The following is a 285,331-nucleotide window of genomic DNA, read 5'->3' on the forward strand; positions in this document are numbered from 1 at the left end:
ATATTTAAAAAAAAATTGACTTTAATTCTCACGTTCAGTTTCCCCTTTCACTTTTATTTTTGCCTGGATCCGTTCATTCTCGTAAACTCGGGCAAGGAATAAGCCACGGGCGAAGACGCCGGATGTTTGCAGGTCGGGTAGTAGCGAGTCACGTGGACGGCTGGCGACCGAGGCTATATGGACAGGCAGGAAGCAGCGGTCGCCGGTAGACGTCGGCTGGCTGCTGAGCTGGGAGGTACGCGCTCTTGCCACTGGGGACGCGTGCAGCGCGGCGATCTCATCGCGCACCGGCCGGCCGTTAATTTAAATAATTGTTCGAACTATATTTTATTTTTTTTTCTTACTGTGGCTAACGTTGTCTCTTCCACGGACGGCGCCTGAGATGACGCCACGCGGTCGCGTCGGCGCAGCGTTGTTGTTGTTGGTCGCGGTGAGTACAGAAGCTCTTTCTTCTACCTGCTCGTGTTTTGTTTTGTTTCCTTCTTAGCACTGGTTCGCGCGGTCCGTAACCCGCAGGTGGTCCCCGGCTGCACACGCGCTCTGATGGTCCCGTCTCACTAGCACGTTGGCACGACTTTCGGAGAGGTTTCGGTGACATGCTTTAAACGTTTCAAGTCTGTTCCCCAGTGAGTCGTGGGCCGTAAGAGTAGTCGTAGGGTTTTTCTGAGTAAAGTAGAATGATAATCGCAGAAATTTTGACTGCCGCCACGACTATCCAATAAGCGCTGACGTGAGACTACGTGGATCAAAACAACTTACTTACACACTCTGTTTTGATTCATGCAGTAGGTTTTGTGTTAATAGATTCATATTTCTGTTCAAGAAGAATTCTTTGTTCAGTCTCGTGTTATTTACTATTGTTTTTGATACGCTCTTAAAAAATACTTACCTGTCAGGTACTGTGGATTTTTTTTCTAAGAATTGCGAATATCACAACGACAGAAATACCTACGACTTATCGCAGAACCGGCATCACGGTGTTTTTTTAGCGGTGAAATAACACGTGTTTTTAATAAGACCGAACGCCCACCCAATGTCGCCAACCGTTACCACCGGTCAAATGGGAGAATTATTTGGTCGTGGCACATTTTTCCGAAGTCGTACAAATGCGCTATGGAGGTCATGTTTACAGATCAATCAAGTGTGTAAAGACGCTGTGAATCTTAGGTTTCCCAGAATGTTTTGTGTGGGAAAAGGCGTGATGGCAGGGATGGTGGTTGTTGGCTGGTGGAGGGAGGGGGGGGGGGGCATAAAGCCGTAATTTACGTGAGGCGATTTTGGCGATTTTTCTACCTCCCTCCCCCCTTGGTGAGATGTGAGAAATGGCTCGAACCCCCTTCTCCCTAATCAAACTTCAGATTTCTCAAAATGCGTATTTTTAGTGTAAATAGTTAATCTGTTTGATTGTGTTGGATTTATTTAAAAAAAAAAAAACATAATTTGCTTAATTATTTTTATTTAAAACTAGTAAAGACTAGTATTGAATACAGAACGTAGTCTATAATCACAGTGAGAAAATAGAACAACAAAATATTTAAATAGGACTACTAAAATTAGTGAAAGAATATTCATTCTAATTCAGTCCACGAGGACTCACGCGTGGTCTCAAGAGTGACTTTGTGGCGTTCGCATAAGCACGATAAATATTATTGTGTAAGATTTAGCCATATTTTAGTGGAGGGAACGCGTTTTACTTAATTTAACCCAGTTTTCTGGCAATTTTACACTTTCACTTGCGGAAGGGGGGGGGGGGGGAATTACGCGTTATTTGCCGCGTGAGGTTGGGTGAGATTATTTTTGTACGTAAGAAAGCATCGAGTGCATCTTGGGACTACCTATGTATATACCGCCGTATTAGAAAGCGAAATTTTTCGGGCTTTGCCTGGCAAAGGTCTGGGACGTTACTAGACTGGTTTACACCCGGTGGCAAGATCTCGACTTGGCGCCCCCCCCCCCCTCCCTCCTATTTTTCAAACTAACGAAATCAAAATCTTGCCCGACAACACCTCCTATCACCACCACATGTTAGTTCCACTATTACAAATATTTCTGATTAAAATTAGATGGTAAATAAATATATATATTTGCAGTATTTTCATTTTTAACACATCGCAAGTTGGATAGAATGCGGAAAATACCATTTTTTTTTTTTTTTTTAATATTTGACGACATACATGTATGTATTTTACAATACAAATAATTCAGTTGATCTGCCCTTCAACTTTGTGTATGTGTGAGTGTTCAAACACTACGTTTTTCAAGTAAAAACTATAGTAAACATGACTCTGCCATTACCCCCCCCCCCCTCCTCGTTAAACGCAACGCCCGGAGCACGAGCCCCGTCTGCCTTCTGCCACGAGACTGCCACGAGCCGTCTAGCAGCTGCGAGTTTCACTAAGCGGATGGGTTTCGCCAAAGAGAAGGATAGGAGGTTGCCAGACCTTACTATATGGCCGTGTGGCGGACGTAGAGAAATGACACAATCTCACTGTTTGTGTGTGTATGACATACCTCCTATGATTTTCTATCATAAAAAGAATTTCTCCCTTTTTTCACTCCCTCGGGGATGGAATTTTCATAATTATATGTAGTCTATGTCACTCTCCGACCCATAAACTATCTACGAGCAAAAAAATCAATAAAATCATGTCGATCCGTTGCTGCGTTGCTGCGTGAAAGGACAAACCAGACACGCTTTCGCATTTATAATAGAATACTGAGTAGGGATCACGATATAAATTGTGAACTGGTATGAAAAGTTGAATATCGCCACCGTGGCCTTGCAGTCCCTCGAAGGGACTTGCTCGAGTCTGTCCGCTGTTTTTTTACTGTTTCCTGTTTTACTGCGGCCTGTTAGCCGCCGCGCTGTCGTAATCAGTTGTGTAGAAGCTGATTTACGCAAGCCGCTAGCCTGAGGAGCCGCTTGATTGCAATAGTGTCTTATTGCCCGCAAGGAAAAACTCACACGCCCGCAATATATTTTGCAGTTTCTCTCGGAGATAGGGATTTGTAAGCAAGGACTTAAGCGTTGTATTGTGCCGACTTTAATCATTGCTCAGTTTTAGCCTTGTGGAATGACTATAATAATCTAGAACACGGGGTGGTCGTGCATGCACACAAAAAAAATTCCGTGTGTTTACAAACCACTTGCCAAGAAATAGTTTGTAATGTTACAAGAAAGATATTGCAACTTCGTACAAAACATTTATATAGTTATTTTTTCATATATATGTAATACGTTTTTCGAGTCAATCCTGAGTATTTCTTACGAAAATTGGCGCATAATTCTATATTTTAATAAATTTTTCTTTCAAGCATAATTGTTTTTAAAACCACGGAAAAGATAATAGAATATTCAACAATTTGACTTTAATTTGTTGTAGGCATAATGTTTATAATGTGCGCAGTTAATACTGGAATATTATTCATGGAACGATTTACAAATAACTTTTAACTGTTGGAGGTACTGGAACAAACAAAGCATAAATGCCCGGGTAAGAATCTGAACCCAGTTTTACTGTGGACACTATTTTGAACTGACACAGTTGTTTTCGCGTAGATGCAAAAAAAAAACAAAAAACAAATGCAGATCTGTAATTATACATGAATATTTCTGTTCCTTTTACAAACAAAAAAGTTACTGCGTGAAGTCGTTTTGTATCCACCTGATGGATGGGTTACGTCATGTCTGCGGGACACCCAAAAATTTGGGAGTAGCTCAGGCCATGTCAGAATTCAGTTACGCAGTTTTGTACGTGCGGCATTGCGTACTTCACTTGTACTTGTGGTGTGCTTGACGAATCAGCACTAGTTCAATGTTGCGCCTCTTCAAACGGCATTCGACAGCCGATCATGTTGTTTACATATTTTTTTTCAACAAGTAAATTGTATTGAAAAAAAAAAAAAAAACAAGTTTAACGAAAATTGGTAATTTTTCATACACCACTAGTTATTACACATTAACGGCAGTTTACTTTGCGAAGCTACCTCGTTTTGTAGTTTCGACCGATGTGTGTGCGCATGTATTTGGTGAAACTTGCTTATAAACCGTTTAAATACTTTTTTAATTCAATTTATCATAATTAGTAAAACATAAAGTAAAATGATGTTACGTATCCTTAATTTCTTAAATGTGATATCAAATATAACATCGTTTTTTAAATGGTGACGTATCTTCAACTCGAAGTAAGTACGTGCGGAGTACACAGATTCGTTTACTCGTAGGTATTCTTGCATACTTCACTTTCAGTTCGTACAGCCCTCGTGATGTCATCTCCGGGGACAAGTACGTATGACATTCAAGGGTCGTTATAAAAGTAAAGAACCTTTTGAAGTGACGAGCCACCCTCCCCCCTCGTCTTGCCACAGCAACAACCGCGTAATGGATCTTCCCATTTCTTCGCGCCAGTTGGGATGGCAAAACTTTGCAATACATCTAGCTATATATCGGTATTTCTATATATCGCCATGTTAAAATTATTTGCAATGAAACAACAAATGCAAGAGAAGTAATGTGTTACGTTCTCAGAAAGAGACCTTAAGGGGCCCGCCTCGTCAGGGGTGTATGTGTGTTAGTGAGGCGGGATGATAAGCGCGACGCTCGCTGGTGCTTCCAGCGCGGTATAGCCTCTTAAGCGCAAGTCTCTGAACTGGCGCGCATTCGTCTCGTCGTCACAGGATAACTGTGAAATTTGAGCGGTGACCGTAACATTATATGGCGGAGAAATGAAGATAAAGGTGTTATGCAAGCCCCTTAAGTGCTTTCAAGAATCTGTACTGATTGTTTTATGCCTAAAAATTACTCTGAAAACACGCGTTTAAGCCATTTTAACTCTTACAGAAATACAGTTTAAAAACTTAATCCGAAATTAAAAGTACTTTTCGGTCCTCAGTGAACTCTTAAATGCTATTCGTAAATAGGCCCCACTCGTATATCTTGAGTAGTTTTGAAATCGCGTTGTTTTTCCTGAAGCTCTGCACACCGTATGTGTGCCCAGGTAGGCGGGCCCCTTAATCAATATTAATGGCAATAAAATTATAAAAAAATCAACATGACGTATGAGATGAAACCTTAAGGGCGCTCTATAGTCCGGGTGTGTGTTAGTGTGTTGGGATGCGACGCTCGCTGGCATTTCTAGCGCGGTGCTGTCTCTAAGCGCAAGGATTAGAACTGGTGCGCAGTCTTCTCGTCGTCACAGGAAAACTGCAAAATTTGAGCGGTGATGGTAAAATTAGATGGCGGAGAAATGAAGACAAAGGTGCAATGCAAGTCCCTTAAGTGCTTCCAAGAATCTGCACCGGTTGTTTTACACCTAAAAATTACTCCGAAAAAAAAAACGCTTTTTAGCCATTATCACTCTTCTAAAAACAAAGATTAAAAACTTAATCCGAAATCAAAAGTACTTTTAAGCCCTAAGCGAATTCTTAAATGCTTTTCATAAACAGGGCCCACTTAGATATCTTGAGTAGTTTTTAGATCGCGTTGGTTTTCCTGAGGCTCTGCATAGCTTCAGTAGAAACCACGCGATTTGAAAACCACTTAAGCTATCTGAGAGGTGTCTGTTCATGAAAAGCATTTAAGAATACACCGAGGGTGGTGGTTTAGTTTTGTTTCCGTGTTTCGTTTTCAGACGGTATTTTTTATAAGAGTGAAAACGGCTAAAACGCTTTTATTCAGGATAATTTCTAGGCGTAAAACAACCGGTGCAGATTCTTGAACGCACTCGAGGACCTTGCATTACACCATCATCTTCATTTCTTCCCCATATAATGTTGTGGTTACCGCTATGAACTACGGGAAGACTGCGAGCTAGTTCAGAGGCGATACGAGCGTCGCACTTATCATCCCAGCTCACTAACACAAATACTGAATTGGCGGGCACCTCATGAGTTAGTGCTGTCAGTGGAAGATTTATTTTGTAGCTGCGTTGTCGTTGCTGGCTACAACAGCTGGGGAAAAAAAAGAAGGGTGGACGTTTCTACATCCCTTCTCGCACGCTTGTTATCCTGTCGGTCAGACACGTGATCAGACCAAAAATCCATGAACCCTGAGCCATGACAAGCTTTCAGCTACGTTATTTATGTCACGTGACCCTCCTTCGTGTAGAACAATGATTACGTAATTCGTGATTTAGTATTTTGCGTTTAAAGAAACAGGGATGAACCACACGTTCAAGAAATACAAGATTGCAAAAATTTTTTTTTAAGTCCCTTAGATTTACACACACGATTGTGTAATCATCAACGTATTTTAAGTGTGTGAGATGGGAACCGATAGACTTCATTTTGTGAAGTCATTGGCCTTGACTATTTTATTAATTTTTTTTTTACTGACCACAAGTGTAATCAAGGACGCAAATCTGTAGGATTAACAGGGGGTGGGGAAAGGCGACCCGAGAGTTTTGAGGCGTGAATTGTAACCGACGCAAGTCATCTCTGGAAGGGGTGCTTTTAGGTTGTATGCCACCCATATGTTGGCCTATATGCGTGCAATAAGCAGAAAACTTTAAAATACACAGAAAGTTTACCATAAAACATAGTTTTGACGTTTACGTTTATCCACCCCGTTTCACAGTCAGGATTTTGCAAGCGCAAGCGGGCCCCCTCAGTGAGGGGCTTCTTAATTCTAGGGGCCGGGCCCCCCTGCCCTCCTCCCCCCCAATCAACGCCCATTACTGTAATAATACTGTTAATATAAGCTAATTTATGGTCTTTTAAATTTCTTAACGTGCTTTCTTTGTCTTAACTAAGGCAAAAATTCAATATAAAACGGTGAAAAATTAATATGTCGTTTTTCTGTTACTACCCCTTTCCCCTTAAAGTGGATAATTTTGAGGGCGAGCGACCAAAATGAATATTTTAAATGGCCAATACTGACAGCGTTGTTGGCTCGTGTAATAATTTATTTTATAGTTTTTGTATAGAAAACTATTGGAGTGAGCATTTACTTTCATGCGTAGTAAAATTTAGCTCATTATACTGATGCGTCACAAATTCTTAACACGGCCTTGGCATGCAGTGGAGTGGATACATTCTTGTTGAAATAAAACCTGTGATTTTTATTTGCTATGAATGTTTTTATTTAAACGTTTTTATGAGGCTTGGGCTCGCATGACTTGTTGTTTATTTCAGTTTCTTGTTTTTACTGTTATTTCTCAGAGTTGTCTGGTAGCAGTAAAGTGTTACGCAATTATTTATAATTATAATCAATTGCGTTACTTTTAACAGCTAGGCAATTCGAGTAGTGATTGTTATAATATATCTGGTGACAACATTTGTGAAAAAAAAATAAAAAAAAAAAATAGAGCTATCATAAATTCACGGGCTTAGTCCGAACCTTTCGGAAAAGAAAAAAAAAGGTGCGGGGGTCGTGAATGTATCCTAATGTGAATGACGTCACATTGATGCACGGAAAACTGCCCTTTTTACAATTATTGTTATATCCGATGTCCGATTTCTGCCAGAGCGTAGTAAATATATAGCTCCGAAATAAGTGTTTTTAGATTTTTTTCCATGCATTGTAAATGAAAACGCAACTAATTTTTGAATATTTATTTAACTTGTGAAAGTTGTAGGAGTTGATTAATATGTATTTATTCGGTAAGGCAAATGCAAATGCTAAAAAATTAATTTTAATCACACTGCCAAAAATTAATTCTTGTTTTCGACCTTTGAAAAGCACCGATCGCAAACGGATAGCGGTAAATCAGTATTTCGTCTTTTGGTATTCTGGCTTCCCTACGAACCGTCCGTTATTTCCTCTTTTCAATTTTTTTTAAACGGGAACCGGAAACAGCTAGCATTCTTTGATAAAAATGACGCAGATGGAAAAAAAAACTTCAAGTTGACTAATGCATTCGGACCATCGCGTCCCATGACGTCAGAGGGTTACGTGGACCAATCAGCGATCAGGGTACGTCGGACACAATTTGGGACATTGCAATTGTAGACGGGCCTTTATTCAGACAATACCGCAGCAGGATATCTGTCTGTGGAGCAGAAGGGGGGGAGGGGGGGGGGGGGTTGGGCTTGCAAGGAGGGCTGGCGCGGTTAGGTATACTCTGTCTCATGCTTAGATTGCGGTACATACCAAATGGTGCCCACTATTGCTAGATTGAAACTAGCCAGTTAACATTGAAATTCGTATTTCGTGTGCTATCGATAATTGTAATAAGTTTTAGTATTTTTAATTTTACCTAATTGTTGATTTCTATCAGATCATAAAATAGTGTGTTTATGATAGTTTTTTTTACAGTTTCATAGCTACATTGCGGAAGAAAAATAACTATTAAATTATAAGCCATAATTATTATTTTACAGGAGAAACTATTTGTAGCAGTCGGTCTCTATTAATAATAAGGCATTCCATTAATCACTTCCTTTGATCAAACTATACCCAAAATTTTTAAATATTATAGCTATAAAAACAATTTATGACAAACGGTTGAAACCAAGAAAAAAAAAAAATAAATATATATATATATACATATATATATATAAATATATATATATAAATATATATATATATATATATATATATATATATATATATGAAAATTATCATAAGATGCTCTTGATAAAATACAACAAGAAAATGTATTTCAAAATATCTCAATCCAATTAGTTTCTTAGAAATATAATTTTTTAAGCACATTTCAACATTTTTCCCCAATAAATCAATAAGTTGTGTCTAGAACTTTTATGCTCTTTATTTCCATCTGGCAACAGAACACACGGAAACAAGGACAGCGCTAATAGCAGATATCTCGCATTGGAAAGAGAAATAAATTGTCATGCAGGTAAAAAGTACGGGAGATGACGAGTACAATGTTTGCCATGGGCATGCCTTAAATCAAAGTGAAAACGACCCTTTTCTCGTTATAATGAAGTTTAACGCCAATTTCTTGCAGATTTGTAGGTGTATTGAATTTATTCAGCAATATTCGTCACGTGATGGCATCTTTAGTGATTCTACGTAGCGAGTTATTTTCAAGCTATTAAACAAGTTTTATAGTGTATCATTTGTGCAGCTGCGATCTGTTATGCTATGCAGTTGCTAACCAGTTGACTTGCAACTTCAGAACAAACTCGTTCCATGGTAAATGCCCGTTTAAGTGCTCACTGCAAACCATAGAGTAAATAAAGTACTAGTACAGAGTGGACACTCAATGCTATTGCAGTTCTACGTTTTTTTTATTCAGAAATGCCCTAGTTGCTATACAAAAACGCAAACTTGACAAACATTAAAACAAAGTTGCAATGGCTTAAAACCGAGATAAAGTACCTTCTGGAGTAAGACTTAAGTTTCAAATTATAAGTAAATTTTAATTTAAATACAACATTGATCCTAGAAAGTACAATTTGCAGTTAATATGCTTAAAACAATAATTTGAATAGTAGGGAAATTTGCAGCTTCAACTGAATGTTGGCAAGCTTGTGACTTGTTTCGTGCATGCATAAATATTTATAAAAATATTGATTTTATTTTTTTCCCCTTATAAGCAAATCATTTAACTAAATATCGGTAAACGTAACATATATGATTTAGGAGAGCAATATTTTTAAAAAATAAGTAAATTTCTTACCTTCGGGACAGTGTTTGACTTAACCTCATTTCGGTTAAAAATGTTTTCTTTACGTAGCATAACATTTGTTAAAATGCATAACATGTAACATATTTTCGGATTATAATAAATCGCTGCCTTTTTTTATGTCCAAGAAATAATTTCTTTTCTAGTAGAATCACGTTGATTGAAGTTAAGGTTAGGATTTTCGTAGGTACCTACCGAATTGCATTACAAATCGCGAACAAAATGCATAAAAAAACGTGCAGAAGTATATAATCATTAACACAGGCAATGTGTATTTCTGGCAAATTTACACTGCCTATGATGTACAATTTTTCCACAAAAACTGAAATGAAGCTGTTACCAATGGCATCTAATTCTTTATGGATTAGGTGAAAGTACAAATCTTTATCGTATCTTCACTTCTTGAAGACACGTGTGTAGCAATAAATTAAGGAAAAAAAAAACCCTTAATTTCAACATAAAAATTTAAGACACTTAATTTTTTCGCAAACCTCACCTCGGTAATTGTTCCGTATCACGTATCCAAGTTTATCCCTTGATCCTGTTGGCATGATCATGTATGATTTATCCGGTGGCACATGATGCTTGTTGTTTTAATTGATGTTAAATCAGCAAGCATCATTACCACAGGATCAATGTATTCAGGATCATGCCATTTATTAGTATCAAGGGATAGACTTGGATACGCATTACGAAATTTTTACCCACACCTCCCTCTCGACCTAAAAATAAAATTCATACAAAACATTTAGACTAATTAAAGTACATAAGCAGCAAGTTTGAGCAGAATTTGAGACTCAGTGACATTTAGAACAGTACCTAAGTATTTATGTATTGTGTGCTTGTCCTCAATGTGCGACTACACACTACCTAAAAAGAGGAAATTCTGTAGGGGATGAAAACAAAATGCTCATCACTATTTTAATTACACAAAACTTTTATTTTGTTTCGTTTTAATAATTTACACATACCTAGTTTCGTCAAGCGGAAACTTAAAGTAAAGTTAATTATTATTATCTCTTCTCTTGTTGTAGCAGTAGTTAACACAACACGTAGCTGAATCAGGCATGTTTCATAACAGTGATTTATAAAGCAGTTCATGAAATCATTGATATTATTTAACGAGATTACTATTTCAACATGATTGAAACAAAATTTCCTTAGAAATTTTTTATTAACCTAATATCACTTAATTCAACGCCGACGCCATTAATTATGGTGTTGATGGATAAACAAGTGGTTCAACGTGCCAACGAAAACTCGTTTATTTTCTTTTACATAAATATATTATTTTCATTTCAACTATATCATAACTATGCCATAAATTTGATAAAATGTTAAAACAAATGTAATAATTATTTAATCAACGTGGCATTTTGATTATAATTTTTGTGCTCAGATGTTGGATAAAGCTGTATAGCAACTAGAAAAATGCGTTTGCTATACCCTATGAAGTGTCCCCCCCCTGCTGCAAACTAAGAATGAGACCTGCCGTAGCAGTAGCAGCCAGTCCTGTCTCGCCACAAATGCTGCTAATGGCCTCCCGGGAGGCGCCAGGCTTACCTTTTCCACCGTCGCCCGTCTTTTGTTTGTTTGGCACCGGCTCTTCAAAGCTGCCTGCCAGCTCGGACAAGGGCTTAACGTGAGGTTCGTTGTGGGAGGATAGGGTTCTCGTTTTCACACAGCCAGCCCGCGCCAATGAGCCTTTTAAACCTGCTCGCAAGTGACTCACGACGTCTGTCGCGTCTGAAGGGCACTTCATGCGACTGCTCGGGTCGACAACCCACCGAGCCGGAAACTACCTACACTATAAAAAAATTAGTTGCCTGTAAAGTCGGTTTACGGACGATAGTTTAACGTGACGTCATAACAAAACATTGATGAAATGATTGCATACTTTCATGAATAAAATTGAATCATTTTTATTGAATTATCACTATTTTGTATGGATACAAAGAGGGAGTGAAATGAAATCTACAATTTAATTGATAAATTTACTTTTATTTGCACTCATTAATTCAAATGTGTTTATTACTTTAACGAAGAGATTATTTTAACTACAACTTTTATACATGTTTGCTATTTTACTTCTTCCAATCTGTGTTATTCTGTTAAGGATAGGACGATGATAGGAAAAGTAGGAAACGAATGGGAGTGTTTCAAGTTTAATGTGCCTTGAACAAGTCAAATCGATGGTTGTTCCAATCGAGTGGAAGAGAGATAGATGCGGCGCAAGCGTACAATGAGCGTAACGGGACACAGCGTAACGGGACAATGAACGTAACGTGACACTTTTTCGTACGTGCAGCCGGCGTTCATCGATTTATTAGACGTTGTCACGTCAAAAAACATTCGTAAAATTACGGGGTGGGGGGATTCGCAGTAATGCCGGGTTCGAATTCTTACCCGGGCATTCATGCTTTGTGTTGTCCCAGTACCTTCAATAGTTAAAAGTTATTTGTAAACCGTTTCCTGAATAGCCTTCCAGTATTAACTTCGCACATAAGCATAATAAAACAAAAAATTAAGTCCAATTATTAAATATTGGATTATCTTTTCCATGGTCACATAGACCAATCAGCGATCAATGTACGCATGACGCAATTAAAAATCAATTAAAACATGGAATGAAAAAGTCAAACTGTGGAATTATGCGCAAATTTTCGTAAGAAATACTCAGTATTATCTCGAAAACCATATTTAATATATGTATGCAAAAATAACCATAGGCATGTGTTGCAAAAAGTTACAATATATTTTCTTGTAGTATTACAAACTATTTCTTGGTAACTGGTTTACAAACAAAAATTCAGATAGCGTTACAGAGTCAGTCAGTGAGTCGGTGATGATCGTATTTATATTATTTACTAGCTGTGCCCGCGACTTCGTCCGCGTGGAATAGTGTCTTGGGGTAGCATTTTTAATTATTTAGGCTAATTATTTTACAAATAAGACACATGCTATTTACAGTGTTTCACTGCAAAGAGCTTATTAAATTATTTAAGTATATAAGTACATAAGGTATAAAGTATTTATATGAGTTTATTTAAGTAGCTAATATCCAAATGTACAACACATAATAATGACTTGATAACATCTAACTAAATTCGAAAGTAATCTACTTTTGACGAATGAAATAAACTAAACAATGACCCAACTAAAGAAAAACATATTTAATAACCTAACCCAAAAACTTAAAGTTATTTGTATTTCACGAAGAACATTAATTAAATAAACAAAAAATCGTGTAAGCAAATCAAATTGTAATCAATTTGCAGTGAATAATAATTAATTTGCAGCGGAAAAAAATCAGTATTCGCATGCTTGTGGTACAGTCGTCTGCCCTCACTTGTCTGCCCGTTCGGATAAGCACACTTAGGCATATTTCCCCACCTACACCACGCCGTACCACGCCGCGCTCATAAACCCCCCCCCCCCCCCACCACCAACCCCCGTGCGGCTGCTCAGCGCTCATTGTGTACGGCGCGGTGCTGGCAAGTTTATTACTCGCGTTAACTTCAGTTTCACATTTTGTTAATGACTCCGTAAATTTTACATTAGAATAGCTCTAATATTTTGTCTCTTGTCGCAAACTTATAAAACATTCACATAAACTTTACCTACATATTTCCATAAAAACTGTCATCCCCTATTCCCTATTGTTATTTTACACCATTGAGGGTAAAACTTTTACAAACTTTGAATGTAATATTTATTTATATCGACTCAACAGCCTAAAAAATAAGTTTCACGCTTCTTGTTCAAAAATTACGATACTTCCATACAATATTTCATCCCCCCCTTTCAACCCCTTAAAACCATTTTTTCGCATTAAAAAGTAACCTATGTCCTTTTTTCAGGCTCTAGACTATCTGTGTACCAAATTTCATTTAAATCGGTTCAGTAGTTTTGGCGTGAAAGCGCGACAGACAGACAGAGTTACTTTAGCATTTATAATATTAGTAAGTATTTCACCAGTAATGGTGGCACTTCCCAAACTAGTTGTCAAAACGGTATATAATCCTGGTATAGCCACAGATATTTCCGTTTTTCTGTGTTTTCTGGAATACAATTTCAGGGATCATTTATTACATGAAAAAAGGAGTATTGCAGATTTATTCCTCTATATCCCTTACTTGTACGGCGTAAAGATACGAGTAACTATCGATATTAATATCCACGTATATGCAGTGAGGTTCTGATGTGGGGTGCAAAATCACGCCGAGTTTTTACGGATTAAGTTTCTGGAGGTCTAGTGCTTTGAACTTTACTAGCACCGGCCTTAACTTTCTCCAAACTCAAAACAACTTTCACCTGTACCACTCGCACCTATAACATACCATCATACTGTTTTTTTTCCCCATTGCGTTGAGGCTTTGGTCACAAGCGAGAAACCAAACACATCTTGGAGTCCAAGAGTCACAAGAACAGTTGCTCTTGGAGCATTTATTTTTTCTATCACAGGAAACTACTTGTGGATGAAACTTGTTTATAAAGTATAAAAGGTGTCTTCTACTAAAACTCATATTGGTGAAAATTGCAACCTTGATGTCACAATTTGAAATGGCGGTCATTACATCCTAATTGTCGAGGTCATGACCTCGGCGGCTTATGGCGGCTTGCTTTTAGGACTCTTAAGCCGCATTTAGGAAATTTCAAGCCGTTGACATTTTTGAGGACTAAAACGGGAAAATTTCCCTCTAAACGGGAATTTTCCTCTCGAAATAGATATTTTTGTTTGATTTTCAATATTTTTTTGGCAGAATGTTTTTTTTTTTTTTAAGAAAAAAGGAAATTTGGTGAATTTTGGCGAATTTTGGGCAAATCTTAAGGAATTCGAAGTGATTTTTGGCAATTTTTGGATAAATTTGGAAGGACAAAGGTCAAGGTCATCCAAGATGGCCACCTTGATATCACAATCCAAGGTGGCGGACATCGGCCCCGGCTCCACACCCAGAATCCATTTGCCGAACATACATTTACAATATTTACATACTACTTACAGTTGATATAACATTTTTACTTTAAGTTGGTAAAAAAAAACATTTAACAAGGACTTATTTAGTTAACGTGTTTTAAAAACAATCACGCATGCGAGTAGATTCCGAGATGTCCAGGCGCCCCCCCCCCCTCCCCCCAACCCAGAAATTAATAAGCCCCTCACCGAAGGGAACGCTTACTCTTTCAAAATCGTGACCGTGAAACGATGTTGATAAACGTAAACGTCAAAAACTATGTTTTATGAATAAATTTCAGTATATTTTAAAGTTTTCTGCTTATAGCATGCAACTAGACCAAAATATTGGCAGTGTACGAAATACGTTCTCCCCCCAACCAGAAATGATTTGTGTTGGTTATAACTCGCGCGCAATACTCTGGGGAAGCGCCCTATTTCCCCCCCCCCCCCGTCCACGAATTTCAGGTGGCCCCCCTTGCGAATAATACAGTTTTGCATTCCTGATATGATGAATTTATTTAAAATCATGTGCAAAAACACGAAACAATAGAAGCAAAATAATTTCGGATACTACACCCTTAAGAGTCCCATACACGCTCAGTTAAAAATTTTTTTTCGTGTGTGATCGTTCAGTGCCGTCAGTTGCGTGGAACATTTCGCGATGGCCGCGTAAAAAAAATAAATGAAAGCCTCCTTTCATCTATTTAAACGCACTTATTCCTTCCCGGATTGTGGCAGGCGTTTGGAGAATACGAACTATGCAGTTACAAAGTTTAAAAAGGGCTGTCACTAACGATACGCTCGTGGAAAAGTTAAAAAAGTAATTGAACCAAATGCTAATCCTTGGAGATCGGGAAACTTCGGGGATTCTTTTGGTCGCAAGGGAGAATGAAAACATGTACACCCCTGCATTGCTTTGATGAGTGGAGCACAATTCTTTTTTGACACACAGCTCTACGACAACGGGCCAGTCAAAAACCAGCCAGTGGCCTATTAATATGTAAGACTCTTACATATTAATAGTATGTAAGACTCTTACATATTAATAGGGACTGGAAAAATTCGCTGTTTCCATGACCTTTACGATAGACTCTACAGTCCTCTACATATTCGGGCAAATGTCACATGTTCATTGGTTGCCGAATTGTGTAACGTCTGAACTGGGCAGCCTGTGATTCGACACTTCTTCGGCTGAGAGTTTCTCATTGGCCCAGAGTATTCCATGCAAACTTTGAGTCAATAGCAGAAGCAGCACAATCTGAATTTTAGTCTTATCAAAAAATTTTTCCTGTCCTTGCGTATTAACGTTTTAAATGCCTTGGCAGTAAAGTAGATGCATTGAAGCAGAAAAAGTTGTTTTTGAACGAAGTAAAACTTAACACTTTTTCATAAAATCGCCACTTCACATTGGTTATTGATGTTCGAACCCATAACTCTTTAAGGGAATATTCAGGGAAATACATTCCAGGTCAGGGAATTCAAATGAAATGGTTATACAAAGGCTCAGCTCGTATTGAATCTATTAACTTGTGTCACGCGTATTCAGGGTGGCCACAAATATTATGATTGATAAATTCGGAACATTTCAAGAATTTCAAGGACCAATACTGTGTTTTCGAGGTGCAGTAAATGAAATAACATATAAATAATTCAAGGCATAAACATAGCAAAAAAGTGATAATACTTAATGCCATTAAATGTGTTAGAAGAAACGATTAACCTTAAAACAGCTGTGAAAATAGCAATGTTATACAGACTCATATGTGTATTGATACAGGACCAAAGAAACGGACACCACCAATAGCGTATAAATATCTCAGTTATTGCTGATTACCGTGATGTGGCTCAAACATGGATAGAATACAATATTTATTCACTCTACGGGGTAAAATCACTTTATGAAACAATGCAATTCGAGGACACATGCCAAAATCCAAGCACATTTACAGCGTTTCCAGGGACAGTTGAAATTCAAGGACAAATCCCGCTTTTCAAATATTCAAGTGCATGTGGCCACCATGGTATTGCATGTGGGCTCAGCATTTGTTCATTGCAATGCTTTTGTGCCTAATATTTTTTGACATGTACGCTGGATTCCGTCTGTGGATGGTGCCTCAGAGTGCAGTGATATTGATATTTCTTTGGCGAGGGGTGGGGGTTATTGAGAAAATGTTTGATATTTCGGTGAAGGAGGTATGTTATTTTGGTGATGCGGGGTGAACAGTCGCAACACCTGGAACAACAAGCTACACAGGAAGTGACTCATGTTGAGACTGATAATGCGACAGGCCAAACCCCTTCGTGTTCACGGAAGTTTTTTGGACATTTTTGCAAATATTTTTTTTCAAGTCCCTTCTTATTCCTTGATTGAGAGGTTGCTTTCAGAAACATATACAGTATGTATTGCATAAGCTGTGAAATCATAGCTCATCACTAGAGACATGCAAAATTCGCGGATTCATTTCGCGATAGGCTAGCATCAAAACAACGATACCTTCGTACCGCTTCTGCGATTGGCCCACATTTTATTCGGGGAACTGTGAGCCAATGGGAAACACTAAACCAAGAAAGTGCCGAATTGTGGACAGCTTAGTTGAGACGTCTCACGCGTCAGTAGCCAATGAACAGGTGTCATTTCCGCGAGTATTTAAAGGACTGTGGAGTCTATCCTAGAGATCAATGAATCCGCGAATTTTGCAGGTCTCTACTCATCACTAGGGGCATGCATATTTCGCGAAAAGGTTCCGAAACTAGCTGAGATTAAAAAAAAAAACTGTAGTATCTCGTCTGTGTTTCGTGATTGATTGAGTTTCTTCCAGGTAGGTACGTGTCGACGGTTACAACACCAATCACAGTAATCTTCATTGTGGAAGAAAACGCTTCCTGAGTGGCACAGTCAAATAAGGCAACGACCTTTTTCGCAGACGGTCGCCAGTCACAAGGAAGTAACCTCTGGTGCGGGTTTAGCTTATTGCAGTCTTATAGTAAGTGTTCAGATTTTTGTCGCGAAAAATGTGTGACCCTAGTCATTACAATGTTGTTTTTTTCTAAAGCAATTATGGAAAGTAATAACAGCCTACGTCCAGATCTTTAGTTGAGCCCACAAACAGTTATAAAGTTATAAGTTAGTGATCATTATACGTATTAACCACTTAAAATACCAACTTTAATACTAACTTCAATATTTGCCCTGTAAAGGGTTAAAAAATTTTTTCCCTGTATCCACCACTGTCGGAGTGTAATGTAAGAAACAGAAATTTGTGCATTGTTACTAGGATTTTTGTATGTGTGTAAACAATTTTTTTTCCCTCGTGATATTGAACAATCCTTAAAAATACTATGGAGAAGTTTTACAAATTACACGTGTTCTGGTCAGCAAAAATTTTTAAAAGACCTGGAGAAGTCAGGGAAAAGACAGGGAATCATGGTTGTGGGTTTTGCTGGACAACCTGTCGAAGAAGTTTTGCTGGTGTTTCAAACAGTTGCGTCACGGATGCGGGCGATACATTACATAATTGCATTAAAGAAAATGAGTAAAAAAAAGGCAGCGCTGCGCAGGCTTCGTGCGCGCATGCGCAGATGGAGGTATGAGCCGCTACTTTTACATGTCTCGTGTCGGAGCTTCAATTGCTTCCTCCGCAGCTTGCAATGGCGGAAACGAAACCCAACACAGCTGCGCGTTCTGAAACAACACAACAAATATTTCAGTTTTTCAGGAGGTAAAATAAAGTCTTCAATGTTATTAGAAACAGTGTTAATGGATTAAAAATAACACAGTGTGTTACTTAAGACAAGTATATTGTCGTTAAAGCGTAGATTTCTTTTTGTATGTATGTGTTGGGTATTATTAACTAAAGATTGTATTTACCTTTTTAAAATGTTTTCTTTATAGTACAAGCCGTTTCTAAATCGAGTGATTCTATTGGCAAGAAAAAAAAATCAAAGACTGAGTAAAGTTTTCAATTTTTCAACCAAACTTGATCTTGACATACGTTGCGAGTAATAGTCCACTTTTTCCTGCCGTTCAAATACGCTTGCAAAATGGCCCAGGGAGATTCAAGTGAAGATGTATCCAGTTGCAATAGATGTTGTTACTCCTTTGCAGATTATATGAATTTGGGTAGGGGAGATGGGTGATGGGGGAGGGGAGGAAATCAGCCCTTTCTCATACGGTTACTCCAGCTGATAAATGGTCAGCAGGAATTAGAAGACATCTTGGTTTTAACAATGTTAAAACAAACAATTAAAATTCACTTACTCCGAATCAGACGCAAAAATATGTAATTGGCGTTCGTGCGCTTTTTTTTTGCCTTTGTAAAAGAAAAAGGTTGGTTAATGTAGTTGAGTTGCATAAATAAAATTCTAACGTACTTCTTTTTTTTTTTTTGGGAAAAAAAAAGGGGGGGGGGGATTTTTTTCCCGAGTCGAGGTGATCGTAAGTAAAATGAAAGGTTGGTGAGGTTGCATGAATAATGCATAAAATCATGGGTTAAGTATTAAAATCCTCTCAAAAGTTCTTTATGTATTTATTCTTTACGGGAGTGTTGGTTTTCGAATGTTTAGGTGAACGTAACTGAAATATAAGGTTGGTTAGGTCAGATAAGGTTAGCGACATACAAAATACTTTAAAATTAAAAAAAAAAATTCGATAATTTTTTTTATCCCGACCACGAAGTCGCACGAGCGAGCTGCGAACTTCGGACATGTTCGGGCTTCTGACTCCATTTTTATGATTCTTAAGGTGGATATACACAATTTAAAACAAAATAAGCATTCGCATATAAGCCTATACACACGACTGTGCACACCACCTGTTCGTTCATTTTAGCCAATGTAGTTTTGTGACGTATTAGCAAATACAATTTTTAACTATCAAATGAGTATTTCACGACGTCTGATCAGCAGCATCTAAACACATTTTTCTAAACATACAAAATGGTTAAGGTTATGTAAAGTTTTTAGTTAGAAATTCTAACCTCAAAAACGTTTTTTTAATATATTTTTATTTACATTTAGTATCACCTTTTCTTATTAATTGCCATATTTTATTTTTAGAGCAGAAATTACCTGAGAAAGTAGTATGTAACTGTAGGTACGTGGACAGGCTGAAGACTGGATCGTGGAGAACATTAATAACGTGAGCTAAAATTTATGATTTTCCCTTCAAAAATGTCCCAAAATTACACAAACATTGTCATTTGCAGTAAGAACTATCCATTTTGAAAGAATATTTTCCTTATTTCCTCAACAATGTCTGTAGCTTGAAATGAAAGAAAGTGGCTTAAATCACGCAAAGAAATAATTGAAAAATTCAAGTCAATTTGACCTTGAAAGACAATACACAAGTGAAAAACCCTTTCATTGTTTTTTTTCTCCCTAAAAACAAAATAAAATTAATATATGTAATAGGCCTCAAATAATTTTTTACGTCGCGGACTTTTTGCCCAGTTCGAACCCTCCAAGTGTAACTTATTCACAAACGTTTTCTACAATATTTACCAACAAGGTGTTCCTCTCACACTTCTACCATTATGCACATTACTCCTGACGATGTAACATCACGGCAGACATCTTGACCGGCGTATTTCGTCCTCTGGAATATGCTAGCGTCGATCGTCAACCAAGGCTAGCAGTGGGTTCAATGATGAGTGGTTCCACGAACGAGTGAAATCGAAAGGAGAGTGTTGTAGTTGAAGGCCGAACCTGTTTTTATGTGTGTGGCTGTGTTGTTGTTCGGGAGCCGGCGTCTCGACCAGTAACCGTGTCTTTGCTGAGCAATCCGAGCCCACCAGCTGACACGTCAATCAGTCCGTGGTTCGAACTCAGCTGGGCAACTTACGATTCGATACTACTTCGTTGGGCCCACAAGTCCCCCGCGTCACGGGGAACCATTAGCAGGAGTAGCACCTTTGAATATATATACTGTATAGAAGTCGCCAGCCCAGGTTAAAATTTCTAATACGGTTTTGAGGTAGTTGGTTAATTCACCGCCGAAATCGCCACCATCTCTAGGGCATCGACTTGTGGTGGTCCCTAGCGGACAAGTGTCGAACTCTTTAAACACCCCTTCCCCCTCCCGCTGAACGACCCTTGAGCTGCAGTGAATGATTGGTGGGCGGTGCGGGGAATGACAGCGGGCGACAGTGCTGCGCTCTAACGTGTAAATAACAACTAAGACGATACAGGGCGTTACGGCAGCGCACTGCAGCGGTGAAGTTCCCAAGCTGCTCATCATACGCTTCTGAAAAACGTAGAGTAAATCCTATCCACTCGCGACTTCTATACAGTATATATATTCAAAGGTAGCACACAGGTATACTTGTTTGAATTTTAGCTCATCCCGAGATGAAACCGCGAATAGTATTGTGAAAAACACAGCTTGCCACACAACAATAGAAAACCCAACTGTGTTCGTCGGTGCTGACGTCGTTGGGTTGTCCATAAATAATACCTGTTTAGTTTTCATCGCGGTTTTCGTACGTTTGCTGTGTTGTCCCAAGTTTGGTTGTCCGTTTATAATTACCGTTCTTGTTGAAACTGTCTCGTCGTTGTTAGTCCCCTGTGTTCGTCTGTGCTGTTACCTTTTTCATGACTAAATTCCATCCACGGAATTCCTGTTCTGTATGATATTTAAAGTTTTGATTCCATTCGTCTGCGCTGTCGTCGTTTTACCATAATACATGTTTGATTTCATCGTTGGGTCCATCTGTTCGCTGTTTTGTCTGTCCGCACTTATTTTTCTTGTTGAAACTGTCTCGTCGTTGTTAGTCCCCTGTGTTCGTCTGTGCTGTTACCTTTTTCATGACTAAATTCCATCCACGGAATTCCTGTTCTGTATGATATTTAAAGTTTTGATTCCATTCGTCTGCGCTGTCGTCGTTTTACCATAATACATGTTTGATTTCATCGTTGGGTCCATCTGTTCGCTGTTTTGTCTGTCCGCACTTATTTTTCTTGTTGATACTGTCTCGTCATTGTCTGTGCTGTTACTTTTCCATATGTAAATTCCTTCCACGGAATCCGACCACATGTTAGTAGAGACCTGCAACATTCGCGTTATTTTCCGGCTCCAGGTTGGACTCCACAAAAGTCTGCATGATCAAGTTGCTGTCGGCCGTTCATTGGCTGATGCTGCATGTCACGTTCTCCCCTGGTCACGCGTGATTTGACCAGCTTTTCAATCTATAGTGCAGCCATAATAATAATAATAATAATAATAATAATAATAGCTAGGGCCATGTATTCTTAGCGAAAAGATTAGGAGATTAACTGCGTGCTATAACACTGTAGTATCTTCTGGTTTCATGATTGGTTAAGTTTCTTTCGGGTGCTTGTCTGCTATCTGCACACGAATCACACCAACTCTGCGTGGAATCAAACGTGTTCTGAATGACCCGGCAAAAAAAAAAAAAAAAAACAAGAAAAAAACAATAGCTTATTTTGCAGAGCTTGTTACTGCAGTCTAATGAGCGGTCAATTTCTTCACAAAAAAAACTTGGCCCTAATTGGTAACGCGAAATCAGCACGTCTCTTATTTGTTGCGTCACAATATTCAGCCGAACGTTCGCTGAAGCACCTTCGTCTTAAACGGAGTGTGTGTGCGTGTGTCTCTCTCTCTCTGTCTGTGTGTGTCTCTCTCTCTCTCTCTCTCTCTCTCTCTCTGTGTGTGTGTGTGTGTCAACAAGGGAGGCATGCGCGCTTGGTCGCTGGAGGACAAGACTGCCGTCTGCCGAGCCGCGATGTTTGCGAGACGGGTAGTGCAGCGGCAGGTCCCATCACAAACAAACCTGAAGCGAAGGTCGGCATCTTTCCCCTTCTGCGGATACTAACTTCCCCTCCCTCTTCGTTTGTTGACTAATAATTATTATACACTCGTAGAGAACATGTTACCCAAAGCGAGTGACTCCTCCACGCTGGTTGGTCTGCACATGTGGTTTTGCAATCTTTAATGGTTCTTGGACTTAAAAAAAAAAGCCATCGTCAACTCAAAATTGTGCATTCATGTATAGAATATACATACAGGTTGGGGCAAAATGTGCGCATCTGTATTGACGGGCTATTACAAAAAAAAATATTTTTTTTCCAATTCCTTCAAAACCGATACACACCGTTTGCCCCATTCTGTATATCACGTTATTAAAGACACGATAACTGCCGTATTTTTTGAACAAATTACTTCCAGTCTGATGCATAAAATGCATTGATGGAATATCTCGGTGCAATTAGTTAATGTGAAAAATAGGGTTAGGGAGTGTAAATGAGAAAGGTTTATTGATTTTTTCATTACCAGTACTAAATGCTGTAGATGGATACCGGAACAATTAGCGGATTCATCTCGTGATAGGTATCCTAAAATTAAAAAAAAAAAACATTTGTGCTACTCCTGCTACTGGTTCACTGTTAATGTAGAGGACTGTGGGTCAATGAGAGACCCTCGCTCAAAGAAGTGTCGAATCCCAAGTTACCCAGTTGAGACGCCTCACAAGTCAGCAGCCAATGAACATGCGTGGGGCCATGCATATTTCTCATAAAAGATTCCGAGGCTAGTTATAAGTTAAAATACTGTAGCATCGTTTGTGTTTCGTGATTGGATGAGTTTCTTTCTGGCACATGTCTACTGTCAGTACAACCAATCATAGTAATTCAATGAGGAATCAAACTCGTTCTGAGTGGCTCTTGTCAAACAAGGCAACGACATCTCTCGCAGACGGCCGCCAATCACAGGGAAGAAACCGCTGGTGCGCGTACTTATACCTTGTTGCAGTCTAATAGGCGTTCAGATTTATTCGCGAAAAATGCCTGCCCCTAAACATGCGACGTTTTCCCAAGAATTCAGAGTATTGCTAGATACATGCAAAATTTGCCTTTATTTCATATTTGGAGACAAGCTAGTATGCATACCATAACATATCTGAATTGAATTTTTCGCGGGGTCATGCGTAGTTTGACACGCATTGAAGATCGAGAAATCAATTAGAAGATAACTTATTGAATGTGACCCTAACATGTGCTACCTAAACAGAAGGTAAAAGTGTGGCAGTAGCCAATAAAATAAATTACGTTTTTTTTAATATTTATAAGTCTTGGAGTGTAGCCTGGTACTAGGTTACTGGCTGGCTATTCGTAGATACCCGGAAATCTTGATGATTCTTCTGGGCTCAAGGGAGACTTTGCATTGCTTTGATGATTGGATCAGAATTACTTGTTTGGACACTCCCCTCTACGACTGAACCAGTCAACTACAAACTAAAGGGTTTACATTTATAACCTATAATTAGGGCAATGTACGTTTAGCGCAAAATATTTCCAGGCCAGACCAGCCCAGCTGTGTGTTAAAAATTGTGCATTGTCTGTGTTTCGTGGTTGGCTGGGTACATGTCTAATGTCAAAAACACCAATCACAGCAATCCAGTGCGAAATCAAACGCGTCCTGAATGCCCCTGTCAAACACGGCAATGGCTTCTCTTGCTATGCCTAACAATTACAGTGCTAGCGCAGGCATACCTTACTGCAGTCTAACAAGCGATCAGATTATTTTGTGAGAAATACATGCCCCATTTAATGAATCCACGAATTTTTTTCGACCTTTAGTCATTAAAAGGGTTATTTTATCGATCAAAATCGCTATGCTTTATTATAATATGCCCAGATTTTTTTTATCGCCCCCCCCCCCCCCCCCCCATCGATTAGAATATTTCCCATGTTCAAGGTCTATAAACACTGGAGCGCTGAGGGCGTATTTAGCTTAAAAATTGGATGCCTCGTCGCCCTTACGCGCAAAAAGGCACTCAACATGAGTGCAATTTGTTTAGTCTGCAATAGCCCGGTGAAATGTACAGCCAAGTTTACAAGCAATGTATAACAATGATTCTTTTTTGGAATGCAAGACGGTTGAGTGAAAGATTCTTACAGAGTACTAGAAGGTACCTCGGTTATCGACGTTTTGGAATCAAACCCAACACGAAAGACAATGAAATCATTGCTGACTGCCATTTTATGTATCACAGGCTTTACACTGTAAGAAATTTTACTAACGTTCCTAAACATGCAATGTATAGAAACCTACAAAATTAACGTTATTTTTTGGCGACAGTCTAGAATAAAAATGTTTCTACACTTGAATATCGCTCGTCATTGGTTTACGGGTTTTTCGACACACCCTGAAAGACTCAAAGCCAATGAAAAACATATAGGGAAACATACGAGCAAAAACATTAGACTAATACCGGAAAGCTACGAGATTTTTGTGTGAAAACCTGGTGGTAATCACTACATAGTATAAAACATAGTCGCTTCCCGCTGTCTGTCTGTCCCTATGTATGCTTAGATCTTTAAAACTACGCAACGGATTTTGATGCGGTTTTTTAATAGATAGAGTGATTCAAGAGGAAGGTTTATATGTATAATACATGCATGATATAGTAGAGAAACACTGATAATTTTAGAGGTTTCTAATGTGATGTCGTAAATAAACACATTTTTTTGCGCTTACATTGCAAACGCTGGCTGAACCCTACGAGATAGATCATGTTGATAATTGTTGATCATATTTTTTTTTTTTTAGTCAAACGAATAGTAAGTAAAATATTTTTTATTTAATTATCGAAAATCGTAGTTTAAGGTAAGGTATTTAAGTTCAAAAAAGAACTTAATTGAATAGGTATCTTTTGTTATTGATATTTGTTGATTATCTTTAGTTTTTAGTCTATATTTATAATTAGTATATTTAGTATCAGCATTGCACCCGTGCGAAGCCGGGGTGGGTCGCTAGTTTCACATAAATTCGACCGGTATGCCCGGCATGAACAAACGCATCAATTTAATACATATGGTACAAACAATATGTTAAGAAAGATAACTTTATTTTCGCTTAGTAAAACTTTCTTTAATCATTATATACATGTATATCAATATGCGTATAGTCATTATAAATATCAATACATAATCATATATGGGAAAAAAACTGCTTCAAATTTCTTAAAAAGAAATTGTCTGACACCAGATAATGAACTATATAATTTAAAAATTTATGTACAAAATATTTTTTACTGACACCCCTTGCTGCTAGGTTATTTTTCACATTCACGCCTGTGTTGGCAGTATAGAGCTGCCCAGTATTAGACTCCAGTGTGTTTAATCTGATCGAATCATGAGCAACCTGAAGGGAAGGTGAAATGTGGCAAGTAGCCAATGAACATCAACTTATTTACGCACACGTTTATGGATTCCAGTCTGGTCTCTAGTGACGTAAGTTACTAACCTATACAATTGTATGTTAAAATTCCTTTACAATTGTATGGACTAAGATTTTCCACTCATTTTTAGGAACTCTACAAAAAATGTCATAAGGGTGTATGTATCGTTCCTAGTCATTATTTTATTTTTACGTTTAACACGGTTAAAACTATTAACTTTTTGAGAGGCCGAACTTCAAACTATATATATATATATATAGCATACCCTTTTGCATAATTATTTGGCTAAGTTGTATTTTTAACAATTTTGTGCAGCTAGGATAATGAGAACCAAATTGAATATATAATTGAATTTTGTTGTGTTTAATGGCAGTGCTGATGGGCACTGCTTTATGTAGTTTTAATTCTTTCTGAAAAGTTTATTTTATTTAGCCTTTTAAAATCATAATCTGAGGATTTTAAAAACCTATACAATATTAATTTTTTTTTCTGAAAGTAATTAAATATATAAAATAGTAGCCAGTAAAATTGACTTTAAACATAAAAGTAGTAGTTTTATATTCCATTTAATTCTCCTTATCCATACTGCACAATATGGTTTAAAATGGAACCTTGTCAGCTTACGTGAAAAGAATGCTTTATAATTATACATTTTGTAAAAGTTCAGTTACTCAAAACGTTGTCAAGTATAACCGTGTGGAACGTAAATATTAAATAATGACATGGAGCGTGACATATGCCCTTAAGGTATACTCTCATGGTGAGACCGTAGGTCGAGGTTCCATTATTTGCTAGTCCTTACAAATAAAAAATATCCTCTCTTGAAATCTAGGAGTATGGTTTTTCTTTCGTGAATAGTAACTTCGGGAAGTCTTACATTCTTAAGTAGTTAAAAGTTCCCGTAAGCTTAAACTATTTTGATCAATGCAGGTTCTGTAACGAAAGATTTACTAAAGGAAATGTCCTGCCAGGAAAAAAAAAATGTTTTTGACCACTAGTTAACGGAATTATAGTATATTTTTTTAACAACACACGTTAAAGAATACAGTGCTGTACAACTTATACTGATGCAATGCCGTTTAGATTGCTTGTTTAATCATTCAGTTACACAGAAAAAATTAAAGATTTTGGCCTTGAAAACTTACGAAACGAATTGAAGAATTTTTTGAAAATTGGCAATTCTTCCTGTAACAATGCATGTCTCTAGACAACATAAATCAAAACTTAAGTTGTATAGCTGTATGTTAATAATGGCTTAATTTCCCGTGATGTTGGATACGCAGCATATTTAAATCGCATGACTCACACAAACACGGGGGTAGGAGTGTACCTAAGCGTGTATCAGGTTTCTTATTTTTCCTGGTTTGACTGGCGCCTTGAGAAGATTTCAGTCCCGTTTCTTGAAACAGGTTCTGTTGTTTTGATCATCGAATGCGCGGAGCATCTGTAGGATCTCTGTACAGTCTGCTTATTGTAACTTGGCTCAAATTTGAAAGTTCAGCAAAAGTAGTATCAATAATCTATGTATCCTTTTACCCCTGTGTTTATGTTAACACGTGTTCGTAAACAACTTCGTGTGATTATCATAGTTCGAGAACAAACATCATGAGTAGTATATAGTAGTATGTCCAGCGGCTGGGTCCTGGTTCCGGAGCCTGAGCCGATGTCCGCCATCTTGGATTGTGACATCACGGTGGCCATCTTGAATGATAACATAATCGTTGCAATTTTCGTTACTACCGCCATCATGTATTGTGATGTCATTATGGCCATCTTAGATGACGAGCTTTGACCTTGACCTTAACAAGGCCGCCATCTTGAATTCTAGAACATTCCACCATATTGATTTATAGGATATTCCGGCATCTTGAATTCTATACTGTTGCAATTTTCGTTACGCCCGCCATATTGTATGTGTATGACATCACCATTATAGGCCTACTTTTCGTTATGGTCGCCATCTTGAAAATCTATCATTACTATCCGATTTTAATTAAAAATATTTGTAAAAATTACAAAAAAAATCATTATTAAAATTGTAATATAACTTCCACCATTATGAAAATTGTCTGCCATCTTAAAAATAAAGGTAATATCATGCTAAAAAATTGCAAAAAAATATTTAAAATAATTAATTAAATTTTATTGTAAAGAACTTCCGCCATTTTGAAAATCCGAATTATTATTATTACATGTTAATGGCAAATTTTATTTATAAAAAATTTTTAAGTACGATTTTATTAATTTGTCAGGTGACATTTGACCAAGAACTTGACATTTGACATTGACCTTAAAATCCGACCTCAGATGCCATCTTGAATTTAACCATCTTGGAATCAAGCACTCCAATCCCCAAATGTTGAAATTTTTGTTATGGTCTCCATCTTAAAATTCAGTAGTTATTATCCGATTTAAATGGAAACATTTTAAAAATCATAAAAAAATTTAAAAAAATAAAATGATTATAAAATAATTATCAAAAGGTTCTTGGTTCGAATCCGGCGAAGTCAATCGATTTAACCCTGCCGCAGGAGGAACTATTATATACTACTACTACTGTATCACCACAAACTAGTGTTCGCAGCAAAACTGGGTTCGGATTCTTGCCCGGGCATTTATGCTCAGTGTTGTCCCAGTATCTCCAATAGTTAAAAGTTATTTGTAAACCGTTCCCCTAATAGCTTTACAGTATGAACTGTGCACATTAATAAACGTAATAAAAGCTAAATAAAGTCCAATTATTGAATGTATTTGATTATCTGTCCCATGGTTTAAAAAAAAAACAATATGCCTGAATGAAACATCAATAAAATATAAAATTATGAGCCACTTTGTAAGAAATGATCAGTATGTATTATTTTGACGAACGTATTTCATTAAAGCAAAAATAACTATAGCCATTTTTTGTACAACGTTACTATATCTTTCTTGTAGTATTACAAACTATTTCTTGGCAATATTTTGCAAAAGTGCAGTCAACTATTTCCCTGTGCTGTATAAAAAAAAATTGGTTGTCTGTAAAGTCGGTTTACGGACGATAGTTTAATGTGACAACGTCATAACAAAACATTGATGAAATGATTGCATACTTTTATGAATAAAATTGAATCATTTTTATTGAATTATCACTATTTTGTATGGATACAAAGGAGTGAAGTGAAATGAAATCTACAATTTAATTGATAGATTTACTTTTATTTGCACTCATTAATTCAAATATTTTTATTACTTTAACGAAGAGATTATTGTAACTATAACTTTTATACATGTTTGCTGTTTTACTTCTGCCAATCTGTGTTATTCTGTTAAGGATAGGACGATGATAGGAAAAGTAGGAAACGAATGGGAGTGTTTCAAGTTTAATGCGCCTCGAAAAAGTCAAATCGATGGTTGTTCCAATCGAGTGGAAAAGAGATAGATGTGGCGCAAGCGCACAATGAGCGTAACGGGACAGCGTAACGGGACAAAGTGCGTAACGGGACAATTTTTCGTGCGTTAAGCCAGCGTTCATCGATTTATTAGACGTTGTCACGTCAAAAAAAGAAGGCCATGAGAAGGTTATGAAATTGTTTGACCGGGTGTTCGCGGACGCTCCGCTGTTGGTCCCGGAGATTGTCTCCCGGAGACGGACGGACTGGGCGTACAAGCAAGGACGCTTCGTGGACGGTCCACGGCGTTCCGCTTGAAGGTGTGCGCGACGAGTCGACGTCATTTCCGCCAGCGATGACCAAGGCCTTGTCACGCCGTCAGAATATTTTTACTCCCGGTCAAGTTTCGTCGAATAATGTCGGAGGATGTGTCGGCCGCGGAAACACCATTGTGGCGCAGCCCGTGTTCGCTCGATGCGTTTGATGACTCGCAGAGTTTCCATCAAGAATCAGACAACTGTATGGGACAATGTAAAAAATGTCTTGCATGTTTGACCGAATCAGAAAGCTGGAATGGTGACAAGTTTCCGTTTCAACGAATCTTCAAAATGGCGGAGAGCACACGGAAGATTATAAAGGTTGTAAAGGTAAAATGAAGTCCATAATGTCGCTTTTAAAATGATTAGCATGGAAAGAACAAATCCAAAGATGCTCGAACGCAGATTATTCTGCTGTTTGGACTTGGGGGTCAGTGTGCCTTAAGTTTTTCTTTCCATCGTAGCAAATGCATAACTACGTTTTTTTCTTGTCTTGTTGTATGTATAGGCGCGTGCATGAATACGGTAAGACACAGAGCTAGGAAGATACAGTTGCAACTCAATATTATATATAACTAACGCTCTTATTTTCTTTGGAAATCAGCGAACTGTGCGGTATTTATAAGCAACCTAACAACCTAAAAATCGTTAACGTTTCGAAAGTAAATGTTGGCAACCATGTCGTTCGTTGCTGGGAATATTCACCATACATATTTAGGATTATCTATTTTGCAATGCGGAACAACCAAAACCCTGTGCTAAAATGCTTTATATTTTGTTTAAAAAATTAAAAAAAACTGCACATCCTCAATGTATGAGTGTTGAAAACCGTAACCTCAGTCTCAATTGCAAGAAAATGCACACGTTCACATGTGGCGACGTGTGCGCGTGTGTATTTTCTTAAACATGCTTAATTCATTGCTACCAAAAATAATTAAAAATTGTCAAAAATTATTCTAAAGTTTGATATTTTGCCACTATACTCAGTACGCTACTTCATTAAATTCCATAAATTCTGAACTAAGAATGTTTGTAAAATTACTTTCTTTATTTAAGTTATCATGTTTAAGAAAATTTAATGCTTTATTTAACATTTAAAACTTAAATTTTTGATGTTCGCTTTTCTCAACCGCACAGAAATTTTTAGTGGCCACATTCCGCCTGTAGAGTTGCCTCCCACTCCCGCTGCCGGCAAGACGTAACAACATCGTGTAGCAGCGGCGTGACCATGAGTTCGAAAGCATAAGCTTATGTTGGGGTGTTCGCGGGGTGGGTTAGAAGTGTGAATGGTCGAAGGGGGGGGGGGGGGAGGGAAGCAGGTAGAGAGGTAGGCGTAATGGCTTGGTAAAAATATACTCTCGACAGACGCACAGGATGTGACGTCACTCGCCGATACGGCGCAGCGCCGAGTTGGAGCCTCCAGTTTTCCTGGAATCGGCGAGCGAGGACACAGTAATTACCTAGGGTACGTTCCAGTTGCCCTGCACTTTTGCGATAAACTTAATGGTGATCATTTCAGTGAACAGTTGAACAGTATTAAATTTAAACATAGCCTGGCCTACACCCTGGTGGAAAAAAAAAATGTGTGTGTGTTTAGGGAGGGGGGGGGGGAAGAGGATTACGTTTTATCATTCCCTTTTAGAAGTTACGATTTTGCAAGGGCAAGTGAGCCTCTGCAGTGAGGGTCTTTTTTTAATTCCAGGGTTGCCTAAACCACCCTGCCCCCCCCCCCCCGGGATTTACGCCCATGTCTACACCTATCCTAAGTGACCACACGTTAGAACAAGTAAAATTTAGAAATGAGTTATTGCGGGAATATTTGACTGTATGATAGGATTCAATTAAATTTGTCTATATTTGCAATCAGTCTTTGGACGTATGGTCTCTCAGACTTACCGTCTAAAGAAGCTTGTTTTGCATTTAACTCAGCCAATCAGGAAACATATGTTGCAATGCATATATTTCTTTTTTTCGCCCCAATATAACTACGTCACGTAAATAAACAATTATTTTGTTTTAATTCCAATCATAAGGATAAGAAGAATAACTGTTGATTCATACTATTTGGGTATCAATCATTTTCACAAGAAAAATCCTAATGTATGGTAATATTCAATACTTTAATGTCTTATTGATTGAAAGAAATCGCTTAGAAAAGGGTTTTAATGTCCGACTTCATCCGTCATGAAAGATTTTTAGTCCATTTTTTCCTGTCCCAGATTTTTATGAGAAAGGTGGACCTCGTTTATAAGTATAGTTGTAGGCATTTCCCAGACACGGTTTTTCATGAATGACCACGGTGGAATAAGTAACGCAAAAATTTTAATCCCGAGCATTATCCTGACTTTTTTGTTTTTACAAATATCATACAGCTTGCAGCATGTACCTAACTGCTGGCGATGAAAATTTTTGCAGGAACATGAAATGAGACGTTTATCCTACTATCAAAGTGTCCATATTCTGAAAAGTGAGCGACAATCGGAGAGAAGACAGCGAATGTGAAATTGGTCAAGGAAATTCAAAGAATACACTCGAAAACATGGAAAAGTCATGGAAATTTCCCGTTTATAGCAAATTTGAGGGGGGGGGGGGGGGTTATGTCGTCCGTCAGTCTGCATTCACCCACGCTGTGAAAGATTTTTTAAGTTTTACCTCTTTAAGCGCGTTTAGAAGATTGAATTTTTATGATGCGCGCAGCATGCGACAAAAATTGATACTGCTTCATGGAAATAAAATTTACATATGTGCTTTTAGATCATATACTTTAGTGATTGATATTGAATACCGGTCAATACAATTTTAAAAAATGTGTTTATTGTGAATATAAGGATGGAAATTGTGTTTATAAACTTTTCAAATGTATTTTTTTAAGCGAGGTAGTGTTCCCGTATGTATAATTTATTTGCAATATAAATTATTACATTATTATTTTAAAAAATAATTAAAATATATAAGTTAGAATAAACATTAAACATATTTATTAATGTTTCATTACTATTTAATATTTATCTATATTATTTTACTAAATTATTTAATAAATTTACACACTTTTTAAAATTAATATTGAATACTGAGTGTTTATTTATATTTTTTATTTGATTAAATTTATACCTTATAAACAATATTTATAATATCATTTGTCATTTTATTGCTTTATTTCTATTAATTAGTTGCGTACATAATTAAAGTTAGTTTGTTATCACGCCAAGTAAGTATAACTTCCAACGGGCGTAAAAAGTACACGCATCCATTTTTATGGTATGTTAGTGCATATTGTACACACTAAACATGGCGTATTCGAGGTACTGTTTTAAATAGGTCAGATAAGGGTTTGGAGGTTAGAGTTTCTTTATTTCTTTCAGAAAATTACATAAGAGCGAAATTGATTTAAAAATTTTTTATAATTTTAGAAATGGAAATCCAGGGAGATTTTATTAAGATTAACGTGGGCACCCTGAATATGGATATTCTTCATAAATTGTCCTAGATAAATAAAAAAAACAGCTTGAAAATGCAATAACCAAACACGGTAGATGAAGTGGGGCTTTAAAGCTCTCATATTTACAGATATGCTCTGAACTGGTGAAAGTTTATCTACTGAAATATGCTGTATAGATTAAAGTTTTCATATTTACTCAAATGCACTGCACAGGTGAAAGTCTTACTATTTACCGAAAAAAATACTATACAGTTGAAATTGTTAATATTAATTGAAATGAACTGTACAGGTGTAGAATTTTCATGTATATTTAAACGTACGGGTGGAAGTTTTCATATTTATTGAAATGCAATGTACGTGTCAGAGTTTTCTTATTTACTGAAATGCATTTTAACTTTGTTCAAGTGTTCAGATCAAAAGGAATTACTATGTATCTGCAAAATCTTCAAGTATGAGGGGAATGCACCGTACATCAAACATTCCTAAAAGTTTTAAGATTGGATGGAATGCACCATATATCCAACATTGCTAAAGTATTCAGATTAAATGGAATGCACTGTGTATCAAAAAAATTGCCGAAGAGTTCATGTTAAATGGAATGAACTATACATCACACGCTGCCTGCTGAGTGTAGGAGGGGGCGGAAAAGGGGAAAAGAAAGATGGAAAGGACTGTAATTTATTCTCGCCTGTGCTGTCGTTCATCTCACGCCAACAACTCACGTCTGTCCGGATTAAAGCTGTCGGCGATCACGGCGGAACGTAAATAGCATTCGTCAGTGATCACAAGTGTCGCGCTTGCATTGGGTGAGAGTATGGCTATAAACAAACATTGCCGCACGGTCAAGCTTGTTGAAGAAAACATCACCAAGTGACCGAAGAATTGCTTTGTCATCGGCTCGCCGCCGTTGCATAATGTTTATTTGCATCTGAAGACGTGAAGTAGCTATTGCCAGACACCTGCAGAGTTCGAGCAAATTTTCTGGCTCCAATTGTGACTCCACGAACATGTCCCATTTCGTGTCGATGTCACACAGGGGAAAAAAAATCTGTTCTTTTACGAAGTATTCCTTTGGAAAGCATTTGCCAAACCATAGTTTGTAATACTACAAGAACTACATTATAGCTTCGTACAACATATGGCTAACGAAAATTGACGCATTATTTTACATTAATTGATGTTTCATTCAAACATAATATATATTTTTTAATAATGAAAAAGATAATCGTATATTCAACAATTTGACTTAATTTTTTTTGTATCATGCTATTATGTGCGCAGTTAGTACTGGAAAGCCATTCAGGGGGAACGGTTTAAAAATAACTTTTACTGTAGGAGGTACTGGGACTACACAAAGCATAAATAGCCGGGTAAGAATCCGAACCCAGTATTACTGCGAACACTATTCTGTAATGATAAAGTTGTTTTGCATGTAAATGTACAAATGTACAAATATCTGTAATTATACAAAAATATTTTCTTTTTTCAGTTTGCAAAGAAAAATTACATTGTAGGGAAGTTAGGTTCAGCCTGGAGTGTGGAATAATCGTGGCACTACAAATGTGTTAGAGGTTCTCGGAGGCAATGAATACTTTGCGCGTTACGCTCATGTGGCGAGGATTTTAACAGATTTTTTAAAACTATCTCAAAATGTAATTTTAAATATATCTGTGCGAAAAAAAAAAAGTCAGTGAAAGAAGGACAAACCAATAAACTCACATTCGCATTTACAATATTAATATGGATAATGCTTTGATTTTTTTTTAATTCAAAGAAGCTTCTATAACAAAATGGCGTCTTTCGGTTACCACTCGTACTTAATAAGTAGGGACTGGAAATATTCGCGGATTCAATTACATCCAGGATAGACTCCACAATCCTGTGCATACTCGGGCAAACTACACCTGTTCATTGGCTACTGAATTGTGAGACGTCTCAATTGGGGGACTCGCATGATTCGATATTGCTTTGTCTGAGGGTCTATAATTGGCCCACTGTCCTCCATATTAACAGTGAACCAATAGCAGAAGTTGCATAAAAGTATAATTATTTGCATTTTAGCACATCGCGAAATGAATCTGCGAATTTTCCCGGTCTCTATTAATATGATATCATTGAAGTAGCGTTGGGTGAGATGGCTAAGGTGCAAATGGCGTCCACCCCTCCTCGGCCCGGCAGGGTGTGTGTATGGGGGGGGGGGGAGGGAAGTTGGGGCATGATGGTCCAGGTGCCGCTCACAACAGAACAGCAGCACATTAGTTAGGTCGGCGCGCGCGGGGCGGACATGATGATTACCGGCGCGGCCTTCTGGGGTGGGGGGGGGGGGGGGGGAGAACGGAAACGGCCTGGAACAGCGCAGGCGACGTACCTCTTTTTTATCCCGCGAGGTGTACAGTCGGTGTCGAGTGACTTGTCTCGCACTCGACAGTCCTCGAGACATTTCCTGGAACGTTCAACATTTATGAAATGGCTGGGCAGTCAACCGACTCGCAAGGCGAGGTTTCATTCCAACAACCAGCACGACTCAGTTCAGGAACACAGTCGGTGCCGTGTGGTACGGAGTCCGCCTGACTTAAGTTTTCCTGTTTGATTTCCTTTCAAGACAAATTTTTTTATGAAACTAGGAAAAAAATTATAGTTCATAGATATGTACATTATTTGAAAACCAACAATTTTTTCTTCTTTTAATTTTCAACTTGGTTTCTGCTCCGCGGAAAGAAGTACTGACAGTATTTTGATTACTTTTTTTTCCCCCTTTATAAGATTTTCTTGCAAACTTGAAACCCTAGCCTATGATTTATTGAGTAAAGGAGAGAGATGGCGAGAGATAACCAGTGGCAAACATTTCATAAAGAGCAACGCATGATTGTTTGTTTACGAACGTTGACAACCACGCGAAGTTGTTTACGAACGACGACGACGAAAACAGTGGACACGTGGCCCATCGGTAGCACTGTTGAGAGCTGCCGAATTTCAGTGATGCCGACTATAACGACAACCGCAACCAGCCCTTATGGTTGGACTGAGGTGGTCTGTTCACGACTGCCCAGGAGCATTTAGGCACCGGGTTTCTACGGCTGCGGTCTAAAGATACATCGACCGCGCTTTGTCCGCAGATTTCCTTTGTAACAGGGCTTCGGTCTTGGAACAACCTGTTTCGGGTCTTATTATCTTCATATGCTTTGTTCTGTTGCTAAGGACATGGGTTAAAAAAAAAAACAAAGATTGATACCGACTAACCTACCACCAACCCTTCTCAGGTCCACCTTAAAAACGATTGAACTTAGTGAAAACTTAAACCGCAAGCTCTCCACGAAAAAAAAGGGGTCTAAAAAGGATTCGTGGTCTCAATTGCTTCTTAAGGCTGGTGTACGCTTTCAAAGTAGGGAGTTCGGGGAAAAAAATATTGTCATTTCAATGAAATAATTCTACGACACACAGAAAATAATAATTCTGTACATTAACGAAAGATTCCTTTGGAAACCGATTGCCAAGAGAGTTTGTAATACTTCAAGAAAGATATTGTAACTTTCAACAACACGACTTACAACTGTTTTGAGGTACTGGGACAACACAAAGCATAAATACCCGGGAAAGAAAACCGAAACCAGTTTTACTGCGAACACTACCTTTTAGTGGTACAGTTGTTTTTCATGTAAATGAACAAATTTACAAATATCTGTAATTTTACATAAATACATTTGTTCCGTTTACAAAAAAATAAAATACAGTATTGCGAAAACTTTTTCTGTGGTTGTAGAACTGTGTTCAATTAAACGTATAGTGCTCGACCTTCAATGCTTTCGCCATTATTTGCAATAATGCCAGCCTTGGGAAACACTTTAGAAAATAGGTCGGGACAAACATGCAGCCACACTATGAACGCTTAATGGTTTGACTACCTGCATCGCACGCTTATCAACCGTTTAGATTACACAAAAAAAGGTTTTGCATCAGCTTAAAATTTTCTTTTGTAAGTATGGACCCCGCCATATATTTTGTATGATTATTAATGGCAGTAGATTTAGTTTTCAATAATAACGGTTTTGTTCTAGCTGACGAAAAATTTCGAAAAGAGGGACCACTGGGAGTTAACAAAAGATTTTTTCAAAACGCATAAAACAAGAGATTTCAACAATAATCTTAGTTACAAGACAGAATCACTCATTTTTCACTGTTAGTAGTGTCCTAGTGTCTTAAAACCGGCATGTATGTTAATCATAAATTCATGTGTCCTTAAAAATCCATATCACCAACATCAATTAAGCGTAAAGGAACACAAACCGCAGTTTCACAAGTGATATCATTGGCAACCTGAGTTGACAAAAAATTTCCTTTTAAGAGTACAATTTTTTTACAGTGTATAGTTCTCCGTCTGATTACAATCAATAATATACCGTTTGAAAGTTTGATCAAACAAATATATTTGTTTTCAGAATGGCAGAATGGATTAAATAGTTGTAATGGAATTTATAAGGTTGAACACTGTACATTGTGCAGGAAAACATTTTAAAGTAAGTTCTGCATGATGTGTATCTTTATTTAAATGAGTTTTCGTAATATTAATGTGTATTATAATAGTTATCTTGCCAGGTATCTTTATTAGACAGGAGGGGGAAAATGGTTAGGAGGACAATGAAAACTAAGAGAAATCGGTTGAAATAAGTTTGTGGGAAACTCTGTGATCAAAATTATTCTCCTGCCATCTCAAAATACTTATTTTGTTGGTTATTTTTTATTGAAAAAGAAATTTATCTATTGCTGCGGACTGCAGTTAAGAGACTTTTAAGGGCAGTATTCCAATACGTCCGTGCACGCCAGCGAATAAGCACTGCCTTGTTGGGGTACGGCCGTAACCTAACTCGCGGGCCGTATTCCAGTTCGTGTCCAAACCGAATCCCAGCGAGGAAACAAATATGCAACCGTTTTAATAAACGGTGCCCTGCGCGAGGTTAGAAACTGGTTCCAACGCATTCTAGCGGACGTTTCGCAACCATAGATGCAACTGTTACGGGGGGGGGGGGGGGGAAATACTAAGACACAGTAGCAACATCGCAAAAAAAAAAAATTGAACCGCCGTTATTTTTTTTAATTTGCGATTATTTCTTGTTATGACCGTTAAAGTGTACCGAATGTATTCCAGGATAGTTTCGCTATCATGAAGTTTCATTTGGAACACCAACACGCTTGGTACGTCCCCTTCTCCCTTTTATGATCACAAGAAATATGGCGCTAGACGTGGGTCCGCCATCTTGTCGAAAACAACGAAAAAGTGAGCTCTGCGCATGCGCGTCATTTGGGCAACTAATCGGCAACGGCTAGGACACCAAAGAACAAGAGACTGACCGTATCATATCTTGCACTAGGAATAAGGTATACCGGCCTGGTATATCAAGACTTGATTGCCCTCACAGTGCGCGCTGAATCCTCGGTAGCGTGTGCGGACCCGCGTGACAAGGTGTTCCACCTTCGACGACCAGAGGGGAGAAAAAGAAAAGGAAAAGACAAACGGTTTCTTTATGCGTGGCCTCGAGGGGAAAGTGTTTTTCCCTCAAAGAAGCTTGTCCGGACGACTCTGAAACTCTCCTCTCGCCGTTTCCTCGCAGAGCCAACACATATAGTGCGGACCAGAAGTCTTGCCGTCGAAGCGCGCGCGGGGTGAGAAAAAAGTGAGGGGTAGGCGGGTCGAATAGGAACATGTGTCAGTGGTGCGCGGTCTATCCCCGGACATGTCACGTGATAGTACGCTGCCCTTTCTGTATGGCTGGAACCCAGCACGATTTAGGCGTATAGGCTTCGGCCGGAGACACGTTTAGTTTAGTTAGGTTAGTTAGTTAGGGAAAAAAACGTGTAACATCTAACCTCGGTAACGAGCAAATTCGTGTGTTCTCATGTTGCAAATAAACTTATAATATGAAACTCGGACATGAAATTGAACGTAGATTTCTTTAAAAAAAAAAAAAAAAAATTGGTTTTCTGTAAAGTCGGTTTACGGACGACAGTTTAACGTGACAACGTCATAACAAAACATTGATGAAATGATTGCATACTTTTATGAATAAAATTGAATCATTTTTATCGAATTATCACTATTTTGTAGAAGGAGTGAAATTAAATCTACAATTTAATTGATAAATTTACTTTTATTTGCACTCATTAATTCAAATATGATTATTACTTTAACGAAGAGATTATTTTAACTATAACTTTTATACATGTTTGCTATTTAACTTCTTCCATCTGTATTATTCTGTTAAGGATAGGACGATGATAGGAAAAGTAGGAAATGAATGGGAGTGTTTCAAGTTTAATGTGCCTCGAAAAAGTCAAATCCATGGTTGTTCCAATCGAGTGTAAGAGAGATAGATGCGGCGCAAGCGTACAATGAGCGAAAGGGGACAGAGCGTTGTCACGTCAATAATGCCGAGCGTGATAAATATGCACAAATGGGGTTTTCAACTACATTTCTGGACGCGAATCACACGTAGTTTCCTCACCCGCCGCTAGAATTCGCTGCCGGAGCAGTTGCGTCGACTTAGAATCATTAGATTTGCTGACCGAAATATTAAACTATTTAATGAAACTGCTCTGATAAAAGCGAAAAATATTTTTAAAAATTTAAAACCCCGTATTTGTACCTAATTTTCGATAAGGTATTTTTTTTATAGAAATCCTGCCCCTCTTGTTAAAATTAACTAAACAATTAATATTATAAAGTTTCCCTTTATCTTTGTGAACTTTGCTTCGCGCCATCCGTCACAGTTGGCAGCACCGTCGTTTCACATTTCTGTTCCTTTACTTCCGTTGTATTCACGAAATTACTCCCATAAAATGCCGTATGCCAAAAGCTAAGATGTAAAACATAAAGAAAAGGAAAATAAGGTTAAAAAAAAATATCCTTTGGCGCGGCATTTTTCTTCGAGAGTGGTACCCGTTCGAAAAATGTTGTCCACGTAGATACACGTACCTGCACCATTACGATGACTGATGTTTTTAGGACAGTCGATGCCGGGCCGTGCCGAGTTAACGCTCTTGGCTCCGCAGAGCTCCACCCACTATCTAGGTCCGCCGGTCAGTTCAAAGCAACTCGTTTCCATCCAACCACGGATCCCAGCACTCCGAGACAGATATATGTAGGGACCGGAAAAATTCGCGGGTTCAATGACCTGCGGGATGAACTTCATAGTTCTACCTACACTCGGTCAAATGTCACCCACTCATTGGCTGCTGTCTTGTGAGACGTCCCAACGTAGCAGCCTGTGATTCGATAAAGCTTTGTTCGGGCGTTTCTCATTGGCCCAGAGTCGCCCAGGTGAGTTGTGAGCCAATAGCAGAGGCAGCACTGAGGTATAACTATTTGTATTTTAGTCTATCGCGAAATGAATTCGCGAATTTTTCCGGTCTCTAGATATATGTCTTCACTGCTAAACGCGTGGAGCCCATTACACAAAGTTACGAGTCTTGTAAGTAACAACTGCCAGAAATAAGCACTAACAAGTTGGTACCAACAGGCATTTCACATAGATACTGTCTAAAATTGGCACTAGCAAGTAAAAATTTTGAATTTTTGGTTGTGTGTGGCAAGGGTAGTAGTTGGTGTACTTGTCACTAACAAGATTTGGCAACGCATCACATATTAATTAATCTAGCGGTAACATTTATTGCGTAAGTTGCAGCGTAAATTACTTAATGATTTTAGTTCATAATAATGTTCAGTAGGGGGGACAGAAACTAGACAATAATATATCACTAGAAGAATTATTAGTAAACTTGAAATTGTAACTTATCTTCCTATCTTTCAAAGTATGAAGGAGATAAGTAGAAGACAACAAAGGTCACCTATAAGTTTATTAATGCATTTGTCAATATCCCAGAGTTTTTAAGGTAGCCTTCACGCAAATAACTCATAAAATTGTAAAAATTCACTTGTAACATATTTGCAACAGTGCTTTTGTGAAAATCTTTAAAAAAAAAAATCTGTTTGTTGATTAATAACAGGTAGGTACTTTTGTGAAATTGGCCCCTGTAGTGGTTTGCTTGAGAGTTCTTGTAAGAACGCAAGATAATCATTGCTAGGGACCCAAACAATTTTGCGTCTTCGTCTGACGTCAGATTAGAATCAGTCGGAATGTAAGAAAATGAGTGCGAATAACATACAGGTATATTTAGGTACCTGGCAATTTTTTTTATTGAATATTTTCTTGAGATCTGACCTCGAAAGAGGCGAAAAGAATAATTAGTTAGCCAGGATGTTTTTATTATTTTTCGAATTAGAACCCAGAGGTAGTGAATCGGGATTGATAGAATGCTTATAGTATAGTAATAACTTTTATCTCCTAGAAAATTAGTGGGGGTAAGAAACTTTGTAAGAAAAACTTGCATTATATATTTCATAACAAATTTTTACCATTTTTCTATATTTGACCTCAAAAGGGGCTGAAAAGGCGACCAGTTTTGTTTCATTCCAAAAAAAAATTATCTCTTAAGCTAATCCAACGGAAGGCAAGATAGATATTCGGTATGATTTATAAACAAAAAAATTACCAACTCTTTTTTTTACTACTTGTTGAATGTTAAAATGGGTTAAAGGTGATATATATGGTTTTAACATTAAACAATTATTATATGTACTAATGCAATTAAATTTTCAAGATACTGACGATAATTAATAAACACTCCTTAAACGTTAATTGTAACACAGGTGAATATTATTTTAAAAATCCGTTATAAATGTAAGTTTTTTTATATCTTGAATTTCACAGCTGTGATAGTAAAAACGGAATCAGTTAGGTTTTATTTCGTTAATGGATATCGCCATATTTACTAAATCTGTAGTTATGAATTTTCACATAGGCATCTGTGTTGAAAAAAAAAAGGTGAGGGGTGAAAATGTTAGCAATTTTGTTTAATTGATACTAAACATAGTTACTAATCAACTAATATGTAAAATAAGAAATATCAAAACTGTATTATACTTTTCAAATAAAGATAAAAATATTTAATTATTTGGAGCATGGCAATAACCAAAATAAATGAAAGTGTAAGTGTAAACGATGGCATAATCTTAATTAAAATACTTTAACCTGGCTACTTAGTAACAATTCAGACCTCCGTCTAGCTCAAAAGTGGTCTAGATTGCACATACATGAAAAAAACGAAGTATATTTGGGTTCGAAAATAATGTTTAAATTTCGTAAAAGTCCCACGAGAACAATGACTGATTTGAACTTTTTTTGTTAATCCTTCTCAAAAATCCATAACGACCGCCATCTTCAGACTACAAAACTGATCCAAATCATCTAAAACACAAAACAAAAAAAGTTAATTTAAAAAAAAGCAATTTACTTTGAAATGGTACCGAAATGTCTGACAAAACGAAGATTCATTACTGATATTAAAATCCCATGGTTACACACGAACTCTCGGTATAAGTGATTAACTCTGACCTTGGAACGACGACTAAAAACGAATTTTGAAGTCTCGTTGCTGGCTTGACACTGACGACTACAGTCAACAAATTCCAATAAAACGTTAAAAAAAATTTTTTTTATATAAATCAACGCCGCTCTGACCGTCGGCTACTTCAACTTACTACATTTATTATTTATTTTCTCCCGACCGTGACCTTTCGGTACCACGAGCACACGACAACTAACATGGCAGCTCTTCTTCCTGGGAAAGACAAGAGGCACTCGTGTGACGTAATTTTCTACCAATCACAACATTATACCATTCGGGAAAACCAGCCATTCACTGGTACATAGGAACCACACCTCGACTAAATCACAAGTCTTTCCCACGCGTAGTCTTTCCCACGCGTAGTCTTTCCCACGCGTGGTCTTTCCCACGCGTGGTCTTTCCCACGCTGGCAGATCTCTCTCTCTCTCTCTCTCTCTCTCTCTCTCTATCACATGACTGGCAAAATTATTGCATCAGCCTGATTTCAGGCAAAATACCATAGCAAAAAAAAGTAAATAAAAACATTACCACCCCTGAAAATTCAACCAACCAGCAAAATAGATAATAGTAATAACAATAACTTTTAGCAGCTTCATAATTTCGAATTAAGTAAATTAACGGACATTCTTAAAAACCATGAACTAATGAGAAGTAGGAGCACAACAACACTTGCTAACATAAGAATACGTCTGAAACATATAATCAGTCATTATTTGCATTGAAACAGACAACCTAACCATGTTCAGAAAAATATAATAAAAATTATTTATGCCAGTGTATTTTATGTTGAGCGGGCAAGAAATTATTGCAATGTTACAAAATAATTAAACATACTTACGTATTACCACCATAGAAAATACCAATCTTAAACGGGTTTGTTTTGAATAAAATCGTATATTCACCTGACACATTTTTGTGTATTTCATTAGTAAAAACGTTTGGAATTAATCACGTACGTACTTTTCATACAATGTTAAAATATCAGCAACAGATAACTTGAAATAGCGCTAGCAAAGACACGGAATATTAGCTAGTTATATATAAAACATGACACTGGTGTAAGTTAAAAAAAAGATTAAAAAGTCATAAAATAATCTTAAATTTGGTTCCCAGTTAGGCTATTTGTAGACATCCTACATGCACATTTTTACTGTCTGCTTACCAACCATAGCCGTTCAGTCGGGCGTAGCCGGGGGGGTGGGGGGGGGGGGGTCAGGGGTTCAACCCCCCCCCCCCCCAGCACCAAATCTTTAATTAATTTCTTATTCATCACTCAAACAAATTTCATATTAAAATTAATAAAATTTTTACCATTACAATATTTAAATTTAAGAACTGAAAACTGCTAAAATAGCACTATTTTACACCTTAAAATCCAAATTTTCCCGGGGGAGGACCCCCGGAACCCCGTTGTGATTTAAAAAAATAATCAAATAGGGCGTTCGGTCATTGATCCTGAATCCTGTGCCTGAATCACCCAAACCACACTACTCATTTTAGTGTAGCCTACACATTGGTCCACGCAAAGGTCACCTGGTTTGGCAGGTCACACTGTATGGATAACCACAACTTATCCTTGTTTATAACCGGCTCAGGGTCGTCAGGAGCGTGTGTGCTAGAGTGCTGCGGTCCAATCATCAGCATGAGTCATTATTAGAGACATGCAAAATTCGCGGATTCATTTCGCGATAGGCTAGCATCAAAACAACGATACCTTCGTACCGCTTCTGCGATTGGCCCACATTTTATCCGAGGAACTGTGAGCCAATGGGAAACACTAAACCAAGAAAGTGCCGAATTGCGGACAGCTTAGTTGAGACGTCTCTCGCGTCAGTAGCCAATGAACAGGTGTCATTTCCGCGAGTATTTAAAGGACTGTGGAGTCTATCCTAGAGGTCAATGAATCCGCGAATTTTGCAGGTCTTTAGTCATTATGTGTAAATGTTTCACGTCTTACTTTGCAAAAAAATAATCGTGGCTGTAACCGCGGGGGAAAATTTCCCGACTCTATAAACGGACGTGCAGTGAATTGACACCATTACAGAATAATATCCGTGAGTGAACGCTCGTTGAACTGTTGTCGAGAGTTTCACGGACTGCAAGGCGACAAGAGACGAGGGTATCCGTGCGTGACTTCCCGTCTCGAGCGACAGTGTGTCGGCCGGGAATCTGCCCTTGTTTCCCGGACGAAATAAGGTTCATAAGCGAGCAGGAAACTGGCGCTAGATGACCTCGACCTTCTAGCGAACTGCTTCCATCCACGCAAGTGGTGTGACGAATTAAAGCCCCAACCTGCACACTCAGCTGTGCAGAGCTCCAGGGGAAAAAAAAAAAAACCCTCACGTGATTTTTAAACCGTTCAAGATATATGGGTGAATTATTTCTTTTTACGGAAAAGCATTTAACAACACGCTGAGGACGGATGAGTAAATATGTCTCCGTATTTAGTTTTTTTAAACAGTTTTTTTTCAGGAGGGCGAAAAATGGCTGAAACGGGTGTACACCCGGTACAGATTCTTGAAAGCAATTAAGGCTACCGTCTGCCCGGGCACACACACGGTGCGCAGAGCTTCAGGGGAAACAACGCGATTTCAAAACTACTCGAGATACCCCCGGTGTTGTCCGTTTACGAAAAACTTTTAATAATTCTTTGAGGGCCGAAAAGTACTTTTGATTCCTAATGGAGTTTTTAAACTGTGTTTTTAGAAGAGTGAAAATGGCTAAACGGCTTGTTTTCAGAGCAATTGTTAAGCGTAAAACCTCCGGTGCAGATTCTTGAAAGCACTTATAAGGGGCTCGCGTTACACCTTTATCTTAGTTTCTCCGCCAAATAATGGTACGGTCACCGCTCAATTTTCGCAGTTTTCCTGTGACGACGAGAAGACTGCGCTTAGAGGCAACACCGTACTTGTAATTCTGCCGCATCAACACACGTACACCCCTAACTAGACGGGCCCCAAGGCCCTGCCACATTCCCGCCATCGCGCCCGTCTGATCTGCCTGACATTGAACTGGCGTGAAATTTGACATCCCGACTATGTTTTAACTAAAAAAAAGTCCTTAAAACTTGTATTTACCGCCATCTATGATTCTAGTTAATCACAAAGAAGACCCCCACTTGGATGACTTCACAGCAGCCATCTTGGATTCTAGAAACTTCCAGAGGCCATCTTATTTCATTTATAAGTATTTAAATAACGCTGTTACGTCGTTGACCTTGGTGTCTCCGGTTGTCGCGCCTGTCTGATGTTGCCTAATCGTGGTTCACGAACATGCCATCTGCTATGTTTCCTGTAGCAGCGATCCACTTTCAATTGTCTGATGCATCTGGTTCACGTGATCGTACACAGATGGCAGCACACTGTAGATTGCTATAGACTTTTATCTTGGCTTTAATCGAGAGTTCTAGGCAAGATAAGTATTAATATAAAAAGCACATTAATGGAAATTTAAATACATTTCATTAACATTTAACTAAGATAGGCTTAACCTGTTGTTTTTTTGCCTAATATGTTTCAAAACAGATCACGAAAATAAAAACAAATACAACAAAATGATGCCCAAGACAAAATTATTAAAAAAATCTAAAATTAAAATTAAAAAAATTTCCCTCGATTTTACAGTTTGTTTGAATTCATCATGCTTCTCATTGTCGTGCGCTGTTCACGAGGTCAGATGCAGATGGCGCTGTCCGACCTGTCTGACCTAGAGGTGGGTTGTAACAGCTATTTTCGGTATCTGTTCCAACCTGATACTGATACAGTAATGTACCTAGTTACAAGTATCTGATACTTTTGTATCAGAGCATTAGCGGTCCCAGGAAGCGACAAGGTATCAGCATTCTTGTTACAGGGTACACATCCTCCGTGCCGTCATCACCAGCGTAAAAAGGTATCGGTGTCTCTGATACATTATTTATCACGCCCGGTAATTCTCTACCTCTGTTACTCTCATGCCCTCCTGATACAGCCAGTATCAATCATTTCAACATTCACTGCAGTTCGTCCTGGCCGTGTATTAATTACCACCATGTTCATTGTTGCGGGCTGTCATGCTCTGTAGTTAGTATCTTTATAGTGAAATAAGGAATGGATAAGTGCAGGAAAAAGACTTCATTTGTGTGGAATTTTTTTACGGAAAATAATGAGTTTTCTAATTGTAATTTGTGTAAACAAAAACTGAGTTATAAATCATCATCGACTAATCTGAAGAAACATTTGAAACGTAAACATTGATATAGTATGCTCACTAATGTACGTATCTGTTTTTTTTATTTTTAATTTTTGATAAAATCGTAATCTTTTAATGTATGAAAACACTTGTTACTAATTGTTTTCGGAAAAAAAAAAAGTCCTAATGTTGATTACATCTGTTATTAGTGTCAACTGAGAATTTATTTGCATTTTCATAGCTGTTAGGTGCACAAATATAAATATTATATCTTGTATTAATGTACTTTTTAATATTAAAATTTCATTAGTTTTATTATTGAACGAGACTGTGCACGCACTGCGCACTGAGCGTACTTTGATGTGGGACAATAACCAAACGACTCGTAACAATTTCGCTTTGCGCCTCTCCTTCAACGCCTTCCCCTGCGCTTACTCCCCTACATTATTTCCCTTCTTTATCCCTTATTCGTCGTTCCTGCTCCCTCCCCTTTCACAAGCTCCGCCCAAGTGACCGTCATCTGCGATCGGGTTCTGCGCACATTGGCCGTGGTGTTGTTCCAGGCGAATTATGAACTGATATTAAAGTACTTGATACTTTTCAAGTGTACTCGTTTTACGTTCCTGATACAGGCGCGTATCAGTGCCAAAGTATCAGGTTGATACTTTTCGACCCACCTCTAGTCTGACCTCGGTGGTTCCAAGCTCGCCAGCTCTGGCCAGGCGGATCCGTCCCACGCGACCGTACCTTCAATACGGGTCGTTACCACAACGCCGAATGTACAATAACGCCGAATACCATAACGCCGAATGCCAAATTGACCGCAACGCCGACAGCTAGAAAACTGCTGTGTACCTACCACAACGCCGAAATACAGTAACGCCGAAAACTGTTGCTGCGGTGAGGGGGGGGGGGGGGCACAGGAGCAAAATGAAAAACAACTGAATGAATTTGTGTGTGTTTCTTAAATGAATCTTAACGCCGAAATACCACAACCTAACCTAACCTAGGCTAGCCTAACCTAGCCTAACCTAACCTAACCTAACCTAACCTTACCTTACCTTACCTATTAACCTTTGTGGCAGTCCTGCAATGACATTTTTCGGCGTTGTGGTACACAGCAGTTTTCTAGCTGTCGGCGTTGTAGTCAGTTTGGCATTCGGCGCTATGGTTTTCGGCGTTATTGTGCGTTCGGCGTTGTGGTATTTCGGCGTTGTGGTGCGTCCCCCTTCAATACCTGACGTCACAGGTCACGTGAACCAATCGAACTGCACCGTCAGCCGCGACACACCAGACAAGACGCGACTGAGCGGTTGTGAGTGTTGTGACAGGTACCTCTCCTTCCAGCGATGGAGCCTGCGCGGCGAGTCTGAAGTCTGCCGAGAAACCTTCAGCTGCAGGTTCATCGAGAAAAAAGAAGAAGAAATGAATGTAACTTATTGTGTAAAAGGCTTCCTATAAGCGTTGGTGACGTCTTGCGACTTCGTGCTCTTTAAACGACTGTGGGGATTTTTGTTTTTTTGCGTTGGTTGCGTCGTTGCACTATTTGCGTAGTTTATCTCCTAAGCAATTATACATTCTGATATATATATATATATTTTTTTCCTGCTACATGTTTTAGCTGTAAAGTATATTATCATAATACAAATTAAACAATAATAATGTTTAACGAGATTTATTATTTTAAATTTCATTTCTTCAGAAATAAGGAATTTTTACGACCCCCTCCCTCTCCAAAACCGCTTACGTAAACATTCTGACGTCCCCACTCGGTATGGATCCGGGGATCTGCAGCTTTTTCAGTGTTGCTAAATATATGTATTGAAATATCGCAGGAAACCGTTAATAAGTCCCGAAAATAAAACTGGAATCATCCATTTGTTTCACCTCAATTGAATTAATACGTGCAGTTTTTTCATTCTTTCAAAAAAAATATAACACAAAAAGTTTTGTTAAATATTTTAATAATTTCTGTATATAATAATATATGAAAACAGTGGAAATAAAATAACCCGAATCCCAATTTCTCCTTGAACTAAAAAAAAAAAAAGGTCAAACATACAATATTGAATTCCGAACACTTTCGAAATGAACTTGAGAAATAGTAAGATTATTGGCTGCCAAAGCGAACAAAATATAAATTTGGCGCGTTAAACCTTTAAAACTGTCCCCGCAATTAGAAATTAAATAAAAAAAAACGCATTTTTAAGGGTTGTTGGGTTGAGGACGGTCAATGATTTTGAAGGGTTTGGGGAGGGGAGAGAGAGAGAGAGAGAGAGAGAGAGAGAGAGAGAGAGAGATAGAGAAAGCGGAAGTGATAACTGATTATAGGTTATAGCGTCGATTACCAGCAGTCAAATTGATAGCGCCAAGAGGTTGCGGTTATGATAGGAGGGAGAAAACCGCCGTGTGTTTCAATCGCAGCCACTGCCACACGGTGGAAGAGGATTAGTCCTGCATAGTTAAGAACTACTTACGTGAATATCGTGCAGTTAGGTTGATCCATATGGGAGTTACATTTTAGTCACTAGATCAGAATTTCTGTCCTTTATGTAAACGAGAAATCATCTGTCCAAATTTTTAACTATTCACCTCATTTCTAATATCTAGAATAAAGTATTTAGTTAAAACATTTTATCTAATTGTTTTTTTTTTCACTTACTCATACTCCAAAATCAATAAAAATCCTAATTTTATTTATATAAAAACATCATATCTGCAATATCTTGGTGAACTCTAAAAGAATAGACCTATTACCTATACTTCAGACTTGCCAGTGTTTAATTTTTAAAATTTATTTCATTTCCTCCAATAATTTTCTTCGAAGTTTTTTTTTAATCCTGAGGATTAGATGGTACTTCAGGATTTGACTGGCCCATCCCTAGTAAATATTTAAGGCCAGTCTCTTGCATATATTCTTTCTTTGTACACAGTATATATATTTTTTTAATGGAACACAAATATTCGTGTAGACTTGGCAGATACTTGCAAATTTGTACATTTACGTTTGAACAACTGCATCACAACAAAGTGTTCGCAGTAACACTGATTTGTAGAGACATGCAAAATTCGCGGATTCATTTCGCGATAGGCTAGCATCAAAACAACGATACCTTCGTACCGCTTCTGCGATTGGCCCACATTTTATCCGGGCAACTGTGAGCCAATGGGAAACACTAAACCAAGAAAGTGCCGAATTGCGGACAGCTTAGTTGAGACGTCTCACGCGTCAGTAGCCAATGAACAGGTGTCATTTCCGCGAGTATTTAAAGGACTGTGGAGTCTATCCTAGAGATCAATGAATCCGCGAATTTTGCAGGTCTCTACTGATTTGTGTTGTCCCAGCAACCTCCGATAGTTAAAAGGTCATTTGTAAACCGTTATTCGAATAGCTATGCCATGCGGCATCAAGTGTGCACATTAATAAGCAGGATGAAGCAAAATTAAGTCTAGTTGTTGAGTACTGGTTCGTGCGTGCCGATTTACGGGAGAATGACTGTAGCCACAGCTGTGTCGCGCAACGTTACGGCATCTATCTTGAAAGTATTTTTCAAAAGGCCAATCTGCGGCGCGCGTCCTTCCTTCCCTCTGTCTCGACAGTTCCTGCCGGAAAGCCTTCCTCCGGAGTATAGCTGTAGCAAACCGTATGTATTCAGTACTGAGTAACGGGTGCGCCATCTAGTACCAATTAACCAGAGGTGCCCACCCCCCCAAACACTATGACTCACCCCCCCCCCCTACCTAACCTAATTATGTGCCCCCCCCCCCCCGAAATATTTTGTTCCATTTTCTCAATGATTTTCTCGATGATTTTATAATATTATACTTTTTTAGTATTATATTTTGTCAAATTTTGCATTAATTAAAACTGATTTTCTAATAATAATTTTGGTCATATCAGGTAATATTTAATATTATAATTTAAGCATACTTTGACATGTGACAATGTTCTTTTCAATCCTTGATTGTTACCTTAATAGCTTAAAAATGAGATGAAATAGTATCGCGGCATCACTCACAATAGTTCAGTAGTACAATGGAAAATTTTAAAAATTCTGAATTAGACATATATTAAAAACAGTTAACATCGAGATATATATATATATATATATATATATATATATATATAATATATACATCTTAGCATAACAAACAAAAGTAATACAGATAACTGCCTGTTTGAAAATCTAGCTCAAATTGAATTTGTGTCTCCTTGCAATAACTTTCACTAGCAAAGAAAAAATTGCATGATTAAAAATTAACGCTGATCTATATCCTTGACAAAAGCTTCTTCCTTGAAGATGTAGATCGAGAGAAGATCTCAACGATTTCATCATTTGAAATGGATGCAAGCACATATTTTTCCGAACACAGAACCATTAGATTTGACAGCCATCTGTCACCCATGCACGATCTCAGCCTGTTTTTCACTATACGTAACTTATTAATTGCTCTTTCTACGGAACAACTTGTTACTGCCAATGAGAGTAAAGTTTCATAAACAACTTTGATAGCTTTAAACCCAGAAAAGTTATTGAGGCATCGATAAGGTTTCAGAAACCCTTGGGTTACCCACAAAACATTTTTCTTTTCATCTCCCTCATCTTCCTTTTCCTCTTCATCGCCATCGATTTCTTCTGTATCTACCAGGTTTTCATTAGCCACTTCAGTCTCTTCATCTTCCTTTCTTGATGTTCTTGGGCTTTCTTTTACCACATCGGATAGTGAGATATTTGGATGTGTGGCAAGGTATAGATCACTGAAGCTGTTCAGTTCTTCAACCACCGAGTCACAATACCACTTGTAGAAATCACACAACTCTTTGATGTCTTCAGATTTAACATTATCTTTCTCTGCATTAAGAACTCCTGTGTGAGAAAAGTGGCTCATTTGCGTAACCATTTTTAAGGAATGATCGGAAAATCTATCCTCGAGTTGACGATGCAGAGAATCTAAGAGCTTAAAATACATTTCAATTTTAAGTCTACGATTTAGGTCTCTTTTGGGCTCGTCAACTCCAATCTCGTCCATTGCCCTCTTCCTAAACCTTATTCTTCCAGGTACTGGTGCAAGTGGATGAATGTCATATTTTTTCGCAAAATCTTCCGATTTTTTTTAAAAAAAAATGTGTTTCTAATATGCGTGTTGTCTTGAAAGTACTTAAGGCACCCGCCTACCTGGGAGCGCATCCCGAACTTTCACTCGCTATCGAAGCAGCCTTCGCGTGCGACAGCGGTCGGTGCTGGAACTAGGCTGCATCCGCGTTCCCTCGGCGGGAGTGTCAATCATTTTCCCCCTTCCAAGAATTGTCACAACCGTAATAGGGTGTTTCCAAACCTCCAATACTTCTGCTCTTATGGCGGAAAGAAAGATAACTAATACCGCGTGCAATTCTCTCTCTTTCTCTCCATCCCTCACCCCACCCCCCTTTCTTGTTGTTCCGACGCTACGTCCGTCGCATACAATGCGGTGACCTAATAATTTTATTTCTGCATAGTTTGTAGAAAGGTCCAGCGCATGCCCTTATATTAGTGCCACATACATCGCGTGAATAGTTAGTAAGATACAGAAGCCTGAAAACCCCATTTTTGGCCATGTTCAGGGCTAATAAAATATTGTTTTTTTATGTAAAGTTCATTTTGAAAATATATTTTAGTTCTTGTCTAAAGTTTGAGTTCTTTTTATACCGAATCCGATTTCTAAAATTTTCTGTAGTATTCTGTTTAAACATGTATTTTACACACTATGTAACACTGTTCACTTGCTAGGTAGGCGAGCGCAGTCGTTTGAAATGTGTGTTCTTTTCGTAGATAAAAGGCGTGAGCACACATTTACATAGTTTCGGTATAAAAACGTGTTCTAACACGCTGCAGCGCGATTTTCTGGCATGTAGACGGGCCCCGTAATAAGTGTCTGATACCGATATGTACATTTGTATTGCTTATTATATTTTACACTTACCTTTCTCGTTCCGGGTCATAAATAGCGGTAGATGTCGATGTTCCCTCAACATAAGGTTTCCACGCAGAACTATCACTGCACTTCACCTCAATTATTTTTTTCCTAATTTCTAAATTGTGCTTAACTTTATAAAAATGCTTCTTATTGCAATGGTATGCCTACTTATCATGTCTAACAGTCCCTTCACACAAAATCTCTAGTTAACATTTATATTTATATTGCGTTTGCTTTTTAGGCATGGCTACAATACCAGCATTATATCACGATTACACTTCAAAAACTAATTAATTCGAAGATGATAACAATAAGAATAACGCACAAGCACAACCCGACTTCGAACTGATACATTCAGTAATGGCAGACAATAAATAGCTTCAGTGTGGTCCAGCCAATTCCGGGTGTCGCTGCCAGCTATAACAAGCAAAACAATGAAATGAGAAGGAATGCGTGTAAAGTGATAACACTTTTTCTTTTTCTGTCTATATCTTTTGACTTGTAAAGAAAGTGTGGGGAATAATCGGAAATATGGTCTCAACTATCAGGCGGGCATGAGCTGAACAGAGGTATAGAATTTCCAAGCCTGATAGAATGCACCAGATTCTCCTTTCAATTGCACGGTCTGCGCAGGCGCGAAGCTTTTTATTTTTATTTTTTTACCTTTGAGTGTGTGCGCTTATTGTCGAAGCGGGGATAGGGACCATCCTGAACTGACAGATGCAAACTGCTCTTGTCGTTACCCTCCCCCCCCCCCCTTGTGGGCACCCCTGAATTAACGAAACGTTACACACGAATGCATTTCGTTACTCGCATTTTTCGTAGTATGGGTCAACAGTTCACTTGTAGTTCTACACTTGACCTATTAAATCAAATTAAATTTAGAATGACTTAAACACACGTCTAGTTCAAAATACGGAAAAGTAAAAAAAAAAAAAATGCACTTTACGCAGTTTGGTGTGTAATGTATAAGTATTGTTACGAGCGCGCTTGGCTGCAGTGCTTGGCGTCGCCGCACTCGTTCGGCCTGTCTGCGCCCCCTTCCACCCGCATCCTCTCCCTGGTATCTCGTGTCATACTATCTCGCTACATCCTGACCGTCGCAGCGCGCACCTGCCTCAGATCGGGTTACTTAAAAGAGGCCGCACTGCGGAATAAAAGGACTCAGACGCCTTTATCGGCGTTCTTAGAGCAGCCACCGCGTCCTTCGAGGACTCACGACGCGTTTCTGGGCATTTCGACGGCGAAGGTCGCGAGATATCTCGGAGACATGCCCGATTGTTCTGGATGGGAACCCAAGGGCTATTTAAGGAGGTTGGGCCGACCTTCGAGTCAGTCAGAGAGAGAGTCGGAGTGGGGAGTTCTCCCGCGGCGGAGTTTCCGGGCGATAGTGCCGCGGGTGCGGCAGAGTGGCGAAGTCCTTGGACGAAGGTTCCAGGGCAGGGAGTGAGTGAGATCAGTGGAGTCGGGAGTTTCCGGGCGAAGTCCTTGGACGAAGGTTCCAGGGCAGGGAGTGAGTGAGATCAGTGGAGTCGGGAGTTTCCGGGCGAAGTCCTTGGACGAAGGTTCCAGGGCAGGGAGTGAGTGAGATCAGTGGAGTCGGGAGTTTCCGGGCGAAGTCCTTGGACGAAGGTTCCAGGGCAGGGAGTGAGTGAGATCAGTGGAGTCGGGAGTTTCCGGGCGAAGTCCTTGGACGAAGGTTCCAGGGCAGGGAGTGAGTGAGATCAGTGGAGTCGGGAGCTTCCGGGCGATAGATTCGCGGGCGCGGCGGAGTCCCGAGTGAAGAGGCGAGCGAGTCGTCGTGTGAGATCTCGGCGAAGGGTGTGACGGCGGCGGCGGAGTGCGGCGACGGAGTCCCGCGGCGGAGACCCACGAGGGGTGCTGCGGCGAGAGTTGCGCCGGAAGTGCGGCCCAGAGAGGTGTGTGAAACGAGTGACTGGAGAATAGACATTTCTTTAAGTGTAGTTAATTATCTGCCATCTTAGAAGATTAATTGTAAGGAACAAGTAGTGGTATTAAATAAAACTGTGTGTGTGAAATAAAATCTATTAATTGGGCTATCCTTTACGAACCCCCGCAGGGAAATCGTAACAGTATGTTTTCTACAAATTACGAATATTGCGACGTCGTGACGTCATACTGTACGCGTACGCAATACGACTCGATTAGTTGCTCTAACATAACATAGCATGTTATGAGTAGGGCCATGCACATTTCGCGAAAAGATTCAGAGACGAGTTATAAGTTAAAACACTGTAGCATGATCTGTGTTTCGTGATTGGGCGGGTTTCTTTCAGGAACGCGTCGATTGTAACACCAATCACAGTAATTCAGCGCGGAAGTAAACGTGTCTTGAGTGGCTCGGTCAAACAAGGCAATGACTTCTCTCGCAGACGGCCGCCAATCACAAGAAGAAACCCTTGTTACGGGTATACCGTGTTGCAGTCTAATAGGAGTTCAGATTTATTCGCGAAAAATGCCTGCCTCTAGTTATGAGTAGAGACCTGTAAAATTCGCGATTTCAAATCCCTAAAGGATAGACTCCATGATCCTCTACGCACTCGTGCAAATTACATCTGCTGATTGGTTACCGACTCTTAACACCTGTTGACTGGAATGATCGTGATTCGCTAATTCTTCTGTTAAAGATTTTTCATTGGCCCAGAGTCCTTCAGATAAGCTGTGGCCCAATCACTGAAGCAAAATAATGTCAAAAGTATTAGGACTCTATCCTATCGCGAAATGAAGCCGCGAATTTTACAGGTCTCTAGTTATGAGGTATCAGAAGTAACTAACGACTAACGCGGTAGTAACGAGTACCAATTGTTACAGTAACGAATACATACGGGTACGCTTTTTTTTTCGTTACTTTTACACCTCTAGTCCGGAGCCGGGGGCTGTGTGTGTCGTCTGGTGGAAGCGGCGCGGCGGAGCGGAGTTGGTCGGCGCGCGCATACGCGAATCCGCGCAGGAATCCGCGCGGCTCCGGATTGCGTATCGAGGCCGGCCCGTCGGCCACCTGCCTCTGCGCCAGGACTCGCCTACTTCCCGCCAGACCCCTCCCCCCCACTCCCCTTGGCGACGGCTGGTTGCCTGGGCTGGTGCCACACACACACACACACACGCGCACATAACCTAGGCCAGCGCGCAGCTGCTGAGAGCGCGACCGACCAAAACACAGCCATGTCCATAAATGAATGCACCAGTGATACATTTTAATAGTGTCAACTGTTGGTATAATTCACAACAAGAGTAACTCAAAACAGTTTTAGAAAAGCGCATGCGCGATTACCGATTTCTCGTTTTATTGTTTTTGTTTTTTTCCTCGCTTGCTGCGGGAAAGAAAGGTCTTTCTCCCTCCCCCCCTCTAAATTAGTAGAGAACGAACCTGTAAACTCTATTCGGCAACAGGATGGAGCCCCCCCCCCCCTTACCCGTTGGAATCTCTCTGTACGAGAGTGGTTGAACTTCGAAGTCCCTGACCGTTGGATTGTATAAAAGATCGTGTCTACCCAATAATTTGCCAGAGTTGAGACACAGGATAGAAGAGGCTGTTTGCTTCCATTACTCCGGACTTGTTAACCAAAGTGTGGGACGAATTGGACTTTTTAAGTTGTATGTGTGCCGTATAACTAGAGACCGGAAAAATTCGTGAATTCGTTTCGCGATATGCTAAAATGCAATTAGTTATACCTCAGTGCTGCCTCTGCTATTGGCTCATAACTCACCTGGATGACTTTGGGCCAATGAGAAACGCAGGACCAAAGCTTTATCGAATCACAGGCTGCAACGTTGGGACGTCTCACAAGACAGCAGCCAATGAATGGGTGACTTTTGACCGAGTGTACGTAGAACTATGGAGTTCATCCTGGAGGTCTTTGAACCCGCGAATTTTTCCTGTCTCTACGTATAACTAGAAGTGCACATATTGAATTGAACATTTGTAAGGAAAAACTAGGTTAGTTTACATTCAATTTGATGTATGATTTGTTGTAAATAGTCCAAATTACCCTGTTATAATATACCATTGAAACTTAAGACATTCTTTTATTGACACTGTATTGCATTTAACCACACAGCTGTCGCAGGTAATACCATAGAGTAAATAAAGTACTACTACAGACTGGACTCTCAATGCCACTGAATCTCCTCTTTTGTACCCTTTAATCATTTTTCTAAAAGATTACAAACTTGACAAATATAAATACGGTTTTTGTTACGCTTTTAATTAAAAAAAATCGGGTATATTTAAATTATATTTTTATGCAGCTACACAACAAATTGTAAAAATGTGTATAAAATCTGTATGAGGAAACTCGGGATTTTTCGTTAGCATGTGGAGATTCAGCCCTGCAATATTTTTTCTAGGGCTGATATAACGACGGGAGATTGAAGAAAAGCATATAGATGTTTAGAATTTTGCCCTTGTAGCATAAAACGCACAGTATATGTCAAATTCATGCATATTTCACATAAATTCATATCACTGAATGAGAATCCTCGAAGCTAGGTATTTCGTCACTTTCACCACGCCATGTTGTCTTTTGCGTTTTGAAAAGTTTCAAACACGTGCAACAAGTGACATAAAATAATAAAAATTTTGTTCTCACATTTAAAAGTAATACAAATTTGAGGGTCTTTTAAAGTCGGAAGTAAATATAAAAAAAAGTACAAGATGTCTTTAATATAAGAAAAATAATGCAACAGCTTGGAAACTTTTTATTTTTCCAAAGTGGTAGCAACAAAAACTGGCTCTCTGCTGCCTATAGAGTGTCCATCCCCTCCGCCAGGAATTGTCTGCAGACAGAACTGATGTGATGAAGTTGAAGCACAGGGAATTTACTTTAAAACCTGGAAATGTCATTAGAAATTCCTCCGTGATAGTAATTTGAGGGGTAAATATGCTTCGGTATGCCGTCACCCAGATTTTTAATACACTTTTTTCCAGGTGGTATTTTAGTGCATAATTATACACTCTGTAAAATGGAGTAGGCAAGGTTCTGTTTAAACTAGTATAGTTGTAGGGATGGTGGAGGCTGGACTGTCTTTATTTCTTTCAGATAATTGAAAAATAGGTCAATTAATTAAAAAAAATCTGTCAGGGAAATTTATAATTTTGGTCATGGAAAAGTCAGGGAAATGTTTCAACAGATTTGTGCGGACATCGTGTGAAGTCAACTTTTTCACCTCTCCATTGCTATATTGACACTCCCAGAGCATTGCGGGAAATGGTGCTTGACCACGTCTGATGATGGTTAGTAGGTATGAATTAGTATCCTCTTCGTTAAACACAGTCACTGCTATAAACTACAGTCATTTTAAAATGTTTCCACGATGCAAGCGCTGCGCTTCAGCCAATCTTTTAGGGCGTCTAGTCAACATGGGGAAGACCAGTTTGTGTGCGTGTGTGTGTGTGTGTTGGGCGACAAAGATGGCGGGTCGTTATGATAGCTGAGGATCTGTTTGATTGTCACTAGTGCGATCTAACGGGCAACAAACGAAGGTATACGGGGTAGTAGCATACTAGCGGGCTAAAAGAGAATCCAGTGAGATGAGGGTAACTGAAAAGAACGCAATCCTTGGGGATAAACAGTAAACAAATTTAAACTAACAGTTTTGCGAGGCGCTGACTGTGTTGCGCTCGTCCGCCCCCGGTTTGCAGACGTGACCACCCCCCTGCGACCAGGGGCTGGAATCAGGGCCCCCACATGGCCGGTACTACCGTTGCTATGGCAACGGGGCCCATGGGTCTAGGGGGCCTGCGAAGGAATGAAAAAATAACTTAAAACAAAAAAAGTAGACGATTTTAAATAAATCATAGAAAACAATTAAACAGTAAGGCCTAAATTTATTTACCGATGAAATATTACACCAGAGTAATATTATTCGGAATATTCTGTGCGTACAGAACGTGTCTGAATCTGTACAACCGTGAGTAACAAAACCACCACCAGTTGACGTGACACCATGTTGACAGTGCAGAACACTTATCTACACTCATTTATTTGCCATTATTCGAAATAAATTTTTCGTTGAAAATCAAAACACTGACTTAAACTAGTTTTAATGTGTTTAAAAAATAATTTTGAAAAGGTTAAAAAAAATATATAACTAAAACAATGTACATAAAGGAAAAAAAAAACATTTTTTTTTATCTCTGTTAGAAAAAAAGGGGGGGGGGGGCATCATGACTTCTAGCAACGGGGGCCCACAGAATGATGTGGGGGGCCTGGCTGTAATCGCACCCCGACCATCGTGATCTGAGTCTTCCGTGGCGGGCTGCCCCTGAGACCACCGCGCGCGGAGGCAGGGTCTGGTTCTTCGTCGCGGGCCGAGGTCAACTCCAGAGCAACCGCCCGGGGGCAGCTTCTCCACCGACACACCTGAAACACAGTGGTGCCCACCCCCCCTAAACACTATGACTCACCCCCCCCCTAACCTAATGATGCCCCCCCCCCCCCCGAATTTTTTTATGCCATTTTCTCGATGATTTACTCAATTATTTTATAATATACTTTTTTAGTATTATATTTTATCACATTTTGCATTAATTAAAACTGATTTTCTAATAATAATTTTGGTCATATCAGGTAATATTTCATCCTGAACCGACAGATGCCAAACTGCTTTTGTTGAGGAAAGTGCGGGGTTGCCTATTTGATTTACAAAATACCTTTCAATTATCAAAGCACCAGAAACGTATTTTCACATTAGAAGCTATAATTATGTAAATAATATATACATTTTTATCGTCTTTTAACCACCCCCCCCCCCAACTGAAATTTTAATGACGCAGTCTGCGTCGTTACCCCCACTTGTGGGCACCCCTGTGTAACATCAAGTGTTTGTCGTTGAATTGTGTGATCCTGCTCGTCGAACAGCGTGAACACGATTTTTTCCCGAAATATTAACAGCGCTTAAATAATCTTTATTTTTAGTACTAGCGGACGCCAACGTTGAAAATTTTTTACTTCCTGGTTGGTGGAAAACTGTTACACCCCCCCCCCCTTTTTTTTTCCCCTTCGCCTCCTTACACCTCATACTCCTTGGTGAGGCCTCTCTTCAAAATATCAGGGCTTCGCATTCTCTGACATTTTTTTTATAACTTGGGCTTAAGCTTCTTGTCGACAGCGAAATCATTGAAGACAGACAAACTTAAAAACTGGAAAAGTCAGGAAAAAAATTAGAGTATTCCCTAAGTAGCCAGTGAAAATTTTAATGACAATTCTTAAGTACGAGGTTAATGTAAAAGTAAAGTTATAGCAGGGACGTATTTGGATTTGTAGTGGTTTCCGTGTACACATCCTTTCTTCCACCTTCACAACATGTAACCAAGTATTACAAAAAAAATTGGTTGTCTGTAAAGTCGGTTTACGGACAATAGTTTAACGTGACAACGTCATAACAAAACATTGATGAAATGATTGCATACTTTTATGAATATATTTGAATAATTTTTATTGAATTATCAATATTTTGTATGGATACAAAGACGGAATGAAAAGAAATCTACAATTTAATTGATTAATTTACTTTTATTTGCACTCATTAATTCAAATATGTTTATTACTTTAACGAAGAGATTATTTTAAATATAACTTTTATACATGTTTGCTATTTAACTTCTTCCAATGTGTTATTCTGTTCAGGATAGGACGACGATAGGAAAAGTAGGAAACGAATGGGAGTGTTTCAAGGATGATGTGAAGGAAAATGGCTTACCCAACACCAAGATGCAGTCAAAAATAATATATTTGCGCCACGGACTCTGCAGCAATGCTAGGAGGAACGGGTTAGCAAAGAACAATGAAAATGTTACATTGAAATGCATGAAAACAGAATAATTACGCCACGGACTCGGTCGCAATGCTAGGAGGTTCAGGTTAGCAAAAAGAAATATAAAATGAGCGTAACGGAACACAGCGAAATGGCACAATGTGCGTAACGGGACACGTTTTCGTGCGTACATCCGGCGTTCATCGATTTATTAGACGTTGTCACGTCAAAAAAGTTTTATTTCCAGTTTTTTTCGCTCATTAGTAACTATAGCAACATTTTCGACCACGCGCATGGAATTCAGTTCCATCGAAAGCAGTGCAATAATAATATAATAATTTATATTTGCATACTGCAATAGTGAAGTGAGGTATGCCTACGATCGTGAATTTGAATTTGAATTTTTGATAGTTTTTGCCAATTAAATAATGTCAGTGACAGGGAATTTTTTTCAAACCTGGATTATTTTATCACAGGTTTGCTAGCCACCCTGGTATGGTAAAGAACAATTCCAGCATTTTCCTGTAGTGGTGTAAGTATACCGTGGAAAACCGAAATCCGAAATCAAACTTGCCGAACCGTTATTCGAACTCGGATCCTATGGAATCCAGTGCTTTACCACTACGAAACCAACAAAGCTTTATTGGGTATGTTCGTGTCCAGTGACCAAGGTTTAGGGGCGTAGCCAAAGACTTTATTTCGGAAAAAAAGGCATTATTTTTAGCTTCCTTGCCTAAAATTGTGTTATTTTAATGTATAATATACAAGCAACATGAATTACAACAAAATAAAAAAAAGTAATTAAATGAAGACTACAAAAGCAGGTGGTGCCACTGTTTTGCAGAGTTTTCAAAGATGGGCTATCAGCTGTCTGGTGTTTGCTTACATACTACCCCACCCTTCTGAAACAGTTTGCTTTGGAGTATCTGGCCAAAGGTCTTACGGGCATATATATATATATTTACTTATATATATATTACTGTACAATACTTTGCTTATCATTACGTAACTAATATCCTGTTAGTAAATATATTTCACTTAAGAAATAACATTGTGTAAATTATTAGTCTACGAGTGTAATATATCTTTGCTTCACGTTGCTTCAGCTGTTAGCTAACAGTTTATCTGGAGAACTGTTGGCAAGTGAGAAATCCTCGACCAAAGAAGTATCCAACCACAGGCTACCCAGGCAGCCAATGAACAGGAGACGTTTACCCGGGTGTGCAAGAGGCTGCGGAGTTTATCGTAAAGGTCACTGAACCAGCGATCCTCGTCAAATTCTAAACACTTACACTGTGTGTGTGTGTGTGTGTGTGTTTGGAGGTCTAGCAAGTAGTCAGTTAAGTATTCTCTTGGAATAAAGAGGTGTCTAATCAATACAAGCATTGAATATATATATGTATGTATATATTCAATGACACAAGATGGCTAAAGTCGACCATTACGTAATACAAGATGGTTGCGATAACACACTAGAAGATGTTATCAATGGTATCATGCAAGATGATGGTGATGCAATACAAAGTGATGATGACGTACAGGTTCACCGCGTGTGTGTGTGGGAGGGGGCAGGCGAGTTTCAAGATGTAATACAAGATGGTAGTAGTTGGTGGGGGTGATGTAATACAAGATAGTAGTAGTGGGTGGGGGTGATGCAACAGAAGATGGTAGTGGGGGTGATGCAATACAACGTGGCGTTGCAGACTACCTACCGAGCGGCAGGGCCGACCGCTCCAGACGAAACCGGCTATCTCTTCGTTCGGAAGTGGCCTCGGGTGGAACAGGAAGCAGTCACACCGCAAACCACCTCCCCCCCCCCCTCCAGCACCATGCTCCATCTCAAATGAAATCGCTCGCACCGACATCGCGGAGGAAATTCTTGTCACAATCAGCGTGGATGTGGTTGAAATTGCAAGAGTGCATTCGCGCTAATCGGCATACCCTACACGCACACGTTCGAAATCAGCCTTCGGTGGAAAGAAAATATCCGCTGTCCCGCCTACTCAGGCACACATACGGTGCGCAGAGCTTCAGGAAAAACAACGCGATTTCAAAACTACTCAAGATATCCGAGTGGGGTCTGCTTACGAAAAGCATTTTTAAGAGTTCGCTGAGGGCCGAAAAGTACTTTTGATTTCGGATTAAGTTTTTAAACTGTATTTTTAGAAAAGTGAAAATGGTTAAAACGCGTGTTTTCAGAGTAATTTTTAGACGTAAAACAACCGGTACAGATTCTTGAAAGCACTTAAGGGACTTGCATTACCCATTTATCTTCATTTCTTCACCATATAATTTAACAGTCACCGCTCGAATTTCACATCCTGTGACGACGAGACGAATGCGCGCCAGTTCAGAGCCTTGCGCTTAGAGGCTATACCGCGCTAGGAACACTAGCGAGCGTCGCGCTTATCATCCCGCCTCGCTATCACAGATACACCCCTGACGAGGCGGGCCCCCTTAAGGGGCCCGCCTACCTGGGCACACATACGGTGTGCAGAGCTTCAGGAAAAACAACGCGATTTCTAAACTACTCAAGATATCCGAGTGGGGTATGCATACGAAAAGCATTTAAGAGTTCGCTGAGGCCCGAAAAGTACTTTTAATTTTGGATTATGTTTTAAAACTGTATTTTTAGAAGCGTTAAAATGCCTAAAACGCGAGTTTTCAGAGTAATTTTTAGGCATAAAACAATCAGTACAGATTCTTGAAACCACTTAAGGGGCTTGCATAACACCTTTATCTTCATTTCTCCGCCATATAATGTTACGGTCACCGCTCAAATTTCACAGTTATCCTGTGACTACGAGACGAATGCGCGCCAGTTCAGAGACTTGCGCTTAGAGGCTATACCGCGCTGGAAGCACCAGCGAGCGTCGCGCTTATCATCCCGCCTCACTAACACACATACACCCCTGACGAGGCGGGCCCCTTAAGATGTCGATCCACGTTCACGGGCGGAACGAGTCGCCAAGGCGATCCGGGTTCGATTCCCCGCTGGGACTAACACTACTTTCTCCGGAGCGTGAGGCGTGGAGGACACAGCCGTGCACCGGCAGGTTTCCCCCACGCGTTCCCACTCTGCGCCTTTCACACCGCGTCACCAATCATCGCCTTAGGTGCAGACGTGACCTCTAGCAGGCAGTTTATCATGCTTCTGATGTTCCGTCTCCCGATGTGGAACATCTTAGCCCTCGGTACATTGCATTCGGGGCGACTGAATTGTTGCCCATTGGAAGGGCAGCCCTTCAGAATTTTTTTGACAGCGGTTTATTTGTACAGAGACTGGAAGGGCAGCCCATCCAATTTCTGAAAACACGCTCCTTTAAGAGTTTAAATAATCCTGAAAACTTGCTCCTTGGATGGGCAGTCCATCAGGATTTTTCTAACAGTAGTGTTTTTGAAAGGTTGTCTGAATTATTTGCCCCTTGGATGGGCAGCCCATCAGGATTTTTCTGACAGTGGTGTTTTTGAAAGCTTGTCTGAATTGTTGCCCCTTGGATGGGCAGCCCTTCAGGATTTTTCTGACAGTGGTTAGTTTGTAAAGTGACCTAACCTAACCTAACCTAACCTAAACTAACCACTGTCAGAAAAATCCTGAAAGGCTGCCCATCCAAGGGGCAACAAAACTAGACAACCTTTCAAAAACACCACTGTCAGAAAAATCCTGATGGGCTGCCCATCCAAGGGGCAACAATTCAGACAAGCTTTCAAAAACACCACTGTCAAAAAAATCCTGATGGGCTGCCCATCCAAGGGGCAACAATTCAGGCAACCTTTCAAAAACACAACTGTAAGAAAAATCCTGATGGGCTGCCCTTCCAAGGGGCAAGTTTTCAGGATTATTTAAACACTTAAAGAAACATGTTTTCTGAAATTGGATGGGCTGCCCTTCCAGTCGCTGTACAAACAAACCATTGCCAGAAAAATCCTGAAGGGCTGCCCATCCAACGGGCAACAATTCAGCTCCCCCTTCTTGCATTCGGCAGGGGTAATTTCGTGAATGGAAAGGAAGTCGCGTGGAACGGAAATGTATAACCACGGCGCGGCCGCCATATTGCGAGAAAAAAGTTCACAAAGCCAAAGGGCAAATTTGTAGTATCAACAGTTTACTGAATTTGAACAAGACGGGTGGCATTTTAATAAAATTACCTGTCGAAAATCAGGTCGAAAGCAGGAGTTTGTAATGTTTTTTTTCCCAAGTATTTTTGGCTTTTATAGGAACAGTTACATTATATAGTTTAAAATTTCGCTCTGCAAATCGAATGATTCGATAGTCGATGTAGCTGCTCCGGTAACGAATTCTTGCGGAGGGTGTGGAAACTACGCATGACTCGCGTCAAGAAATTTAGCTTAAAAATACAATCTGCGTGCATATAATTATCACGCTCGACATTATTTTAAAGAATACTAAGTTATTTCGTGCTGGAGTTTCGTATTATAAGTGTATTTGCAACATGATAACACATGAATATGTTCGTTACTGAGGCTAGATGTTACACATCTCTGGCGTGTACTGAAAGACTAGCGCACGTGTTATATATATATATATATATATATATATATATATATATATAAAATTTCCTTCCATACTCCTGTTTCTTCAGGAAAAAAATCCCTGTGTGTATAAGTGGGCTTGGCGTTTGTTTTCTAAATTTGTGTCCGAACTAATTGTTTTTTTTAATATGAATTAGCCTACACAAGGATTTTAAATTTTAATTTTTTTTTGTTGAAAATATAAAATTTTCCTACTTTAAAATCTGAAACGACACAGACATTCTGCACTCTGTAGCTGTGAAGTGCGTTGTCACAACCCGGTTGTTGCGTAACAGTGGGAAGGTCTGCAACTGTCGGTCACAGAGTCGAAGGTGCATTCGGCGAAAGCTTGTTGGTCGACCTTTTGCGGCGTGGAGTTGAGTTATCCACTCGTGGGACTCCCACTAAGGACACCCCCCCCCCCCCCTTCATGCCAGGGCATACGTACGGTGTGTAGAGATTCAGGAAAAATAAAAGAACCACGTTGATTTGAAAACTTCTCAAGATATCCGTTTGTGGTCTGTAATTTTAGAAGGTTACAGTAGTATAGGATAGCCGGAACTGGGACAGGGTTCTGGGTGAGGAGCCTGAGGAGACGGTCCGCCATCTTGGATTGTGACGTCACGGCGGCCATCTTGGATGGTTGTGACCTTGACCTTTGACCTTGACCTTGACCCCGGCGGCCATTTTGGATCCGCCATCTTGGATCCGCCATTTTGGATGACGTCATGTGTTCTCGAAAATTCCGGCGATGTGTTTTCCGCCATTTTGAGTGATGACGTCACCGTTGCAATTTCCGTTACGGTCGCCATCTTTAACTTTTTTATTTATTATCCGATTTAAATGAAATTTTTTTAAAAAATTATAAAAAAAATTAAATAATAAAATTTTAATACATTTTTTTTAAAAATCATACATTAACGACACGGAGTTTGGAGTCCTCGGTTCGAACCCGACGAGGTCAAAAAAAATTAAAAATGGCGACAGGCTCCTTCCTCAATGGTGGGTGCTAGCAGACTGACTCCCACCACTTTTTTTCAAAGCACCTAGTATGACGTCATGTCCGCCATCTTGTCTTCGATGCTGGAGACCACCATCTTGTTTTCGGCCGCTAGAGTACGCTGACGCCATGTTAGTTTAACTCTTACCCGCTAGAGTGCAGTAATCATTTATTATTGCTGTGACACCCACCATCTTGTCATTTGGCCGCCATCTTGAAAATCCGTAATTATTTAGCTAGAAATTCGGGAAAAGTTCCAAAATTCATTAAATAAATCACTCATTAATTTACATATTGATTCGATGGATTCCTGTCCTCGGTTCGATACCCGATCGATGCAATAATGTTTAATTTTATGAAAAAAAACAATAACTTCAATAAACCATGTTCAACATTCTTAAAGATACTTTAAATCCTCTACTACCATCATCCTATAAGCCATCAAGACCAACATATTGGAAATTCGTTATTTTAATGCTAGAGATTCGGGAAAAAGTTCAAAATTCATTAAATAAATTTGTAATCTATATACTGACTGATTAGATCGACTAAGCTCCTTGGTTAGATCCCTGGATGATACAAAACAACTTTAATTTTAAAAAAGTACCACTAATGTGTAAGGTTTGAGAAAATAAAAACACCGCAAGTTCTATTAAAAAAAAAATTTATTACATACATACTACACTACTACAAGTACAAAAAAAATACACAGACAAATTACTAAAGCCTTGTGGATTTCTCGACGTCTGCATCTGCCACCCACGAATTGAAGTGAGGTGGAAAGCCCCACCACTTGACGTAGGACAGTCCATTTCTTCGTTTTATAATCTTCTCCACCAAGTACGTATCGGGATACAACGTAGGCTGAATCTCTTCGGCATAGAAGCCGCCATGGATAGGTTTGTGGTCCAAATCTTCGAGGTAGTAGGTCCTAGGCTCTGATTCACGAACATGTGTCACACGGAAAAGTTCGGGACTCCAGTTCGCAGTGAAACCTTTCTCGAAGATACCTTTCTGCTTGGAGATTCGCACAATGTCGCCGACATTAGCTTTACGCTTTCGTGGATCTTTCTTCTTCGTGTTGGGAAAAACTGTTTGAAGCAGGCGATTATCCTTTACGTCCTTTGGCTTCATTTTCGTGGTAGAATGCACAGTGGAATTATACTCGCTTATTAGTTTCGGCAAGATGTCAAGCCACTTGTAATTTCCGTTAGCCGTGAACTGCCGCCACATCTTGGAACGCAAAGTTCTGTTAAACCTTTCGACAACGGAGGCTTTGACGTTACTAAATGTAGAGTAGTGTTTGATGCCATACTTCTTCATCAAAGCCTTGAAGGTCGCATTGTAGAATTCTTTCCCGAGGTCCGTTTGCAGGTGCGACGGTACACGTCCATCACGCAAAATATTGTTCATGGCCTTGGCTACGTCAGTTGCAGTCTTTGATTTGACAGGTCTAGCCCAAGCGAACTTGCTATAAACATCGATGACTGTCAACATGTACTTGAAACCTTTATTCAATCGGGAATACGGTATCATCTCAACAAAGTCCGCATGGAATAAATCATCAATTCCACGAACTATGACTTTGTGACGAAGGAATTTCCGTCTAGCAGGAGCATGAAGTTCGCGAGCGATTCCGGTTCGACTCATTGTATGTAGCCGGCTTCCTTCAGTTCTTCAAGTATGGAGACTATTTCGTTGATGTGCGAATAGTTTCCTACACTAAGCGATGCATGTAGAATTCTAAGGCGATCAACTAATTCATTAGGGTCGTCCCAATATACATAGTCAAATGTCTGACCACTTTCTAGCTTTTTTAAACCTTCGCCATGTATTGTTAGTTCACTGAAGAGATTAGCGAGAATGTCGATTTTTTCATGATCTACGTCTTTATATACACCACTATCTGGATCGTTATCGCGAAAATGTGCATTGGTTAGCTCTAGCAGTTTTTTGTACTCTTGTAAGTCGTTGTGAGAATATCCTTTAGGCTCCCTGCGAAACAGCAATTCGTACAGACCCGGAGTCCCGCGCGTTTTGAACTCTGCTACGCGCACGATATTTCCTGGTAGAAAGTCTATTTCTTTTGCACCGAGGAACCATTTATTATGTTTTCTGTACACTCCGTAGGTCGTGTCATTATTCCGGCTCGTAAACGATATCAGGTATGGTCGGACCATTGCATTAACTTGATGTCCCTTTTTCGGTATTTTCTTCTTGTGCATGGACTCTGTACTTGTTAAGTCCTCTTCTTCTCGATCTGGTTCATACTTTCTCTTCTTTACAGTCGGCATTTCATCTTCAACTTCTGTCTTCACAATGAAGGCTGGTTCTTCCTTGTTTTTAAGTTCGTCGAGGCGACTAGTGATTGGTTTAAATATCTCCTCATTTTCCATCTCACGTGCAAGTCTGGTTCGTCTAGCAAGTAAATATTTTTCGCGAACAGACTGTATAGCTCGATGAAGGTCACTGGCCAGGTCCGACATTGTACTGGCTGAAAACTTATTGCAAGACCTCCTTTTATACTTTTCTATTCGTTCGCAGAAACTTCTTTCTTGTGTTTGGCCAAATCTGAATTTGTTGACGATTGAGATAGTGATGCTTTCAGACTACTTTGAAAAGTCCTCAGATCGTCCCGTCTTTGTGCATTCGAAACTTCGATCATGTCGCGAATGCGAGAATCCGAAGCTTCCACGCGCTGGTCGATGGCAACGAGATACTCTAGTAATTCGTTTTTCACACTTTCCACCTTTTGAGCCAGTCGCGAAATGTATTTGCGGATAACGTCGTCATGAGACTTGAGAGCAGTACGTAAGTCTCGACTGCTACGACCGAATTTCGAAATGCTATGACTCATGTTTGGTGATAAACTGATCGAAACCTCGTCTGTACCTGCCCTTATATAGAGGCCAGTCTTTGACAATAACTAGGAATCCGTGTTCTTCTTTCCAACACAAGGAGCACATGTCTTTGAATTCCTGGAATGTCATGTCGGTGTTTACGTGATCATCATAAGCGTGGCGTAAATTAAGTTCGTCCATGCGAAACAAAACTATGACATTTGCGTTGTCTCGTAGGAGATGTTTTGGAATACGACTGTACGTCTGACACAGGTAAACGCAGTCTACCTTGGCGTGTCTGCCCATGGAAAAGTACTCTTGTATTATGCCTTGTTTCTCGCACATTACATCGTCGAAAACAAACACGGAATTGGCTTTTGCTTCGCTTGGAGGTACAACATCGGTATTATCGCTAAACGGAAAATACTCCAGACCATCCACAGATCGTAGAACAGTTGCTAGGCGCTGGTACTTTGGCTGTTGCAACGACTTGGAATACAAGTAGACATTCTCGAACCGAAGACCATTTGGTTCCTCCAGTAAACTCAGTAAAACACACGTCTTGCCACAGTTGGACGGACCCGCCATTATGCAACGTACGGCAGAAGGCAACAGTAAGCCATGTCGTGATTCACGTGCACTAAATACATCGTCTTGCGTAATGCGCACGGGCAAACAAACATCTTGCTTGACGACCTGCATTGTACTAAAGTAATTGTATAAAAGAAGCGTATTTATACTTTCTGGTCAGTTGTGCGTAATGACTCGAAGAGGTAAGAACAAAAAATACGTCGGCGCGGGACTCGTAAACTCGCTGATAAACAAACTACCATTCGAGCTACACATTCCCGGCTACAGATTTTGCGGCCCCGGCACGAAACTAGCGAAAAGGTTAGCTCGAGGTGACGTGGGCATTAATTCTCTCGACGAAAAGTTGAAGCAGCACGATATCGCATATTCATTAAGCAAGGATCTGGAATCCAGGCACAGAGCAGATCAGATACTGGCACAGGAAGCCGAAGATATAAGTAAATCGTCGAACGCGGGACTCGGAGAGAAAATCGCAGCGTGGGGCGTATCTAAAATCATGAAGGCAAAGACGAAATTAGGACTGGGTGCTCGTCGAGCCAGCTCCATCAAGTCAAAGACTAACTCACGCAAGACCAAGAAGTGCAAGATCGGTGCAGGCGTGCAAAAAGCCAAGCAAAAATTACAGACTCTCGACAAGAAGATTATAGGAGGATTTCTTCCTTTGCTTTTGCCTGCATTGGGTGCTCTCGGTGGCCTTATCGGTGCAACGAGCGGTATAGTGCGGGCAGTCAACACTTCGAAGAATGAGCGCAAGCAGTTAAAAGAAGCACAGCGACACAATGCCAGCATGGAAGCCATTGCCATCGGTAAAAAAAACGGCGCAGGACTGTACTTGCATCCTCACAAGACAGGACGAGGCATGAGGAAGAAACGAATGAAAAAATCCTAAATTCCCTACCGAAACGACCGCTCACCAACGTAGATTTAATAAAGTACGCACGCAAACTGAAAATACCAAATTTCCGCGGCGTGTTTATGCGAGACACTTTGCCCAGCAAGCCAAAGACACGTGAGCGCGCCATAATTAATTTAGACACGTCGGCGGGTCGAGGCACGCACTGGGTGGCGTACATAAAGTCTGGAAAAAAAGCTACTTACTACGACAGTTTTGGTAATTTACGGCCTCCGCCAGAACTGCGACAGTACCTGACCCGGGCCACTACATTGTTTTACAATTACGAAACGGAACAGAGGCCTAATCAAACAAACTGCGGACACTTGTGTCTTCGCTTTTTAACAAATAAAAATTAGCTGACAAATAAAAAAATTGCTACTTAAAGGTTGTGCAGTGATGATAAATTATTAGTCATGTCGATAACACTTACCCTGACAGGTCACGCATCTGAGCTGCGGGCGGTTCATTTCCCGCCTCTGGATTTAGACGGAGAATGGTGTATCGGACTCGTAGATTTTCAAACGTATAATGCCATACCGAACATTGACGAAGAAAATTGCAAGATCTGCTTCCTGAAAAGCGATGGGACCGCTCATGAAATACAGTTACCTGTTGGCTCTTACGAAATTGACGACATTGCAAATTACATCAGGGATATGTTACCACAGGAAGTAGACTTTCAACTGCGTGGAAATCCAAACACTCAAAAAAGCATTCTAACATGCAGTGAAAATGTCGACTTTACGAAACCTGGCACCATAGGTACGATGCTCGGATTCGAATCAAAGGTTTATGATACGGGGAGAACGTACGAATCTACACGCGCAGTAAACATTTTGCCTGTGAATGTCATAAGAATAAACTGTAATTTGGCAAGTGGAACGTATCTCAACGGAAGACTAAGCAACATGCTGCACGAGTTTTCGCCGATGGTCCCGCCAGGATATAAACTGGTCGAAGTACCGCAAAGTATCATTTACGTTCCAGTCGTCGTGAAGTGCGCACACGAAGTCGTCGTCCGAATCGTTGACCAGCGAGGACGATTGGTGAATTTTCAAGACGAAGAAATTACATTACGTCTGCACTTGAAGCGATGGGCATAAAGTTCGTAACACCGAACAGTTATAAAAGAAATCGTATTGGCGTGAACAAGAACAGTTCTCTACCAGACATCGGTGCATTAACACCTGACAACATAAAGTATCTTCTCAGTATTGGACAAGTGCCGAATAAATATGGAAGACGAAATCCTCAACGTGGAAGATCCAGTCATTTTTGATGACAGCATTACGAAAATGGAATTGCACGAGTACCAGCCTTTCCTGCTCGGACCGTACGCACTACCATCGGAAGTACGCATTGCAGTACAGCACCAAGATATTTGTACTTTACCTTCGCAGTCATTTCTACGTATAAGAGGCACGCTTACAAAAGCGGATGGTACGCATCCGACAACGACGTCAATATCCTGCAATGGTATTCTTCACCTAATCGAGCGCATTACTTATGTACTCAATGGTGTCGAGGTAGACCAGACGAGAGATGTAGGAATAACATCTGCTATGAAAAATTACCTTTCGCTCACACCAAATGAACTGTCTGCTGCAAAGATGACCGGTTGGGCTCTCGAGGATGAATATAAGCTTCCGGTTTATGCCGAAGGGAAGTTCGAAGTTTGTGTTCCTCTGTCCATGCTTCTTGGATTCGCTGAGGACTACAAGCATATAATCATTAATTCGAAACAAGAGCTCGTACTGCTTTTAGCCAACACGCACATTAATGCAATTGTCGCCGCTGCAGAAAACCCTCAAGATGTCTCGCTAACACTACAGTCTATCGAGTGGATGCTGCCCCACATCCAAGTGAGCACCGTTGAACGAGTCAAGATGTTGAAGAACATAGAAAATGGCAAGAACTTCGATGTGCCATTCCGATCCTGGAGCCTGGAAACTTATCCTGGCTTGCCTCATAGTCAGCGTATCAATTGGATAGTAAAGTCCAGCTTCGCTACGGAAAAACCAAGATACATCAAGGTCGGGCTTCAGACCGGAAGACAGCTCAATGCAGGAGTAAGTCGCTCCGTATTCGATAACTGTCAAATACGTAATGTAAAAATATTTTTAAACAGCGAAAGTTATCCGTACGTTGACATGAACATGGACTTTGAAAGTGGAAGATTCCTTCTAGCATATCAAATGTATGCCAAGTTTCAGCAAGCTTACTATGGGCAGAGACAGTCACCGATACTGAGTCCTGACAGTTTCAAGAACAAGGTACCGTTAATGGTGTTTGACGTTTCCAAACAGGATGATCGAATAAATTCAAACATCATCGACTGTAGGATCGAGATAACGACTAGCGGAAATATTCCACCAAACACCTATGCTTTTTGTCTGATACTTCACGATCGGCTTGCTTCGTACAATTGTCGAGACAAACTTGTAAAAATTCTGACATAAATACTGTTTCGTTTTCGATAATAATTTAGTTACGACCGAGCATTGCTAGCGACAAGATGTACTGCAACCTGCAAGGTTTCCAGAGTCAAAATGGATTCGTGCTCAAGGAAATTGCCGTCACTCACGACGGCCGGACTCGAACCCGCAGCTTCCGACCTCCGTATCCGTGGAAACTACTAGACGAAAAAAGTAAATGGTCGAACGAATGGCTATGTAAATACTATCACGGACTAGAGTGGGACGAAGGAAAAATTCCGTACCACCAAGTGAAAAACACACTTCAAGATTTACTACTGCAAAACGAAATAATCTACGTTGCCGGACCCGAACAGAAGAAATGGCTACGAGAACTGTGTGACGACGGAGCAGCTGAAATCGTAGATATACAGACCGACTACGGCTGTCCTTCCCTGTGCAAACTCTGTGCAATGTACGACGTTAAGCATCCAAACGACAAGTTTGAACGTGTCTCTGCCTGTACAAACTCGCAGCTAATGCAGAAATGGCACACACAATGTTAGTAGGAGCCTGCATATATAAATGGCGTACATACGTACGTGCCTTCAGTTGACGTTCGACCTGCAAGAAGATGTTTACGTTTCATCCTGCTAACGTGTACGTGAGCGCAAGACCTAGCTTCAGCAGTGTCGAGTACAGCTACTGGGATTCCGGATATCTACGTACATATACAGAAACCTGTGATGGAGGTGCTCAGCATTGGCGGTTTGCGCACTTTCCTGTGTCCTACGAACCGACTCAGCAGCTGGTAGCTTGTTGCGAACCTGGAAACTGCGCCGTCTATCACATGAGACCACACACAATCCTTCCTGCTAGCATCGCTGAGGTAGTCGCCTCGTCTGCATGTGCAACACCAAACATGAGCGTGTTGCAACCTGTTGCGACCTTTGATGCTTCTACGCAGACGCCCAAACGGTGTGTGTCTCGTCGTCGCAGTTCAGGCAGTGAATCTGTCCCAACTAGCACTGAGCCAAAGCCCAGGCGTAGACGTGGTCACAGACGTCATCGACCATGTCTTGTCGGAGTTGTCAACGTCACAGAAGATGACCAGCTGGAAACCTGTGTTCCTGATCCTGTGGCCTGCGAACCAGTTGGAACCGGAGTCAACGAACCAGTTGGAACCGGAGTCAACGAACCAGTTGGGACCGGAGTCGACGTGTCAGTTCGTGCGACATTAAAGACTTTGCTCGTGAAAATGCTTGATTCCTTAACCTAATATGTATTTGTGTAATTTTTATAAATAAATGTGTAAAACTTGAACTCCTATGCTTTTTATTTCTACAATTTTTAGGTACCTAATAGGAAAAAAAAATAATTTTAAATACAGACATTATTTTGACTCATGAGGTATACCAGTAGACCACGGGTATATAAGCGAGGTTCAGACGACTGGACCCGCAGTTCACCTCTGGTCGCGGTGCAGTACGGACGTGCTCTCTCCATTAAGTTTCGTGAGATTTAGTTATGTCGACCGGAATAGAATGTTTACCGACAGCGGCTGGGACCTCGATGGCAGCAACGATGATGGAGTCGGAGATCCCGATACCGACTGCAGAGGAGACCACGGCGGCGGTGGAGATCCCGATACCTGCTGCAGAGGAGACAACGATACGTGCTGTTCCATCATCAGCTGAAGTTTCACCATCTGCATTCCAGACTTCAATTCATGAAGAGCATACACCGCATCAATGCAAATATTGTGACGCATCATTTACTTTCACTTCAAATGCGCGCAGACATGAAAGAAGCAGCTGTCAGAATAATGCTCAAAGAATACTGTTTCAATGCAAAAAGTGCAATAAACTAATTTCACGTCTCGATAGCTTACATCGTCATTATAAAAAATGCTCCGAGACGTATAATGAACATGGTTATTGATTTGACTCATGTGTTGTACCGGCTAATGAGACTATATAAGTGAGACCCCAGGTGATATGGACTTCAGTCCGTCTCTGGCTGCGGTGATGAACGGCTCGGATAGTTAGACTTGTATAACATAATGGACCAGTATCTATCTATTCTTGAGAACTCGATGGCATCATTACCAGTATCAACACCAACCTGGATCGAAGGTCTACCATCATCAGTGCAGAGCCCGATGACAACGATGTCTACAGCTACACCTGCTCTCTCAGCACAGCGGGAGATTTCGACGCGTGCAACATCTTCTGCAGAGCAGACCTCAACGGCTTCAGAAGTTAACATGTCAGCAGTGTTACAATGGTTGTCAACAGTTCCAGTGGCATTGATGAAGGAAGGTGCATCCAACGGTGTTCCATCATCCGGCTGCACGTACTGCGAGAAGATCAAAAACTTGAAATTACGTGATTATGTAATACACAATTGTAGTGATAACTCTGAACGCATTAAATATCAGTGCAACAGATGTTTAAGCAAGTTTGTACAATATGGAAGATTAAAACGGCACCTCAGGAATTGTGATAGACTGGCTGTACATTCATCGGAATCAAGCTGTATATTTTGTAACAAAACATTGGCAAATATTCAAAGTGCACAACGACACGAAATATATCACTGTCCTTTTAATGAAGTCGATAATTCTGCTTTGTGTGCAAATTGTGGTGTACCAATATGTCGACCTGATAAACTGAATAGACATTTAAAGTCATGTAAAGGACTTAGTCTGTATAGTAAGAAGACTGTTTCAATCGAGAAATCCACAAGGCTTTAGTAATTTGTCTGTGTATTTTTTTTGTACTTGTAGTAGTGTAGTATGTATGTAATAAATTTTTTTTTTAATAGAACTTGCGGTGTTTTTATTTTCTCAAACCTTACACATTAGTGGTACTTTTTTAAAATTAAAGTTGTTTTGTATCATCCAGGGATCTAACCAAGGAGCTTAGTCGATCTAATCAGTCAGTATATAGATTACAAATTTATTTAATGAATTTTGAACTTTTTCCCGAATCTCTAGCATTAAAATAACGAATTTCCAATATGTTGGTCTTGATGGCTTATAGGATGATGGTAGTAGAGGATTTAAAGTATCTTTAAGAATGTTGAACATGGTTTATTGAAGTTATTGTTTTTTTTCATAAAATTAAACATTATTGCATCGATCGGGTATCGAACCGAGGACAGGAATCCATCGAATCAATATGTAAATTAATGAGTGATTTATTTAATGAATTTTGGAACTTTTCCCGAATTTCTAGCTAAATAATTACGGATTTTCAAGATGGCGGCCAAATGACAAGATGGTGGGTGTCACAGCAATAATAAATGATTACTGCACTCTAGCGGGTAAGAGTTAAACTAACATGGCGTCAGCGTACTCTAGCGGCCGAAAACAAGATGGTGGTCTCCAGCATCGAAGACAAGATGGCGGACATGACGTCATACTAGGTGACGATATATATGCTTTGAAAAAAAGTGGTGGGAGTCAGTCTGCTAGCACCCACCATTGAGGAAGGAGCCTGTCGCCATTTTTAATTTTTTTTGACCTCGTCGGGTTCGAACCGAGGACTCCAAACTCCGTGTCGTTAATGTATGATTTTTAAAAAAAATTTATTAAAATTTTATTATTTAATTTTTTTTATAATTTTTTAAAAAATTTTCATTTAAATCGGATAATAAATAAAAAAGTTAAAGATGGCGACCGTAACGGAAATTGCAACGGTGACGTCATCACTCAAAATGGCGGAAAACACATCGCCGGAATTTTCGAGAACACATGACGTCATCCAAAATGGCGGATCCAAGATGGCGGATCCAAAATGGCCGCCGGGGTCAAGGTCAAGGTCAAAGGTCAAGGTCACAACCATCCAAGATGGCCGCCGTGACGTCACAATCCAAGATGGCGGACCGTCTCCTCAGGCTCCTCACCCAGAACCCTGTCCCAGTTCCGGCTATCCTATACTACTGGTTACGTAATATTATTTTTAGTGTGTTTCCCACAGAAAGTTTTTGACCTGACAACGTCTAATAAATCGATGAACGCCGGCTGTACGCACGAAAAATTGTCCCATTACGCACATTGATCCGTTACGCTGTGTCCCGTTACGCACATTGTTCCGTTACGCTCATTGTACGCTTGCGCCGCATCTATCTCTCTTCCGCTCGACTGTTTATAAAGTGAAGTGTAAAGTTAATGTGGTTTTCATTGCTTATTACAACAACAATTTCGGAAATAAAGGTTAATTATTCTTGCATTTTGAAAATCTGATTACTGGTATAATTTAAAGTATTTATTCTTTTATTATTAAAATAAAAATGATTCACTTTTATTCATAAAAGTATGCAATCATTTCATCAATGTTTTGTTATGAGGTTGTCACGTTAAACTGTCGTCCGTAAACCGACTTTACAGACAACCGATTTTTTTTTTTTCCTGTGAACGTTGCTTCAAGTCTACTTTGCTGCGTGGCCTCCCGTCTGGCACGAAGCGCGCGAGATGTGTATCTCCAAAACGCGGCTGGGTACAAAGGGGGTCGCGACCCGTACGTAACCTCGGTCGCTCACCGCTACCTGTTGGAGAGGCGCAGCGGGTGCGTAGCGACCGTTATGCGGGCGGGCGAGTGGCGAGCCTGCACTGCGGCATCGGCGCTTGCATCACCGGCGATAACCGGGGAGCCCCCGTCCGCTCACCGACCCCTAGTCAGGGGGCCCAAGAACACTCCGCTTTCGTGCCTCTCTCGACGTCTCTCGTCTCGCAAGCATTCCACGGGGACGCACCACAACGCCGAAATACCACAACGCCGAAATGCCAAATTGACCACAACGCTGACAGCTAGAAAACTGCTGTGTACCACAACGCAGAAATACACTAACGCCGAAAAATTTCATTTCAGGACTGCCACAAAGGTTAGGTTAGGTTAGGTTAGACTAGGTTAGATTTAACTAGGTTAGGTTAGACTAGGTTAGGTTAGGTTAGGTTAGGTTATATTACGCTAGGTTAGGTTAGGTAAGGTTAAGTTTGATTGTGGTATTTCGGCGTTAAGGTACATTTAAGAAACACACACAAATTCATTCAGTTGTTATTTCGGCGTTGTGGTAATTCGGCGTTGTGGTACACAGCAGTTTTCTAGCTGTCGGCGTTGTGGTCAATTTTGACATTCGGCGTTATGGTATTTCGGCGTTGAGGGTCAATTTTGACATTCGGCGTTATGGTATTTCGGCGTTGTGGTCAATTTTGACATTCGGCGTTTAGGTAACGACCCGCATTCCACCACAGCCGAAAGGCCAAAACGCCACCCCCTTAACACAGACTCCAGAATCATTTACGCTCAAACACATCAAAAAACGTACACACAGACACAGACCAAGAGGTAATGGGCGGCACCCCGCGGCCTGGGACTCTTTGCGAGCCCTCTGGATCGATGCCGCGGACAGACAGGCGGACCAGGCGGCCAGTGATGACAGTGTCAGTTCCGCGACGCACTGGTCGCTGACTGTGCTGTCCTTCATTGGCGACTGATCCGAGCCTTCTCTCGTCTCGTCCGTGGGGAGCGATTTCGAGAGTGGGACGGAAGTCGGGGGGGAACGGAAATGTGTAACAACCACGGTGCTGCCATATTGTGGCGGATGGCGCGAAAACAAAGTTACAAAGCCAAAAGGGAATCGTTTTAACGGTTTGATGATTTTTTTTTTAACAAGATGGACAGTATTTTAATGAAATTCCTTGTCGAAAATCAGGCCCAGAGCTAATTTTTTTTTATAATTTTTCTAAGGTTTTTTTTCTTCGCTTTTATCGGAGTCGTTTCGGTGTGCAAATGGAATGAATGACTCGATAGTCTACGTAGCTGCTCCGGCAGCGAATTGTAGCGGCGGGTACGGAAAATACGCGTCCAGAAATGTAGTTCAAAATACAAGTTGCGTATATATTGTTACGAACGTTACCAAGGCCACGTCACGCGCAGGTGCACGCCGTAACATGAGATGTGCCGTGCGCATCAGGGACGCCGCTTTATCTCCCTCCAGCCCTCCGCACTCCCCGCGCGGCGCCCTGCCTTTGACACGTAACTGACACCGGACAGCTGGGAGTTGCGCGAGCCGCCGACACGTGTTTTCGAGAGATTTCTGCCGTCGGGACGGCTCGCGATGACGCGACTGGCCCCGGCCGCTCTCGTGAGTTCTGGAATTGCTGGGGCCTATATATAGGTACTAGGACGTCAGGAGTCAGTCTGAGACTGAGTGAGTTCGGAGTTTTCAGTCGGGAGTTCTCCCGCGGCGGAGTTTCCGGGCGATAGTGCCGCGGGTGCGGCAGAGTGGCGAAGTCCTTGGACGAAGGTCCCAGGGCAGGGAGTGAGTGAGTTCAGTGGAGTCGGAAGTTTTCCCGCGGCGGAGTTTCCGGCGATAGAGTCGCGGGCGCGGCGGAGTCCCGGGTGAAGTTGCGAGCGAGGCGTCGAGTGGGATCTCGGCGAAGGGTGTGACGGCGGCGGCGGAGTGCGGCGACGGAGTCCCGCGGCGGAGACCCACGAGGGGTGCTGCGGCGAGAGTTGCGCCAGAGGTGCGGCCCAGCGAGGTGTGTGAAACGAGTGACTGGGGAATAGACCTTTCTTTAAGTGTAATTAATTATTTGCTAATTTAGAAGATTATTTGTAAGTGACAAGTAGTGGTAATAAATAATAGTGTGTGTGATAAAAATCTTTAATTGGGCTATCCTTTACGAACCCGCGGTAAATCGTAACAATATGTATCAATCTCATTACTTTTAAGAATTCTACGTTAAATTTCGTGTTAGAGTTTCGTATTATAAGTGTATTTGCAACATTATAACACGTGAATTAGCTCGTTACAGAGGTTAGGTGTTACCCATCACTGGCGAGCACTGAAAGACTCTCTCACATTTTTTTTTTCTGTTGTAAAGGTTAAACGGAGGTTAGGTTTGGTGAGTTTCATTAAAGCCTGTTCTACAAGGACATGGAAGCGGTTAAGGATCTCACGGAACGGAATATATACAATGTCATGTATGTGACACGTACGGATGAACTCGACAATGTCCAGCTCTTCCGTTTACGTTACTACGCGCGACTAATATAAGCAGAGTTTTTGGCCGCGGCGGTAGCCATTTTTTTTTTACGTTTTAAATACCTTAGAAATTATTTAAGGTAAAATATCTTCTATTATATTATCATTACTCTGTGGTTTATTTTTATTAGGCCTATACGTGTAAATTCGCACCGTGTTTTGTTGTTGTGTCAATTTTTTTAATAAAATAAATTTTGGAAACAGTGAAATTCAAATTCATTGTTGATATTTGATACTTTCCATGTACTATGGAAGTGGCAGACGGATAGTGAAACGTAAACATCTTGCTTATCCGTTTTTACGTTTCCGTGTCATTGTAAAACGAACCTTAATACAATCTTGCAAACAGTGAGTTGTTTATTTTTTTCGTGAGCATAGGTTTCCACACGTTTAGGTGATCATAACTAAAATTAAAAATGTTAGTTTAGGCAAGCGAATTTTGAAGTAATCATAAAATCATATAATTGTATAAAAACTTATTATTATTGTTTTCATTCCGACCGCGAAGTTGCACGAGCGAGCGGATGAACTTCGGCAATGTTCGGGACGGGTCGGGGGTCAGTGAATCGTACGCTTCCCATGATAATTGCTTCCAGGGCCACTTGTACGGGGGCTAGTTGCACGTTTGACATATGGGCACAGGAGGTTTCAAAACACAGGCTTGGCAATAAACTAACACTTGCGTACTCACAGGTGGGGATTAGAGGGGTTTAATTTCGTGCATTTCTCTCTCTCTCTCTCTCTCTCTCTCCCCCCCCCCAATTTTTCAATATTTACTGTACGTTTATTTTTTCACAATTTAATTCTGCAGGATATTGCAGTGGCATTTGGAACATCCAAAAATCTATTTAAAATTGTACATAATTTTTTGATGTGTAACATCATAGTTCTCGGTATATGACATTTGGTCAGAGTAATTTCGTGAACGAACGGAAGTAGGTTGGAATGGAAATGTGTAACCACGGTGCTGCCATCTGTGGCGGATGACGCGAAACAAACTTCACAAAGCCAAAGGAATACTCTATAGTATTAACTGTTTAGTGAATTTTAACAAGATGAGCCGGATTTTAATAAACTACCTCGACGAAAATCAAGTATAAATATGGCATTTAGTATTATTTACAATCTTTTTCTCTTTTATCGGAGCCGTTTCATTATTTAGTAAAAAATTTCGCTCTGCAAATTGAATGAATCGATAGTCGGCGCAGCTGCTCCGGCAACGAATTCTAGCGGCGGGTGCGGAAAATACATGTGGTTCGCGTCCAGAAATGTAGTTGAAAACACAATTTGCGTATATATTTCACGCTCGGCATTATTTTTCAGAATCCTACGTTAAACTTTGTGTACGAGTTTCATATTATAAGTGTATATGCAAATGAGAACACTTGAATTTGCTCGTTACTGAGGTCATATGTTACACATCTCTGGAGAGTACCTACTGAAAGACTCGCTCACAACCCCCCCCCCCCCACACACACGTTTAAATTCAATATTTTGTAAAGAAATGTGACTATTATTTAATTATTTAATGTATATTTTGAGTGTTGTATTTAAGTTGTGTTTTGACAACGCCTTGGGAACAGAATAGACAACATCACAGAAGCGAAGCGGCGGTTTTTTTTTCTGTAACCTCGGTCGATTATTGACCGACGCAGTTCACCCAAAAAGTCCTTGCGTCTGATTGGTATCTCAGTTCGTGTCAGAAAATAAACATAACAAAATAAAGTAGAACAGTATGGTCACGCTACTGTCTAAGCATCCAATTAAGGTTGTGGCGTTGTAGAGTGACTATAATCAGGTTAAGCCATATCAGCAGACAATAAAAGCCATCTAATGGTTTATAAATAGAGTACATCAGGTCCACCGATTGAGTACATGCTTGGGGACTCGAGAAATCAAGTTAAAGTTCGAGCCGGAACACACAGAAATTACGGTACATTCGCGTACTTTTTCAACCAAGAATGTAACTCAAATACGCGAAGAGTTCTGCGTGATTTCAAATGACTGATTCTTCGTAGAAACTACGCCGTATTTCGACTTCCGAGTCGTTTTATTACTGTAGAAAGTGTAGATTTACTCAGATTTGGAATGTTTTGTTAATGAAACAAGAACATTGTTTTGGATTCGCGGTAAAAGCAAGTGAACTCAGTGTCCGCAAATTTACGAATATTCCTGGATAATTTGTAATCACCGTTATTCGTAAATTAAAGGTGAAAATATTCATCAGTAGAGGCTCGAATATGTCTCGAGCCGCATTGTGGAGTTGCTTGACAACTCCAGACAATGGCCGCGAAAACCTGCGATATTTACTAGTGTTAGCAAATGTGTTTTAGCGAGAATTTGTCATTTTTTTTTGTTGGGACCCGTAAGATTCGCGTTATAGTTTGACATCAAGCTAGACTGTACCCCCATTTTAATGAGTTTGCATTTTCAATGCACTTTAATATATTTGACACGCCTTGAAGGATTAGAAGCCAATACAAAATTACGGAGATCATAAACCTATTCTGTTGAACAGTTAAAATGTGGAAGCAGCGTGAAGACAGACGATTCGTAGAGACCTGCAAAATTCGCGGATTCATTCGGTGATAGGCTAGAATTCAAACACATATACCTCTTAGATAATTTTGCTATTGGCTTACTGTTCATCTGAACGAATCTCAACCAGTTATAAACCCTCAACCAAAGAAGGATCGAATCACAGACAAACCAGCTGAGACGACTTACAAGTCGGCAGCCAATGAACTTGCGTTATTTGCCCGAGTGTACAGGGGTATGTGCAGTCTATCCTGAAGTCCATCGAAACCGCGAATTTTGCAGGTCTCTAACGATTCGGATTTGAGTGTGTATAACTTTGAGGCGTCTAACCTGATGCCCTAAAATAAGAGAAATTTTTGCAGGCTACTTTCCTCGAAGTGAAAAACGATTCGCCCATTCGTCAAAACCATCGTGGCCCAATTGAAGACGTCGCAGAAATGTACTACTGGGGTTTAACGTTTTAAATGATTACCGGAAATGTTTTGGGTTCTCGCTGATTGGCAAGAACCTGAAATACTCGCGATTATTTTACGAAGCCAGTCTAGACTCCAGACTCTTTAATTAGCCACAGTCGAGCCTGCTGCACTCTTCTAAGCAGACACGTCTTGGGTGGCTGGACGATCATCCAACCACGGTCGCTCACAGGGACCAATCACCGCTCGACTGTGTGATTATCCCTTGTATGAATACTGTGTCAGAACGTAAATCGTCTTTGAAGATGGCTGACAAAAAGACGTATCGAAACTACGGTCACACCATCATTTACTCGGACGGGGCCTTCGACCAAGAGCCAAGAATAAGGTAGTGACTGGCCACGGAAACATACGCACTAGACGTAAAAATATGGTACATTTACTGTTAAACTGAAAGAGATACCTTTCGTAGTAAATTTGCCATAAAATTTCATACGTGTTAAGGAGCGTTACCAGAAACTTTTCTTAGGGTACGTACTAGTCCATGGAGCGGGTGTCTGTTCTGAAGTTGAAGTCACCCTGCTTGGCAATATTGGTTAGCGATGCAAACCCTAACTATATAATGGCTAATTCTAGCAGTTTGTTTAACTGTTTGAAATGAACTTGCAAGGAAGTATCGTAAAAAATGCTACAATGAAGTGAGCATTGTTCGACAAACACGACAACACATCTGCAAGAAATTAGCACTTAACTGCTTGCCAGTGATGTGCACACATATAACCTCGGTAACGAGCAAATTCATGTGTTATCATGTAACAGAGAAACTTATTATACGAAGATCAGACACCAAATTGAACAATTTCAAAACGAATTCAATTAAAATTTTCAAGTTAGCTATTAGAAAAAAATCCACAACATTATAAACGCGCGTATAAAGACTACAAAAATCTGCCATAGAAACAAAAATCAAGTGTAAAGGCGTGACCACCCTTTCGAATAGTTTTATAATGTGTCCAAAACAAAAGGTGATGATTAAGATAAACTTGAATTAAATAGCTTCATGACCATTGATATTTTTAAAATGCAAAAGAACAAGTTTGAGGTTATGATTCTTATCGCTGGAATACGAAGCGTACCTTTTTAATTCGTACTGGTCGGTGCTTTGGATTGGAGGTTGGTATTAGCAGACGGACGAACTTCCAATGAGAGCTTCGTGGCGTCAGTACAAGGTGTAGGGTTGTCACATGCTCGTCTGCCGGATGGAACCACGCGATGCCTCCCAACGCAACGGTTGAAACAATAACGAGAGAGCAGCGGCGGTGACGTAGGTTTCTCGGCAGAGCTGCCGTGTTTTACGACGGCGCTGAGCCCGTCGACAGACCGACCGCCGGGGCGAATGTTGACAGAAATGTACGAGCGGAGCACGTCGCTGAATAAATGCAATAAAAATTGTCGTAAATCTCCGCGCGTACGCTCCCAGGCTGAAAAAAAAGCTCACGTCATTTCTGCTTGGGTTATCTCTCATTATTACCTCTCTCTCTCTCTCTCCTACGTTTTACTTATTTGTTCCTTCATATTTCAGTTTTAACTCGTTTTCTTTTGACTGCAATATTTTCATTCCGTATATTTCAATCTGGGATGTTTTATCCTAGGTAAATTCCGTATTGTGTGCTCTTGTAATTAATTTTATGAATTTAGTTCCCTTTACTTATATTTGCAAACGAAGGACACAAAACAATATTAATGTAGGTTTTTACGTTACATTTGTTACACACGAAATTCGTGTTTATTTTAATTTTTTGGCTAGAAATAGTTTTCATACGCAGGTTAATTTATCTGTTTAGTACCTACTACCTGCATTACAAAACTAAAGGATCGGCTAAGGCTGATTCGTGTTAATCCTAACCCTGTTGAAATCAACGTTCGAGAAAAAAAGTTTTGATAAGTGTTAAAATAATTTAAAAATATGGCCAAGATGGTGGCCGAATAGATAACGCGATGGATGAAGAGTATTGATATTTTAACAGGATAATCCAAACATTGTTTTTACTTACAATTTTTTCTAGAATTTTTATATGCTTATGTCATCATAGTCCAATTTCTTAGCAGCGTAGCTTAAAAAACTTAACTACTAAGATAAAAATATTACAGTTTATAATATAATAATTTTTTAATATTTGGCTTACATTTCGAGAAAAAAAATTGGCTGCTTACATGAAAATTAGTAATTTCAAATTTTACATATATATTTATAAACTTTTTCAGGGTAGGGGAATAATATTATTTCGTTTTTATAACACGATTTGATAACAAATACGCATCCCAAATACACCAAACTTATTTATAATGTGTTACAATATTTTTTTAAAACATTGTGCAAAAGATCCCGGGTGTAATTTGAATTAGTATGTGTAACTGTAAAACACCATTGTTGGTTCAAAACGTATCTGAATATTCAACATTACTTTTAAATATCTGTACCGATTGTGCTGAAAATCGGTGGACGATCGTAAAAATTACATAATATTAATAATTCAAACGACGAAAATATGATTGAAAAGTCAAATCGATGGTTGTTCCAATCGAGTGGCAGAGAGATGCCACGCAGGCGTACAATGAGCATGAAGAGAGATGGCACGCATGCGTACAATGAGCAAACAGGACACATCCGTAGTGGGACATCCGTAGTGGGACACTTTTTCGTGCGTGCAGCCGGCGTTCATCGATTTATACTTATAGGGTCTAGGGAACGCAACAAGTCTCTCCATAAGTTTTATACCATCAACCACCAGTTGATCAGTTACCTATTTGTATGTTCTCAAGCTTTCGCGACCACAGTCTTAAGCAGCTTGTCTTCGGGGATGTAGCCGCGTCAAAGTTTATTTCACTGACGTTTCGGTCGACATAGCAGTTGCCATCATCAGACTTCCTGATGATGGCGACTGCAATGTTGACCGAAACGTCGGTATTATCACCTTTGACGCGGTTGCAACCACGAAACCAAGCTACTTATTTACTTATTTTTATATTAACTGGCCATACAATGACATCTATCTTTCCGAATAGCTGCCATCGGGGAATTTTTTCAGTTTAAACCTGTCCCTCAAACTCTACACAACACTGCGTCTCTTTATTTTGAACCTTTCATTGCGTTGCGCACGATGTGTGTCTGCTGTACAATGACAAAAATATTTAGTAGGCCTACTGGTTTGTCGTGTTCGTAGTGTGCAAGTTGAATTTATTGTTACTTAAACACTGTATTTTATTTTTGATATTAACGTGCTTTGATCCCCACCATTACGCATTTATAAACATACTATGGATTTAATCAGTCAAAAACATCTGCCACATACTGTTAATGTTTCTCTTCGACAAACTTCCACTTCGTAAACCATTTTAGGGTAAAATATTATTTATCAGATTGAAGAATTGTTACTCAAATATTAATTCTATGATCTATTTTCAGTAAAGTGAACCCCGACTATCCGCGGTAATGGCAAGACCAAGGGCCGCAATTAATAAATCTGCTTAAAAAATGTAAAAAAAATAGTTTTAATTGATTTGTTTTTTGGTAACTATAAACTGCGGTAGAGTAATGCAATACTGCTGCGCAGTATCTAACACAACCAACCATCCAGTGAAGTGTAAACTTACCAACTTCATTGTCAATGGTTAACACAAGCTTATACTTACTTCGCAAACTGTACTCAGCAGTTGTAACAAAAATAATATAATTTAAATAAATTAACCATTTCATAGAAAAATATTTAAAAGTTTTTTTCTCAAAATTTGCGTTCGGAGAAAATAGAGAGTTGACATTTATTAATTACAGAATAGGCAAAAAAAAAAACAATAAAAACATTGTGATTTTCTGTAGATTTTTCTAAGAAAAGTGTTGATTTACAGAATAGCAAGGCCCTTATGTTACTTTTCATCTAAAAAAAAAACGTGTTTTCATCAAAATTATTTACAAAGCCCTATTCAAAACAGAATGGGTAGATACATATGAATTTTTTTAGTACATACATAATACATAAATTCATGGAAAGTATTATTTTTTTCTTATTGTGATATTGGACATAGCAGAAAATATTGGACTTAAATTGATTAATAAAGTCCAATACAAGAAGAGTGCGAAATATGGAAAGATAAACTTATCTTTTTAAGGCGTGCTTATGGGAGCAAAAATATGAATGAGACATTTTCAGAGACACATAGCGACCTCTGCTCTTCTCAAATGCTGGACATTAAGCAAATAATGTTTAGTGTGTAGCTACATAAATACGATATTCTTGCTAACGCTACATAAGTTAGTTCGCGATGCTACCTACCACTGGAAACGCTGAAAACAGTAGTTCACTTTTTATGTGGTCGATACCATTGTCTTTTTACTATTTCCAAATGGCTCTCTCACATTTCTTTAGTAAGATAAAAATAAAGGAATTTAGTTATAGTTCTTCAAATTAATTTCCGTTACAATTTCATTGGAATATATAAAGAAAGTGGCATGAATGTAAAAAATGAGACAGGCTCCAATTATAGAGCAGCTCTTAATCGTTGTCAATATTATGTGATATGAGAAACATTGGCATCGCCATTTCACTGAAGATATTTTCATTGCACGTAACAGCTAGGTACACGAGAGAAAATTTATCCAATTTTTAATTAAGTTATATGATTTATGATTTTAAAATTCAATTTCCTTAGAACTATTGTAAGATATTGGAATTATATTATGACATTACTTATGTCTGCTGACGGAAAAATCTTTACGCAGATGTTTTTAGGAACGTCGTGGCCTCAAAAAATGCCGCTGCTGCACTCTGATTGACTCGAGTAACTAAGCACTTCAAGAAACACGATGACGCTCGAAGTGCAAACACAGAGAAGATAACAAAAAAAAATTACTTTTAGGTCAAGTGACGTTTAGGAGATATTACTTTTAGGGCAAATGACTTTTAGGTCAAATGATTTTAGGGCAACTGACTTTTAGGGCAACTGACTTTTAGGCCAAGTGACTTTTAGGTCAAGTGACGTTTAGGAGATATGAATTTTAGGGCAAATGACTTTTCGGCCAAGTGTCTTTTAGGTCGAGTGACGTTTAGGAGATATGACTTTTAGGGCAAATGACTTTTAGGTCAAGTGACGTTTAGGAGATATGACTTTTAGGGCAAATGACTTTTAGGTCAAATGACTGAAGGATTATTTTAAATTTTAGGTCAAATGACTTTTACTTTTAGGTCAAATGACGCGCACTGCAGGCTATATATGGGTGTATTTGAACTACTTTTTATTTGGAAAATACACGACTCGTAAATATTTTATTTGCTAATTAGTTACGTTATAAGCGAGATATAATTTAATTAATAATGTAAATAAATGTGCTGAATATTTTTTATATTGTATTAATTTTAATAACTTATTAAATATTGTAATACCTACTTTATGATTCAAATAAATTATACATACGGGAACATAACCTCACTTATATAAATACACTTGAAAACGTTTATAAACACAATTTCTATCACTAATATTCACAATAATTAAATCCTTTAATTATATGGACCAGTATTCAATATAAATCACTAAATATCTGAAGGTGACTCTCAATTAGTTCCGAATACGCCGCTAGAATTCACTACCGGAGCAGCTACGTCGAATATCGAATCATTAGAATTGCAGGGAAAAAAAGTTAAACTTTAAAATGAAAAGTCTCCGATAACCCCGATTAAGACGCGAATAAATACTAAACCTGAGTTTAGATAAGGAAGTTTATTAAATACTGCCAATCTTTTAAAAATTAATTATAAAGTTAATACAATATAGTTTCCGGATTCGTTAGATGACTATAAATTATTAAGTATCAAAGGATAATTGTACTATTATGAAGTTTTATATTTAGTACCTATACAAATTCATGAAAGTTCATTTCCTAATACACGTAATTAGTTTAATATTACTTAACATGGTTGCTACAGGACTAGAAAACCGGGAAAACCGGGAAATGTCAGGGAAAATTCTACGAATTCTGGAAATTTTAAAGTTGTGTATAATTCAAACAAAGATTTATTTTGATGCGCTCGTACCGCTACCGAACGACTCCGCTAAAAGGCTGCTGCTTAAGGCACACGGCAACTGCAACTTTTTTTTTTTACTTGGTCTACGATTGTTCGTTGCAATAGGCTGTTACAACCACCCACCATAACTTCTGGCCAATCCAAGCACTCGTTTGTTCACTAGCGAATCCAGGCCATCATTTGTTCGTGTTTTGCTCCTTTTTAATTTGCCCTTCAGACTTTGTATTATGTTCCGTTCCATGCAATGAACTACAGAACGGGCATGGCGTCGTTTATCTTTTGAAGGCTATTTTCACGTGGAATAAGGTGAGTACAAAGCTTATTACGTGAATTCAAAGGCGTTGTTTCAGGTGAAGTTAGTTTTTTATGCGATCATAAGAAAATAAAGTGCATTTTGATAAAGAGGCAATACCAATTCTCATTTTGAAAACTACCAAGCTGATACGAAAACACGTGGCTTTTGTGTGCGGTTATGTTTTTGCATTTTTTCTACCTATTTTTTAAAATTACTTTTTTTTCAACCGTTATAATCCCTGAGTTCTGTTGCGTGACACTTACATTATGTATAAAAAATATGCATAACTGAACATGTTTTCCCCCAGAATCTTTAGTTAACATTGTAAGATTGTAAGAGTATTGCATGTTGTAATGCTGCTACTGTAATTCTCTAAGTAGGCCCGTTATATTGCTAGGTGTGAATTTGTAATAGTTTTTGTATTTGTGTAGTTATATTTTTTTAAGTATTCATAAACAATGTTTTAACCTAACCTGAAAATATTAATATGTACTTTTTTTTTTAGCTTAGAGATGTCGAAGAAAACTACTTTTAAGGAGAATTGGCTCAAGGAGCCACAGTTACAGCATATCAAACCCTCTGCTAAAAATATAAATTCTGCGTACTGCATTTTGTGCTACAAAAGTATTCAACTCAGCAATATGGGTCGAAGAGCTCTCACCAGCCATGTCGAAGGAAAAATACACATTCGCAATTCTGCCGTCAAAATAACACAAAAAAAACCTTATTTTACCTCATGTTGAAATTTTTATACTACATTTAATCATATGCACGTTAATATTTATGTTATGTACTTCAAAAGAAAGTCAGGGAATTTTTCTCTTAAATTTCTGGAAAACAGGGAAAAGTCAGGGAATTCTAAGATTCTATTTCTGTAGCAACCATGCTTAAGTAAAACTAGAGGATATAGGTCTACCTAGTAGGAAAAAATTTATACAATGGACTGATCTATGTATTTAATATTATAGGACTACGATAGACAAATAAAATATATTATATATATGCCTAAAATCCAATTCGTACAATCCCGCAATTTGTAATTTAAAAAAGTAAAAAAAAAATCTTCCCACTGTCAAGTTTTGAACCACGTTCCTTTAGGTAATTATCCGCGCACTATAACCACTGTACAACGAAACCTGACGAAATATTGTAAAGCGAATGTGTTTTATAATTGTTGTAATAAGTACTAGTATCCTCAGGTATTTTACATCTTCGAAATTACTCTTTATTATGACTATTTTAGTTTACCAAATATATTGCAGGGTAGTTTCATCATCATAAAGTTTCATTTGACACACTAATACGTTTGGTGCCTGTATATGTTCATACACGTGGGTCCGCCATCTTCCTGTGAAAATTTCGTTGCATGATGCGCGCACATCGTAAAAAATTCACTCATTTATTTTTCCATAGCGCGCCTTAAGGAGGTGCCTCCAATTTCAGCTCAAGATTTATATTTACAGTTATTACAGATAAACTTGTAGTTTTTTTCAATTGTTTAACTTTCACGAAATTAAAAAATATATACAGCGCATACTTTTTGCATTAATAGCTGCCAAAGTTACTTTTTTAACGTTTTTGGTTTGTACAAATAAGGAGAATTTAATGTATTGCAGATCTGAATTTTTTTTAGGTTTAACTGCAATGCCACTGGCTACTTCAAGAAATGGTTAGAATTTATTTCAGAAAATGTTAATTAATTTTACCTGGCATATCAAAAATTTTCAAATTTGTTACGATTTTGACAGCCAAGAAACATAAAATTAGTTTTTGTGACAGAAATGCAAACCATATCATGAAGTAGCCAGTGGCATTGCAGTTAAACCTAAAAAGTTTCAGTTCTGCAATAAATGAAATTCTCCTTATTTGTACAACCCAAAAACGTTAAAAATGTAACATTGGCAGATAATTATGCAAAAAGTATGCGCTGTATATATTTTTTTCATTTCGTGAAAGTTAAACAATTGAAAAAGTCTAAAGGTTGATTAGTGATTAATATAAATATAAAATCATGCCCTGAAATGGGAGGCACCCCCTTAAGACGTATAACTTCAAAAAGAATTGTCCTATTCAGAAAAAAAAAAAAACTCTCGTCAACGGGAGGTTAGGGCAATTACATTATTATTCTCAAAATGCGTCTTAGCCTTTGTGGTTTCTGATCCCAGGTGTCGTTCGAGATAGCGAAACTGCCTTCAACCAAGATCTCGTCCGCCACCGATCGCTGGATGGTTTTTAACCTAGCGGTGTTCGTAAATTTAAGGCTTTGAATATATATACTGTATAGAAGTCGCCAGCCCAGGTTAAAATTTCTAATACGGTTTGAGGTAGTTGGTTAATTCACCGCCGCAATCGCCACCATCTCTAGGGCATCGACTTGTGGTGGTCCCTAGCGGACAAGTGTCGAACTCTTCAAAATACCCCTTCCCCTCCCGTTGAACGTCCTCGAGCTGCTGTGAATGATGGATGGGGGGTGCGGGGAATGACAGCGGGCGACAGCGCTGCGCTCTAACGTGTAAATAACAACTAAGACGATACAGGGCGTTACGGCAGCGCACTGCAGCGGTGAAGTTCCCAAGCTGCTCATCATACGCTTCTGAAAAACGTAGAGTAAATCCTATCCACTCGCGACTTCTATACAGTATATATATTCAAAGTTTAAGGTGAAGGTTTCAAACAGTGTATTAAGTTCGTACCTTAATAATCCGTATTGGCGTGAACTCCAGACTTTCTGGACGAGCGTTTCTCGGCGGCAGTTGACATCCCCCGCCGAAAAGTTTGAACGGAGTCGCAGGAAGAAGAGCTCCTTCTGACGTCAGCGAAGCAGTGACGGCGAGCGAACCCGCACGCGTCACAGTCGCCGAAAAGCGACGTAGTTTTCTGGTTCTTTTGTTTGCGCGCGCGACGAGGAGGAAGGAGAGAGAAAGCTGTTCCGCGATAATCTCGAACAGAGCAAACACTTGCATCGCACGTACACCTGGGGCGCTTCGAGCGCGCGTGACGCAGGCAAAGAAGTGAAGGGGGTGTGTGTGTGCATGCGCGAGGCAGCGAAGAGGGGATGGTTTTAAAGAGTCGGAGATTCCGCCCGGGGGGTCTCGAACGAGCGGTTCTCTGGAGTTGTTCTGGTCTTGAGACAGCAGTGCCACGCAGGCGTCGCGTCGTACAGAATTCTACAATGCTGTTCCACACTGCAGCAGCGGGCGTCATGTTCATTACCATGCAGAGCTGTGTACGTACTTAATTTGTAGCTAAAAACCTACTTTTATTTCGCGGTATATTTCACCAACCAGGCTGCCCTGAAATCATAATGTGCGTTTGCTCTTATTGTGCAGTTGTACCAACACTAATAGTGACTTACGGGGTTTGCGGAAATCTCACCGATAGGTTTCTGTAAACTCAATAAAACTCAATATTGTGACATTACCTTTTTTTGACAAGGCCTAACCATGCTATAGTTAAAGCCACGGTTATTTTGCGTATTCATTTCAATTCAGGCTGTGCTCAAATTTCCTATATAATAAAGCCTTCTTACAGTGCTAATTGGTGGATAACAAGGTCACGTGTTTTGGAGGGTTACACGACATGGGTACAGACATGCAAATTTCGCGGATTCATTTCGCGATAGGCTAGCATCAAAACAACTATACCTTCGTACCGCTTCTGCGATTGGCCCACATTTTATCCGGGGAACTGTGAGCCAATGGGAAACATTAAACCAAGAAATTGCCGAATTACGGACAGCCTAGTTGAGACGTCTCACGCGTCAGTAGCCAATGAACAGGTGTCATTTCCGCGAGTATTTAAAGGACTGTGGAGTCTATCCTAGAGGTCAATGAATCCGCGAATTTTGCAGGTCTCTAGAGATGGGGTATCGGTTAACAACTTCTCCTTATAAATGGCTGGCTCAGGGTCGTCAAGAGTACTGTGTAAGTCAATCACCAACGTCGTGAAGCAAATACATATGTCCTTCAAGTCTACCGTACTGGTAACTATCGTAGCGCTAGCTAAGGTTTTGTTTTCAAATAGTTACTTCCCAGTCAACTGAAAATCGTGCGCAAAGTTAGCTGTTTTCGTATTATTATTTTTTTTTTTTTTAAGAAATTATATAGCAGCTGTAGAACGGAAATTATTCCATGGTGCAAAGAACTGTGGTTTTTACTCTTGCGAAAATAAAATAAAAAAGTGTGATCGCGTCTTTCAGTACTCGCCAGAGATGTGTTAACATATAGCCTCGGTAACGAGCAAATTTATGTGTTCTCATGTTTGCAAATACACTTATCATACGGTACTCGGACCCGAAATTTAACGTAGAATTCTTTAAAATAATGCAAAGCGTGATAAATACACGCAAATTATTATTTTTTTCAACTACATTTCTTGGCGCGAATCACACGTAGTTTCGCACCCGCTGCTACCGGAGCAGCTACGTCGACTATTGAATCATTTTATTAGTAGCCTGAAATTTTAAACTATATCTATAATGAAACGGCTCCAATAAAAGCGAAAAAGACTTGAAAAAAAATTACGAAATCCTGGTTTTGGACTTAATTTTAAACAAGGAATTTTATTAAAACACTGCCCATCTTGTTAAAATTCATTAAAAAGTTAATACTGTAAAATTTCCCTTTGGTTTCATGAACTTTGGTTCGCGTCATCCGCCACAGATGGCAGTGCCATGGTTACACGTTTCCGTTCAATTCGCTTCCGTCGCAATTACGAAAAAAAAAAAAAACTCCCACCAAATGCCGTATCCATAGGCGTGCGCACGGTAGGTGCCACAGGTGCCTTGGCACCACCATTAGGGTTAACGTTATTTAATTTTTTACAAGCAGAAATAAAACATACTTACAAAAAACCGTATTATTTCCAAAAAAAATATGTTTTCCAATCGTGTCGAGTTACAGATATGTGCTCATAACACTATCAGTATATCAATTATCAATAGAACCAACTATACACACGGAAACAAGCCAGGTCTTCAGGAAACATGTAAGTACGATTTTTCAAAGCCACCAGCATGAATTCCGTGCAAACAATTTGTGCAATTTACCTTATGGCTCAACAAAGCTTAGGGGAAGGCGGGGTAACTGGACGCAGTGGGTAATGGTACGCAGGTCAGTATCTGGCTTAACAAGAGGAGACGCACGCGGGAGCACTGGCACTACCATGCGGCGAAAGGAGTAACTTCGTTCTAATCGAGTTGCAATGGCGTGCGGCTGAAGTTGTGTCGGATATACCTGGTTTTTTAAATTGGAGATTTTTCCAATAAAATCCTGCATTCGTTGCATTCGAGGTAAGGGGAAAACTGTGTACTTATGTAGAATTTTAGGTGTTTATAAATAATAAGTGGTTTTTTTGCTATAATTTAACGCGGTAAGGGATTGTACTTTGTGATCGTTTCAACTGTGACTGTCAGTAAACTGACATGGCATCGTTTGGGGTATTCGTACGCAGGGATGCGTACCAGTTCCCCATCTGCGTTTCATTCACCCGTGCGAAATTTGGTAACTGTTATGTTTAAATGGATCATATCAATGGTTTTTTAATGATGAAAATAACAAACAAATATGTATGATACTAATTTCCCCAGTTACAAAACCATCGACATCAAGGACTGTAGGGACCAGGAAGGCGCCGACACAAAAACGTCGTTCAGAAATTCTAACAGCCACTCCAAGAATAAATAGTGCTGGAAGAAGTGGAAACTAAGAGGAAAAATAAAAGGAAACACAAGCTGAACGTGATACAGGGAAATAAAAAAATGAAAAAGAAGAAAACAAAGACAAATATTTTCAGCGATTCGTCCGTTTCTTCTAGCAAAAACAAAGGAAATACAAAAGATCTTTGTCAAGATTATGACATTGAAGATTTGGATATGGTGGCTTCGTCTTTCCAACAAAAATAGTATTAATGAGATCTGTATGTTTTGTGGAGAGTTTGTTAAGGACAGAGAACTGTGGTATCGCTGTGGCAGGTGTTCGGGCTGGGTCCATTCAAACTGTAGTGCTGCAGAAAATCATTCAAATTTTGTATGCGATTTTCGTCAAGTGAAAGTATAATTATTTCAATAACTTTAATGCTGAAATAGTCTACTTCTTTGTCAAATAAAAAAACTTTGATCAGCTATTTTGATGGAAATTTAATTTTTCCATATATTTGTAACTATGGTTTGTCAGTGTGTAAGTGTATTGTTTTGTGTTAGCTCTCTCTATTTGTTCATTAACAAAAGCAAATAATGAGTAAGCTACGTTCTAAACTATATATAATTTCATTCAAGTACCTACAAAAATATTTTAAAAATACTCAACTGTAAGCTTGAATTAGAGGCTATGAAAAATAAAAAAAAAAACCGTACATAAATATCAAATCATGTATGTATTTAATTTTAAAAGAAAATAAATTTTTGTATCCCCAGTATAGTAAAAAAAGTGTATTTTGTTATTTAGGTACATTGTCATATTTTAAAAAAATATATATTTCCATTCAGGGAATATTCGGGAAACTTTATATACCAAAATTGGCATAGAGGGCAATAGTACGCAACATAAATTTAGTGCGTACGATTACCCACTCAAGTCGGGTAATCGTACGCAATACATATTTTAATAGTTTAAGTAAAAAACCACACTTCCCTTTTAAACAATGTACTAATACTTGGCTATATTTAAACTGACTTAATGTCGCTTTGCTACAAATTAATTACATAGCATTTTAAACTTTATTAACATAAATATAATGTGTCAAAGTTAAGTGCGTGCAGTTACCCCGCCTTCCCCTAAAACTGTAAATAGTTTAGTAGTTTTCCTGGCGATTATAATGTTCAAAGCCATAATTTGTCATACAAAATGTTAAAATTTTTACATCTGTGTATTTAATGTTTTTGTTCGGAAACACCTTAAATAGCACCATTTTGCGCTTTCAAATCCAAATTTTTCCGGGGGAGGACCCCCTGACCACCCGCTTTAGGCTCGGGGTCTGTGAATGATAGGGCTGTTGTGTAATCTGGCACCACCACTACTGAAGTCCTGCGCACGCCTATGGCCGTATCCCGAGTGCTAAGGTGTCACACGTCAAAAATTTCGCGATGTCTACAACGGTATTTAAATGATTGTATGGAAAAATACTGCAGTGTTTTGTTCACCCTGTTTGGGATTACGGATCGCTCTAAATCTGACACGCGCTGGAAGGTCTCGAGTCAACGACAACCATTTGGTAGCCACTCGGTCACGTGGATCGGCGGAAGGCGGGAAGCAGCGGGGGTCGTTACCACAACGCCGAAATACCACAACGCCGAACGTACAATAACGCCGAATACCATAACGCCGAATGCCAAATTCACCGCAACGCCGACAGCTAGAAAACTGTTGTGTACCGCAACGCCGAAATACACTAACGCCGAAAAATGTTGCTGCGGGGAGGGGGAGGGGGGGGGGGTAGCACAGGAGCAAAATGAAAAACAACTGAATGAATTTGTGTGCTAACCTTACCTAACCTAACCTTTGTGGCAGTCCTGCAATGACATTTTTTCGGGGTTTAATGTATTTCGGCGTTGTGGTACACAGCAGTTTTCTAGCTGTCGGCGTTGTGGTCAATTTGGCATTTCGGCGTTATAGTACGTTCGACGTTGTGGTATTTCGGCGTTGTGGTGCGTCCCCAAGCAGCGGCCCATGGCAGGCACGCCAACACTCGAGCATGAACAGGACAGCGGAGTCGAGCCAGTGGTCGAACATGCAGCGCAACCAGCGAGTAAATTAAGGAGGTACGTCATGCACCGGGTAAGCTCACGAGACGCTCTCGCCCCAGTCGAGACGCGCAGTTCCTCTGGGAAGATACACCGAGACACCGGGCGAGGGATGCTGTGTGGCAGGCCTCAGCAGTGGGTGGGAGGAGTCTTTTGGTGCGTATTGGCCGCGAGCCAAGCTTCACGTCCCGCTAACGACGTCAATAAAGACGGAAAACACACGAAAAGGAATCGAAAATGGAATGATCCCGATAAGCGTGGACCAGGATTCCAAGATTTTTTACGTTTAACACAGTTTAACTTGTAGACTTTTTGAGTGGTCGAACGTCAACAAAAATTAAAAAAAAAAATGTATATATAGTGCATACTTTTTAATTTTTTTTGCATAATTAGATGGCAAAGTTTTTTTTTTTTGTGCTGGCTTCGCGCGCTTTTCGTTAGGCCCGTTCTAATATGACACGTGAACGAAGACCGATCCTCACGTAACAGTGTTTCTACAACGGCGACGGACCAGTACGGATCAGCCCGTCAATGACTGAGCTCTTCCGTTTGCTAGTTGCTCCGTGCGACCAATGGAAGCTGAGTACTTACTTGGCTGCGGTGGTATCCATGTTTGCGTACGTTCTAAATACCTTAAAAGTTGTTTCCGGCACAAGAATGTATAGTGTTCTGTTATTATGTTCATTATAAGTGTAAATTCTGCCCGTGCTATGATTTCGAAACATTATTTTTTTTTGACGTGACGTCTAATAAATCGATGAAAGCCGGCTGCACGCACGAAAAAGTGTCCCGTTACGCTAATTGTTCCGTTACGCTGTGTCCCGTTACGCTCATTGTTCCGTTACGCTGTCGGCGAGTGCAGTAATAATAGGTTATGTTACAATTGACTAAAAAATTATGGTGATTCATATAATTGATGATAGATATTTGATTATAGTTTATTTATATGAAAACTTGTTCATAATTATATTTAAACTTTATAGCTAAACGCCAGTTTTTTAAATTAATTACAAGTCATCTACACGTGAACTGTTTCGTCGACTGTTTATAAAGTGAAGTGAAAAGTTAATGTGGTTTTCATTGCTTATTACAACAACAATTTCGGCAATAAAGGTTAATTATTCTTGCATTTTAAAAATCTAATTACTAGTATAATTCCAAGTATTTATTCTTTTATTATTAAAATAAAAATGATTCAATTTTATTCATAAAAAGCATGCAAACATTTCATCAATGTTTTGTTATGACGTTGTCACGTTAAACTATCGTCCGAAAAAAAAAAACGACTTTACAGACAACCAATTTTTTCTTAAATTAAATTAATATTTCGTAATCTTCGAATGCAGAATCATTGTTTGCCATTTGTCACGTTTCCCTGCACTTGTTGGAAGCAGCAGACGCGGCAGTGAGATGTTCTGGGACATCCCGTCTCCGTGTCCGAGCCACCGTGGGACGGGCCCTAGCCTACGTGCCGAGTGTTGCCGAGGACGCCCGAGAGAGCCGGTTCACCTTCGGGAAGACAGCTCCTCGACCTCAGAGGTCGCGCGGCTGCGCGATGCGTTCCCGCGGTTCTCGCGGTTAGCGACGGCAGAGACGGCATTTTTTTGGATCATCGTTTGGCGTATTTATTTTTGGTGACAGTATAGACTGCAACGGTTTGCACACGTAAAGTCAACCCCTTGCAATCGGATCACGAGTTACCTGAGACGCTCTGAAGAGCTCTGAAGAACTAGAAGCCAATGACGGAACACCTTAAGGGGCCCGCCTACATGCAGTGCAAAGTGAGCTGCAGAGGTTTAACAATTAGTTGTTTTTATCGAAACTATTTGACATGCGATTACCGATTTCGGATATAAAAGAGATTAAGGTACCAGGCATGATCCTAAAGTTGTTTAAGATGTCTCAGACATATAGTCGATTAGTAAATGCATGCTGAATAAGCCTAATTAGCGTATTTTCAGAGGCACGCCAAGCTCACAGTTTTCATTACTATTGCGTAAAACCACTTTTGGATCGTGCACCAATCCTTTCTCTTGCACTAGGTCACAACGGAAAATTTTGAGAAAAACCGTGATTTCTACGACGTGTGCTGCGCGAATGTTCTTCCCGGTATGTGGCGCCGCCACGGCCGCTTGACCTTGGATGACGAGGCAGGATGAAGGGGGGTCTCCGCGCTGCCTTTCTTCCTGTCCTCTTTCAGTTGTGCTTCGCTTGCCCGGACTGAATACCCACCCCGGCTAGGGCGGGCCTGTGGACACCAGACCGGGCTGAGTACACGCGTATTCCACAGTTAGTTGTGTTGAGGCCGAACGACATTAGAATTCAGCGTGACTGCAGGCGGGGTCATAAGGCAAGGTTACGACAGAATGCACCTCGGAAGAAGAACAAAACCATTAAAGGAAGTAAACGCCAAATCGTTGGGCATAAGTAATATTTCATTATACAAGTGATATATTCAAATCGATTTTATATGGCTTTGTTAGTTACGTATTTATTAATTTTATTTTATATGTGGCCATTAATATTTTTAATGGTATAAATTTATATGCAATCAACACTTTTAACCAAAATATGCATTTAACCATTTTAAAAACGCCAAGTTGAAATAAAGAATTTCACGTAACATTTAAAAAAGTATTTTTTTTTTAACTTCAATTGTGAATGAACGTAAGAATAAGAAGAGCCTTTTTTTTGGTGGGGGGGGGGGGGGGTTCTTATTTGGTAAGCAGAATTTGGTGCCCAAAGCAATTAGCTACAAACTGTTCGGTGTGTGCAAACATGCATAAATATTGCAGTATTTCAGACAGTGTAAGTTTAATTTGGACATAGAAGCTTGTCATTATAGTCACAATTAAAACAAATAGTATTTTGCCGGCTGTCCATGGCTGACTGTGATAGTTTGTAGTGGGAACACCTCTACACATTTGAAAATTTTTATACAGAAAACAAGAATAATAAGTCATAAATAGCATTTGTTGCATGTTATTAATGGCCGTACGATTAGTACACACTTCTATGTTTTTTTCCGGTGATTCAAACCATAAACGTCGGAGTCTAGCAACATACGTGCGGTTCTGGAAGTTGGAAGTGTATGCGTTCGGAGACGTACACGTGTCAATCTCGCTAAGCTCAGACTCACAGTTGACAAACGGAACTCCGTGAGAGCGGTTCAAAAAAAGTATCATATTGCATTATCGCCGCTGCTAATTGTAAAACCTTGACGAATTCCACAGGTTACTAAGAGACGTGTAATGTGTAGCCGCCGCTAAAATAAGAAAAAAACGACGCTGTGTTTATACTAATATCTCGTGTCACTTAAATCTCTCTGTGCGCTGGCGTGTTACGCATTGCGGAAAAAAGTATTCGTCTGTGCACATACCGTTCCACTCGTCTCACGTCACATTCTCATCAAGCACCCGAGCCCGGCAGTCGGACTGCATGCCTGACATTATAGCCCGCAGAATAAAACCATTTGGATATAAATGTTCAATTTTTAGTTTCTTTTGCTTACGAAGAGGCGACGCCGGACGTTTCGGCATCTAGGACCTTATTCACAATGCGCAGTCCGCAGTTTGACAACCGGCAGGCGGCAGTCGGAGATAAACTGTTCCACAGACAGCAGTCCAGCAGTCGCCAGTCGAGCAGTGGGATATCATCTAACTTCATTTCGGACTGCCAGACCGTCCCGGAGCAATGGCATACAAGAGATCCCACGCGGAATGACTGAAGAGTTTTAACATCAGCCGTCGTGTTTAAAATCTGCATGGATGCAACTGACAAAGTATTTTATAAAATTGACAAATCTATATTCTGGCTGCAGGCACGGCGGCTCAAACAGAATGGATAAGTTGTTTCTGGTTGAGGCAAACGAATGGTGTTTAACCATTCAAAAACATGGCATATGAACATCCGAGGCCAAACATCCTGATGCCATTAAGACCAGGTGACATCTGGATGAAAAGAAGGAAAGTTATTGCTCCTGGTATACCCCAACGGGTTCAGACCTAGGAGGTGGAGGTGGTGAGGCTAGGCCGGGCTTCGGCCCGAAACAACTTGCCAGACCGCCAGCTGCCAAAATATTTTCACCTATCAGAAAATCTTTCGCGATGATGTGGTTTAATCAAATACTCCCTTGGTCATGTTATGTAATTTTGACTGGCGACTCCGGACTGCTGACTATGAACTACGTGTTGCCTACCGATGCTACGCTAACTGCAATCCTAAATTTTGCTTTGGAATTATACAAAAAAACATTTACCACCTAAAACCCTGCAATGAAAATATTTAGCAAATATCTCAAATTTTAAAATTGATTTTTTTATGTTACCTTCTTTAATATCGATATTAATGATAATACCAATTTTAAAGCTTTAATAAAACCGGCCCGTTGTCGTATATCAGGTTTTTTCTATTTACGATATTCATGAACACTGTCGTTTTTACATGTTTTATGTATAACGTATTCTATATAACTAATATTAAACAATCGAAGGATTATCAGCATTTGTTGTGAAACTTTCCTATAATGTAATAATAACACGTGTAGGGCCTATTGACGAAACAATCGTTCGTTAAATTTTTGTAATACGTATATATGTAAATTTGAGGCAACATTCCTTTTAAACTTGCTGTGCTTATTCAAAGGAAACGTGCAATTAAAAATAATGCATCACTAGAAATGAAATTATTTTAGGAATGTGTATCTGATGAAAGACGATCCAAGGATGAATCTTTCGCACATACTGTATGCTGATGTAGAATGTAACGCCGACCCTAGTTGTTTCATGGTACGGAAAACTTAAAATTTTGTAATGAAAATTTTTGAACTGTAAATGGACCTTTCTTTTCCATCTACAACGACGCGTCTTCACAAAAAAAAATATTTTTGTCAAAAATATTTAGTTAATAATTTTTCCTTAAAATATTCTCATCAATACTAATATTATAAATGCGAAAGTAACTCTGTCTGTCTGTCTGTCTGTCTGTCTGTCTGTCTGTTTGTTTGTTACCTTTTCCCGGCTGAACGCCTGAACGGATCGTAATGAAATTTGGCAAGGAGATAGATTATATCCTGGGGATGGACATAGGCTATATTTTGTCTAAAAAAATTAAAAAAATAAAAAAAAACGTGTTAAAAAAATATATCTTAATTTTATGTAATGTGTGTCATAGATATACAAACTGTTAGTGCCATTCCTCTATGCCTGCCGTGCAATAGCTTTCAAGCCTTTACGTTACGTTTTTCTATTGTAAGGAACTAAGTAGAGAGTAAGAAAAAAATAAAGATCTTGACAGTTTGTAGTGTCACCATATTTGTTTCAATTTTCAATACCGTTTTTGTATATTACAATTTAAATTGCAGAAAAAAATCATGTTTCATAAACACATAAATAGTGAGTGTGTGTCATTTCTCTATGTCCACGAGGTCTTGCCGCGTCAATTTTCTCCTTCGGGCGAACCCGTCCGCTTAGTTAAATAAACAGCTTTTATAGTTGAATGATTTCATGATTTATTTCATGAAAATCTGCTCTCATAAAAAAGTAAGTTTTATAGTCATTCAATATGTATCTCTTTCTCTCTCTCTCTCTCTCTCTCTCTCTCTCTCTCTCTCTGAAGATCAATCTATGAATCGTTACACATTTATTTCCTTTATTTTTTTTATTTTGATTTGATACAATATGATTTCACTAAAAATCTATTTCTACCCCTTCCTATTTTCATTTCCACATTACGAAGTTTCACTTCTTCCGCGCGGAGGGACTCCACGCAATATTTTTGCATGCAATTAAAAACTATTTTTTAATGATGCCAAAGAAGTATAACTTCTCATGCGCGTACCTAAGTACACGCACCCATTTATTAAATTTAATTTCTTCTATATTTTTTCTCCCTACCTAGGGCACTCATAATTCTTTTAAATTTCACGTGTATGTTTTCAATGTCATTCGAGTTGTACAATTTTTTTTGTCAAATTGGTCATTATTTATACTTTGTTTTATTTTGGAAACATACGTATTTTAGGTATTATGACAAATAAAAAAAATTAATTACACTAATATTCTTAGGTTTTTATTGTGTGGATAGGTTGAAGTTTAATATTAAGTAGGTATATAAATTCGTAAACTTATAAATTTCTTCGAAATTTATTCATAGGTTGGTAGGGCCTACTATTATTTATATTTGTATAGTTTGAAGTTTAATATTATGTATGTACGTAAATTCTTAAACATAGAGTTATTTATTAATTTATTTAGAAAATTATTAATAGGTAGGTAATAAGTTTTTCTATTTGTCAATATTGTTATTATGGTAGATAGGAGTACAGTAAATGCCTACATTCCTATATTCCTTTATATCTCTTTCGTTTTGGAGTGTTCCCGAGCCATTCGGGGTCCTCAACATCACCCCTCCCTCCCCCCCCCCAGGTGGTTAAAGCCCCAAAATTTCGAAAGTTTAAATTTTTTAAAAAATCTTTTTTTTTTAGATTTTAAGTGTTTTCGAGTCATTCAGGGTCCTCGAACACCCCGCCCCCCCTCTAGGAAAAAGCCCCAAAATTTCGATAATTTTAGGAATTTCAAATATCTATTCTTTCGAGATGGAGTGCTTCGAAACATTCGAGGTCTTGAACCTCCACCCCCCCCCCCCCCCCCTCTCCCTTCCACAAAAGTGAAAGCCACAAAATTTCGAAAAATTGGAGGAAATTGTATTAAAATTAAGTCATTACGAACTAAAGTGTCCGGGGCATGGTGGAACTTTTACCCAAAGTCGACTTCCCACCCAATTTTGAGGGAGGGGGGGGGATGCAAAACCCCAAAATTTCGAAATATTTCTTAAATTTAAGAATACTTTTTTACTATTTGGAGTGTTTCCAAGCCATTCGGGGTCCTCAAACTACCCTCCCCCCACAAGGAGTCAAAGACCCAATAATTAAAAAATTTCGGAAAATTTCCAAAAGCCTATTCTCTTTCGATTTGGAGTGTTTACGAGCCATTCGTGGTCCTCAACAACACACCCACCCCCCTCAGGGGTCAAAACCCCAAAATTTAAAAAATTTCAAATATCATTCTCTTTCGATTTTTATTGTTTCTCAGCCATTCAGGGTCCTCAAAATCACCACTCCCCCTCTGGGGACAAAGCCCCAAAATTTCGAAAATTTCAGGAATTTCAAATATCATTTCTTTCGAGATGGAGTGTTCCAAACCATTCGAGGTCCTGAACATCCACTTTCCGCAAAAGTGAAAGCCCTAAAATTTCTAAATATAAGAATATATATAATTGGATGTTGGCATGTATGACGTCGATAAACTCTTACACCGTTTGACCGATCGCCATGAAATTTGGCACATCGAAGTGTTTTTATCATGAAGAAGGTTTTTATGCTATCCATTTTTTTTGTAACTCGCCGCTAGATGGCGCTGTAGCGCATCAACTTCTAAACCTTTCAACCGATCGCCATGGGTAAACAGAAAATCATAGGTCACAGATACACAAACAGTAATTATGTATCATTTCTTAATGTCCAACACACTGGACATATCGCTATCCATTTTGCTGTAACTCGCGGACAATATATCACCCGGTGTTCAGCCCGGGCAAAGCCGGGTACTGCAGCTAGTAAATATATAACCCTTATAATATCGTCGAATTGCATTCTTATTTCCATTATTTTTTTCACTTATTGTGACATAGTAGGCTATTCAAAAAATATGACGAAGTTGCATACAAATATATCGGGGCTCCTTGCGCTGCCTAATGTTTCAAAATGCTCTCGCTGAAAATAATATAATGACTTCATCTAACTTAAGAGCATTTATTCAACTTCTAAAAATCGTAAAAATCGTACTTTATTCATAAGAAAATAAACATTAATGTTTATATTTAAAAAAATGTATTTCACTGGGTGCTTCATTCTGTATATTATTTTTGTTTTTATCTTCTGCCAGCCATTTTACAAAACAGATAATGCGCGTTAGATATTTTGACCTTGAGTGCTTTGCCCTGTGTCGTGCATCTCTGCGCCCGGCGAGCCGAGCCAGTCGCTCGGGGAGAGTGTTTATTAGGCTAACGCTATGTCACGTAAGTTAATACTGTGAAATGTTTTGTAATTTAGATTCTGAATTATTATTTTATTGTTTCCAAGTAAATCTGTCTATATGCCGAGTTTGATGTGCACTTAATAATTAGGTACAGGCTGAGAATCTCGAACTATGCTATCTTACACCTCTGTCGTGAGGCACCTCTATCAAGAAGTGTGTGACTGAGTGGTATGTTTTGTGATCGAGTTGTAATTTTTGATGTTTAACATCTTGGCTCTCTGTATAAATGGATTGTCCGCAACCGAAATTGCTTTACATATTGTTACAGTAAAAAACTATGCCTGTAAGTACCATGAAGAAATTCAGTCAGTGTATGTTGGAGGATTGCGTAAGCAAGTAACTTTGCATACAGCAATATTGAACTACTTTAATTCTGAATAGGAAAAGCTTAAGTAAGTTTTAATATGACAGTGACACACAAGTTCCTTTCCTTTTGATTCGGGCTAAAGCATACGAAATAATTACAATTTATCTAGCGTAACCACATATTATATTTGTCGTTGTAGCAGTTAGAACCATACAGAAATGGGACCTGTAGAGTGTCAAATATGTAGTAAACAACAAAACAATACTGCCACATACATTATGAAACATAAATTTGGGCAAAGCATGAATCATAAAAATGAGATATGCCATGACTGATTTCCTACTGTTTATGACGTAAATTAGAGGTGTAGTAAATCTAAGTGAGTGATACTTTGGTCTAAATTTGGTAGATTTAAATTTAATTTGAACTTATTGTACTGTAAGGTCCCTTGTTTAAAATCACTGGTTTTTAACCAACTTCACAGTTGTACAATACATGTGAAAAAAAATTAACAATAAGAAATCTAGTTTTATATGCACACACACTTTATATGTATATATGTAAATGCATACACATATTTACATATCAAATGTATATATATACATTTATGATTGCGACCACTACGATGCCCATTCCCTTAGCAGTTTCCATAAAAATTTTCTGTTAGCGCTCCTGCTCCCGTGTGGGTAGCATTTCAGCAACCTTTCAAGGGGTTTGTAACTGGGAATAAAGGTTTTCATACCGAAAATATTAGCTAAAACCGTACTAGAACGTGTTCGATTTTTTCTGCTTTACCCACGAGCCAATGTTGCCAAGATGATTGACCCGCATGTAAGAACATAAACCTGTATATATTAACTTATGCAAACATTAGGAAACGTATTAGTTTCCCAAATTAAATTTTATGGTATTGGAGTATTCTGAAATATATTTGGTAAACTAAAATAGTTACAGCATTGCTCTACTGATAATACATAATCTCCTACAAAAGTTCCCATTGACTTTGTTGTGCGTCTATAAAGCGCGCTATTTTTCAACTTAGGTAATGGAATATAATTTTTTTTCGATAAAATATTACTGATTCAAAAAATATGCTTACAGCAAATACCTACTAAAACATTTTATTTGTTTATCCTATTGTTATAATAACATTAAATTTATAGCTTAGTCATTTGGTTTGATTGTTTAATACAAGTAGTTTTAACAAATAATTAATTATCTAAATTTATTAGGAAATTATTCTCCATATATTATTACTGAATAAACTTAGCAAATCATAGAAACCCCACACCTGTTAGTCTAAACGAAAATGCGATGGTTTTCCTTCACTTCAGATTTCAGTTTACTATGCGAACTACTACATTAAACTGAGCGTGTTTATTTGTCTCACTTGTTAACGAAAATTGTTAATTACAATTTCTTTTAAGTAGTAGAATAAGTTAGTAACCAATCAGTATGTACGTACGTATAAAATATGTGAATCGGGACCATTTGGAATTAGTACAATACAAATAGCACATTTAATATTGTGAATTAGTTGAATGAGCTGTCTTATTTATGTTATCTTATGAATATATAATAAATAAACTACATTTGAGCAAACTTCATTAATTTTACAATTGTTCGGTTTTTTTTAATACCGCACAAATTTGTTTTATTTTTTGCAAGTGAAGTCAGGAAGATTAAATACCAAGTTCATCCACCAGGTTACATTATTTTTAAATACACCGTGAGATTTTTTATATATTTTCAGTAATTGGTTGAATGGACAATAACATGTCTATCCTAGCCCAAAAAGCATGATTTGTCGGCAAATGCGTTGTTAGGTTTTCTGTTAGTATTCTAGGTATCGTGTGAATGGAGCAACTAATTATTTATTCTCTTCTGCTAGATAAACTTTTGCTCATTTTTATCCCCATGGGTATAATTGAAGGTATAGCATCAGCTGTGTAATGGGCTTAATTTAAATGAAGAATATTCGGTCCTAACCTTCACAAACAATAACTGGAGGATTAAATTCTGAAGTGTAAGAAGTTGAAACGCCAACGTACGAAACATATGTTCCAGATTAGGTTATCAACTAAATTTAAAAAAAAATGCTTTCTTCAAAGTCATTTAAAAACCAATTCCAAAAATTCTTTTTCATCAGAAATTATGTTTACCTTTTTTACTTGCACATACTCCCCTTTAGAACAAGGTTTTTTTTTAAACCGATATAAGTTAAATCTACGCTAAAGTTTAATGACAGGAAAATGTATTAAACTGGGCATGTTTATTGGTTCAAGCAGAGCTAGAAAATTTTATCATTCAGTTACCAGTAATTTAATAGGTCTGTACTTTTAGGTAATATTATATCGATCTTAAAAATTTCAAGACTTGTGTTTCTATAATAAGCAGATAGAGCATTATAATTTGGGAAACTGTTGGCGTAATATAGGCTTATACTGTGCGTCTTCTACGGGATAGCCTAGCGTGTAGATTATTCAGGACACAAATATTCATTGCTGTGGACAGGGAAGCGAGCGGTCGCCAGCTACACGTTCCTTATCACCACGGCCTGCTATCATTCTCTCATTCTCTGCGTCTGTCTTTTCCCCTCCTCCCGCGTTGCGTTCAAGGTCGCGTCAAGGAAGAAGGGAAGAGGAAGGTGGCCGGAGCTGTGTCCCCCCCACTCCCCAGCTGCCCTCCTCCCTGCTCAGTGTTTCTTCGACTCGCCACCCTGCTTGGAGGAAAAACTACAACTCTTGAGCCCGAGCGGTGAAAAAATCGGCCACGAGGCGGGCCCCTTAAGAATAGGTGACAGGCTTTCGATGTCTAATAAAAAATTGGTTGTCTGTACAATCGGTTTACGGACGATAGTTTAACGTGAAAACGTCATAACAAAACATCGATGAAATGATTGCATACTTTTATGAATAAAATTGAATCATTTTTATTGAATTATCACTATTTTGTATGGATACAAAGAAGGAGCGAAATGAAATCTACAATTTAATTGATAAATTTACTTTTATTTGCACTCATTAATTGAAATATGTTTATTACTTTAACGAAGAGATTATTTTAACTATATAACTTTTATACATGTTTGCTATTTAACTTCTTCCAATCTGTGTTCTTCTGTTAAGGATAGGACGATGATAGGAAAAGTAGGGAACGAATGGGAGTGTTTCAAGTTTAATGTGCCTCGAAAATGTCAAATCGATGGTTGTTCCAATCGAGTGGAAGAGAGATAGATGCGGCGCAAGCGTACAATGAGCGTAATGGGACAAAGCGCAACGGGACAATCAGTCATCCTTTTCCGTGCGTGCAGCCGGCGTTCATCGATTTATTAGACGTTGTCACGTCAAAAGATCTTTTGAGGTTGAGCCAAGTTGAAGTGGTAGATTGTACTGTAAGGGACTTCATATTGGTTCTTGTTGTAAGGTAGTCTGGGCGAGCGAGTTTGTGTTCTGGCATCATCAGATATGTGTTCGTCTCCCCTCTGGTAACTGCCGAGTAAGTTGTGTTTGATATTCATCAGTTCCTCATCTGTTGCATAGGAATACCGCTGACTGGCATCCTCCATTCAATCACGTGACCTGCAGCCGATAAGATGGCCAGAAAATTTTCGTTAGTCCATCCGTCTAAAGTTTGGTAACTTCATAATTTTGACGGACGGGTGAAATTATAGAATTTTTTTTTGCGTGTCAAATCTTATTATATCAGACGGTATTAAAGTTTGTTTAATTGTTTAGCTGCTTCCAAAATAATTTTTTAACTTACGTTTGAACACATTTCAAAAGCTGTTTAAAAAAATGTTCCGAGTCACAGAAGTGACGCATGGTAATTCTGGAATGGTGAAAATAAATACCACAGTGAAGGAAAAAAAAAATTGTGTTTCATGGACTCAGAATCATTGCTTAATGAAGCAACCCCAAGCAGTTATCACAACTGTCTAACAGGGATTTCTTCATCGCCAGTGCGGGCCTAGAGGGCCAAGTACCCGAACTTGGCATCGAACCCCGAGGCCCGTGTAGGAGTACCAGGTCGCCTAATGCGACTCCTAACCTCCTATTTTGGTTCCTGTAAAAATATTCTGTTTTGGCGTTTTTGTATACAGTCTTTCTGAAAATTTTGCTGCGAAGCATTGGGGTCTGAATGTGTTTAAATGGTTTGTAAGTATTTAGTTTACATTATTGTTTAACTAATATATTTCATTAGAGAATTTTAATTTCCAAAATTAAGTTTTCTCAACAGCTATCAGCATTGGAATTGGAAATATATTTGTATATATATTTATGACGGACGCAAATCGCTCGGTGGCTGACGGACGGACGGACGGACGCAATGTATATTGTGATTGAGGCTTAACGGGACAGAATGAACTAGGACGAGAGCAGGGCTATGTTCAGCGAGAGCGCATGCTGAGTTACGTTAATCGCATCGAGAAGTGCTTAAGGCACACTCTAATGTGGGAGTGGTGGGTACCAACGAGTAGAGCGGGTCGCATATGCGATAGTTAAGATGTTACTGCATTCGCGTCGCGCAAGTTGTGGGTAACCGTCGGTTCGAAGCCAGAGTCCTCCACCATCATCTCACTTCCAGCTCTGATGGTGCTGTCAGAATCATGATCGGACACTTAAGGCCGATGTTCCAAGACACAAAAAATAAGGGTTTAGGTGTTACACCTGTACCCTAACCGTATTCCTAGAGCACGGTAGGACTCTACTAGTACCTTATTCTTGGGGGAACGGATTCTAATGTCCTATCCTTTGCCGATCTGTTGCCTGAATTTCCGCGCAAGCGCAGAGCTCACTTTTTCGTTGATATCGTCCAGATAGCGGATGAGGAGCCTAAGATGTACATCAAGTTCTATCCCTGCCCGAACACGCTCGAATATCCACCTTCGGCCAACCTCGGGATTTGTTTTATTTTTTTTGCAGGAAAAATGAATTCAAATATTGAAAGTGGTCGGTTAGGTTAGTTACATTAAAACACTTTAAAACACTATGGACGGTTAGGTTAGTATAGCTACATTAAAATAAACAGAGAAATATAAATATATATAAATAAACCCGAGGTTGGCCGAATATGAATATTCGGGCGTGTTCGGGCAGGGACAGAACTTGATGTACATCTTAGGCTTCCCGAGAGCGGACCCGCGTCTGGCGCCATTAACTCGTATACAGTCACTTCTGTGATCATCTTGGGACGAACCAAGCGTGTTGGTGTGCAAAATGAATCTTCATGGAATACATTTTGTACACTTGAATAGTCACAACAAGAAATAATCGCAACTTAAAAAAAGTACTTGAGATAATTATAAAGGTGGTTCCATTTTTGTACGATGGTGCTGCTATCTCTAGTATTCTTCCGTAACAATTGCGAAACGTCCGCTAGAATGCGTTAAAACCAGTTTATAGCCACACGCAGGAAATTTTTTTATTAAAACGGCTGCCTAGATGTTTCCTTGTTGGGATTCGGTTTGGACACGTCCTAAATACGCCTGCGAGGTAGGTTACTTCTGTATCCCAAAAAAGGCAGTGGTTATTCGCTACCTTGACGAACGTCTTCGAATACCGCTCTTAGTGTCAAAAAGCTCGGAACGTTAACAGTACCGGCGTTTCGCTGCTGCATTGCAGCAGAATTCTTCAGGGTTGTGAAATAAAGTTAGTTGATTTATGAGTGGGTTTGGTTGACTGAGTTGATCGAAAATCAACCAAATCTTGTGCGAACGGAAAGAGGAGAAATTTGCGAAACAAACATTGAACACATGACATCGACTTGATTACGAAAATGTTTGCGTAGTCTTAAGTTGAAGTTAATGGTGATCTTAGTTTTCACACAGCCTCAATTGTAATAAAGTCCCCACGACACACGGTTGCTTGTCTTGGCATTACCGTAATTTCTCCGAAACCAACTAGCATATTTTTGACCGTGGTACGTCGTTAAATTTGCCTATTTCGCATTTGAAGTTGCTAGCAATAGGATTTACTATAGTTTCATTTTTAAAAAAAAGGTAATACGTACACCTTTTTTAATTAACACGTTATCTGCTATTTATAAAAAAAATCACTCACCGTTTTCACAGCTGGGTAACTATTAACACATTAGATACTACAAACTCATTTCCAATTTTTTTTCTCCTTCACAAGAATATGACGGGCGAATGCTGAGAGGCATTGTGGGCTCCGAAACACCAGGATTACCGTTCCAGGGACTATTGACGGTCATCGAAGGTTACTTAAGCGCGAATGATTGAGAGAAAGGGTGATGGGAAAGGGGGGGGGGGGGGTCAACGTCGCGATATGTGAGGTCACGACCGTTGTGTGAAGGGGAAAGGGGGGGGGGGGGGAATCCCGCTTCCTCGAAAACTGGTCGGTGGCCGAAGCCCTCTCCTGAAGGCACTGTATCGCTTCTTCCACCACGGCGTGTAGCCAGTTCCGTGGCCTGGGTCCTGCAGCTATAGTCTGTGTCGCGCAACTTGTCTCAAATGTTGCAGTTCTCACATCACGCCTGAATAAATTTCCAACTTTTATTAACTAACCATGCAACATACAAATTTGTAACATGTTAATAAAAAAAATAACTAAAAATATAAGGGAAATAAGGGTAGCTACAACCTCAAATTAAGAATTTTATTGCGATTATTTTACGACAGCAACAGGTTTAGCGGTGCTTGTAAATAATTTTTTTTTTCTCTCTCGACTTTTGAGTTTCATATTATTTGCAACAAACCAGTTGTTCATCTCCAGCTTCAAAGGCGTTTATGTAGGCCTACCAGTCTTGGAAAGCCCTTTAGACCATAAGCCGTACAAATGTTTTCAAATAGCTTTTTCGTAATTAACCTCCAGCCGATGTTTGTCGATCGAATTGAAACTCGTCTTAAGAAGAAGAAAAAAGGAAAGGACGAAGATAAATCTACTTCAGTCCTCACCTTACCTCTGGAGTATGTTTATTTTATTTTTTATAAAAAATTATTATTTAACATTTTTAGTGCTACTGTTATGTGCTTATTTTTTAAAAACATTTATACTATTAAACACAAGATAAAAATTATTGTTTTGATAATGATTTAACAATACATCATAAATGCTTAAAAATAACATTTTTTTTAAAAGGAACTATCAAATTTTAAAATTACCAGCTATCCATTGAACTGTAAAAAGGATATAACGTACCAAGTGCGGTCATCTGCTTTCATAGAATTCGAGGCTGTATCCGCCACTGTCCTCACTGTAATGTTTTTGTAAATAGAACAGGATTGTTCATGTAAAATCACAGATATTTAAATTCGTACATTTACATGAAAAAAACTCAATTCTTACCGGGAGTTTTTATGCCTTGTGTTGCCCCAGTACCTTCAATAGTTTTTGTAAACAGTTGCCTGAATAACAGTCCAGTATTAACTGCGCACATAATACGTATGATAAAACACAAGAAAGTATAATTGTTGAATATTCTATTTTCTTTTCCATGGTTAAAACATTTTTACAATTTGAAAATATAAAACTATGTGCCAATTTTCGAAAGGAATACTCGAAAAAACGTATTTAATATATGCAAAAATAACCACAGACATTTGTTGTACAAAGTTACAATATATTTCTTGTGGTATTACAAACTATTTCTTGACAACCGGTTCCCAAAGGAATCTGTGTAAAAGTACATAATTTTTTTTTCTTGCATATTTCCTGAGCATATTTAACGTTCATCTAGCAAAATCACTGTGCGTGAACACATTTCGAAGATTTCGCAGATAAAATTAGTTAACAAATCCTTTAAAAGTATACAAACGATAATATTACCAATGCACCAGTCTCACATCTTTCGAAAACAAAATTCTGAGATGTATTTCAGTAACATCGACGCGATGGAAATATAATTTTTTTCTAATCGTTAAATTCGAGTGACGAACGTAATTAGCTAGGAAGTAAATTTTATTGTTATTGCATCGCGCCTATTCTGCTATTGTGATTCCAGTGTTTATTGGGTTTATTCATCCCAAATAAAACTGCTGTCGGGATATGTATTCGTGTTGTGTCTCTAGGCTGCGCCGTTTACGCGTTGTTACGCCAGCTCCCCGGAACATGACCAACTTTCAAAAACTATTTTTTTTTTACTTGCCTCCAAATACGCGTTAGTTGTGCGGATTTTCCTGGAACGAGGCGGGTAATAGCAGGAAGGCATAGCGCCTTTCTTGATTAAGTTGCGTAGCGAATCGTTAAGGCTGGGTTTATAAACAATGCAAAAATCGCAAGAGCGCAAAAAACGCAAGACGTAAAATGTTCAGAAAACACATTTTAGATAACTGATTTATAAACTACGCATGGTGCAATAGCGCAACGCAAGTATTGTTGAACTTTCAACTTTCTTGCGTTTTGGCATTCTTGTTAGACGGTCATATTTGAAGGGCATTGTTACTTGCATAGAATCTCACGATGTTCTTTTTATTGTATAGATCATTATTCCACTTGTTAAACTCTCTCGAGATGTACCGAAGGAAAACGAACGAATAGTGAGTTGGCAGTTTAAAGAACACTATCCCTTTACTAATGCCCCTCTTGGGACTCGATTCTGTTACAGAACTATAGCTCTTAACTCTGTTACATACAATCCGTGTCAGCACGGGACTGTTACTTGTTTATTCTTTGCTATTGTGTGCAAGTATCTATCACTCTCGCTATTACTGTAATGAATATCTTTAAAAATAAAATACTTAATTTCTGAAACGACTGCACAGGGTAGGATTTGACATACAATGACAACCAACATGAATGGGAATAGAAATGGTAAAAAAAATTATTATTAAATAAAAGTAAATTTATTTATATATACAATAGATCATTCCAACACTATTCCGGAAATAAATAAAATGTTGAAGAACAAAAATAATAATATTTAAAGTTGCCAGATATGTTGGACACTACCTATACAAAAGTCAATATGGTTTTCAGTAATATTATCAACGTTTATTAAATTCTCAAATTGTTATTTCTTATAATTGCTTATAATTTGGCCAACTCAGAGCGAAACAGCAATAAAATTCCGTTACTCAAAACCTCTGACCTTAATTTTCTGGGTTTGACTGTTTACGTTTGTGTTATTTAAAACTAGGTCTTGAGAAAACAATATAACTGTTTGTAATTAAACAGGTTCAAGCCTAGGCCACACAAACAAACAAGTTTTCACACAAACACGACATTGAAAAGGGCCCGGAAACTGCAGGGTGTCACTGAAAAAGTGTTGCAACGACCGTTTCAATAAGGCCTACCTGGATGCAGGTTAGCTGGACCGCATACGCTGGCACTCGCAATCTGTTTATACGCGCGGATCGCGCGAAACTTTTTTGTGCACAATGTCGAATGCAGTGTCCAGCACACTCATCTTCTGTGTTCGTCAGCGTCATTTTTAGCGCACTGTGTTCGTCTGTGTTTGTTATATTATTGTTTTTCAATAACTAAATTACTTTAACGGTATTCTTATGCTGTGTGACATTCGTACTGTCGTCATTGTGTTGCCCGTAATACTTGTTTAGAGTCATCGTTGGTTCCGTTTGTCCGACATCAGCTGATTCAGTTTTGTTTTCTGTGAATTTTTTATCTTTGTATTTTTAATTATTTTTGATTTACGGAATTTTTCCATTACAAACAGTGCAAAACTGCAATGGCGTATATCCAAAAAAAAAAAAAACTTCATTAAATTAAAATTCCCCATTGCATGAATAATTTAAAGAACGTACCGACACACGTAAATCACGCACGCACACGAAAAATTTACAGTATTTTTGGTGCTTACGTCAGGAGGTCACGACGGGAAGCTGCAATCTCACCAGCTGGACCAAAACGTCCCAATTTCCCATCTTCCCTGGCGCCAGGCGCTCAGTTGGAGGCGCCGCCAAAGCCTCGGCCAATCACATGGCGCTGTCCAGGAAATCAAATTAAACGAAATATAACGATCTAAAAATTATCAATTAAAAAAACTGTCACTTGGCAACGTCTTTAAAATGCCTTAAATAGTGTTTAAAATACAAAACAGTGTGTAAATATTTTTTATACCTGTAAAAAAAAACAAATATTTACGTCAGGTATAGTAGCAACGGCGAACAAAACGTAAACAAAAGTTTGAATGTACAGTTTCAGCGCTCGTTACTACTGTTACAGTACAGCAGAATTTCAACTTTGCTGAAGCCCTCCAGAAAACCCGGTTGACAGGATACAAAGTTATGACACGACAGTATGTATTTAAATTGTGATGGATGTTACAATTAAAATTGTTTACTTGTGCGTGAAAAAAAATTGAGGGATAGTTAACTGCACCGTATATTACGTGAATATACCTGCCACAGTGTGTATCATCCTCAGAAGTCAGTGCGCATTTAAATGGGCATTTACTCTCTCTTTCCAAAGCATGATTTCTGCTGTTAGTGCTTTCCTTGTTTCGGAGTGGTCTGTTGACATATATGAGCTAAATGGCACTAACGTTTTATACACAACTTTGTAATGTAATTCATTTATTTTTTAATTTATCTGAAACACTGTATTTTGTAAAGTAAAATATGAAATGAAAATTTGGAAATATATCTTCTTGTGCGTCATCGATAACATCTTCTGGGTAACATTTCAGTTTTTTTTTAAATTGAAACCTAATTGAAAGACGCCATCTTGGTTTCAATATTTTTTGTTAAAATTTTTATATAATTTAACATCAAAACGTTTGGCTCTTTCTAGCATAGCAAATACTTTAATGAAGCGCCTTTGCATTAATAAAGACTAACTGCTACAAATAGTGTTATTCCTGCGAAATAATAATTTGTGTTTAGTATTTATTTTTTTCCGGTCAGAATAATTGTAACTGTATTATTTGACCGTAGACACTATTTTTATAGTCTTAGAAAAATTAACAAATGATATAATAAAAAATATTAAAACTTAATGTTAACAAGCTGTTGCATCGATCTGGCAACAGTGTACGCTATTTACTCTGCACTGAAATAAGCGCGATACAGACTATAAAACAAAACAAAAAATGTTTCAATGAAATGCGTTTAGGAGGGTGGGGATGGATATCGGGGCGAATGAAAGAATAGAATATCAGTTTGCGAGAAGAAAAAGGTGTTGGGTGTTTCACACACAGCGGGGGATTGAATGAGTTAACGGTTGAAGAATAGAAGGGAGGATGGAGAGAGAGAGGGGCAGTAGGTGGATCCCCGCGCCTTTACGGAACGCGCACGTTGGCGGACATGGGGAAGTCCCCTGACAGATGCGCGCAAGAACGTCGCAAGGACGAGCTTCCTCGAGAGGTGGTGTCACTTCGGATACGGCATGTTTCATCCTTGGTTTGCGTTGTACATTTTATTGGGTACGTACTCTCTCTCTCTCTCTCTCTCTCTCTCTCTCTCTCTCTCTCTCTTTGCAATGCATGATTTTTGCTACTCTAGTGCTGACCTTGGTTTGGAGATCGGTGTGCACTGTTGCCAGATATACACGCCATAGAGCATAAAAGTATTCGACATAACTTTATAATGTAATTAATTTTTTTTAAATGTAGGTATTATAAAATATCGTATTTTTAAAAGAAAAATTTGGATTGAGAATATTGGAAATACATTTTTCTGTCATCTAAAAATATTCCATTTCTACTTCCAAAGAGAGACAACTGAAATGCGCCATCTTAGTTTTAACAAGTTTTGTCACAACTTTATGTATGTATGTATGTGTGTATATATATATATATATATATATCTATATCCTCCTTTGAAATAATAGGTCATTAGTTTTTAGCATTGAATTATTTTCGCTTTAAAAATTATTATAACTGTAATAATACTGCCAATAGGCACTATTTTGTGGTCTTAACAATAATCAACAAAAAACAATATTTAAAAAAGTGTGTTCGTGGAATATACGCGCGACAGAAGTTAACCATCTTGCTTATTAGGTCTAGATAGAGATACATTATTTACATTTTCAATCATATTTATTTACATAAAAGTGAGTGATACTTATAAAGTTAGCAGCACAAATCAATAACTCTTTACCACGCGAATAAATAAATTGTAGGCACTTTAAATAAAACAAATATGGTAGCGTCAGTCGTTAGCCATTACGAAAACTGAGGAGTAGACAAAACACATGCAGCGTTAACGAGAATTCCGTAGCATTACGGCTGCGTAATTTCTACATCTCTCCTTCCGTCTCGTCCTCTACTGGTCCCCCCACAATGTAGCTGACTATTTCCCTCCTCTACCGGTTCCCCCACCACGTAGTAAACTATTCCCCTCATACGATCGAAATTTTTTCGTAACGCTCGAAAATTGTAGCCCCTTCAGCCAAAGAAGTTTCACTTCAAAAATAAAAATTGAAACTATTAACAAACGATGGTATTCATTATCATTAGTAATATCTATCTGGCAACAGTGCGGGTGCTATTTACTCTGCACTGTAATCTAAGCGTGAGAGAAGCTATAGCTACGGGTTGGACAGTGAGTCAGTGAATCTCAGGCTTCCCTTTCTTGAAGCATGGTTTGAGGAGAGCGCTCTGCGCTGTTTCAAGCCTTGTAGGCCCTTGCAAAGATATTAGGCGAAAGGACGACCTCTGCAGGGCATACAAACAGTGAAACGTTGTTTTTTTTAATGTTTATTTCTGTCTAGTTCGGAAAGTCGTTTTCAACTTTCTTTTCTTCTCTAGAGTTGCTGATGACTAACAGCTGGGTGGATGGCGAGTGTAGTCATCCACCACCAGGGTCGCTTTGGACGGAGATGATAGATATTTAGCTGCAACACCGAACTGTATCCCACCGATTTTGTTATCATTCTTTTTTTTAACTGTCTCCCACTATTAAAGCAATTTTAAAAGACGTATTCACGTCAAAAAAAAAGTATGTCCGCAAATTAATCATTCCTTCACTGTTCGCTTCCCCCCCCCCCCCCCTTATCACTGGAGTTCGGCTCGACGGTGGCTGTGCCTACCGCTCGCCTCTTACCTCGCACCTCTGTCCTAATACACTGTCCCGCACTTAACACTCGTCCGCGCTGTGACACAGTCCCCTAATGCACCAGCCTGCTCACGTCGCGCGCGTTCACTCGCTCGGAGGCTGGCGTCGCCGCTTTTATACCCATCGGCAGGGGCGCAAACCTGTGGTACTCGCCCACGGAAATTTCCTCTAAAGGATGGTTGGGGGGGGGGGGGGAGGGGGCGGCCCCGAGAGTTTTTAACGCGGGGTCAACCGACGCGTAAATCTCCGGATATGGTGCTTGTATGCTGTGCACTGCTCATATTTTGGCCTACATGCACGCAATAAGCAGAAAACTTTAAAGTATACAGGAACTTTTCCATATTACATAGTTTTGACATCAAACCCGTTTCACAGACACGCTTCCCAACTGCTCCATGGAAGGGCAAGCCGGACAATCACCCAGCGCCCCATGCCGGCGCTTTTAATTTTTATTTCAATTTTTTTTTACCCTTGTATTTCTGTCAAAAATATGGACTTGATGGGAAAGGGAAAATTAAAATTTTATTAGCACGTAGATTGAAGTGCTGGTCAATACATATATCTTAATTCATGATTTTGCATTAGGAAAAAAAACTTAACCGTTTATAAACCCGACCCGATGATAATTAATCAGGAAAGAATATAAAAAATTTCTTTAAAAAAAAGTTCCAGGTTGACTCTAAATGTTTGTTTGAAACAGTTAATTTTTTTCCAAATGTCCAAAAACTTAACCGTTTATAAACCCGACCCGATGATAATTAATCAGGAAAGAATATAAAAATTTCTTTAAAAAAAAGTTCCAGGTTGACTCTAAATTTTTGTTTGAAAGAGTTAATTATTTTCCAAATGCCCCTGTGGAGGGCCTTCGTAAAAGTAAATATTTCTCCCCCCCCCCCCCCTCCAAGCAAAGTCTAGGGCAGCTACTGTTTTGCAGGTCCTTAATATCCACCAACGTAGCGTTTCTTCGCGACGATCTGCGGTGTCGGGTCGAGAACGAGGCGAACGGAAAATTTTTCCACGGCTCTGGGCGAGCCGAGCCAACCGCAGCTCGCGAGCTCGGGGACTGGCCTCGTGCGTCACGGACAACACGTTTCGTTCCCAGCGGCTGGTCATCCGCCGACGCAGAGTCACGAGACTGCTCTAAGGCTAGGTCTCTCTCGCGCTACGCTGGTTTTTCACGCGCAGACATCTTGGCTACCGGAACAGGGTATTTGGTAGGGGGAGACCTAAGATGCACATAAAGTTCTTCCATTCCCGATTACACCCGAACAATCCACCTTCGGCCAACTTCGGGATTTGTTTTAGTGTTGCGCAGGAAAATGAATTGAAATATTAAAAGTGGTCGGTTAGGTTAGCTACATTAAAACACTTTAAAACACTATGGACGGTTATTTAGGCTAATATAGCTACATTAAAATAAACAGAGACATATAAATATATAAAAATAAACCCGAGGTTGTCCGAAGGTGAATTGTTCGGGTGTAATCGAGAATGGCAGAACTTTATGTGCATCTTAGGCTTCCCTTTGGTGGGAGTGATTAAGCGAACGGAACGGAAATGTTCAACCACGGTGCTGCCATCTGTGGCGGATGGTGCGAACCAAAGTTCACAAAGTCAAAACTCTATAGTTTTAACTATTTAATGCATTTTTAACAAGATTGGCAGTATTTTAATAAAACTACTTGTCGAGAATTAGGTCCAAAACCGGGGCTTAGTTTTTTTTTCATTCAAGTATTTTTCGGTTTCAATCGGAGCCGTTTAATTATGTAGTTTAAAATTTCGATCTGGAAATCGAATGATTCGATAGTCGACGTAGCTGCTCTGGCAACGAATTCTAGCGGCGGTTGAGGAAACTACTTGTGATTCGCGTCAAGAAATGTAGTTGGGAACACAGTTTTCATATGTTTAGGTATCACATTCACCATTATTTTAATGAATTCTACGTTAAATTACGTTTTTGATTTTCGTATTTTAAGTGTATTTGCAGCATGAGAACGCATGAATTTGCTTGTTACTGAGGTTAGATGTTACACATCTCTGGCGAATACTGAAAGATTCGCTCACTTTTTTTCTCTCGATTTAACCCTCTCTCCCCAAAATATTCTTCCCTCTTCCACAGTTGAACATGGGAGGGAAAATAAATAAATATCTAATTATTGTTACATATGCATAGTGCAACAGTAAATGTGAGTTAAGTTTTGTGTTTGTGGTGGTGAAAGGGAGTTGTGACATTTTGGAGGAAGTTGGGAACTGTTTATAAGTTATTTATCATATGGTGACCAGAAATTGCTAATAATTTACATATTGAGCATATCTCATTGTAATCATCTAGATAAATTAATTGTGATAAAAGTAGGGTAAAATCACTGGTGGCTCCGGGGGAGGGGGGCATAGTGGCATGGCCCTCCCACCCCCAAACTCAATTTTTAAATTTTCTCCTAATTCATTATGATGGTACAAAAAATTACTTAAGTGTTATTTTACTGCAATGCTATAGATAACATGACCTTTAGAGCCACAAATAAAATGTACTAAATATTTCAATTCTAAATGTATTAAAATTGTTAGTAAAAATTTAATTTGACGCTCCTTTGGTCAACATTCTGGATCCACCCTAGAGTGAAATGTCATAAAGAAAATGTTCTAGTTTAAAAAAAATAGTAATTAACATGCTGCTGGTCAGCTGTTTTAGGAGAATCGTACTTGAAATAGGTACTTATTTACTGACACATATGTTATAATCTTGCAAAAATTTCATTTGCTCAAACCAACACATAAGTAGTTCGTATACAGGTGATAGTGTACAGTTGTGTGCATGGCCTGTTAAGCGCTCTCCTCTTTTTTATTTTATTTTAAATGTGGACCCAGTTTTATGCAGATGCTGACAGAAGACACAATGTTCATCCAACTTTGGGGCTCCTTTTGACCCTTTGTCTGCAAGAGCACCGCCAGCCTGAGGGTTTCGATATTCACGACTTCAGCTGGCTATCGGTTTCAGTGACATCAGTTGTTCGTGTAATGCTGACGAGCACTGAGGCAAGCTGGTGAGCAGCACGCTGTGCGAGGCTAGAAGGCAGTTCACTAACATATTGAAGCTGTGGGGTCGTATGGTGTCAGTGAAATCTGATTTTGGCACGCAATTCAATTATTATTATGATCTTTAAAACATTTCTTTAGGTTAGCAGCATATATATTGTATTAATATTTCAACGCATGCAACATAGATACTTCTCAAAGACAAAAAGTTATTTTTCTTTTAAAAATTATTTAATTTGAAGTATACAAAAACAATACTTTTTTTTTGATTTCTTAAGTATTTACAATAAATGATGTAATAATATTAAAACACAATTAAAATACTTGTATAGACAAACCATTGATCAAGTAGACACAGTTGTTTACTTCTCATCACGTCTTTATTGCATATATTTTTTAATGAGATTAAGAACAGTGCATACCAGGACATTTTAGCACTTTCAAACAAACTTCTGACAGTGATTATTGTCGACAGCTGCACAAAGTGTTACTTGAATATAGTCATCTTTCCACCATTCCAGTTGGCAATACCGGTATGTTAGAACTAGTATGTACTTTCAAGGTTTTATTTTTAACAATTTCTTAGCTGCAAGAAAATGTTTACTTAACATTTGAAAGTTTTAATATTATCTGGAATGTGATAGACAAAGTTTGACTTATATTCTGTCTCGTGTTACTTTCCCACTTTTGTCATTTCCAAAAAAAAAATAAAAAAATTCTACATTTTGTAACAGGCCTGGAAAGTATAGCTCAATTTATTAACAAGAGTTTTATTTATCAACTATGTACGGTTGTATATTTTTTACTAAATAACAACTATTTAAATAACTATCTACAAATTAATCACCCTCACACTTCTGTAAGTCCACTACTTACTCTCCCCATTGGAGCTTGGCTCTCTCTAAAGTTCGTCTCTTACCTCGCACCTCAATCCCATCTCACACTGCTTCGCTCTACGTACACAACATCATCCCAGATGCACTGGTCCCCGATTCTCCGATCTTCGCACACTAAGCCCCCTCCTGTTGTCGTCCGCTATCGCTCGCCAAGGGTTCACTCACCCTCTTCACTTCACTCCCGTATCTCTCCGAGAATTCGCCGGTATCGCCATCAGACCTTTCGCTGCACTTCACTTCACTGCAGCTTGCAGATCAGTCTCTCTTTTATACCTACTGGTTCGTTCTGTGGAAAGATCTCGTTGTCCTCTGAAGTCCCGCGTTGTCAAAGGTCCCCTGACTGAACACTCAAAGCAGGTGAAATTAATGGCATCCTAGCTACGCCAATTCACACAGATGGGGCTCCGAGACCGTGCTAAGAGAGAGAGAGAGAGAGAGAGAGAGAGAGAGAGAGAGAGAGAGATAGACAGCCAGATATATAGGTTGACAGATAGGTATAGGTAGATGGATAGCGATAGGTAGATGGATAGTGATAGGTAGATGGATAGCGATAGGCAGATGGATAGAGATTGGTAGATAGAGATTGGTAGATTGATGGATATGGGTAGATGAGTAGAGATAGGTAGATCGATAGAAAGATAGACATATATATAATGGGGGAGGCACCATTGCTAATATTATTTCCTTGTAAGGGAGAGGAGGGGCGGGCCTACCTGGTGGCCAGCCACATCGCTAGCAGCCTCGTAACAGTATCTTCTGCCACTGTTGTTTTGTAGACAACTTCAAGTAGTTTGTCAGTATTGGTGAACAAACAACATGTGTTGCTTTGCAAGTGACAGCAGGAGGATGGATACCAATGGTACTACTTTTGAGAACTGTCAGATTTAAGCAATGTTACACAGCACAGGCTAAAATTGCTTATAAATAATTATTTTGTTAATTTCATGTGAGTACTCTGCTGTAAAAATCTGACTGTTCCTTTGCAGCACCTACCTTTTAAGTCTCTCACCTTACCTTGAACAGTGTGTTACTGATCCTTGGCACGTGCTGTGAGAATGTTCAGTTGTGGACAAGCCGATCATGGTTTGCCACACTTCACCAGCTGCCCGTGGGTGTTTGCTTTTTGTTGGTTTTTAAATTTGTGCTGAAAGATTTTTGTGTGATGAAGTGAGTTTATGTGTAAGTAATCTAGTTTTTCATAACATATTACATGTATATTATGTGTAATTTTTGTTTTACAGGTGTGTATGGTGAGAGCATACCCCCAGTCCCTAAACCAGACTCCAACAGGTATATTTCACAAGTATAAAATAATCAGCACATTATCATGAAATGCATGTCTTTAAACGTAGTACGTAATTATGTACATAAATATGTTCAACACACATTAGCATTAGATGCATGTTTTACACACAATGATTGTAAGTGCACACGGACTACAAACTTTTTCTATTTTCAACAGGGTTCTAAAAGTTCTAAATTACTGTTAGTTGTTTCCTGCAAAACTAAGAAATAATTATTTGTTTAAATAAGACTATTTCTGCATTAACTGAGTACAGTAAGGCATCAACTTCCAAAAATAATTTTGTTCTTGGGAATATTTTGTAAATAGATTTTATTTTCTAAGTCAAATATTAGGACACTTAAACAAGAATATTGCATTATTTAGATTGCTCATCTGACCAACTAAATTGCATGAAAAATATTTACACATATTCTTTGCAAAAAACTTACAATATATAATAAACCACTAAGTATTTGTTTAGTATTAGATTTACATATTCTGTGTAAAATTATAATAAACTATACACACACGGACATTGAGCTAAGGCAAGATTTTAGGATAACTGTATCGCAACTTGACCTTTTTTTTAATATAGTTTTCAAGAAAATTAGACTTTATTTTGGCAGTGCAGCAGTAATATATAAATAGTTAAGGTTATTGCTGTTGAAATGCTACTAGCACAAAAATATGATATAATGTCACAATTTTTTACAGTTTACGAGAAAGAAAAATGTTGTTAGCTAATGAAGCTAAACTGCTCTAACAGATTGGGTTTTCACGGCTAAAAAGATAATGTAGATACTGAGCTGATTATATGTAAAAAAAAAAAAAAGGTAAGAAAATTGTGATTCTGCAAAATACAATAAAATTTAATATTTTTTTTACGAAATGAAAAGTTAATACATCTACAATCACAAGTGTGCTTGTTAAAGCAATCTGTAATATTTATTCTTGAAAATAAATAGTAACGTTGAAATTATCATTAAATTGTAGCCACACCGCACCCTGCGAGGTATAAGTGGCACACAATTCAGGTTTGTTATTCTACTGTTCATTAAAAAATTGAACTTTTAGAAAAATGAAATTGTAATATTTTAACACACAGCACTGCTCTGGTGAAAATAATTTTAAAGCAAGCGTGAAAATGGATAAAAGTAAAAATGAGCTATGACATGATAGCTATAGAGTATATTTTGGTATTAATATACAAATGTAATATTATCATCATTAATTTCAAATTTAATTATTTGTAAATAATTTATGGGCTACCTTGAGCACTTTCTTCAAATTTTATAGCATCATGAATTGATATCATTTTTTTCAGTTAAAGCATATAACATGTTCAGATGCTCTTACATTAAATATTAGGTAATACTAAGTACTTGGGTGCTATCTGCACTGCCTCAACCTTTTGAAAGATGTTTGTATATATTCACAATATCAATTGAACATATTTTACTAGCATTCAAAATGACAGAATCCCACAATCATTATTGTCTGTCATGTCAAGATAGATGTTGCTTGTAAACCTTCACTGAACAAATATATTTCCAAACAGATGAACATTGTTCAACGCATCTTCAGCTCAGAAACTCTCACACAGGAGTCACGTTAGTTGAAGGTTTAGTGCACTCTTTTTCTACCAAAGCAGTCTAGCCTTGATTCCTGCTGGGGTTAAACCCTCCCATCGCTAGAGACTAGATTTTATGGTTTTATTTTTAGTCCAATTTCATTTTTAAAACAGATGATTTCAGTGTTATTGTTTTTCTTTATAAATACTGTTTCGTGATGCCTACTTCACCAAAACAGTTTATTTGTATGCTACATTTTTACCATAACATTATTTGTAATAAACTTGTCTAAGGCGGATACATTCAGTACAATAAAAACAAATTTGTGAGCATTTGCAGTTTAAAAGCAGTTAAATAAGAAATCCACAATGAAACAAATTAAATTATTTTTATGATCCATGTACTTTGGTACTTACAATTTTTGTCCGGAAATAATAACATTCCTTGAATTTTAAACATTAAAAGGTTACGGGTTTGGTGTTTTGAATTATGTTTTGGTTAAATGCTGCTTAATTACATAATGTAACTTGCATTTCTGTGCTATTATGGTGTATTAACTTGCATTTCAATGTAATGCTGTGCAGTGACATGTTTTTCGGTGTTATCCGGTTTTATCACATTTTGCCATATAATCTTGTCCCTGATTGTCATGCAAGTGGAAAATGTGGTGGACTTTTTCTTTGAGCTGGAGGGTTTTCCCTGGATGCTCTTATTTCCCAGACTAGTGCATTCCGTAACCGCCCCATCTCGCTGTTTCACAACTCATTCTTCTATAATAATCTCAATGTCAATGAGACATAAACCCCCAAATATTTGGTCTTCAACCATTTTTTCAATCACAGTAACAATAAACGTAATAACAACATCATTATAGTTGCGATGACTTTCTTTTCTTAAAAGAATTTGCTTGTTGTTATTTTGCAAGATGACAAGAGTACCTACCATAAATCAAATTGCTCACATTTACATAAAATATATTTTATATTAATATTTGCTTCAAATTTGCCAACCAGTATTTTTTCAAAGATTATAAATTCATTTTTCAAAGATTATAAATTCATTTTTCAAAGATTATAAATTCATTACATACACTAAAAATTTATAATACGAAAGTACATCAAAACACAATAGAACAAAAACTTTTAATTCTATTTTACCGTTCAAAATGTGTGCATTGCACTGTAGTTAATAAAACTCTATTTGCATGTTATTTGGTGCATCTTTAACATTTAAACCAATAGGAATGGAAGGTATGTGAGAATCATTTTAATTGGATTTTAAGTATTGAAAAGGCTCAACAGAGTGGGACAGCAGATCTTTATGAGGTTTACATTGAGATAGAATTAGGAAGTGAGTGGAGGTGCTACACAAAAATAATGCTTACTGAAACATTGCCTGGAGACTGAAAAAAATTCACCTGGTGAACTGCAGGTTGAAGACTAATGCCCTAATTTATTTATGAATTAAAATCTGAGATACATAAAGAGGCATACATTAGTTATGGTTTACCATTGATGGTGTCTTTCATCCAGCCCCACTGGTATTAGTACAGACATATAATTACATAAAAAAGGCCTTCTTAGCCAAAATAAAAACAACAAAAATTCAAAAGTTTTTAAAAAAGTTGTACTGCACTATAGTCAAGAAAATCATTCATGTATGGCAAGTAATAAAAGTAATAATAATAAGCATGTCAATGTTAAATACAAAATTATTTCTGTTGTACATTAGCAATATGCTGTTAGACATGAGAGAAGACTGAACATGAAGATGAACTAAAATCCTTTATCTTTTTTTATCAACAAGTCTAGATGAAACTGTTTATTCATTCCTACAGTAAGATGCGACAAGACAGCTAAGCCTGAACCTACATATTTTTTTGGATGTATTGTAAAATAATCTCCTAGTGTATAAATTTATTTTATATTAAAACTTTTTTATAAATACATAAAATGGTCTTTCAAGTAATTTTTTTTTAAACTTGAAAAACAGGAGCATGAAGTTATTTTAAATACCTTGCATGAAATTTAACAATATAAGTATAGAAATGGTGATTGGCTGTGAAACTGTTTATGACACTAATCATGTACACCATTCTTATGTTGCTGGCTTTGATCAGCAACATAAGCTACTAGGCCAATCAAAATGCATCTGTTGTAAAGAATGTCCAATATGCAAATGTGTAAACTATATATGTATATATTTATATATATTCCTTGGTGCCAAAAATTTTATGATAATATACCATCTCTATACATGTATTTAAAATTACCTCCTTGTTATTTGAAAAAGCATGTAAACTTGTTTAGTGGATTCACCTCAGCATGTCTTGCTTTGAAAATGAATGAATAGTTGTAAAAAAAATAAAAAATTTGTGCTGGAACTAATGAATTAACTGCATTAACATCGCACTGTCACTCAGCATGCCATGTAACAAGACTAAATGCATGTTACGACCCATCCACGAAGCCTTAAAAAGTTCCTTGAGGTTACGAGTGCAATGAATGGCATGAAGAGCTTACAACTCATTTCATACACAAGCTGTAAATACTGCCTCGCACATGGGGGAAAGGCTGAGGTGAGATATTAAAACTCTCGTGGTTGGTGGAAGACTGTTGAATAAGCTCCTCAAAGACCGATGTCAGTATATATATATATTTTTTTTTTAGGATCTGGTGAGTCTGGGCAGAATCAGCGGCACTACGCGAGTGATGCGCGAACTTCCAGTTCAAACAAAAACTCGGGCCCCACTGTCGTCCGTCCATCCCAGCCGGTCCAGGAATGGCCACGAAATCAGCGACGGCAGTTTCCCGAACGAGGATTCACAGAGCGTTCGGTGTCGGCCATCCACAGGAGATTCGGCGTCGACGAAGGGCCACCGGCGCAACAGCCTCCCAATCACGCGCATCACTCGGGCCTCGACAAACACTCGTCGCGAGCTTCGCCGCTGCAGACTTCCAACAAGCCCCTTGGCAACCAGGGAAGCGCCCACCGGACCCAGCACCGGTCCATACAGTCCGGGAGCGATGTGGCGGGCAACAACAACGATGACCAGAACGGGATAATCAAGCTGCAAGCCACCACCACCAACCACGAGAGAAACGCCCACTTGAAGGTGGCACCGCCAAGCGTGCCCGAAGAGAGTCGACGGGCGGTGGACGCGCGAAGGTTCCACGGAGAGCTTAAAATGGCACCGAAAGGTCCCCTGCCCTCGCACACGATGGGACACACCACAGGGTCAGCTCAAGGAGGCAACGGAACTCATGTCGCAGAAAAGTTTCACCATAATTCTTTTGACACTCCAAGAACACCTGCTAGATCACCATCAGGTAACCTGCTATCTCATTAAACAAAGTAGTAGTTATTTTATAATTCAACTGGTTTTTGGATCCACATATCTCATATGATTATTTACGAAAAATAGCCAAGTTGCAGAGTTTTTAATTAACTTTACTGTTTCGGGAATCGTGTTCAAATTGTGGTAATGTGATAAATCACAAAATCACCTTACAGCCAATTTTTGCAAAGAAGTTAAACTATATGTTAATTTAAACAATAAATATGAAATTTTTATGCTATAATGTGAGAAAGTCTAATTTTTTTTATGTCAATGTTTTGATGGAGTAACAAATTATTAATAATTATTTTAAGTACTCCTGAAAAAAAAGTTTAAAAAATCTAATTAATAGATAGATTTTTGCTTATCAAAAATGTTTAAAGAATACCAAAAATATGTGACTCATTTTTTAAACCATTCAGTGAATGAAAATATTGTAGGGATAAATAAAAAGTTACAAAATGCAATGAATTAGCAAATCAAATTAACTGTATACAAATAATATATAGTTTTTATAATTAAAATGAAAAAATATTCAGAGGAATGGATATGAGTCACATAAACTAGTTTTGTTTATAAACAGTATGCTATACTCTTAAAACTAAACACACCTAATATATTACCCAAATTAAACCTGTGGCTATGAAAAATAAACTAAGTTGCTAGAAACAAAATTGTAGAATTTTATTTCTACCACCACGCTGCATTTAAAAGAACTGTGCTTTTTTCATCTTGAGACAATGGTCAATTGTTTATTTAACACGCTTTAGAAAAGTTTCACGCCAGTGCTAAACATTTAACTCTTGAATATGAGAAGCCAGTGAGTGTACTTAACATCAAACAGCTTCATTAATCCACAATTGACAGCCAATTAACAGTTTATTGTTATGTGTGTAGGAATCCAGAGGCTAGTCGAGCTGACAAATTTTCCACAAAATGATTGTATCTCTATTCATTATCATTACTATAGTTCTGCTCTGTTTCTATATAGCAGGGATCTTCATACTGTCTCTCAGTGCAATGTTTCAGAAATACATATAATTAAATAATTGTAATAACGGCAACCGAAAAGGGACATAGTAATGTTGAAGTGTTTCCAGTAAGCAGTGTTATGAGTAACATGCATAGTAGTATGGTAGTTCTGTGGTTCTGGAATAGCTTGCTTACTTGTAGGAAATGTAAGATGCATTTGATTAGCGGTGAGACTGTATATGAAACAGACCTAATAAGCGACAAAGATGCAGCTTCACACTGTTACAGGGATAAGATGAAGAATGAATGAGGCATCTTTATTAGTAGAAAAATATTAAAAAGACTTTTTCACCAAACTCATGCAAAAACTAGAAGATCCGGGTGTTTGTTGCCATGTTCACTCACCCGATCTTCAGGAACATGTGTTTTAATTAAAATTTATTCAAGTTATCAAAAGCACACAAATAATTGTGACAGTGAAACTACATGATTGAAGCGGAGTCAACGTCACATCAGCATTTAAGTTCAAACATACCTGAAACACTGCAATTAACATTTCAAGATTTCAGTTAGGTAATGGTACAGTTATGAAATGTATCTGAAATATTGTTGTGTAGGACCTTAAAACTTACTTCATAACTCATGCTTCCAATTTTTGATAACATATTATATTTATTAGTAAACATTTCTAATTAGAATAAACTCACATTATGATCAGTGGCAAAGTGTCATAATAAGATGTTGTGATGCCTGGAATTCCCTTACAAATTAATAATAAGTAATAATATTTTATTTTAAAAGTTATGTCTAATCTAGGAAGCTCAGTCAAGCGTGCAACTCATTCTGCAGTTGAGTGTTTCTTTGCTCATTAATCTCTACCATTCTCGCCCCACGTGTATGCCAAACCATGGTTTCGGTCGGCATTTGGTCTGGGAGCTACGTAGGGCATGTTCTTGGGACAGAACAAGGGGTGGAAAAGGGAGGACGGGGGTGGACAGCGCACAGTCCTAGGCTTTCTTCTCACAGCTGCGATACGTCAGCATCAGAGGAGACATACCAAGGAGCTTAAAAAGGCAAGATATTCCCATACTTGGCCATCACAGAGCTGTCACTCTTATCATGCAAGTTAGTAATGTTTTATTTGCTGCTCTGAAGTTATCATAATCTTGGCAACAATAATGTAACGTCGGGGCATGTTTACATTTGACCAATTTTACTGATAAGATGGTCATACAATAAGATTTTTTTTTTTTACAATAACAACTTGTATGAAAAACAGAGTGGTTTATATAAATGATCTAAAAATTTTTTTTTTGACTTACACCATTTCTGGTTAAACTGTTATGTCGTAAGAAACCTCAATAACAGACAAAAAAAAAAGATGAATGTGCAAACACACAGAGAACCAGCCAAAATCAGCCAATGTCAAAAGTTAAATGCACAGACAGCTCAGAGAATTCCGTGGAAGGAACTAGTCAGAAAAAATCCCAGAACAGATCAACACAGTGGAGTAATGACGAGACAATTGCGACAAGAACAGTAAATAAGACAAAAATGACCTCGGACAACACTGCGACAAACAGACGAATCCAACAGTGATGCTAAAAAGATAATGTATAGAGCACAACAACAACACACACGCACACAGATGAACCCAGCAATGTGACTGAACAGATAATCTGGACACCGTAACGATGATAGCACAGACAAACACAGTAGGCTTGCCAAAACAGAACAGTTAAAGGTGTTTCTGGAACTGAGGTATGTTCCCGTCCTCAGACTTGTACAAGACGGATAATTTTATTATTTAATAAAAAAAAAAAACATACCTATAAAATTAACGTCTATAATATTGAGGGCTGATCGCGCATTGCCGGTGATTTCGAGATGTTAACTATGGGCGCCACCACGTGGAAGGGCACGTGGACCCGGCGGAGTCTCTCACTCAGGGCGTGACGTAGCCCAAGTGGGGACGAGTTACCAGCCCTTTCTATCCTAGCTACCCAGACCTGGCCCGCTCTAGGCGTCGGGCACGCCACACTCCTAGACTCACTCACCACGTGATTAAATAAGTACTCACTTTATATTTATTCTCCAGATTTAATTTCACTAACACGTCTCTCTACACGCCCGTTACACGTTACACATTACACGGTTAAAAAGCCTGAGGCACGAATCGGTTTAGGTGAAGGCATGGTCCACACACGTGGCCATGCTGCAAAGTATACTTATTACACGGTGATGAAAAAACTCGACTGAGACAATTAATTAATTAAACAGCCCGCTGGCCGAGAGCTGCCCCGAGGATGACGAGCGAAAGAGATTCAGAAATACTTAACGAGACAGAATTACTTGGTCAGTGCAGAACAAAGGTTGAAGTCCCCGGGGTGCTGGCGCGTCTGCTCTCGGTCAGTGATGAAGATCGACTGGGCTGAGCTCATCGCTCGCAGGTGGCAACATGGCGCCCTTCGCGCCAACACAATTACCGTTACTGTATTCTACGACTCCGTGCCCCGGCGAAAGTTGAGTAAATTACAGATAAACATTAAAAATATATAAAAATTACTGACAATGGAAAGTTTGTTACTATTTACTTATTTAATGATAATTCATATAAAAGCATTCCTATCCTCGTCCAAGTCCGTGCCTGTTCGGGTCCGCCCGGGCAACGTCTATAGTTATTTAAGGTAACTTATTTAAATTAAAGAAACACAAGTAAACTACACAGCACTGGGGCGAAGATGGATGAAAACAACAAAAAGGCTTACAATTAATATTAACATAGCAATTTTAGGGATCGCCGCACTGCTTCTAAGCGCCCTCTTGTGGTAGTTCGTGGCGCGCAATTCAAACACACGACTACGTACATGGCGGTACAAATGCCGGGGAAGGGGAGAGGAATGTTGAGGAAACGGAGACTGACTAGGCTCATGGGGCGTAGCCCCGGCTGACGTCAATATTTTAGGAGTAATTCAGGATGTTTTCATTAACTAAACACCAAATTTTAACTGCTGATATTGTTAATTCATGCTTTGTGCTTCCATAGCGGCATAGCTTGTAATGAGAGCGAAACAAATGTAAACTTATTACAGCCAAATTGAAAAATACCAGATACACAACGTGTAGTGTCCACCTTCCTGTGTTGCCTGGCCACATACAGTGCCTGCGTTTATTTATACCTATAAAACAGTACTGTGACTGACAGACTGAAAGACAACGCACAGCGTAAACCGGTGGACCTAGAGATTTCAGATGTGGAGGAAATATTCCTTGAGTACCCTAGGGACACTAAGGAGGGATTTTTTTTTTTGAAATTCTATCCTTGAAGGCTGTGAAAAGGCGTGGTAAAGTTTGTGTGAAGCGCCACCCACTCTATGACTCACTCATTACGAATTCTCAGGAACTACAAGACCTACAGACTTTAAATTTGGCAAGTTTATTCCTTTTGCTACACAGATATCCGCTGAGAAAGGATTTTATGAAAACCAGCTACTAAGGTGGATTTCAGGGACGTTTGAGATAAAAATTTTCCCTGTTTTCCAAAACTATTGCTTTATATGTCTCCATGGCAATGGGTAATGCATTGTTGATACCTTCTGTGTCTCGTGGCAACATCTTTTACATTTTAATTCTTTACTAACTTTCAGATCTTAATCAGCTACGAATTTGGGTTGCGGGGGTGTTAAAGATAAAAAAAATTTCCAGTCTTTCAAGTACATGTCCTACAGACTTGGCCTAATGTGTAAAACCCAGGCAGCACAGCGTACTTCAGATAGTTTTGTATATGTTGTGTATTTGTTTTCACTATGTAAATGTATCATTTGTATGTGTGTATGTCATGCCCACCATTAAAGTTCTGAACTGTCAGTTGGCCTGTCACAAATATAGATAAATAAATCTATATAAATAAAATTGTGAATGTTCGTTCGTTCAAAATCTTAAATCTCAGAATGTTTTTCACTGATTGCTTTGAAATTTTGACACAATGTTGCATTTGAATATGTGCATGATTTTATATGCCTATGTCACACCTGTGATAGATAAAAATATAGATAGGTGAATATATAAATATTATTATGTAAATGAATGTTTGTGTGTTCATCTTCTTTTTGTAAAGATAAAGATAAAGATAGGAAGATACAGACATAGAGAGATAGAGTAAGGGATGTATATAGATATATAGAGAGGTAGATTGAGATATAGATAGAAACATAGATATAGAGGGATATGGAGAGATATGGATATATATATATATATATATATATATATATATGAAGATATAGAGTAATATAGTGAGGTTTATAGAGACATGTATAGAGAGATAGAGAGATGATTTGAATATGTGTACCTATTTCAAACAGATTACAAAAAAAATGAAAGAGGCATAGCAATGCATGCTGGGCATTAGCTAGTAAATAAATAAAATGAAGTAAGCCAGAGAGATGGATATTCTTTTTGCAGGTTCCGAAGAAGGTATAGTGTTCCCAGACCAGAAGCTCGTGGTGCCTCTACTCGGGAAGGACGATCCAGACTGCGCGAAAGGCCTCACCTACTGTGAAAATGTCAATGGCTATCCAAAGTAGGTGCTTTGAAACTGGGGCCTCTGAGTGATCTCATGCGAGCACCATTTTCTTTCAGCTCGTGGTAGAATGTAAAGCAGATTTACTGCACAAAAGTCTGGAGGAGACTGGTTCGAATGCTGGTCCATCTCTCCCGATTTCCCCAAAATAACTCCAGAAAAATTATGAGATCCAATACAGTATGTCATGACCAATTCCTTACCCAATTTAGCGGTCTCAACATTTATTTTAGATCACAGTAGCCTAACCATAAATTACTGACTGAAATTGGCAGCAGTGTGTTTTTATGCCAATTTTTATTCACATATAATTTTTATACTTCTTTCTTCTTGGTTTGAAATATTAAGAATATTTAAAAATATATACCTATATATTCTACTGCTTGAAAGTATGATTTCATTATTTTTTAAATGAAACTAATTTTTTATATGATAATGTTTTGCAATATAGGCCCTACTCATTTTGTAAAATATGTAAGAAGATCGTATGTCAATAAAAAAAAAATACTTTTCCAAATTTTCTGCAGAGTAAGTGGGTTACATGGAGAAGTATATTTAAATAAAGAATTTTGACAAGTGTTAATATTTCTTAAAACTTTTATATCAAGTATGTTCAGAGAAGTGAAAATGTGTTGCAACCAAGACAAACCACACTTTGAAGATATGTGATGAATTAGACTTTTGTAACATCATTACATTGCAAAGTCCAGCATATCATGACTGTGATGTTACAAGTTATTTATGACAAGTGTTTTTTTATTCTATCCTAAGAAAATTTATTGACAGTTACAGGACAATTTGTCATTATAAATACATTTTTAATTAATTAAAATTTTTGTCTGTATGCATAAGATAAACATGGAAATGGGCATTAGCTAGTAAATAAAAAAATATATAAATAATATTTTATGTTGTATTCTTAAAAATAAAAGGCTAATAAATTAAATTAATCTTGTAGAGTAATGGGAAAATATGCTGAAACATATTTCATTAGATAAGACAGTAGAGAAAGCACAAAGAGAACAAATAACTGTTGTTTAAAATCACAGGAATATGTATAACAGCATTTTATTGTTTTCAAAATAAAAGACTGTTAATGGTTATCTTTATAAATAAGGTTTTAGGATAAGAATAGATGATGAAAAAAAATGTATGCACAAATGTTGTACATAGAATAAATGTACAAAAGAGTAATAATGTATTGGTAATTTTTTTGTTGCTGCACGAATCTAAGTGTGTAAAGCCTGCTAATCAAAATTTGTGTAAATTTTTTTTGTTCCAGTGATCAAATAGTTCAGCTCATTTCAAAGGAGACGAGTATGTACAAATCACTATTTGGCACAGATGTGGTGAGTTGGAAAAAAATACATATATTTACTGGGAATAAATAGAAAATGATAACATACAAAGCTTAAGTTTTATCAAAGATGGACATTTTATTCTACCAAAAAATTACTACTGTAAAATAAAGCAGCTATTGTTAAGTTTGCGGGCTTCGTAGAAAGAGGTGCTTAAAGGTTTTAGGATGTCACTCCATGTTGCTCCATGTCATTCCATTCCCGGGCATGATGACATGCATGCATCTGTCCAAAGAGCTCCCAATATCATTTTACGAGACCCAATAACACTACTGAAAAGTGTGAAGGGGGGGGGGGGGGGGGAGCTGGGCTCTCAAGGCAGTGGCCACACTCATGGAGCTTATGTGCTTGGTGTTAGGTCTGTCCGAATGTTTAAAATATTCACGAAGTTGAATCAAATTGCTCATATTGTTCTTGGGGTAGCTGTAGTATAATTATTTTATAAAATACAGGATTGTAGTAAAAATAAATAAATTGGTAGAGTTTTTGTAATGTTTGAACTGTTTAAATGATTAACCAATTGGCCCTATATATAATATCATTCAAAAATTATAGAATAGTCATGCATTATATTAATATTAAGCATTCATAAAAGCTAACATAGCGCCTTCTTTTGATTTTTTAAGTAACTGACTTTATTCAAGCAAAACATACACAACACAAAAAAAAAATATCTAAATATTTTCATGAGCAAATCTTAAGCTCCCATTGTTTTAAAGCTTTGCAACTAATGCGAAGCTTCACATCAGACGCGGAGCTTTGCATGGCAACCAAAGCTTCAAATAAAACAAAGAATTGAATATTAAAAAGAGTTTCGATTGATTCAGTTAGTCTAAGCCACGCACAGGCCTACTTGGCAATGAAGCAGGCGATACTAGTGTTTGTAGGCAGTTATTTAATGAAGCTCTGGTAGTAACTAGTGTGCAAGGTGTAAGGCGCTCGCGACCGACTGAGGGACACCCAAACCCTGCAATGTGGCAACCGAGAGAGCACCGTCAAACATCATCCCTGCTGTCAGAGGCGAAAAAGACAAATGAGCAGAGACAAGACTGAGCTAACACTTGTGTTGCCAATCACGATGCAGTACATAAACCCAAAGCAATGTAAATTATACAGAAAATTAAAATATATCTTACTAAACATTACATATCATCATTTAAAAAACCATCACCACCTAAGTGACTTTTTTTTTAAATTATTAGTATTTTGTTTCTCCATGGAAACATGACCATTTAGCATCTTCTCACGTAATGAATTCGCCGAAAAGCCAAAAGAATGCTCTGCTATGTTAATGTTTATAACAACGGCTATGATTCAGTTCCAGCATGGCGCATAATGTTATTAAGCCCTCCTTAAAAATTTGCTTTTTGTGACAATTGGCACTCGTCATGGTCGTAGCAAACAATTAACTGGAGTATATGCTACAAATGTCTAGCTTTATTTTAGCCAAACATATACAAGGTGAATGGTGACGGAAGTTGAGCGAACAACAAAGGAGCTGATTACGGAAGTTATTGGGAGTAATAAATCTTATACGGATCTACATTTGGGGTAATCTCAGTACGTATGGAGTTATGACGATGGTCTTATGTGGGGCACAGGATCTCAGAATTGGCTGGTAATAGTTTCCACCAGAGCACAAGCAGGTGGGTGAAGTCTCTTGTGTACGGGGAGAAAGTGGGAAGTAGAGTTGAACTACCTACTTCTTCGCATTGGTAATGCTGCAGCCTGCACCAAAGACAGCAGCGTCAAAACTTTGATGAGGACAGCGAGCAGCAATAATTTGCATTTGAATATGGTGCGTTCAAGCATCCACTGTAAAGGTTGGTCAGCGTTAAAATAATGTTGTTCTTAAGCTCCTTCAATTTCAACACTTTGACAACACTCACCATGTATTCAAAACACTTATCATCAAAAACACACTAACTATAAATTAAACAACACAAATACATTATAGAAAAAGGAAACTTTTGATCCCACCATTCAGTTACTAGTCACTTATTACTAGAGACCTGCAAAATTTGTGGATTCATTTTGTGATATGCTACAATTCAAATAATTATACCTTAGCGCTGCTTCTACCACTGGTTCACTGTTAATCTAGAGTAATGAGGGCCAATTAGAGACCCTTGCTCAAAGAAGTGTCGAATCACAGACATTCAGTCGAGACGACTCACAAGTCAGCAGCCAAAGAACAGGTGGGATTTGCCCGAGTGTGTAGAGTGTAGTAGAGTCTATCCTGGAGGTCATTGAATCCGCGAATTTTGCAGGTCTCTACTTATTACATATACTATACACCTCTGGTTAACACACAATGTTCCTGACCCTTAGAGGGGTTGCCGGCATGTGCTGACCTAAGCTCGGTAGTTGATAAAATTTTTTTCATTGTCAATTACGCACAATATGCTGATATATAATTTAGATCAGTATTTAAGTGTTTATGTTGCTCAAATGTTTCTGTGTGTGAAATTTGTAATTAATTTCTTGGAATGTCTTTACTAACATTACTGTTTTCATATCCAGTGGATGCCCGAGATTGCAAACAGGATCTCACCAGATGAAGAACTATGCAAATATAATGTGAGTACCAAGACAGTAGGTCATAGTAGTGATGATAAACATTATTTTGTATCTCTCACAATGTTTTGTTTACCTAGTTAAAAAAAATTGAGATAATAAAACACATCAAAAAATAATTAACATGATAAAAGTTTAGAAATATGTATGAATGAAAGCATATACAAAATGCATTATAGATGAAAAAACATCCATACAATAATTCTTTAGTAATGATTTATCAGACCTTAAAATAATGTACTTAAAAAAAGAATCTGAACATAAAAGCCAAGGATCATTCTCCAACAGGAGTTACTTTATGTATTCAAATGTTCCAATTAACAGTAATACTAACTGCACTTTGTTACAGTCTATGTGGTTATTAAAGAATGGTTCATAAATCACAACAATATTAACTGTTACTAACTCACATTCAATTAATATGTGCATTCCCAAATCACAATGCTTTCACACAAAACCATCCATTAATTACTGATTTCAATAACATTAAAAATTTCAAAGTACAGTTGCAATAAAAAAAATTAATTTTATCTATTATCTGATGCAATTTTTCCCTTTAAAATAAACCATATACTTTTTTTTCCCCTCATAAATGTAATAAATGTGATTTATTAACGTTATATGAAAAATTGTGTTGCATGACCATTCCGGCAACAAAATCAGTAAATTCCATCTCACTGCTGCAGTATGACACAACTGGAATCCAAACATGAGAATCCAAGCGTGCTGAGATAAAACGCTGCAATCTCATGTTGTGGAAAGAGAAAAGACTGCGCGAGAGCTATGCGATGGGAGAAGTATACGGATGGTCTTTCCAGTTAAGCTTCTTAGATTATTTCTTTGTACAATGGCATCTTGCTGGCACGGTGCGCATTATAAGAAAAGTAAAAAAAAAGCCACGGACCGGCCGTCTTCTCTTTCTCTGCCCCTCTCCACGCACGTACCTGCCACAACACCCGACCAAACATGCTCACTGTGGCTGGTGCACGTTGTAGTGAGGACAGCGAAGATAAAGCTTACTTGGTGCGAATACTGTTATTATTTAAATAAACAAAACTGAAACAATAGTCAGAAAAATTTTGTGAAACACATAAACCACTAATTCTTAGCAAAACAGAAAAAAAAAAAAATGTTTTCAGAAATTAAATATTTTTTTTATCATGGACTGTCAAAAAAAAAGCAATATCACTTGGATTAAATAAAGAGTATTTGCTATGCCTACTTGGTAATCTGATCAAACATTTGTAGAAAAAATGTTAAAATCTTGTAATTTCCCAAGACTGAAATGAAGAGAAAACGTTATTTCAAATTTTATGTTTAGGTTTTATGTATTTTTTTGTAATTTTAGAACTTATATTTTTTACCTTACAATTGAATTTACTATTTATCAGTGGTTTTTTTTTTTTTTTTTTTTTACATTCTAAGTTATTGTATAATGGAGTTTGACTTTGATTCAAGATAACTATATTAAATTTGAAGCAGTTTATGTTTAAGATTGACATACATTCAAGGGCATATTATATTTGTAGTTGTCGTATTTTTGATGCCGTATTATTTTCAGTGTTGCTCAGCATTTAATTATTTCAGGGAATGTTATTGTATTTGAGGACATACCTACTGTATGAATGAATAGATATGATGAATATTTAAAAAAACAAATTAAACATTTTTCATTATAAAAGTAAATAAGAGTCTCCCAACATGTACATGTGCTAAAGTATGTATGTATTTAACTAGAAATTTCTTATCAATATTATAAATGAATTCTATGCATTTTTCGATACTGATTTTACTGCCAAATGTTTGCACAACCCTAGCTTTTTTTTTGCGCAGGAATCTCTCCAAGTTTTAAAAAGCTATGCTTCTGGATAATTGTGAGATTTAGCTGTTGGTAATCGAACATAATGAAATGAGTCGAGATGTATACATAATTAAGAATTCCAATACACTCAATACACTACACCAACATATTTTAGCTTGGATCATATTGTATGTAAAATCCTGTTTGATTGATTGTTATATTCATAACGGACTGGTGTATGAGCACATTTATGAATGTTTGTATTTTTTCCCAGGAACAAATTGTTTTCCCAAAAGTCGGAAAAAATAAAGATGAGAAGTGGACTTGGATTGCAAACACACCAGAGTTCAAGCAAGGAGTACGTGTCGAAGAATGCCAGTAAGTTTATTTCAGCTAATTCACTGCAAGATAATTAAAATATGTAATAATAATAATGCACCTCAAAAAACGTATACAGGGAATAAAACTGATATTAAGATAAAATCACTTGAATGTACATTGCATTGTGGGAACAATGGATATTTCAAGGTGTCAACATATTTAGATGTCATGGCAATTAATAATGAGACTGAAATAAAAAGTAAAAAAAGCACATCACAATTTATAAATAAATGCTTTCAAACACAAGCTAAAACAATATTTAACAAAATAAAAAAATATATTTGTACTAAAAATATGAATGAAATGTTATTGTAATTTATTTTATTTTAATTTAAAAATCGGTCCTGAAATGAATACTGAGAAAGTTAAGACTAAAATGATGTCCCCCAACCCATTTTTCAATTCGAGGGGCATCTAGTGAAATAGTAGCTGTGACTGCAATAATGAGAAGTTAAACAATCCAGTCTGTCGTAAAATTTTGTTCAATAGACATTTTGCTAGCAAAATTATTTGGTGATTTGGTAATAAAACATTTTCTTGCAATGAGCTGCTGACAGTTGGCTTTAAATTGGTTTCTTACTAAAAGCCACAGTAAGAGCGTACATTCGCCTTTATATGGTATTAAGTTTGAATAAAATTTAAATTGATGAACCCATCGGAAGCCAGTGAAAATGGACTGTGTGCCCACATTTCACTAAAAATCAATCGCCACTTGGTGCTTATGCTTAGTTTTTTGTGACAACAAGATGTTAAATATGCTCTTCCAGGGTTATCATTATGTTCGGAAGACTTATGAAACAAATTATGATATTAACAATGAAATTACTTATTTTCTTGTAGCGATCTCCCGAAAGAGACTGCTGGCCGCTCATTTAAAGTTAAGCACCACTCTGTATTTATGCTTGCTTTGGACCTTCTTAAGTATAGATTTTTACCTTCTATATTTGAATTAGTTACTGTTTCATTTGCAAACTGTCCAATGCTTTCCTAGGCAGTCACATAGAATATTAAATTATCACAATAGTGCGAAATTAAATGTTTTATTAGGCCTATGTATTACATGTACATTAACTATCAGATTATATGCGATTTTGGGTTATCTGCAGCTTTATTTCCTTGATAATCTTGGATAAATGAGAGTATACTAAAACTGTTCTTTGTACAGTTAGTCAAATTACACACACTTTTGGCATTAATGTCCACGAATGAGCAGTCAGGATATAAGCATGTTTAACCACACTGAAAACAAATGATGCAGAAAAAAAATCTGAAATTTGCGGTAATCTTCTCACCCAATAATCTCATTTTGTTGATACAAATATACATATTTTTATCTCACCTTACGAAGTATCAGTACCTTCTGTATTGATGTATAAACATCTTAGTTCTCTGTTTACGGCATGGAACGGAAGTAAATGAACGGAAATGCGTAACCACGGTGCTGTATCTGCATGGAAGTCGCAGAATCTCTAAAAGATAGCGGACCCTAGCTATTGGGAAAGTAAGTGTTTATTGTTTTCGTGTGTTGCCACTTATTTTTTTATTAATAATTAAGTGTGTTTTAGCTTGTGTGTTGTTACCAACGATGCTGTTTAGTGTACATTTAGTTCGGTTATGTTAGGTTATTACCATCTTGTTATACAGAATTATAGTTAGGTTTTAAAAAAGGGTAAAGATGTTACAGTTTTCCCTAATATGAGTACTTTAATTATATATTTATCAGGCTCAAGCAATATTACAAAGAATTCTAAATTAAATTTCACGTACGAGTTTCGTGTTATAAGTTTATTTGCAATATGAAAACACATGAATTTGCTCGTTACCGAGGTTAGATGTTTACATATCACTGATGAGTACTGAAAGGCTCGCTCACATTTTTTTTATTACTCTTATATGTTATACATACATACATGCATGCACAGTGAATACAACTGGCAACCAAAGCACACACACTTCAATTAAGATGGACTTGGATTAGCTTCTGCCATTATCATACTCCTGAGTACAAAAGCATGTGGAAAAATTTGACAAACTGATTTTAGCATGCTATGACTAAGGCCAGGGTGAACACGGGATCTCATTTCATGGGAGATATTTTTTGACCATTTCTTTTCGTGGGGGAGGGGAGGGGGGTATTTTTTGACTTTGTCTGCTATAGATTTGTTATAGAACTTAATTTTTGTTTTAAAAAATATATAAAAGACAAAATATATTGGAATAAATAAAGTTTCCATACAATGAATATCATGACAATCATTAAAATAATTCATAATTAATGCAGAGCGTATATATTTAATAAAGCCTAAAATAAAGCACATTTCAACAAATGAAAACATGTGAAATAAATATAACCACGTGACAAAATTGCCTGGAAGTTAATAGTACTATAATCTACTTAAGATCATATTCAAAATTTACACAAAATAAAGGTACATAAATATAGTAATCAAAGAAATTAACATAAAAATTAGAACAAGATTTATCAGCACATATATTGGTTTTAAAAAAAGAGTGCTATTTTACAAGTACGTAATCTAAGGCAACATAAATAAAAATAAAAAATTATTTGAATTGTGACTGCCAAGGTTAAAGTGTAACTTCCCCAGAATTTTGAGGGGGAATATATCCCGATATGCCCCCCTCACTTAGCCCCTGAATTAAGGTATTCCATCTAACCTGTTGCCCCATTCAGCCATACTTGCAGAGCTTTCAATAAAATTAGTTCTTTTTTTTTTCTTCGTAAAAATTAATTTGAGTTCCAATCCAATTGCATTTCACAGGCTTATAGATAGCAATTTGTAATTAATTAGCAGTCTAGTATTAGAACAACCACCACACACAGTGGCATAGCCATTTAAGCATCTCGAGACTTACTACTGTAGTGTCTCCCATGCTTAGATTGCAATACAGAGTAAATGTCGACCACTTTGTCAGACTGATACTACTCAGCTTGTTAACAATAAAAATTTTATTTTTATATACCATCTTTATGTATAAGAAGTTTATATATATATATATATATATATAAAATAAGATTTCTGTTTATTTGTTTTTTTTTACGAATCAGTGTCTCGTGATAGTATTATTACAGTTAAAAGAAAAAAAAAATATGGCATCTTTTAGTTACATTTTCTTTAAAGTAGATTATTATTATTATTATTATTATTATTATTATTATTATTACTACTACTAGATACCGTTTGAAAATTTTTCATTACAATACATGTGCTTAAAGCTTTTTTTGCTCAGTGGTGTAGATCTGGCAACAGACCACACCGAAACAAGGGCAGCGCTAATGGAGAGAAAATGTTCATTTAAATGTACAGTGCAGTCTAAGGTTGAGATACGCTACAGCTTATAGCATAATGACACATAAGGTAACCACTAACACTTTGAACTCCTGTGTTGAAACAAGTTAGCCATAACCTCCTGTTCCAACCCCGGCTCTCCAATCCTTTGAACCACGTTGCTTAGAACAATGTCTCATGATTCACAAAGTTGGAGAGCCAGGATTGGAGTAGGTATTTAAAGATGGCAAACCTGGCTCGACATAGGAGTTCAAGAGTTAAGAAAACTTGTTCAGTATACTGCTCACATGTACTATTGTGTCCATGTCCACAGATCAAGTAACAGTGCATGTGCTTTTGACGCCTTCCTGCCTATCGGCTACACTACTAACTGTGCGCAAAAGTACGTAACACGCAGACTGCTGAGCGTCCAAGAAAACGGAAGTCTTTACGTTGACACGTTTTGGTTTCCTTCTTGCTGTGCTTGCAAGATATACTCTGGGATGACTTTGTAGTGACTGTGTACTCGAGCTGAGGACCAAGACTGAAATAAATGTTACGTAACACATGTCAGTAACTCTGTTAATACTAACTGAACTTCTGGGTGTGCTACTTTATGAACTATCACAGACTGATCATCGTGCTTCAAATGCTGTAATTTCTTTTTTTTTTATATATATAGTTATGTACTACTTTTCCTTATTTTTATTTATAGTGGTGACTTAATACTAACATAAAAAAAATCTTAAGTTCTTCTACAAAACTTATTTATTAACATTTTTTTTACATTATGAAATATGACATGTTTCATTATAAATTGAAATTTATATTCTTGCATTAATTCCAGCTTTAAATTGGTATAAGTAAAGAAATTACTCAATACCAAGTAATATAGAAAGTTATTTGATGATTACTAGTATCTGTCAAATATTTTATACTTTACATTTTAGTACGCACAAATATTTTTATGAACATGTATAAATTATTTAACATAGTATTTTTTTAAAGATTTTGCAAAAAAAAAGTAGGAAACAATTTTTTTAATAAAATTTTTTATAAATTCCTTTGTCTCATTCATTTAGCATGTATGTACAAAAATACAAAAGAAGCCTCATATTTCATAGCAGTGTGATGTTAAATATGCTAAACATGCTGCCAAATGGTGTGCTGAATTTCACAAAAAAAAAATTCAAAAACTGTTCAAGATAGGTATACAAGTGACACCTGATTGTTCATGAATAGCATTGAAGATAATGCTAAGGTTGAAATGGTTTTCATGTTCTCGCATTTTGACTCTAAAATATATATTTTTGAATATTAAATGCCTAAAATGAGTGTTTACGAAATAATTGTCAAGGTTTGGTGATTGTAGTACCAAATCATGAAAAAACCACAATAGGGCCAAACTAACTATTAAACAAACTTCTAACATTAGTGTTTATACTGCTTTAGTTTGGTTTGTTAACCAAATAACATTGGAATTAATGCTTAAAAAAAATTTCTGTTTTTAATTTGTTATTCCATTAAACCTTTAAAAAAGTAACAAAATGATTATATGCATAATGTTTACATTAAAATATCTTTAAACAAAATATCTTACAAAAATTATTTTTTCTTTGGAAGTAGAGTCATATTTGTAGATGGGGCCTTCAAATCTGTCTAGAGAACTTTAACCATAACAATTATTTCCAATATTCCAGAACAATTGGTGAAAAAAAAAACTTTAAAAAAAAAACACTAAGAAGGCTTATAACCATTGAAATGACAAACAGCAATGACAATTTAAAGCCCTGTCTCATGCCATGTTGGTTATTTGGTTTCCTTGTCATTATTTATTTATTTGACTGTTTTGTGCAGTTAAGGCACATGTCTATTTTTACACAGAACTATCAACCTTGTGACATAGACAATGTATAATAAACTATATCTAATAATCAAACATGAAGTTATATACTAACAAATTATAGCAATTACTGATGAATCATATTCCAAATAACATCCAAGTTTCGTACTAACATAAACCATATAATTTATTGTTTTAAAAAGAAAAATAATTAAGTATAATTAATATTAAGATTTTTATTACAATACTATCATTCAATCACATACACACATTCATTCAGTATTCCCTTGTTACATGTCTGTGAATTTATAGGAGAAATATTTTTTAATATATTTTTTTTTTAATGTAGGTATTGATAGACTGTTGGAATTCAGCATGCTAGTTGAGGCTGTTCCAGAGGTGAGATGCATTATTTAAATGGTTAAGTTTTCATAATTATGAAACTCACTCTTTCACAGCTTACAAGTTATGTTAAGATCTGCTGAAAAGATCTGTGACTCAACAATAACAACAAACGAGCTATCAAAATATATTTACAGGAAAATCACTTCATTAAAAGTAGTGAAAAGAAAGTGATATAACCTACACGGCATGGGAGACCGCGTTTTAACATAGCAAATAAAATGGATACATGGAGAGACTATGACTACGTGAGACTGTAACTATTTTTGGTGTTCACTTAACATGGTAATATTACGACAGCTTTCATTGCAGCAAGCTAGAGCATGCAATACCCTTTCAGTACAACTTATTTGGGGCCAGGAAAATGTTATATTTATGAAGGAAAATATATATTGTGTACTTGAATGAGCATTGAAAATAATTCAGTCATTAGCTCCTTGGGTTTCTTGAGAACATTCTCAGAGAAATTTGCACTAAATATGGCGGTACATACAAGGTGTGTTCAGAAAGTAAGTTTCCCAAACACCAACAGATGGCAAGCCAAGCGTTAAGAAAGGTGAGTGCACACGCCTGAGATAATTCAGACGTGACCATCGTTTGAGGAAGTTGGCACTCCGTGACTGCTCGCAGTACTGTCGCTGAAGTGGCTGAAAAGGCCACCTCTTATCCTTTCTACTGCCAGCCACTAGAGTGGATCTGTGGTGAAGTTTCTGAAGGCACAGAACGTGGTGCCAATAGAAATTCATCGTCAGCTGTGTCAAGATCATGAGCTTATGAGCAAGCATACGGTGTGGCGTTGGTACAGACAATTTTCCGGCAGTTGACGAAACGTCCATGAAGAGGCTAGCTGTGGGAGTCGATTGATCATTTAGTCATTAGTGACAACATTATAAAGAAAGTGTGGTACCTAACGAAATTCTTGTTCATCAGCAGTTTCAAAATGACGAAGATGTGCAGGCTGCATACTTCTTCCACACAGTAACACAAAAGTTGATCCCACAGTATGACATGTCTCTATTATGGTGGTGAATACGTTTAAAAGTACAGTACAACCCTCTAATGAAAATCCAACGTAAAAAAATTTCACACATAATAAGTTTTTCCCTTTTAAAAAGTCTAAATTTCTACGTACCTTGAAGTTACTTTAGCTCAAAAATTCCTGTATCTGTAATAGTAAATGTTTTAGTGTACAATGCTTGTCCATTTACAGTTTCAGGGAATTTTTTTTTATAAACCTCGTACATTAAAAAACAACAAAAAGAAACTATATTTAACAAAATACAGCATTTGCTTTCAACAGTGTAGGACAGTCAAATAAATATGGAAAAAAATGATACATTAGCACACGCATGGGCTTAACCAAACACAAATCCAAACATATTTTATGGTATATGTATTGCAGGGTTTGAGCACCTATAAAATTTCCTTAAATTTCTTAATTGTCCATAAATTTACTATATGTACTATAAAACTTACTAACTATACATATTATTGTGAAGCAGATATTTTCACACACATAATTTTTGGATGATAATTTTACTTATTTTGAACTAGAAGTTAAAAATAAATTGATTGATATTCATGAGTTAAAATTTAAGTTATTAAAATCCTTAAAGTGCCCCTTAACTCTTTAATTTTTATTTATGTAAAATGATACAAAACAGCTATTGTATTAAGTAAATGTATTGGTGCATGATTTCCATTGCCTATTCAACTAGATACACATAAAAAGAGACAAAGGCCAGCTGCGTTAAATCGTACTCATGGACCAATTCTCCAACTAACAATTTACAAAAACATTACTTCTTCCTCTTTCTTGTAAATATCTATTCTATATTTGTATTCCTATACTTGTAAATGTTCTACTTGTTTCTTCAAGATTATAGATGCTAAGGATCTACATTAGATGTATTAGGATATTATTTAAATTTATATAATTGTAATCAAGTGAAAAATTATGCACATATGCCATTGCAGGGTAATTATACATCATAGAAAATCAAGACTGATAAAATTTTTTATCTTATTACTTACTCTTATTGTAACAAACTTTAAAAGATCACGTACGTGTAATAGGAAAACTTATCAAAATAATATGCCTAGGCAAAATTCAGTTCTAAAACACATTTTATGTTACAAGTCTATTTAGGTTTGGAAAACTAAATTATTCAAAATTTCTTTGAGCTTGGTAAATTAATTAAAGAATGTATTTTTTAGAATCTTTATTTAATTACTTTGCAGCTCAAGATTTTTTATTAACAACTATATGCTGATGACTGATCTCTTTGAGGGCTGAGAATGGACAAGGAAGATTTAAAATAACTGTAAGAGAGTGGGGAATGGAAACCACGCATTTTACAAGATAAATTTCACACTTCAATAATTTACTATACAATAAAGTACACAATGAAAATTCAAAGTTGTAGCAGACATGTGGACAATAATCCTGCAATTAGTCTGACAGTTGTCTGACTCTACACAGAATGTCCATAAAAGAATGTCTCAGTTTCAATAACAGTTTAATTTAGATCACATACAACAAATCATACATTAAATTAAAGGTAAACTAACCTAGTTTTTCTTACAAATGTTCAATATCTGCACTTAAAGTTACATGGCATACATCCAACCAAAAGTTCAATTCTTCCCACACTTTGGTTAACAAGTTCAGAGTAATGGAAGTAATGGCCTCTTCAATTCTGTGTCTCCACTCTGGCAAAACATTATTTAGCAGCAGAATGTAGACACAATCATTTATAAGGCCCCCAAAGAAAAAATAAAATGGCTTTATGTCAGGTCAATGTGGATGCCATCGAAAAAGAGCTCTGTCGCCTCGAATTGCCTATACCATCGGTGGATGTTTTTGCCACGTGAGGGATCACAATTAAACATTAAATGAAACACACATTGAACTGAAATTACAGATTCACTCTTAGCAAATAGCAGAAAACAGAACACTATTCTCAGGAGTCTCCATTTTGTGTAGGTGAGGCTGCATGTGAGAAAACAACACAACAAAGCAGTACATACTCGCGCATGCACTTATTTTAAACTGTTTGTCATTCTTTAATTGTGACCTTGAACCAACACTCTACAATGCTTACAGTTGATACTATTGAAATTTATAACTGGGATATTCTTTTATGAACATACTGTACTTCTTCCCCATTCCCCTACTCATCATCAAGCACCCTACACCTGAGATTGGTTCTTATCATTATGTTCTGAGTGATCATTTCTGTTATTGGCAATAAAGATATTTTGTGTCGTAGGTATAGTTGTAGCTACCGTGTTGGTAGCACTGCTTTAGTTTGGAGAGTTAGTAAATGGAGGAAAAGGAGTGTGGAAGAAATGACTGTTATTATGTGAATAAAAGGATATGGTTATCAGCATCATGGCGTGTCTTTTTTTTGTGAAATACTAACAACAGGTTATGGGCCCAGAATGCTTATAACAGTCATGAGTGATCTTCGCACCAGAGATGTTTAAATTGTGTAGGCCGGCAACGTGTTTCTCTGCAGAGTGGTAATGGCGGCGTGGGAAGCTTCTGTGGAGTAGCGGTACCGGGGTGTGGTACACATTCAGTCGCTTTCGTCGTCAACAATTTATCGTCGGTGCTTGTTGACTCCGGAAAAATGGAGCAGCTAGGGATGAATACCGTGGGAGCGATAAAGTTGGAGAGGCAGAAGAATTGGAACGTGTGGAAGTTCCAGGTGTCGGTGTTGTTGCGGGGAATGAATCTTTTTTCAGTTGTGGATGGAACAGACATTAAACCGGAAAAAGATCAAGGTGAGTGGCAAAAAAAAGATGCAAAGGCTCAGAGTATTATTGTAATGCGTTTGAGTGAGGATGCAATGATGCACATACTTACTTGCACCACTGCAAACGAGATGTGGAGGAAGCTTCTTAGTGTGTATGAGCAGCAGTCGAGTATAAGTGTACACTTACTGCAGCAACTTTTTTTCAGTTTAAGTATGAGCAGGGTTCTGACATGTCTACATATTTGTCAAAAATACAAGAATTGTGTCACTTGCTTAAACAGGCAGGAGAAGAAGTGTCGGAACAGTTCACGATTACAAAAATATTAATGTCATTGCCAGAGAGATTTGGTCACTTTGTGACAGCATGGGAATCTGTAGAAACTAGTAAACAAAAACTTGATGACCTGGTGGCACGACTACTAGTGGAAGAAGAGAGGTTAAAGTCTAAAATCAAGGATGAGGATGTGGCTATGGTGGCAGGATCATATAAAGGGAACACTGTCAAGAAGACAAGGGGATTAAAGTGTTTCAAGTGTGGATTCTTGGGACATGTGGCAAACCAATGCAGAGAGGATAAAGACTTACGAAAGTGTTTTGAATGTGGCAAGAAAGGACATCTGAAGTTTCAGTGCAAGCAAAGGTATAGGCCTAAACATGAAAATGCCTTTGTAATGTCAGAAAGTGTATTGCGTAGTGTAAGTGATTTGGAGGACCATAAAAGATCCACCTCTTGGATCATGGACAGTGGAGCAAGTGAACATATGACATTCGAACGTGGCCTCCTCATGAACTTTACACCAGTATCAAATAAATGTGTTCTCGTTGGTGATGGACGTAGTCTTCAGGTGCAAGGTATCGGACAAGTTAATGTGAAAGTCTTCAATGGACAGAATTATGTGCAAAGTACCTTGAACCATGTATTGTGGGTCCCTGAGCTGAAAATGAACCTATTCTCAGTATCAAGTGCAATTGAAAAGGGTCATACTGTTAAAATGGCTGGCGATCATTGCTATGTATATAAAGACAGCCAGATTCGTGCGGTGGCAAATAAGGAGGGAAATTTGTACATTCTGGACGTAATCATGGAACAAGACTGCTTAGTGGTGGTACGCTCGTCGAGAGAGTGGCATGAAAGTTTATGTCATCAAAACCTGGACTATGTGAAAAGTGTCTTGAATCAAAACAATATTAAGTACTCAGACAACAGTGAGTCATGTGAAGCATGTCTGGAGGGAAAAATGAAGAAATTACCATTTGGTGAAAGCAAACAACACACTGATGCTCCATTGCAATTGGTACATGCTGATGTGTGTGGACCAATGGAGGTAGAGTCTGTGGGAGGGTCTCGATACTTTCTGCTACTGAAAGATGACTATTCAAATTACCGGCAAGTGTACTTTCTCAAGAGTAAATCTGAGGTGTCCCAGAAGCTGAAATACTACATACAGTTTTCTGAAAAAGCTACAGGTCTGCCTGTGAAAGTGCTTAGAAGTGATAATGGGGGAGAATTTGTGAATCAGGAAGTGAAAGCGCTGCTTGAGGACCATGGGATACAACACCAGACAACAATACCTTATACACCAGAGCAAAATGGAAGAGCAGAACGGGACATTCGCACCTTAGTGGAAGCTGCTAGGTCAATGCTCAGTGGGAAAGGGCTTAACAAACAGCTATGGGCAGAGGCAGTAAATACAGCTGTGTATGTGTTAAATAGGACCTCAAAGGCTCGAGAAAATAATAAGACACCATATCAAGTCTGGGAAAGGAAAAATGTTGATTTGACAAAACTAATTCATGTGTTTGGAACAGAGGTATTTGTCCATATACCGAAAGAAAAGAGACTGAAGTGGGACCCAAAAGGAGAGAAAGGTGTTTTTGTTGGTTACGAAGATTCCAAAGGGTATCGAATTTACTTCAAAGACAAGAAGAAAGTTGAAATAAAAAGGGATGTGGTGTTTGTGAGACTAAAGGGACGTGAAACAAGGACTGAAACTGAAGTAGAAGACATTGAAATGATTGGCTTAGACCTGACTCAAGAAGATGAACAAATAAAATCAAATTCCAGTACTGATGAGGAAGACGTACAAAGTGAAAGAATGTCTTCTCCCTTTAAAGGTTTTGAGGATGCAGTGACTGAAGGAGACCAAAGAAAGGGGAGACCAGTTGAAGTGTCAAGCAGAGAAACCTCCAAAGATAAGCCACCTAAAACAGCAAGTGGACGGAGTGTAAGAAAGCCAGCGTGGTGCTCAGAGTACGATCTAGGACTCGTAGCAACTGATGCGGTACCGAAGAGTTACAAAGAGGCAATGAATAGGGAAGACTCACAATGTTGGAAGGAGGCAATTAAGGCCGAGCTTCAGCAGTTACATGAAAACAACACTTGGACGACCTTACCACAGGTGCCAGAAGGAAAAGAAGTAGTTAGTTCAAAATGGGTGTTCACAAAAAAGGGGACTGAAACTGGGGAAACTAAATACAAGGCAAGACTAGTGGCAAGAGGTTTCGAGCAAGAATGTGATGTGTATAACTTGTACGCTCCTGTGGCAAAACTTAAAACTTTCAGAGTGTTTATGAGTGTGGCCACCAAACTGAACTTACCAGTACAGCAAATGGATGTATGCAGTGCATTCCTGAACAGTGAAATTGATGAGGAACTCTATTTGAAATTACCAGAGGGTGTAAATTCAGAGTATCCTGTTGGTAAACTAAATAAGTCTATTTATGGCCTTAAAAATGCTCCCAAATTGTGGAACTCTAAATTTGATAAAGTAATGTCATCACTGGGTTTTGTACGTTCTGACAAAGATGCATGTGTTTATTCTAAATGTAAAGGCAACACCAAAACGTTTTTGTTGGTGTATGTTGATGATATTCTATATTTTGGAAATTGTAAAAATGAGCTCAGTCATCTTAGAGATGCACTATGTAACACCTTCAAAATGAAAGAGCTGGGTTGTGTAAAAAGGTTTCTAGGTATTGATGTCGAGCAGGATTTAGCTAGTAATCGTACAACCATAAGTCAGAAACAGTATCTGCAGAACTTACTTGAGTTGTATGGTATGTCAGAATGCAAACCTTTGTCCTTGCCCATCGACAGAAACTTCAAGTTTGAGTTATTGAAAAAGGAATGCTCAGAAAATGAGGAAATAGAGTCAAAGTGTAGAAAATTAGTTGGATCCTTAATGTATGCTGCAATGGGATCAAGACCTGATTTGTGTGCTGTTGTTACAATCTTAAGTAGATATCAGAACTGTGCAAGCACTTTACTTTACAAACTTCTGCAAAATGTTCTTAGATATGTCAAGGGTACTTTAAATATGTGTTTAAATTACTATGGAAACAGGAATGATGATGTAGTAGGCTATGTGGACAGTGACTGGGGAGGCAGTGATGACTGTAAGTCTACAACTGGTTGTTGCTTTAAGGTTTTTGGCTGTACTGTTATCTGGTTTTCAAAAAAACAACAATAAGTGGCTCTGTCATCCACTGAAACAGAATTTGTTGCTCTTAGTCAAGCTGCCAGTGAGGCTTGTTGGTTAAAAGACTTGTTGCATGATTTTAAAATAGAAGTTGGTTCCATCACTCTGTTAGAGGATAATCAGTCTACTATAAAGCTGGCACATATGGCCACTGACAACTCTAGAGTCAAACATCTAAAGATTAAGAAGTGTTTTGTAAAAGAGAAACTGTTTGAAAACATCATTAGGTTGGACTATGTTAATACCAGTGACCAACTAGGTGATATTTTTACTAAGCCTCTTGGTGGTGTACTGTTTGACAAATTTAGGAAAAGATTGTTTGTTTCATAAAAATATTTTATTGAGGGGAGGTGTTATTGGCAATAAAGATATTTTGTGTCGTAGGTATAGTTGTAGCTACCGTGTTGGTAGCACTGCTTTAGTTTGGAGAGTTAGTAAATGGAGGAAAAGGAGTGTGGAAGAAATGACTGTTATTATGTGAATAAAAGGATATGGTTATCAGCATCATGGCGTGTCTTTTTTTGTGAAATACTAACAACAATTTCAACTTGTCCTACTGGCTGTGAAGAAGTCTTAACTTCAAAAATGACACAGCCTCCACCAATGCAACTACATGATGATTTGAATTCTAGCCAGATATGCTACCATAAACCAAACAAAATGTTGAAATGCATGAATTGGAACTGGTGTACAGAGTAGCTTAGTAAACCAGTGGTAACAGTGTCCAAGCAACACTCTGCCACGGGTTTAAAACTTCATGGACCTTCCTTGCAAGAGTAAACATCTTTGTTATAGGCACAGTGCTAAGTCAGATTGTACAAGAATAATGGTAGGGTCATTCCATGTCAAGTGATCCAGAAAATAAATTGGTTGCTTGACCAATTTATAATCAAATATTTTTTTTGTTTGTTGATTCCTACATGATTAGAGAGTCCCAATACACTAATTTTAAAATTTTATCTTACCCGAATGCTGATGGCAGTCATTTTTGTTTTACTAAATATTATCATTTTTGCATTTGTAAGGGTTTGCGTAAACTTATTATATTACTTTGGACTTGTGAACCTGACGAAACAAAAATCAGTTTATTCAAGAAGATACAGCCTTTATTATCTTTAGTACACATTTAAGAAAAATTGCATCCCAAATAGTAAAACTTATCGTAAAGTATAAAAATTACAAATTTCCAATTTTCGAAGGCATATAATTCCCAAAATAAATATGTTCCCAATATAACTTTAAAGGGGATGTGTAGCTACCTTAATGCACTGTATTTACAAAAATTTTTAACCCTGATATTTAGTTATTTTAAGAGTTACTGGCTTTAAAAATCGTAAAATTTCAAAAAATCCAAAATTTTGACGTCATATATCTTTATTGGAACAAAGTTTGAAAATCAAAATTTTTATATATAACACCTCTGTAGTTTGTTATACATATATAAAAATTTCACATTTTAAATTGATCGAAAGTCAAGCTAGAGGACCTTAAAAATCCCATAAAAAATTGTTTTTTTTTTTTTTTTTTTTTTGCCAAGAATGACAGACCATTTAATTTGACTTTGTATGATTTTTATCATTAGTAAAACCTCAACTAATATTATCTCTTACATTTAAACCTACTTTTTTTTATATTAAGTATCTTATGCATGCTTTAAATGTTTAACTAACTTGAATAATTTCAACATGTGTCATTGTCACTAAAGCCTGTCTCATATAACTTGTTTAAAATTTGTCTTGTCACAAAAGTAGTACTAGTGGCCTACATATTCTTTTGCAACTGTTGTTCAGTCAACTATGTTCGTAAAAAAACTCCATGTTTTTGTTTGTGTAAAAAATCAAAAAAATAATGTGTTATTTGCAAGTTACATTTTGGAAATGATTAACATTGGAACTATTTTTCAAAACTGTCGAATTTGAGACATGTTACCTGACACAGACTTTAGCTTAGCTTTCTTAATAATGATTTCATTTTGGATAGGAGGAGTGGGTGGAGGGAATATATTTGGCACAGACTGCCAAAAAAATTTATAGTATTATATACCTTTTTTAAGACCAATGGTTTTTAACTAGACAGCCTAGAATTATTATGCAACATGTAATCTAAGACAGACAACAAACACATCTTATCTATGTGGAAACTACAAAGGTAAATATGTACAGTTGGTGATCATTAATACGTCATCCTTCGATTTGTCACACCACATACCTCACTTAGCCAATCTGGCAAAATTGTTATTCCGGATCAGTCGCGGCCCCGAACATCCTGGATTAAAAAGCCTTGACAATACCTTTATTCCAAGGGGAAGATCAATCCTGATAAAATTTCCTCGTAGCTGCTCTCCTGTTAAGGCCCCTGCATGCCTAGGCACACACACATACAGTGTGCAGAGCTTCAGTAGAAACCGTGCGATTCTAAAACTGCTCAACACGCCTGAGTGGTGTCTGCTATTAAGAATACATTGAGGGCAGATGTTTACGATTTCATTTTCAAACTGTGTTTTTTATAAGAGTGAAAATGGCTAAAACATAGTTTTTAGAATAAATTTTAGGTGTGAAACATATGGTAAAGAGTCCTGAAATCACTCGAGGAACTTGCATTACACCATCTTGATTTCTCTGCCATATAATGTTATGGTTACCACTCAAATCTCACGGTAGCCCTACGCACGACAAGAGGACTGCGCGCCAGTTCAGAGGCGAAACCGCGCTAGAAGCACCAGCGAGCATCGTATTTATCATCCTGCCTCACTAACACATACGCATCCCAGACTCGCCGGGCCCCCTTAGGAACAACGTCATCGGCAAATTACTTCCTTACAGAACGAGTGTGCATGTTCTCGAAGAGGGGATTTGTCGGGACCCTGGTGCTACATCACCGGGGTGTTTGGCTGTCTCGTTGCAGGAATACCAACAGCGAGTGCCAGCTGGTCAGCAACTGGCCCATAGGCTACAAGACCGAGTGCAAGCAGAAGTACATACTCCGGAGGATGCTGTCCGTGACGGGAGACGGCTCGCCCAGCGCGGATGATTTCCTCTTCCCGTCCTGCTGTGTGTGCAGTGTCAAGAAGGTGGAAGAGAAATGAAGGGCGCGCACGCATCTCTCACTTTTCAAGTACAACAACAATAATTCCTATCTGCATTCCTCCAGAGACTGACACTATTGTGATGTAATTTTTTTTTTTACATTTTTATATTTGCAATCTATTTACAAATTATTTTGCATTTATAATTACTTTGAAATAATGACCTCAGTTGCAACATATTTTCACTTATTTCTGGAACTGCTGCTACATGTAGTACTATTAGCACTGCAAACATTATGTGTGAATGCACATATTCAAAAATATTGGTTTGAACAAAGTGTTTAACTGCCTGAATTTGGAAAAGTACTTGTCTTCAAGCATACTTGGTAAAATATTTTTTTTTAATACATATTTATTTATGTATATGTTAAGCTACCAGTACGTATGTAAAAATGTACATACTTTCTAACCAGCCATGTTAACCTTTGAAATTTACCAACTATTTTGATGAGAGTTTGTTATCTATCAAACCTTAGGTATATGCCATAACATAGTTCATAAGTTCTCTTGGTGCAGTATGGCTGTGAGATTAACTTTGACCATAAAATATAATTATCAGAACTTTGCAGCAGAGACTGTATGAATAAAACTTTATGAATATTTATATTCTTAGTTCTTAGGATCCAGGTTTATAGAGCTCCTTAAGTGAAAATTGTATTGAACTTATGGGACAGATACATTTTTTATTTTAGTTTTATTAATTACATTTTAGTAAGGTACTGAAAAATTCATTTCAATGGTTATACATGTAAATTATTTATTTAAATTTTTATTCCTGATAGCAAAACGGTTTGTTGATTAAATTTTAATCTGTTTTTAAATAATTTCAACTAGCTGTATTAAAAGTACTAGCCTATAATTTTACATTATGAAATAAGGAATGAAAATAAAAATGTATTCAATGAATATATATCATGGAGCAATTTTGTACATATTGTATACTTCTTGTAAAGTAAAATTCTTGTGAAGCTGTTAAACTGTGAAACAAATAAATTTATTATTAGAAAGAAAATTTTTTTTTTGTTTATCTATATTAAAACAGTAAGCTATTAATATAGCTCAAATGTGTTTTTTTTTTTTAAATTATAATACTGATGTATATGTTTGTTCAAAGTAGTATTAATGTACATTCAAACATTACTTAGAAATCTAAAATGAAAATATTTTATGTCAACCTCTTACCATAGCAGTGACTGGGTTACCTACCAGCATCTCATATAAATATTATATAGGTGAGAAAGTAAATGAAAATGGTACTGCTATATTTCCCAAACAAATTATTTCACGTGAAAGAGAGGCCATAATTCAAATTATGAAAAGCTAAGAAAAAAAGGTCAATCTCCTAAATTCAAGGCTTTTTTTTTCTAGTGTAGTTAGCTGTGAATTACAGTAAACTCCCTATGATCCGCGGTGCGGATTATTCGCGCATGCTACGAAAAAATACAGCACATATGTAAATCTGTATTTTATTACAAGTTAGCAAATTTGAACTCTACTGACGAGTGTATTGTGTGCAGTATACAGTAAAATGCCACAGGCCTTCTCGGAACTCACGCAGTAGGCTGGCATGCGTTGCTATTTTTGTATCTGTCGCACTTTGTTTCTAGTTGTACGGTTCAGCACTTTTATGTTTACATTACTGAAATGTATTGTATGTTAATTATTCAGTAAAATACTAAAATTTTAGCATCATTTTAAATTTTGTACTGTTGATTGTAACTTTTACTTTACATAAATGTTTAGACTTTTAAGTTGACATTAATGTTTCCTTTTTTTGTTTCCCATTTTTGGCTCTTTTGCGGATTATCCGCGATTTTCACTATCCGCTGTGGCCCTGCCACTTAATTTTGCGGATAATTGGGAGTGTACTGTAATTCCTGCATGAAGCCTTAAAGTACTGGGAAGTGAAAAATTCTGGAGTCAAAGAGCGATAGAATTTCTTATTAGTACCCCTAACAGTGACCAAGGTACAATGTCTCTGCACCTATACAGTGCTAGTTTCCTCAGAAAAAGTACAGCATGCTCAAATTGGAAAGAAATGGTAAACCATCGCACAATCACTTGGCTGAAATTGGCTTTATTTTAGACTTATTTTTCTTCCCCTCAATTCTCCTACCCATCATTGTGGGCGGAGCTAAAATAATTTATCACTATCCATAAAAAAGGACACAAGCCAAAAAGTACAGTACTGGCCTTAAAGGAAAGAGCTCAAAGGTACAGTACTGGCCATGACAAATGAACAGTATGTACTAGCAGTAAAAAAGGAACAAGCTGAAAGGTAAAGCTCAAGCCATAAAATGGTACACAACTAGCCATGAAAATTGGCACAAGCAAATAAATGTAGTAAATAATAAACAAATTGTAAAAAAAATTGTACAGCACTAATCATAAAAATTTAAAACAATTATACAGCAATGGCCATACATCTACATGGTAGCAAGAGTAGGTACAACATTAGATATTAACACAAAATTGTGCACCTGTGAATTATTTTTTTAAATGTAAAAAGAAACTGTGCACGAATAAAGCTGATATGCTTCTCTGTTGTGAAAAGTGTCTAATAACCACTTAAATTTCAATATTCGTGGTATGTGCCGTACAGTGCTGGCTAAAGACTCTGAACCACCAACAAACACAAGATTGCGCACTAATGGAATATAATATTATTTAACGTAAACAGAAGCTGTGTCATATAGTGTTGATATTCCATTGTGTTGTGCGAAGTCTCTGCTACACACTTAAATTTAAATATTTGTGGTACGTGCTGTACAGCACTGGCTAAAGGCACTCAACCATCAGAATACACAAGATTGCACACTAATGGAATATAATATTATTTAAGGTAAAAAAAAGCTGTGAATGTATGGAGCTGATATTCCCTTATGTTGTGCGAAGTCTCTGCTACACACTGAAATTTAAATATTCGTGGTATGGCATTGTATCTCTTTAATTATACAAGCAAAAAATAATTTTTAAAATCTATATTTTAAGGCGCATATTACGTATAGGCGGCACCGCAATCTGTTAAAATGAAAAGCTCCGGCGGAGTAACATTAGATTTGCCAGGAGAGATGGTCCTGCCACTTCGCCCGTTAATTTCCTATTGCCCAACTGTCACGAGACGGGCTATGAAACAATATAGACCAGCCCGTTCCCTTATCCTGAAGTGAATAACATCACATTGTCACAATTTCATAACAAGCTGGCTAATCAAAATTAATTACAAAAGTGACAATTCTGTGAAACATTTTAAAATTTCACAAAACCGATAACCTTTAAACAAATATTTAAATTTGAATGTGTTGCATTGACTTTGCACAACAGAGGAGCATATCAGCTCTATACATACACACTGTCTTTTAACTTTAAAAAAATTGTATAATGCACAATTTTGTTAATTCTGATAGTTCGGAGCCAGTGCTTTATGCCATGTACCACAAATATTGAAATTAAGTGGATATGACACACTTCGCACAACAGCGGGGCATACTTATCAACTTTATTCGTGCACTGTTTCTTTTTTCCTAAATTTTTTTAAATTCACAAATGCACAATTTTGTGTTAATACCTAATGCTGTACTCTTGCTACCATGCACATCTATGCCCATTAATTTTTTTTCTTCATTTTTTATGGTTAGTACTATACACTATTTTTACAATTTTTTTCATGGCTAGTTTTGTACCTTTTTATGGTTTTAGCTTTACCTTTCGGCTTGTTCCTTTTTTATGGCTACTACTGTACTTTTGAGCTCTTTAGTTTACTTATGGCTAGACCTGTACTTTTAGGTTTGTGCCATTTTTTATGGATATAGATGTACACTTTTAGCTACACCCACAATGCTGAGTGGGGGAAATGAGGGGAAGAAAAATAAGTCAGAAATAAAGCCAACTTCAGCCAAGTGCACAATCAACCTTCCACGTACACCCAATCGAGCAGATTACGATGACCAGGCAGGCGCAAAGACACATAACGAATACTTCAAACATTCAAGTTATGATTCTTGTTAAGAGCCACAACCTCACAACAAATATTTAGTCACATTCCGTAGAAGAACGAAATGAAAGAATATTTTCAACGAATCATATCATGGAACTGATTCAAATAAATTGATTTGGAACACAGAATCGTTCTGCATCACAATGCAATCATTTGCCGACTATCGAGTTGGAAGCATAGAGTGAAAAAGGTTATACCAGAGTGCTAAAAGCAATGTTACTCTGTGTTTTTTTTTTGCCCTGTCCATTTACACCAAAAATAGATAAAACTAATAATCAAAAAAATTTAAATTTTAATGTTTTCATCACTGTCTACTGCTTCAAGTAGTTTTTAAAGTTACTACAGCTGCATGAATGGTGGTGTCATGTCCACCATTTTGGCCTCGGCTGGTATAATAGCACAAGCCCCAGGTGCGCCACCCCTCCTACACACTCTATGGGCAGGACATTTAGTTCGCCACCCGCCCCTAGATGGCAGACAAAGGGGAATGTAAAGTAAGGTGACTTTGTCTACCTGCCCCGTCTAACTCAGGGCAAATATGTAAATATATGGTGTTGTGACAAGAAACTGTTAATGATACAAGTGAATGTAAAGAGTTTTGTAAGTCAAATATGTATGCACAGGAAGGGTACAGATGTGCCCTCCCTACTGAATATGTACATATTTTGTATATTTACCCGGGCTGAGCTAAGCCAGGGAGAAAGCTCTTCCCAGTATTTCTGGGCCATTAAAAGTGACTGAATACTTGAGCTAGAGGTGGGTTGGGACAGCAATTTTTGGTATCAGTCCCAACCTGATACTGATACAGTAATGTACCTAGGTACAAGTCTCTGATACTTCTGTATCAGACGGTCCCAGGAGGAAATAAAGCTCCGCGTACGCAGACTGTGCGACCGGAAGGAGAATCTGATTCATTATTTAACACGCCTGGTTATTCTCTACCTCTGATACTCTCATGCCCGCCTGATACAACCAGTATCAATCAGTTCAACATTCACTGCAGTTCGTCCTGGCCGTGTATCACCATGTTGCGGGCTGTCATGCTTTGTAGTTAGTATTTTTATAGTGAAATAAGGAATGGATAAGTGCACGAAAAAGACTTCATTTGTGTGGAATTTTTTCACGGAAAATAATGAGTTTGCTAATTGTAATTTGTGTAAACAAAAACTGAGTTATAAATCATCGACTAATCTGAAGAAACATTTGAAACGTAAACACTGATATAGTATGCTTACTAATGTACCTATCTGTTTTTTTATTTTTGATAAAATCGTGAATTTTTAATGTATAAAAACACTAGTTACTAATTGTTATCGAAAAAAAAAAAGTCCATATGTTGATTACATCTGTTATTAGTGTCAACTGAGAATTTATTTGCATTTTCATAGCTGTTAGGTGCACAAATATAAATATTATATCTTGTATTAATACTAAAGTAGGACAATAAACAAAACGACTTGTAACCAGGGCTGCCACTCTGATATTCATGAAAAACCTAGATAACCTAAAAAAAAAAACCCAGACACATGGGTAAAAAACCCAGATGCGTCTAAAATGCTATCGTTGAAAATGTTTGCGTACTAATTCAAAAATATAAACATAACTGGTTTTAATATAAAACAATTAATTACCTTACAAGACTGAAAACGGTTAAATACAACCAATACAAGAAAATTACACTGCAGCAAAATGGCTGTATAAGTAATTCTTGGACCAGCACATATCATAAAAAAAACCTACAAATATATACATGACAAAACAAACACCATCACTGCATACTTTAAACCGGTAAATGTTTTTATAAAACTGCATCATGTATGTTAGTCTTTATTCAGAGTCTGATTCTACAAGATTGGTTTGAAGGTTAATTGTTGCATTGGTTTTGTGTTCTGCAAGCCTCTTTGAAGAATGTGTCTAATTTAATATTCGACTTAGCTTCTTGAAAACTAGTTTTGTGTTTATATGTATTTTTGTGTGTGAAACACATAGACTTGTTTGCATTTATCAAACAGATATTGCAACAGATACAGTAGCTACTACCTTTATTATTGTTTTAGGTATAAAAATAATTAAAATTATAAAAAACATAGAATTGTTGGAATTCATTATTTAAAAACCCAGAAACCCAAACACCATTGGAAAAACCCAGATCTGGGTGGAAAAACCCATGAGTGGCAGCCCTGCTTGTAACAATATCGCTTTGCGCCTCTCCTTCAAGGCTTCAACGCCTTCCCCTGCGCTTCCTCCCCTACATTCTTTCCCTTCTTTATCCCTTATTCGTCGTTCCTGCTCCCTCCCCTTTCACAAGCTCCGCCCAAGTGACAAGTCATCTGCGATCGGGTACTGCGCTCATTGGCCGTGGTGTTGTTCCAGGTGAATTATGAACTGATACTAAAGTCTCTGATACTTTTCAAGTGTACACGTTTGCCGATCCTGATACAGGCGCGTATCAGTGACAAAGTATCATGTTGATACTTTTCGACCCACCTCTATCCGGAGCGGCCTTCGAAATTATGCTCTGGAATCCTTTGCTGGAGCGGCCTTCCTCCCCTGGAGCGGCCTTCGGGATTACGCTCTAGACTCCCTCCCCCCCCCTTGGAGCGGTCCTTCGGGGATTTCGCTCTAGGCTCCTGTTCCCCCCCCCCCCCCCTCTTCGCTCATGCCCAGCAAGAGGGCAGGCAGAAGACACTCCAGGCAGGGCAATCACCAGCCGGACAAGAAGGAACTCTTCAGTAGCACCTGAACCCGCTACACCTCGGGGTTTTTCAACCCCACCTTAAAACCCTCCATAACCTACGGTCTCTGGCTGGGACACGTCAGTACTGGATAACTAGCTCTACGAAAACCCCCCTCTTAATTTCAATCACAGCCGAAGGCCTAGTGGGCCACGCCGGGGCAGAAAGTATTCACGCCCAAAACCATTGGTTAGCGACTGTGCTAGCCTGGCGCCCACCGGGACTTACCCACACACCACCACTTCCCACTAGGCCCCGCCCAGGTCTCGAAGCCAAGACCGCGGGTGACGGCAATGTGAATGGCGCGGCGGATAGCCACTGATCTCCTGTACTGCAAGAACTTCTACAGGCAGTTACGTTAGCATTGAAAACAGCACATATAAACGGATCTTCCAAAGTTATTTTCAATCTAACTTGTGGCGAAATATTAAGGTCCCGAAAAGTACATAACCCGGTATGCTGGAATCATACACGTTACAGTCACTTATTAATCAGAAGATACTTGGTTAGATTGCATGTTACAAGTTACACATTTACAGACGATGAAAGTTAAGAGACGTAAATTAACGAGTAAGGACTCGACACGAGTTACTAAGAGTCTTCGACAATAACAATTAATTGGCTCTGAAGCCGAAAAGATGCGTACATTAATTACGGCATCCTTAGATTGGACATGGAATTACGTAAAATATGTAAAATTCCCTGTTGGGATAAAATTAATTAGTTACGAGTCGCACGAAATATCGTGCGACTGGGTGGGGTCGGTGCCGAGCTGGAAAAAGGATTTTAAAACTTACACTATTGCTGATATGTGGATGTAGCGCGTAAGTTGATGGCTCGACGTTCGCGGAACGTCCAACCCCTGCGAGCTCCCGACGGTAATTGAGTTCGAGACCGCTCTGCGGCCTCGCGCCTAAACGCGTGGAGCGCGGGAAAACAGATCCGACCAGTTTTGGGTCTAAAAGGCATGTTACACAATATATGATTATACAATAATTAGACATGGTTTCCCTTAAATTAATTATGTTTTAAATTGTTATTAAATTGGTTGTTTTAGATTTGAACATAATAATTACGTATTTAATTCGCGCATTGCCACACCCGGCCGGGCGCTGTCGTCGCTTTGGTGTTCGTCGCGGCGCACTTTTACACACTCGGCGGAAATCACGCTCGGGTGTGTTCGATGCACTTAAGAGGTGTTGTTGTGACATAACGGCCTGTGCGAACCAGAGGGACCACCGGCGGTCGGCTCAAATTGTTAATATTTAAAGTGTCAAAAGTGCAAATAATGTTAAGAACTTCGTATAAACAAACATTAATTATACAATTAGTCTTTATAGTAAATTCATTACATTATTAAGAATATTTGATATGAAATTTTGAAAATTACAGCAATTTATTTAACTGTAAACAATAATTTATTTTATTAATTGATTAAACTCTGGGTTTAATAATATTCAGATTCTTGGAAATATCATTTTAGATAATTTTTTTAATTATCTGTTATTTACTTCTAGGAGTTTGAAACAATTTATTTAGCTAATAAAATGATGGTAAATTGAAGAAAATGAAATCAATTTACTTTTGCCACTGAGGTATTACACAGTATTGATGTCGTACCTCTCGCAAAGCCTGAAGCCCAGCCCCCAACCTGCTACAAGTAGTCACCACTGCCTGCGGAACACAACCCCTGGTCAGCGGTCACTGGTCAAATAAGCAACCCTCCCTACAAACACTAATTTGAACCCTTGTTTCAAATACAATTATAAACGTAAGTAATTATGACTCAAATCGTAATGATAAATAACCAATATTTTATTAAGCCAGATGTGTCACATAATTAAGTCATATTAGCCTATTCTATTTACCCATTTTTGTGGGTTTTGGCAGATGTGACATTGTCTCCCTCCCTTGCTACACCTCCGTCTGGCAGTCTTAATCAACTCGCGGCCCAGGGCGGATGCACCATTCCATGGAGAGCCATCAACATGCAACATTGAATCGTAATTCTGGGTAAATATTCTATAACCGAAACCTTTTCACTAGGAGCTCCCCACACATCGCCAGGTTATTTGCAGTGCCAGGCCTATCAGTAGTATATAATAGGGGCTCCGAGATCAGGCCTCAGGCGGTGGAGCCGAGAGCCGACTCCGCCATCTTGGATTTGTGACGTCACGACGGCAAAAATTCCTCAAAATTCCTCAAAATTGACTCAAAATGACTCAAAATTTCCCGTTTTAAGAAAAAATTTCCCGTTTTCGAGGGAAAAATTCCCGTTTCGAGGGAAAATTTCCCGTTTTATTCCTTAAAAATCCCAGCGGCTGAAAATTCCTAAAACTGGCTTAAGCATCCTTAACTCAAGCCAACGTTAAGCCATTTATAGGATTATGACGTCACCGCTGCAGTTTCCGTTACGCCCGCCATCTTTAAAATTAGTATCCAATTTTAATGAAATAGAAAATTTTTTAAAATTTATAAAAAAATTCAATTAATAAAATTTTAATAAAAAATATTTAAAAAAACATACGTTAACGACACGGAGCTCGGAGTCCTCGGTTCGAACCCGGTGAGGGCGAAAAAAAATAAAAATGGCGACCGATCCTTCCACCACGGAAGTCACCTACAGACTAACCTACCACCACCAATAACAAGGTCAACTAGTATGATGTCATGTCCGCCATCTTGTCTTCGTATGTTGGTAGCCATCATCATCTTGTTATCGTCGGCGAGAGTGCGCTGACGCCATGTTAGTTTAATTCTTATCCGCTAGAGTGCAGTAATCATTTATTATTGCTGTGTCACCCGCCATCTTGTCATTTGGCCGCCATCTTGGAATCGTGTAATTATTTAGCTTGAAATTCGGGAAAAATTCCAAAATTCATTAAATAAATCACTCATTAATTTACAGATTGATTCGATCAGTTCCAGTCCTTGGTTCGATACCCGATCGATGCAATAATGTTTAATTTGATGTAAAAAAATAATAATTTCATTATTCCATGTTCAACATTCTTAAAGAGACATTAAAACCTCTACTGTCATCATCATCCTATAAGCCATCAACACCAACATATTGGTAATTCATATTTTTAATGCTAGAGATTCAGGAAAAAGTTCAGAAATCATTAAATAAATTTCCAATCAATGTACTGATTAATTAGATCGACTTAGGTCCTTGGAACGATTCTGGACGATGAAAAAAAAATAAAAATTTAACATAATAGTGACAGGATCGAGAAAAAAACAAAAACAACACAAGTTCTTTCACAAACATAATATTTATTACATAATATATATTCTACTACAGGATCACTTACGAAAGCCAGCAATCTTATAATCATTTAGTTCCGCAGCGGTGTGAAATGACTAATTCTTAGCTCCAATCGGTTTATACTAGACAGAGTCCAGCCAGAACCTTTACAGACATAGTCCACCTCTTCCTGACAGAGTTTCTGGATACCGTATTTAACAGTTTGCTTCACATCGTTAGAACTGTAAATTACTGCAGCCGATGTCTTGAATGCACACTTCTTCACTTTGTCATCGAACGGATATGGCTTTCCATATATACAGTCCAACCACAAGTTATATTTCAAAGGTCCGTTTGTAGCTACATCATCAGTAAGCTGATTGATTATCTTCTGTCTGATATCATCAAGAAAATTACAAATGTCCTTTGACTCACCGAACGTATTTAGATAATAGTAGTCTTTCAACGTTCCACGAAATGCAGACTACCCCAAGTAGAAGCCATTATCGTTCACTTGTAATGCTCCGAACACAGTCTTAGGTTTATTTCCATGTTCAGACGTCATAACAATCGGTTGCTGGGCATCGGTTTTCTTGCTTGTACGCTTTCGTGTCTCCAATCTAAAGCGAGGAGTCGAAATGTCGGCAGGTAGTTCAGCAGTAGGAGCACAGACTCCACCTTTACATTTTTTAGCATGATGTCGCAAACTGTCAATTCGAGTAAACCATTTAAGGCACTCATCACATCGAAACTTCATGCGAGATGGATTCTTCGTGCATTTGCTCCGCTCATGTCTTCGTGCATCATGGGAAAATGCGAACGACGTATCACAGTAGCTGCAAGGATACCGTGGTGATGAAGACGATCCTTTCAGACCCGATCCAGATACAGGCGTTGCAACAGCAGTACCATCTCCAGGCATACTCTTATGCACATCGACGCATCGTTGTTGTGACGAAACCTTTACTTTCTGCCGCACAGCAGGACCTTTGCATGCCTTTATGTGCGTTTTCATATTATCTTTTCTGGCAAACTGCTTATGACATTTCTCACAAACAAACATTTTACGATATAGGTTCTTGGCACATTCTCTATTCTCATGTCGTCGAACATTGCTGTTGTTTGAGAAAATCTTGTTGCAGTAACAGCACCGATGTTCGTTAGTTGTTGTCGATTCGGCATCCATTGAAGTCTCCATTGATGGCGAACCAGCGTTCGCCGAGTTTCGCTGCACATCCAGCTCAGTAGTCATTAAGCTATCTTCTGCTGGTGGTATCACATCTGTTGAAATCTCCTCCAATGTTGACGCCGTCGTTGCCAACGGGATCTGCACCTTCTCCATCGTAGCTGTCGTCAAGGTTCCCGTAGACGATGGTACAACCTCCGAGTTCGACGTTAAAGACGGTAAAGATGCCATCGAGGTCTCAAAAACAGCTAATTGACACGACTTATGCACCAGAAGAAACAAACTAGGTGATCCTTACACCACCGACGTCAGTAACAAACTGAGCGTCCTGCTGTCTAGGACTCGCTTATATACATGCACCGTATGGAATAATACGCTAGTCAAATCAAGAACCATTTACAATAATACTAGAGTCAAATCTACAAATTAAAAAAGAGGATCATTTGATCGAAAAAAATATCGATTTCTCCAATATACGCCAGGTTCCAAGAGCTACAATTCACGTCATCAAATCCATCTACATTTTGCTCCTATGCTTCAATTGACCATTAGCTGCAAGTGCTCCAACAGCTCCATCAGCTTCAACACGTAATGTACGCAATGTACGCGCAATACATGCAATTTACACGCAATAAATGTAATGATTACACAGTACACACAGGAAACGGAACGTACACACAGTACACACAGGAAACAGAATGTACACACAGTACACACAGGAAACTAAACGGACACACAGTACACACAGGAAACTAAACGGACACACAGTACACACAGGAAACTGAACGTACACACAGTACACACAGGAAACGGAACGTACACACAGGAAACTAAACGGACACACAGTACACACAGGAAACTAAACGGACACACAGTACACACAGGAAACTGAACGTACACACAGTACACACAGGAAACGGAACGTACACACAGGAAACGGAACGTACACACAGTACACACAGGAAACGGAACGTACACACAGGAAACGGAACGTACACACAGGAAACGGAACGTACACACAGTACACATAGGAAACTGAACGTACACACAGTATACACAGGAAACTGAACGTACACACAGTACACACAGGAAACTAAACGTACACACAGTACACACAGGAAACGGAACGTACACACAGTACACACAGGAAACGGAACGTACACACAGTACACACAGGAAACTGAACGTGCACACAGTACACACAGGAAACGGAACGTACACACAGTACACACAGGAAACGTAATGATCACACATACAGTAGCGGAAACACACACAGGCTTAGTTGGAAATCAGAATACAAGAAATAAAAAACATTAAATTTTTACTTTCAATATTTTATTACTTCTCAACATTACACAAATACAAGTAAAAGAAGCCATTATTGTATGTAGCCAGCTTTCCTCAGTTCTTTGAGTATGAAGGATATTTCTTTGATGCACGGATAGTTTCCTGCACAAAGCGAGCCATGTAGAAGTCTTAGCCGGTCAACCAATATGTTTGGATCTTTCCATGATGTGTAATCAATCTCTTCTACCACCATCTTAATTGCTTGTTTATTATAAATACTTTTAGTATCACAATCATCTCAGTGATCATAATAAGCATTATCAGATTTATTATAACACGACGTTTCCATCGTTTCGGTCTCAGGACATCGCCACATTCTTCGATCTTGTCAGCTCTAGGTGCTTCATCACAGTCTATGCCTTTGTCAACAGCCTCAGAGTCACTGTAACAATCACTGTAGAAGACATCCTCTTCACCCAGATTACCGTATGAATTCGCTATCGATGATGTCGAAGTGTCTTCATCGTCTTCATGCTTCCTTTTTAGGAGTCCATAATTTTTACAAAGAATGGAGGATCTACTGAATATAGGCTTGAATGTATTCTCACTTTTCACGGTGTTGATACTTCCATTAGTTTCAGTCTTCCCGAAGCCATTAGCATCCTTCAATTTATGTTCTTCCTCACGATCGGGTGAGCTAATACCATCACGCTCAGGACAAGGAAAATTATTGTCATAATGCAGATCACTCTTCTTTAGTCTAGTGGATCCATCGGTGTCCTCTATGCCGTAAGTAGTCTTGACTTTACATGTTCTACCATGTCTTTTTAAGCTGTCAATTCGTGTTAACAACCTGCTACAACGATTACAGCTTAACATGTTGCGTAGTGGGTTTCTAGCACAATCATTCTTCTCATGACGTCTAGCATTCCTTCTCATGACAAAATCCTTGCCACAGTATCTACAGCGGCTTCCTTCCGATTCAGCTATAGATAACAAACCACGATCCATGGTAGCTTCTGTGACTAATGTTAGATACAAACTGTCAGTTTTCTCCAATTGGAACCATTTCTTTGTAACACCCCTCGTGCCTCAAAATAGAATTATTTGGAATTAATTAAAAAGAGCCTTGGATACAAGCTGGATAAAAAAATACGTTAAATAAATTGATTTACCAGAGGCGACACGAGGTGGGAACAAACACAATTTAGGAACTTCCTGTAACAAGCAAAGGGGAAGTTGGGGGATCGTTAACGTCAGTAAAATAAAAACTACACGATTAACTTGATCTATAGTTTCCCTGTTTTATTTGCCCTGAAGAATTATCTTGTTTCCATTATTTTACACACAAAAGGTCTTAACAAGTTTCAAAGATTAAAAAAAAGAACAACGGAAAGGGGGCCGGCCGGCTGTTAGATAACACAATTTACATTCTTAGTTTGAAATATACACATTTGCATTATGAGTTTCACACCCAAAGTTGGATGGATCCGATGATTACATTGATAATTAGTTCTATTTGTTTTACTTTTTCTTGAGAAAAACACTGGTCGCTGGTGGTTTGGTCATCCGCTTATGATAGTTCGTAGCTAGGTAAGGGGGAAATGTTGAATTTACATTACCACCCCGGGATCTTCAAAACGATCACGTCGGGTAGTAGAAATGTTTCTTCTAATTTTTCTTCCCACGGAACAGGGAAGGGGGAGGCCACGAGATGGGAGCATCAATCTCTTCCTGTCATGGAACCCTGTCTGCAACAGTCCAAATCAAAACTGATTAGAACTTGTATACAGGCAGTCTATGGGGCAGAAAATGCCCAAAAAAAATTTAAGGGAAAAAAAGGAGGGTTCGCGAATTATCACTCACCAAAACAGGGGAGTTGCCCAGCACGCTGTCATCGTGGAGTCAGCCAGGGTCTGGAGTTCGCGAATTGCGCGGCAGGACGCGGATGATTTCTTCATGATTAAAAAAATTTAAAAGAGAAAAATTTCTAAGGCAAATAACTAAACTATGCAGACAGACTAATCTACTAGAAATGACTTGAGGGATAGCATCCCTTATACAAAGCGACTACATAGCGGTCGGATGAAGTCTTGACGATTCGCCGATACTCGATGGAGGTCTGTCTGCGGACGCGACGCGAGTTGATCTGTGGCGCGGCAGGACGCGTCTCGTAATTAAAAGTACCCACCGGCTCTAACAGGTGGAAGGGGGGGTGTCTGGGCCGCCGAAAAATACCGAACTTGCCCGAACGCGGGCGGAAAAAAAAACTCTAGCAGGAGTCTTGAAGTTGGCCACACTGGGCGACAGTAGTGATCTCTGTCGGAGAGGTCTGAGTTGAAAACAATCGACTCGCGCACGGCGTCCATATAACTCAAGGGGAAACAAGTGCTGCTCTCTGGCGCCCTAGAGGGTAGGCAAGCGGAGAAGTTCGCGACTTAGTCGCTAGGTGGTGCTTGTGATCAGTTTTGGCGCACTCGCTTTTGCGAGAAGACCTTGAGAACGGTCACTGGTGTCCAGGGGGTTACGACCGGTCATTGGTCTTACTTGGAACTGAGAAGGTGGGGAGGTGGGGTAAAATGCAACGCTGATGGGAAACTACGCCCCGTCGTGGCTACAGAGGGGCGAATATAACACTACGACGTGATGAAAAAGGCGAATCTCAGCTCGTCTCTGCGAACTGGTCGCCTGCAAGCTACAAGCTTGCCTATGCAGTTAGGGTCACGAAGAGAAATAATATTACAGGCTTGAGGCGTGACTGAAGGCGGGGGAAATGGTAAGCTGTCTGCTAGTCAGGGATTAGGCCAGCAGAATATCCGATACGCCGATGGGAAAGGGGCTCCAGAGCACTGAGACAAAGTTTAACTCAGAGGAGTACACCAGACTAACAAATTAAAATCACACTATAGTAGAGCAAATAGAATTTCCACACAAAAGTTTAAAATCATAATAAAAATTTAAAATATATCGTGTCGAATTTACTAATTAATGGCACATACTTCCCCCCTGAAAGACGGAGTCAGGGTGGCCCACTTGAGCCCCCAAAAACCTGGGTTCCAGAAACTTACCCTGTACCAGGATCTACTGTAGTAAACTACTTACAATGGCTAACAATTCTTACGTGTCTAAATAACGGCTAAAACTTACAGCTAACTTATTGAATTAGGGGCGCCCCTATAAACTAGACAACTTAATGTAACACTTCTTAACCTAAATTTCTTATAAACTAGTACCATGGATTTTTTTTTATTACTTATAATTGGACGGCTTTTATATAAATGGAACCAAGCGCCATTCAGTCACAACTGAGAAAAGACTGTTCAAAGTATTGATATGTCAAAAAAATAATGAAACATCTACATAAAAAAATCACTGTAAAATATTTTAACATGTATAATAAGCTGCTTTATTATTATGCATAACATTGTGAATTATCTTCCTATCATAGTTTAATCAGTAAAAATGTCTGTTGGTTCTCTTTGAATAAAATAAAGTAGAGTTTCTTTAAAAAGAACCAAGTATAATGGAACATGAATGCCATGGTCACGTTGTCAAACAAACAAATAATACACCATTTTAATTACCTCAATATCCATTGTTCAGTAATTGTCCATTGTAAATCTACATAATCGGTCTTAAAACAATCTGGCAAGTGTTCTTCATCTGTCGGATATAAGCTTTGTGTTAAAAATGCCAGATACATTGAAAGCATAACTTATACCATATGAGATGACAAATAAATTACAAAAATGTTCTTAAAAGTCAGTTGGTTACGAGAAACTATTACTTACACATTTCAGCATAAAACACATAAGCAATTTATTATTCATCTTCCATTGTGAATTCTGCGTTATTCCCAAAGCCATCTATGTCATCTTCAACCTCTGTACTCGACTGAAATTTCTGATAAAAATGCCAGACTCCTTAAGGTATAAGATGACGAATAGATTTAATATCCTTAAGCTTTTCCTTACTTATAGGCTTTCCTTCAGGCCACAGCGAAATTAATTTAGATGATTGAAATCCATATGAGTCTCCCTCGTCGCTTGTTTTTGTTAATGTTAACATCAATGAAAGTTTCTTGAGAATGGCTGGTCTTCATCTGAAGAACTTGTGGTTTACATCTCTCCAATTTAATTTGACGAACTGTGAGCCAGTTAATTTTATTTCCTTCTGTGTAAATCTTCCTGTTGGTGATCTCTTTCTCTATTTCACTGGTCCCTTTAAAGTCATAATTCTGCATTTATGTCACAACAAATTTTCTCTTTTTACGGCATCCTTCCATTACATTTATGTAGTCCTCCAAAGTATATAGTCGCTGTTGTTTTAGGGCAGATTCCACATCGCCAAAATCAGAATCATTCGGGAGGTAAGTGTGACAGAATTCAGTGGGTTTAGATCACCAAACAATGTGTTCATCATTAGTTCCATTTTGATATTCCTATCCTGGCCCCCACACGAGTCAGACCACAAAATGATGTCTGTGAAATTTTTTTCCGACATGAGTAACAACATGCTTTCGCAAGCTGGAACCCACTTCTTGGGCACCTCTTCCGGCAGTGCCTTCTACCCAAACATAAAATTAACTATTGGATTCTTTCCCAGAGTCTATCCCAGTATTATAAACCCATATTTGCCTCTTGTAATAAATTATATTTTTTGGGATTCTAGGCAGAGGCAATGTTTTCTCCATGCCATAACTTAACGTTTCCACATTTTCACATTCCTTTGCAGTCGTAAGTTCACGATTCATTGCATCTCTTGCTTCTTCAGCTACTGACTGATGCACATTTAACTCATTCATAATTGTTTCCTTTTCAATGATGTTGCAGTTTTGCATTGCTGCATAAAATCTGTCACATGCATTGCATGTATCTTTTTTGAGCTTTTTTTCGTTTGATATTAAAATATCTGTGAAGTATAATTCTGTAGCAACTAAAACTTACTGCTCCATTTCCTTCATTTTCCTCTTTGTATAATTCATACATTTTTAAATCTGTAAGTTCTGTAGATAGGTATTCTGTATCACCACTCACCCGCCGACAGTAGTGTGATTTATACCTAGGAAACTTGTTGATGTGGTCCTTAATTTTTTTAATTTCAACTGGAGAAATTCGAGGTACACCTTTTCTTGAGTTCCTCTCTAGTCAGTTACACAATCGGAGCGAATTTTGTTCAGTGATGTGTTGACTCGTTTTGTTGATACTCCAAAGGTATGAGTACCTACTAAACATTTCTCTGCAGACATTCACTTTATCCAGTTCGTATTTTCTAGTGTATTGTCGTTTGTTAGATGATGACCTCTTTCTTTTAACATATACCTCTTGAATATGTGCAGCAATGAAAGCAGTCTGGCAATCATAAGATCCTAAATCCCAAAATTTCTCAAACATTTTTTTCCTGAAATCAATATTAACATTGTCTTTGCATCGTTTGGAGCAGTTGCAATTAAAATCATTGAATTCCTTGGGACTACAGTAAGTACCTTTAACTACGAAATGAGGTTTGTTGCTGTCTTAGTTTTTTCCATGACTGACATGTTTGACTGACATGCTTTCGTTTTCTCCCCTTTTTAGGTCTACCTCCTTTCTTATTTTGAGTCGTTTGTCCATCTTACTTTTCAGGTACATTACTATTATATTCATTCTCTTCCTTTATGTCTTTGGTCTCTCTATATTCACCTTGATTGCCTGAATCTAAATGTGGAGTGTAGTCTGGATCTTGAACACTATCATCCCAGTCTTCATCATAATTTGTATGATCCTTTTGACAATAGGCCTATACATCATGATCATGTTAAAAAAAACACAATAACAAATCTAATATTAACTTATAGAATTTTGTACCCTCAGTATTTCAAAATCTACATTGAATTAAAAACAAATTGAATCCAACAGTGTTTGATTTAACAATATTATTACTGTACAATCAACATAATATCACTTGGTTCTTTTTAAATCAAGAAAGAAAATACACATTAAATTTTCTTTAAACAGAACCAACCGCCAAATGTCACTTGGTTCGGTTTAAATAAAAGTAGAAAACCTCTATGTAAAATGGTTGTTGGTTCAAGTGCTCACAGATAGGAGCACAGCCTATATATCACTTAGGTCTATTTTTTTAAAGAATTTAGTGTGTTTCATGCATTCAGTTATGGGTATATCTCAAAAATATAAAAAATGGCGCTTGGTTCTTTTTATATAAAAGCCGTCCAATTATGACCTAGGTTTTTTGTTTTATACCAACACGTTGGTTGAGTATGGCATGCCGTAGTAGGAACGCTGTTCCTTGTATAAAGAAACACAGTGAAGAGTGCCCTCATTTTAGGTTGGGGTGTACTTTCTTCAACTGAGAAATGTGCGCGCGCGCGCGCGATATTCGCCGGAACTGGGGTCGGCTAACGCGACCATGACTGGCGTGAGGTATCGCTGGATCTGCCAGGAGCCATTCCAACGATATGAAAGCTTGGCTGACCTCTTGTCGATCGCCTTGCTGAGTGTGTGTGCTCTGCACAACACTAAATCTCCTACTCTGTAGGGACTGGGATAGCGTTTCTTGTTATATTTTTGCCTTCTTGCCTCGTGGGCCAAGTTCAGGTTTTTACGAGCTCTACTCCAGACTTCCTTAATGTTCCTGGGGTCGTCTGGTAGTAACTCTTTTAACGTCCATTGATTAGAGAGTGGGGTGTTGGGCTGGTATGTAAACATGAGTTCAAACGGTGTTGTTTTGTGACTTTCATGTCTGGCGGAATTGAAAGCCATTTGCAACCACACGAGATTGGAATCCCACCTATCCTGCGAGTTCGCATGGAATGCTATCAAGGCAGACCGGAGGTTTCGGTTGAAACGCTCCGCATGCGAAGGCTGGGGGTAGTAGGGAGTCGTGGTCACATGCTGAATGCCGTGTGAAAAACACATGTTTTTGAACTGAGTCGATTTAAAGTTTGTGGCATTATCGGAAACAATAATGGAAGGTACCCCGGATATTTTGAAAATATAATTTTGGAGGGCTCGAATGGTGATTTCGGCCGTGGCTCTTCTAACAGGGATTAACCACACAAATTTTGAGAATGCATCTACGCATACTAGAAGCATCGAATTTCCGTCTTTTGACCTTGGGAAGGGTCCCACAAAATCTATGAAAAGCTTTTGCATGGGCCTTTCGGCCACGTCAGAACTTAAATAGCCGAACTGGGTCTGCTGCGCAGGTTTACTCAATGCACATAATTTGCACAATTTCACCCTTTGCGTTATATCCTTGTGCATTCCGTCCCAGATAAAATTCCTGCGAATGTTTTCAATTGTTTTGAAAATTCCTAAGTGTGCGCCCAAAGGTGACGAGTGGTAATATTGAAAAACCATGTCCCTGAGATTCTGAGGTAGGGCTATTCTGAAATTTTTTGCTTGTTGTGTCCTTCGGTAAAGTATGCCTTTTGAAAGTTTGTAATATTTTGGAGGTGAGCCTGATTTTATTTGGTTAATTATGTCGGACAATTGTGGGTCAGAATTTTGATTTGATTGTATGTCGGAAAATGCTAGAGGAAAATCTGTTTACAATGCGTGGCAGGACATAGGATTGTTTTCCTGAATCTCGGAGTTGGAAGGATTCTCGAACATTCGAGAAAGAGTATCTGCCACGATGTTCTGTGAACCACGAATATGTTGGATTTGAAATTTCAGAGAAGCAATCTTGACAATCCAGCGTCCTAATTTACCTAATTGCTTGGGGTGAGCCAAAAGCCAAGCAAGGGCCTGATTATCGGTTTCCAGCAGAAATTCTTTATGTTCCAAATAGGGCCGAAACTTGTCTATGCCGAAAACTACAGCGAGGCACTCGAGTTCATACACCGAAGAGGCTTTTCTTTCCTGGTGCGTTAAGGTGCGGGAGGCGAAAGCTATAGGCTGCCTGCAGCCATCGAATTCTTGTGACAACACGGCCCCAATGGCCACACTGGATGCATCGGTTTGCAAAATAAAAGGTTTACTGAAATCAGCCATTCTAAGTACTGGAGGGCTCGCTATTGCATGTTTTAGAAAATCAAAAGCTTTGTCCTGTTCTGGACCCCAATTGAAAACGGAATTTTTTTTTACGTAGAGCGTTCAGTGGTGCTGCATGCTCAGCAAAATTAGGTATGAATTTGGCGTAAAAATTTGCCATGCCAATAAACCTGGAAATGCCCTTAGCATCTTTAGGGGGTTGGAAATCCTTTATCGCTTGTGTGCGATTAGGGTCAATGGTCACTCCTCGACTTGAAATCAGGTGTCCGAGGAAAGAAATTTCCTGCACTGCAAATTTCATCTTCTTTGTATTAACAGTGAGGCCGGATTTACGTAGTCGCTTAAGGACTTCTTGCAAATGAGCCATATGCTCTTCAAAAGATTCTGAATAAACAACGACATCATCAAGATAATTAAAAACAAATTTGAATTTCAGGTCGCCGAAAATTTGGTCTAGAAGGCGTGTTAACACTTGGGCGCCTGTGGCTAGGCCAAAGGGTACTACCTTGTATTGATACAGATTCCACGGGACGCAGAAACTTGTGACGTGTTTTGACTCTGGTGTTAGTGGTATTTGATGATAGGCCGAATTTAGGTCAAAGACACTGAAAAATTTGGCTTTACTAAACCAGTGACATGCCGAATTTAGGTCTGGTAATGGCGTCATCTCTACTTCAATTTGCCGATTTACGCGGCGGAAATCGACCACCATGCGGTGACCTTGGCCTTGGTCCTTGGGTACTAAAAATGCCGGGGAGGCGAAACTGGAAGTGGAAGGTTCGATAACATCTTTGTCCAATACATTTTGTATGTGATCCCGCATTATCTGCATTTTAGGTCCTAATAATTGGTAAGGGTGACACCTAACTGGGGTTTGGTCCAAAAGCTTAATTTCATATTGGGTGAGATGGGTGCGCCCTAATTTTTCACTCAAAACGTCGGGAAAGTTACTGCATAACTTCTCTATTTCTCGTTTCTGTTCAAAGTTAAGATGGGTTAGTGAAATGTTATTATCACCTTTAGCCTCTGTGTGAATGGCATTTACTTTGCTCTGACATTTTGCGTCCGGTGACACAAAAGAAACAAAAACTTGTTTGTTAAATTTAAAGTGAATTCTTCGTGCTTTCAAATCAATTATCATGCCTGTTTTTGCAATAAAATCGGAACCAAAAATTAAATCTGTGGCCAAATCATCTGCTACTAAGAATGGGAAAGACCAAGAAAACAAATCGATTTTTACTTTAACAAAAACAATACGATTTACCTTCAAAGGCTGTTCAGCAGCTGTAAAATTTTTTATTTTTATTGGCTCTACCTTTTGAATCAAACGGTCTTGTTGTAATTTCCTGAATAGCTGGCCTGACACGAATGATCGCACGGATCCGGTATCTATTAGGCCTGGAACTTCTTGTTTTCCAATTATTGTGTTGGCGTAGGGCAAAACTGTGGGTATATTAGCTAGAATATTATGACATGTTCTCTTGTCCGTGGTTCGCGGACAATTACATTGTCTGCACATAGGCCTAAACGTGTTACAGTTTTCCGTTTGCTTGTCTTGACGAGCTTTGTCTTTCTTAGCTCGCCTTTGTTTCTGTTTTCTTCTTTTGTTTTTTCCTCTGTGTGGGGAAGCTGTGTTTTGTTGCACTTTTTGTTCGTAATTTTTATTAGGGCCTTGGTGAAGGGAAAAATTCCTAATGGTTGTTTGGGTGGCTGGCTCAGAAAAATTTTTTTCTGGCCAGCGGTTTACACATTTTTTGGATTCTGAGAATTTTGATAGTTTGGGCGATAGTTTTTTGCGCGACACTGTTCAATGTAGTGCCCGGGTTTTTTGCAGTACCTGCAGACAGGTATCCGTTCATCTTTATTTTGAGGCTTAGCGACTTGTTCATTGCTGTTTTTGTGTTGCGAATTTTTGTTATAATACTGCTGTTTATTTTCTGTTATTCTGGTGTTGTTGTGGGCGTAGACATTAGCTTCTCGATTTCGCTGGTGGTCTGCGTATTCTACATTTGTGTTGGAGATGCACAAGCGATCAAGCTCGGCAAAATTTTGTGGTCGGGCCTGAAAAACTGCCCGCGATCGTTCCTGCGGATTAATTCCATCGAGGATGTTTGAGACTATCTCACTCTCAGATACTCGCAACCGAAGAATTTGAGCGGCTAGTTTGATGTCTGCTATGTAATTAGGCAAGGCTTCATTTCTTTGTTGTAGCCTGTTGTACCATTCCAACCTGATGTTGGTCATCAAACGGGCTGGGATAAAATAATTTAGAATGTCCTCATGAAATTGGTCAAAAGAATAATTTTGCTCAATGGCGAGCGTCACTCGCTCGCTCAAGGGTGGTTGTGTGAAGGGGAAAATAACTTCTAGGAGTTCCCTGTCTGGAAGGTTTGCCTTTTGTTTAATTTTGAACAAGTTCTTTAGGAAGTCGATTAGGCTCCTGGGCTCCAAGCCTGTGGTTTCCTTAAAATTAGCCAGCAGTCTTTCAACGGGATTAGGTATCTTGGCGTAAAAACTACCTCCAGTTGTCTGATTGAAGGTAGGAACCACAGGTACTGGGTTCGGTGCTAGATTAGAGGCATGAGGTGTGACTGGCGGAGGTTGAGTTTGGTTTTGAAGTTGGTATACCTGCGGGCCCAATGGCAGGTATGTGGTGGCGGGGCTGGGGTAAGGAAGTTGTGATTCAATCCTGCCACCAGGGTGCACAGGGGCTGGTTGTGGTAGCGTAGCTGCCAGGGTGGAAGGAAAGGCTGTCAGTGGCGAAACTGACCTTCCACCGGCCGAGGATGTGGGAAGGGCTTCCGGAGAGGTATGGAGGGATGTGAAGGCTGACCGGAATTCATGATAGGGATTGAAAATGGCGGGTGAGGTGGAGGGTAGGTATATGGGTTGGGGCATGTAAACAGGATGAGCTGAGAGCGAATGCGTAGGATAGGCGAAGGTGACATTGGTGCTCGGGTGAGTACCCGTCGCCATGACAGTCGCAGATGGAAAATGAGATGGTGTGAATGTCGACAATGCCCGGCGACGTGATGTCAGGGGGGGTGAGGGTGGTGGGGAGGGTAAAAGAGGTGGGGTAGGGACTGGGCTGCCTCCAGTGTGCATTTGTTTTAGGGGTTCCTGTACTTGACTGTCAGTTACTCCTCCTGCCACTGCCTCTACGGGTTCAAGTGTTCTTTGGTCGATTGCGGCTAGTTTGCTCCGCAATTGGAAATTTAGACCAGGAATCTGTTGCCTACATTTCTCGATCTCCTTTTGGTAGATCCCATTTAATTTTTTGGTGGCTAGTATTGTGAGGTTGGTAAATCTCGTGCCAATATGACTCAAGCGAGTTAGCGCACGTAAGATATTGTTTCTGTTTGTCTCGTTTTGTACCGAATTAGTGTAACTGTGGAGTTCCTGAAATTTACTACAAACACAGTTAAATTCCTCCAAAGAGTCCAAGTCAGCGAGATTAGTGACTTGTGGTTGAATTTCCTCGGCACACGCAGCTCGGAATCTTTTCCGGAGCGTGGCCACGTCACCGAGGCTTGACAAACCTCGAAATCGGAGTTCATACTCCAGCTCGTCACGGAGGAGATACTCCGACGTGAGCATTGTGCCCCTTTCGTAGGTGGAGCTTGGTCCAGTCTTACGAGGACAGCAAAAAAAATACAAAATTTTACGTTGATTGGCCAACCAACAAAGACTTAAAACTATGGTTGAAACAGTACCTTAAATTCTACACAAGACACTCTTAATTTAACTTAGCTTAATAATATCGTAGTTGCTCCGACGGGTCGGAAGTATGTGCCCAGAATAATGAAAAATATATTAGTTTAGTCAACATTAATTCGGTACTTCTGCTGCTCAAGAAAAGAAAAGAACAAGGCCACGGTGGGCGGACAGTGGTCTGTGAAGGTCGTGCAAAACGCACAGGGCGGTGAACTGAACTCGACGCGACCACGCGCGCCGTGAGAGATAAGCAGCGCGCAGTGACGGGGGAGGGGTGGCTACGACCTTGTCAACAGCACGTTCGGGGACGCGCGGTGGGGGGGGGGACAGCTGGCTGGCTGCCGGACGTCTCGCGCGCTACGCGCTAGCCTAAGTCCAAACGGAAATTTAACTCAAGATAAATTTAAAAATTTAACTCATTATAACTAGGGGGTGTACCAGCGATCAGTTTACAATATTATTACAAAATTGCTATTATCAAACATTAATTTAAAAAAAATTTTTGTACTTTTAATTTTAGTTTAGGTATGCTTATATTATTCAGGTATGCCTATAGACCAAGGTAACCATGCTCTGCTACCAAGTTGTAACACCCCTCGTACCTCAAAATAGAATTATTTGGAATTAATTAAAAAGAGCCTTGGATACAAGCTGGATAAAATAATACGTTAAATAAATTGATTTACCAGAGGCGACACGAGGTGGGAACAAACACAATTTAGGAACTTCCTGTAACAAGCAAAGGGGAAGTTGGGGGATCGTTAACGTCAGTAAAATAAAAACTACACGATTAACTTGATCTATAGTTTCCCTGTTTTATTTGCCCTGAAGAATTATCTTGTTTCCATTATTTTACACACAAAAGGTCTTAACAAGTTTCAAAGATTAAAAAAAAGAACAACGGAAAGGGGGCCGGCCGGCTGTTAGTTAACACAATTTACATTCTTAGTTTGAAATATACACATTTGCAATATGAGTTTCACACCAAAAGTTGGATGGATCCGATGATTACATTGATAATTAGTTCTATTTGTTTTACATTTTCTTGAGAAAAACACTGGTCGCTGGTGGTTGAGTCATCCGCTTATGATAGTTCGTAGCTAGGTAAGGGGGAAATGTTGAATTTACATTACCACCCCGGGATCTTCAAAACGATCACGTCGGGTAGTAGAAATGTTTCTTCTAATTTTTCTTCCCACGGAACAGGGAAGGGGGAGGCCACGAGATGGGAGCATCAATCTCTCCCTGTCATGGAACCCTGTCTGCAACAGTCCAAATCAAAACTGATTAGAACTTGTATACAGGCAGTCTATGGGGCAGAAAATGCCCAAAAAAAATTTAAGGGAAAAAAAGGAGGGTTCGCGAATTATCACTCACCAAAACAGGGAAGTTGCCCAGCACGCTGTCATCGTGGAGTCAGCCAGGGTCTGGAGCTCGCGAATTGCGCGGCAGGACGCGGATGATTTCTTCATGATTAAAAAAATTTAAAAGAGAAAAATTTCTAAGGCAAATAACTAAACTATGCAGACAGACTAATCTACTAGAAATGACTTGAGGGATAGCATCCCTTATACAAAGCGACTACATAGCGGTCGGATGAAGTCTTGACGATTCGCCGATACTCGATGGAGGTCTGTCTGCGGACGCGACGCGAGTTGATCTGTGGCGCGGCAGGACGCGTCTCGTAATTAAAAGTACCCACCGGCTCTAACAGGTGGAAGGGGGGGGTGTCTGGGCCACCGAAAAATACCGAACTTGCCCGAACGCGGGCGGAAAAAAAAACTCTAGCAGGAGTCTTGAAGTTGGCCACACTGGGCGACAGTAGTGATCTCTGTCGGAGAGGTCTGAGTTGAAAACAATCGACTCGCGCACGGCGTCCATATAACTCAAGGGGAAGCAAGTGCTGCTCTCTGGCGCCCTAGAGGGTAGGCAAGCGGAGAAGTTCGCGACTTAGTCGCTAGGTGGTGCTTGTGATCAGTTTTGGCGCACTCGCTTTTGAGAGAAGACCTTGAGAACTGTCACTGGTGTCCAGGGGGTTACGACCGGTCATTGGTCTTACTTGGAACTGAGAAGGTGGGGAGGTGGGGTAAAATGCAACGCTGATGGGAAACTACGCCCCGTCGTGGCTACAGAGGGGCGAATATAACACTACGACGTGATGAAAAAGGCGAATCTCAGCTCGTCTCTGCGAACTGGTCGCCTACAAGCTACAAGCTTGCCTATGCAGTTAGGGTCACGAAGAGAAATAATATTACAGGCTTGAGGCGTGACTGAAGGCGGGGGAAATGGTAAGCTGTCTGCTAGTCAGGGATTAGGCCAGCAGAATATCCGATACGCCGATGGGAAAGGGGCTCCAGAGCACTGAGACAAAGTTTAACTCAGAGGAGTACACCAGACTAACAAATTAAAATCACACTATAGTAGAGCAAATAGAATTTCCACACAAAAGTTTAAAATCATAATAAAAATTTAAAATATATCGTGTCGAATTTACTAATTAACGGCACATCTTAAATAGAGTTTTTGAAATATTTCATCAGCGAGAGTTAAGTTATCTAATGCAAAGCAAATTGATGCAAGTAGTTCCGGCTGTCGTCATCAGATGGCGCCACGTGTTGCTTGCAGGTAAATAATATATATTTCATTAATGTGGGATGCGGAACGCTCACTATCGATCGCAAAGGGAGGTTGGCTTCGATAGTATCCAAGGAGAAAAAAGTTCGTCCTTCCTGCTAGTGCTTCTCAGATTTCTCACGGTCCACAATCTTGGATTACGACGTCACAGCGGCCATATTGGATGGGTGTGACCTTGACCTTTGACCGAAACCGCAGGAATGATCGCAAGCACACGGATTAACCATCAAAATATAGATAAGAATAATCAGGAGCACTCAGAGAAAACCATCATAATATTGGCAAGAATAATCAGGAGCACACGGAGAAAACCGCCACAAGTTTTCTTTGATATCATTAAAATACAAAAAAAAATTAATAAAAAATAAAAACGAAAAAAAAATTCAAACATTCTGGCTTGTACTAGAACTCTATCTTTGCTCAACAATGAGAAGTTCACAAGCTAGCAGAATGTTTGAATTTTTTTTTCGTTTTTATTTTTTATTAATTTTTTTTGTATTTTAATGATATCAAAGAAAACTTGTGGCGGTTTTCTCCGTGTGCTCCTGATTATTCTTGCCAATATTATGATGGTTTTCTCTGTGTGCTCCTGATTATTCTTATCTATATTTTGATGGTTAATCCGTGTGCTTGCGATCATTCCTGCGGTTTCGGTCAAAGGTCAAGGTCACACCCATCCAATATGGCCGCTGTGACGTCGTAATCCAAGATTGTGGACCGTGAGAAATCTGAGAAGCACTAGCAGGAAGGACGAACGTTTTTCTCCTTGGATACTATCGAAGCCAACCTCCCTTTGCGATCGATAGTGAGCGTTCCGCATCCCACATTAATGAAATATATATTATTTACCTGCAAGCAACACGTGGCGCCATCTGATGACGACAGCCGGAACTACTTGCATCAATTTGCTTTGCATTAGATAACTTAACTCTCGCTGATGAAATATTTCAAAAACTCTATTTAAGAAATGGTTCCAATTGGAGAAAACTGACAGTTTGTATCTAACATTAGTCACAGAAGCTACCATGGATCGTGGTTTGTTATCTATAGCTGAATCGGAAGGAAGCCGCTGTAGATACTGTGGCAAGGATTTTGTCATGAGAAGGAATGCTAGACGTCATGAGAAGAATGATTGTGCTAGAAACCCACTACGCAACATGTTAAGCTGTAATCGTTGTAGCAGGTTGTTAACACGAATTGACAGCTTAAAAAGACATGGTAGAACATGTAAAGTCAAGACTACTTACGGCATAGAGGACACCGATGGATCCACTAGACTAAAGAAGAGTGATCTGCATTATGACAATAATTTTCCTTGTCCTGAGCGTGATGGTATTAGCTCACCCGATCGTGAGGAAGAACATAAATTGAAGGATGCTAATGGCTTCGGGAAGACTGAAACTAATGGAAGTATCAACACCGTGAAAAGTGAGAATACATTCAAGCCTATATTCAGTAGATCCTCCATTCTTTGTAAAAATTATGGACTCCTAAAAAGGAAGCATGAAGACGATGAAGACACTTCGACATCATCGATAGCGAATTCATACGGTAATCTGGGTGAAGAGGATGTCTTCTACAGTGATTGTTACAGTGACTCTGAGGCTGTTGACAAAGGCATAGACTGTGATGAAGCACCTAGAGCTGACAAGATCGAAGAATGTGGCGATGTCCTGAGACCGAAACGATGGAAACGTCGTGTTATAATAAATCTGATAATGCTTATTATGATCACTGGGATGATTGTGATATTAAAAGTATTTATAATAAACAAGCAATTAAGATGGTGGTAGAAGAGATTGATTACACATCATGGAAAGATCCAAACATATTGGTTGACCGGCTAAGACTTCTACATGGCTCGCTTTGTGCAGGAAACTATCCGTGCATCAAAGAAATATCCTTCATACTCAAAGAACTGAGGAAAGCTGGCTACATACAATAATGGCTTCTTTTACTTGTATTTGTGTAATGTTGAGAAGTAATAAAATATTGAAAGTAAAAATTTAATGTTTTTTATTTCTTGTATTCTGATTTCCAACTAAGCCTGTGTGTGTTTCCGCTACTGTATGTGTGATCATTACGTTTCCTGTGTGTACTGTGTGTACGTTCCGCTTCCTGTGTGTACTGTGTGTACGTTCCGTTTCCTGTGTGTACTGTGTGTACGTTTAGTTTCCTGTGTGTACTGTGTGTACGTTCAGTTTCCTGTGTGTACTGTGTGTACGTTCAGTTTCCTATGTGTACTGTGTGTACGTTCCGTTTCCTGTGTGTACGTTCCGTTTCCTGTGTGTACTGTGTGTACGTTCCGTTTCCTGTGTGTACGTTCCGTTTCCTGTGTGTACTGTGTGTACGTTCAGTTTCCTGTGTGTACTGTGTGTCCGTTTAGTTTCCTGTGTGTACTGTGTGTCCGTTTAGTTTCCTGTGTGTACGTTCCGTTTCCTGTGTGTACTGTGTGTACGTTCAGTTTCCTGTGTGTACTGTGTGTCCGTTTAGTTTCCTGTGTGTACTGTGTGTCCGTTTAGTTTCCTGTGTGTACTGTGTGTACATTCCGTTTCCTGTGTGTACTGTGTGTACGTTCCGTTTCCTGTGTGTACTGTGTAATCATTACATTTATTGCGTGTAAATTGCATGTATTGCACGTACATTGCGTACATTACGTGTTGAAGCTGATGGAGCTGTTGGAGCACTTGCAGCTAATAGTCAATTGAAGCTTAGGAGCAAAATGTAGATGGATCTGATGAAGTGAATTGTAGCTCTTGGAACCTGGCGTATATTGGAGAGATCGATATTTTTTTCGATCAAATGATCCTCTTTTTTAATTTGTAGATTTGACTCTAGTATTATTGTAAATGGTTCTTGATTTGACTAGCGTATTATTCCATACGGTGCATGTATATAAGCGAGTCCTAGACAGCAGGACGCTCAGTTTGTTACTGACGTCGGCGGTGTAAGGATCACCTAGTTTGTTTCTTCTGGTGCATAAGTCGTGTCAATTAGCTGTTCTTGAGACCTCGATGGCATCTTTACCGTCTTTAACGTCGAACTCGGAGGTTGTACCATCGTCTACGGGAACCTTGACGACAGCTACGATGGAGAAGGTGCAGATCCCGTTGGCAACGACGGCGTCAACATTGGAGGAGATTTCAACAGATGTGATACCACCAGCAGAAGATAGCTTAATGACTACTGAGCTGGATGTGCAGCGAAACTCGGCGAACGCTGGTTCGCCATCAATGGAGACTTCAATGGATGCCGAATCGACAACAACTAACGAACATCGGTGCTGTTACTGCAACAAGATTTTCTCAAACAACAGCAATGCTCGACGACATGAGAATAGAGAATGTGCCAAGAACCTATATCGTAAAATGTTTGTTTGTGAGAAATGTCATAAGCAGTTTGCCAGAAAAGATAATATGAAAACGCACATGAAGGCATGCAAAGGTCCTGCTGTGCGGCAGAAAGTAAAGGTTTCGTCACAACAACGATGCGTCGATGTGCATAAGAGTATGCCTGGAGATGGTACTGCTGTTGCAACGCCTGTATCTGGATCGGGTCTGAAAGGATCGTCTTCATCACCACGGTATCCTTGCAGCTACTGTGATACGTCGTTCGCATTTTCCCATGATGCACGAAGACATGAGCGGAGCAAATGCACGAAGAATCCATCTCGCATGAAGTTTCGATGTGATGAGTGCCTTAAATGGTTTACTCGAATTGACAGTTTGCGACATCATGCTAAAAAATGTAAAGGTGGAGTCTGTGCTCCTACTGCTGAACTACCTGCCGACATTTCGACTCCTCGCTTTAGATTGGAGACACGAAAGCGTACAAGCAAGAAAACCGATGCCCAGCAACCGATTGTTATGACGTCTGAACATGGAAATAAACCTAAGACTGTGTTCGGAGCATTACAAGTGAACGATAATGGCTTCTACTTGGGGTAGTCTGCATTTCGTGGAACGTTGAAAGACTACTATTATCTAAATACGTTCGGTGAGTCAAAGGACATTTGTAATTTTCTTGATGATATCAGACAGAAGATAATCAATCAGCTTACTGATGATGTAGCTACAAACGGACCTTTGAAATATAACTTGTGGTTGGACTGTATATATGGAAAGCCATATCCGTTCGATGACAAAGTGAAGAAGTGTGCATTCAAGACATCGGCTGCAGTAATTTACAGTTCTAACGATGTGAAGCAAACTGTTAAATACGGTATCCAGAAACTCTGTCAGGAAGAGGTGGACTATGTCTGTAAAGGTTCTGGCTGGACTCTGTCTAGTATAAACCGATTGGAGCTAAGAATTAGTCATTTCACACCGCTGCGGAACTAAATGATTATAAGATTGCTGGCTTTCGTAAGTGATCCTGTAGTAGAATATATATTATGTAATAAATATTATGTTTGTGAAAGAACTTGTGTTGTTTTTGTTTTTTTCTCGATCCTGTCACTATTATGTTAAATTGTTATTTTTTTTTCATCGTCCAGAATCGTTCCAAGGACCTAAGTCGATCTAATTAATCAGTACATTGATTAGAAATTTATTTAATGATTTCTGAACTTTTTCCTGAATCTCTAGCATTAAAAATATGAATTACCAATATGTTGGTGTTGATGGCTTATAGGATGATGATGACAGTAGAGGTTTTAATGTCTCTTTAAGAATGTTGAACATGGAATAATGAAATTATTATTTTTTTACATCAAATTAAACATTATTGCATCGATCGGGTATCGAACCAAGGACTGGAACTGATCGAATCAATCTGTAAATTAATGAGTGATTTATTTAATGAATTTTGGAATTTTTCCCGAATTTCTAGCTAAATAATTACACGATTCCAAGATGGCGGCCAAATGACAAGATGGCGGGTGACACAGCAATAATAAATGATTACTGCACTCTAGCGGATAAGAATTAAACTAACATGGCGTCAGCGCACTCTCGCCGACGATAACAAGATGATGATGGCTACCAACATACGAAGACAAGATGGCGGACATGACATCATACTAGTTGACCTTGTTATTGGTGGTGGTAGGTTAGTCTGTAGGTGACTTCCGTGGTGGAAGGATCGGTCGCCATTTTTATTTTTTTTCGCCCTCACCGGGTTCGAACCGAGGACACCGAGCTCCGTGTCGTTAACGTATGTTTTTTAAATATTTTTTATTAAAATTTTATTAATTGAATTTTTTTATAAATTTTAAAAATTTTTCTATTTCATTAAAATTGGATACTAATTTTAAAGATGGCGGGCGTAACGGAAACTGCAGCGGTGACGTTATAATCCTATAAATGGCTTAACGTTGGCTTGAGTTAAGGATGCTTAAGCCAGTTTTAGGAATTTTCAGCCGCTGGGATTTTTAAGGAATAAAACGGGAAATTTTCCCTCGAAACGGGAATTTTTCCCTCGAAAACGGGAAATTTTTTCTTAAAACGGGAAATTTTGAGTCATTTTGAGGAATTTTGAGGAATTTTTGCCGTCGTGACGTCACAAATCCAAGATGGCGGAGTCGGCTCTCGGCTCCACCGCCTGAGGCCTGATCTCGGAGCCCCTATTATATACTACTCCTATCCTGCCCTAAACATCACCCTGCCATAAGATCATGTCATGGGGACAGCATTGTACATTGGTACTGACCGACTCCAGCGTATTTGTTTGAGTTAAGAGAACCGTGCATATGTTTTGACGTCGTACCGACCATGGCCTTTAAGCCCGTGCTCCGCACCGCCAGTACCGTATCCCGTTTTCGGAGCGCGCCCCTTGCCCAGCCGGATTGAGTCAGGCGAGCGCCTCGGGCGTGACCCCAATAGACAACAAACCTCATTAACAGTCACCGCGGCCACTGGCCTTAATTAAAATGCCTGTGACTATGATCAAGTCAGAATAGGAGAAATCCCTCTAAAACAATATTCACAGTGGGACAATATGTTAGTAAATTTACAGTCGCCAACTTGATGTCACAATTTAAATAATTAAATATATTAAAACTATTGTTAAGCCTTAAGCACCCAATTACCAGGTGCTACATTTTAATTGGGCACCTGAAACATGTTTTAACTGGTAATATAGTAAATTCAATTAATATAAGTTTTTTGACGCCGACTCACAAAGAAGAGAAAGTTTCTCTTCCTTGCGAGGCGGCCATGTCAGGCAGTCTCGAACCACTCCGCGCCGGGAACAGACGTGTGTCCGTGGGCAGCATCCAAGTTTTCTTTCTTTGATTATTTTATTCTGTACTAAATATTTAAATTTAAACCTCTTATTAATTCATAACTGCCCACGTCGACTCGGCGCGTATTTTACGGAACCGGGCCTATCCCGACCGTCTTCACCGTGATACCGCGCTGCAGATCGTATCACTCACGTAAGTGTTTCACCGAACTTAGGAGCCCGCTCATCGACCCCCCCCCTGCCCCAGTTAATTTTCGGCACTGGCCGTCTCCAGCGAGCATCGACCCACGTCCCGCGAGACTGCCGCGGTAACCATTGTCACGTAGTGTTGTGTTTAGTGTTGGTGAGATTTTTTGTAGCGGGACTGAACCGCGGAGCGAACTTGTAGAGTGTACTGTGTACCCACATGGACCCCCAGTGAAACTCCCAAATTAAATGTATTCTCGCCAACTCGTATATCATTTTCCGTAATTCCCCGTCCTCCACACGGCCGAGCGGCCTTCACAGTCAAGCGTAGAACCATTCAGGTTACATTCAAGCCGTGTACCTGGCGGGGCATGCGGGGGCAGAGTACCCACGACCCCACACCAACGGCCTAGCAGCCCGCTAGCCTGGCGCCCCTCAGGACAACAAGAGCATCGCGACGCTTGTAGCGCCCATCAGGTACCCCCCGGACCTTTCACAGAGGTCGGGTGACGGTAAATGGCGCCCTTGCGTTGGGCATAACTACAGCCAAACATCACAAAAAACACAGCAAAATCAGACAAAGGGGACAGTAGACGGCCATTTTGGACGCGCGCTGTGGAATTTGGCTCACAGAGGAGCAGCGACAAAGGGACCACCCGGAAGAGCGCGTCACCGCCCGCGCCGACCCTCGCCAACTTTCACTTTCACCCCCACCCCTCCCCTTTGGGCCTTCAGCGAACATCCTCGACCGCACCCCCCCCCCCCATCTTCACATCCTCGCGCTCACCGCTTTGTGCAGCTGTCCGGGCCCTCTCGGCCGCCGCTACACACGGCTATCCGCATCCCCCCTTCGCAGTGGCCAGTCTCGGCTCTCCCTTTTGTGAGGCTGTCCGGGCTCCTCTCGGCCAGCGGCCCGAATCAGCGCGCGCGCCAACCCCCCTCACCAAGCTTCATTCGCCGGGAGTCTGTTTGTAAACAGAGCCACGTGCGCGCACGAAGCGACTGTCAACATCAAAGCCCCGCCCAACGCGATGGCGGACAGGATTAAGACCGAAGAGCTTCTGGAACTGTGGCAAAAGAGCACGGAGACGCAGGCACAGGCGAGAACACCTCCAGTGAACAACACCCCCTTGCTGGTCCACCACACACCGGCGACCCCCGCACCACCGACCACCCGCGCCAGCGACTGGAGCTCGCACACCGACCATGCGACGCACGCCCCGGGGACGACTGAGGCCACATGCACGTGGCTCGCCCTGGAGGACCTGGCACGAGCCCTGCTACCCAGCAGAGTGACTCTGCCGGAGTTCACAGGAGCCCCGCATGAGGATCCGAGGGATTTCCTGAGGCTGTGCGAAGTGCGCCTAATCGGGTGCTGGATGCACCAGTCCGAATGGACAGAGCGGGTTAGCGATCAGCTACGAGGGACCACCCGAAGCTGGTGGAGCATGTGGGGCAGATTCGCAATGCCGTGGAGCGAATTCGCGAACGAGTTCAGCCACCAATTCGACACCAGATCGCCCCGTGTCGAGTGTTCCGCCCACTTCTATGGGACACAGCAGAGGGACGACGAAGCAGTCGAGGCGTTCATAGCCACGAAAATACGACTGTTCCGCCGCATCTCACCCGGCACCGACCTGTCCAGGGCCCTGCCCATCATCACGAGCTTGGTGAGAGACGAGCTGCAACCCTTCCTGCGCCGCTACCACGCCGGTGGCGTAGCAGATTACGTGCAGGAAGCACGCGGGAGACAGAGCGCAACTTTCAGCGGGCCTGTAAGCGCGGCCCCGCCGCGAACGCCCGAGGAAATGACAGCCCACCGGAAGCCCGGCAGAACACTGCACCACGGGACACGCCCCCATACCAGCCCAGAGGACTACGAGCCTATGAGGCGCCGCCATCTTGGCGGGCGGAGCGACCGCCGCAGGACGCCACGGCACGGGAACACGTCCCGCTGTGTCACTTGGGGTGCCCGCACGGCGAACGTCACTGGCACAGTGAGTGCCCGCGGGATTCCAGGTGGCGCCACCCGCCACGCCGCCGCGCCAGGAGGCGCATGTGAGACAACCCCCACCGCAACGCGCCAGCCCGCCGGCCCCATGTATAGGGCGCCCTCCCCCCGCACCCGCCCACAGTCAGGCGCTCGGAGAGGGACACGCCCTCCCTTCCTTGGGACAGCTGGACCACCCGCTGGAAAACTTGTTCCGCATCCCCGTGGAGGTCAACGGACAGCCGGCCGCTGCGCTCGTCGACACCGGAGCGAGAGACATCTTCGTGCGGCCCTCATTCGTGCCCGCAGGCGCGTTACGACCAGGCGGCGGCGAGCTACACCTGGCCACCACGACGCACACCGGGCGGATGCTGGGACACGCCGAGATCGCGGTGAGTACCAGAGAATCGGACAGTTGTGTATCTGCAGTGGTGGTGCAGGATTTGCGCGAGGAGGTGGTGCTGGGACTCTCCTGGCTAGCCCAGCAAGACGCAGTCTTAGCGCTGGAACCTCCCTGCCTCATCCTGGGGCGGGCGGAGAGATGTGTAGTGTACGCCCTAGGACAGACACCCCTCCACCAGGACACGGTACTGTCCCTAGTGGACGTGCGCATCGACGTCCCCCCCGCTCTCCAGGCTGAGGTAAACAAGATCCTGCCTCCCTTACATGCCAGCACAGCTGCCGACGGGCTTGAGACTCCTCCCGACGCACACCCGCCCGGAGGACCGGAAACTGACACCAAACATGACCCCCGCGAGGTCCCATGCTCCACAGCAGCCCCGACATGGGGGGAAGCCCCCGAGAGCAAGCCCTCCCCGAGGCAAGAAAAGCCCGCGGGGACATACACCACGCCACGCCGGCAGAGATGGGGCCAGCCCCGCCGTGCCCGGCACCGGGAAATGAAGGTCGCGGGGGAGTGCCCCGAGGGGAGTAGCCCGCGAGAGCGCCCCCGACGGCAGCGCCGACCCCCGGCCCACATGGCCGAGTACGTCCTGGGCAGTCTCGTCACGACGCCCCACACCTCATGCACCATGACGCCACCTCCCGGCCCAGCTGCCCACGCAGCGACCGAGGCGGCATCCGCCTGCGCCAGCACCTCATGCGCCGCAGCGGCGCCTCCCGGCCCAGCTGCTTACGCAGCGACCGAGGCGTCGTCCGCCTGCGCCAGCACCTCATGCGCCGCGGCGCCGCCTCCCGGCCCAGCTGCTCACGCAGCGACCGAGGCGGCGTCCGCCTGCGCCGACACTCCATGCACCGTGGCGCCGCCTCCCGGCCCAGCTGCCCACGCAGCAACCGAGGCGGCGTCCGCCTGCGCCAGCACCTCATAGCCGCGGCGCCGCCTCCCGGTCCAGCTGCCCACGCAGCGACCCAGGCGGCATCCGCCTGCGCCGACACTCCATGCGCCGCGGCACCGCCTCCCGGTCCAGCTGCCCACGCAGCGACAGAGGCGGCTTCCGCCTGCGCCGACACTCCATGCGCCGCGGCGCCGCCTCCCGGCCCAGCTGTCCACGCAGCGCCGAGGTGGCGTCCGCCTGCGCCAGCACCTCATAGCCGCGGCGCCGCCTTCCGGCCCAGCTGCCCACGCAGCGACCGAGGCGTCGTCCGCCTGCGCCAGCACCTCATGCGCCGCAGCGGCGCCTCCCGGCCCAGCTGCCCACGCAGCGACCGAGGCGTCGTCCGCCTGCGCCGACAGCTCATGCGCCGTGGCGCCGTCTCTCAGCCCAGCTGCCCACGCAGCGATCGAGGCAGCGTCCGCCTGCGCAGACACATCATGTGCCGCGGCGCCGCCTCCCGGCCCAGCTGCCTACACAGCGACCGAGGCAGCGTCCGCCTGCACCAGCACCTCACGCGCCGCCAGCGCTAAGGAGCCACGCGCTATGGGATCGCGTGTCGAAGGGTGCCGGCTGAGCTAGGGGGTCGTCGTACCGCGGGAGCGGGAACACGGGGCGGAGACGGGCTTCAACAGTGTCCTCGCCTCTCAGGCACAGGTATTTGCGGCTGCGGACCGGCTACGACGGACGAATGTGACTGAGCACCGGATACCGATGGTACCGCAACCCCCCCCCCCCTCTTTTGAGAAGGTATACGGATTTGGCATCCGAGAACGGGGGGCCATACAGACACAAATTGACAAGATGTTACGTGACGGGGTGGTGGAACCCATCACGTCCCCGTACAACTCGCGGGTGGTGCTGGACACCAAGAAAGACGGAAGTCTACGCTTTTGCGTGAACTTCAAGGCGGTAAACAAACTGACCATTCCCGCCCCGCCCCCGCAGATCAAAATCACATACGCTCTGGCCGGACTGGGGGACGCTACTATCTTCACGACACTTGACTCGAAATCGGGCTACTGGCAGGTGCCGGTATGCCTGGAGGACCGCCCTAAGACGGCATTTACAGCACCAGACGGCCGATGATACCAGTTCTGCGCCATGTCATTTGGTCTCATGGACGCCCCTGCCACGTTCCAGGCACTGATGGTACGTGTTCTGGATGGGTATATTGGCGAATTCGCCAGTGCCTATCTGGACGACATTATCATCTGGTCCAGGACGTGGCTGAAACACACGCAACATCTGGCGCTGGTGCTAGAATGTATGGCCAGACACGGACTGACGTGTGCCCCAAAGAAATGTCACATTGGGCCACTGAGATCGAGTTCCTGGGACACATAGTGACGGTGGAGGGGTGCCGCCCCCGACCTGAGCAGTTGGAGCTGTTTGAGGGAAAGGGAGCACCGAAGACCAGGAAGCAGCTCCAGAAGCTGCTGGGGCTGCTCAACTGGCTGCGGTCTTTTGGATGACCGGGGCGTGAGGCGCGTCATCGAGTACGCCAGCGCCAAGTTTGGGCAGGCTGAGAGGAGGTATCACATAAATGAGCAGGAGTGCCTTGCGGGGGTCTGGGCCCTGCAGAGGTACTGTCACCACGTCGAGGGGCGCTCATTCACGCTGAGAACCGACAGCCAATGCCTCCGCTGGCTAGACTCCGCTCAGGGCCGGAAGTCTAAGTTCTTTCGGTGGGCCATGCTGATCCAGGAATTCTCGTTCACGGTCGAACACATTCCTGGACGTGAAAATCAGCTGGCCGACGAGTTGTCCCGTAATCCGGATCCTGAGAATGAGTTCCACGACGACCAGGGCTGGGAGGAAGTGCTCCTCCCTGAGCGTGAACGCGGGGTAAATGACTCGGTGCCGCGACCGTGTGCGTTGTACGCGCTGACAAGCTCCACTGCTCCTGCGCCCGACGCGCGACCTAAGACAATGACTGACCTGCTCACGTGGGTCCACGCGGCGCAGCTCCGGGACCCCGACACCCAGACCCGAATGACAGAGTGTGGGGAAGGGGTGGTACTAGGCTGCCGATGTCTGAACAGGGTGCTCCATCCCAAGGGGGCTCACAGGACGAGGAGGTGGCAGACCCACGTGCCGCCGGAGGCGAGGCGCTGGGTCATGAGCTACCTACATGACCACCCCCTGTCGGGACACCCGGGTGCGGAGCAGACGCTGCGGAAGGTCAGACGGACATTCCGCTGGCCTGGCGACGCGGAAGAAGTGAGACGCTACGTGCGGGCCTGCCTGCGTTGCCAGGAGCGGAAGTCCAGGCGACCCGACGGCAGGGAGCAACAGGTCCCACGTCGGCCCCGGGATCCCTTCCACACTGTGGCGGTGGATATTATGGAGCCGTATCCTCGCACGTCCCGTGGTCGGCGATTCATTGTTGTGGTCACGGACATCTTCACCCGCTGGGCGGAGGCGTTCGCAGTACCAAACGTGAGAGCCGGCACCGTGATTGCCCTGCTCGAGCGCGAGTTCTTCCCGCGATACGGGTACCCCTTGGTCCTGCTGACGGACAACGGGGTGCAGTTCACGGGGAGAAGCTGGCGAATGTCCTGCGCGGGATGGGGGGTGGAGCATCACACGACGCCCACCTACCATCCGCGTGCGAATCCGACCGAAAGGCGGAATCAGGACATTAAAACTCAGCTGCAAATCCGGTTGGACGAGGACCACACCAAGTGGGACCTGCACCTGCCGACGCTGCTGTTTTGCCTGCGCCGTCGGACGAACGCGGTAACGGGCCATTCCCTCGCTGAACTGGTGCAGAGCCGAAACCTCGCCCTGCCCGGGGAAGTGCGTACACCCCCCGACTCGCATGACATGACCGCGGATGATCTGCGAGAAGACGCCCGACGTCGCCAAGCTGACTACCTGACGAGACGCACGCCGCAGACGCACCAGCCCCCAGGACAATTGGAGCCTGGCCAGCAGGTGTTTGTCAAGTGTCACCACCTGTCGGCTGGCGAGAGGGGTTTTTGCGCCAGTCTGGCCTCTAAGTGGTCAGGACCGCAGGAGATAGTGGACAGACTGGGGACCACCTCGTACATCGTGCGTCGCGCCGACGGACGGACGACAAAGGTACACAGGGACGACATTCGACTGATAGGCGACCCGCACGACGAGTACGACCACGACGACAGCGGACCAGTGGTCGGTGACGGAGCCGAGGATGATGTCACCGAAGGTGTACTGGCCGACCTTGGCGACCCTGTGGGGGCACCATCCGAGCCGAGCCTGGGACATCGATGGGGACACGCCCACCCCAGATCACAGCGGGTGGTAAGCAGGGATGTTGATGAGGACGACGACACACGGGACTGGACGCACGGGGACAGCCACGACGGTAGCGGACCGGTACACCAGGACAGGGCCAATGACAACATCGCCGTAGGAATACTGGTCGACCTCGGTGACCCCATGGTGACGCCACTGGAGCTGGATCAGGGACGTCGACGGCGACACGCCCACCCCAGATCACAGCGCGTGGTAAGCAGGGACGTTGACGGGGACGACGACACACGTGAAGGATGCACGGGGACAGCCACGACATAGGCGGACTGGTGGTCCAGGACAGGGCCAATGACAACGTCGCCGTAGGAGTGCTGGTCGACCTTGGTGACCCCGTGGTGACGCCACCGGAGCCAGATCAGGGAAGTCGACAGGGACACACTCATTCCAGGTCACAGCAGGGGGTTGGCAGGAACGTTGACGGGAAAAATGACACCTGGGGCACGACACAATAACGGGCCCGCACGACGGCACCGACTCAGCCCCCTACGAGGGGACATCAAGGGGGGGACGGCGGTTGGCGACTGGCAAGAGGGGGCGGGGGAAGGACGCCCGTCAAAAGGGGCGGAAGGGGTCTGCGTGGCGCAATCATGGCAGAGCTGGAGCGCTTCGTGGACCGGGTGCTCCCGCCTGATGACATCAATGCCTACGACAACGATACTGACGGACCGCTCATCGAGGATGTGACACATGACGACACTGCACAGGGCGACTTGGTCGACCTGAGCGAACCAGTGGTGACGTTGCCGGAGCCTATCCAGAGACGTGGACGGAGATACGTCCACCCCTGGGAACGGCGGGTGATGAGGACGGACGTGAGCAAGGACGTGACAGACAGGGTAACGGTCCGGCTCCTCAGTTGGGAGGGCGATGTCGACAGGGCTCAGCAGGTGGTCCTGGACTTGCCTTCCGGGGAGCCGATGATGACCGCTCACGCGGGGAGGGGACCGGCGTTGCGCTGGTCCACGCGTGAGAAGACGGCCCCTCACTACCTCCGTGACTAAGAGTGGGGGGGGGGGGGGCCAGCACAAACCCCGAGACGTGAGACAGACGACCGACAGGGGGCTACACTGCAGCGTGATGCAGCTCCTACCCCAGTTTGCCCGACCCAGACGGGATGACGTGACGAACTCCGACGACCAGACACGTGGCCGGACGCGGACGCAGCTGCCAGTCTAGGTCGGCGTCGAGGGCCAGGACGGCCTCGGGAGAGGGGGGGCATATGACGACAGTCGTCGTACCCTCCCAGATGCAGAGGCCGTGCCTGGCCACTGACGCGGGCCTAAGGGGGTCGGTTTTTCCCCAGTAAACCCTCAGTGTTGTGCATCGGCCAGGGACGCACCCCCGTGCGCCCTAGCATGCCAGTGAGCCATTATTAGTGTGTAAATGATTCTGTGTTGTATATATTTTTTCCAAATGACCGTGACTTTTTAATAAATGTGTAAATAATGTACTGTAATGTATTAATTAGTGTGTAAATAATCTTGTAATTTTCGCAAATGTCTGGCAGTGTTAATATGTAATCGCGGCCTGGCGCTCGTCCACTCTCCCATTCCGGCCGATTTCTCCTCCCCTCCCCAGCAGCCCGCGCGCGTAGGCACGCGGGCGGGCGGGGAAGGGCAGTTGTACTCAGGACTCGTTCAGCGGCAGACGTGCGCGCCGCTCCGTGCTGATCGCGAGACGTGTCTACCGAGCTCGCGATCAGGCGACAGCACCACTGTACGGGTTTTTGCGGTAGCTGAGCTGCCTTCGCTGTGCCGCTCACACAATTGAGCGTACGAGTTACGAGTTACGAGTTACGTCACAAGTCGTACATCATAGGACGCGTAAGCATAGTTATGCACCGCCGAACTTTCGCCGTCATTACGAGTCAGTTATGTAAAGAACCGCGCAGGTGTCACGCGCCTTTGTGGAGCAACATGCAATCAGGAACTTTGTTACGTGGGAGGATTTCTAGTTCGTGTCGAGACAAGTTGGTTGCACGAGACGGTCTTCGGGAGTCCGGGTCTTCGTGGGAAGGGCGCTCACCCTGCGACGGATCCGCCAGGCCGCGGCAGGCTCTCAGGATTACAATAAAAGGGGCTCGTGGAACTGTTAACATCGAGTGGTCCTTTAAAAAACTGCCTATCATTCTTCCTCATCACCTTTCCCTCCCTCCAGGTCCCGTATTCCCCAGTCCCGGCACTGTTGGCCTGGACCCGCACCTCTCCGACGAGAGCAGTACGGGCACAACAGGAATTTCTAGTAAACGGGGAAATAGGGACCAGAAGCCGAGGGACGTCATTTGGTGCCCAACTAGTGTGGCCGTAAGCATACGCAAACGCACGCAAGCGCACGCAAGCGCACATGTGCAGGATAGGACGGAAGCAGGTGCAGCTGCGCGGCGTGGGAGCGGCAGGTGTTTCTCAAGTGTCACCACCTGTCGTCTGGCGAGAGGGGCTTTTGCGCCAGTCTGGCCCCTAAGTGGTCTGGACCGCAGGAGGTAGTGGACAGACTGGGGACCACCTCGTACCTCGTGCGTCGCGCCGACGGACGGACGACTAAAGTACACAGAGACGTCATCCGACTGAAAGACGATCCGCACGACGAGTACGACCATGACGAAAGCGGACCAGTGTTTGGTGACGGAGCCGATGATGACGTCACCGAAGGAGTACTGGCCGACCTCGGCGACCCCGTGGTGGCACCACCGGAGCCGGACCTGGGACGTCGACGGGGACACGCCCACCCCAGATCAAAGCAGGTGTTAAGCAGGGACTTTGACGAGGACATCGACTCATGGGACGGGACACACGGGTCAGCCACGACGACAGCCACGATGGCAGTGGACCGGTAGTCCAGGACAAGGCCAATGACAATGTCGCCGTAGGAGTGCTGGTCGACCTCGATGACCTCGTGGTGACGCCACCGGAGCTGGATCAGGGACGTCGACGGGGACATGCTCACCCCAGGTCACAGCGGGTGGTAAGCAGGGACGTTGATGAGGATGACGACACACGGGACGGGACGCACGGGGGCGGCCACGACGGTAGTGGACTGATGACCCAGGATAGGGCCAATGACAATGTCGCTGTAGGAGTACTGGTCGACCTCGGTGAACCCGTGGTGACGCCACCGGAGTTGAATCAGGGACGTCGACGGGGACACGCTCACTCCAGGTCACAGCGGGTGGTAGGCAGGAACGTTGACGGAGACGATAATACCTGGGGCACGACACACAACGGGCCCGCACGACGACACCGACTCAGTCCCCTATGAGGGGACATCAAGGGGGAGACGGCGGTTTTCGGCTGGATAGAGGGGGCGGGGTAAGGACGCCCATCAGGAGGGGCAGAAGGGGCCCGCGTGGCGCGAGCATGGAAGAGCTAGAGCGCTTTGTGGACCGGGTGCTTCTGCCCGATGACGTCAACGACTACGCCAATGATAGTGAGGGACCGCTCATCGAGGACGTGACGCATGACGACACTGCACAGGGCGACCTGGTCGACCTGAGTGAACCAGTGGTGACGTTGCCGGAGCCTGTCCAGAGACGTGGACGGAGATGCATCCACTCCTGGGAACGGCTGGTGATGTGAACGGACGTGAGCAAGGACGTGACAGATGACGTAACGGTCCGGCTCCTCAGTGGGGAGGGCGATGTCGACAGGGCCCAGCAGGTTGTCCTGGATTTGCCTTCCGGGGAGCCGATGATGACCACTCACGCGGGGAGGGGACCGGCATTGTGCCGGTCCATGCGTGAGAAAATGGCCCCTCACTACCTCCGGGACTACGAGTAGGGGGGTCAGTACAAGCCCCGCGACATACGACAGACGGCCGACGGGGGGCTACGCTGCAGCGTGATGCAGCTCCTGCCCTAGTTTGCCCGACCCATACATATTGACGTGACGGACTCCGACGACCAGACACATGGCCGGGCGCGGATGCAGCTACCGGTCTAGGTCGGCGTCGGGGGCCAGGACGGCCTCGGGAGAGGGGGGGGCATTTGACGACAGTCGTCGTACCCTCCCAGATGCAGAGGCCGTTCCTGGCCACCGATGCGGACCTGAGGGAGTCTGTTTCCCCAGTGAACCATCAGTGTAGTGCATCGGCCAGGGATGCACCCGCGTGCGCCCTAGCATGCCAGTGGCTTCCTTAGTGTTACGAATAATTCTGTGTTGTATATATTTTTCAAATGATCGTGTAACCGTAATGTATTAATTATTGTGTAAATCATCTTGTAATTTTCGCAAATGTCTCGCAGTTTTAATATGTAATCGCGGCCTGGCGCTCGTCCGCGTCGCGAGGCGTGGTGCTCTCCCACGCCGGCCGATTTCTCCTCCCCTGCCCCGCAACCCGCGCGCGACGGACCGCGGGCTGGCGGGGAAGGGCAGTGTTACTCAGGACTCGTTCAGCGGCAGACGTGCACGTCGCTCCGCGCTGATCGCGAGGCGCGTCTACCGAGCTCGCGGTCTGGCGACAGCGCCACTGTACGGGTTTTTGCGGCAGCTGAGCTGCCTTCGCTGTGCCGCTCACACGATTGAGCGTACGAGTTACGTCACGAGTCGAACATCATAGGACTCGTAAGCGTAGTTACGCACCGTTGAACTTTCGCCGTCGTTACGAGTCAGTTACGTAAAGAACCGCGCACGTGTCACGAGCCTTTGTGGAGAAACATGCAATAAGGAACTTGGTTACGTGGGAGGATTTCTAGTTCGTGTCGAGACAAGTTGGTTGCACGAGACGGTCTTCGGGAGTCCGGGTCTTCGTGGGAAGGGCGCTCACCCCGCGACGGATCCGCCAGGCCGTGGCAGGCTCTCAGGATTACAATAAAAGGGGCTCGTGGAACTGTTAACATCGAGTGGTCCTTTAAAAAACTGCCTATCACTCTTCCTTATCACCTTTCCCTCCCTCCAGGTCCCGTATTCCCCAGTCCCGGCCACGTTGGCCTGGACCCACACCTCTCAGACGTGAGCAGTACGGGCACAACAGGAATTCCTAGTAAACGGGAAAATAGGGACCAGAAGCCGAGGGACGTCAAAACAAATAAATACGGATGACATTTTTGCTAGAGAACACTTATTTCTTTCATAAATTTATTTCATAATCAAATAATATAGACCCTGTTTCGGGAAAATACTTGTCGATTTTCATTTCACTGGTGTAGGTTTCATTTTTGTACTAATAGTTTCGTATCACGTATCCAAATTTATCCGATCCTGATGGAATTAGTTTGTGGTATAGGATTCTTGCTTTTTTTAATTTAGTAGGACGAGAGATCCTAGACATATTCACTGGGGAAATAATTATGATTGTAAAATGTACCTATACGAAATATACACATTTTTACAAACCTGACATAATTTGTTTGTATCGTGATATGTTAGGTATTTTGAGTTATGTAGAGGATTTTTCAACATTCTAAATTAAAACAGCAAGTCTAATGTAAAACAAGAACAACATATAAAGGGTAATGCCGTTAGGATCAAGGGATAAACTTGTATATGGGAAACAGAATAATTACAGTGCTGTTTTTGTTTTGTAATTGCGTGACAGGTAGATAATAAGTACCTAAAGGTTTGTAAGATATGGAAGGGATAATTGGGTAACATTTATTTTCACATTCAATTGTATTCTACTTGCGCTAGCAGCTGCTGTTCCGACAGAACATTGTGCTCCCATGCGATGACAGAAATTACGCTGTTCATTGGTTTGTGCCCGTGTTTACATTGCTAGCGTGATATAATTGGAAGTTCAGTTGTTTTCATCACAACGAAAACAAGAGTTACGATGCACATGTTATTTCGCATACATTAGTAACTGAATGTAGTGTGTATTAAAGTTTTTCTCTAGATATACAGCTATAATTTTATTGCTGGGCAAGATGGCTTCTACTGGTAGCAGCGTGCGGGTACAAAACTTTTGTACGTTTTGCAATTTTGTTTGAAAAAAAAAAATTTTCTAAACACGCAATAATACGCAGCTTACAAGTTTTATATATCCAAAAATTTGAAAAAAATATGCCGCTTTTTTTCAGAGCAATACGGTAATTAAAAAAGAAGTTCATTATCCAACTATTTGCTGAACATGAAAAAATAAACCAAGGAAAAAAGGACGAAAACAAAATCATATTTCCCAATGAAATTTGTAGTGTGAAATGAGCAAAGGAAGCACTGCACATGTCTTACTCCAATACCGGCTGCAGGACCCGGGAGCCTTCAGTTTTTGCCTCAGTTCCTCCTTCGCCGGCGCCGAGTATAATTATAATCATGGTTTCGCTTGCCGAAATGCACAAATTCATTGCGGAAATAATTACGGGATACGAAGGAATGTCGTTCGATCAAATTCGACAATAGCTAACTGTAACCATCTTAAGTACACTTGAAGCATTTCCCGGAAGCGAGGAATTCATTCTGTATCTACACCACCGCATCCTGCGTACGGTGGAGGCGGCTATAGAGCTCCAGCAGCAGCAGCAGCAGCAGCAGCAAGATGCACAAGACTCCGGCATCGAAGAGTGAGGCACCATCGTCGCGGCATCCTCGTAACAAATCCAGCATCATCAACATGTCGACGACGGAGGTGGTGGCGGGTGACCGCGTCAACAAGGGTCGTTGGAGCCCATCGATGTCGCCATCGTCGGACACGTTTTGGACATCTTTCGCAGAGGGACCGTGACAGCCGCACGTCCCAAACGAGGACGTCTCAGCCGTCGTGACGTGACAGCTGCCCCGGAGATCGTCAACGTGGTTCGCCCAGAGGACATCTTCTATCAGGTACCCAGACTTTGTCGACCACGTCGGCGACGACGACGATGATGACGAAGAAGATGCCACCACGTGGTGCTGGGACCTCTGTCCGGACCCACGCCCTCACGAGACTGAAAAGTGCGCCCTGTTCGACAACGGACAAGAAAACTATTCTTTCGTACGATCAGGACAGCAGTGCGTTCAATATCAAGTGTTTTATTACGGTACCACTACCGATGTGTTCACCACGGACATTACGTACTTTGAATCGTGTCGTGAAGACACTCACTTTAGGCTTGAATGGGAATCCAAGGATCCCTTCGGTACCGTGAAACCTATAATCGCATATGACTGTACGAACCCAAATTGTGTAATTAAACTATGCCATCCGCACGCGTATTTTCCGTGTTCGGGTGATGAACTAAAGACATCAAAAATCGGTAATCGTAAATATCGCTACAGTGAACAGTGCGGTGGACTAAAACATTGTAGGTAAATGTACCACGATGATTTATCTTATTGCAAAGTTTGAGACATCTTGCTGTCGTGAACTGTGCCCCGTGGCCAGATCAAATCTATTGTGTGACGCTAACTTTAACGCGGCAATGCATATTCATAGGCAATGCAAAAATTAACCGTTATATACTTTATAAATATTATTTTGATGTTGTATAGTTGTTTCAGTGTATCGTTTTAATCAAAACCTTAAATGAAAAAAAAATAGCCATGTTCTTTATAATTATTTTGTTTTTGTATCGTTGTAAAAAAATTTTAATCAAGAAATTTTTCAATATATCTCTACAAAACTAAATTAAAAATCTTATAATGTTTTTGATGTTAAAGTATCTATTAAAAAAAACTTGTTAAACAAATGAATATAAAAAAACTAATTTAAGTCTACACATCACGAAGAAGGTACACGGTGGGGGGGAGAGGGAATTGGGGCAAAAACTAATGTATGAGTGATGTATATATGTATGTATGATTACGTAGAGAAAATTAAATGGAAAAAAAATTTAATGTTTGTATGTTATCATAATAATAAATCCCCAAGTCACTATACACAATGTGTTTTAAAAAAATATTCTTTATATCTCATGTTTATACTTGGAAAAAAAATTATATCAGTTCATCTTTATACTTGTAAAAAAAATTAATTCTTTACAACTTTATACTTGGAAAAAATTTTTATAACAGTTCACCTTTATAGTTGGAAAAAAATTTCATTCTTTTCATCTTTACACTTGGAAAAAAAAAATTAATTCTTTTCATCTGTATACTTGTAAAGAAAATTAATTTGTTATAACTTTATACTAGGAATAAACAGTTTGTTAATACTATTATTGTTAAAATTACATTAATATTTATTCTTAATAAAATAATTTTGTAATATATTGTTAGCACGTGGCAACCAGCACACGTGTCCTTGAGGAGGACATCAGGTCTCTGCCCTCAGCGCCGTGTCCCACGGTCCGGCGAGCGACATGGTGAGGGGGAATAACACCAAGATCAGAAACTTTAAATATTATGGTAATATCCGAAGTTAATAAACATATCCTTATATTGATTAGTATATTGCGTGTTTCGGAAGAATTTTTTAAGTTTCCTATAACAGTTACCACCATGACCTCTGGTTCTTGGTTTGTGTGCTTTTTTTGTTGTTTACCCTGCTGAACCATTTTGCTTATACGTGCATAATGATAAGTCTTATCCGTATGATCAGTGTAGTGTACATCAACAAATGCTTGTTTGTGAATATATAGGGTTAAAACACAAATAGACTCGTATATGTTGACATCAGTTAATGCTTTGTTTTTTCTCTCTCTCATAATTTGTAATTATTATTTTTTTTTTTAGATTCAATATGATTTGAGGTTTCAAGTTATATATTTAAAAGGCTACGCAGTACACATGCTACGGACTCACACACACACACACACACACAGGAAACGGAATGAACACACGGTACACACACAGGAAACGGAACGTACACACAGTACACACAGGAAACGTAGCGAACACACGGTACACACAGGAAACGGAATGTACACACAGACACACAAACTTTATGCTAGTAGTCTGCAACAAATCAATATCATTTTGTTTTAGATTTAGAGACCCTATATCAACATTTAAAAAATTAACGCTTGATTTTGTGGAGGAGGATACAAGTTTTAGCAGATGTAAGTAGATTATACCAATGACATTTAGTTCCATATAGACAATTAAGATATGATTATAATTAAATTATAATACATGTGTCTCACGTTTGTGTTTATATATATACATATCAGACCCCCCACATCATTCCGTGGGCCCCGTTGCTAGAGGTCATGATGCCTTCCTCCCCACCCTTTTTTTTTCCTTTATGTACATCGGTTTAGTTATATATTTTTTAACCTTTTCACAATTATTTTTAAAAAACACATTAAAACTAGTCTTAAGGCAGTGTTTCGATTGTCAACGTAAATTTATGTTTAATAAAGTCAAATAAATGAGTATACGGGTCCTGCACTGTCAACATGGTTGCATGTCAATTGTTGGCGGTTTTGTTACTCACAGTTGTAGATTCAGACATGTTCTGTACGCACAGCATATGCCGAATAATATTACTCTGGTGTAATATTTCATCACTAACTAAATGTCGGCCTTACTGTTTAATTGTTTTCTATGATTTATTTAAAATTGTCTACTGTTTTGCTTTAAGTTTTTTTCTTTCCTTCGCAGACCCCCTAGACCCATGGGGCCCCGTTGCCGTAGCAACGGTAACACCGGACATGTGGGGGTCCTGATACATATACAACTGTTTATTTTTATTTTTTAAACAAACGAAAGCTTATATACAAGACGCAGTGTTTTTGCTTTTCTAATTATATATAGTTGCACCGCACATATTGCAAAACGAAATCACAAGCGTAATTAACATAAGTGAAAAATAAAATTATGATCATATCAAGAGTGTTTATTTTTTTTTATTTTGCATGTGTATAATGTGCTCGTCGGTTAAAGACCAGAGGCCGGTCTACAGGCACGACCCATCTGTAAGCAATGATAACACGAAGCACATCCTCAGCCGGGTCCTGCGGCCTTGAGTAATGATAACGTGAGGCGTAGCCTTGCAGAGTCAGCAACGGACCTGACCTACATACCTCATGACGTACGTGCGTGTGCCTGCGTGCATGTTTGTATACACATACATACACACAAAACCTTTGAATGTATATAAAACACATGCATACCTGATTACCAGGTGTAAGTTATGTAAAGCTTACATCAATTACTCATGCTAGCGATCTTCCCAGGTGTAAAGAACATGATGGTTTAAAATAAAAACCGCCCCCTCTTAATAAACAGGGAACATTCATCAATTAAATAAATTCATACATATTTAGTATAATACAAACATTATTTATTAGAAATATCCATTAAAAAAAAAAATACACAAATTCAAATAAGTTAAAAAAAATCACACAGATATTAAATTATTTCAAAAATGCGATAAAAATTGTATAAAACTTTACACGAATATAATTATTATAAAAAAATACGATAAAAATTGTACAAAACTCTACACGAATATAATTATTTAAAAATAATACGATAAAAATTGTACAAAACTCTACACGAATAAAATTAATAACAAAATACGATAAAAAGGGTATAAAACTCTACACGAATAAAATTAATTACAAACACGGTAAAAAGGGTATAAAACACTACACAAACAATATTATTTATAAATTACTACACGCTAAACAGTATTTAAAATTCCCACATGATAAAGAACACAAACTCTACACGAACAATAATATATACATATCCCTACACGAACATCATAACGCTGAGAAAGACTATCTAAAAACCTAATAGGGAGGATATATAAAGAGTTGAATGTTCAATTTTATCTCGCGAAGTAGTGAGACCGCCGTCCGCAGCTGTACCTGCATTTCTTTGACAGCATCCAGGAGCGTTTGCAGGTTGTTATCCCGTTCAGACGGCGCCTACGCCGCCCAGGTCACCGGCAGCGCCGCCGCCATCGACGTCGCCTCCGTCACGGTCCCCACAGACGGTCTTGAATCTAGGAGGGCCATTAGACCCTGCAGTTCTGATGCGGAAGGTAGTTGCACAGTTGATGTGACCGTAGCCCCCGGCACAGTACCCTAGAGATTTCCTCAACGGCACTGGATCTGGTTGTGGTAGGTCTCGTACTAGGCAGTGTTGCCCCGAGTGCTTTAGGGGTAGACCTATCAGCGTGCCCTCTGACGGGTCGACGTGGTGAGCGACGACACAGCCCCGGTGCTAGCCCGGACAGCTAACAGGCCTCCACCGGACCACGGGTTCACTGGTTTTTGAGGGGTCCCAGTGTGATGCGGTAGAATAGGATAGGTGCCAGCAACGTTGATGTAACGCCAATGGGCTTAGGGCGCAGCCAATTGTCTGGTTAACTGAGTGGGGTAGGGGGTCGAGGTGTTGGCGAGACCTGGATGGGTTCCCAGTAACCTCGTCATAGCAGACACACTAATGCCTCATCCCCTTTGCGTGCGTGGATTATCCTATGGTGGCCCCAGGGCGGTAATGCCTACCGGCTAAGAACGCTGGGTTAATAAACAAAAGGGTGAAACCCTTTGGTCTAGTCTAACTGCTATATAATTAATATGTACATTAATATTAAACTATATAATATACTAACATCAATAATACTTAAATTTACTGTGTCTAATTAGCAGAATATAAAACCAACAACTAAATAACTTAGGTATCCATAGATAACCTATAACTTGAAATGCAATAATTCAAGTAATCATGGTGAATAAAGAATAATATAGTTTTCTCCGGCAATGTAGAGTGCATACTGCTAACCACATGATTTTTAATCAGTCTTTCAATCTCTCGCATTTAACTGCTTGCAATTTAACTGAAACCAACTTAAAACTATCAGATTAAAAAGTACGTTTTAAATTTTTTACTCAAAGACAATTAAAATAAATAGTTTTGAGATATTTATATAAAAATGTTAAGGAAATAATAAAAAAGAGTCAACTTACCAGGGGATTAGAGATTTTTTTGGCCTTGCAAATACTGCATAAATTATCTTCTTTCTATCAGAGATGTTTCTCAAAACTAATAAATTTTTGGCTCATTAATGCCACAATGGTACTGAATATAAAAACTGGGCTCTTTTATTTTGTCATCTGTAAAATAGGATTTAAAACATTTATATTACGTAAAGTACATTGCAGAAAATCTAAAATCACTTTCATTTTTTATATCACACTGTCCATTCACTTTAACACCCTCTTAAATTTACTTCTGCAGTTTTGAAAGTAGCCTACTTTCTGAATGGCAGGAACCTTCTTGCAAGAATAAATGTGTAGTAATGATAGTACAGCATTTTAAATTTTACTTACCTCGTTTATCCTGATCAATAAAATACACTAATATATATACTAAAAAAGTAGAATTACACAGAACTCTCAAATATCCTCATGTCTGGGGTCACTATAAGTGGTTACCTTAGCTACTCCGGACATTCTTTTCTACTGAGTAAGATAAGCAATGCAGCACGTGTTCTTTAACATATTTTTAAAAAATATTCCATGACATAAAATCACTGCTTTAAAAATAATTATAAACTGCACCATTATTACTTTTCTAAGCAGGAAGATAGATAAAATTGTATTTGTTTGTACGAGGGTCATTATTTGCTCATGTTACATTAAACCATTACATTTTACGTTATCCAAATTGTACTAACATGGATTGAAAAAAATTGTCATGGTTGTATTGATAGATAAGATGCTACGGGTGGATGAATGTACCCTCTGTGGATGCTCTGCTCGTGCTGTGTACTGCAGAGTGGAGCTTATTTTTGATTAAAAAGAAATGACATGCAATGGGCCAATTTTAGCAGGATATTGAATGAAAATACCTAGGTATAATAATTACAATCCAATAAAAGAACTCAAAATTGGTTAATTCTTCAAAAGCCTTTAAATTTCAAGTTCACCATTTTTTACAATGATGCATTAGATGCTGCCATTTGACTGCAAATTGCATCATGGTTTCACAATTGTGCAATTAAGTATCGCCATCAGCTAGCTACAAATAACATTCTGGCATCTATTCCCTTGTGAAAACCTATCACTGTTTGTAAGTTTGGAGTCTGTATGATAAAATAAATGTGTATGGAATCATTTCACTACTTTAAATTACTGTTAGCACTGAAAACAATTAAATTACCTGAACTTGTTGCTCTTTGTTTTTGGCAAGAATTGAAACTGCTTTTTTGATGATCACAATGCTCAAAATTTCAGCTTTGCACAGAACACATATGACTTGTAGCACAGTTAATTGCTGAAAATTGTTTGTAAGTTGGAATTGTGTAACTTCTTAAGGTTAAATGGATTTTCAGTAATTATTGCGAGTGTGTCATCGTAACATTTATCGGTTCCCAGATCCTTATATATTTTGGGACAAAACTAAAATTCTTCGGGTTTTAATGCTGTGCGGTTGTTAATGTTATTATCCACAGTGGAAAAAATAAATAAAATTATGTTTAACCTGGGAGAGAAATCTCTAATAACTTACATACTCCTTGATCATCATTATATACAATAATGGAATTAATTAATGCACTTGTGTTGTCTTCTATGTAAAGATGCTTTGTGTGCAAACAAACTGTTGACCATTTATTTCTAGCAGTTGTCTTCATATACTGTTGCCCAATATCTGTAAATCGAAACTACTAATGTAGAAACACTGTTTACAAATATTTAATTCACTAAAAGGAATATAAATGTGTTACAATTCAATTTAGTGTGATAAATATTTCATCTGTAACTGAGTGATTTGTGGGTAGTATTTTATGTTCATTTCTCAAGTACTTTGTTATATTTAAGTTACTGGAGTAAATGCCATAGGTTTGTGCTATGTAAAACCTGTATCACAGCTATAGTTAGTGTCTTTTTATTTTATTCACTGAATCAACAAAGAAGTAATGAAAGAACATTAAGTCTTGAATAAGTTGTAATAAATTGGTTAACCTAGTCACGATTCAAATAGTTATTCGAAATAACCAGTACAGTATCACATTTTTATTTCAGTTTATGTAATTACTATAATATTAATACTAAGCTCATTCCCTGAGTGGTTCCAAGCGCAGTTCACCTGGTGGTGGAACACCACCCCCAGGCAATGTGGGGTTGGTAGGGAGCCGTTGCAGGCAGGGTAGTGCCATGAGAAGCTGCACAGCTTAACGCCCAGCATGAAGATCTTACGGTTGGCGAAGTGGGGCCTGCGCCAACCTACCCACGGGCTCCAGCGCGGGGTTTCTACTTCCATTGGGCCGTATACATCTTGGTTCAACGCCTCCTGTAAGCAATCTGCTAGAAAAGACCTAAGGTATTCAGTAATGGAATAAACCAAGTAAGTTGCATTTTATTTGTGTTAAACCCATAATGCAAAAAGCCGGGCGTATCTATGTGTTTTCTGTGGAATCCTATTTCTCTTTAACAAACTCACCGATTTTGATAATGATTTTCCTCCTTGAAAGCTCATGTGATGTAGGTGGTTCTGGGCTATAGGTAAGTAATGTAGAAGTATTCATTTAAAAAACTAATTATAACCAAAGTAAAGTATGTAACTCAAATCATGTATCATTAATTTATGGCCTCAACACAGTTAATGAGTAAGGTTCGACAACTTCCTATACTCCTTGGCGAGATGTTGAATGGTTAACTAAATCATTTTATTTTCAACAAAATGAGAGCAACAGGAAGATACCATCCCGTAACTTTAAATGTAAAAGTTATCTTTCTAATGCAGTAAAGAACACATGGCATCTTTCCTTTTGGTAAATATCCAATTCCCACAAAATATGTCTTTTCCACACTCATAAAAGGGTACTCCCATGATGTCAGCAAACTTTTATTACCTTAGGTGGCCTTAACTAACCAGGTTCATCAGGTAATAACAAGGGTCTTAGTTCTGGAACCGTAGCTGAAAGAACAATGCATAATATGGAAATTAATTCATTACACGTAAAACTGGTGAATGTTGGCTTAGGATCTCTCAACTTGGCCAGCACAGTAAAAATTCATTGAATACACTAGTGAGAAAATACATTACATTTTGTAATTTGATATGAACTGACTTTTATTTTTACTGTGCTGCACAGTGGAACCACGGGTAGGTGTTGAGAACTTCCACCAGGATGGGAGAGGAGTCACAGGATTAAAGGAAGTATGGAGAGATGTGATCTGGGGAGTTTTAATTATAACGGCAGGCCCCCTCGCCTACTGCCGGTCGCCATAGAGTCGGGGAGTTTTAATTGTAACGGCAGGCCCCCTCGCCTACTGCCGGTCACCATAGAGTCGGGGAGTTTTAATTGTAACGGCAGGCCCCCTCGCCTACTGCCGGTCGCCATAGAGTCGGGGAGTTTTAATTGTAACGGCAGGCCCCCTCGCCTACTGCCAGTCGCCACAGAGTCGGGGAGTTTTAATTGTAACGGCAGGCCCCCTCGCCTACTGCCGGTCGCCATAGAGTCGGGGAGTTTTAATTGTAACGGCAGGCCCCCTCGCCTACTGCCGGTCGCCATAGAGTCGGGGAGTTTTAATTGTAACGGCAGGCCCCCTCGCCTACTGCCGGTCACCATAGAGTCGGGGAGTTTTAATTGTAACGGCAGGCCCCCTCGCCTACTGCCAGTAATATTACTGAATGTCTTCATGTTTCAACACCAATGTCTGGAACAAGTAAACATAAATAGCAATCACAGCAATTCATACATTAATAACATTAGACATTGTTATTTATTTCATTAAAAATTATTAATTACATAATAAACTTTGGTAACTCACCTAGACATAAATTACAACTATTATTGTATCAGCGTTGTGTTAAATTTTTGGTTATGAAATTACATACTGAGCATAATATTTATACTGAAAATCACTTTCCCCGAAGTTTAGTCAATTACACCAATTACTTGTAATGTTTTACTAATTATGTTCATAATTTTACATGAACAATATGTTTGTAATGCATTTGGTACAGTATGAATATATAATTATCTGTACTAACAATGGTTAGGTCAGGTGTGGTAATAATAATATAAGTTTTTATTGGGGGGGGGGGGGGGCACATAGACATTTCCCCCCACCCCCAACCATGAATTTTACACAGGAAGAGCAAGGGGGGAGGGTGTGTGTGTTTCTTTAAAAGCATTAATATTTATACTCGAAGAAAATATTTAATGAAGGTACAAAAATGCTTGTATAGCACCATTTTTACCAACTCACGACAAAATTATTCCGTGGGAGGACCCCCAAACCCCCCACTTTCGGTTGTTGCCCCTCTAATAGTTATCAACTTTGCACATATACAGCTTGCCTATAAAAATGTTTTATTGTGAATTTGTAATTAATTTGATTTAGACATTAATTACTTTGTCAGTATGCTCAGGGTATTTTTCTATTTGGACTAATATGCAGTCATATTTGCGGCAATTCATGTGTTGAATATAATTATTTCTTCTTGGCATATTTCTTTGTTTTAGGTAATAAGATTGGCCTATTTATCAGGTGGAAAGATGGATGTCAACTGTGATTAATTGTTACTAACAATTTAGACGTGTTTGTTCCATAATCTTTAGGAAGAACTCTATAGATAGCAAAAATTATTTTTAGTACAATATTTTTACCTTTTTATTCCAGTTCACAAAGAATGCTTCTGTTTTGTTTATTTCTTAAGTAAATAAATAAATAGCCATTAATTTAATTTTTAAACCTGGGGTATTATCTTTCGGGGGGGGGGGGGGGGTTGAACCCCCAAAACACCCCCCCACCCCACCCCACATAAATATAAAATACTACCCACAATTATTTTTAGTACAATATTTTTACCTTTTTAAAATTATTATTCTTTTGATGCTAAACACATGTCTTTTACAATTACAATTCTCCCAAAAACGTTCATTAAATTACCCAATCACAGAAAAGCACTGCAAATACCTATTTTTGGCTCCACCCAGTGAGGCTAATTCTGTCCAAAAATACATTGAAATATATTTTCTTAGTCTTTTCAGTTAGGCTGGCCGAAATCATACGATAACTTTACCGTCTGGCGTGAGAAACAACTGCTGCAGTGTTTCCCACCATAAGAAAACATAAAGAAAACGCCGGAGTGCCTCTACAAACACCAAAAAAGAATAAATTATTGGCGCCAATCCATCACACATCTGTCTGCAGTGTTTTTTTTACACCAACCGGAGCACCATGTTTTAGATATACTGTTATGGTATTATATAAATAAAAATGTAAAATACAAATATAAAAACAATATTCAAAATGAATAAATACTTGAAGGATATTTACACAAAATATTAGGCAAATAAGCAATGTGACAGCTAGTAAAAACACAGTATGTTAATACACCATATAACACAGAAATACAAGGTAATGTAACATAAAGCACCAAAGAACCAAAATAATGAAATGATTTAGAATATTAATTCAAATCTCAATCCATACTACAAAACAGTACGTACTAAATGTATAGAAATTTTCTTTCATATTGCAAGCATTATTAGTAACTAAGTTTTACACAATGAAATTGGTACATTTTTCAAATGTACATTAACTTGCTGATTTATTTGTATTGTTCCCAATAGTTTGATGTGCTTATTACGAATTATTATATTGTAAAAGGGCATCATGTATCAGACAAAATGGCACTGTTTTAGTTAAGTAAGTGTCATTGAACAAGTGTCGTATAAATTGAAAATGATGCTATCTTTATGAATAAACAATAGTTCATAAAAAAATTAAAACAATGGCACTAAAATATCGTGTTTTAAAAATAAACTTGGCGTAAATTTAAACCATGGAATTTGGTCTAAAATATTGCAATTAGGTATAAATTAGTTAACATGGACCAAAGAGTTATTCCATAGCTGTTTATTACCCCCGAACAGAAAAAAGACATCCTATTCAGACTAAACAAGTTATAGTACACAGAACCCATTGGAAAACTATAATAAATGATAAAGTCAGATAAGTTTTGTTTTTGTGTGTGTGTGTGTATGTATATATATACACACACACATACATACATAGAGAGAGAGAGAGAGAGAGAGAGAGAGAGAGAGAGAGAGAGAGAGAGAGAGAGAGAGAGAGAGAGAGCAGATGTTAGATGTCATTTAATCTCCATTTAATATTTATTTCTGATGGTGCTTTCTAGGGATGGGACGCTTCCAAAATTTTCGATTCCGATACCCGATTATCGATTCTTAAAAAAATCCTTCGATTCTCGATACTCGGTACTCACCTAGTTAACTTAATATTAAATGATTCAAATTCTATTTGCAACATTTGTTTTTTTCAGCTTTCAATACATGTATGATGTAGCATACATCATAAATTCATATTTATCAAATTTGAGTACACAACTAAGTTATTAACATTAACTCATATAAATTTGGAGGATTCGATATTTCTTCTGTTTTATTAACTGAATTCAATGTATTTTCTTTTGGCTGAATTTCGGGATAAGCAGCCTTATGAACATTACGAATATGCCCAATTAAGTTCGTAGTATTTCCGGCAGACTTGATATCCTTTTGATATAGTTTGCATTTCGATTTCTTATCATCAATTGTATTAAAGAATTGCCAAACTGAACTTTTTTTCTTAGGTCCTATTATAACTGAAAGTTAAAAAAAATAAAATCTTTAAGATACGGTTCACAACGTGGACCATTATTACACAGCAGAAACTCGGTTATTGTTGTTTTGGTTTTAATTTGCGTATTCGATGCATCGAATGAAAAACATCGATATATATTCGATGCTGAAGTGTTAACAATACATCGGTTCGATACGATGCATCGTTACTGCACATCGGGTGTTTAAAATACATTGATGTATATCGTCCATCCCTATTCCAAGTTGACGCCAGTGCCCCGAGCGGTGTGCGTGGACTTAAAAACTTTGCCTGTTCGTCTTATCTATCCAAACATTATGCCGGAAAGGAAAATAAACGCCGTAGTTTTGCGTATTTTAACAGTATATTTTTGGGTTTAACATTATAACGTGAGCGTGTGTAAGCTTTTGTTTGCTTTAGTGCATTTATGATAAATGTTCAGTAGCGGCCATGTTGCAGTGTTTGTTTACCAGTGACGAGGCAAATCTTTTAGCCAGTATTTAAATTTCCCATAAAAACATTGCGATTTCGCGTTTGAAAACTAAATTTCGTGGAGAAACGCTGTGTTGTGGCGATTTCGGGTGAAAAATGTATTTTACGGTGATTTCACGTTTATCGTCGTTTAATCGCGATCGCGAAAAGAACAGGCCCCTTCTAATACGCAGTAATAATTTTTTTATAAATAATTTTTGTACTTTGACTTGTGTATAACATCGACCCAAGTTTTGGATATTGTTTATTTGTGGAAATATGACTGTTGTATATGCGTCTAGTCAGTCATAACCCCACTCAAAGAGTCGTTAAATAATTGTATCTGACAGATTTGCAATGTTGTGAAATGGTTTTTTTTTGCATGCGGGAATCGACTTTTATCATTGTTTCTCGATTATGGATTATTTAAGTAGAATCGGTAGGTATCGATGAAATTGGGAATCGGTTTTCCCATCCCTAGTGCTTTCATATTTTTGGGATGCTTTGTGCAGTACCCTTCATTAATTTCCTAATAATTACACTAACATGTTTGTCAGTCAAAAATGATGTATTTTAATCACAGGAGCATGATATGACATGAGTGTTAAAAGTGAGGCATATTGTGGAAAATATCCTATATTCATAATTTAAATTTTGCACAATCGATTTACTGCAAAATATGCAATATGCTAAAAAAGACCTGAACCCAAGATTCACCACCAAAATCTAAGATTTGTTTCACTTGCCGGTAGTTATAACATGCCAAGAAGATGAGGCTAAGAACTTAGAAACGCTGTCTTGTTTGATGTCTATAAAATAAATAATGTAAAACTTTTAAAAAAATGTATCAACACATTTTAGTTTTGGAAAAAAGTGGTGTCAACAATTGTATGTAATTCTTCCACTGTTGACAGCTTTGTGAAATGCATCACAATGTGTACCCACTTATACAAAATCGTCTACACAGAGTACTACTTTTCTAATCAGTTAATCACTTATCAACTATGGGTTAACAGGCCTTCCTCTTTTAAGTATTGTTATGATTGTTATTGTTAAAAGTTGGGAAGATGCTCTGTTACTTTATGAATTGAATCTAAATTTTAAATAAATGTCAAGTATTTACCTGGCATCCAAATAACAAATCACAGATTATGATTATTAAGTGTGTGCAAAACAAAAAAAAATATATCAAAATCAGTTCATTTGTTTAGGAGCTATGGTGCCACAGACAGAGATACAGATTACATGTTAAAATTACAGCTGCCATTAACAAAAACAAAGGCATGAATAACTAGGCCCTAGTTACTAGAGCTCCCGTCACTCGCCTCACTCGGGACCACAGAAGGCTTGGGCGTGCAGCAGTTCATCTATACTCATAACCGGCCATGTTGTGCCATGATTCTGAAAACAAATGGTTCAAAGCATGTGTTAGTCATAATATTCAACTCGGGGCCCTGAGCCAACATTAACAATACATGTATTATGAAAGGGCTTAATTTATATGAATCCCAGTAGGTATCTTGAATAACACCTCAAATACAAAATGTAAGTGGCCAATGGCGAAATTTATTTATCTGAAAAACAGTTTTTTTTTTTTTAATCTAACACATACTGTCCTATGTTTGTTTGACTGTCTAAGCGTATGCGATTAATACATGTCATTTTGTTAATTTTATTACAAAATTACATTAATAATTATGGGAATGGTAATATGAAAGGTATGTAAAAAACACATTTACTTCATTATTCATTACATGAAGCACATTTATAACTGTAGATAAACATGCAAATTTATTTTAATTGTATTAGGCTCATTATTTTGAATGTAAGAATGTGAAACATAATACTGATCACGACCTAAATGTTGTGGTTCTTAATTGTCAAGGCCACCTATAATACCCCTGAAATCTTTATTTCAAATAGATATTTCAGCACAAATTCATACGTTACATATTACTCTGTCAAAGACATTCTTCGTAGAAAATAGTGATTCTGTTTGTAAGAACAGTAAATTTCACATCCCACGAATTAGCTGTCACCATACCTACACTGGAACATTTCAGAGTTACAAATTCAAAATTGGTTTTTTCTCATAATTTTTGAAGTAAAACTTTTAATGCGACTTCCAACATTGTTGCGTTAAACATTTAACACTACCATGGAGGGGGTATGAAAGCACTGTTGCGTTAAACGTTCAACGTTCCTGGGGATGGGAAATATTGTGAAAAGAATTCCGGCGCTGGTATGTTGCAGACAGTACAGAGAACTCGGCCGGCACGTGGCGGCGTACTACTCAGGTTTCACCCCGCCATGCTGCAGGGATAGGCGGGTCGCGCCGATTGTAACAGGCCTGCGCATGTCGCCGCACACGGCTTGAGGCAGACGACAACACAGCGGGGTTCGAGGTTATTGTTGAGCACCACGCCACGGGACAACCTCGCAAGGAAATGGCTTTCTCACAAGTACGTGTTATTTCAATTACTTGTGTAAATCAGTATTGTTAAACAGTGTTGTATGAGTATTGTTTTAGCTGTGTAAGTAAATATTTATTGCTGGTATGATACTTTCACGCTTCAGTATTACATTTGTAATTATTTGTCGATTTATTATTTGATCAACTGAATCACACACCGTATTATAGTTATAGGCCCACGAGCGTTTTATTATTTTGAGTCCAACAGAGAATATGCTAGTTAAAAGAAATTGAAACAAATATCATGCGTGGAATATTATATTTCAATCAGGTACTTTTCAGAAGTTTCTCTTATACCGTGTGTGACTTGCACACACCCACATTGTTTTTTTTATATTTTCCGATCATTTTTTATTGTGTACAAATAGATTATTCTGAAGTTACTCGCTTTCAGTTATACCATAAATTTATTACATACCACACTAGACACCTTTACCTACACAAATATAAATCTATATTTTAAATATATTTAATAACATTTACCACACACTACATACATTTTTAGGGGAGTATGTCACTGAAAACGTTATTAGAAACATATAATAAAAAATTTTGTTAGATATCTTCTTGTAATATGTACAGAAATTTAAATGCTCGTTTCATCATAATTCTTGTGGTGTGACTGCTTGTAGATACACTAAAACTTAGGGTCGAGCTCATAAACCTTGTGCAAAAAATGATCAAGTCAATCCACCACATATTTAAGGAATTGTAACTAAAAATAAATAGCAAATGTTCGGCAACTTTTTCAGCATCAATATTGGACTACTACATAAGTTATCTTATGTCCTCTTACCTCAACTTGTTTGTGATCGCTGCCCGCAATTTCCGCAGCCCTCTCTGATTGAGATGTATTCCATCCCTGGAATTTGAAATAGTGAAAATTACACTACACGGTAACTGTACATACAATAAACCTGATACAGATTCGTTGTCCGAATTATAGCTGCATTATGTTCACTTATACTTTTGTCATTGGCTTTCATATAACTATCCGAAACAGCTCACTATAACACACTAGTTTTATTTGTTCGTAGACACAATTAAACAAGTTTTCTTTAATTTAAAATTTTTAACATTTCAACATTTTACACTAGACTAACAACACTGCAAGGATTTATATGGGAAACGTAACAAGTTACATGCATTAATTATTTTCTTACATGTAATTAGAGTGAATACAGATGAAAATTATTATTGTAGGTTATTATTGATGACAAAAAACCTAAAAACCATACCTGCAATAAATATTGTGCGGGACCATTGCTGCCTTCACTGCAAAGTCCAGCAGCTCGACACGTGTTCCTAAAAAAAAAAAAAAAAAAAAGAATGCAGAACTCCTCTGCTGTGATCAGTACGCTATTTCGTCAAATCATTTCAGCAAATTCCACATGCAAACTATCCTGTGGGGCAAAACAAGTAATGTATTCCGATGCTCTTCAAATTTTTTTATTTCGTTTAAATAATGTGAAGTAAAATTTAAAATACTAACATGTACTCTAATATAATAGTTATAGAGCTTGACAGGTACTTTTGCCACACATATCTACTTATTAAAAAGTATATTGTTTCATTAAAATAACAATTACAATTGAATTCTACATTTTTGTATCCCTTGAATGTATGAAACTTAATTACAATTATTTTAATATCGGTATAAGTTATCTCACCAATACAATAATTGTATTACGTTTCTTACTAGGTTTAAGGTTTTAAATTACTTCTTTTGATTCCGTAATCGAATTCCAAATTGGTGTATACATTATTTGCATATTTTGTATTTTAATTGCATTGAATTTTGTGAACCAGTACCTACTCATCATTTTTTTGTTTGTCATATACATATGAACCATAAGTATTTGGAAATTTTATATTGGCATTGCCAGACAACATGCACAGTTATTAAAAACATGTACAATGTAATTGCTGCCTTTGTTTGCAAAAATGTAAAATTAACATAGATAGTCCATAAACTTTCAGGAAATGAAAAGGAAAAGTAAATATTCAATATCATAAAACATTGTGCCTAAATACATACTGTTAATATTCTCTCATATGAAGTATTAAGAACAAATTTTACCATTACATTGTTTTTGTGTAGCATTTAACAAGTTTTTAGAACAATGCCTGTCATTCACTTAAGGAGGTATGCATTACGCAGCAAAGGTAGTACAGTAAATGTGACAAATGCATTCTGAGCACTGAAAAGTTACAACACATGTTTGTAAGACAAGCTAACATATAACGTGTAAGTACAGTCACAGAACATAACAAATCTTTTAAGATACTGAACTGTCATTTTACATTGTCTTGGAGAAACGTTAACTGCTCAAAATGCTGTGGCAACGACTCACACCGAGTGGTAACAATGTTACCTGCGGTGGAGAAAACCCTCTTGCTCGCAACTTGTGTTGTTTGGAAGGACAGATAACTTTCAGCTAATTGTATGACAAGTGTGAAGATCTCTTGAAGTTCCTACCACCACTCGTAGGGATTGGAATTCTCGGTACACATGTTGCTGCCAAAGAACTCTCAGTAGCATTTTTTTTCTGTTCACCACTTGCGTAATTTACTTCTGTTTCTGGCAAATTTCGTCACACAAAGCCCACACAAAGCCCCCTGAACTGGAATCTTGTCTTTTTTGTGGGGGTAATAGTACTACTGTCAATTTCTGTGCCTTTTACTGTAAATTCTACTTTCAATAGATTGACTGCATATTGACGCTCAGCATAATTGAAAATTTAAATTTTGCTTCCTAGATCAAGCACACTGAAGAGAACATTTATGTCATCCATCTTGTACATGCTGAATGTGCTTTTCAAATAATTCAACAGTTTACGTGCAAATTGTTAGTTGTTGTAACTTCAAGGCTTGGAAATAGAAACACTGTAATATTTGTAAACATAACCTCAAGATAGGTATGTTTTTATACATTTTGTTTGTGACGCTATTCTATATTTTGTCGCAAATTTTTCAACATTAGATTTGTATTTGTAATTTCCGAACCTTCGCAGATGCCTAGTGAATGGTAAGTAACGGTTGTCCCATTATTCTGTGAGGAGAATTTGGTAGTACAATGTTTGTATATTTTTGTTGTTCTAATGCATGTTGACCCCCCTGTCAGACATGTGGATCACTAACCTGAGCGAGGTTGGCATTCCACCCCGGAAGTCACCTCAGCATAGGAGGGGGCAGCGGCCAGCGGTGCGGTGGACCCTGCAACAGCAGAGTTGCCAGCATGCAGGGCAGCAAAAGTAAGCCGTTGCGGTTTTTTGGTGCCTGTAATGTGACACATCAGCCTCAATGACTGCAAATAGAAAAACTGTTAGTATGCACGCGAAGTAAGTTTGGGGCAGCAGCGACTGTAATGGAAGAATAAATCAACGAAAAGAAAAGGGGGATGCTTTCGCTTCCGGGCAGGAAGGTTCCGATGATTTACGGGGGGGGGGGGGTAGTCGAGAAATACTGACTTTGACGTCTCGAAGTTGGTGGTACTGGCTGACGTCAGGACGACCTACTGAGAGGTGTCCAAAACAAGGAGAAAGCGACTCACACGAGGCGACTGCTGAAAAATTGGACTTACGGAGTATCTCAAAATGTGAAGGACGAATTTTGTGTCAACGTAACGCAAGCAAATATACCGCTGTAAATACATAGTTTACCTGTTTAAAAATAAAAATGCCCACGTTTCAAACCATATGTGCAATTAAAATAATGAAATTAATACGTAAAATGATATTTATACTTAATTAGATAGTGAACTTGAATAACATAAATATGTTTTGAATGTTTGTGTTGTTAAATTATTTTGGCCATCTTGTGTCTGTGATCTTTAAGCAAATAGTTAACCACGTGGTAGCGAACAACACGCTAGCTGTAGAAGAGGTTACGTACGTAGCCTGTAATGTTTACAAAAGTAAGCAAGGTCTTTTTGTAGTTTCTTTTCCCCAAATTGAATTTATTTACTCTCCCAGTTTTAATTTGATATGTGGTCAAATTACTGGAATTAATACCTTACACAATCTATTGCTTACGACAAACAAAAGTGTACCGGTACTTGAGTCACCTACATAGCCGACTTCATTAAGTATTACTTATATCAATGAATAAGCATGGCTTATTTGATTATGAATACCGTATAAACTCACGTACCACCCGCCCCCCGGGTAAGACCCTCACCCTTATTTTCAGAATGCCATGGTGGGAAAAAATGTTTTTATTGCAAATCTGCATGGGAAAAAAATAATTTAGTCGTGATTTATTTTCCTTTAAAACAGTAACAAATCGTAAAGAATTACCAAAAATGTACTATGCTACTTCCTACAGCCTCGGCATTTGTGTTAAAATTGTACAGAAGGCAGGCAACTGCAATGTGGCTATATCGCACAAGTAGAACGTGGCAGCGACGCGTGCGATCGATAACAACACGCTGTGTGTGCACGTGACCTTGCCCAGCTCCCAGCTGTTTACAGTTACAAACTTCCGCGGCAATTATCGTGCGCTGGGCAATGACCTCATTCAAACAAATAAACGATAAAGCACGTGAGTCCTAGCCACGCATAATAAAAACTATTTTTATTACATGCATAATAAAAAACCTTGTGCCTAAATGTGGCATATTCTACACAAAAATATAAATTAGGTTAACACCAATAGAGCATTTACTTAGGCTTAAATAAAATTGACTTACAAAATCACACTGACAATAAAATTAACAAAAGAATAACACGATGTCACAGCCGTCGGCCAAGAACGGATTTAAACTTCCTCTCAGCTGTTGTCCACAGTGCTGCCAGTGGTGGAGCACTTATGGTTATGTATTAACTTTTTAACTGTGGAAATAATAGTAGGTAATACTTACCGCCATTGTGCGCTGACACCACTTTTCTTATGTGGTTGTTCCACGACAGTACACGCTGTTTCAACGTTGCATCGCTCCACAACTTATGAAACGGCGGTACTGTCGTGAGAATTATGGTCTTCCTTCTCTGCAGAAGGAAGGCCATAATTCGCCCCAGCATGACCTTCATGGGTCCAATGGAACTGCCTTTCTGCAATCATAGGTAACTGTGAATTAATAATTACCTTGTCTCGTAAATTTAAATTGAATGAATCATGATATAAAATCAGCCACCGTCCCTGACAATATATTGAATACATACTAACCTCCAATACCATTATTACATAGTTATAAAGTAACCTTTATTGCTTCGTTTCCAACTATAACTGTTCTGCAACATTACCAATACACATAGTATTGAATGGTTTAAGTCTGAATGATCTCTTTATTTGAATCCCAGTAGGTAAGTTGTAAAAAAAAACCCTCAAACACACATTTAGGTGCTTCATGGTAAAAATTTAACTGTCCAGCAAATTTGAAATGCTTTCTTTATCATGTTTATGAATAATACATTTCCAAGGGTTGTTTTACAATATAAGTTTCTGGGATTAATACATGTTGCATTTTCGTGAATTTGCTAACAAAAGTACAGCACCCATTGTTAGAATGGTATAATGTATAGTGATATGTAAGAAAAATATTCACTTGGTAAACTTGAAACTATCATTATGAGTTACTGTAGTCACACTATTTGCTATAATATTTTCATTTACTTACTAGGAGATCATTCAAACCAAGGAAGATGACCAGGCACATGGCCAGCTGGCCGCCGCGCTGCAGGCGCCTTATATGATGTCGGCATGCCGACATGCCTTGGCCGCTGACACATGCGCCTGTTTTTTTTCTTCTTCGACCTGCAATTCAATTGTTAGATCAATGATATTACACTGCGCTACAGTACATGTTGTGCATTTAGCAATGTGTAAGGAAATACTTAATGGGAAATTAATGAGTTAAGTAATTAAATTAAAAATACTAATTCATGCAATGAATAGCAAAGGAATGCACAAGGATGCTGTTTACAATTCACTTATTTCAGTGCAATGAGATATTACTACATGTCATTGACCCTCTCACCCCTTACCCTAGATTTTACAATGTAATGGATGAACAGGGGTGTAGGAGGGGGGGGAAGGGGGGACGTGTCCCCCTGAACTTTTTGGGTGGAGGGGACTGCCCCCCTCCCCTACCAAACCACTTTCAAGACCGTGAAATATTCATTTTATAATATTATTCCGCATTACTGTTATGCTATTTGAATAAATCAATAATCTTAGCAATTTTAAGCGAATCGGGTACCATGTATTTAAGGTTCATATGCAAGAAATTTGTCCAGCATCTAAATTATTAAATTGAAAATCAAATAGTAAAGTGACTTTACTTTAAACACTCAAAACGTACCGATGCTATTCGAAATAGAGTATACCTGCAGGACTATGCCCCTTCCACTTGCAACCAAACCTGATGTCTGCTGTCATTAGGCAGCTTAGCTCCCTCCCTCCTCATACACCTATACATATCTTCTGTGAGTGTACTTGCACATTCCTTGAATAACCTTAAGTATTTCGCAATTTTGTTGTCGTGTTAGGTGTAAGGAGTAGTGTTGTAGAAACATGTTTTGAGCAGTAGACCAGAGTTGTAGATGTAGAGTCGAACTACTTACATGTGCATTAGCATTTCATTTTATTGACAATGAAAACACAAAAAAACTGTTTTATCATATTTTTCAATAGCCAAAAGACTGTGTGAAGGTGCTCATGCTGAAACTTCATGGAATGGAAGTGAAACAGTAATAAGTGGAACTGAGGCGAGTAACTGTCTATCATGAGAAGAATTATAGCGGTACAACACATTATAAAATTGATTATTAATTATTCTCTTTGTAATAAAGTGGCAAGAGCAAGTGTGTGTTTGGTGTTGGGTGCGAGGGGGGGGGGGGGGGAAGGCCGTTTTGAATTACCATTAAACCATTACATATAACACTTAACTCTTAACTGTAATTTTATAATTTGTAGTCTTACGTTCTGTCCCTTGTTGGTAGTAACTCATCCTTAAACATAAAATAGATAACAAAGTTAAAAGGTTAACTTAAGGAATTGAGAACATTGAAATAAAAATGTTTCTTTTCATAATTTAAAAACCTGTTTAATGGCTATGCATACATAAAAAATTCTACTAAAAATAGAACAAGTATTAATGTAAATAAAAAGGTTGTCCTTTCCTTATAAATGCAGTTATTTTAAGTTACCCGGTTCTTTTCTCAGAGGTGTCATCTGAATTTCGGATGTGGAAATTATGCCGCCATGATGCTTCGGAAAGCTGGTATTCTCAGGGATTTCCGAGTTTCCCTTTTCCCTGCCTTTTATTTTCGGTGCGGCACAGCGTTCACCTCATTTCAAACACCCTCTCACTTTTTTTCCGCCCAGATATACTCATTCAAAAGGGGATATCCCCACTTAATTACTGAATATAAATTGTCATAAGAAAAATAGTGTCGCTCATTAACAGGATGGATAGTATAACATTGAATTGAGGAAGCAATGCCACAGGTGCCTGTGTCCAAAAATGAGTAAGGAAACTAACATAGAAACCGCAAGCGTAACAATTACACACAAAAGTACAAAACAAAAAATAGTGTGCCGCGCGGTGGCCGAGCGCTTAGAGCTTGCGCCTCTCACCAAGTCCAAGGCACCCCTGTGAACCTTAGTAACTGCAGGAGATTTTACTCTGATTAATTCTTCACATTGTTATTAAGTGAGTGAAGACTTTAATACAAAAAAATTTGCAGTGCTATTTAAGGCATCGAATAGTGACGTGTGCTGGAGATTTTAAATGTGTAGGTCTAATCAGTCAAAGTAGTCGTGACATAATATGTAGGGACACCTGTATTTCGCGAATACATTTCGTGTCAAGGTATTTCACGAAACACTATAGCTTTTTTTAAGAGTCATGACAAATTGTGAGGGTGCAGCAGTACGGTGACCACATTCTCATTGGCCCCGTCAAGAGCGGGACGACACCTCTCACCGACCTCAGCCAATAACCGCAGGAGAAAAGCTACAGTATTTTGTGAAATACCTTGACACGAAATGTATTCGCGAAATACAGGTGTCCCTAATAATATGTAGCCTGTTATTTGGACAAGGCAAAGTTTATGAATTATAAACAATTTTTTTTAATGTTTATAGGGGTACGTGTTTTTTAATTTAGATTGAAAAAATCGAAAATGAATTATTTGTACAAAATAATTTATAAAAATATCATTATGGGTGTAAAATGTTACTATTTAATTGAATTCGAATAGAAAAAAAAAGAGCTTGTGCCCTCTCTGCCTTCTGCCCAACTTGATTTGTAAATTCTTCACTCATCAAATTTTATCTTAAGGAAACAATAATTTTAACGTCAATGTATCCAATGGTTAGATAGCGCAATTTTGCACTTTCAAAACAAATTTTCCAGTTGAGGGAACCCCCCCTCCCCCCTTCCCATCATAGTAGGAGGGAAATGGGTTTACATTACATCAAAATCATTATTATTCCCCCCCCCCCCCCCCCCAACTATATGAACACAGCTACACCAATGTGGATGAAACAAAATATTTAATGTTATCCTACCCTAAGATCTTACATTCTTGAGAGTTAAATTTTTACACTCTTTAGCACTTGAAATCAATCTTCATTGATGTATTCTAACATGTTGAAATCACCAATTACCTACCGTTACGTATGGAGCAGAAGGTTGAATCACAAATTGAATCATCCATCCACTCTCCTATCAAAATTGTGTATGATCCTGACAATTATACATGTTACAATTCTACTGATTAAAAAATAGGTGCACATGTCCTTACATGACCTTCTGTGACATCTGAAAATTTGTTTTCTTTTTTTCTTACTTTGGGTTCATGGTAAGTTGGATAAATACTTGCATTTAACACGAGATATGCAATTCATTACAAAATGAAGCTACAGTAATTAATAATAATGAACTGTACCGTTGTTGTCTCTGAAATAAGTCAGTGGCTGACCTTCAACTCTGGTCAGGAGCCTCACGAAATTAGAGGCCCCCACCCGTTGCGCGCCTTCGATGCAACCCTGGAAAAATAATTAAATTACATTTTGTCTTAATTGTTGCATTCCAAGACTTGATGTAAGTTTTTGGACATACGCCATTGCTAAGAACTTTTTCTGTTGAAGGAAAACTAATAAATAACATAAATGAAAATACACAAAGACAAAAAACACACAAAATTAAGCAAACAAAGGCTGTTGTCAACAAGAATATAAACACCACGATGGCGTATGTCCAAAAACTTACATCAAGTCATGCGCTCCCATTGCACAAATCTTTTAAAAATGTTGCATTCCATACTGTACAACATGCGTACAGGAAATGTTCATTAAATTTATTGCATACTGTAAGTTTGATTTACTAAAGACCTTGGGTAGATAGCACTATCAGCTTTCACGTTCCATATGTCACAACCCTCAACAGACTAGGTGGCCGTACTGTTGATCTGCATACATATTGATGCATCATACACATTATGCAATACCAATATATTTTTTTTAATTTCATCTTTTTGAATGGAAGTAGGAGGGGCGAAGACCAAACAGTTATTGAAAGTGTCCTGGGTAACTAATAATTTATACTTTACACCCACAGGTTCAAAAACAGTCAATATTTAAAAAATTAAAAACCATACAGTACAACCATATTCAGACGTAGGTAGGTTAAAAAGTAATCGTTCATATTGGGAATGTTTTGGAAACCCCTTCAGTTGATTTACATGACCTATGTCGCCTACATGTACTCAAATATTTCATAATTATCAAGCTATCATTTCCCGGCATCCAGCGCAGTGAAAATGTTTCCAAGGTATTTTTAAATAAATGCATCTGGCATTACATATCTACAAACAAATTACATGTAATGCCTTCAACGTAGTTATGATTTTTTGGACATTCCAACATTAATTTAGTACCTTGTGCTCATCTAGACCTTTTCAGATAAATTTCCGGAGAAATTTTTGGAATGCTTACATTCTTTAATATAAATGCAAACAAATTTAATTATGACATATTCAGAAGTTGTCAGAAGCTGTCCGTCTGTAACTCTTTCGACTAAGAGTGAGTGGCTCATCACTGTAAAATGTCCCACCAATTTCATTACGTTCGTTAGCCGGGCGGTCTAAGGCGCGCGACTTCTGTGACGTCAGCTTTCGGATTCAGCGAACGTGGGTTCTACTCCCAGCCACGCCGGAAAAAAAACGTTTTTTTTTTCCGGTAAATACTAAGATTATATCCATACATCTAACTGTAAATGATTCGGAGAGACGTTACCATTTCTTTGTGACATTGCAACTCCAAATAGTTATCTCAGAGATGGTAATAGGTAGTGTCGGTAACTCATTTCCCTATGATAATTATACATAAATATAGTTTAAAAAACTAAAAAAAACATGCTTCTAAAGAATATCAAACTAAAAAGTTAAAAATAAATATAGTTTAAAAAACTAAAAAAACCTGCTTTCAAAGAATATCAAACTAAAAAGTTAAAAATAAATACAGTTTAAAAAACTAAAGAAACATGCTTTTAAAGATTATCAAACTAAAAAGTAAAAAATAAATTTAAAATTAAATTTATGACAATAGTATATAAGCAATACTAGTATAAATGAGAAAAAAGCATGGGGCGCTTAATATACAAATAATATGGCACAAAGCGCCTCAAGCTTTTTTCTCATTTATACTAGTATTGCTTAGTATATACTATTGTCATAAAATAAATTTTAAAATTATTTTTTACTTTTTAGTTTGATAATCTTTAAAAGCATGTTTCTTTAGTTTTTTAAACTATATTTATTTTCAGAATATCCCCAAACATTTAAATGTTACAAATCTTCAAGAGATGGCCATGCGGTATGAATAAAATTCACGCACAATAATTGAAGTCGCCATGCAGCTATAGTTATGGAATTTCAGAAATTTGAGCCCATCCTAAAAAAAATTCAGCCGGACAGCAATGCCGCGTGCCATGACGAACCGAATATTTGCAGAGTGAAAAAGAGTTATGACTACAGAGGTGTGCGACCACGTGGTGAGTATTCAGAACGAAAATAGAAAATGGACTAAAATGAGATTTCACATCTGACCGAAAAGAATATGAATAAATAAAATACACAACTACATTTGTTAACGTAATGTTACTAATGTAAGAACTGTTAGACATGAAAACATTATTTTGTATAAACTGTAATGAAGTCACCATGCAGCTATACGTAGGGAATTTTAGCGATGTGACCCCATTGTAAAAAAAAATTAATTTGGAAACAATGCCGCGTGCCATGACGAACCGAATATTTGCAGAGTGAAAAAGAGTTATGGCTACAGAGATGTGCGACCACGTGGTGAGTATTCAGAACAAAAATGGAAAATTGACTAAAATGAGATTTCACATCTGACCAAAAAGAATATGAAGAAATAAAATGCCCACCTAAATTTGTTAACGTAAGAACTGTTAAGAAATAAAACAATTTTTTTATATAAACAGTAATTTACTTACTTCAAAAGACATCCTGAACACAGAGTTACCACTTCAAACGCGTACGACGATAACAGTAATTGCAGGAAATCCGATGAATTCGGAAATTCCCAAAAAACGGTAAGATATTCGGGAAGTACCTTAGACTCAGTACAAGATGACATGCACATAGACAAATTTAGAGGTCTTAAATACTTCGGAATAACATTATAAATGCCCGAAACTAATTAAGTATCTATTATCTTTCCCCCAATGGGATGATTAAAATAACTTGTTTTCATGGGTATCCAACATTATTATAGAGCTTTGATTTCATAAATAATTAATCATTTGTACTCTATTCGGATTGATAAAAAAATTGAATTTATATTTCAATATATAACATGTTCGAGTAGAAGTTATTGCACTAGTAAGCGGTAGTGGAATAAAGAACAGATAGATATCTTTTACCATTAACGATATTTTTGCAAAAAATATGTAAAGCTACCTTGGACACAACTAATGCAAAGCGGCTGCAGAAAACATAGGGTAGGTGTGGGCAAAGGTTTCTACGTTCGTTGTTTAAATTCACCTGAACCCCCTAATAGTTCTATAGCGTCAAAAAGCGGTTTGTGTTGTTGAAGGATATCTTTCACCTTCACAAATAACCATTATAATATTTTTCCAAAATATTTACGGCATGGATTTTTTTTTTTTTAATTTCCCTAAACACATGTTATGAAATCTTTACCCCAATTAGTAGGACAAGGGTTTACACTGTCAACCTTTACCCACTTTTTCCATGAGAGCTGGATAGCCAATGAAAATCACAAATAAAATGGACGTATGTTGTTAAATGTAGTCTTTTTAGACCTGTGATAATGATTTACAACCTATCATGTAATAGAAAATTATAAAAGAATAATAACAGTGGGTGACTAAAATTACAACATAAATGGTTAACCTTTATGAATTATCATACTCAGTGTAGGGTAAACAAAGGAAGTAGACAAGAAGACTTATTCAAAGGCTACCTATATCATATTTTATGAATAAATTGATTATTATTTCTTATGTATAAGTACCGAACTCTGTGTAGTGCGACACCCCATGTTTATTTCGTAGCATAACAATTACCTACTATTAATGTTTGGGATTTTTAAAATCCTTTTTGGTTAATAGTGATTCATGTAAGAATTGGTATTCCAATTATTTCTGTTTGCACTTTTTTGCACTAGTTAACAATTGCGTACGAGTACTAAATCACTCGCAAGTAAGAAGCGAGGTTGCTTAGTCTTTTTTTCCTACGTTAGATGCTAGCTGGCGGGCGAATTTGAAAGAACTATTAATTAAGGTCGGGGCATCGGATTGAGAATACGTTCACTGTGCGTGGTGCCTGTGCTCCCATATCGAGCACCGATGGCGGCGTCAATGGAATACTTCTCCTAACAACCGGGCAAACACATTTAAAAAAAGTAAGCAATGGGATGAGAGTTACAAAAAACCTACATTTATATAAATATGTATATATCTGTAGGTGTGCGCGCACAACAAACTGACATCGTACCGGCCATGGCCGTTAAGCCAGTGCTCCGCACCGCCAGTACCATATCCCGTTTTTGGAGCGCGCCCCTTACCCAGCGGGAATGAGTCAAGCGAGCGTCCCGGGCGTGACCTCAATTAACGGAATTAAACATCAGGACACGAAACCCCGGGGGCTCGACTACGGAAAACAATTCCCAAACGAGGCACTAGGACGAAATTAATTAATCTCAAGCAGTGAGCAAGTGTGTTGTAGAGACTCCATGTGTGTGCGGCACGCTCGGAACAGAAAACCATCCTTGTCACTAGCCACAACGGCTACTGGACTTGATTAATTGGCCTATGATGGGGGTCTAGCCAAACTAAGGGAATTCAAACCCAAGCAGTGTTCATGGAGACAATTTGTTGTTAAATTTACAATCGCCAACTTGGTGCTGCTTTTTAAATTAATAAATCAATTAAAACAACTGTTAAGCCTTAGGCAACTATTTACCAGGTGCAAAGTTTTAATCAAGCACCTGGATCATGTTTCTTACTGATCATATAAGAAATTAAATTATTATAAGTTTTTGGTACCGACTCACAAAGAAGAGAAAGTTTCACTTCCTTGCGAGGCGGCCATGGTCGGCAGTCTCCAACCACGTGTGTCCGTGGTCAGCATTCAAGTTAGTTTCATTGATTATTTTTATTTTGCAATACATCTTCAAATTTAAATCCTTTTATGAATTCACCGCTGCCCACGTCGACTCAGCGCGTATTTTGCGGAACCGGGCCTATTCCAAATGTCTTCATTGTGATACCGCACTGTGCATTGTATCACGGAAGTTACGGTACTGGCCGACTCCAGCGAGAGTATTTTTAATTAAGGACGTTGTGCATATGCCAGCCAGCTGCACTCACGTAAGTATTTCTCCGAACTTAGGAGCCCGCTTATCGAGCCCCCCCCCCCCCCCCCCCCCCCCCCCTGCACCCATTAACTTTCGGCGCTGGCCGACTCCATGGAGCATCGACCCATGTCCCGCGAGACTGCCGCGGTAACCATTTCAGTGTCGCGTAGTGTTGTGTTTTTTTGTTAATTGTGTAACCGCTAGACGTCGCCAAGTGTTGTTGAGAGTTTTTGTAGCGGGACTGAACCGCGGAGCGGACTTTTAGAGCGTACCGTGTACCCATGCGGACCCCCGGCGAAGCTCTTAAATTAATTGTAATTCTCACCAACTCGTGTACAATCATTTTCCGTAGTCTCCCGTCCTCCACACGGCTCAGCGGCCTTCACAGCCAAGGGAGAACCATTCAAGCTGTGTACCTGGCGGGGCATGCGGGGGCAGAGTACCAGTACCCAGGACCCAACATCAACGGCCTAGCAGCCTACTAGCCTGGCGCCCCTCCGGACAACAAGAGCATCGCGACGCCTGTAGCACCTGTCAGGTACCCCCCGGGCCTTTGACAGAGGTCGGGTGAGACAAAACACACACACGAGAACACCACAGTTACATTTCGTACCTTCTTTAAATTATTTGATTTCCTCTAATACTTGCTTCGGTGGTGTACTCTGTTACACCTAATAACTGACTGACGCCGCCGTCGGTGCTACCTCAGAGAGAACAGGCCGTTATGTGTCCTCAACACCTGATCAGTGCTGCGCCACGAACACGCCCGCGCGTGTAACGTAGTGCGGTGCCCCGAATGGCGTGACATCAGTCACGGCCTCCTACGTGTGCGAGGCGCCCGGCCGGGTGTGGCATCAAGCAACTAGGTAGTCTGTGTACATGCATTCGATAAAACAAACAAAAACTAAAATGTTTCAGACATCCGATAATTATTGTTAATTAATTCATCATATTGTAAACTAATATCGTTCACAAAACTGGCCGGAATCATCTTCCCGCGCTCCGCAGTTTCCCCGCGGATTTTTCCCCCTCCCTGGCCTGGTTGCCAGGGAGAATAGTCAGTAGCTCTCCAGCACTCACGAGGGCCGGCAGCCCCGCGCACGGGAAGCACCCAACTTTCGCGCCAATACCCACATTTATCATCAATAGGTAACTATCTTCGAATCCTCTTCCTTCAGCTACCCGGTCGGCCCTAACTGGCCACACGATATCTCGTGCGATCTTTTGTACGTAATTTTAATTAACGTGGTCCTCGCAACCGCGCGGACTAGCCGCCTTTGTTGGACCACCTGAGTGGGACAATTGAACTTCACCCCGAACCCGGGACTAGCCCTTAGTGACTGTAGTGTAATGTTTCTTTGTTCAGTGTCCTTGCATATCTAGCCGTTAGTGTAACCCCGTGTAACGTGCCGCACAAGCAACCGCGTGTGCAGGAACGGACTTGCCGCTCACGTGATCCAAGTTCTTTTAAATCATTTCAATTAACGTAATTTCAGAACAGGCAGCGGGGACGGCATCATGACTTTTTTCGAATCAATAATACAACCACGAATTGAATAGTGTAATTCCAATACGTACAATAAAGATGCAGCTTGTTTTTAGACTTATTTAATTTGAAAGCAAGGATTTCGTTAACCGAAATGGCCAATAGATATTTCTTTTGTTATTGTTTTTATTATATAATCAATTCTTTTCATATCATACGACACATTACAATGTTATTTCGTTCACTTAGTTAGTTAAACTTGCATGTGCACATCGTACACTTCTAATATTGGACAATAACTGTTAAGTCGTTTATTTCTAACTGTACTGTAGTTATTTAATGGTTTCTTCTCCAAAAGGGGTGTCCTTATTGCCGTTTTAGACCTCAAATTCGAAGACTGGTGATAAAAAAAAATATTTAGGCATTACAATCTACACGGGACATTACTTTCATGTTGAAATATGGCTAAAATGTTGCCACGCAACGTTGGACAACCCCTGACACGCCAAGCCTTACTTTTACATAGAAGTTAGCTCGTGCATTCTTGGGGCTTTGCATCAGGGATACCATTCGAATAAAATAGTCTGCTGTAAGTTAATGAAATTTAATACGTTACTATATACAATAATGAATCCTTGGCAAAGAATAACCCAACAATTTGTGTTAATTGTAATCAAAAAATGTACTACTTGAATGATGAAAATAATTTTTCCCGATAGAACTTTTTCTGTCTTACATTCAATATTTACAAAGCAAAATTTACACATCCACACAAATGCTCATTCTTTGGTACATCCGGATGGTAATTACCGCATACTGGTGTTTCTTCTTTCGTTTTCCTTGCGAGAACAAAGGTTGTGTACGAAACGGAAGGAAATGTAAGTAATCATTTAATATTTCTGTAATTGTGCTTCCATGTGTAATGAGAAACGATGAGTATCGGCCGTAGAAATGCGCAGGGCGTTTGCTCCATTTCATTCGCCAAGTTGCTGCATACTCGGTACAAAGATATTGCAGAAATTGATAGGCTGCGATGTGAGAAACATGGCATTTTTGGCGAATTGGCACAAACATTTCTCAGAAGTAATTGCAAAAAGAATAGGTTGTTATTTATGCAAAAATGGCGGCAAAATGTTGGTAATGTCAGGACATATTTCAAAGATCTCTGTAAGTCAGATGTTTCACCTATGTTAAATAACACTCATAAAATGGCAAGTTCTATTGTGAAACACGCGGCGTGTGTCTCGGAAGTTAATCAAGCTAATACTTCCGTGAATTCTTTGTGGGCATTGGTGTGTAGCGATATTGGTGTTTTTAACAACAGAAAAAATAGGTTAAGACTGTATGAGGGTTGGAAAAGAAACAGAAACAACATTTGTGAACTGGTTGAGACAATTTTCACTAACTCTATTGTTATGTCCAATGTAGGTAGTCACCATTTGCCAGACTATGTAGCTTCACCTGAAAATCTTGAAAAACCAGCCCAAAAAAAATTGCACATTTCTTCAACAGCTGTGCAAGGTGGTACATCTAATAGCAACACGGTTAAACATCTCGAAGGAGTCACAGTAAGTGCAGGAACAGGAAATAGCAATGCAAATTTGGTGGATATAGGAAGTTCAGAAATCTATAACATGGTATGTTTCTCTTCCAATGATATGTTGGACCATTTGCAATGCACTTCAGAGAAAAATGATAGTTTGTGCGGTACTGAACGTTGCAAAGTCATAAATAATAATGAATATTTCCTAGATGGTTCATTGGCAGTTCGTGTAGATCGCTCAGTAGTCACTGACAAGTTGGATAAATTGCACATCAATTTCCCAGATTCAATACCGATTTACATAGAGCAATCCGTGCAGTATGATACTTCAGATTTTGCAGATAATGTTCCTAATGAAAATTGTAACGTACAACAAAGGTGTCATACCCCTGACCTCAAAAAACCAGAGCATACCACTGCACTTGAAAATAGTGTGAACGGTGTCCCAAACATATTACAAAGTACTGATATTGTCGGAAAGCCTGTGTATCGATCAAAAACCTTAGATTTATATCCGGTTGCTTATGGTAGTTGCACTATAGTCAATTCAGAGTTGCCTACTCTTTCCTCAAATGCTCGGCTATCACGTTTTGATAAAGATAAAATACACTGTTCTTTAAAAGCTGCCCTAATGGAAAAGTTAAATATAATTTGTGTGTATAAGTTTTGTTGCTTTCAAATTCGTTCTAAGGGAAATGCAGTTGACTATGCATCTTGTAAAGATAAAAATTGTAATAATATGTATAGGATTGACATGTCGAATCCAACACCAGGTACGTACGTTATACATGTTAGGGCTAGGAATGTGCAGGGAGACAACCATGATAGGAAGACGTGGGATGTAAGAGGTTGGCAACGTCAGCAACTGAAAAAAAAACTGAAAGGGAAGAGACCAACCACGTATCGCTATGAGACTATCGACAGTATGGATGAACATATACTTAATTTGGGAAACATGCAAGATGTGAAAAGCATGAGTGTGGTAAAGAAAGTACGGTGTGAGGCCCTTGCAGAAGATGACTTAGATAAGGATGATGTTAAGGATTTGTTAGAACAGTTTTTGCAGGGTGAAAATGATGGATCAAAATATTTGCAGGAAATTTCTTTACCTTTGGGAGTTTTAATGTTTTCTAAAGATCAGTTTGATGTTATTAAAAAGTACAAGAAAGATATTTCAGTTTTGTTTCTCGATGCCACTGGATCCGTAGTACGAAGGCCCACAACTTTCAAATCTGCAATTTATTATTATGCCGGAGTAGTTAATATTTCAGGTACAGTTTTGCCCCTTTTAGAATTTATTTCTGCTCAGCACTCTGCAGCAGCCATATCAAATTATTTAATAAAATTTAAGCGTTGCATTTTAAAAGAGGTAGGTTCATGGCCTGTGTTCAATAAGGTTGTTGTAGATTATAGTTTTGCGTTAATGAAGGCCATAATGTTAGGTTGGAATGAAATTACGCTTGCCAGGTATCTGAAAGTAACGCATAACCTTTGCCAAACAAATGACGATTCTGCTTTGCATTCTCTCGTGACTGTTCATATTTGCTGCAGTCATTTTGTCCATTTAATAGCAAGGCGATTGAAAAAAAACAATACACCTAAGAAAGTTAGGCCATTCATATTGAAAGTTATATGCATGCTCATAGTTGCGAGAAGTCTAGATGAGCAAAAAGCAATTTTTTCATTATTAATAATTGTACTTACGAACCATACAGTTACAAAAAATGTCATAATTAGTCTTGAAGCACTGTCTAACATTTCAAAAAAGGAAAAAGTCCAAAACATTCTGGCAGAATTAATTCCTGAAAGCATATCATTAAATGTGAGCGTTCAAAATGACGATATAGAATCATTTTTTTCAGAAAATTTACATAAAAATAGTCCATTTCATAAAGAATTTAAAGAAATTTATGACATTATTTTGGAAAAAAATTCGCATGCAGCAGAAAGTGCAAGTAAAAATATTTATTTCATGCCTTCCTTTGGAAAAGAACTAGTTGATCGGTACATGCCCATGTCACCCTTGTGGTCTCAAATTCTTCCCAACTGTTCTCAACGGTATAGTAATTCCAATGTTGAAAACTGGTTCTTTCAAACAAAAAGTAATATCCTGAATGGACTCACGCATTTGAAAGTAGGTCGTTTTGTTAGACACATGTGTGCCCGTGTTAAAGTAATTTGCAAAATGTTGAGGAATGATATACCACGAACATTTGCTAGGAAAAGGAAAGCAAACAGACAAACAACACCAACAATTTTAGGCTGTAGCGAAGTTAAAGATTCAGACCCAGATGATCCGGACAGTATCATTGTCGAAGAAGTTTGGCAAAAAACGTGTAAGAAACCAAAGACGTATTTTGAACCAATGTGTGTCGCAGACAGTAAAATGGCGTTGGTTCCAAGTGTACCCACAATTTTAAAATACAATAATAAGGGGTCTGTCAAAGCATGGCATTATACTGATTTAATGCAAACATGTATTGGATTGTACGGAGAAGATGTATTTGCAGAAGAGGATTTTAAGACATTGTTTGGAAGTACGTGGTTGACAGGTGCCGCTATTGATGCTTGTGTTGCCTTACTACTAACAGAATTTAAAGCTGAAGATATTATATACATACCTGCTGAATGGCTTGGAAGTTTTGTCATTTTTGGGCAAATTCTTGAGCAGGGAGCCGAAATAAACAACATTAAATTAAGCTGTGCTAGTAAATGCATCATTCCGTACAATACCAATCAGCACTGGACACTGATTACGGCAGATTTTAAGAAAAAAATATTTTCCTACATAGATCCCATAGGTGAAGAGGATAGTGTTTTACCAAACAAGACTACTTCAAAGGCAGATGAAGCATTTAAAGTGTTCAAAAAATTGCTGTCCGAAAGAAATAAATTCAGCCCAGAAAAAATAAATACAGACAACTGGAATTCCAGAAGTTGCGCTTATCACCAAATTCAAACAGATTCAAATAATTGCGGAATTTTTGTGATATTTTTCATTCAACAAATAATAAAGGGAGCCCCATTAAATGAGAATTTCAAACCAAACATTATGCGAAAAGAACTCGTAAATAAACTATGTAGCTTTACACAGTCGGGTAAAAAGGTTAAACTCACGCTAGATAAACTTGATGTAAAGAAGGACTATCCTCATCCATTGGCTATGGATAATGGTCTCTTTAATAACACAGAGTACTATCGTCATCCAATATTTGAAGTTGTAGTAGCTTTGTTCAGTGATATCTGCCGGAATACAATAAGGGTTCGGGGTTCAGATTACTGCACTTTTTTTAATGGGGGTGAACTTACTAACACTGCCGTAGATGCAGGTATCTCAGTTTTCATTAAGAGATTAAAAAAATTTGATAACATATTCTACCAAAACATTGAATATATCACTGTCTTCGAAAGTAACATATGTTTAGATAAACCGCATACTTTGGAACTTTTGTACATCATAAAGCTACGTGATTTGAACAAAAAGAATTTATTAATAATGCCTTACTGCGTAAATGATAATCACTGGTGTCTGTTACTGGCAAACTTAAAATCATTTGAGCTTTATCATTTGGACCCGCTAAAAGGCAATGGGGGAAACAAAATTCTGAGTCGATTTGTTAATTTTTTGCAATATCGAAATAAACTATGTCAAACAAAGATAAACATTAGTAGATGGTGTGTCAAAAATATAAATGATAATATTCCAGTACAAAAAGATAATGTTAGTTGCGGAGTTTTTGTAATATTTTATGTGTCTGTGTTTTTAAAACAAAATAAATTTGAAAGTGATCTGAATGTAAAAAATTTCCGTAAAATGTTAGCTGAATCAGTTATACAGGATTCTGATGTAGTCACTGACCTATGCTTCTATTGTGGAACTAAAGGAAACCGAAAACAAACACGATGGATAATGTGTCAGATTTGTCGTAGGTGGGTTCACTACGAGCAATGTTATAAAAATGATAACATAAATTTTGAAGATATATCTAGGCCAGAATATACATTTATATGCAAAATATGTAATGTGAGTAACCCATTTCCGCAAAATAGTTCCCCATAGGATCATGTTTATTATTTTAAAGTGAAATGTTAAATTTGCCATGGCCGAGTGAAAGGGTAACTGCTACAAATGTTACTCCTATGCCAAATGGAGGCGTGTCGTATGTTACATTTAGGGTCCCGTTTATTTTTTTTTTCAAATGAAATGTTAAATGTGACAGGGCTGAGTGAAAGGGTAACTGCGACAGTTGTTACTCCTATGCCGAATGGAGGCGTGTCGTATGTTACATTTAGGGTCCCGTTTATTTTTTTTTCAAATGAAATGTTAAATGTGACAGGGCTGAGTGAAAGGGTAACTGCGACAGTTGTTACTCCTATGCCGAATGGAGGCGTGTCGTATGTTACATTTAGGGTCCCGTTTATTTTTTTTTTCAAATGAAATGTTAAATGTGACAGGGCTGAGTGAAAGGGTAACTGCGACAGTTGTTACTCCTATGCCGAATGGAGGCGTGTCGTATGTTACATTTAGGGTCCCGTTTATTTTTTTTTCAAATGAAATGTTAAATGTGACAGGGCTGAGTGAAAGGGTAACTGCGACAGTTGTTACTCCTATGCCGAATGGAGGCGTGTCGTATGTTACATTTAGGGTCTCGTTTATTTTTTTTTCAAATGAAATGTTAAATGTGACAGGGCTGAGTGAAAGGGTAACTGCGACAGTTGTTACTCCTATGCCAAATGGAGGCGTGTCGTATGTTACATTTAGGGTCCCGTTTATTTTTTTTTCAAATGAAATGTTAAATGTGACAGGGCTGAGTGAAAGGGTAACTGCGACAGTTGTTACTCCTATGCCAAATGGAGGCGTGTCGTATGTTACATTTAGGGTCCCGTTTATTTTTTTTTCAAAAGAAATGTTAAATGTGACAGGGCTGAGTGAAAGGGTAACTGCGACAGTTGTTACTCCTATGCCGAATGGAGGCGTGTCGTATGTTACATTTAGGGTCCCGTTTATTTTTTTTTCAAATGAAATGTTAAATGTGACAGGGCTGAGTGAGTGAAAGGGTAACTGCGACAGATGTTACTCCTATGCCGGATGGAGGCGTGTCGTATGTTACATTTAGGGGCTTGTTTATTTTTTTTCAAATGAAATGTTAAATTTGCCAGGGCCGAGTGAAAGGGTAACTGCGACAGATGTTACTCCTATGCCGAATGGAGGCGTGTCGTATGTTACATTTAGGGTCCCGTTTATTTTTTTTTCAAATGAAATGTTAAATGTGACAGGGCTGAGTGAAAGGGTAACTGCGACAGTTGTTACTCCTATGCCGAATGGAGGCGTGTCGTATGTTACATTTAGGGTCCCGTTTATTTTTTTTTTCAAATGAAATGTTAAATGTGACAGGGCTGAGTGAAAGGGTAACTGCGACAGTTGTTACTCCTATGCCGAATGGAGGCGTGTCGTATGTTACATTTAGGGTCCCGTTTATTTTTTTTTCAAATGAAATGTTAAATGTGACAGGGCTGAGTGAAAGGGTAACTGCGACAGTTGTTACTCCTATGCCGAATGGAGGCGTGTCGTATGTTACATTTAGGGTCCCGTTTATTTTTTTTTTCAAATGAAATGTTAAATGTGACAGGGCTGAGTGAGTGAAAGGGTAACTGCGACAGATGTTACTCCTATGCCGAATGGAGGCGTGTCGTATGTTACATTTAGGGTCCCGTTTATTTTTTTTCAAATGAAATGTTAAATGTGACAGGGCTGAGTGAAAGGGTAACTGCGACAGATGTTACTCCTATGCCGAATGGAGGCGTGTCGTATGTTACATTTAGGGTCCCGTTTATTTTTTTTTCAAATGAAATGTTAAATGTGACAGGGCTGAGTGAAAGGGTAACTGCGACAGTTGTTACTCCTATGCCAAATGGAGGCGTGTCGTATGTTACATTTAGGGTCCCGTTTATTTTTTTTTCAAATGAAATGTTAAATGTGACAGGGCTGAGTGAAAGGGTAACTGCGACAGTTGTTACTCCTATGCCGAATGGAGGCGTGTCGTATGTTATCTTTAAAGGTTTTATTAAGTTTCATTCTTGTTTATTTTTGCACAGTTACAAAATATTAAATTGATTACAGATTTGTTTCGAATACTTAATAATCTGCTTTTTTAAAAGCTGTATGTTGGTAGTAGATATTGTATATTGTTTTATGTCTTTTTTTTTTAAAAGAGATAATTTTCACAAAATCAAACAGTCCTGTATTTTGAATCAATTCAAATGTTGGTTTCACGATTCAGTATTGTTTGCTTTACGGTGACATGGTAATAGGCCTCTTGGGGAACTCGCCATGTAAAATAAAGAGTAACGAGTTGTGTGCTCTACCTCCTGATGTATACCACCTGTGGTAAACTTCTAAGGTGACTTGGAAACTGGCACAGGTAGCAAGGGCCGTTTGGTTTTGTTCCTGTGACTTAATGCACTTGCATCTCTAGGGTCTCCCTCAGAAGTGAAGTGTTTGTATAAATCAAAACCTAATTTTTCTGAATTACGGCTCAATCTCAGGCCGAATATGATATTTCCTTTTCTTCTCGATCAATCATTTCATCAATGTTTTTTTATGACGTCACGTTAAAGTATCGTCCATAAACAGACTTTACAGACAACCAATTTTGTTATTTCTTGTGTTTCATGCATCTAAGGATTATACTATCTGAAAATAACATTGTTCGTAGGCACATGAAAACAAATTTAAAATTAACATGATATTATTGATTGTTGATGTGTAGATGGTCCTCAGAAATGCGGAACTTCGTATCGGATGTCTTCTGGCTATAAAAACTTGGGGTCTCCTTTTCAGCTAGTGGAGCCTGTGACTATGAAGACAAATGGTCACCTGAGAATTGGAGTATTTTATGTCCATTGAAGTCGGAACTTAGATATAAGCATTTGAAAGTTCAAATAACTAGGAATATCATGACATAGATAGAACAAAATAATATTGGTCTTAAATTGAGAAGAAACATTTTTATGTGCGTAGACGTGTGTGGATAATGTCGCGGTCTGGAAATTTCATTATTTTTTTTCCTTAAATTTTATTTTACTTTTGTATCTCGTTAAGTTAACGTGTTGGTGTACGTGCACGTTTCCAGGCTCGGCCGGTTGATTTCGACACGCGGGTATTGGAATATAGGTTGCTGCGGAATTAGTTTACAGGCACCGCGGGCTTTTGCGAGGCTACGTGGTTAGCTGATTCTCGCGGGTCGCTGGCCAGGGCCCGCTGAGAGGTTGCAACACGCCGTTCCAGAAAAACCCGCTTTGTAACGTCGATTTTGTTTGTTCTGCCACGCGAGGCTTTTGTGTACTCGTTTCGAGGACTCTGTCCTGATTAGTGTTGCCATCTGGCATCCGACTTTGGAAACGTAGACTGAAAAAAACAATTGAGCAGCGCAAGAGGGAGAGGGGGAAACTCGCTCGCGCCTGCGCAAAAGGAACAGCCTACTTCACTTGTTTTTCATTTTTTCCTTGTGGGAAGGGGGGACAGCCAGTTCCCCCTAGGCTAAGTTTTCCCGGTGTTCGTGTTTTTTTTTTTTCGGAGTGGCCCAGTTTTGTAGTTAAAACCTCCTTCCAGGGAGGGGCCGAGGCTTTTTGCCTGGGGACCTCTCTGGAAGCCGGGTCCACGTCGGTTTGAGACAACTTTTCTCCGTCTCCAGTCAGAGGGTAAGTGATTGGCCGTGATGGATAGGGAGATTAAGCTTCGGGCTGGACGATCTTCGTCCTGTACTTAATCTTTTAAGTAATAATGTAGTATTATTCCATCCCTATTATTTATTATTTGGTTTTTTGGGAAAAATCGACGTCTGGTTATAAGCATGTATGTAGTGGTAACTGGGAAGTGTACTGTTCCTCTGCGGAGCTGCGGCGACGGCCATGTTGTTGTAGCGATAATTGTTTGCCGGCTGACTTCACTTTAATGTGTATTTAATGTATTTATTTATTCGTTAATCCCTTTGTTAAATGATTTATTATTAATTTGTTAATCAAATATTTGTTTAATTATTTTTTTTTATCCTAGTGAATAAACTCTGTGCTTGAATGAACTAATCACGTCTCTTTTCAGTACATAAATTATACCCTACACTTCCTGTATAGGGAGAAGACTTGATCTCGAGTACCCTGCCTACCAACGAGCTGCAGTACCACCCCCCCCCCCCCCCCAATGTTATAGGTTATTTATTAATTTGTGTATATATGTACGCGGGACGCCTGGTGGAGTCACGTCAGAAGTGGTGTGAGGCTTCGGGTAGTCTCTTGTAGGGTTGTTTGTGCTTTATTTATTTTTTTTCTCTTCTCTTTTTCTTTCGAATTTAATCATGTTTTATTATGGAGCAGTGGAAGCAGTGTCGTGTGGGAGCACGCGGCGGACGCGTTGCGTTGCGCTTCACGTATTTTTGTTAGTAATGTTACTGTTGTTTTGTTTAAATATTATGAATAAAAAGTTTTTGGTTTAGTTAAGTTAGTCACTCAGTCAGTCAGTCAGTCAGTCAGTCAGTCAGTCATGAGTTTCTTTTTTTTGATCAGGTCACCTATCAAGGTTTATTAATTTTAATTACGTAAATTCTAATGCCGGTTGAATGATTATTTAATTAATTTTGAAAATTATCATAATTAATTTTGGTTAAGAATCTAAGAGTTTGTGTGGAGTTTTGGTTTAGGAACAATGTTAAAACTTGTGTTAAGTAATGTTGTAGACAGTGCTTGTTGCGGGCGAGGAAAGTCATGTGTCGTGGAGCGGTGATGAGCGCGACGGTCAGCTGTGCGCTGACCTTGAGCGGCGGACGGCCTGGCGCGACACGGCTCGGCACGGCGCGGCAAGGCTCGTTCCGGCCCGGTGTTTACCGGCCGGCTGGTCTTCCGACACAGATAAGAGTTTCACAGTCTTTTTTTTAATGATTAATTTTATGTGCGTCATTGAATACACCGTATTTTTTAATGAGTTAATTTAATAATGTTGAGAGTAATAATTTTAAAGTATTTATTTATTTGTCATTATAATTATTTTTGTTTTAATAATAATTAATTTTTTTTGAACTTTGCGTTTTAAATTGTAAGAGGTACATAGTAGAATGGATTAGCTCTAGGAAAAGTGTGAGGTTTGTTTATTTGTGTATGTTAAGGGAATGAACTCCAGGGGAACAGTCTTTCAGATGAGAGAGTGGTTGTTATTGTCCAGCCAGTGGAGCTGAGCTGGGACAATTTGAGGTGTCCCTGGGAGAGTAGGGACTGTAGCGCAGACTCATAGGAGATGGGCTGGCTACTGGTTAAGGGTCGGGAGAACCCTGAGATGTTATTAGTTTGGGGCAGGAGTTCCCCATGGTAGTACCGAAGTGGCTATCCCGTATGGGATAAGGGTACCACTTCAATTAATTTTGTTGGTGGGGTTAGAGTCCCCTGTGTAGTGGGCCTATAGGAGATAGGCACTACAGCGAAATTTTTGGTTGCTCTGGAGGTAAATTCCCTGGGTTAACATAAGGAATTGTTCTTAAAGTTAGGAAGTAGGGAAATGTGAATCATTGTTGGAGAGTGAGTTAGTGTACCTGCCTACGTATTAAATTAAATTTTTTTTGAATTAATTTATGAGAAAGTTTATTGTGTTAAGGATAATGGAAGTGAGTTAATTTTTTTTAAAAATTGGTTTTTGAGTAAAGTATTTTAAGTAATAAAGTTAAATAATAGAGTGAGTGGGGACAGTTATGATTGAGTATTTTTGAATTTATTTTGTTTATCCTACTTGGAATGTAATGTTTTAATTTATTCTCTCAACCTAATTAAAATTTAAATGTTTTTTTTTGTAGTGTCCCTGATATTTACTTTTGACACAAGAGATAACAGTTCAAAGTATTTATTTTAATTACACGAAAATTTGTATTTAGCTTTGTGATACAGAGGAAACATTTTTTTTTCATGAGTTGTTTTGTTTGTGCTTGATTCTTATCGGTTTTGTGAAAGTAGTGTTACAGTACTCAGTTCAGTGGTGACCTGTGACTGACTTCATGACTAAGAAGACTGAGCATGGTGTTGCTGGCTGCACATCAGAGTGAATCTGATGGCACCACCAGTAGCTGTTGTTTCGAGGTGTTGCTGTTTTCACCCGACGAGACCAACCTGCTGATTGCTGCCTACAGCCTAGCAGATGTTAAGGTGAAAGTATTTTTATTTTTCTTATCATGTTCATTAATTCTTTTTTTTTAATTTTTGTCTAGGATGTTTAATGCAATTTTTATTTCAGCTTTCGTGGTTTATTAATAACAGGCAGATTTTAAGTGAATAAAGAAAAGTATTTTTTTTTTTGGGCAGTCTAATTTTATGATTGTTGAATCAGGAGTTTAATTTGTTTTATTAAGATAGCAAGTTAAATAGTAAATAATGGTTAAAAGTAACAGACATAATTTTTGTTGATTTTGGCGATGGCCCTGGTTCGATTGAGTAGTTACTGTGTTAACAAAATTTATTTGATGATGATGCCAGTGTAGGAAGCTATAGAGTAATGTAATACAGACCCTGGAGGAATGGGCTGTAGCGTGAGGGCATGGAGGCCCTGGTTGTGACTGGGTTCGCAGGGTAGGCGACCCTTAGTGAATGAAGAATGAGCCTGGGGAATGTTGTGTCCTTTTGAAGTAGTGGTGGCTACCAATGTAAGAGGCACGGAGGTGTAGAAGTGGTGGGCCAGGAATTGGCACCACAGGGATGATTGGTCGAGCCAATCCTGCCGCTGAGAATTTTTTTTGATGTTGTTGGGTTAGAGTCCCACAAGGTGTGTCCACAGGAGGTGGATGTTAGGCATCTATTGGCTTTTGTTGTTTAGAAGCATGTTGCTAGTCATCGATTTCGGGTTGGAGTCATTCGTGAACCAGGTGCCAGAGGTCAGACCGTCAGAATAATTTAAATTTTGATTGATGAGATTATTTGTAAAATTATTTAGTTTTGGTATTGAGGTTTGTGCCTGTGGGTATGTTGAATAATTTTTTTTAAGACTTTTCAAATAGTTAACCTATACCCATCTTTGTTTAGAATCGTTTAACTATTAGTGTTGCCCAAGTACAAAAGTATTTTCATTTGTCCATTTGTCGCTGTCACATTTATCAGGATAACTTGTATGTCAAACTTAAGATACCTATTGTTCATGTTAATTCCAATTGGAAACTATTTCAGTTTGTTGCGGTACCTTTCCGCTGGAAAAATAACACTTGCCACTTAGAGCACGAGCCCAACTTTTTAGCAGTAAATAATGAGCAACTGGTGACCATTCAGGGTAGAAATTTGTTGGATTGTCGTCCCTTCGAAGACAGTTTATGTTTTGTTCCCAGATTTTCAGGTGATGCCATGGGAAGTTCTCTATGTCCTAAAGCTTTATTTCAGGGAGTGACTGCAGAGAAACTTGGTGAACTGTGTGCTTACAGATGCCATTCGGGAACCCACCTCATGATTACGCAGGCTGGTCCTGAACGGTATTTTCTAACTAACCCTGTTGGTAAACTAGAAGTACGGTGTTTAGTGAATAAGAACCAAACCTTGTTTTTAGCTGCTGCGGATCGACCTGGCGCTGTGGACATTGAGGTCCCTTGCGATTGTCACTTGTACATGAATGATGAGCTTAAAATTAATGAACTTTATCCGTGTGATTTTCTTTCTAAAGCTAAATTCCAAATGATTCATGCGATTCCAGCTGCTTGGTCAAAATTAAAAAAATTAAAGATTTTACCTTTAACAGCGTCTTCACACACAGTTTTTCCTTCATTAGAAGATTGTTTAGACGAGGACTGGCCTTCTGTTATTCCTCACTTGAATTTGGTCGTTTCTCGTTCCTTCGCGAGGCCCGAAGAATTACAGCTGCGAGACCCGGTGGAAGTTGTAAGCTTTTTGTTAAAACATTTACAAAGTATTTCTTTATTTGTGATTGGTGGTACTTTATTACTAATTGTTGTAAGAAACCCTTATCTAGTGGGGATTGGTACCTTCCCCCGCATATCAGCTTTTAGTGAAAATGTCATGTTAACAATGGAGATAAGCATAACTGTATTTATACTTGGTGTCATAATGTGTATGATTCTTTTTCTGCTATGGAAATGGTTGTCACTCAAGTGGAAATTACGGAAAACTGAGGAAATCTCACCTACTGTACAGACTGATGTTGCAACTACAAGTGAAACCTTTAACTTACGTGAGAAATTTTCTGAGAATTGTCGATTAAAATCTAAGTTGGTTAGTGAGTCAGGTGAGGAATTTCATGTTTACCTCACCCTGTGTGATTAATTAACAGAACTGTTGGTTATGTTTGATTTGTTCACCCCATGGAGGGCACATAGTTGTTAAACACTTTTGTGGTTAGGATTTATAATGTTTTTGTAATTAACTGTTCAGTTCAGAGGTTTTACTTTTTGTTTAAAGAATAAAAAAAAAAGAGACAACAATCGAGGATGAATCTAGGGGTCCAAGCAATTATTAACCTAGGGTTAATTTTTTTTTAATTATTTGTTTACGCTCGACTTTGATTTAACCTGGGTAGGGATACCTTGTTCCTGGTCTATCCCCTCCCCTGTCCAAACCTGTGTGCTCTTGTGCCTCTAAAGACAGTGTAATTCATTTTCCACAGACTCAAGTGAGGCAGAGTTGTTAGCAACAAGTGTTTACGTTTTCTTTTTCTTTCATGAAGAAGAGACAGTGCATCGATGTACCACATCCAGAGACTCCGACAATTACGTAAGCTATGTAAAGAACTTTCCTTCGTCATGTATGTCCTCCTGACTGAGGACCAGGTGTTGTGCAGCCATGGAATTTGTGTGGGAGATGGACTACTGTTTCCTCCCCTGTTGTGTGGTGGGCTGCTTATAACTCATGAGGACTTATACTGTGGAAGCCCCTTCCCAAATCGGTTGCTGTGTGTATGTGAACTTTCTGTCTTAAAAAAATGAAGAAACGGATCAGCATGGGGCTCGTTTTCGTCAACTTGTGCCGAACGAAGAAATCAGTTACTCTCGGCCAACCAGTGACAATGCTAATTTTTTTTCCTGTTCTGTAGCTAGTAGCTGCAGAGGCGTGTTTTGAAGATCTTGGACTTCACCTAATCCTATGGACATTTCAGGTTCCTTTCCTGATGTTTATCCTTTGTTTTCCTGACTTGTATAGTCCATTCCTTTTTTTCTTGGAGGCCAAGCTCCCATTTTAATTTAGCTGTGTTTGTTTCATTTTATTGACATATTTATGATCATCTTTGTTGTTGTTGTTGGAGAATAACATGCCCCTGGACTCATCCTTGGTTAGTTATACTTAGGGCCTGGAAAATTTCGGTGTTTTCAATATGCAAAAAGCGGTACTTTCAAATTAGAAAAGCGGTGGTTTAAAGTCGGTATTTTCGTTATGCAATGGAAATTTTACCGGTATTTCAAATGTTGACTAAATTGTGCAGTTATTGAATATAATAGTTTACATACCGTATTTACCCATGTACCACCCGCACATTTTTTCTGAAAAACAACATTCAAAAGTCGGGGTGCGGGTCATACACGAAATTTGAGGTTTTGGACAACAATGAAGACTGAAAAAATTGGATTTATAGTACATGACCGAATGCTGGACGCATTTATTACAATGAAAATACAGCGAAACCCCTTATTTACGTTACCGTTATTTACTTTTTCCCGATATTTGCACCATTTTATTTCGGTCCCGTTTTAACCTCATATGATGCAATGCAATAAATTGCCGTTGTTTACAACGCGCGTATAAACTGCTTCCCGCAATTTACGCAGTTTATTCTGAGATTAACGCTTTCTAATTTAAATAATCGTAATATGACTTATTCTGATGTGTTTTCAAGACGTTTTTAAAAGTATTAAACTTTATCCGTAACGTGTCGAGAGTCGATGTAATCCACCCATAAAACGTAAACAGCGCCAGTTGGCATCATTCGGTATAAAGCGCGCGCACGTAGTCGAAGATCGATAGCGATAGCTCGCAAACTTCTTGCTACGCGCGCGCTCTGTTTACAACCGAGTTAACTATAACTGGCAACCCGCGCCATTTTATGCGTATCAATACAACTCACGTTTTTGCTACGGGTTTTTTTACGTTGAATAAAATGGTTTTATGGCATCAATCATTATTTTTAATTATTTGGCACTACGAGCTTTATTTTTATTTGCAGGATGTTGCAACGGACTGAACAGTTGACGATTGTGGTTATTGCATACAAACATTTTAAAATTTATTTCACCAAATTTACGTCTGTTGTTTAGCAAAATTGATCTACTATTTGGACAATGAATATTACTGGTTTTTTCTTCTTAATATTTCATGCATTTGTGTTAGTAAAATTCTGTGCTGCAGTTATAAAGAGTTTTCTTTGTTGTTACAATGACAGACTCTTTTTCCCTATTTATGCAGGCACATGTAAATAGACATTACAGTGAAAAAAATTTTGTTCCAGAGAGTATGTTGAAAATTTGGGGTGCGGGTCATACATGGGGGCGGGTGGTACATGGGTAAATACGGTATTTAATAAACAATCCATGTATACTAGGAATAGGCTAATATGCATAATAACAGCCAATTAAATCCAAAACAGTTACACAAAACAGACACGTTGCTATAGATGTTTGCAACTACAAATTTTCTTTTTTTTTTTTTGGCTGCCAATGCCACATGTTTAGCCGACTTTAGGTGTTTGTCAATGAAATCTTTTCTATCCCATGAAACTTTACAGTTGCAAAATTTGCACATCACTGTGCTATTGTCAGTACAATAAAACCCATGTTTCTGATACTGATATGCTCGTATTTAATGGAGTGGAGGAACACGGGGATGCCACTTGAACAAACCCCAGCGCACAAATGAGAAGAAACTTAGTGTGAACTATACCCCAGATCAATTTTGAGCATCAAAACCATACACGAACACGGCTTATGTAAAAATAAGGTAATTATGCTGAAACACAAGACTTGGGTTAAAGGATACTTTAACCTTGTGTGGATCAAGTAGAAAACATTCGGCTATAAACGAAAGAAATAAGAACAATGCTATCCTGAAATGCTGTGACATGTTTTTGGAGTAGATAATCACAGCGACAGACCGACAGGATGCGCTCCCGCCCTTGCCGTCAGCGATGTTTATTTTGACAGCTCAAGCAATTATCTTTTCCACGTCCCTTCGCAGCGTAAAAAAAAGAGAAAAAAAAACACGCTGACAGTTTCTCACGCAGAAGGTTGAAATAAGGGAGGGAATGTGTTGAAATGTTAGCTGTTTAAAAAAAAGGGGGGGGGGGGGGTTGTTTTTACATGGTTTGTGTCTCTGGGAGGGATGAGCCTTGAAGAATTAGCAGGGGATGGGAGAGGTAAGCGTCGCGTCACGTATGACGTCAAGCCGCCGGGCGGGTAAGATAACATGACAGCTGAGACGGCTTTTCGTGCGATAGTGGAGGCGCCGAGCTCGTCTAGACACTGCCGCGTGGCCAGTCTAGAGGGGTGGTATCTATTTTTAGACATCTTTTGTATGCCTGGCTGCTTACAGTACAGCTCTCGCCAAGATAAACGTGAACGCATAGAGCCCAACAAAGTGTAACAGACTTGTTTTTCAGCCGATTTTACTCAAATTTTCGACTTTCTCTGCTTAAATTTTTCATGTTTTCTCAAAAAACGGTCATATAAACGGAATGGACGCATCAGAGGGGGCTCGCATCGGCGGGATTCTACTGTAATGGTACTTTTCGGGGATATATTCGCAGTGTAATATAGAAATGTTGTGGTTTTCGCGAATGTACTTACTTTTCGCGTTTTCATGCGAAATTCGCGCGAATTTTCGCAAAATTTGCGATCGCGAAAAATTCCAGGCCCTAGTTATACTGTTTATGGAACTGATATTCAATAGGGTTACTTCATAGTTTTACTTAATGGAATAATTTAAATTTTTTTTTATTTGTTGTTAATTGTTTAACATAATGTTTTGATATGACGTTAAAAATAAACCCTCCCCCCCTAATTAACTTGTTGAAATAGGCTTGACAGTGTAGTGTATGTTCTTTGGTGAGATTTTGATACTGGTGTTGAAATGTTTGTTCAGTTTCACTGGGGAGACATCCCCGATGACATGCTGCGAGGAAGGCAGGCTGAGGGCAGAACTGCTCTGAAGGCTGGATCCTGGGTGTGAGCTGCAGATCACACTTCAAGGACTCTTCTCCCCAGCTTCAACTAGGGCTGATCTGTCCACGGTTCATGCCTCTCCTAGTTGTATGTCGTACGAGTAGTTTTACGATGTGCCAGCCACCATCGATTCTTACAGGAAAGAATTGTTTCCTGGGCTATTTACTAAAATTGTATCCTGTATTGGTTTAACTTTCTCAGTTTAGACTTTAAATTTAATTGTTGTGGTAAAACCTAACCTTCGTGCGCTGTCTTGTTCGAGTAGGCATTTAACTTGTAAATTTTTGCCCCTTGGTTTTATTCATTGTCAGGAATTTTTTTTGTATGGCTTGTGGGGCACAAGCCCTTGTAGACCGGAGTAATGATGCGGTCTGGAAATTTCATTATTTTTTTTTCTTAAATTTTATTTAACTTTTGTATCTCGTTAGGTTAACGTGTTGGTGTACGTGCACGTTTCCAGGCTCGGCCGGTTGATTTCGACACGCGGGTATTGGAATATAGGTTGCTGCGACATTAGTTTACAGGCACCGCGGGCTTTTGCGAGGCTGCGTGGTTAGCTGATTCTCGCGGGTCGCTAGCCAGGGCCCGCTGAGAGGTTGCAACACGCCGTTCCAGAAAAACCCGCTGTGTAACGTCGATTTTGTTTGTTCTGCCACGCGAGGCTTTTGTGTACTCGTTTCGAGGACTCTGTCCTGATTAGTGTTGCCATCTGGCATCCGACTTTGGAAACGTAGACTGAAAAAAACAATTGAGCAGCGCAAGAGGGAGAGGGGGAAACTCGCTCGCGCCTGCGCAAAAGGAACAGCCTACTTCACTTGTTTTTCATTTTTTCCTTGTGGGAAGGGGGGACAGCCAGTTGCCCCTAGGCTAAGTTTTCCCGGTGTTCGTGTTTTTTTTTTTCGGAGTGGCCCAGTTTTGTAGTTAAAACCTCCTTCCAGGGAGGGGCCGAGGCTTTTTGCCTGGGGACCTCTCTGGAAGCCGGGTCCACGTCGGTTTGAGACAACTTTTCTCCGTCTCCAGTCAGAGGGTAAGTGATTGGCCGTGATGGATAGGGAGATTAAGCTTCGGGCTGGACGATCTTCGTCCTGTACTTAATCTTTTAAGTAATAATGTAGTATTATTCCATCCCTATTATTTATTATTTGGTTTTTTGGGAAAAATCGACGTCCGGTTATAAGCATGTATGTAGTGGTAACTGGGAAGTGTACTGTTCCTCAGCGGAGCTGCGGCGACGGCCATGTTGTTGTAGCGATAATTGTTTGCCGGCTGACTTCACTTTAATGTGTATTTATTTATTCGTTAATCCCTTTGTTAAATGATTTATTGTTAATTTGTTAATCAAATATTTGTTTAATTATTTTTTTTATCCTAGTGAATAAACTCTGTGCTTGAATGAACTAATCACGTCTCTTTTCAGTACATAAATTATACCCTACACTTCCTGTATAGGGAGAAGACTTGATCTCGAGTACCCTGCCTACCAACGAGCTACAGTACCACCCCCCCCAATGTTATAGGTTATTTATTATTTTGTGTATAGATGTACGCGGGACGTCTGACGGAGTCACGTCCCAATACAGTACAAATGAATAATTTCGTGTCCATAGCATTAAAAAACCTAAAAAGTGGACATAGACAACAACAATTTTCAGCCGGCGAAATATTAAGATATTTTACATAACTTTATGTAAAAAAAAATTAAAAACGCACCACCCAATTATCGCAAACTGCATTAATTTATTTCTGTCGTACACATTTATCAAATACTACATTTCTTATCATAAAAATTAATAAAACATCAATAAAACTACAATCCGCCCTTCAAAATTACTGTACACTGATCTCTATTTATGTCTAACTTATCTTTACTTCCATAGACAGAAATTCTATGAAATACCTTAGCACAAACAATAGCGTGTTGTCTTAAACATATAACTCAAACTATATGGATACATACACCACAAAACTTAATTAAAAAATTTTCCTGAACTTATTCCTGTAACAAACGAAATTTACAAAACATTTTTTACAGCCTATTAAATGAACTTTGTCTAACATATACATTACTTAGAAATGTAACAAAATTCTAAAATTTACTAAATCAAAACTGTTCATAAACAAATTTTCAAGTCAAATATTTACCGTTCAAATATTCTATGTCACCCCACACACAATATAAACCACAATTCGACTGTGTATATATGTTTCTCAGCAAACGTGCCCCATAATAATCTCCACACTGTACCTTGTATTATTATTACTTAAAAATTGAAATATATTTGCCCTGAAAACACGTAACCCATCATTGGTCTGTACCCCGATGGAAAAGGTCGCCAGGTAACTGTTCAACAGCTGTGCTGGTCGTCGACTCCAGGGTCACCAAAGCCAACAACCATCAGGTTATCCAACATACTACATATGGATTGCACTCCACCAGAACGTAGCAGCACCATGTCTGGCTAGAAAGCCTTCAGTCTACATAAAAACGAGTCTGTAACAATTAAAATATGTTGCCATGAATATGATACACTGGATTGCACCCACATGTGTGTACTTTAAGGTGTACTAAGCGTGCATAATGTAGAAAGTCGGTTTTTAATTTTAAGGCGTCCTGGACTTGGCGATTTATTCTGCAATGGAGGTGAAAATCGCAAGTTCGAAGGAGTCTTAAAAAAAAACCAGAGTATATAACCCCGAAGCTGATACACTGGATTGCACCCACATGTGTGTACTTCAAAGTGTACTAAGCGTGCATAATGTAAAAAGTCTGTTTTTAATTTTAAGGCGTCATGAACTTGGCGATTTATTCTGCAATGGAGGTGAAAATCGCAAAATCGAAGGCGTCTTAAAAAAACACCAGAGTACATACCCCGAAGCTGATACACTGGGTCGCACCCACATGTGTGTACTTTAAGGTGTACTAAGCGTGCATAATGTAGAAAGTCTGTTTTTAATTTTAAGGCGTCATAAACTTGGCGATTTATTCTGCAATGGAGGTGAAAATCACAATTTCGAAGGCGTCTTAAAAAAAACCCAGAGTATATAACCCCGAAGCTGATACATTAGATTGCACCCACATGTGTGTACTTTAAGGTGTACTAAGCGTGCATAATGTAGAAAGTCTGTTTTTAATTTTAAGGCGTCATAAACTTGGCGATTTATTCTGCAATGGAGGTGAAAATCACAAGTTCGAAGGCGTCTTAAAAAAAACCCAGAGTATATAACCCCGAAGCTGATACATTAGATTGCACCCACATGTGTGTACTTTAAGGTGTACTAAGCGAGCATAATGTAGAAAGTCGGTTTTAAATTTTAAGGCGTCCTGGACTTGGCGATTTATTCTGCAATGGAGGTGAAAATCGCAAGTTCGAAGGCGTCTTAAAGAAACACCAGAGTACATAACCCCGAAGCTGATACACTGGGTTGCACCCACATGTGTGTACTTTAAGGTGTACTAAGCGTGCATAATGTAGAAAGTCGGTTTTAAATTGTAAGGCGTCCTGGACTTGGCGATTTATTCTGCAATGGAGGTGAAAATCGCAAGTTCGAAGGCGTCTTAAAAAAAAACCAGAGTATATAACCCCGAAGCTGATACACTGGATTGCACCCACATGTGTGTACATTAATGTGTACTAAGCGTGCATAATGTAAAAAGTCTGTTTTTAATTTTAAGGCGTCATGAACTTGGCGATTTATTCTGCAATGGAGGTGAAAATCGCAAGTTCGAAAGCGTTTTAAAAAAACACCAGAGTATATAACCCCGAAGCTGATACACAGGATTGCACCCACATGTGTGTACATTAATGTGTACTAAGCGTGCATAATGTAGAAAGTCTGTTTTTAATTTTAAGGCGTCATGGACTTGGCTATTTATTCTGCAATGGAGGTGAAAATCGCAAGTTCGAAGGCGTCTTAAAAAAACACCAGAGTACATACCCCGAAGCTGATACACTGGGTCGCACCCACATGTGTGTACTTTACGGTGTACTAAGCGTGCATAATGTAGAAAGTCTGTTTTTAATTTTAAGGCGTCATAAACTTGGCGATTTATTCTGCAATGGAGGTGAAAATCACAAGTTCGAAGGCGTCTTAAAAAAAACCCAGAGTATATAACCCCGAAGCTGATACATTAGATTGCACCCACATGTGTGTACTTTAAGGTGTACTAAGCGTGCATAATGTAGAAAGTCTGTTTTTAATTTTAAGGCGTCATGAACTTGGCTCTTTTGCCCCTATAGAGGTGAAAATCGCAAGTTCGAAGGCGTCTTAAAGAAACACCAGAGTACATAACCCCGAAGCTGATACACTGGGTTGCACCCACATGTGTGTACTTTAAGGTGTACTAAGCGTGCATAATGTAGAAAGTCGGTTTTAAATTGTAAGGCGTCCTGGACTTGGCGATTTATTCTGCAATGGAGGTGAAAATCGCAAGTTCGAAGGCGTCTTAAAAAAAACCCAGAGTATATAACCCCGAAGCTGATACACTGGATTGCACCCACATGTGTGTACATTAATGTGTACTAAGCGTGCATAATGTAAAAAGTCTGCTTTTAATTTTAAGGCGTCATGAACTTGGCGATTTATTCTGCAATGGAGGTGAAAATCGCAAGTTCGAAGGCGTTTTAAAAAAACACCAGAGTACATACCCCGAAGCTGATACACTGGGTCGCACCCACATGTGTGTACTTTAAGGTGTACTAAGCGTGCATAATGTAGAAAGTCTGTTTTTAATTTTAAGGCGTCATAAACTTGGCGATTTATTCTGCAATGGAGGTGAAAATCGCAAGTTCGAAGTCGTCTTAAAAAAACACTAGAGTACATAACCCCGAAGCTGATACACTGGATTGCACCCACATGTGTGTACTTTAAGGTGTACTAAGCGAGCATAATGTAAAAAGTCTGTTTTTAATTTTAAGGCGTCATGAACTTGGCGATTTATTCTGCAATGGAGGTGAAAATCGCAAGTTCGAAGGCGTTTTAAAAAAACACCAGAGTATATAACCCCGAAGCTGATACACAGGATTGCACCCACATGTGTGTACATTAATGTGTACTAAGCGTGCATAATGTAGAAAGTCTGTTTTTAATTTTAAGGCGTCATGGACTTGGCTATTTATTCTGCAATGGAGGTGAAAATCGCAAGTTCGAAGGCGTCTTAAAAAAACACCAGAGTACATACCCCGAAGCTGATACACTGGGTCGCACCCACATGTGTGTACTTTAAGGTGTACTAAGCGTGCATAATGTAGAAAGTCAGTTTTTAATTTTAAGGCGTCATAAACTTGGCGATTTATTCTGCAATGGAGGTGAAAACCACAAGTTCGAAGGCGTCTTAAAAAAAACCCAGAGTATATAACTCCGAAGCTGATACATTAGATTGCACCCACATGTGTTTACTTTAAGGTGTACTAAGCGTGCATAATGTAGAAAGTCTGTTTTTAATTTTAAGGCGTCATGAACTTGGCGATTTATTCTGCAATGGAGGTGAAAATCACAAGTTCGAAGGCGTCTTAAAAAAAACCCAGAGTATATAACCACGAAGCTGATACACTGGATTGCACCCACATGTGTGTACTTTAAGGTGTACTAAGCGTGCATAATGTAGAAAGTCTGTTTTTAATTTTAAGGCGTCATGGACTTGGCTATTTATTCTGCAATGGAGGTGAAAATCGCAAGTTCGAAGGCGTCTTAAAAAAACACCAGAGTACATACCCCGAAGCTGATACACTGGGTCGCACCCACATGTGTGTACTTTAAGGTGTACTAAGCGTGCATAATGTAGAAAGTCGGTTTTAAAATGTAAGGCGTCCTGGACTTGGCGATTTATTCTGCAATGGAGGTGAAAATCGCAAGTTCGAAGGCGTCTTAAAAAAAACCCAGAGTATATAACTCCGAAGCTGATACATTAGATTGCACCCACATGTGTGTACTTTAAGGTGTACTAAGCGTGCATAATGTAGAAAGTCTGTTTTTAATTTTAAGGCGTCATGAACTTGGCGATTTATTCTGCAATGGAGGTGAAAATCACAAGTTCGAAGGCGTCTTAAAAAAAACCCAGAGTATATAACCACGAAGCTGATACACTGGATTGCACCCACATGTGTGTACTTTAAGGTGTACTAAGCGTGCATAATGTAGAAAGTCTGTTTTTAATTTTAAGGCGTCATGGACTTGGCTATTTATTCTGCAATGGAGGTGAAAATCGCAAGTTCGAAGGCGTCTTAAAAAAACACCAGAGTACATACCCCGAAGCTGATACACTGGGTCGCACCCACATGTGTGTACTTTAAGGTGTACTAAGCGTGCATAATGTAGAAAGTCTGTTTTTAATTTTAAGGCGTCATAAACTTGGCGATTTATTCTGCAATGGAGGTGAAAATCACAAGTTCGAAGGCGTCTTAAAAAATACCCAGAGTATATAACCCCGAAGCTGATACATTAGATTGCACCCACATGTGTGTACTTTAAGGTGTACTAAGCGTGCATAATGTAGAAAGTCGGTTTTAAATTGTAAGGCGTCCTGGACTTGGCGATTTATTCTGCAATGGAGGTGAAAATCGCAAGTTCGAAGGCGTCTTAAAAAAAACCCAGAGTATATAACCCCGAAGCTGATACACTGGATTGCACCCACATGTGTGTACATTAATGTGTACTAAGCGTGCATAATGTAAAAAGTCTGTTTTTAGTTTTAAGGCGTCATGAACTTGGCGATTTATTCTGCAATGGAGGTGAAAATCGCAAGTTCGAAGGCGTTTTAAAAAAACACCAGAGTATATAACCCCGAAGCTGATACACAGGATTGCACCCACATGTGTGTACATTAATGTGTACTAAGCGTGCATAATGTAGAAAGTCTGTTTTTAATTGTAAGGCGTCATGGACTTGGCTATTTATTCTGCAATGGAGGTGAAAATCGCAAGTTCGAAGGCGTCTTAAAAAAACACCAGAGTACATACCCCGAAGCTGATACACTGGGTCGCACCCACATGTGTGTACTTTAAGGTGTACTAAGCGTGCATAATGTAGAAAGTCTGTTTTTAATTTTAAGGCGTCATAAACTTGGCGATTTATTCTGCAATGGAGGTGAAAATCACAAGTACGAAGGCGTCTTAAAAAATACCCAGAGTATATAACCCCGAAGCTGATACATTAGATTGCACCCACATGTGTGTACTTTAAGGTGTACTAAGCGTGCATAATGTAGAAAGTCGGTTTTAAATTGTAAGGCGTCCTGGACTTGGCGATTTATTCTGCAATGGAGGTGAAAATCGCAAGTTCGAAGGCGTCTTAAAAAAAACCCAGAGTATATAACCCCGAAGCTGATACACTGGATTGCACCCACATGTGTGTACATTAATGTGTACTAAGCGTGCATAATGTAAAAAGTCTGTTTTTAATTTTAAGGCGTCATGAACTTGGCGATTTATTCTGCAATGGAGGTGAAAATCGCAAGTTCGAAGGCGTTTTAAAAAAACACCAGAGTATATAACCCCGAAGCTGATACACAGGATTGTACCCACATGTGTGTACATTAATGTGTACTAAGCGTGCATAATGTAGAAAGTCTGTTTTTAATTGTAAGGCGTCATGGACTTGGCTATTTATTCTGCAATGGAGGTGAAAATCGCAAGTTCGAAGGCGTCTTAAAAAAACACCAGAGTACATACCCCGAAGCTGATACACTGGGTCGCACCCACATGTGTGTACTTTAAGGTGTACTAAGCGTGCATAATGTAGAATGTCTGTTTTTAATTTTAAGGCGTCATAAACTTGGCGATTTATTCTGCAATGGAGGTGAAAATCACAAGTTCGAAGGCGTCTTAAAAAAAACCCAGAGTATATAACTCCGAAGCTGATACATTAGATGGCACCCACATGTGTTTACTTTAAGGTGTACTAAGCGTGCATAATGTAGAAAGTCTGTTTTTAATTTTAAGGCTTCATGAACTTGGCGATTTATTCTGCAATGGAGGTGAAAATCACAAGTTCGAAGGCGTCTTAAAAAAAACCCAGAGTATATAACCACGAAGCTGATACACTGGATTGCACCCACATGTGTGTACTTTAAGGTGTACTAAGCGTGCATAATGTAGAAAGTCTGTTTTTAATTTTAAGGCGTCATGGACTTGGCTATTTATTCTGCAATGGAGGTGAAAATCGCAAGTTCGAAGGCGTCTTAAAAAAACACCAGAGTACATACCCCGAAGCTGATACACTGGGTCGCACCCACATGTGTGTACTTTAAGGTGTACTAAGCGTGCATAATGTAGAAAGTCTGTTTTTAATTTTAAGGCGTCATAAACTTGGCGATTTATTCTGCAATGGAGGTGAAAATCACAAGTTCGAAGGCGTCTTAAAAAAAACCCAGAGTATATAACCCCGAAGCTGATACATTAGATTGCACCCACATGTGTGTACTTTAAGGTGTACTAAGCGTGCATAATGTAGAAAGTCTGTTTTTAATTTTAAGGCGTCATAAACTTGGCGATTTATTCTGCAATGGGGGAGAAAATCACAAGTTCGAAGGCGTCTTAAAAAAAACCCAGAGTATATAACCCCGAAGCTGATACATTAGATTGCAACCACATGTGTGTACTTTAAGGTGTACTAAGCGTGCATAATGTAGAAAGTCTGTTTTTAATTTTAAGGCGTCATAAACTTGGCAATTTATTCTGCAATGGAGGTGAAAATCACAAGTTCGAAGGCGTCTTAAAAAAAACCCAGAGTATATAACCCCGAAGCTGATACATTAGATTGCACCCACATGTGTGTACTTTAAGGTGTACTAAGCGTGCATAATGTAGAAAGTATGTTTTTAATTTTAAGGCGTCCTGGACTTGGCGATTTATTCTGCAATGGAGGTGAAAATCGCAAGTTCGAAGGCGTCTTAAAAAAACACCAGAGTACATACCCCGAAGCTGATACACTGGGTCGCACCCACATGTGTGTACTTTAAGGTGTACTAAGCGTGCATAATGTAGAAAGTCTGTTTTAAATTGTAAGGCGTCCTGGACTTGGCGATTTATTCTGCAATGGAGGTGAAAATCGCAAGTTCGAAGGCGTCTTAAAGAAACACCAGAGTACATAACCCCGAAGCTGATACACTGGGTTGCACCCACATGTGTGTACTTTAAGGTGTACTAAGCGTGCATAATGTAGAAAGTCGGTTTTAAATTGTAAGGCGTCCTGGACTTGGCGATTTATTCTGCAATGGAGGTGAAAATCGCAAGTTCGAAGGCGTCTTAAAAAAAACCCAGAGTATATAACCCCGAAGCTGATACACTGGATTGCACCCACATGTGTGTACATTAATGTGTACTAAGCGTGCATAATGTAGAAAGTCTGTTTTTAATTTTAAGGCGTCATGAACTTGGCGATTTATTCTGCAATGGAGGCGAAAATCGCAAGTTCGAAGGCGTCTTAAAAACAAACCAGAGTACATAACCCCGAAGCTGATACACTAGATTGCACCCACATGTGTGTACTTCAAAGTGTACTAAGCGTGCATATTGTAGAAAGTCTGTTTTTTATTTTAAGGCGTTATGAACTTGGCGATTTATTCTGCAATGGAGGTGAAAATCGCAAGTTCGAAGGCGTCTTAAAAAAAACCCAGAGTATATAACCCCGAAGCTGATACACTGGATTGCACCCACATGTGTGTACATTAATGTGTACTAAGCGTGCATAATGTAAAAAGTCTGTTTTTAGTTTTAAGGCGTCATGAACTTGGCGATTTATTCTGCAATGGAGGTGAAAATCGCAAGTTCGAAGGCGTTTTAAAAAAACACCAGAGTATATAACCCCGAAGCTGATACACAGGATTGCACCCACATGTGTGTACATTAATGTGTACTAAGCGTGCATAATGTAGAAAGTCTGTTTTTAATTGTAAGGCGTCATGGACTTGGCTATTTATTCTGCAATGGAGGTGAAAATCGCAAGTTCGAAGGCGTCTTAAAAAAACACCAGAGTACATACCCCGAAGCTGATACACTGGGTCGCACCCACATGTGTGTACTTTAAGGTGTACTAAGCGTGCATAATGTAGAAAGTCTGTTTTTAATTTTAAGGCGTCATAAACTTGGCGATTTATTCTGCAATGGAGGTGAAAATCACAAGTACGAAGGCGTCTTAAAAAATACCCAGAGTATATAACCCCGAAGCTGATACATTAGATTGCACCCACATGTGTGTACTTTAAGGTGTACTAAGCGTGCATAATGTAGAAAGTCTGTTTTTAATTTTAAGGCGTCATGAACTTGGCGATTTATTCTGCAATGGAGGTGAAAATCGCAAGTTCGAAGGCGTCTTAAAAAAAACCCAGAGTATATAACCCCGAAGCTGATACACTGGATTGCACCCACATGTGTGTACATTAATGTGTACTAAGCGTGCATAATGTAAAAAGTCTGTTTTTAATTTTAAGGCGTCATGAACTTGGCGATTTATTCTGCAATGGAGGTGAAAATCGCAAGTTCGAAGGCGTTTTAAAAAAACACCAGAGTATATAACCCCGAAGCTGATACACAGGATTGCACCCACATGTGTGTACATTAATGTGTACTAAGCGTGCATAATGTAGAAAGTCTGTTTTTAATTGTAAGGCGTCATGGACTTGGCTATTTATTCTGCAATGGAGGTGAAAATCGCAAGTTCGAAGGCGTCTTAAAAAAACACCAGAGTACATACCCCGAAGCTGATACACTGGGTCGCACCCACATGTGTGTACTTTAAGGTGTACTAAGCGTGCATAATGTAGAAAGTCTGTTTTTAATTTTAAGGCGTCATAAACTTGGCGATTTATTCTGCAATGGAGGTGAAAATCACAAGTTCGAAGGCGTCTTAAAAAAAACCCAGAGTATATAACTCCGAAGCTGATACATTAGATGGCACCCACATGTGTTTACTTTAAGGTGTACTAAGCGTGCATAATGTAGAAAGTCTGTTTTTAATTTTAAGGCTTCATGAACTTGGCGATTTATTCTGCAATGGAGGTGAAAATCACAAGTTCGAAGGCGTCTTAAAAAAAACCCAGAGTATATAACCACGAAGCTGATACACTGGATTGCACCCACATGTGTGTACTTTAAGGTGTACTAAGCGTGCATAATGTAGAAAGTCTGTTTTTAATTTTAAGGCGTCATGGACTTGGCTATTTATTCTGCAATGGAGGTGAAAATCGCAAGTTCGAAGGCGTCTTAAAAAAACACCAGAGTACATACCCCGAAGCTGATACACTGGGTCGCACCCACATGTGTGTACTTTAAGGTGTACTAAGCGTGCATAATGTAGAAAGTCTGTTTTTAATTTTAAGGCGTCATAAACTTGGCGATTTATTCTGCAATGGAGGTGAAAATCACAAGTTCGAAGGCGTCTTAAAAAAAACCCAGAGTATATAACCCCGAAGCTGATACATTAGATTGCACCCACATGTGTGTACTTTAAGGTGTACTAAGCGTGCATAATGTAGAAAGTCTGTTTTTAATTTTAAGGCGTCATAAACTTGGCGATTTATTCTGCAATGGGGGAGAAAATCACAAGTTCGAAGGCGTCTTAAAAAAAACCCAGAGTATATAACCCCGAAGCTGATACATTAGATTGCAACCACATGTGTGTACTTTAAGGTGTACTAAGCGTGCATAATGTAGAAAGTCTGTTTTTAATTTTAAGGCGTCATAAACTTGGCAATTTATTCTGCAATGGAGGTGAAAATCACAAGTTCGAAGGCGTCTTAAAAAAAACCCAGAGTATATAACCCCGAAGCTGATACATTAGATTGCACCCACATGTGTGTACTTTAAGGTGTACTAAGCGTGCATAATGTAGAAAGTCTGTTTTTAATTTTAAGGCGTCCTGGACTTGGCGATTTATTCTGCAATGGAGGTGAAAATCGCAAGTTCGAAGGCGTCTTAAAAAAACACCAGAGTACATACCCCGAAGCTGATACACTGGGTCGCACCCACATGTGTGTACTTTAAGGTGTACTAAGCGTGCATAATGTAGAAAGTCTGTTTTAAATTGTAAGGCGTCCTGGACTTGGCGATTTATTCTGCAATGGAGGTGAAAATCGCAAGTTCGAAGGCGTCTTAAAGAAACACCAGAGTACATAACCCCGAAGCTGATACACTGGGTTGCACCCACATGTGTGTACTTTAAGGTGTACTAAGCGTGCATAATGTAGAAAGTCGGTTTTAAATTGTAAGGCGTCCTGGACTTGGCGATTTATTCTGCAATGGAGGTGAAAATCGCAAGTTCGAAGGCGTCTTAAAAAAAACCCAGAGTATATAACCCCGAAGCTGATACACTGGATTGCACCCACATGTGTGTACATTAATGTGTACTAAGCGTGCATAATGTAGAAAGTCTGTTTTTAATTTTAAGGCGTCATGAACTTGGCGATTTATTCTGCAATGGAGGCGAAAATCGCAAGTTCGAAGGCGTCTTAAAAACAAACCAGAGTACATAACCCCGAAGCTGATACACTAGATTGCACCCACATGTGTGTACTTCAAAGTGTACTAAGCGTGCATATTGTAGAAAGTCTGTTTTTTATTTTAAGGCGTTATGAACTTGGCGATTTATTCTGCAATGGAGGTGAAAATCGCAAGTTCGAAGGCGTCTTAAAATAAAACCAGAGTACATAACCCCGAAGCTGATACACTGGATTGCACCCACATGTGTGTACTTCAAAGTGTACTAAGCGTGCATAATGTAGAAAGTCGGTTTTAAATTGTAAGGCGTCCTGGACTTGGCGATTTATTCTGCAATGGAGGTGAAAATCGCAAGTTCGAAGGCGTCTTAAAATAAAACCAGAGTACATAACCCCGAAGCTGATACACTGTATTGCACCCACATGTGTGTACTTCAAAGTGTACTAAGCGTGCATAATGTAGAAAGTCGGTTTTAAATTGTAAGGCGTCCTGGACTTGGCGATTTATTCTGCAATGGAGGTGAAAATCGCAAGTTCGAAGGCGTCTTAAAAAAAAAAAACAGAGTATATAACCCCGAAGCTGATACACAGGATTGCACCCACATGTGTGTACATTAATGTGTACTAAGCGTGCATAATGTAGAAAGTCTGTTTTAAATTTTAAGGCGTCATGGACTTGGCTATTTTGCCGCGTTGGAGGTATAAATCAATAGCATGATCACACACACACCACAAGAGTGACATTGTAGGTTAATTTTTATCAATATTTTATAATTACGTTACAGTTTATATATATATATATATATATTTATATATATATATATATATATATATATATATATATATATATATTTATATATATATATACATATATATATATATACATACATATTTTATAATTGGAAGGTTAAGTTGCATTAAATTTTAACAATTTGAGTTAAGCCTGTATTGCATTAACGTCTTTCGTCGTTTACCCGATTTTTATGGTACGGTATTGTAAGTATGGAACCTCTTGGGAAATGAATCCAGGATTCGAAGCTAACTTATCCTCAGTCAGAAACTGAGGGATGTCATGAGCTCCTCCATCAATAATGGGGTCGGTGACATCCAATACGTCGGCGATGGCTCCAGCTCATGGAAGGTGAATTCCATCGGTGATGAAGGTGGCGACCAAATGGGAACTGGCGACGACGAAACCAGTGGCGACAACAGTTGGGCCAATAGTGGTAGTGGCCCCGCCAATCCACCCAACGGTGATGATGGCCCTGGGGTGATGCCGATGTCCCGCATCACGAACCCCGACCCTCCAACCGCAGGTGAATTCTCGATCCAGCTTCTCACCCGGAGCTCCGGCGACTCCTCTTCGAGGGGGAGTGCCATCATGGCGGCCTCCTCCTCACTGTCAAATACGGACATGCTTGTGTATGACATCCCGTCATCTCAGACCGCGAATGACTGTGGAGAGGACTCTCGTGAAAATCGTCTATATAGTATGCTATCCTCCCTTCCCCTTACCCCAATGGCCCTTATGATCACCTGATCACCCGCCAATGAAATGAATAGCGGAGGAGGGGGAAACCTGCGTCTCTAACCACCCCACACACACACACGTGCACACACGTGCGCACACGCGCACACACGGCACCCGTACATCATGAACACAAACAAGAAAAATATCTACAAAAACATAATATTAAACATCCGTTTTCTAGAACATTAATATAATCCATACTAATTTATAAAAGATTAAAAACATGGAAATAAAAAGAATACTAAAAAAAAAAACATTAGGGCACTACAAACCTAATTTTTCCAAACGCTAAACGTCTTGTACTTTGTCAAACCGTAGACGGAATGGTTTTGATCAATAACGTAGTATATCTACAAACAACCCATTAGCCGAGCTGAAAACCGTACCCATTAAAGCATGAAGTGATGTTCCAATGCCTATAAGAGATCCTAGTGATACTACAAAATGAATATATTGTGCGATGACTTAGTGAGGTCGAGTCGCAAACAATCGGATTGATTATTCAAAACAAATCTTAGACGCTGTATGCACATATCGGATAAATATGGATAGGTCAGTCGGAAGTGCATTCCATAACAAGAGAATCACATTCTACTCATTGACGAGGTACGTACTCGCACATTTGCCACTACGGTTAGGGTAATCAAAAAATTACTAGTATTACAATACACAGATACAAGAAAATATTATTTTACTCGTTGGTAAATATCACGTTCTATGAGCAGTTTAATAAAACCTCTTAGTATTCTCTTATAAGTTTTGTGTCCTTAGAAGCCGTTTATCCTCATTAATGTGTTTATATGTTCGCTACGTTGACCAGGTTTGTTGTCCGCACACATTTAGCCTGTCACATCGCTGTAGACCCACCGTGTAGTTTGTCACCGTGTTCGTCAATGTAAACTTTTTTTTTGTTTTGACATGACTTAGTTCCTTGTGCTGTGTGATATTTGTGTATTCATCGTGGGTTACAATTTTCGTCAGCAGCTGATTCAGTCGTGTTGTCTATCGCCATATTTTCATTTATGTGTTGATTTTAGTCATTTTTACATGTCAAACAGTGCAAAACCATGTTAAATAAATTTTGCCATTACATGGATAATGTAAGTATCAGATCTTATAGCACCTTTCTGCTAATCAATGGTACCGATCTTGGGATAACATGAGGTACAATGCGACAGATAGTTGGATAAACATGTCTACATAATTGATGTGACCAGCCGGTGGTATATTCCTGTAAGGTCTACGACACGCTGTGGGTATAGACTAGCTATAATACTGACGTGGCCGGGGGTTGTTGTTAAGATGTTAGGCTGTAATTTAATGGGCGCCACCACGTGTAGGGGCACGTGGACCCGGCAAGACTCCGATCCCAGGGCGTGACGTCGCCCGTGTGGAGACGTGACTCGTTTCCCCCGAATACTGCCTATGCAATAACCAGACCTACAGCCCGCTCTCAGCGTCGGGCACGCTTTAATCCCTACCGTGGGCTCTTAAGGCGTCCCACACGCCCCTAGGTACTCGGGCAACACACACGTGGTCAATCACAACACAAGATACGTGTCCGGGTTTTTATTGGCCTTGCATACACATAGGCACGATAACTCTTTACATACTCCTAACCTCGTCGTTTAACAGTCAAAAGCCTTACGGCGCAATAGGCTTAGGTGAGGCCGGCCACCACGTGGCCGTGCTAGATTGTTCGCGAAAGTTTCAAGTCCCGTTACCGGAGTTAACAGATATTAATCAAACAGTCGGCTCCCGAGGTAGGCCCCGGGGATACACGAAAGCGTTTTAGAGTACTTACTAGTCGACAGAATTACCGGATCAGATGAATATCAAAGTTGAAGTCCCCGGGGTGCGGCGTGCTTCCTACCTCGGTGAGCGCTAGAGATCGACTGGGGCGAGCAATGGCCGTCGGGGTGGCTAGACAATGACGCAGCGCGCCAAAACGGATGGTACCGTTATTCGGGCCGTATTGCGCCGAGGCTTACTCAAGAAAACCCTAAAAGCTATTCTTTAATCTCTTACATAGAATTATAAAATATAAGAATTACATTAGAAATTTATTATGCAGTTCTCAATAAAAGGTGAAGATCAGTTTTGCATTATGGCCTCGGCAAGTCTACGTCTCTGGCGGCCTGCAGGATACGTCATCAATACACTTAAAATTTACGTTAATTATTGAAATGACAAATATTATAAAAATAACAGGGGTTAAAAAGGAAATCAAATTACAAACATCCAATTACTAATAATTTAAGGGTACGAAGCACTGATTCTACTGCGCCCTCTTCCTGTGGTTCGCGGCGCCCTCACACGCACACACACACACATGTCGGCGGGAGATTCAAACGCCAGGGAAGGAGTGGAGTGGCGGGGTGTGATGGCATATCGAGCTGGGCGTAGCCCCGGACGATGTCAATACAAATTGATCATGCATTGTAAGTAAAGGAATTTTTTGTAGACAAGTCTCAGAAAGGTTGAAGATTAAATATCCTCACTTGTCTACTATCATCGTGAAAGTGTCGTTAATAGTGAATTGGATTAATCAACATATCTGGCGTTGTTATTTTGTCATTTGATGGCATATGTACAGACTTGATATCAACATTTGGAGAGTTGAAGAAATACAAAGGTTCTATGAACATTTTATACAATTTTATACGATTGAAACTTTAAAAGATAGTAAATTTATCAATTCTACTTCGAATATGTGCAAGTTAATTTTTTATTATTTAAGCGGGTTTAAAATTGCATTGTCTACACATGTGAATAGAGATTTTTATGTACTTAATTGGTACAAATTTTTTTTACGGTTAATTTGTTTGTTCTTCTCGAAGTATACCCACATATAGTTAATCCATACATTATAAAACCATATTACACAAGTTAACTAATCATGGGTTAATTTCCTGAAAAGTCAATGAATGTGCACAGTATCAGATAGTGGTGCTGTAAATATACTGGAACAGAGTTGTCGTTTACTAAAAAATAAAACTATGACTATCACCTACGAATTCAATCGGGTACTTTTATTGTAATAGCACAAAATACATTTACGAAACATAAAAAAAAATCTCGGGGCGCCCTTTTCCGGAAGCAGTTTGGCGGATGGTCGTTTTACTCGCGGGGGCAAGTTGCTCTCAGGTCACTCAGGTCATGCTCTCGATGATCCTCCTCTCGAGGAAGAGTTACGAGGGCAATTAGTCTGCTGGTTGTTTTGGCGCGACTTTGACGGAGTCAATATGTTATCAAGCTACATTTGGTGATGACGGTAATATTTTAATAGATGACGACATTGAAGCGGAAAAACATTTCGATATAACTTAATTGGCGTTCTTTATTTAACAATCACAAGATTTGCAATCGTTTTCTAGTACAGGTTAGCTAATTCATAACAGGTGGTTTAAAGTCAAAAAGCAATATTTATATTTTTTACCTTCATCAAGCTCTTTCATAATTTGTAGTCCAATATACGGTAAATCAATAGCAGCTTCATCTTCAGATGAATCTTCATTTCCAAACAAATTTCTCACGTTGCCTGCTATATTTGCCGCCATCGTTGTTTTCCAACAAATAGCGTTTTCTTCGTGTAAGTTACAGACTCTTTTTGCCCCCAGGTCAACTTGCTCCCAACTCTTTCAACTCCCGAGGAGCACGAGAGACCTCGAGTCAAACAAACCTATTGATGAACTGAGTTGATGAATGTATTCCGTAAGTACTTAAGAAGATCAATATTGATAAAGTTGCCGTCGTCCGGGGTCTCGGGCTCGAGTCCCGGTGTGGCTCCTAGTGGGAAAAGGCGGTTCTTGCTACGTATTGTCCGGGTGGGCGCCAGACTAGCTCGGTTCTAGTCGTGAGTTTGGGGTCGTGGATGTATGTGCCCCTGCGTGGCCCACTAGGGCCGGCGGCGGTGTTGCGTGAGATGATTTTAAATAAGAGGCGTGGAGTTGAGGTGGTGGTGTCGTACCTTTTATTCATAGGAACGAGTCGTACACAATACAACACTCTACACAGGTCCCCGGGGGGGGGGGGGGGGGGTTTATTCGTTACTCCGTGGCGCCGTATTGTTTGTGTTCCGCGTTACGTGGCCTCGGACGCTGTTACGTCTCAGACGTCTCACTGGGTACGCAGGTAACGTAATTTCGTAACACAAAGGCGGGACACAAAATACACTGAATTAAGGGGGCGTGCACAGGTTACGTGGCACTCGTTACTCGGGTAACGTAAGTTAGCAATACAAAGTACAGGACACAAAAATACACTGAATTAAGGGGGTGCGCACAAGTTACGTGGCACTCGTTACTCGGGTAACGTAAGTTAGCAATACAAAATACGGGATACAAAAATACACTGAATTAAGGGGCGGGCGATTGGAGACGGCCAATCCCGTAATCAAATGTCTCGGCGCGGGTGTTGTGCCCACTGTGGTGAAACACGCACCGCAATTAAGTTTGTCCAAGTTCCCTTGCGGGTTTGTGGTCAGCGCCGTGCGCGTGACCTTAAATAAAGTTCTGTAAGTTGCGGGAGACGGCCCGTGCCGTATACTGAAGAGCAGCCCCGCTGACCAAGTGTGGTGCGGGGTGTCTTTAAATTGATGCGGCCGGATTAGGTCCTGGACCGAAAAAAGGGACCGGGTACTCACGGAGAGGTGAAGTAATAAAAGGGGTTTTGTTAATTAGTGACTATATTTACCGGACGTTACTTTCGATGTAGACAAAGGATGTTGCCTCTCCGTGGGACGTAGGTCCGCCTCGGTCCGTGAGCTGCGCTGAACTGCCGAACTGGCATGGCGTCCGAGGGAGGCTCGGCCTCTCTCGCGCCAGGCGTGACCTCATTACGCTAGACTCCAAACGGGTGTGTCTGAAAGAGATTTTATTGTCGCTAAAATCCTAATTTAATGTTTCAGGAGGAATGGGTACGGTTCTTCTCTTGTCTACTCAGGTTTCCGCGGTTTTGCCTGTAATTGCTGTTCGGCTCGCCTGACTCGGGTGGGCCATGGCCAGGGGTGTGTTCCGTTAGCGGGAGCGTATACTGGCGGGTGCAGGTCGAGCTCTGGGGTGGTCGTTGGCCAGACGACGTCAAAGTGATATATAAGTATTTAGAAAAACACATGAGATCAATATAAATTCTTATTCTATTTGGTTTCCTCGTATTTATATTGAAGGATAGAATTCAATAGATTCTCTAATCATATAAATAAGTAACCACATGCCTATTGTAACAACCTGATAATATTCATTTTAATTGTTTAGATACAATATTTATCATGTGTGAAATCTATTGAGTCCATTCATAACCACTTCCACAAACACAACCAACTGAGTGATACACAGTAGGTACTGTTCTGTTAGTGATTGTTTAATTTTATATAAACACGACCGCCACAAAGTGTAAAAAATACATTTATAATTTTATCTATTGGAAAGATGAAATATATTTGTGGTTTCTTCTTCCTCGTTCATAATATTAAGAGCAGAGGGGATCAATTTACATATGAAAATTTAGATATAAAATTGAGATTGATATTATTATGATACAACAGCAAATTAAATGGTAAACTTCTTTGTATGAACACCACTTTTTACGATTTCAATATTATTTCTGTAGCCATAAGATCTAAAGTTTTCTATAATGATGTTAAATACGTGATTAAACGAAAAACTGTGTATTTAATCCCGGTATGCATACATATGAAAAAAAATTAATAATTACTGTCTTAATATAATAATCATGTGACTTGTCCCAGGCTTCTGCGGCTTCAGCAGCTCTTACAATGTCTCCTTCTGGGGTCGTCCCTGCTGGCGAGAGCGCTTGCGGCCGGCCGTTTTTGGCATGGGGGGGGGCAGATGGGAGGAGCGGGAGTGGTCCCCGAGCAGGGGTCGCTGCCCAAGAGCAGGGAGAGGTAGGAGCGGTCCCCCAGAGAGGTCGCTGTCTACCAGAGGAGGTAGGAGTAGGAGTGGTCCTCCAGGGAGGTCGCTACCTAAATAATACTGATCAAATATTATGCCAATTTTATTTCCCCAGAAATTTCTGGGAAGAGCTTTCTGCCTGACTTAGCTCAGCCAGAGTAAATATACAATGCATGTACATATTCATCAGGGTGGGCACACCTGTACCATTCCTGTGCATACATAGTAGAATTACAATAATATTTACATTCACTTGTATAATTCAAAGGATTCTTGTTACAACACTGGGTGTTTACATATTTGTCCTGAATTATGCTGGGCAGGTTGACAAAGTTTCCTTAATTTACATTATCCTTTGTCTGCCATCTAGGGGCGGGTGGCGAACTAACTTTCCTCCCCATAGATTATTTAGGATGGGTGGCGCACTTGGGGCTTGTGCTATCATAACAGCCGAGGCCAAACTGGTGGGCATGACAATTCGCCCTCCTCCCTCTGTGGCCTTGGCTGGGATCGTTGCACATGCCAGGAGTCAGCACACTGGGCTTCAGTCCCAGGGCTGTCTCCTCTACACTGGCCACTACACTTCACTTTATGACAACCTGTACTGTGCCGGTTTGGTGAGGCGGTCCCGTGGTCGTAGCCTCTGGCATGGAATGGAGTGTCTTCTTGGAGTGGTGTTTTCTTCTTGCCGAGTGTCCTGGGGTCCTGATGACGTTGTCCCTAATGATGGGGATTTGGGGAGGTTATCTGGGCCTGGGTTAGGTTTTCCGGTGGGATCCCTTAGTGGAGATTTTCGTAGGTCCTTTGGTGGACCTTGATGGTCTTCTGAGTATTCATTTCTAGGTCGAGAACTTGCCCGCCTCTCCACATGATTGGGTAGGGTCCCTGCCACCTAGAGGAGAGGCTGGCGCAGAAGTTATCCTCCTGTGAGGACATTGGGTGTGTCAGCCAGTAGGCCCAGTCCCCTACTTGGAGTGTTGATTCTTGTACTCCTTCAGGAGGAGCAGGTTGAACCCTTTGGTGGTATTGAGACTGATGTTTTCTGGCGGCTTGTTGTCGGGCTTCGGCTTCGGCTCCGGTGTGCGGAATTTGCTCCTGTACTTCTTCGGCTTGTTGGGGTTGGGTAGTGGGTAACTCCCATTCTCCAGGTCAGGAAAGTTCGTTTCCCAGCAGCAACTGGCTGGGGCTGCAGCCGAGCGCTTCATTGTATCTGTTCCGAAGGGAGAATAATATCGATGGGATATGCGAGTCCCATTGGCGGTGGTCTTCCCCAAACCGAATCTGTATTCCCTTTTTAATTTCTTGATTCCTTCGCTCTGTGGGGTTCCCCCTGGGATGGTATAGTGCGGTGGTCCATCGGTTCACTCGCCATCGCTTGCAGGCTTTGTCCCATTGTTCTCCGGTGAATTGCTTCCCATTGTCTGTAAGGATCTGTTTGGGATATCCCCAGCGTGAGAAGACTTTATTCTCCAAGGTTTGTATTAACTTTGGTGCTTTAGAGGTTCTCAAGGGAAATGCCTCCACCCATCGGGAGAAAAGTTCGGTAACTACTAAAAGGAATTGATTTCCCCGGGCTATTGGGGTATGGCCCTATGAGGTCGGCTGCTACTGTTTCCCAGAGTTTCTCTGGGCGGCGAGGCTGAAGGTGGTCGGGCCCCGCAGGTCGGTGTGCTATTGCCGTGTTGCACCGAAAGCATTGCCCTACATACTCTTCCACATCCCTCTTTATCCCGTCCCAGGTGTATCTCTTTTGGATTGCCCTCCGGGTTTCCGCCATGCCGGGGTGGCCGGCGAGATCCGCATCATGGTATTCCCTTACTACCTTTTTCCTTAAGGCTCGGGGAACCAATAGTTGTGGGTTGGCCCCCTTGTCAGGCCATCTCACTAGGCCAGCGAGGTGGAGGCGGTGGGTGCGAGCAAACTGTTGATCAGCGGGCGATTGCTCAGAAGGTGGGGTATTATGTATCCGCTGCAAGCGCCGCACCATCATACAAATGCATGGGTCTGCTTGTTGGCCCTGTGTTACGGCTTGGCAGAGACTTTCCCCTGGGATTTCCGTACACTGTAGGCTCATCCCTTCCTTTGCTGTTGAAGGGAGTGGGTTTGGGTATGCGACCATCCTGTCGTAGTCTTGGAAGTCATCTTCCAGTGGTGGCCCTGTGGGTGCTCGGGACAAGGCATCTGCGAACTCATTGTCCTTCCCGGCACAATGTTCAATGGTGAAATCGAACTCCTGTAGCATTAATGCCCAGCGGGCAAGTTTCGCCTAACTGTCCTTCATGGATCCCAGCCACGTAAGTGCCCTGTTGTCAGTGCGCAACGTGAAATGCTGGTCTTCCAGGTATGGCCGAAATCGCTTGATGGGCCCCAGCTCATTGCTGTGGTATTTTTGTTCTGCCGGTGATAGCTTGGTGCTGGCATAGGAGATGATCCTTCGGTTTGCCAGAGTTGGTTCCTGGTATAGTACCGCTCCTAGTCCCTTTTGGCTGGCATCTGTTTGTAGAGTGAATGGCTGGGTTGGGTCAGGTCAGCCTAGCCTCTTGATCTGGGAGAATGTCTTGCGGAGGTCTGCCAGGGCTTGTAGTTGTTCGGCCCCCCAGTGAAAGCGCACTTGGGGGCTCAGCAGATCGGTAATGGGTTAGCAGATACTAGAGAAATGTGGTACAAATTCCCTGACCCAATTGCAGAGACCCAATAGCTTCCGGACTTGACGTACCGATCTGGGCGCTTCAGCTTCCATGATGGCCTGTATTTTCCCTGGATTATCTTCGTTTCCATCTGCTGATACAATGTGTCCCAGGTACTCCAGTTGGCTCTTTCCAAAGTGGCATTTTTTTAGATGACAAGTTAGATGGTGTAACTGAAACCGTTCCAGTACTTGTGCTAGATGGGTTAGGTGCTCCTCCCAAGAGTTGGAAAAAAATAATAATGTCATCAAGGTAGACAAAGCAGCATTGCCCAATGAGGTCCGGTAAAACATCCTGTGACATCATTTGCTGGAATGTAAAAGGGGCGTTCTTCAAGCCAAAGGGCATGACTTTGAACTGATAATGCTCCCCTGTCGGAGTGGTGAAGGCAGTCTAATGCTTGGAGTCTGGGTGCATTGGGATCTGCCAGTACCTTGATTTAAGATCCAGGGTGGAAAATACCCGTGCTGTCCCAATGGCTTAAGCGTTTCGTGGATATTTACTGCCGGGGGCGCTGCACTGACTGTCGCCTCATTCAGCGGCTGGAAGTTAATGCAAAAGCGTGGTGTCTTGTCCTTTTTTGTCACTTATACAATTTTCGAGTTGTATGGAGACCGGCTGGGCTCTATGATATCCGCCTCCTGCATTTCAGCCACCTGTTCTGCAATCAATTTCCACTTGTGGTGTGGGGGATCCCCTGGCCTACAGTAGATGGAACGGTTGTCTTTCAGCGTGATTTGGTGACATGCACTTGAAGTCCATGGCAGGTTTCCATTGGGCATGAAGACAACTCTATAGGGCTAGAGCATATCAACCAATTGTTGTTGAAGAGACTCAGGGAAGGCTTTTTGCAGGTCTGCCAATGATAGTTCCGGTAGCGATATCTCAGTTACTCGCCGGGCTACCCAGTAGAGGGTTTGGCGTGGAGCTCTTCCAAAACATATCCGCTCTGCTTCGAAATCCATAACAGCCTTTTGTTCAATAAGCCAGTCTTGCTCCAGTATCATGTCTTCATGGAGGTCCTCGGCTACCCAGCAGGAAACTGGCACTTCCCTGTTTCCAATGTGGCATTTCAAGGTGGTCCTGCCTTGGAGCATAATATGGGTGTTTCGTTGTGCCAGTTGGGCATACTGTACTTGTGGAGTCATGGCGGCTCCAGTCTGCTGAACCAACTCGGCTTTTACGTAACTGGTAGTGGCTGCAGAATCCAGTAATGCATAGATTTGGTGATGGCCCAGCTGTACGGAAAGGCGGAGTAGGACCCGAGGGTGGTCCTGCTGGATGCTCGTCACTTGCCCAGCTCCCTCTGGTTCTCTTGATATGGCAAGTGGGTTCTTGTATTCCTCTATTCCCTTGGGGAAGGTTTCGGAGGTAGGTTTCCTTCTCACTTAGGCCTTTCCCTGCAAGGGCTTCTTGTCCTGGGTGTCCCGCTGTTGGCGTCGGACCGGGCATTCTGCGTTGAAGTGCCTCTCAGGGCAGTACCAGCATTTTGGTACCTCCTGGCGGCTGACTGGTTTCTCCTCCGCAGTGGGGAAGGCGTTCATATTTCCCGTGGGAGTGCTCCGGGTCTCTTGACAGTCCCGTTGTACTGCGGTTGCTCGGAGATGTAGTTCTGCCCAATCATTGGGAGGTGGGTGTCTGAGGAATGGCCGTAGGTTGGGCCTGACCAATTCCAGTGCCTTAGGAAGGAATTCCTTCACATTTCTATCAGGGTAGAGGCGTTCATATAGTTTATTCTTGCAGGCGAGGAAACTCTCTATTTCCTCGCTGTCCTTCTGCTTGCGGCTGAACAACTGGGCAGTAAGTTCCGCGATTCGTGGCAGGCTGCCGAACTGGTTGGCGAAACTTGAGGCGAAATCTTCCCAGGTGTCGTAAAGTCCTTCATGACTCTTCCACCATCCAGTAGCTTCTCCCATTAGTAGTCCTCCGACATGGTCAATCCATTCGCCCTGGAGAATCCCCTGGGTCTGTAGGGCCTGCTCCCAGTGCTGGAGCTGTTTGACAGGATATGCATGGTCTTGTCCCCGGAAGGGCCTCGGTGACATCTTCGTTTCGGTGCCACTGGAAATTTCTGGGGTGTTCCTACATATCCCGCACTTGAAAGAGAGTTCCGCGAGGTTCAGTGGGGTGTCATCCCAGCCTAGGCAGGATAGATGGTACTCCCGATAGCAGCTCTTGCAGGTGGTAAGCACTAGGGCAGTCCATGGGCAGTCTCGGGCGAAGCATTGGCGTGGTACAGCTGACGTTGGCTTCTGGTCCTGTAATTGTTCTCGGCAGGTTTGGCATATGTGGATGAAGTCTTAGGGATCGATTTCTCGATTATTGCGTCCCAGACACTGCATGTGGAATAATGTCCTGCAACACATGCAGGGGGTTTGGGGTCCATCCTGGGTATGGCAATCTGGGGCGGCACACGGTGCATCCCTAGACCCTGCTCACAAAAAATGCGCCCATTGGAAGCTGCAGCACTGTGCAAATTACAAGGGCTGCAGCGAATTCAAGAAGGAGAGTCGCAGACACCTCCCACCCCAGGTCCACCAACAGAGGGAAAAACAATCTCGCCGCGACATACGACAGAACCAGAGGGCTGCCGAACAGCCCCCCCCCCTCAGCGGCGAGCTCCGCAAGACTACCATGGCCCCCCGAGACCCAACCCCTGGGGCCCTCGGCCCCCGACCTTTGGTCAGTATCTGGCACAGGCCAGTGGGAGCAGGTTCGAACCCCTGTAGCACCAATGGGAGCCCAGCTACAACGAGCTGGACTTCCCTGTCGTCGCCAACAATCCCTGGCAGTGCAGGCCGCGACAAAAGCAGCCAAAGAAAAACTGGACGTGCCACAAGAACGGCAATGGCAAACAAATACAACAACAACAACACCAACAACCGACCCCAGCTGCCCCAGCTGCCCCGGCCAAGGAAAAACCCGCCGCGGCCCCGCGACGAGTGACCCTACCAGCAGCTGCCCAGACCATGGTTGTTGACACAGCCCCTGTTTCACCACCTTCCCCACCCACACCCGCCACCGACACGCAGGTGCCACTCCTGGAGGATGTCCAATCCTTCCTCCTGAACAATAAGGCCTTAAGGGCCAACACATAATTGCGCGGTGCCATCGGCCCACTTTGCCAACTGATGGCTATCTGGCTCGACCCAGCGAAATCCATGGCTGATAAAATCCGTGCAACCATGGATTGCGTATGTGCGCTCGCCGACACCATCCATGGCGGCGATGAATAATGCGGCCCCGGTTCACAACACAAACCTGGCCAGTAGTTTTAAGTTAAATTCCCTCCTATTCTGGAATGCACATGGCATTAAAAATAAATTAATGGAATTAATAAACCACCTGGATAAATATAAAATAAAAATAGCAGCGATAAGTGAAACACACTTAAAACCGTCTGATAGGCTAACCATTTTAAATTATGTCATCTACAGGCGCGACCGCGATGCCAGAGGCGGCGGAGTCGCCCTGGCAGTACACAACAGTATCAGGCACTCTGCCTGCCAGCTCCCCGATTTTCAAAATTTAGAAGCAATAGGTATTAATTTGACTTCTAACCGCCAACAAATTAAACTCATTTCAATGTATGCGATCCCTGGTTGGACCCTCAGTGGGGCAGATCTGGACGCTCTGTATGGGGCGGCCCCGAGCTTCCTCGCTGTAGGCGACATAAATGCAAAACAAATAGAGTGGAACTGCAGGCGCGCTACAGCGAACGGCAGACTACTCTACATTCACCAGCTTAATAAAAAATATCACGTACATGCTCCCTCAGAGCCAACACATGACTCTGGCAGACTAAATAGCATACCCGATATATTAGATATTGCCCTTGTAGCGATTTGAACTGTGCGCGCCGCATCGGCCTCCGGCACTACGCTCCCCTCCTTCTCCCTCTTCCTACCCCTCCTAGTGATTATATGTCTACTCGTTCACCCCCCCCCCTCCTTGCTTGGCACATGCGCGCGCTGCGGCGCGATGTTATAAAACATGTTGTAAGTGGTCAGGAACCCCTCTTTCTTCCTTGATTTTTGTCAGGCTCGGTTGTCAGTAGCAGTAATCTACGAGCATGTAGTCGTTTAGGTCTGTTAGACCTACGTGTGTGTGCGACCTCAGGGGAAACATGTAAGTTGATTTGATTTGTGTGTGAGGCGGTGGCCCTTGCCTTAATGTAGAGTCGTATATTCGTAATTGGTTTGTCTAAATTCCCTTTCGGCCGCCACCTGGAAAATTGATTAGTTTGGATTAATGCGTTAACATAACTTAACTGAAAACTTAGTTTTTTGATTGGTAACTATTTTTCCCTGAGACATCGTCGCACGTATTTGATCTTTTCTTGTTTCTTAAATTATGTAAATCTTCAAGTATAACTGCACTTTGCAGTAGCTTTGTCATGGTAATGCTTATAACTGCACTTTGAAGTAGTTTGTAAAATGTAAATGTTTGAATCGTAATACTTGACGCTGTTCTTAACTCATGTCAGCTGCGTTGTTTAATGGGATCGTTACACGGTGTAGTCGGCTTACCATTGAAGCCCGTTTTGTTTAACGACATTGTTTTTTTTTATTATTGTATTTAACCTTGCTTAAATTTGTATTGACGTAACTTTATCAGTAACATACTGTTTTGATTTTATTGATTGAATAAAATGGCTGTGTACCTGATACCTTTTACCTTGCTTACCTGAACTGTTCCAATCACGTAAATCCCAGTCCCATGCCAGGTTCTGGCCTCCCTTCAATCCCTAATAGGCCCCCACCTATTATATAAGCGTGTCAACACGGGATTCGAACTCGAGGTTGTACACGACATGTCGTCATATCATTTCCCTGTTTATTTAATCTTCGATGAAGCCACTGTAGATTCTGCGATAACTGAATTAACTGTAAAAATCCAGGAGGGTATCAGCCAGTGCATCCCTGAAAAGGAGGCTAGGTTAGCGCATGACGAACTGCCAGAGTACATCCGCAGCTTGATAGCACAAAAGAATCGACTGCGGCACGAATACACGCGGCGCCGTACACAACAGACGAAACACCGAATCAATGAACTCAAAACAGTCATATTCGACGAAATATCACTCTGGCGTAGCAGCCAGTGGGAAACAAAAATATCAAAACTCAAGACCCAGGACGGCAGTGCCTGGGCCCTGACTAAACGAATTCTAAACAAAACGGATAAAATCCCGCCCCTCCAAACAAACAACGGCGTAGTTTTTCAGCCCCAACACAAGGCACAGGCCTTCGCAGACACACTGGAAACAGCTTTCCAGCCTAATATGCAGCCCTGCGACAGACAATTCACCGCACAAATTTACCGCGAACTTCGTATTAAATTGCGACAGCCCACAGTCTCCGAGCCCTTGCGGACACAAGCACAGGAAATAAAGCGAGCAATCAGAAAAATGAAGCCGCGCAAAGCTCCCGGAAACAATGGCATACAAGCTGTTGTTCTTAAACAACTCCCAAACGAAACACTTGAATACTTAGCGGAATGCATAAATGCAATGTTTCGATTAAATATTTTCCCCTCTCAGTGGAAAGAAGCACAAGCTATAGTCTTCCACAAGCCGGGTAAAGACAAAACACTACCACAAAACTACAGACCAATCAGCCTATTAAGCACTGTGTCGAAAGTCGCAGAATGCATTATACTAAATCGTCTCAACAGATACATTTGCGATAACAACATACTGCCTAACGAACAGTTCGGCTTCCACAGTACTCACTCAACAGTACACCAATTAGTGCGTCTCACAGAAGAGATAACAAGTGCATTTAACGCACATGATTATGTAGTCGCAACGTTTATAGACGTAAAAAAAGCCTTCGACAGAGTTTTTCATACGGGGATGATTTGTAAACTCTATCAAACAGGATTTCCAGACTGCTACATCAAGCTAGTCGCGTCCTACCTAGCAGACAGAACATTCAGAGTATTCACAGAAGGAGCTCTATCAGACATCAAACCAATACGAGCAGGAGTACCACAAGGTAGCATTCTAGGCCCTGTCCTGTTTAACATATACGTAAGCGATATGCCACGCCCCACACACCGCCTTGTCAAACGAGGCTGCTACGCAGATGACACGGTGCTGTATAGCAGGTCTCACAACCTCCAGCTAGCCACAGACCGACTACAAGTTGCACTCACCGAGTTCCAACACTGGTGCACGACCTGGCGAATCAAAGTAAATACAACAAAGTCCGAAGTAATTGTGTTTACCCGCAAACACATTACTCCTGCCGACAACAGGCCACACATTAGTTTGTTAGTTTGTTTGACGAAAACATCCCTCACAAAGACGTAGTCAAATATCTAGGCGTACATATGGACAGGAAACTGCTTTGGCGCAATCACATAGACGCCAAACAAATGCAAGCACAGGCTAGAATCAGTGCCCTATACCCAGTCATGAGTAGGCGACGCGGCAGCACAGTCAAAAATGGCTTGCTGCTTTACAAAGCTCTTATCAGCCCCATCATAACATATGCAGCCCCTGTCTGGGCAACCGCAGCTCGCACACACTTGTTGAAACTTCAGCGAATTCAAAACAAATGTATTCGAATCGCTACAGACGCCCCAGTGTACTGTCCTGTAGAAGCTTTGCATCGCGAAACGGAATCGGAAACTTTGCAAGACTTTTACATTCGTACAACACAAACATTTTACGATAAATGCATAAACAGCTTAAATCCACACGTTTCATCACTTGGAAATTATGATCCAGACATAACACAAAAATACAAACGCCCGAAATCAATCCTCGCGCATCGCCCCCCGTAGCGATGCGCGATTGGCTGAGCAGCCGGCCAATCACAGCTGCCTGCGACGGCCGAGGCCAGACCCCAACTACGTGGTTGCGGACTGGTGGGAAAATTTCGCACATGCACTCGTACTGCTGGCAGTAGCTAGCTGTTAACACACTAAAAATTTCGCGTTAAACATGCGAAACTCCTTCCCTACCCCTGAACAACACACACAATCTAGATTATAGGTGCAATAATAATAATAATAATAATAATAATAATAATATTAAATAAAAAAGTTTTAGGCATTTAGCTTTAAGTACACAACATTTTGCGTTAAACATGTGAATTCACACACCACAACACCACCAGCGATAAGGACACACAGTGCCCATTCAAAATAGTGCGAAGCACGCAGGTGTATGGTCAGCCCCCGGGGGTAATCTGCCTGTCGTGTTAGTGCTGACTCTCATGTCTGATGGCATCGCCCGCCTGGCATGCCTCACCTCCAGTGCCGGTTGTGTTCTGAAAGGCATGAGATTTTGAATTGCAGCTTTAATAATTAACTAAAAATTTCTTCTTCGAAATTTTAAGTGGGCTGGCTGGCAGCCTGGCGGGAAACGACTAAAGTCGCCCCCGAAACAACCAGTGCCACCCAAAACAATGCGGACAGCAATGTCCAAGCCCCCAACCCCCCCGCATGGTAGACTCTTTTCTACTCTGTCCAACTCTTCTTCCAGATCCATCCTTCTGTTTTCCCGTAAGCCTCCTGCTTGATACTAATGCATGAAATTTTGCATCCCGCATGTCAGAGCCCAGGGTTTTCCCTATGTCTATGCAGGTTTTACCTGGGCCCAACTTATTTAGTTTTAGTCTAGTATAGTCAGTGAGGGGAGTTAGTCATGGCGCCAATCGCTGCCATGGCTGGCCAATCCCCTCCTAGCACATCATGCATGCTACCCCTCCTGCATGGCTGATACCCTGCATGATTAGAGCGTATGGGCTTCGGCCTGAGATGCACTTAGTCTCCCTCCCTAACCCGGAACCCTCCCCAACACACTTAGATTTAATTTAGGTTAGAAAAAAAATAAAGAAGAAATACCATTCTAAGCTCTCCTCTCTCCCAGTCAATCTGGGAGAATAAATATCGACACAGGCAAAAGTGGTATTATTGGCTTGCCTTCCTCAGCTAGCGACTCTTTGTGAGACCGCAGGCTTCCCTTCTCTCTCTCTCGTTCTCTCCCTCTCTCTTGCACCTATCCACTAGCGACTCCTTGTGAGACCGCGGGCAATCCTCTGCTAGCGACTCTTAGTGAGACCGCGGGCATCCCTCTCTCCCACTACCAACCTTTCTGCTGGCGACTCTTCGTGACACCAAATACTGTAGAGGGAGAATACAGAACAGCTCGCTCGTTTTCGCGAGAAACCGACGGTGCTGCGCTCTGGCGGCTCGGCGTGATGAATTCGCCTAGCTGCCGCGACCACGGCCGCGCCATATGAAATCTCTGAAACTAAACTCGCTGAAGTACAAAGAGTAACCGTCAGAATTGAAAGGAATTATTATTAAATATATATTTTTTTAAATTCTATTGTCTTATAGAACGTAAATTTTTTCCCAAGTCAAAATATTTCTTTTAGAAAACATAGTATCGTGAGTTGTAATATTTCCCACTTCCCGCTTTCATTGTTAACAAAATATGCCTTATTTCTTGGTTTGTTGATATTATAGTGATTTTATGCTTTGTTTTTTTCTTCTTATTTACAATTCCTTTTCAGATAATATTTCCTCGCAAAAGCATCGTTTACACCTTTTATAAAACAATTGATTATGACATTAAAATATTTGTTTTACGATGAATGTGGGAGAACCCGGAGTAAAGAAAACAAAAAAGCAAAAAAAGTCATGCACATGTAAATTGTATGGAATATCTAGCATAGCAGTGGTTATAAGGTATGATCGGGGAAAATAAACTTCTTGCTACCTATTTAGGTACTTACAGCTGGATAACATTTTACAAGCATATTCGTCTCTTGTATATTATTTGCCTTTTTCATTTACAATGGAAGTGAATCTTGTAAAACTTGTTCTAGCTCTGGTACCATTGTAATAATGCATTTATTTAAATATTATTATTTTAAAGTAACGAGGTATTAATACATATTTAATATTTATGCTAGCTTAAGATGGTGCAATTGTAAGATCTAATTTAAGGGTTATATTGTTTATTTACATTGTGTCAAACGCTATATGTACTTCTACATATTTATGTCATACTGAAATTATGTATTTTTCATCTCCCTTTAATTATCAATATTATTTAAATGTCCATGTTATTTAATTTCATAATATCGTGCTCAAATCTCTGTTAACTGTACATATAATTATTATATACGTATTATACACTTGACGTCGTCCGACCGAAGGCCACCCTAAAGCCCGACCTGCAACCGCCAGTAGCAACCCCGCTAACGGAACGCGCCCCTAGCCATGGCCCACCCGAGTCAGGCGAGCCACCAACAACTAAGGTAGAACCCGGCCTCCCCCAAATAAACAGACCGTCACTTCAATCAACCACGTAAAAAAACAAACACTAATTATTAAACTATATTACGTAGTAATTTAAAGTCGATTGACAGAAGTGCGACGTAGGAGTGCCCGGGCACTCACGTGTGCAACTACATAAATACGCGTGTGAGTGTTCCCCTGGCGGCCTTCTGCCTGAATCAATCAATCAGACCTTATGACATAATTATTCAAACCTTGTGTTGCGTCATTAACCACACCAGAACAATCTGACAAGAAACGAACAGTCGCTGGTGTGACGTAAAAAATTCAAACACAATAATTCTTAAATATAATAACTTTCAATTCATAGAAGGGACAAATGACCTTAATTCAGCCTTTATAATTTATATAAGAATTTAACATCATTAAATTCTCTTATTAACTTATCAGATCAGAAATTAACGTAATGAGGTCAACCCTGGCGCGAGGGCCACCGAGCCTCGGCCGGACGCCATGACATGACGCCAGTACAGCGCGACTCGTGGACCTGGGCGGACGCACGTCCCACGGAGAGACATCATCCTTTGTCCACACCGAGTTTACTTCTGGTAACTATAGTCATTCTTCAAAACCTTTTTAATAATCTCTCCGTGTGTACCCGGTCCAGCTTTTTCGGTCCAGGACCTAATCCGGCCGCATAAATATCACACCCCCCCCCCTGCACCACACTTGGTCCGCGGGGTAGGTGCACTATCCGGTACGGGCCGACTCCCGAGGACAGAACTTTTGTTAATCTCAGTCGCTCCGGCGCTGACACTCCCCGTAAGGGAACTCTTGAGCGAATTTAGCTGCGGTCCACGCTCCACTGCCGTGGACACGAGCACCGCCTCAATACGCAGATTTACGGGATTGGCCGCCTCCAATCACCCTCACCCCTCGTTGAGCAGTCAGGCTCAGAAACGCCTAGGGACACGATAATACGGAACAACTACTGACGTTGTAACATTCTTTATAAACTTGTGCAACGCAACCTCGTGTAACATTTCTTTTGTAAACTTGTGCAACGCACCCTCGTGTAACATTCTTTTGTAAACTTGTGCAACGCAACCTCGTGTAACATTTCTTTTGTAAACTTGTGCGACGCATCTCTCCACGTAACATTCGTGAACTTATATAGCGCAACCTCGTGTAACATTCCTTTTGTAAACTTGTGCTACGGTAATTCAGTAACTCTCAGACTCAGTTGAGTGTAATTGTGTAATTTGTATCTTGTAACGTCACCTATTGTGCGACGTGGCGTGTAACCGACAACGTTACACCAGAGCCACTGTCGACTGAATAAATGACACACGTCATTTATTAACTCACTCCAGCGTACGCTTCTTTAAACCTGCTATCCCCAACCACCGCCGAGTAGGGAATCTCTCAGACCCACGTAACACCGCCGACGGTCCTAGTGGGCCACGCAGGGCAATCGACCCCACGACCCAACTACCGACTAGCACCAGAACTAGTCTGGCGCCCACCCGGACTCATTACATTCGCAACAGCCACTCCCGCTAGGAACCGCACCGGGACTCGAGCCCGAGACCCCGGACGACGGCACACTATATGAACAACTGTACTCATTATATTGCACATATTCATAAAAAAAAACTTTTAACCATTAGGCTGTTGAACGATAGCAAATCAATAGTATTTAGTGGCTAAATAATTTGGATAGTTTAATTAATTCATTAGATAATTCCCTAAATAAACGATGATTAGCAATATAATGCTTTGAAAATTTTTACTTCAATTTTCCTTGAAAATATGCTGTTCATTGTTAACTATTTTTTACATCGAAAGCAACTAACATTTCAGCAAATAAATTTACATCTGCATGGCCGCAAAGAATACGAGGGTCAACAAATTTTTTTTCAAAAGAATCTGTTGATTAGTCTAGGTGCAATGACGAGTTGAATTTAATACATTTTAGGCTTGGAATGCATGGCCGTGGGTGCTGTTATAACGCCGAGCCGTTAGGTAGCAGCGCTGACGCTCTTCGCCCGCGCGGCTGTGCTATTAGTATAGAGCTGTCCTGTATTCTCCCTCTAGAGTATTTGGTGAGACTGCGGGCATTCCTCTCTCCTGCTCCCAGACTTTCCGCTAGCGACTCCTTGTGAGACCGCGGGCACCTTCCTTGTCAGCACGTCCTCGGTCAGCTGCACTGGGCCGAATGGTCCACTCCCGCCTCAGAGTGTGAGGCTGCTCTACCCAAGAGCTGGCGCCGGGAAAACATCACGACTACCGAACGACCGAGCGACGTCCACCCCGTCTCCACACCACACCAGAGACGAGGCCGCGACAATGTAACGCAAATTTTTGTTGTAGAGATTTCGTTATGTCTTCGGCCGTAACCGTAATGAAGTTATCAAATGAAGTTGTCAAATCCATGTCGAATTATATTAGGCATTGGTTCAGAATCAAATAAAAACAAAGCAAATAAGATAATTTTTTTTCGAGATTAGGAAAGTTGTTTGGATTTAAAGAGAAGCAGCATACGAAAAATATGTCGGTCTCACTGCAGTATCACTGAGTCTTGTACATAAAATAAACATCATAAAACTGACTAAAACTACTTTTGCAAACAATTCAACAAATTAAACATAGGAGTTTACCATACACACAGTGTAGCCTATATACCACTCTAATACTAATATATACAATCGCAATAAAATATTAGGCCTACATTTCTAATGATCAAAATAATCTATCAAAGCCTAGGGTATTTTCCTATGTGTTTATTGGTACCCCAAAATTTCTACTAACATGTTCATATTATTAATTAATCTATTGACGCCAACCGCCGGTGCTCCCTCTGGTCCGCAAAGGTCTTTATGCCACAACAACACTTGCTCCTAAGTGCATCGAACACGCCCGAGCGTGATGACGGCGGAGTGTGTGAAAGTGCGCCGCGACGAACACCAAAGCGACGTCAGCGCCCGGCCGGGTGTGGCAATGCGCCTAATTATATTGTATAATTATTTTGTCAAATTAAAACAACTAAATTAATAACAATTTAAAAGAGGATTCATGTAAGGGAAATTATGTCTAATTGTTTTATAAGCATATATTGTGTAACTTGTCTTTAAGTCCAGAACTGGCTGTGTCGGTTTTCCCGCGTTCCACGTGGTTAGGCGCGAGGCCGCAGGGCGGTTTTGCGCTCAGTTACCATCGGGAGCTCGAAGGGGTCGGGCGCTCCGCGAACATCGGGCCATCAACTTTCGCGCTTCATCTCCATATCAAAAATAGTGTAAGTCTTTTAAAATCCTTTAACTAGCTCGGCGCCGACCCCACCCCAGTCGCACGATATTTCGTGCGACTCGTAACTTATTAATTTTTATCCCAACAGGGAATTTTCACATATTTGACGTAATTCCATGTCCAGTTTAAGGACAGTGTATAGTGTTAAGCAGTTTCGGCTTTATAGCCAGCTAATTGTTATTACCGTAGGCTCTTTGTAACGAGTGTTGAATGCTACTGACTAACTTTCACCTTTTAATTTTCACCATCTTAAACGTGTAATTTGTAACGTGTGATTTAACTGAATAACTTTCAATTCCAAGAGACTTTTACGTGTACGTCTCCAGCTGGCGTATCTACGTAATTTTAGAGA

At 39.9% G+C, this 285,331-nt stretch overlaps 3 protein-coding genes across 11 annotated transcripts; 2 read left to right on the forward strand and 1 right to left on the reverse strand.

The window, feature by feature from the left end:
- Window positions 1-200: 200 nt before the first annotated feature.
- Window positions 201-156,660, forward strand: LOC134528127 (protein spaetzle). Of its 3 annotated transcripts, none has more exons than XM_063361439.1 (8): window positions 201-430; window positions 123,172-123,220; window positions 127,456-128,115; window positions 133,557-133,674; window positions 134,957-135,023; window positions 137,556-137,612; window positions 139,685-139,788; window positions 155,468-156,660. In XM_063361439.1, exons 1-8 carry the CDS (start codon window positions 383-385, stop codon window positions 155,646-155,648), a joined length of 1,284 nt encoding a protein of 427 aa, XP_063217509.1. In that variant the 5' UTR covers window positions 201-382; the 3' UTR covers window positions 155,649-156,660. The 3 variants fall into 3 exon arrangements, with proteins under 3 accessions (XP_063217509.1, XP_063217510.1, XP_063217512.1); XM_063361440.1 differs by lacking the exon at window positions 155,468-156,660 and adding an exon at window positions 143,413-144,141; XM_063361442.1 differs by lacking the exon at window positions 127,456-128,115.
- Window positions 156,661-206,758: 50,098 nt separating this feature from the next.
- LOC134528128 (uncharacterized) lies at window positions 206,759-237,849 on the forward strand. 2 transcript variants are annotated; one of them, XM_063361443.1, is made up of 4 exons: window positions 206,759-209,533; window positions 216,581-216,789; window positions 219,925-220,054; window positions 231,004-237,849. In XM_063361443.1, the coding sequence occupies exon 4, from the start codon at window positions 233,070-233,072 to the stop codon at window positions 237,738-237,740; it is 4,671 nt and encodes a 1,556-aa protein (XP_063217513.1). In that variant the 5' UTR covers window positions 206,759-209,533; window positions 216,581-216,789; window positions 219,925-220,054; window positions 231,004-233,069; the 3' UTR covers window positions 237,741-237,849. The 2 variants fall into 2 exon arrangements, with proteins under 2 accessions (XP_063217513.1, XP_063217514.1); XM_063361444.1 differs by lacking the exon at window positions 206,759-209,533 and adding an exon at window positions 214,581-214,766.
- LOC134528129 (uncharacterized) lies at window positions 212,740-237,529 on the reverse strand. Of its 6 annotated transcripts, none has more exons than XR_010074354.1 (8): window positions 237,186-237,529; window positions 225,695-225,794; window positions 222,418-222,554; window positions 221,662-221,851; window positions 219,942-220,016; window positions 218,039-218,105; window positions 217,597-217,662; window positions 212,740-215,728 (listed from the first exon to the last, which is right to left on the reverse strand). XR_010074354.1 is itself a non-coding variant. In XM_063361445.1 (7 exons), exons 2-7 carry the CDS (start codon window positions 222,508-222,510, stop codon window positions 215,701-215,703), a joined length of 519 nt encoding a protein of 172 aa, XP_063217515.1. In that variant the 5' UTR covers window positions 222,511-222,554; window positions 225,695-225,791; the 3' UTR covers window positions 212,740-215,700. The 6 variants fall into 6 exon arrangements, 1 of the variants encoding a protein (XP_063217515.1); XR_010074353.1 differs by lacking the exon at window positions 237,186-237,529 and adding an exon at window positions 236,302-237,092; XR_010074355.1 differs by lacking the exon at window positions 237,186-237,529 and adding an exon at window positions 236,798-237,026 and having other exon boundaries at window positions 225,728-225,794.
- Window positions 237,850-285,331: the final 47,482 nt, after the last annotated feature.

Source organism: Bacillus rossius, chromosome 1, assembly GCF_032445375.1.
Source record: "Bacillus rossius redtenbacheri isolate Brsri chromosome 1, Brsri_v3, whole genome shotgun sequence".
Classification (NCBI taxonomy): Eukaryota; Metazoa; Arthropoda; class Insecta; order Phasmatodea; family Bacillidae; genus Bacillus; species Bacillus rossius.

Bases quoted from the DNA above. Each gene is read 5' to 3' on its own strand.
- LOC134528127 (XM_063361439.1), top strand. From the start codon at position 383: ATGACGCCACGCGGTCGCGTCGGCGCAGCGTTGTTGTTGTTGGTCGCG. The intron at 431-123,171 runs GTGAGTACAGAA...TTTGTTTTACAG, and splicing joins CGTTGTTGTTGTTGGTCGCG to GTGTGTATGGTGAGAGCATA. The intron at 128,116-133,556 runs GTAACCTGCTAT...TTCTTTTTGCAG, and splicing joins ACCTGCTAGATCACCATCAG to GTTCCGAAGAAGGTATAGTG.
- LOC134528129 (XM_063361445.1), bottom strand. From the start codon at position 222,510: ATGTCGGCATGCCGACATCATATAAGGCGCCTGCAGCGCGGCGGCCAG. The intron at 220,017-221,661 runs GTAAGTATTACC...CTGCTGTTGCAG, and splicing joins GGTGTCAGCGCACAATGGCG to GGTCCACCGCACCGCTGGCC. The intron at 218,106-219,941 runs GTTAGTGATCCA...TTTTTTTTTTAG, and splicing joins GGAATGCCAACCTCGCTCAG to GAACACGTGTCGAGCTGCTG.
- LOC134528128 (XM_063361443.1), top strand. From the start codon at position 233,070: ATGAGTATCGGCCGTAGAAATGCGCAGGGCGTTTGCTCCATTTCATTC.